The following is a 240,519-nucleotide window of genomic DNA, read 5'->3' as shown; positions in this document are numbered from 1 at the left end:
TATATGTAATCATGGATGCATAATATACATTACGATAAATTGCACTGGTAGTCCAAAATATTTTATAAATATTTTATTATGGTCTAAAAAGTTTTTTTCGCTACATGATGGTACAAAATATTTCAAAGTTGTTTCATGATGGTACAAACCGTCAACTCGAGTTTGACGCCGTCAAACCGACACTGACGTGGCTACTACGTGTCACCTCTTTGTTGACCATGGCCGAAAAATTTTAAATAATTCTAAAAATATAAAATTTTTAAAACTTTTAAAAATAATTCTAAAAATAATTTTAAAACTTTTAAAACTTTTAAAAATAATTTTTATTATTTTAAGTTAATTTTTTTAAATATTAAATTAAAAATTATTTTATAAAAATAAATAAATAAAATTTAATTTTTTTAAAAAATGTTAAAATAAATAAAAAATTTTAAAAATTTAAAATTTAAAATATATATTTATATTTTTTTCTAAATTTTTACTCTTTTTTGTATTTTTTGTATTATTTTTTGGACTTTTTTGGACTTTTTAAAATTTTATTTTCTCTTAAATGACGTGGCACACTATAATTAGTTTCACGTAACAAAAATGACATATAGGACGCTTCACGTCAGCAAAATATTAACGGCGTTAGGGTCAATTGACGGTTTGTACTATCATGAAACAACTTTGAAACATTTTGTACCATTATTTAACGAAAAAAAATTTAAACCATAATAAAATATTTGTAAATATAATGGATCATCAGTGCAATTTATTCAATATATTATGAGAAATGCCTCTGGCCATACAGATACCAAGATAATTGGGAACAGTCGAGTCCTGTCTGTCTTGTCCTGTCCTGTCTTGTTCTCGTGTTGCAAGCAATAAATTCCATCCCCATTTCCGTGTCCATTTCATTGATGATATACAGATGTCATGTCATGTACTGGTAGTAAGGGTAGGCTAGTGTTAACTGGTACTTGTAGCAGTGCATGATCGATGATCAGTTGTGGTTGGGAAGGATTGGGAGGCGGTGGTGCGGTGTCTTGCGTGGTTTGGTTACGACTTTTTTGGTGGGAAGGCCTTTTCTTTTTTCTTTCTGAATGGTAATTACTGGTGGGCAGGCCAAAGAAAACTCTTTTACTTTATAATATATAATAAACAATGTGTGTGTCTGAGGCTCACAATTGGGGGAGGAGAGAGAGAGAGAGAGAGAGAGAGAAATGAAAAAAAAAAAAAATCTAACGTCGAGGCTCATCACGAGTTTGCCAGCAAGTAATAAAAATATCTGCCATGCCATACCATGCCATGCCCGTCCACCCAATATCTTTAAAGTTCCGTCGCGTCACGGCCCTCCCCAATTCCATTCCCTTTCCATTATAAATTGCCAGTTGGTTAGCTCCTTCCATAATCCCTGCATGCGCATTTGCTAATGCTCTAAATAATGCTCCTCCTCCGCCTCATTCCTCCTATAAGTATTAACAAAGATAATAATAAAAAAGAACAACACAGAACAAATTAACATACAACCCTCCCCACCCATCCCACCCACTAAATTGCACGTCAAATTCGAATTCCCATGACCATCCTCATTTCTCATCACTTGGCTCCCAGCCTAGTCCTCCTCCTCCTTTCCTTGCTAATTACCTTCTCTTCTTATTCATCACCATTCCACTCCCCGCTCGCCGCCCGGCCTACTGATATCGAGAGAGACATCACCCTTACGGCCTCCCCCGAAGCTGAAGATATGTCGTCCACTGGCCCCAGCAGCAGCTCCACTGGCAGTCCTTCACCATCAGGTGCTACCGGCTCTGCCCATGGCCCCAACTGGGACTACAGCTGGGGTTGGGGTTCTAGCCCTGGAAGTGGTTGGGGATATGGGTCTGGCTCTGGTCGCTCCCCCACTGGATTTGGTCGGGGATTTGGTTATGGCTTTGGCTACGGGACGGGATCAGGCTCTGGCTCTGGCTTTGGCTATGGTTCTGGAGGCGGTGGGGGGGCTCATGGTGGAGGTGGAGGTTATGGCTTCGGGAGGGGTCCCGGCCGTGGCTCTGGATCAGATGGCAGGTCAGGAACACCTGCTGGCCATGGTTAATTAAATTAATGGAAAGCGCCGGGCATAAATCTATCTAATCTAATACAAATATATATGCAGGTTGGTTTTCCCTCTGTCCATCTTCTAGCTGGCTATATATACATACTCTACGGGCTTTATACACAATTAATGATGATGTATTTCATGCATGTATCATTACTGTAGAGGAATAGATAGGATCCTCTCATCCATCAGCTTGATGATATTTATATGCTGGATATAACATAGATGCAAACATACATACGATATCACACATAAAATATAAAATGGTAGAAATAATGTCATTGTATGTGGTTTCGGATGATATGATTGAACAAAATAATACTTGTAGTTTAATTTTGTATATTGTATGAGCTCTTTTATACGTTCTGAGTTGCAGGGTCAATCAATCGCCTTGATGCTAGTTTTAAAACTAGAAACTATACACCGCAAGCTTATTTTCATATCAGGAAAGTATGATAGTTAACAAATCCAAATTACCGATATAGTTTCATTATGCAAGTCCCACTTAGAGGGCGAGTTTAATTTTAAATCTAAATTTACTTTTACTTCTGAGCGTAATGCAGGTTATACTCTAATATAAATAGAGCTCAAAGAACGTGAAAATTTGTACTAAGTACAATATGAACAAGAAAATAGATTAATTGCGGCCAAATATCGAGCACGATTTTGCTTTGCTAATTAATTGTTAGGCTAAAAAGTAAAATGCATTGAAATGAACTCTCTCTCTCTCTCTCTCTCTCTCAAGTCTCAACGGTACATCCTACCAACACGACCAGGGGAACCGCAATAACAATTCTTCCTCGTCAAGTTGCCATTTGAGGGACGCCCTTGACCGATCTTACAGTTATAGTTCAATAGTTAGCTCTTGCAGCGCATTATGTCTTCGATGGCAAAAAGCATTATGTGAGCCATCTTAATATCGCCGTGATCATGGAGGACTTTCTGCGGGTAGAGATCCGGAGTGCAACTGTGGTTGATGAACCTCGCAATATTCCCACACTCTTTCGCGTCAATCGTGAATTCTTCTACTTCTAGCTTGCTGCAACTCCTGCATTCGATTTGATCATCGGTTGGTTTCCCTATATCAAATAGCTACTCATTCTTGGGGCCACATTGTCCAATCACGTTTTGTGATATTTTCTAATTTTCTAGTAAACTAGACAACAGCAATCTATGTCTTTCTATCGAGACTATATCATAATTAATTAGGTCTACCAAAAAAAAAAGACTACAATATTCAGGGTGAATTATTAGTAGAGACTAACAAAAAGTATTATCCCTATATGTTGAAAATCTCTCTCTCTTCCTTTTTCTTTTTCTTTTTTTGGTGAAGCATATGGTTAAATTACTCATACATGGTATGCTCTTTATTCAATAAATTACCTAATCTGCCTTCAATTGGGGTTAATTTGACTTTTTAAGAATAAGTTACGGCAGTAACGTATGCTCTCACTTGATAACCAAGAGGATCTAGATTCGTTACCAATGCCCATTTATTAGCTATTAAAATTTATATTTTATTGCACTAGATCCACGTGCCTCCGTCGTAAAAAAAAAAAAAGAATAAGCTAGGGCAACAAGAAAATCAATGGGATCAAATGCCATGGATTTAGCTAATATTTCGGGACATATAATTGTTTGGTTTTAGAGTAGGATAGTTACTCAACTCTTATTTATTTTGTGAAATAAGAAAAGATAAAAAAATATTATCGTAAGTGTTGATAAATTTATGGATGTGTGCAAATATATATAAGTATATGGTGAATTTATTATTAAATAATTGATTATAAAAATAATAGGAAAGAAATACGAGTGAGAAATTATTAATAAATAGGAGAAAATGACAAAACATTAATGATCGTAGTATTGAATTTGATGAATGATAGAGTTAACTTGGATGGAGTAGTGATTTTATTTGAAAAACAAACCCAAGCTTAGCCATCGATACTTTACTGCCTACCCAACCTGCCTAATTAATTAATATATGTACCCTGATTAGGAATATCCGGCAAAGGCAATTACATCAGTGTCCTGAGAAGCGCTACTTTGTATTGGACTTCCATTAATAGTTAACTGGACTAGAAGAGAAAATTTACAGAGTAGCACTAGGTTAAATCAGTAAGATTATCCATTATAGGCATTTGAAGTAGGCTCTACGAGCCTGTATGATGAGAAGCCTTCATTCATGTGATGTTAGTTTGCCACGTACAATTTTTTAGCAATTCTTCAATTTCTGAATGTGTGTCTTTTTATTTATCTTCTTTAATTTAATAACCCATCGAAAGTAATTAATAAAAAAATTATAAAACGTGAGAGACGAGCATAAATTTATTAGTATCGTAGTGGTAGAAACATGGTTAGTTGTGTTAATTGTCTAGTGTTCAAAACTTTCCATTCTACTTTTCTTATTTTTATTATGCTTTTTTAAAATTTTTTTAGAAAAAAGACATTTTTAATATGGACTTGACACCGTTAATCTTACTTACGTGGTAATTTATTAGTGTTTGCAAATTAAAATTATTTAAAAAGTAATAGAAAAATAAGAAATTAAAATAAAATAAATTAATTAAACCTTAAAAAATAACGCTAAGGAGCTGGATAGTCACCGAGAGGCCAGAGGGGGACCGGAATAAGGGCTCCCCTTCTGGGCCCTTGCAAAGTGATACATATATCATATGTCCAATATGTTATATGGATATAGAACTTTTAAGATAATACTTGCAATTATGTAACTCATATCTCTACAAAATATATAAATTATCATATTTTTATAATATTTAATATAACTATTCATATGGAAAGTTGTATTGGATTTAGCATTATACCGTAGATTGTTTCTAAATAAAATTTCTATGTAAGGGTTTTCGCCCTCCACTATCACCGAAAAAAAAACTTTCTATGAAAAACTAAATAAAACCATCTATATAAATATATTACAAATAAATTTAAAAGTTTCTACTAAAAAAAGAATTAACATATAATAATAACAAATCTATATTCTCAATCAATGTTACATATACTAATATATGATATTACATATAAGCCATAAACATAATACGTCATAGAAACATAAAGATCTTATTTATTTACGATAAATTAACCAAAAAAAATACAAGCAGTACGGGGCTCAAGTCTAATTAATAAAAATTATGAGATCTTATTCACATATTTCACGGTTCATGGTACTTTCTCCTTCATATAAGAAGACAAGATTATTGAAAAAAAAAAACTCCTCGAAGAGAGAGAAATTGAATAAAATTCTTATATTTTGTTGAATCTATATGATCGTAAAATGAATAAATCACCAACGTGGATTGGTTCAAATTTTCGGCGTTTATTTCCTTTAAACAATGTCTCAAGTTCGAGTATTGTGAATGAAGAAAATTAACGTTGTGAGAGCTTTACCCTTTAATGGGCCATCTCGACTAGACTGAATTAGTCGAGATCCAATTAGATTTTCAGATAACAGGATTCACACTGAAGAAAAAAAATGGAAAAGAATGAACAAATCCACTGATATCGAGAGAAATTGATATGTCTAAAGCAAAATTGACGATCAATTAGAAGTCTAACATTGGTGATCAAAAGGTAACTAGCTAGAGTCGCGTATTTGTAATCAATAGCAGATAAGGTTTTACTCCCCATTATCGGCCATGATTAATGCTATACGCATGTACTGTCCATTTCATTTAACACATCTTCTATATTATATTTATTAATTCCGCTTACTCTCACAAAATTCTTCCTTTCGTGCAATGAGATATTTCCATATAAGCGTATAGAACGAACCCTCAACTCATGGTTGTTCATTCTTCAAGTTTCTCCATTAATCTTTACTTAGGCTTTTTTTTTCTTTTTCTTTTTTAAGATTTCTGTAATGTTTTATAATTTTATTGGATATATTTTTCCAATAAGACTTTTATAATTTTATTTAAAGATATTAATTAATAAAACTACTCTCAATATATTCTATTTATATCTTATCTGTTGCATTATAAGTTTCACGAATTCAACAATCCATCTATTATATATTTAATTCAAACTCTTAGGTATCATGCGATGAGAGACTTCCATTCTTTTAGTGAGAGCATGTCACATAAACATCTTAGGTGAATTCTTGCTTCCTAGTTGATTGTCTATTCTATTCTCCTTATTGAATGCCCTACACAAAACTTTATCAAATTTATTGAAATTCAAATAATCTAATTAAAATTTCCACAACCCATATCTCTCTATATATTTGCGTGTATATATATTAGTTCCGCCTTCTGAAATTAGAAAACATGTCATCATTCAATAATAGTTTTTTTGGTGACAGAAACACAATATTTTTCGGTGACAATGTCTTTAACTAAAAGAAATGCATAAGCATAATAAATAAAATTTAATAAACTATAAATATATAAATTATATCTATACACGTTTCTTTTGAGATTTTTATTCATAGTTTAACTATACAATCATAAAGTGTGGAACTCATGAAGAATTTAAAATACTTTGAAGCAAACTGATAAGAGCATATACAAAAATTATGCCTTTATACATCCTCAGCACATTATGGAATATCTATTAGTATTTTTGTCACTATTAGGATTACATATATAGATATGCAAAGATTCCAATAATCAATATAATATTATATTTGAAATAAATGTGATGCATGTAGGCTTTCATCTCTTAAATAGATATTCATGAATTTGAGTCTACAATACAACTATTTAAAAATCTCGAAATACATTATCTATAACATATAATATTATTACATTATCCAGTAAGTGTGATGGTACTACTATTATATATTTATAATTAATTAATTATGCATAAAATACAATAGAAAAGAAGTAAGGCTTATCATATAATCTATCGTACTAATTTAGACGTATTCTTAATTTTCTCACATATTACTTGCTCCCCTTCATCAGTGGTAAATTCGTTAATATAATTTATCAAGTATCAACTGAAAAACTATTGACTGTATTTCTAAAATATATTCATACAATATTTGCTAATATATATAAAAATATGGCCCGCGAAATGCGCAGACAAGAAGATTAGTAGCAATTAAAAATACAAAATACAAAATATTGCGCAATGCTCGGGCTACATTATACATTATCATAATACAAGGATGTGTGGACACCACTAATCATTAACTACCTGAGAACTACCATTCATTTTCATTTCATTTCACTTCACACAATTGCAACAAAATTTATCAGTGCACAGCACTCACGAAAATTAATTAATGGCCATATACTATTCTGGTGGTGGAAAATGAAAATGATATTCAACTGCATCTCGGATTATTGCCCAATTCAGCAAAACCCACTCAAAGCCCCTCTAATTGGCTACTCAACTGATCTCTTGTTTCTATGGAATCTTGACGTGTAGCCCTTTTGAGCTCGTGAAAAAATAAAAAAGCATCACATATGTTCGGCATTTCGCGATATTACACCCCATCCCTTTCCTTGGGTCTTGAAGATCTCCAGATCAAAAGCTATGCCCTGCTGGCCAACTCTATTATGGCAATCCGAGGAGCACTTACACAAAGGGCCGCATCCAAACTTGCTCTCTGAATGCACCCTCCAGGATTAAACACGATATCCCATCCTCCACCATTGCCGCTGCTAGAACACGAGTTCCTCCCATTCTCACATCCACCACCACCAATGCAATCACAACACCTCGAGCCAAACTTGCTTTGCTCTGCTGCAGGGTAGATCATTTCAACTATATAGTTGAAACTGGGAGGTTCCTCTATATCTACCGAGTTGACTGCACGAATCGGCAGCTTCTCCCTCCCACCCGATATGTCTTGAGCACAGACAATCTCCTTGCGGCCTGGAGGAACAATCATTAATGCACTGATATCTGAAGTGTTGTCATAATTATTGGCTGGGGTGTATCTCGATGACGATGGGCATCCCCCGGACAATATCCTAACCAGTTTGAATTTGTATATGAGCTTTCCGGTGGGTCCACGCTCTTGCCACATGTCAACCACATGTAACAAGCCGTCGTACACATACTTGAGATGCGAAAATCTTGTATGACTACCACACGAGATTTGCCAGACATGCTTCCTCAGCGGCCTCTTACAACGACGGACCACTCGCAGTGTTTCTCTCATCCATGCTATTCCTTAGAGCAAGGTTTCCCTAAGCGTCTGGTCTTTAATTTCCCCACTAATCCTAGAAACTTTGTGTGTCTATGAATGAGAAGCCTTACCCATATTGGGCAGACATATGATATATATATATATATATATATATATACACATACATAATTAAAACATAATCCTCTAATGTGAAGATATCATATTTATATCCCTAATACTCCTCCTCAATCTGTTGAAGATGTAGCCACTGACAAATTGCCTTGATGAAACTAAAAAATAGACAAAGATACAGTCTTGGTAAGTAAGTCCTAGCCATACATGAGGTGACTGACATCGATGTGGACTGTATTTCCTACTCTTTCCTAGAAAGCTGGATTACCAAATTTCACCAGCCAAATAAAAGATTTAGGACTAATATAGAAAAAGAGCTAAAAGTTGAGGACCAAATCTGAACTTTCTCCCTTTATTTTATTAGGGATATAACTTTTCTTCAGCTTTTTTTTTTTTTGGTGTATTCCTCAGCTTTTGTAATAGTAGAGAAGAGAAGAAAATAATAATAATAAGAAATATATGGGAAACCAACATAATTAATTCCTTCCTATAGTAAAGATGTGGTGAAACTCAATGAATCAATAAGTTGAAACTGCAACCTTTGGTGATCGATTCACCAATCACTCCTCCTGTGGGTAGTTGTCATTGATTGATCTATGTTTATATAGACATAGATCCGGCCTTTGTGGAAAGCTATATATCTGAGCTCACAGAAGACAAGACTAGCTAGTCATGTAGTAAGCGATAGGAGCTAAACAGTGGGCCTACAAGTCCTAGAAAGGCTGAGACAAGTCCTAGGAGCAGCTTGCGGCCGGCTACAGCTTGGATGGAGAATGCACTTGAAGCAGGGATGGACGGGTTGTTGTTCTTGGAGGAAGACCCAGGGAGGGCACTGGGAGATCCTGGCTCTGCCATAGGCGCGCCTGCAGCAGTTGAGTTGGCCTGGCTGCTCTCAACGTTCACCTGAAGCTTCATTCCACCGAGGCAGTACAATCTGTTTCCAGAGATGAAGTACCAGGGCCCTGGTCTCGTAAGAGGAACCGTCGTGTTGCCATTTGAGAATGTCTGAAGGGCGTTTGTGGCAGAGCAGTTATCGAAACTGTCCTTGTTCACTTCTTCCACACTGTTTGATGTCGAGTACTGGAACACTATATATATCAAGAACACACATATCCAGACATGAGATCTTAATTATTAGAGCAATATCTATCATCATCAGTACCCGTTGCTGAAATTACTTATTAGGACGAATATATGTATATGATCGATGAAATATATTAACACGCATGATGATTAATTAACTCGTGAGGAAAAACAAATTAAATGCACTCACCAAGAACGTCTCCCACGTTGAAAGTCTTGTCATTTGTCCATGTATCGAGATCGGTGCTGATGTCCCACCCGGAAGTATCCCCGACCATATAAGTTGTTGCGTCGCACTTGCAGGTCAGGGCTAGCAAGCCGATCAAGGCGACAAGAAGAGAGAATGAAGTGACGTTTAGAAGCTTTGTCATTTTATATGCGGGAGGGAGGTTAATTTTCGTACCCGGGTTTTTTGAGAGAGAGAGAGCCTTCTTGGACAATGTAGGATATATATGCTGATCATATATATATACACACACACACACACACACATATACACGTGTATATATAAAGCAGGTATTATATTTTTTGGGGCTATGCAATTAAAATTAGATGACCTAATTTCTTTAAGCCATACCTGAACTTTTGTCCTATTTTGATTTCCTATGCAAATTAATCGATTAATTGATGACTAATTAGAGATTGACTCTGGGGGATCTATATATATATATATATATGTATGTATGAAATTGCTTAAGAAGCTGGGGATCCCCCGCAGTTGGTGAAGATAGGGTAAGGCAGTTAAGCGTCTCCCAACTCCCTCCCTGCCTCCCTCCCTCGTTCCCACCGAGACTGATTCATTGATGTTTCTTGTTTGACTCGGACTGCCACTGCAATCATCTTCTTTGATGATGATGATGATGACTGACCCCGCCACCACCCCCAAGACCAACATACATGTCTATATAATCTACATATGAAGGAGGGAGTAAGCCCATCATGCATGCCCGTGGTCATGGAGGAGATTCGCCGTACGTCTTGGGGCTGGGTTTTGTATCATTAAGCTCCGGCAAGATAACTTCCGGGCTCATAATTCTATCTGATCGTCCTTCTGTGACTGTGGGCTCACGCTCCTGTAGTCACCCAAATCCATATGAACTCATTAGCATTGCACGGTGTTAACACAGCTCTGGCTGCAGCTCTGCATTTCTCCGGTAACTGCCGTTGCTGTTGCTTGTTAAGTACCGATCGATAAAGGGAACCATATACGTGGAAAACTGAAAAATATATATTGGGTTGCCATGCGCATGGACCGGCAAGGCGATTCGAAGATTAGAAGAAATAACTTCAGTTAACTGCTGTACAAGCATGCATGCATACGCCATAGCCCCCAATGAACTCCCGCAATGTACATTGCAAAATCCTCTCATTATTCTGTCCGTCTTCAAAAACATCAGTGTACTCTGTTACTTACCTACAACCTATTGTATCTCAGGGGAAAAAAAAATCGCGAAAATGTAATCCGGGAAAGAGGTTGGAAGAAAGACAGCTTATATCAGTTTACTCGGATAGTTCCAGCCTGTGTGGGAGAAGACAACTGATCTTTTTCAGGGTCTCGAGGCTGCCCCAATTTGAGACCTATATCGTCCTTCTCTGTTAATGATGAAACTCGAGCTACTCTCTGAGAAGCAACGGTGCTTGGATTTGAACGTGGGGATGGAATGCCTGATGGGTGGGCAAGCAGGAGCTGTGAACATGTCCCAAAGTTTCCATGAACTTTAGGTATACGATTAGTACATTCTCCTGGAAAACTTGTCACCGGAAAATATGCCGTAGAGGGATATACTCTAGCTGCCGGGAATCCCTGCAGTGTTCCGGGGATACCCATCTGCAAAAGTTGAAAGGATACAAGAAATGTTGTATATATGAGAAGAAAGATCGCAATGAGTTCCGACTTTAAGCTTTGTCAGTAATAAGCTAATTAAAGCAGCTGATGATCCTCTCCTATATATATGTGATCAATAACCTTTAAATTTGCACTTTCTTCCTTCCGTTAGACAAGTTTAAGTGATCAGCTAAGCTATAACCTTCTTTTCTGGACATAGATGGACTCACCATGAAGGAGATGCCGGAAGGTGCCGCTACAGGGAGGAGTGGTTGGGGATCCAAGCAAAGAGCTGGAAACTTGTCCATAACCTGTGCTTTGGTACTCATTGCCTGCATTATCGTTCAGAGCCATACATAATTAAGGAGGATGGATGAGCAAGTTCTTTAATCTCTGGATATACAAACAGAGTAACCATTTTGATGGATTTATTTACTCACTGGAGTCGAGACCTTTGGATGGAGAGCAGATGGAGAGGGAGAGGGAATGTCCTGTATGTTAAAAACAGATAAGCATCAAAATTTAAGCACAGATATATGTTCATCTATTTATTTTCTTTGTATCTCAAAGATATAATTTTAATTAAGTCTGGGCAGAAGGATTTCATCTCGCCTGTGGCTTTGATGCGATTTCAGGTTTTTCATCAGAAGGCGAAATACATAATAAATCCTGTGGAGCTGGACGCTGCAATCACGATTGAGAAGGATTTATATGATTAGCTGATCCTAGTGTATATATGTATATAGTCCAGGATGATGTTCCGACATGCTCCAAATGCAATGTAGGCCCAACCAAATACGCATGCATGGTATCAATACCCAGAGGACATTTTAATTAATCAGAGAGCAGGGAGGGGAGTACCTACCGGCTCTTCGAAACGCATGTCAAAGAGGCTCGATCTGCGCTTCTTTTTATCTTGGGAGGTCTGCCTTAGGAAGTACTTCTGGGCATGACTGGCGACCTGAGTCGGGGTCTTGGTAGTTACAAATTTCTTGGAGATTGCTCTCCAGTTCCCTTTTCCTAGTTTTTTCAGTCCTGCTAAGAACGTCCTGTGTTCTTCCTCTGTCCACGGTTTCCCTGCAAAAGACACGCACACGCACACACGTTATATACGTAATATGACGTCCTAGTCCTAGTCCTACCTCAAATAATTAATACATATATATATAATTTAAATATATGACCTGCCATGTCGCTAGCTAGGCAGATATCTATATATATGAGATTGAATTGAAGATGATCGATCACTGCGAAGGAAGGCAGGTAGGTGGGCACCTAATAATAATTACCTCGCTTCCTCGCATGAGAGGATTTGGCTCGTTTGGAGGAGTGGATGGGGCCGTCAGAGAGGTAACCGGCTTCATCAACGTCAAAGTGATGAGTAGTAGTAGTGTCAAGGTTGGAGCTGGATATGAGATTGTCCATGCTGAAGCTCTTCTTCATGGGAGCGTGGGACGTTTCGGCTATGGTGACCCCGAACAGCTTGATAGTGCTGCACCCTGCAGATTTGGAATTGCAAGTCCTTGAATTGTGACCATTGCCTCCACATTGTGAACACTTCCATGCTGAATCTTTCACCATATTTGAATACGAAATGTGAGGATGCAATCAGATCGGATAGGATCGGATCTCTCCTCTTCCGAAAATTGACAACTGAGGAGAGCCAGAGAGCATGAATGGTGCAATGATAATAATAAGAAGCAGCAGCAGCAGAGCAAAGAATGAATGGAGAGATAAAGTGGGCTAGCTTTTCTCTTTGTTGGACTATTTGGAATTGATAGGGGATGGTCTTAGATAGGATGGAATGGGGTTTAAGCACACGTTTTCCATTCCCTATATATATATATATATATATATATATGTTACTATTTATTGTTTAAGATGGATCTTTTAACCCGAGTTTTTGGGATCACAAGAAATTTGTATTTGAAATAGTGTTGCGATGTGGCAGCTTCTAGCTAAGCTACCCCCATTTTCTTTCTTCTTCTTTCTTTTTTTTTAACTAGAGATTTGATTTGCTGTTTGGTCATGTTTTTATTTAGAAAAGAGCTTTTTTTTGGCTCCTCGCCCCATTACATTTACAAATCACAGGTAGAGAAATGGAAAAAAATAGAATATAAAAAAAAATGCAAAGTGATTGTGGAATTTCCTATCTTTACTCCGTTCCTAGGGAATAAGCTGCTAAATTAATTAATTGAATCTGACAAGATATTTCTCTCCGAGTCGTCTACTAGTTTTAGCAGTTTTTAGCTGGATTCTGGTTGTTGTTTTCAATGATTTTTTGCAAGCTGGTGGTGTTCTCATAATCAGTTGGAAAGCTCCCTCCCCCTTTCCTAAATATATCTGAACTGATACCCAAATTAAATCGTATTTCTATCTGGCCACCCTTTCATTTTTGACTGACCCCAGTGACTGACCCCCGACCCAAGAGAAAAAAAAAAAGAGCACTATATATGTAGACCGAAAAAAGAAAAAGAAAAAAGAAAGAGAGAGAGAGAGAGATCTATTACCTGAACTATATAGGTATAATGCTAAAATATAGCATAACCCTATTAACTGAACCCCAAAAGTTTCATAGCTTTTTGAATAATATAAGGGCCTGGAAACATATCTTAATTTAGATAAAATAAAAATTCTTCATCTAATCTACCTAAAAAAGAAAAAAATTCTTCATCTAAACATGTATATGTTCCTTACAAGACCGAAATTAATAGAAATAGATAGATAGCTTTTGTAGCAGATTCAACCGGTGGGTCAATAAGCAAAAGCTTCTTATTAATGCAATGACATGGAAAACTATCCGGTTTTGTATTTGTTGGACGTTGAATATCAGAAACTCTACCATATCCAATCAAAAGCTCCTTTTCTTTTTATTTTTATTTTGCTGGAAATTCTTACGAGCAATTTTTAAAAATTGAAGCTTCAGTTGTTTTTATTAAGATTCTTTTTGTATATTGATAAATAATTTGAAAATCATACTAGTAAAAAATACATATATATATTTTCTCAAAGAGCTTATGTAAAGATTAATGAGAAAACCAAAAAGATTACTATTAAAAAAAAGATAAAAGGACTTAACTAATTAATTACAGGACTTCAAGGATAATATTATATATTATATAAAAAATGAAAAGAATAATTTTATTTGTTACAACTTCTCTTCAGGGGAAAATAATTTGATATAAATTAACATTGATACTTTTTGCATGGAAAATTATATAAGATTTAGAAAACAAGGCACTAGTTTAGGGAAATAAAGGTTGAACCCCTAGACCCAATCCAAATTGATAGTAATCTACAATGTATGTTTTTCTATTGTATAATTACATTGGAACGCTAGTCATGTATCTCATGTAAGAGATGTAATTAACTATTACCAGCAGTGAAGACATAATTATATTGGAGTAAAATTAATGTATGGTTGATTGCTTGAGAATTATCATGCGATTAATTTTGAGTGGCTGATGTTGCTAAATGCCGACGTCACAACTCACGATCGTGTTAGATAGCTGAGAATATAATGCCGCTCGGCTCAGCTACCCAAGTCGGAGTTTAACTGATGAATGATGATCGATGTGATTGGAAAGATGGAGCAGCTTTGAGTACTCCGACGTATATATAGCCGGACAACAACAGGACCTTCATAAGTTAGGATTTGCTATTAATTGCGTATATATTTTAATTAGAAGCATGAGCGTGATGCGTAGCTAATTAATTTTAAGCGCGAAACCACATTAATTTGGATATATTGTAAATCTATTGCTGCATGCAATGCAAGCAGACATGTGTCAATCGGTTTTGATTAGGGGTCATCAGACGTTGCTTAATTAATTAATTAATTAATTATATCTCAGCACACACTGCGTCGACGATCAAAGTCTAATTATATATTTTGGAAGAACGATTTTGGACTATATATAATATGTACATATGAAGGGACGTACGCACTTACGTACGTGTCTAGGCAGCAGCAAGGGAAGGCTGCATAAACGGTGGACGTGTAGCTCTGCATCTGCATGAAATATATATATATATATATATATATATCAGAGCTGAAGCCTGAAAGTGAAGAGGCTGCCTGCATGCCCCTAATTAAGCTTTCTTGTCCATAACATATCAACTCCCTCGATTTGTCCCCAACACGTGTTGCTCGCCCATGCATGCATGCATGGATGTGCCGATATAGCTAGTTTCCATCACACACACACACACACACATATATATTGTTTTTCTTCCCCTCATCATATACGTGTATATATATATATATATATATTGTTTTTCTTTTTCTAAATTTTTTTTTAACCTTTTGTTGAGGGGAAAATTTTGTATGCAATGGTGGTATCACGTATAATTATGCCACAAGACATATAAAAATTATTATTATTATTAACAATGAATTATTTTTGTTAATAATAGATTTTTTAATATTTTGTTTACTTACTAAAAATTAAAATGGCAAACTTTTATTGACTTGTGGTACTGTCACACGGTACTACAATTACATATAAGACTTTTTGGTGGTTGAGATTTCACTTTGGTTTACATATAGGAGGAAATGTCGTAATTCCCTCTAACTGGAAATCAGATTTTTCTACACATAATTTATCCAAATTAAGAAGATAATTAATTAATTACTTTTTTAATCTTCAGCCAGTGCGAGGAGACTACTCCTCTCACTGTATTTTATTTGTATTTCATGAGAATTGTTTGTTTTACCAGGAGATGATTTGATCTGATTATTAGGATAAGTATACATTATATAATTAAATTGCAATCTGAAAGTCATTCCAATTAAAACCATATAGGTTGAGCTATAACTAATTAATTGTTTTTCTATTTACTGGGAAAAGATTAGTAGGAGAAAAAGAAAAGAAAACCTAAAAGGAGTCATCCACCCAAAAAAAATAAAATCTAAAAGGCGTCCGGTATAAATGATGAGTTAAAACTATCATAAAGTCACAAAAATAACTTTCATCTAACTTTTATTTTCTAAAGTCCTATATAATAAAACAACTAATATATCAATAATTACATAATTATTAACTTTATAATAATAATTACATCCATATATATATATATATATATATACACACTTGACTACATGATAATTAATAGAGTCATAAAGGTAAATGTTGTAATATCATAGGGATAGAAATGTAAATCTATTCAATAAATATTTATATATATATTGAGTTGAATACAATGTAATAAATAATGGCATAATTGTAAATATATATAAATAAAATAAATTAACAATAAATGCATAAAAATTAAGAGTTTATAAATAATAATAAATAATTCTAATATATACGAAATATATATAATTAGGATAAAATAAGATGAAATTAATAATGAATGAATAAAATTAAGAGTTTATAAATAAAAATACTTAATAGTTTTAATATATATGCTTAAATATGTCTAAACGTGAAATATTTTAATTTTAGTATATTCTCAAAACTTGGCATACTAATTTTGAATTGGAGAAATAATAATTTTGAAAAAGTTACATCTCTATGATCTTTCTCTAATGTAGTAGTAATATATGAATTAATCACAATTTCTTAAGATATTTGGATATATTTATTAAATATTATATACTATGAAAAAAGAATTAATTCTTCATTAAACATGTGAAATTAATTAAAAATAATTAAAGTTTAAATAGGTAAATATAATTGTACTTGTAGTAAAAGTTCCGTCAAACTTAAGGTTAAGAAAACTAGATTTTATATAACAACGACAATAGTTTAGTTTCTCTCTTTCTTTCTTTCTTTCTTTCTTTTTTAATTCATTCAAGTGATATCGGATCTCATAACTCTATAAATTAATGGCATGCAGCGTCTCCCCCACCACCACCACCACCACAACAGTATACTTCCAAAAGCAAATCCTACTCCTCGATCTCTCTCATATTTATTAATTGTGAGAATATTTAACCAAAAGCAAATCCTACTTCTCTGCTTTCAGTACCTCCGATCCCTTATAGCTTCTCCGTCCATTTTACTATCTTCATTCTCAATTAATAAAATACTTTCCCTTTTTCATGTGCTGCCTTTGAAAACCTCATGATGGTCTCTTCAATCTCTTTGATGATCGGTGATCAGTTTAATTTGCAGAGGCAAAGGTATGTACTTATTATTAGCTAGCCAGGGCAGCAAGCAGGATTATTATTGTATAATTAGTCCAATGTATGAATAACAATCCCTACTCCCAGCAGCTGCTCAGGAACCAGCATTGCATGCACATCTCCAAATTTCACTCTTACCCTCCATATGATAAAGACCATATATATTCCATCTATTTTGACCACAATACCCGCCGGCCAATCAATCAAATTTATATAATTATTATTATATCGATCAGTATATATTACTATATATTATTATCCATCGATTCCAAATGTTAAACGCTGCCGGAAACAACTGCTGGGAATTCTCCAATCATCATCATCATTGCCATGCTGACTGTCGAATCGAGGACGAGATATACACCTCTGATGAGTTCCGGATGTATGCATACAAGATCAAGCGTTGCCCGAGAACACGAAGCCACGACTGGACTGAGTGTCCCTACGCCCACAGGGGGGAGAAGGCCCAGAGGCGGGACCCCCGCAGGTTCCGCTACTGCGCGATCGTCTGTGCAGCATTCCGTGACAGCGGGGGAATATCCTGCCCCAAGGGCGAAGCTTGCGAGTATGCGCATGGCGTGTTCGAGTACTGGCTCCACCCCACGAAATATCGGACCCGTGCCTGCAATGCTGGCAAGTACTGCCAGCGGAAAGTCTGCTTCTTCGCTCATTCCCCTGACCAGCTCCGGCCACAGACCAAGGACAACAAGCATCATCGGCCCCAATTCACCTACAGGCGCACTGCACCTTGCCCTCTGGACGACGAGTACAGCTGCAGGGATGGCTCTCCACTGCCGAGTGATCTAGCGGCAACACCCGATGATTCTATGATGACGACGACAAAGAATGGTAAGGGTGATGATGTTGATGAGGAGGATCAGGAATTGGCGATCGGCGAGATTTCAGATAATCTGAAGAAGAACTTGAGGGGGTTGGTTGCAGGGGGGTCAGGACGGGATCACGACAGTAGTACTAATAATAATAAGGTAATTAATCGTGTCTACAGGGTCGACAGCGATGGAGGCTGCTGTGATCATCAAAGGGTTAGAGGGTTAGGGTTGGATGCTTTATCGAGCGATGAAGAGTTGCAGCGCCTCGGTTGGATCTCGGAGCTGCTTGATTGATTTGATTTGAACTGTTATCAGTACTTGACAAGATGGGATTATTGAGAGAGTTTCGATATTTGAGACGTGCTAGCTAGCTAGCTGGTTCTTGGGCGTGTTAAGAGAGGAAGGATAATGTGTACCGATTAGGTGTCCATCCTATATATATATATAGATAGAGCGTACGAACGTGTGTGATTATTTCTCGACCGTTAATACGTAATTGGAGTGCTTCTATATTGATCCTGGATCACCGTAACACCCGTATTCCCGTAACACCCATATCCCAGCCCGTATCCCCATAACACTCATATCCCAGCCGTGCATAGTGTGTGGAGACCGCATCTCACTCACCATCGAACGGCTAGGAGGGTAGGGTCACGGTGACCGAGGGTTCTCTTTAGAATTTCCCTATGGAATTGCTCATAATGAGAGTTTCTCGTCCATTAAATTATTGGTAGTGTCTCTCTTGTGCTGGCTAGCATAGAAGGGAGCGAGCGAAGCACTTCCTCCGAATCTCTCTTCGTTATCATGATGCGAGAGAAAATATTCAAAGTGTATTATTTATCTATTTTAAATGAGTAAAAATCAATTAAAATACTTATAAATGAAAATTCATGACCCATTGTGGAATCAATTTCTCACTTTCAATTATTTTTATTTAATATTACACGTTCAAATAGATAAGTAATATTCACTCAATATTTACTCGTGATGTGAGGCAGCCAGAGCAGAGCCCCCGCCTTAGGCCTTGCGCGCGAGTCTACCTTTTAAGGCTCACCTCCTCCATCTTTGGCCCACGTGTCATAGCGTACTTTCAATATTGCCCAGTTCTTCCGGCCCGATTATCATCCACCCAATCACTTCTGACGACATTCACACTGAAGCCTAATTTCTCAGGCCCTGACCATATCTACTGTTGATATATGGTCTATGATGTGGCCTTGCTTGTTCCGATAATTCGTGTCGATACTTTATTATTATTGCTATTATTTTAATTTGGAGGTTCATAAGTCTAATATAAAAATATAAAATAAAGTGAAATATATAGAAAAATAAGTTTCATTGATGATAATTGATTTCGAGACCTCTTGCTTTTAAGTAGCGTTTTGTACATTAAAATTCCTTCCTCTGTAGATATTGTATTATAACCTAATATAAATTAAATCCACTGGTGAAATTTAGTCTACGATGTTGTCGTACTTGTTTATATGTTCCACACCCATGACACCGGCCGGCCGCGTTCAAGCATCAATCTTCTCACTACACTAGGCTAGGCAATGCATATATGTATGTATGTTATATATGGAGGGTAAGAGAAGTCTATGACCAAATATCAAAACAAAATATAAAGTGAAATAAAAGTGTATATAAATTTTATTGGTGAGAATTGAACTCAAAACCTTTTATTTCTTCATTCACTTTTTTGTCTACCGCATTAAAATCCGTTTATCTCAATACATATATTTTGCGCCCATTTATGTGTCCCCCAAAGTTAACTTCTTGGTGATGTTGCCGTAGTTGTTCCACACAACGATATTGGATGGTAACATCAAATCTTCTCCCTGCATTTGTCAATGCGTATTCCGTCCATTTATGTCCCACAAAATTTACTTCTTCAAGGACATTTTTCTTGGCCATTGTAATGGGACTTCGACCTTTATATCTCGTTTTTTATTCCACCGAAGGAAAAAAAAAACATCTTTCTTTGTTAGATTATTAAAGGACATTTTTCTTCACTGAAAAGCAAAATACCTTTTCCTTTTCAGTTATATTTTTTTTTTCTTTTTTCATTACAAAAATACATTTTTCTTTGGTAGAGTACTTTTTATTCTTTGTGAACTTTCGATCGATCACAGACGTACTTATCCTATACGCGAACCTATATAGGACCATCCGCACACTTAAGCGGGGCAAAATAGAAAAGTCTAGGGGCAAAGGTGGTGAAAAGTTTAATAATCAAAATACGTACATTAGCTAACCTTGTTTTCGGTGCAAAACAATTTTTCGGGATGCTACCCCACCTAGTATGTATCTGAAACTTAATGAACTCCAAACACAACTAATACAAGTTCGAACCGAATCAACCCTTAAGGTAAAGCTCTTCCCCATTGCGAATTCTTCATTCATAAAGTTCACAACCAAAAATTTATTTATTTTTCTTCCAATTTCTCTATTTATATTTTTTTATAAACCCGAAATCAACTTATTTTTCTAGTGCAACCGAAATCATAATTCTTCCAATTTCTCTATTGACGAGACTCCAATCCAAACCAACCAAACAACCTGCATACATGCTCGCCGCATACATGCTCGCCTCTAATCGGGGTTTACCCTAGACATGGACAGCATGTTACTTCTACTCAAATGCAGATCTTAACTATCATACGTTAAAACCCCTGGGCCTGGAATGAAAGGAAAAGAACTAAATGGGATTTCAGTGCACTAAACCCACTACGACTAATAAGTGTCAAACCAAGACAATAGACCAAGTGAAATTTCGTTAATGTCGATATCAATCCAGCAGACTGTCACAGTTGTTTTTTTGTTTTTTTTTGGGGGGGGGGGGGGGGGGGGGGGGGGGGGGGGGGGGGGTTGGGGGGGTGGGGGTGCGCGGGGAAGTACAGATGGAATTTGATCAAGCGGATTAGCACAGATGGAATTTTTCAAAATTAATAATGAATGTCCGGCCCGCCACATCAGGAAATTATTTAAAAGAAAAAGGAAAAAGAAAGAGGCAGATGACCATTATTAACATATAGAAACATAAAGAGATAAAAACTCTCAGGCACTCGATATGGTCCATACATTGAAAACTAGAAATTGAAAAGAGTAGCTCTCTCCATTTGTGGCCAACGGGAGAGACTTATACACCAAACAACGCATAAGAAACACTAGCCAGTACAAAACAAAACACCACCGCATGTAAACACGCACCGATCGATCAAACTGCACGTAAATGAGATGAGAGAACCCAGCCGCTAGCTCGATCACAACCACTCGCAAATTTATTCAAATATTCCCACACATGCCAGCAGTGCACGCTTGCAGTACTCTTCTTAGGAAGTTTGTTGTTGCTGGCCGGTGGTGAGATGCTGCTGACCGAACTGCTCGGCACGGTCCTTCATCTCCCTGGCCTTGCTGGCGAGCTTCATCCTGGCATGGTCGATCTGGTCAGCTCCCGGCGGGTGCTTCCCGGTGACGTACCTGTATATCCAGGAGAGCACCGTCAAAGCAGCCACCCCGAAGCCGCCCGAGGCAAGGAACCCCATGGTCAGTAAGGCCACCGTGATCACTGCGGGGACCAGCACGGGACTGAATATCACCAGAAGAGGGGTAGCGATCGTGAGAGCTATCACGGTGCCAGCCAAAGTCAGGCCGGAGAGAACGAGGAGGGAGCCGCCAGCAGTGACGGCGGTGGCAGCCTTGACAACCTGGTGGGAACGGGGCTGGTGCTGGCCGTGAGCTTGGTGTTCTGCCATTGGAATTTTGAAATCAGTAAGTATGAGATCGCAAAGAACCAACCCTTCTTTTTTTTTTTATATAAATAGATAGCGAGGGAAAGAGGTATAATATGTATATATAGCTAGATATGGACGTGTGCGGTGTAACAATCTTGGGGGTTGGGGGAGTATTGAGTAGGATATACACAGAGAGAGAAGGTTTATAGTATGCAATGGATGTATATAGAGAGGAGAGGAAGGGAGAGGAGTCGGTTTTTGAGGGGGAGGGGGGGGAGAAGATGAGTGAGAGCTAATTAAGCTAAGTAAGGGGGAGAGGGCCGGTGTGCACTGCAGTGTGCACGTGGTCGTGTGCTTCTCATGCAGGGGCTGCATGCGATGACCCCTCTTTCCTTTCTCGCCACGTACTTCTCCTTTGCACAATTCTCCTCTACCCCCATCCATACCCTGCTGTCGTTTTTTTGTCGAGTGGGTGATGTGATTTCTTTCTTTCTTTCTTTCTTTTCCTTTTCTTTTTCTTTTTCTTTTTTTTGGTGAATAACGTGTGATGCGATTTGCTTAATCTGGACACCAAAACACAAAAAAAAAAAAAACATAGCAAAATTGGAAGCTTTGTAGAATTTTCATCACTTACTAGTGTCCAACACCGGCGCGTTATCTCGGGTCCAGAAAACTTTTCATCAAATTTTTTTTTTTGTCTATCATAATAACTTGTGTAATAATAGTCAATATAAATTATTATTAAACCAATGATAGAACTACTTATATATAAATATTATAAACTCTTTGATGATAGTAAATGATTCATATTTTTTATAAAATATTATGCTAATTAATGTTTCAATCAATTTAAAATCTAACATTACTTTTTACTAATCTTAATTTGAATTTTTAATATTTTAATTAGAAAATGATGATCGAGCTATAAAAGGTATTTAGCAGTTCTTTAATTTTGAGTGAACGAATTTTATTTGTAGGAGGGATTCGATAATATAGTAAAAGCATTCATCAAAAAATAAATAATGATAAAGGCTATTAGGAAAAAGATAAGGAAAGAAAACATAAGATTAGGAAAAGGATGGAGAGACCAAAAAAAAAACAAACAAAGAGAGAAAAATTCAGCCAAGAAAGGCTAGGGAGTTTGGGCAAAAGAAGGTTGAGCCTTACCACGCCAGTTAAAGCTTACTTACATAAGCTCATAGACCGGCTCAATTTATATAAAGGAAATGGATAAGGAAAGGGGGGGTGGTAGAAAGGGAATAAAAAGGTGAAGGGGCAGCTGTGGGATTCGACCTAAGGATTTGAGAAAGAAAGGGTGCTCTCTTACCCATTCTTATCTTTATATGACGAAGTTACTTTGCTTAATACGAACTAAGGAAATTGAGAGGAACAAAAAAGGAAAAAGGACGTGCCTCAGTATGGAAAAAGTACATACTCGCCCTGTTCAACAGACGGACCTCCTTTTATTGTTTTATATATAAATATATAAATAAATACACCAAGTGTCGAATCGTGTGGAGTATCGGCTCGTCGAAGAGGCAAAGATATATGGGGTGTGAGGCCCAACTGGGAATTTACGACATAGGGCCCGAATATGCCCACTTTAGTTCGGCCCAACTCTCCCCAACGACCTTGTTGAATTTTAGGTCACCCACCTTCTGTCTTTTCCCCATCCTTTGTCTTAAATATTATTTCTAGCTATTTAATTTGTTCACTAATAACTATACCCCATCATGTAATTGCATTTGTGTCTAAACTTTGAGCGTCGCGTGAAAGCCTTGGCTGGCTGGCTAGCTAGCTAGACTTAAGCCATAACATTTATGCATAACGGGTGATGTTGTTATATCGCATAGACCGACATATACGATATATAAAGACTCGACGAGCTGAACTGACTGAAAGGCGAAAACCAGCGTATAATAACTAGTTCTCTCCAATTGAGTAAGCCCTAAAATCAACGACGCAACACATGGATATGTGTATCTTGTCTGAAAAGAATATTATCAACCCATTCGTCACTCATCAAGCTAGTGATAGGTTGATATTTTTCTCGAGCGTAACAGTCCTCATCAATGTATACATTGGTCAAGGTGGAAAATAAATGGGAACACCGTAGAGATGGGCGGAGATATTACTTAAATTTTCTACTCTCCTCATCAAGATTTTCATGTATAATTTAGGACTGGACTCAACACCTTTTGATCGACCAATAACACTACGAATCATAATAGTGAGATATTGAGTTTTTGGAAATCAACGACATTAAACCTTGACTTGTACACTCATCTCATCTCATCATGAATGTTAGAGTGCTTTTACACCAACAAAAAGGAAATTGAGATCTTATCGAAAAAGGAAACTAAGAATCAGATTGCTATCGACGGCAACGACCGCCTAATTTGATATTTAATAATTTTCTGCTTAATTACCTATAAACAATCATACGGTACATACAAAATGATTCATACATGTACCTAACTCCAATGAATTTAGCCTAATGATTGAGAATGAGTTCATGTATACACATGATCCCGGATTCAAAATCCCTTAAAGTCACCGAAACACCTTTAGCGCGATTATCCGCTAATTATACTTAAGTTTCTCTAATATTTCTGGTGTGAAATATAAGTTCAATGTTCAGGAAGGCCCAACCCCCCTCTCCTTGCCCGAAGTTGACCGTTGCTAACATATATAGCTATAGCCACTCGAAAATGGAAGAAAAAGCCCCGGCCCCGCGAGGCCCTCCCTTTTTTTATTTTTAAATTTTATTTTATGCTGGCCGGTCAACTCTTCTATTATTGTTTTGCTTATAAATATAAATATACTATAGTAAATCCGCACTGCGCGCGGTTTGACTAAACCTCCATTGTAATTTATTAAGTATCTAATAAAGATTAATCCGTTGTTAGAATGAAATGACATGAGCTAAACTCATTCATACTGTTACGAATCTAAGACATGTTTACTATTAATAAGGAATTAAAAGAATAATATCTATGAAGAAAATTTTAGATTCTTTTTTTTTTTTAGGTGAACAGAAAGAAAGTATTTATTAGTTAGAGGGAAAGACGGTCGAGAGAGAAGGATAATGAGTGCTAATCACTCGATTAATTATGATAAATATTTTTAATTGAAACAATCTCATTGGTTTTTGCTCACCATATCATTATGAGGAAGAACCATTTAAAATTTTCTCCATTCTAATGGTTGATAATTTCTCAATTTTATTTCTAATAAGTATAATTGGGGGAAAGAAAGACAAACTATTTTTCTTCTCCTATATAGTAATAATAGATTAGATATCAAAGTCTCAATGCTTACCCATATATATATGAGAAAATTTGAAGTATATATATTCTATACGTATTCTCGCGCTACGCATAGGATTTACATGACTCTGAATTGCTAATAAATAAACTAAATTAATAATCTAAGCTTAAGTAGAAGAAAATATTTCGTTGATCCAGTGTAAATTATCAAACCAATGCTAATATTGTGCAATTAATTAATAAATTTTTCCAAAAAATTAATTGATAAATTAAATTGATTCAAAAAGAGAAATGTGATATGGACGTTCAATCCTATGGTAGTCAATTATGTATATGGTAGATGATTACGTATATTTACAAAAAATATTTTATTAAGAGTATTTTGAAAAAGCGAATGCCATTGCACCCTTCTCCACTATAGTAATGATAGATCTATATATATATATATAAGTTAATTATTGGTTTAAAAGAGCAAATTCTATATTGTTATTATGAGTATAAAAAATTGTACGTTTGCTGTGAGAGTTTCAGTTCAAATTTTTTTTTTATTTTCTTTATTTTTCGATTATAAGGGAGGCATGAGGCTTAGTAAAAAAATAGAAAATAAAGCTGAATAAATGGGTGTATGTCTCACATGTGAGGATTGAACCTAGGATCTCTTGAATCCAAATCGATGCCTTATACCACAACACGAGGACTCTTTCCTTTATTTGTTTTCAAATAAAACCAAAATAGAAAGAATGAAAGTTTTCGGTTGCTAGTTGGTTGGGAGGTACTGAGGAAAGGGAGCCAAAAGTATTTTGGCACAATATCATTTCGTGGTTGGCAGTTTGAAACAAGCCTTCCACAAGGACATTACTGCTTGTTGGAAGGAAGGACAGGTTGCTCAATGTGTTTTGTGTCATGCTGCTGCAGAAATCAAAGACCATATATTTTTTGAGTGTGAGTTTAGTCTGCAAATAGGGAGGGCAGTACTGCAGAACTGTGGATTTACTAAAAGTGTTGGAGGATAGGATGTTGAGTTTTGTTGGGAAGTCAGATATTTCAAAGGGAAGTCCTTGCAAATTGTGATTGGTAGCTGGCATGGAATGCTTATATATACTATGTTGGTGGGCTAGAAAATAAAAATTTGGGTTTGATAACAAATTTAAGTTTGATTTAATTTGATTTAGTTTGATTTAAAGAGACGAAGATAAAAGTAATTGGGAAAAATACTTGAGAAAATTTGAAGAAGAAAATAAAAAAAATAATTATTATATTATCAAATTGAAAAAAAAAGTGTTGAAATTGAGTTTTTATCCATACTAGACTTATTTTTTAAACTATTTCTCACAACAGACTTTTTCAAAAACTATTTCTCAAAATATATTTATATTATTATTTTAATTATTCTTCTAGTCCTACAACTTTTTATTTGTTTCATCTAAATCCCTATAAAAAATCTGTTTTATTATTATAACCCTTCCTCAAATAAAATTTTTTAGTAATTATTTCTCAAATAAATTATTTTTAGTAGATTTCTCTCATCAATTTAAATTTAAATTTTATGTAAGAAATTTCTGAAAATTTCTCTTGAAACTTTTAAGAGTTATGCTAAGCCAAGTATGCGAGTTAGAAAATCTATTTGATTTATAGGAATATTGGAGAAATTCTAATTATAAATTGTTTAAAATATTATTGAGAATTTTACGTCGAGAATCCAATATTTTAGAAATAATTTAAAATTATGGGAATAAAACAATAGGAAATAGTTTTAGCTAGTACATGCATGCCTTAGAACATATTTATTGTAAATTTGGTGTATTTTTTACTATGTGTGACAATTATATGAGGATTATACATCTTAATTACGATAATTTTGTGCATTATTATATGTCTCTTTTTCAGGGGAAGAATTTTAATTCCGGAGCATCTTCGAGATTTACTATAATCATACTTCCTATCAACTGATTTGTGATTGTCAATATATATTCCCGTAAATCCAAAAAAAGAAATATATATTTCTGAATTTTTTTATTCTACATAAAGATATTCTGACTATCTATTTCCTATACTTTTAATTTAATAAAGCTCTTGATGTGGAGAAAAATATCAGGGAATGAATATTCTCCCACCAAAACGAATCTCAATCAATGGGTGCACGATACACCTCGAGCACCGCCTTTTTTCGCCTGCACACTTTGCTCACCTCTTATGTGTTGTGATCACTTCTAGAGATATCCTAAATCAAGGAAATTGAGGTTAACTGGGGACTTGGGATGGTTTCCCGAAGAACCCCCTCCAACGCTCCAGTTAGAGAGTTTCTAGGTCAAGGGTTGAAATTACAATGATGGAATAGTGAACTTACCTCTTTTCCTTTCTCACCAACCAATATTTATGGGCTTTGGTTTTGCCTTAGCCATTACTCATGGGCGCCGGGTTTTTTAGTGGGCTTGAGGCCCACCGAGCTTACCCTAACGGTGAAGGACAGGTCATTGGGCTCCTAGCTTGGTGGAGATGCGCCGAGCCCACTGGGTTCGTCGGGTCTCCCAAGTTTGACAGGCCCACGACCGCAGGCGGTTGTTCGCGTGAGGGTCAAGCTAAGGCAATGAGGAATGGGTTGCCGACGTTTTCATCTCAAGAGAGGCTCGTCGGATCCATCATGCTCGCGGGCCTTAGAGGCTCACCGAGCCTCTATGTTCAGGGATCATCGTGGGGAGGCCTAACTAAGGGCGACAAGAGACCCGTTGGTGTGCTTGTCATGAGAGAGGTTCGCCCGGTCTCTTTAGTGCAACGGGTAGAATGGGCTATAGGGGTTCGTGGGCGTTGTTCATTTGGTTATTGGGCCTAGCCCGGGCTTGATAAGGGTGACCCCATCAGCTCTAATAAAATTCTAACATGTATTTTGTAGTTCATTCATAAACCTTATAGATTAATTTACGTAAATTTTATTTTAAGATATGTTTAAAGAAAATTTGAAAATAATTCATTCATGATAGTAACTAAATTAAATTTTTTTGTAAATGGATTTAAAAGAAATGAATCAATAAGTTACGTAGACTAGAAAGATAATAAAGAAACTGACATAAATATATTTAAGGGAAATAGTTTTTGAGGAAGTCTATTATGAGAATTATTTTTAACAAGAAGTCTAGTATGGGCAAAAACTCGTTGAAATTGAGGAAAAAATATTGAATAGTTGAGAAATTTTATTATTAAAAAATTAATTATAGTAATAGATAATAAAATGTATGAGAGAGAATTTGAATAAAAAGATAAAAAAAATGCAGTGACTGTGTTATTAAATTGTGAGAAAAGTAAAGTAAAGTAAAATTATGTTATACTTGATTTTGTAAACAAATATAGACACGACATACCCTCCGGTGGATTCTGCATTGGATTCCATTAGAGGAGCTTTAAAGTATATACTTATGAGAGCTAAATGAAAGGGACTTAGGCCCACTACTGAGGTGCAAAGGCAGATCCTTCGAAGATGGGATATATGTATATCATAGTTTGAAGTTTTGCTAGTCGTGCTGTGTCATTGCCGTGTCTATCTATTCTATTCCATTGAGCAAATTTTACTTGTAATAGCAGGACTTTTGTCTTCTCTGTCTTTGAGCTATTAAAGGAAAAAGAGCACTGCACTTGCCTAAAAAAAAATTGATATAGCTTATTATCTCTTCACTATTATTATAAATGCGAAAGATAAACTGTCATTAACCCATTATACATAGTCTTCATTAACTTAAATTTTTTGAATTTAGTATAGTGACGCACACTGTTATCTGTTAATCTAGAAGTTGCAAATTCGATATCTAGTAGGACTACTCGTGCCTCGTTATTAGTTATTTATGATTTCTCTTTCATTGTACTGGGTATTTAACCTCTTTTATAACCAAAAAAAATTGAATTTATCAAAATGGGAGTAGCACAATGACGCGTGTTTTCATCTGATAATTAAAAAGTTCTAAATTTAATGCTTAATGAGACTACTCGTATTTATTTATTAGTTATTAAAATTTATATTTCATTGTATTACATTTATGATTCTCTTTTCTAATCGAAAAAAAGCTTTGAATTTTGGATAAATAGTAAATTTGTATCACGCAATAATTATCATTGCCCACTTTTTTCTCTATGGCTCCCTCTTTCCTCTCTCCCCCGCTCCCAACCTCTCTCTCCTCCATCTCACACAAAAAAAAGAGAGTATATAACCAATAAATGTTCGTTCAAAGGATTCGGCGCTTGTTCCCCTCAATCGAGATTTCGGATTCGAATTTTGGGAATGGAGAAAAGTCTTGATCGGGAGAGTTTTACCCCTTAGAGGACATACCCGGCTCGAACTGGATTAGACATAACTTATTGGGCTTCTGGATATCAGGATACACACTAAAAAAAAAGTATATAAAAATTGTAAAATAAATAACTCTATTTATGTAAGTATCAAATAATTATGTTGCCGTTCTTTTGTTATTTTATATATTCAAGCATACCGCGGATTACGATCTTGTATTTATATTTTACATACATATATATATATATATGTATATAAAAGGAAGGAATTGAGAAATTCTACACCAACTATGTATGTATACAAAACAGATGAGCTGACGTTTTTAATGTCCGCAAGACGTGGCTACCTCAAATTATGTTATTCCTTTCCGCTCTTCATTGATGATGGTAAATGTTAGGTCAAAATCCACAGAACCCCCTCCCTTCATTCTCCAGCTGATACGAGTTATTTACTTAATATGAATTTGGTATATACATATACATATATATATATACACACACACACTCCCCTTATCTGATCAGACGATAATTGGATCCTATGCATTTGAAACTAAAGTACAGGCTTTTTTTTTTCACCGGAAAAAAAATTATTAGGCTATTTCCAGGAAGCTACTAGAAGAAATTCGATTTATGGGCATGTAAACTTACGGTTCGTTGCGCGAACAATTACTGTAATTGCTTTCATGTATGTTTCTCCACCCTAATGTTGCCACCAACTCCTATATTAAATTGCTAATATATAATGCAATTTTAATTAAAAAGACATTTTATAAGCATCTTTTTTGTCAGGGACAATATCATCAAAAAGGTTGATTAGGACTAATATGAGTTGGTTCAAACGATTCATTATTTATTTTTCTTAAATAAGGTCTCGAGTTCATGAATCTTATAAACGGAGAAAATCAATCATGAGAGAGCTTCAACCTTAATTAGTGGGCCGACTCATATTGAACTAGATTAGTCGAGATCCGGTTAGATTTTCAAATACCAAAATACATATAAAAAAAAGGTTAATTAGGTGGAATGCATGCATTTTAGAGTTTAAAATAATTCAACCACGTTTCTTTTTTCTTTTTTGTTTGTTATCGAAGTCTTTTTCTTTCTAAAAAAATTCCATCCACTTGTAAAGACCTGTGTGCAGAGTGAGTCCTTGTAGCATATATGTATTGCTGAATGAAAATTATTTATTTTCCATCGGTAAGGAGGAGTTAATATTATTCCTTCCAGACATCATCATCCGGTCCACAAGGGTACGGAGGGCAATGAGTTATAGCTTAGGATGTGAAGATGTTTCTTATATATGCTTATTTCTGTCACAAGATCGATCAAGTCCTGATACCACACTACTATTCATCTTATTGTATATATATGCATCTTACCGAACTTAACACCAAGAAACTGGGACAGACCTAAGATTTCAATTGAGTGAGGGCGAGGTGCTTGGGGCAGCCAATAAGAATATTTAAATCCGATTTAGGATGTGCAAATAGTATTATATAGGTAATCTAATCGAAATTTTTTTTAAAAAATATGTAAATATCTTTATAGCGTCAAAATTGTAGTTTGGACAATTGCCATCCATAGCCCCATTCTAGGTCCAAGTTTGCCAAGATATGTTGAAAATTCTAAACTGATCATATTCAGAAAAGCTGGGGAGCTAGTTAGCAATATTACTGGATACTGATAGTGTAAATTATATATATTACATATGCTATGACTGCAAAAATTGAAAAAGTTACAAACCAATGATTTAATTGGATAATGGAAATTGGAGTCCCGACAGTTTGCATTTAAACGGTAGTTAGATTAATTAATCAGAGAAGAAAGCAGAGAGAGGACTCCATTTTATTAATATAATCAGATGTATGCATACTCATGTATGTACTTATTTTTATTTTGAGCCGGTTGAGGCACTTTGTCGTTAAGCGACCTTATAATTGGGGCGGGGTCACACTCCATTTATGTTCTCTTTAATTTGATTGGACGCCCCGTTTTCTTATTAAAAGAAAAACTCATAATATGCGATGTATAGTATCTGTCCATAGTACTCTCAATAACGTTGAGACATGGTACGTGTAGCAGTCAATTTTGGATTTTGATTTTTTTTTTCAGCGAAGGGGAGACATCTGGTAAAATTAATATTTTGTTTTCTTGAATTTTATCGACAGTAGTATGAATCGTCATTTTCTTTCACTAATTGTGACGATTTGATTATTAAACAGAGACGACCATACGAAATAACCAATCTAATCTTCCACCCAAATAAAAATCAAATCGAAATTAATATGCAAGAAATTCCAACTTCTCGGTCAAACTTTCTATACTATGTCTATATGTTATGCGAAATATGCAATCCCACCAGGGAGATCTTTTTCTTTTTTTTTTTCGGTTGAAAGGGAGATTTATTATATTATTATGTTATTAATAGAAAGGCCCATTGGCAGGCCCACCCCGGATCGTGCCATTCTGGACGCAGCCTTCTCTCGTTCCAATTTCATTAGCCGCCGCCGATGGAGACGGTCGGCTTCCTCTTACTACGAGTACGGGCGAGGCCGCCACAAGCCGGGCCAGTCTGTTTCCTCTTAGCCGTCACCCTGACAGGTTCTGGCTCATTGGAGCCGATGCGGTGGGGAAAGTTGAGCAGTGCTCGGGAGCCACGCATTCTGAAAGCTGCCCGATCATAAGCTAGAGCCGCCTCCTCGGCAGTCTCGTAGGTCCCCAGCCAGACCCGGGCCCCATTCTTTGCACGGTCACGTATCTCTGCCGCAAACTTTCCCCATGGCCTCTTCCTCACACCCCGGTAATGCCTCTCAATCTTGGCAGTGACAGCAACAGCAGCAGTTCCGCCGTAATAATCGACCGGTTGGAAGTACGGGCATTGGTTAATTATGTCCTGGCTGAAAGCGACAAAGTTTTGGTCATCGAAAGTACTGCAGCAGCTGTAGGAAGCTGGGGGCTGTGCCACTGCCGCTTGTGGGTGATCATGAACAACAGGGGGAGGCGGTGATGGACAATCAACAGGGGCGGGGGAGGGGGACCAGCCGGAGAGGAGGGCTTCGTGGAGGGAGTTGAAGATGAGCATGTCCTCGGAGTCGTCAAACTGTAAAGATAGGTCGCCCCAGTAATGGCTGAAGCAATTAAGGAAGAGGGGGGCGGTGGCGGTGGCGCTGGCGCTGGCCGTGGCCGTGGAGCTATTGAACGTCCTCCATGTCGACAATGGGTACTCATCTAAAGTAGTAGTACCATAATCATTATACATCATGTTTCTGTATTTTGCTTCAATAAGTTCCTTATTATGTGTGGAACAGGATAACTTGCAAAGCAGAGAGAGAGAGAGAGAGAGAGAGAGAGAGAGATGGAAGAAGGGATTGAAATTTGTTATAGTCGAACAAGAATTCTCTCTGAGGTATTTATAGGGTTTAGGTATATATGTGTGTCTGTATATATATATCATATGCAGCACCAAGTAGGTAAAAGAGTGTTTTCTTTAAAATTTATGTTACCACTTTCTCCCAAGAAGCTCCAAATTGTTTTTTACTTTTAAAATTTTATTTTATTGAGTTAGGTTTACAAATCTCTATTGTAGTCGGAAAAAAACAAAAACATGAATATCCCAGTCATATCACCGAACAGTAAAAGATATAGTCCAACAGGACAAGCGCTTACCCTAGGAACTCTAACTAGAAATGAAAAGGCAAATTTTAACAACCAATACGCATAAGCATTCCTTAATTTGTTGGAGACGTATTGGCAGATCGCATGCTCCTATTATATATGACGCGCAGCATGGTTAATATATTTCGGGCGATAATAGACTTTTCTATGCTTTTACGTTGTGATCTTGCATGTTAATAAAAGAGTATGTGTTTATATATAGATGATATGATATAATATTTTTTTTTGGGTAATTATGAAATGATATAATTAGATATAGCTTAATGGGTTTGGGACTAAAAAGATAATAGTGTCTTATTGGTTGCTTGTATCCAATCCATACGAATATAAATGATATATTTGGAGTTCACTTTTGAGATTTGATAACATGGAGCAATTGGACAAATTGACTATTTGAAACTAAGAAACAATGAATCATATTGGTAGTGCCTGGCAGATGACTCAAAACAAGTCAGAGAGCTTAATTTGACTGGCTTGTTTCCTTCTTTTAGTTGAAATGTGAAATAGATGACTATTTGAGACTCAGAAACAAATGAATCATAGCTGTACATTTTGCAGCTACCAGCCTACTACTAGGTAACCAAAGAAAGAAAAACTTCGTTTAGCCTACCAACCACTGAAAGAACGAGGAATTACTTTTTGGTCCGTCCTAAATGTTCCCCTAAAACTGAATGAAAGCATCATATGTGTTCAAACTACCTTAATGGCCCCCATTTCAATTTGCCCACTTGTACTCCGAATATACATAGAAACTAGCTCTAATTTAGGATCGATAATTTATGCTCCGTTTGGTTTCGTAATTAGATTTTAAAATTTTAATTTTAACTTTAACTCTACTCACTACACAATAAAAATCAACTCTTCAAAGTTAAAAAGGTGGACCCCATACATAAACCTATATACAACTCTATTATACTCAATTCAATTTTTAATACTAAATTCTCTCAATTATTCATTACTTTTTCACACTTTTTCTCATAATTCAACAATACAATTATTACAACTTAATTAAAATCAAAACTCAACTCAACTCAACTCAACTTTAAAATCAAACACACTATTAGAAAGCTGATAAAAGCGTGGAAATTACAACTCAGAAATATATAATAAGAACTTTTCTCCAACATATGCAAATATATGTGTTTAACATCGTTGTATCATACACATACATATTTATACCGAAAAACTATGGATAGCTTCATAGCTAAGTAGAGTCAGAGAGTCGGAAACTGACTGCATCGATAGTATCAGCAGTAAGCTCATGCTTATACTCCATGGGATATAATATAATATAATTGATCTGCTTAATTGAATTCAGTTCACTATAGCAAGCGGGGTATTGTGTTAATTAACTGATGATTAATTAAGGAGGTCTTAATCAATTAAGACTGAGGTCTTATTAATTAACACCGCAAATTTAGCCTGTGTTTCATGCGCCAAGAGAAGAGATTTTGCAGCCCACATACCTTCATATTTGGTTGCTCTAATTGCTCGTGATCGCGCGCCCTCAAAAACTCATCATCAGTACAATAGTACCCCTTCGATGATTTATTATAATTAGAGCAGCAGCTGGTTCGTGACGATGAATCCGCACCGTCTCCATTATTGGTGATCATCCAGTAGTCCCTGTGAAGATTTGGCCTACTGCAAAATGATTCCACTGCCAGAGCATTTGCATCCGGGAGAAAGCGGTTGATCATGAAGCTTGGCGACAAATTCCCTGCCGCCTCCACCATCTTCAACTTTGAAGCATCTAATTCATGAACTCGGTCTGATTTCTCGAGAATATCTATTGCCTCTGACAGAGAGATCGTGTCTACTGCATCAGAGAAACGATCTCGAACTACATCATCGCTGTTATAATTAGAGCAGCAATTGTGGTCATCCAGCGAGCAGCTGTCTATCATAAACTGATCATCTCCACCATCTGCGCCGTCCTCTTTGATCACTATATTTTCTGTGGGATGTTGTTGATGCCATCGACCAGGTGGTGGCTTGGGACGGGGAGGCTGATCAGCAGATATGATCTCATGGAGTCTAAGCTGATCAGGCCGAGCTTTGGGCTTTCCCGGGGCCTGCTCCCAGGAGAATGGAACCCGCTCGCTCGTATCTGACTTCGGCAATCCCTGTCGGGATATGATGCTAGATGCTTCTTCGAAATTGTGTGAACAGCTGCCAAGGCGCCGTACTGATAATAGAGGTATATTAAGGTTGAGTTTCTTCAGACATTTTTGGCGAGTAATAGTCGCTCGTTCTTCCATTGCATTCTCATTCATTGAAAGTTTTAGAAATCATTATATTCCTTTCCGATGGGAACATATATATACGTCATAAAATTAAGAACGACCGGCCAATATATAAGTAACTATATGCATGGTACACGTAGCTAGATGAACAAATATAATCCTCAGCGCAATGTGTTCCGGTTAGTGAATGAATTGAATGGACGAAGATCGATCGGAAAAGTGAAAGGCGCCATTAATGTAAGGTAGGGGGAAACTTGTGAATGCATGCCGTTGGGGAAAAAGCATGCATGTGATCTTCCTTCCCGTGAAATGCATTAATAAATTTTTTCGGTGAACGAGTTGTATTAATAATTTAATTGATGAAAAAACCTTTCTGGTATCTTTTCCTGTACATGCGAGCGCTTTCTGGAATTAGCAGAAAACGAGCTAGGTACTCAGCACAATCACAACATGTCGAAATCCAAAAAAGGATTTGGCCGTGCGGTGTGATGGACGGTGGACTAATAAGTTTGATAATCGATCAATAAACACTCCTCTGATGATCAGTTCAATGGCAAGCAGCAGACAGTACGTACGTTACAACTGAGATCGATCTATACAATTCTCCCCCTGGCCTGCCCAGTTATTTGACTGCCCGCAATTCTTCCGCATGCGATATGCAGGAAAAAGAATATTTTGATATATGGACCCATTACATATAACTATATAATATGTATACATATAGATACTGTACAAACAAACATGATATATATATATGTGTGTGTGTGCAGTTCTTCAAGGACAAAGACTAATTTAATTCGAAAAAAAAAAAGTATACTACAATGGCACGATCACTTGACTAAGAATCAATAGATTTGATCATATTCGATTCTCGTCAGTGAGACTACATGTGTCATTTTATTTGGATTTTTCATTTCTTTATAGTAACCGAACAAAATTATTTTGCAGCTTTAGTGGACGAGCATATTGATCAGTAATTTACTAGATGGGGATGGGGGGTTGATAACTTGATGAAACATCTCATCAGTGCTCTCTCAAGTCTCAGGGCAGCACCACCAATCCCGATCGTCAGAGAAGGCCGCAAATTCATATCCATATCCATATATCATCCTCTAAGTAAAATTGACTCTTCTCCTAATAAATGAACTATCATCAATGATATAAAATTATTAAAAATAATTTAGTAAAAAGACTAAGAGATGATTTAACCATGTTAAAATCATTTTATGAAAATTTAATATCTTCTCAATTTATTAGAAAAGCCCAACTTCAAAAGATAAATGACAAATAAACACATTATTAACAATAAGTATTTATTTGAATGTTAACCTAATTTCTATTATTAGAATGCTATTATCTAGCTTCAAAAAATAAATGACAAATGAGTACACTAACAATAAGTATTTATTTGAATGTTAATTTAATTTCTATTATAAGAATGTTATTATCTAACTTCAAAAAAATAAATGACAAATCAAAACATTAACAATAAGTACTTATTTGAATGTTAACCTAATTTCTATTATAAGAATGTTATTATTTAACTTCAAAAAATAAATGACAAATAAGTACATTAACAATAAGTATTTATTTAAATGTTAACTTAATTTATATTATAAAAATGTTATTATAATGTATGAACTTATTATAATTACAAAAGTTAAAAATTAAGTACTTGAAATAAGGATGTAATAAACTTTATATTAGGAAAAAATGTATCATCAATTTTGTGTGAGTATTTATAAAAAATTGTCTAATATAAAAGATTAAATGAATATATACGATGCATTCTAGCTGAGACTAATGCCAAACATTTATTAATTAATATTATGCACAACTTAAAAGTTAATCATTGAAAATATCTTCTTTTGTTAAGAACTACAATTCAAAGGATATATATGACAAAAAAAAAAAATTTTAATTGATCCTACAAAGAACTTACAGAGGAAAATATGATCCTATAAAAGAAAAAACTTATGATATAGCAGTATGAATTTAAATTCATCAATAAAATAAAAGATAAAAATTAAATATGTGACGTATATTAATTGAAAAAGGAAAAAGAACTTTTAGTCTAATTACTAAAATTGATATATTAGATAAATCAAATTAATACTTGACTTAAATATGTGATGCATATTAATTGAAATAATCAATTTCAAATTATTAATATAATAATTAATTTACTCTAATTTGTAAAAAAAAATTGTTGAAGATTGTTATTTTAAAAATTAAAATTAATAATCGAAAATACTCCTATTTTTGTTATTGTTTCAAACCGTAAATAATTGTAATAAAAATGATATAGAATTTTATGGAAATGAATCCGTGCACCAGGACTAAAAGAATAGTGCAATCCAATTCTAGAGTGATCCTCAGGCTCTGTGGGCGTCATTATTTAATATTATATGAGAAAATCAGGACCAGCCACGATAGACCAAGATCTCGGTAAACATGCTGGACAAAACTATAACTATATATAGCGTTGTAGGTCTCATTTGAGCCTATTGTCAGAGGCAATAAAATATAATAAGAGGGCATGATATTTCTATTAGCGAGTGAGAGTCGAACTCCCAATAATTTTTTATTATAAAAAAGGTTGAAATTCCAGTACAATAAAAAGACAGATCCTATAATTAATAAAGAATTATAAGTAGTGATATTAAATATCGAAATTACTTTTTTTAGATCAACCGATGATGGCATGCATGTCAATAAATATTTATTAATTTCTAAGCCATGAAAGAATGTCTATGTAGCACATTTCGAAATCACATATAATACACTAATTAAATAAAGGAAAAGGTATGGAATTATTAGCGCCACACTATTCCCCAACCTAAAATTCAATCTTTTCCACTCCACCTCTTCGTCAAATGCCAGTTAGCTAGGGAAAGAGATATTTATGTCGGTATTCGCTATCATCCCTCTGTTTATATTATGTAATAACAAATGAATGTTATTGACTCCGAACACGAAGATCTCATGCAGTGACAAATTATGATTCCAGTAAGAGAATTTTCAATGTATGAGATCAAAATCCATTGCAACTCGTGGGTAAGAATTAATCAGATTTTCGAAAAGTTTAATTATTAAATTGAGAATATTTATAATTTTAAATAAATAAATAAAGCTTCGGTCTCTTTGAAATTAATTCTTTGCGACGTTAGTTTTGCGGCTCTAAAGTCTTCCGCCCTCTTGTCCTTCTCAAGAGACGGAAAAGAATCCTCATTGTATATTTTATATTAAATTCATTAGATATTTATTTTGTATACCGACCGATCGATTTACTATGTTTATTTACAAGACAATCAAACTTAGCTTAACTTAACTAAATTTTTCTTTCAATGCAACAACACAATCATTATTTTTTTATCTTTTTTTTTCTTCTCTCTCATATATTTTATTTATTTATTATTATAATTAATTTTTAATATTAAATTCTCTTAACTATCTAATACTTTTTCCTCAATTTTAATATTTTAAAATCATTATTATTTTTTAAATTCTCTCACATATTTTTTTCAATTACTTTTTTTTTATCATCTTCTCAAATCAAATTAAATTAAAATAAACTTCGTTATTAAACACAATGTCTGTCAGGATAGGGCATAAAGGAAAAGGCTAGCAGTTCCAGCTAGCACATGGGCGGAAGTGTCAACAGGACAACAAATGATAAGAAAGATTGATATTGTGCATGTTTAATTTATATATATATATATATATATTGAATTTGTAAATATTTCCTCGACATAATCTGATTCGGTTATCAAAAACACTAATTCATATATTATTAGAATATATATACTCTTTAGTAATCTTTATATCATATATGAGCAAAAAATGTTGAACTCATTCTATCGAGTTAATTATATTAAAGCATAAAAGAATTAAGTTTTATATATATTTTAAATAAAATTTGTATAATTGAATATATATAATAATAATTGCTGTAACAAATTAACCAACAATTTAAATCTCTTTGAACTGAAAGTAATAGGAATTTACTTAATATTTTATTAAATTTATTTAGTCTCTTATCGGACGCATATTGTGCGTTTACTTATCATATATATTAATATATGTTATTTAGAAATAACATTTATTTTATTAATATTGATTTCCTTTGCAATAATTTTTTTCATGTGCTTTATCAATATTTCTTACTTAATAATATTTCTTTCAAGTAAATTTTTTATCAAATTAATGTATGCTATTTAAGTTAGAAAAAATAATTATGAGTTACAAATATTGAGATAATTTTTGAAATTTTAAGTTATCTGTACACAAATATATAAGTGAATGAAAAATTTTATCATAAAATTATTTAATCTAAAATATCATTATTTCTTTTAATGATTTTTTTTCAAGTTTTTGATGTATTTGTTATGAAAGTATAAAAGTACAAAAGAACATATTCCGAAATGGTATAAAAAGATGTATGTGAAATAATACTGAAAGTCCCATATTCATAGAAATTCCAAATCACAAAATTTTCTCTTAGAAAACCAAAAGCTTGGACATCGGTTGGTTGATCGTGAATGTGATCCTTTTTACGCATACGTTTAACCTTTTTTATTTCTTTACATTCGGTTGCAGTTTTGTGCTTTGTAATTATAAAACAATCATATCAACAAATTTTTAACTATAAAACGACTAGGCTAATCAAATCAGTTCTATTCGTTCTGTTTAAGAAATCAATCACAATTTATACCTCCATCTCAAATCTCCTGATTGCGTCTTATTTCTACGGATATGGAACTGTAAAACAACTAGGCTAATCAAATTAGTATTCCATCGAGTTGTTGTTAATTGGACAAGATATTCTTTTAACTCGATAGATCCATGTTTTAACTTTCTTTTTCCTTTTGCAAGTGGGCAAGCATGCATGCATGAGACTGAAAGGAGAAGTAGAAGTTGAAATATTTTTTGATAATTCTATTTTATCACGTGCCATGAGAAAATATTAATTAAATTACAATGAATAGAATAATGAGTTCTAATCACTTGGTTGATTATAGTGAATATTCTTAATTAAAATATTATTAATTATTTTTCACCATATTATTATAAGATGGACCATTTAAGATTTTCTAGTAGAAGTTGCATGGAAGGCAAGCAAAATCTAATTAATAGATAGATAAACAAATAATTTACTCCCACCAAAAATTATATAAATGGAAAAAGGAGGCGGTGGAACGAGAAAACATCTCCCTCTCTCTTTCCTCTTTCTCCAAAATTAGAGTCAAACGTCAAAGCCACATGGTTTTGGAATTGGACTTTTTAAATTTCCTGCTGGTAGCGACAGAATCATCTCTTTTTTTTTTTTGTCAAATCCCTTGTCCCAAGCCGCTTTGGTTGTTGGGGTCCAACGGCCAGCTTGTAGCCGTTCCATGCTAGCCAGTCACAGCTCCTATATGTTTTATTGAGTCCATTAACAATTTATCCATCGAAATATTGATATTACATTAAATTTAACTTCAATTTTTTTTTTATAATTTTGATATTGACAAATTAAATGTACATCAAACTACTCATTCCTTCTGTTTACCGTCAAAAAGTCGACCGAAATATCTGACATGACATTATTTGATTGTTTTTTCCCATCATATTGTCCATTCCCATTTTTTTCTGGCATTATATGTTTATTTTCTTTCCTTTTTTCTAATTTTTTTCATCTTATTTAAATGCAAAAATCGTTGGTGGAGACATTGAAGCCATTTGCAACCCCTAACTAACCCTCAAATCTCTAGCTCTCAAATCGCAAACCCTAATCGAATAAGCCCTCAAATCCCAAAGCCTAATCGAAGAAGTGTACAAGGTTCGCCCCACTAAGTCGACCTCATCGGCGGATGGACACTGATTGTAATTACCCCATTCTCCTCCCTTTGGCCTCCTCCTCCGACCCCAACTTTGCCATCCCCCAGCCCCTCTTCAACCTCCATCATAGCACTATGCAGGCTATCAGATGCTTCAGATGCATCTGGCAAGGTCGCCTTGAGGGGGCGACCAGAGGAGGTGCCCTCACTACCGATCTGCCTCCTTTTCTCTCTCGAGCATTCTGGAAAGTAAAAAAGAAAATGAAAAATCAAAGGTTCAAAGGCCAGCTTGACACCACCACAATCTCGACTATGAAAGCTCAGCTCTTCCACCTGTTGTTCGATAAGGGGAGAAGGAGGTGAAGATGGACTTCATCAAGGGGAGGATCTTGACGAGGCAGCTGTGGAATCCCCACACGGTGCTATGGTAGAGGCAAACGATGGGCTGGGGGAAGGCGGAGTTGGGGTCGTTGGAGGAGGCCGGTGTCGTCCAGATCCACGGTGGGGTCAACTCGCCGTCCATCGTTCCCCAGAGTGACATCTCCCTAGGTCGGTGTCGACTGCAAATCAACTTCCCTTAAGCCCATTCCCCCATTCCTATTCTCTTTGTCCTCATTTGCCTAAGATTTTTTTATATTTGTTTTTTAATTTATCATATTATATTAAATCATATAATACTTCATTAACGAATTAATTTATGATTTTTTAATGTTTTACATCCAATTTTTAACGAAGAATTGACGGAATGATCGATTTGATACACATTTTGTTGGTTATAGTCAAAATTGATGTAAAAAATTAATTGAGATTAGATGTGATGAAATATCGATCTCTTGAGGGGCAAATTGTTAAGTTAGTCGTTTTATATATTACAAGTTTTTTTCGTCCATTGTGAAAAAGAAATTCATAAGCCTGATAAATGAAAAGAAAAATAATAATATAAAGATAGAGAAAAGCTCACTAGCGAAAATTAAATCATATAACTCTTGATACATGTTTGAGGGTATATTATATTCCCTTCTCCATCTACCGATTCACTACGAGAAAGACTGGCTTGAGTGACGGAAAGTTTGTGATGGACAACATCCGTCACAATCTGTGACAGAACAGCCACCGAAAAAGTACCTCGCAAATAGTGACTGATCTGTGATCCAAGTGACCGACAGAGAAAATATCCGTCCCCGATCCAGGCAATATCATATAAGAAATTAAAAAAATAAAATTCTTTTTTTATGTGAGCTATGGGGCTCGAACTCAAATCCTCGATGAAAAATACATGTAAATCTTCCACTGAAGTAAGAAGCGTTAAGGGTTTCGATTGTTCAAATTTAACGATACGTTTGGATTCAGAGTTAAAGTAACTTGATTTTAATTATGAAAAATGACAAATGAGTTGGGATTATAAATTTGACTCGGGAAATGTGTGTTTTTGTTGTGTAGTGTGTTGAGTTAAAGTTAAAGTTAAAATTTTTTACTTGAAAAATGTGTATTTTTATTGTGTAATGTGTTGAGTTAAAGTTAAAGTTAAAATTAAAGTGATTTTAACTCCTAAAATAAACAGGCCATAAGTATTATGACTCTAATATGTTTTCTCTATTAAACCTAATGCTGTGGCTCATTTTCTCTCCAATGCCATTCACTCATTCTCGCGGGAGCGGGGAGAGGAGTTGCTGGAGTCAGTGCCGCTGAGGAGAAGGAGTGGTTCTCCGATTAGCTAGGAGACGGAGGAGGTGGAGGAGCTCAGGAGGGGGTGGAGCGCCGGGGAAGGAAGACTTGGTGCGAACAGGTTGGCTAGGGTTTCTCCAATTGAATTGGTTAGTCGATCTCTCCCCCTTTCGCTCAAAAAGATTTGGGCTCTCAGTCTTTCTGCTGCTGCTGCTCTCTCACTCTCAATCTCTTCCCTCACGCTCTGTCTCAGTGTGATTAGAGTTGAGAGGCCTTGAACAGATTACGGCGTTGAAGCTTCTCCGATTCAAATTGGCTCCAACGCTTCTCCCTTAACCTGCTTCGAACTGAGCTCCCGCTGCTCCGATTCGACTAGTTAGTTGGTCAATGAGCTCAGATGACTCAATTTTGCTGCCTTTGTGTTTCCTCAGACGACTCAACTTTGAAAGATTTTGTCAGGAGTCATAATCTTTGTGGTGTTCTGTTCAACATATGAAGAAATCTATCTAGGTATTCTTCTAATTTATACTGTTAACACTTGTGGATAGAGCAACTGAGGCTCTTCATTTATGCACTTATCTCCACACTCAGCTTCAAAACATGAACCAGATGGTCGTGTTATTTTGGACGAATTCGAGACATTTCTCTCATTGAAGAGGAGAACTCATTTCCAAAGGAGAAGAAAATGGGATAGAAGGTTATTAGATTTTGTTGTACAATCTTCAGATAAGCCCTTGATCTGGTGCAGTGATCTAAACGTGAGGCGAGGCTGCACATCCCTTTTCTCTTCAGCAAACTCAATACTTTGTTAAATTTTTGCATATGAGAACTCTTAAAGCATGCACCTAGAATTATATGCCACTTTTCTCCATCTGCATGGAAAGCAACAATGTACTATCCTCTGACCATTGACTGTCTTATCTTATTTATCATATGCAGCCATGAGGAAATTGACGTCAGCCACCCTGAATTTTTTGCTGCTGCAAAACTCAATGGGTACGTTCCTCCAAACAAAGAGGTAAAATTAATTGACTGGAAGCTCAAATTTTCTCTCACGGTTTGTGTACATATACATATATATATATATATATATATATTGAGGAAGGGATTGCCCCACCCGTGTTTGTTTCTTAGACATGATGAAGAAAAGTGCCTCATAAGTAATTTATAAAAGATGGATCGGATGAGGACAATAATTTATAAGGCCATGTCTTTCCTTTTTGTAAACTAGTAATTGCTGTAGCTTCTCACATGCAGGATGGTTTACACTGCCTGAAAGGAAACGGTTTGGTACCGTCCTGAAGGAGTATGTTTTTCTTTCAAGATAAATAGATAATTTTTCGTGCTGCTTTTGTGATTAAAAAATATTTGTCTTTATTACATTTCGTTTACTATGTACTATTTAACACTCGCATCTAGCTCCATAAATCGGTCCAATTTCAAATTAATACTTCTAGCTTGAATAAAATTCTGAAATTGTTGTGGCCTACTCCTTATCTTTTTGCTATCTTCTTCTTCTTCTTCTAGTAAGATTTTTTACTTGGGCTGCTTTCGTGTTGATTTATACTTCAGAGGAAAGCCTGTAGACGCACAAGGACAAGGATATGGATCATGGCTTCTCATGGTCAGGAAACCCTATAGGGAAGTAAGTACGGATTGGACCATTTTGCAGTTTATTTTCTATTGAGAGCAGTTACCGTTGTCCTTGTCCTCATTCGCTGATTTGTGATTTAGCAAATTTTTTCATTTTTTGTTCTACCAAATGATGGAAGGGGTTTTTTTGGCAGGTATAGAGGGAAGAGGATGAGAATTGACTATTTTTATTGTTTCAGAGAAGTTGGCCGGCTAGCAGGATCATCTCATGCGAGATGCATGGGAAAGGAATCGAACTCGAAGGTATGCGCCTGTGTCACATTGCTGAAAAATGTTTTGATGTGTTCTTATATGTTAACTTTAAATATGGCAATATTTGGCGGTTCACATTGTTGTGAAATGTGAATTTGAGCTTGTGGTCGACTAGGAAGTCTTTGCCTTGGAAATTTATAGTTAGCTGCTCCGTTTATTATTTGTTGATTACGAAGCACTGGACGAGTACTTCTCAAACTCAAAATAGTTGAAGAATTTAAATTTGTTTTCCTCACACATCTCAATAAGTTTGTTTCCATCATTTTTTTAATTTATGCAGGCTTTTACGGAAGCGACCACTGCCCAGTGTCTCTCGAGCTCTCACGAGCTGGCAGTTAGGTTTCTAGTGGAATTAACAACTTATTGATATGGTGATGTTAATGTCCTCATTGATGCATTTAGGACCTTCACAATGAAATGCTGTTGTAATTAGCCATAGTACTTACCTAAGATCAGATTCAGATAGACACCCGAGTTTGCTTGCAAAGATTCGATATTTTTGCTTCAGAGAATTTTGGAAAACACGCCAAAAAAGGAAAACACGGTTTTATAATGCCATTGAACAAACTGAAGTATTCGATAATGCTGGTCATTACGATGGTGGTCACTTCATCGTTTCCCATCACTTTCACTGGGCTCCTTCCGTCAATCTTTCGTCACAATTTCCTGTCACAAATTTCGTCACAAATCTATCACTTTTTTCACACCAATTCCGTCACTAATTGGTCACAAGATGTTACCTTTGTGACGGTATATTGATTCCCATAGAGATGTATCTATATCGACCTTTTCCACGGATTTGTGACAGAAACTTCCATCATTGAAGGCTTCAGTAACGGAAATTTCTGTCACTGAAACCCATTTTTCTAGTGGTGATTGATTGAGAGTAAACTTTCCATTTTCCTAGCTAATTAATTACAGACTTTAGCAATTTCTAAGTGTATTTATCTATATATATATATATATATATGTTTATATCTTCAATAGTTTTCATTCCAAAAAATCTCTCTAATCAATTATAATATATAAAAATTGAGGAGTGTAAATGACACAAGCAAAATTACAAACCCTCAACTCCACTACATTGACCTTGTAGTTATAGTTCAATGAATTCACATTTTTTTTTTCTGATTATAAGGAAGGTACATGGGCTAGTACAAGAATAAAAATAGCAAAATCAAATAAATGGCACAGAAGTCTCATTGACGAGAATCGAGCCCGAGATCTCATGCCATATTTGACGCATTTTGGTTATGCGTTCATATTATTTACATATAATAATATATAATTGAATTTATTCGAAAATAAAAAGTTTTCTCGATAATTAGAAGCACCTTTATATATGTGAAACTGTTCAAATTTAATGTACCATATGCTTATATATACAAGATAAAAATTTGGATCTTCACGGATGAAGTTAGTTCATTTAACCATCAGACTTATCCTATTGAATTTATATTACAAAATTATTATTTTTCACATTTCTATTGGACTAAATTACATATTTGTTCACACTCGCGATTTGTGTTATTTGTTAGTTTACTTTGTAAAATATATTGTTTTAATTTTTTTTTAATCCATACTTATTATGTGTTATTTATCTAATTTTGATCATACAAAACTTAATAAAAGGCTATCGCACAACCTGCAAATATCAATTACTAATTAGTTATTAGTTAATTTGAATGAACCATGCATTTGATGACATATATATATAGATAGAGATTTCACTCAAAAAAATATGTATATAAATATGTATAGATAGAGACAAAAGAAACCAGGAGGCAAGTGGGACCTAACATCATGGTTATTATATAAGTGGGACCCAACTGTAGATATTGTTATTGTTTAGCACGGGTAGGCTTTTCTTCGACACTCAGGAGAGAGGAGGGTGAATCGACAATGAGACGAGTTTTCTCTCCATGCTTGGACTGAATTACAACCATGAATTTCATATTCCAGTCGGCCGCAATTTGGCTATGGGGATATATGAGCCACTCGAACGTGTAACATGTTTTAATACCATGTAAGATTTTCATTGAGTTTAGAATTGACTTTGCTCATATTCATTCAAAAACTCGAGTTAGTAAGTTCTGATACTTAAAATTCTTATAAACTCAAGGATTTTCCTTTTCAATTTTCCGAAGTGGGATCAACTCGTATCATGAACTACCAACAATACATTTGAACAAATTAAGTTAGGCATGTAGGGTGCTCACTAATCGCTTCCATCGAAGCTAATGACTAAATAATGTATAACATTTTTCAGTGTATATCACATGTATTGGAAAAGCTAATAATTCCCGACTAAATTTATGTTTTGAGTTGGATGGACCATTAAGCAGTAAAACTGTAAATAGATTTTCTCATCTTTAAAGACTTAAATCAATTCATGTTGATAAATAAAGTATGATATTTGACATTAGTAACTTAATTATAATTAACGCAAAAAAGAAAATGGATTTGGAGGAAGTACAGCAGAAGCAGACATCTGTGTTGGAGAGCTCGGCTGCTTGCCCTCCATTCCACAAGGTATACTTTCTTCTAATAATTGATATGTTACAATATAATAATAAGAATAAAAAATAAAAAAAGAGCAAAAGAGCAAAAGGATAAAGTTATAAGTGTTTTTCCAGCAATAAAAAAAAAGAATTCGAGAATTAAGAAAGAAGATGCAGCTGCAAAGTTTTCATGAGTCTCCAGCTTTATGATCGAACAGAAAATTTTTTATTTTATTATATTAAATTTATAACTTGTCAAGTGAATAAAAAGGTAAAAGAAAATTCAATGATTAATTAATTGATTTTGGTTTGGACATTTCGTCAAAGTAAAAGCAAATCATGTCCTATCTCTATTGGCATGAAGGTGAGAGGTGGGAGAGCCAGAGGATGCTTCCTCCCTCCAACATGGAACCTCCCCTGAAACATCCCCGACGTCCAAAAATTCCGCCATTTATAAACTCTTACGGCACACATTCTCATTTTCCACTCCAACACAAGCACAAAGCCAGCCAGCCAGCCAGAGTCCCCAAAAATCCTATCCTAACGATCTCTTGTCTCATCATCATCAATTAGCTAAGCTTAAAGGCTCGATCAACTCCTTTCCCCTCCCCGTTCTGAACTTATTTTTCAAATTGAGGCCGTCGAGAAATTCCTATTCTCGAGTAGTAGCAATAGTTTTAGTACGTACTAAATCCTCATCATAATTATTTATAGTAGTCCGATCTCGTACGTACATATATATATATATATATACATACTTATATGGCTTCACATGTCGATGAGACAACCACAACGACCTTGGACCTCATTAGGGATCACCTCCTCGATGACTCTGTGCCTTCCTTGGATACCCTCATAACTGCTCTTCGATTTCCCCAAGCCCCACTCTGCAGCCCCAACCGGGGGAGCTATGACGAATACGATGATCCCCCATCCAATAATCAACCTCACAATTACGCCCAATTACTACTACTCCAATCCGAGGCCAAGCCGAAGCCCCCACAGCCACTCATCATCCGTCAACATTCGAGACCCCCGAAACCGTCAGCTTTGAGTGCTCGGCGGCCGGCAATCAACGTGGCTATCCCTATGGCGCCCATGGGAGTTATAACTAAGGGAACCACTGTCGACCATCCGTCCACGACGAGCCAGCTGCAGAGCGTTTCCCAGTTGGAGTCCGGTGGCTCGAAGAAGCACTACAGGGGAGTGAGACGGCGACCCTGGGGAAAGTTTGCGGCGGAGATCCGAGACCCGACCCGGAAGGGAACTCGGGTCTGGCTCGGGACCTTCGATACCGCGATCGAAGCTGCCAAGGCCTACGATAGGGCAGCCTTTCGGCTGCGCGGAAGCAAGGCCATACTGAACTTCCCACTGGATGCCGGAAAGTCGCCAGCTGGACCCAGTCCCCCAGCCCCAGTCTCGAAAAGGGAGAGACCGTCGGACTGGGAACTAGAATTGGATCAGAACAACGGTGATGAGGAGGGAGGAGGGGGACCTAATTATAAGAAGAAAGCTGTGAAAAGAGAGCCGCCGTCGTCGTCGGAATCCAGTTCCAGTACCGGGGATGCAGGGGGGGCTAATTGCCCGTTAACGCCATCGTGTTGGATGCCATTTTGGGATTTTGCGGATGTGAACGAGGACAGCATATTCAGCGTGCCACCGTTATCGCCGTTATCTCCTTATCGATCAGTTGGGTGCGCCGCCCCACTTTTGGTGAAGTGACTTATAATTAGATTAAATCAAATTAGATTAAATGGGAATATACATACATACACATATATGTAATAATTGTAAAGATTTTGGGGGCAGGTTTCTAAATTGGGAAAGCTCCGATGTGATCTTACCTTAGATTCGATTCGGTTGAGGAGTACTGCGGTAATATTCTTTACTCCCATCCAAGAGCACCGCACAAGAACAGAACATTGGTTTCTTAATGGATTTGTTTGTTCATTGGTTTTGTTAATCATATTTCTAATACTAGTGTTCAATCTCATGCGCTGCATAAGTTTGTGTACGTATATTTATATTTTATACGGATAATAATTGTCACAATTTAAAATATTAATTTACTTATTAGTATTATTATATTTATTGAAAATAAAAGTTCTCAATAATCAATTTTCAAAAAAAAAATTCAATAGAATTGCATGAATACTTTTGAATAGTTCAATTATAATTTTACAATCAGTTTGTATTACGTCCTATAAATTTATTTAATGTATTTTACAATTTTAGTTTGTGTTATATATAATTATATTATTTTATATATTTAGATTATTTTATTATTATTTTTCAAATTTATGAAATATTCCTTATGAATAAAGATTATTATTATTCTATATAATAACATTTTTTTCAATTTATATAATCTTCCTTCGTGAGTAAGGATTGTTATTGTTCTATGTAATGAGACGTTATATATATTTTTATATATGTATATTAACTCTATTTTGTATATATGTTTTTTTATATATTTCTTATTGTTTTAGAATTTATTAAAAGGTAACACGTCAAGTTTTACTTTTCAATATACTTATACATATATATGTTTAGTTTTATGATAAATTATATGTATGCAATATGCTTCATTAATTTTCGTAAGAATATCAAAATTCTTATATTAATTTCTATAAGTTAGGCTCAATTTTATTAATGTCACGTTAAGTTAATTGTTTATACACATTTATCACTTATATATATTTAAGAAATTACAAAAAAAAATTCTCTTAATTATATTTATTAAGAGATTTAAGTACATTTAATTGCATTTATTAAATATTTTTAATTAATATTCTTTGTTTTTTAATGTTTTTCATATTCTTTTAATTTCTTTTTAATTATTATATAGTGAGTAGGAGATTTAGATATATTTATAATTATTATTTTTGGTTTTTAATCGTCAATTTTCATATTTTTAAAATTTTCTTTTAAACATTTATTATACACACAATCTCATTTATTATGCACTCAAGTAAATTTTAGTTATTTATAGAATATAACCCTTTTTGAGGTTTGATATATAGAATGTTCTTCGATCAGTTCTTACGTTATCTTGAAAATCCTAATCATATATATATATATATATATATATATATTATACTGATTGTTGCTTCACAAAAATTATATAATTAATTTCTTACTACATAAAAATAAGAAGAGAAATTGTAAATTGCAATGCACATTCCAATCAGTTTCTGTATGTATGCTCCAAGATATTGTAGTCAATCTCCTTCAACTAATATATGATATAGCCCTTGCCCACATATATAAGATTAAAATGTAGTTATAAGTTACTGAGCGCTTGTTTCGCTTAAATAAGGTATCGGGATTCGAGTCCTTATAAATGCAGAAAATCAACGCTGGGAGAACTTTACTCCGCCGACCTAGCTCAACTGGATTAGTCGGAGTCAATTGGGCTTTCGAATATCATGATTCATACCTCCGAAAAAGAAAATGTGATTACAATCCGACTAGGAAAACCAAGACTAATTAATTTATATATCTCATCTATTTAGCTAGCTAGGTACATATACTAGACCTAGATTAGGTTCAAATTGCGCAACATATATCACAGGGCATGGTAACCCCGTACTATATATTCATATAATAAATAATTCATAAATATAATTACTGGAGTTAAGAGTCGTTGTCAGCCCCTGACGTCGGCTGATGCGTACATATTCATGCATGCTGACGGATATCCATCTGGGAAGTGAAATGAATGCGCGGATGAGTACTACCAGCTACTACCCTATAAGCTAGCTAATATCCAAATAACAAGTTGGACGCTAATCTCCCAATTATATACGTCACAACCTGCAATCAATTAATAATGGCAAGTAACTCTCCATATTAAACACATACATACATATATACAAATCAATGCTGCCGTCTCCATCCCCGCCCCACTTCTCAACTTGGAGAAGGGTGCAGAATATTAAATATTGTACCAGGTAAGTCAGTCGACTAAAATAGATTAGTTTTTTTTTGGATAATTAGATTAAATTAGATTATCCCCCTATTACGGGTTATCCTCCCGTGATTTCCACCTCTTTATTTCCTTATACATAATATTGTATTATAGGATAGATAGTTATCAGAATATTGACTTGTAACTTTTAGCAATCTTGCCTTATTCTTCTCCCGGGTTATGGCTATATGTACAAAAACGTGATATCAATAAAATTAACAAAACCATTCATAATTTTCTCGGTTTTGTACATGGTATCAGAGCAAGATTTACTCGAAATCGACCAAATTATCGTCGATATTCAGTTCCTGTTCATCAATCACTCAATGGCCTCCAACATTTCATCTTCCTACACCGTGTCCTCTTCAGATGGACCAGGAAATCAACTCACCTCGTGTATTCTCAATGGCGAGAATTACCTCACCTGGTCGAAACTCATGTGTACGGCACTGGTGGCAAAGAACAAAATAGGTTTCATCGATGGAACCATGCAGAAGCCGGCTGAAGGGGATCTCAACTATCAACAATGGATCATCTGCAATTCCATGGTGGTAGCCTAGTTGTCCAATTCTGTCGATAAGGAGCTCCAGCCCAGCATTGCCTGCATTCAAAACGCGAAAAATCTGTGGGATGATCTCAGAGAAAGGTTTTCCCAAGGTAATGAAACAAAGGTTTATGAACTCAAGTCTCAAATTTGTTTTATGAAGCAGGAAGGGCTATTCGTCTCCAAATACTATTCGGTGTTAAAGGGGTTGTGGGATGAGCTCGAGAATTTTCTTGAAATAACTCACTGTACCTGTGCGGCGGCAGCGTCCAATGCTTCGCAAAGGGAGAAAGAAAAATCTTACCAGTTTCTCATGGGAATCAACCCCGAGTTCAGTACGGTACGGTCTAATATCTTGAGTATGGAGCCATCCCCTTCTCTTAACAAGATTTACTCAATGATTATACACGAGGAGAGGCAGAAAATTGTGTCTTGTGTAAGTGAGACAGGAATGGATGCGGCTGCTTTTCTTGTAAGGGACGAGGGAGGCCAATCGGAGATCTGATCAAGTGGTCGTCCATTCTGTGAACACTGCCATTGCGTCGGCCATGTCCAAAGCACCTACTGGAAGCTTCATGGCAAACCAGCGAATTGGACTGGTAAAGGAAAGATGAGGCAGACGGACAACAAGCAGATAAAAAGGGGAGGCAGCGGTAATCCTAAGTCATATGGCCCAATGGGCAGTCAGGCCCAGGTCAATGTTGTCCAGACAAATGGACAGTCGGCCCAGCGACCAGGGAAGCCCAATCAACTGTCTGATCTCTCTCCGGCCCAGTTCGCTCAATTTCAGAAATTTCTGAATATGATGGACAACGAGAATGAAACCATCGAGCCTCTTGTTGGTAAAAACTTTGTTTCTCTTGATCCAAGTGTAAATTGGATTATTGATACAGGAGCATTGCACCACATGACAGGCCAAGCTGATCTTCTATCTAAGTCCAGACGATCCATTCAGAATTTTTGGGTTGTAATTCCTAACGGACAATCGGTTCAAGCCACTCAAATTGGAGAAATACATATTTGGGATAATTTCATTTTAAATGAAGTCTTAGTAATTCCATCCTTCCAATGCAATTTAATCTCAGTTGCTCAGTTATCATCTGATTTAAATTGTCGAGTGATATTTCTCACCGATATGTGCTTGATACAGGACCTAGCCACGAGGAAGACGATTGGAGTGGGTGAACGGTCCGGGGGGGTCTATTATTTGAGACGCGTGTCTTCATCAGCCTTTGCTTCACCGGCTATCGATGAGAACAGTGAATTATGGCACAGGCAGTTGGGACACCCATCAAAAGGTGTTATTTTCAAAGGACTTGCAAATTATCCGAATAAAACTAGAGATAAAGTTTGTGATATTTGTCATAGAGCAAAACAGACTCGTTCTCCGTTTCCTATTAGTATTAATAAAGCAAGCCATTTATTTCAATTGGTTCATTGTGACTTATGGGGACCATATCGAGTCAAATCATTTACTGGTGCTTATTACTTCCTGAAAGTAGTTGATGATTTCAGTCGAGCGGTATGGCTTTACCAGTTACATAATAAAACCAAGGCTAAGCAAAAATTGATCAGTTTCTGTCACTTAGTGAAGAATCAATTTGAGAAATTTGTCAAAATCATTCGCAGTGATAATGGCTTAGAATTTATTTCCAAGGAATTACATGAGTTTTTTCTTCAGAATGGAATAATTCATCAGACATCTTGCTCAGACACACCACAACAAAACGGGCGTGTAGAAAGAAAACATCGCCACATCCTCAACGTGGCTAGATCACTTCTTTTTCAAGCTGGGCTTCCTAATCGCTTCTGGGGCGAATGCGTCTCCACCGCGACATATTTAATCAATCTCACACCAACATCAGTCTTATCGGGTAAATCTCCTTATGAAATGTTGTTCAATAAGACACCCGATTATTCACATCTACGAGTATTTGGTTCATTATGCTATGCACATCATCGGCCTCGAAATAGAGATAAATTTGGAGAACGCTTGCGTAAATGCCTCTTCGTCGGGTACCCATATGGAAAGAGAGGATGGCGTCTTTCTGATATACAATCTCATGAAATATTTGTTTCGAGAGATGTGCAATTCTATGAGGATATTTTTCCATGATCTCAAAATGTTAGGGTTTCACGTGACCTCAACTCAAAGGATACCCCCTATTGTTGCATCAGCCGAACCATGGGGAAGAAGGGGAGTTTGATTCTGGGCTGGGCAATTCACTTGGGTCGAGCACAGTCCACTTTGGTAGAGAGAGAGCATAGCCCTCTTCTGTGCAACGGGCTGACCCCCCTTCAGCAGTTTGCAGCCCAATATGCAGCCCAATTCGTCGCCCGAACAGCGTTGGCCCACGTCAAGACACACAGAATCACAGACCTCTTCAACCTTATAGAAATACCATCCTCGAAACAGGGCATCCTCTTCCCCAAATCACAGAATCAGTTAGTTCTGCAGACCAGAGGCAACTTTCAGCTCCCATTTCATCTGAAACGGAAAAGAATGGGTCACATGCACTTCCTACTGAAGATCTACCGTCCAATACAGCGCCTTCACACACTGAAACGACTTCTCATGTGGATAGAGGGTCTTTCTTGGCTCCGATTTTACCTGGAATGGAGACACAATCCCCACAATAGGTGCGTCATTCAGAACGAATTCGTAATCGACCCGGTTATCTGAAGGATTTCGTGTGCAATACTGCTACTATTCGACCCCCCCCCCCCCCCCACTTCTTCTCATCGACTCCTTCGTCCTCCTCGGGTAAGTTCACCCCTCTTGAGCACTTTCTGTCCTATTCAAAGTTTACTGACCGGCATTTTGCATATACTGCTACGTTAGACTCTAATGTTGAGCCCAGGACTTACAAGGATGCTTTTCAAGATCCTCGATGGCGTGATGCCATGAATGAAGAAATTCGAGCACTGGAGATGAACAAAACATGGACGATCGAGCCAATCCCTTCTGATAAGAAACCCATAAGATGCAAATGGGTCTTCAAAATCAAGAGAAATGCTTATGGGAGTGTCGAGAGGTTCAAAGCTCGTTTAGTAGCTAAGGGATTTACTCAAGTGGAAGGTATCGATTTCACAGAGACATTCGCTCCTGTGGCTAAACTAGTCACAGTCCGGGTACTTTTATCTATGGCTGTTGCTCATAATTGGGAAATGCACCAATTAGATGTTCATAATGCATTTCTACATGGTGATTTATCTGAAGAGGTTTATATGCGCATGCCACCGGGTTTTTCTTCTCGGCGTCCAGGATATGCATGCCGCCTGCGTAAATCTCTGTATGGCTTACGTCAGGCATCTAGGAATTGGTTCTCCAGATTTGCATCAGCACTTCACAATTTTGGACTTGCACAATCTGATTCCAATCACTCATTATTTACTCTGAAGAAAGATGGGAATTTTCTTGTTGTTCTAGTATATGTCGACGATTTGATAATTGTCGACAATAACTCGGAATTCTGCGCTTCACTCAAGCAATATTTAGCCACATGTTTTCGTATTAAGGATTTAGGTCCTTTGCAATATTTTCTTGGAATTGAAGTAACTCGGATGGATAACGGATTATTTCTCAATCAAAGAAAATATGTTCTTGATATACTCACAGAATGTGGCATGCTTGGCTCTCTACCGTCTTCGTTTCCCATGGAACAACAACATAAATTATCTTTGAAATCGGGCTCTCCGTTGTCTGATCCTAGTACATATCGCCGTCTCATTGGTCATCTTATCTACTTGACAATCACTCGTCCTGAGTTATCCTATTTTGTTCACATCCTCTCCCAATTCATGCAGGATCCACGTCAGGACCATTGAATGGCAACAATACGTATACTTCGTTACTTGAAACAATCACCGGGACAAGGTAGTTTTCTCCGACCATAATCCATGGAGCTAATAGCCTATTGTGATTCTAATTGGGCTAGTTGTCCAATGACGCGAAGGTCAATCACAGGTTACTTCATCACACTTGGAGGCAGTCCCATTTCATGGAAGACCAAGAAACAGATAACTGTATCTCGTTCTTCAGCTGAAGCTGAATATAGAGCTATGGCAGCTACAGTTAGTGAAGTTATTTGGCTCCGTGGTCTACTTTCATCATTTGGTGTCACATTATTCGGTCCTACTCAGCTCTACTGTGATAATCAAGCAGCACTCCATATCGCTGCTAATCCAGTTTTTCCTGAAAGGACCAAGCATATTGAAATCGATTGCCATTTCATCCGAGAACACTTACTATCCAACAAGATCATTACAAATCACATATCCACACGTCTTCAGTCTGTTGATCTCTTCACCAAAGCTTTGGGACGTGATCGTTTTCGGTATCTTCTCAGCAAGTTGGGAATTTGGGACCCGCATTCTCCAACTTGAGGGGGCGTATTACGAGATATCCTCCCGTGATTTCCATCTCTTTATTTCCTTATACATAATATTGTATTATAGGATAGATAGTTATCATAATATTGACTTGTAACTTTTACCAATCTTGCCTTATTCTTCTCCCGGGTTATGGCTATATGTACAAAGACGTGATATCAATAAAATTAACAAACCATTCATAATCTTCTCGGTTTTGTACACTCCCAAAAAAAAAGCGCAAGGCTAAAATTATAATTTTAATCTAGATCGCTAAAATTTGTGAAATTCCTCGACCCCAAATTGCGTTTCTTTTGTGTGTGTGTGTGATAGTTTCTAATTAACAACTAGATATTGTTCTTGATCTTTTGCATACATACACTACAGGAAACACCCTTATTAGAGATAAATAATGAGAGGCAATTATAACATTAGTCTCTAAAGTTCTCATTTCGAGACAAATACAATATATGTTTCTTATGTGGATTCTATTTGCCTCTAAAAACACCTAAAATTAGTACTTTACTAAATTACAAATCTTTACCACAATTACTAGCAACAAATAAGTCTTTTGCCTCAAAAGAATAACGTTTAAAAACGTATTAGTAGAGGCATATACCCGCTAAATATTTTTTTAGAAAGAAAAGGACTTAATTACTTCTAAATCTAATCTTTTTACACCTAATATATTCTTTTAGAGGTAAAATATAATTGTCTTTAAATCTAATTCTCTAATTTGCCTCCAACGTACAAAATTTTACCTACAAAGCAAGTAAATAAAATGTTGAAAGTTTGATGGATTATTTCTACCTAAACATAAATAATTTATTCAATATGAATTAAATGATATTCAAATTACTCTCAACATAAGTAGAAAATATATTTTATTTATTTATAAATGTAAATTACATTATACAGATTTTGAATTAAATAAAATAGTGAACTAATATTCTTTTTATATATTTTACTTCATCTATTGTGTATATATATGATAAAATACATAAGTTTTTGGACAATTTAACAATCTTCAACTTACCACCCCAGAAGTTAACGATATATATGCACAATGTTTGATTTTATATTATATGCATATTAATTATTTTATTAATTTTAAATAATTATATAAATAAATATTTTACATATTTATTGAGGCTTGACAAAAATATTAAATATAAATTAAATGTAATTCAACTCAAAGATGCATTGAGGGTGAAATGGTAAAGACACGAGACTAAAAATACTATGTTAGAGATCAAAGGGTTCGAGTTGGGTTCAAGGCACAATATAAAGATAGATAGAGATAATGATCAAATGTAATTATCATCATTTATTTTGGAAAAATTTTATAGAGACAATTACAATTATCCTAAATAATAAATTTAGCAACAAAATTTGTTGTTATATATGCTTATTGGAGGCAAATTTAACTAACACTAACAATACTAATTAGTGACTTTTATTAATTATTGTTCATTTACCTCTATAGATCTAAAATGACACAGGTAAATGAGGCAATTTACTCTTTTATCTCTAATTCTTCTAGACGCAAATACATGACTTTTAAAAGCAAATATCATTGCTTCTAAAAGGAGTTTTTCTTGTAGTGATATATATACTAGAAACTAATTAACCGTGCATATTCGCTCCAATTGTATGATTTTTTTAACACACTTATAAATGGATTAATTTGAAGGAGGAAGAAAAATAATTAAGCGTAAAAAGATTTTTAAAAAAAGTAATAATTGGAGATAGAATTTGAAAAAGATTCAAAAATAATGCTAATATAATGTGGAATGGAGAGGTTAAGAGGATAGAGCAAAGGAAAGGGAAGCTAACACGTTGAATGAAGGAGAATAAAAGAATAATATTAAGCTGACAATAATACTCTTCAATTCATTTTTTATTAATTATAAATTGTATCATATTTAATTTAATCTAAAATAATGGTGGTTACTTTCGACTTTTGAATCAAAATAAGGTGATAATTATAAAATCAGCGTCTGCTTAAATAAGAGATAAGATAAACGATGCTGCTAACGTGATCTCGGGCCATGTGACACCGAGATCTCAATCGTCCATTACGCGTAGGCTCTATGTGGGTCTCGCGTTTGGATGACTGTGATACGGGATCATGTTAAAATTTTTCTATGGTAGGATAACTCATATATATATATATATATATATATATATATATATAAGATTTCATTTTACTTTTGTTTTTCTTGAAAAATATCTAGGAGATTGTCGGTACGAAAATTCATTTTACTTTTGTTTTTCTTGAAAAATATCTAGGAGATTGTCCGTACGATGACTTTTCGTTTCTCTGGGATCCGAGGGAGAGGACCTATGTGGTCAACTAACATAACTGCGCGGCACAGCACCGCACGCGTCCAGTTGCTGATTGCGAGCAAGCTGCTAAGCAAATGGATCGTCAATTCATGTGTCTGTCTTTCATCCACGCATTAAGTCTACGTACAATCTTTTTCTTCGGGTATATGCCAAACTTTATGATTGGGATTGATTGACATTAGTTTGGTTGCAACATATGTGGCGTCTTCAAACCAACCCAAGTTGCCAACAAATTTTTTGGGTGTCATCCCTAATCCTATCCTTGTCCTACGCTGATATACAACTTGCATTGCATTGCAATCCCCCTTCTATCGCTCCTTAGTGCAGATGCAGTGCCTAATTAATTGTTTAATTACTTATCCAAAAAAAAATCAATTGTGTAATTAAATGCATACATACATGTTTCAATTAAAAATTAACCTCTCTCTGTGCGTGCGTGCGTGCGTGCTTATATACATATGTGTCCTCCTACACACACACACACATATATATATATATATATTATCACTAGAAGTTAAGAAGAAAGATTATCAAAATCGTATTTATGCATTAGATAATATAATTAGAACAGCAGATATCTTTTGAAGTTTTTGCTCGAATGTCAGTGATTGACTGACCGACTAGATCGAGAGCAAAATTGATCTTTTGAAATAATTTTAGTTTTGGATCCTTTCCCTCTCAATATAATGTCCCATGCATTCTTTAGTATTAATTCCTACCCCACAAGTCCATCGTTGTCCTTGTCCATCGGACAATACTTAAATCCAAACTGTAATGTACTGTCAAGCGTCGGTTCATTCATAATTTGGATAAGATCATCATAACAAAGGTGCGGAGAAAACTAGAGCTATAGCTAAAGGATATTTCACCTGTCAAAAAAAGAAAAGAGAAAAGAGAAAGCTAAAGGATATTTCTTTTATGGGTGGAATCCCGCATGTATATGTATTAGATGAAATTTGTTGGTGTGTGAGTGAAACCCCACAATATTGTATATTTTTATATAGTAATCGAGATATTTCAAATTTAATATTTATTGTGAAATTATTTTATATCTTTATTAAATATTAAGATTTTTATTTCGTTATATTATTTTAAATCTATGCATCTGCCTCGTAAATTGAAAAAGAAAGGACTTAAAATTTTTCTCCAAAGCCAGAAAGGCAATCCCAACACTGAACTCAAAATTCTCAACTTATTATTTCAATTGGACGGACGACAAGACATCAAACCAAATTCTATCCATCCATCCATCCATCTATCTATCTATCTATCTATCCTTCCTTGAATTAATTCCCCCGCAGCCCCGGCCCGAACCCTTACGTACGTATATAAAGCGAATCCCTTCCTTCGCCCCAAACCACACCTCCTCTCAAAAAGCCCAACAAAACACAAATCAGAGAGAAACAAAAACATTCGCTCCCCCCCTCCCCCTTTTTTTTTTAAAAAAAATTTATTTTCTCTCCCAATTTTAAAAAGAAAAAACGAATTAAATAAATAAAATGGATGATTTCTCAGCATTAGAACTCATAAGACAGCATCTCCTAGCTGATGACACCAGCTTCGACGTCCACTCCCTTGATACCACAGTTACCAGCTTCATCAGCGCCCTCAGTTTCGACGCCGAGCTGTGTTCTGTCAAGATCGAGAGCCCTTTTTCCGAGTCCGAGTCCGAGTCCGAGTCCGAGTCCGAGTCGTCCAGCTCTCCCTCTCCCACTTCGGGCAATGATGATCTTCTTTACATCAAGCCAGAGCACATTGACCGCAACCACCTCCACCTAGTGACACTGAACCACAAGTACTCCCTTCCCCGGGAATCACCACCACCGGAAGTACTGAAGCGGCTTTCGCGGACCAGGTCAGACCCTGATCAACATGACCAGATGATCATCGGCCATTGCCATTACAGAGGTGTCCGGAGAAGGCCGTGGGGCAAGTATGCAGCGGAGATCCGGGACCCTGCCCGGAAGGGGAGTCGAGTCTGGCTCGGGACATTTGACACGGACGTGGACGCTGCCAAGGCTTATGACTGTGCCGCCTTCAAGATGAGGGGCCGGAAGGCGATCCTGAATTTCCCGTCCGAGGCTGGAGACGCGGCGCCTCCGGCGAATGCTGGACGGAAGAGGAGGAGGAAGCTGAAGGCGAGGGAAGATATTCAGGAGGAGACAGCTGGAGCTGAACCGGGGGTGGCCGTAGCAGAGTCGACGGAGAGTCCTCCTGCTGGTGCTGGTGATTCCTGCTGGGATGATCAGGAAGATGTTCGTGTGCAGTCGGTCCATCGAGATAATAATTGAATTTGAGCGGTGATCAGAAAAAAAAAATGTTAAATTAGTGTAATTGATAAAATGTAAAATATTCCCTTATCGATCTATCTATCCATCTACCTTGATTAAAAATCTGTCTTGGAGGAAGGAGCCTATGCTCTTTGTTCTTCTCTTGGGCTGTAATTAATTAATGTAAAATAAATATGCCAAGGAAAAGTTTGCAAGCCAATTTAATTATTTAAGTCCACTGTGTTTCGGGTGGTGCCAGTTACATTTCTCTCTTGTCAGATAGTAAAATGCAAAAAAAAAAAAAAAAGTATTAATTCTTACCTAATCAAAATCCATGTCGTCAGGTCACACATGATGAACTAATAATTAAAACTAACCTCCTATAAGCTAGAGCCAGAGGTGCTGCAAAATTCCACGCAGAACAAACCAAAACCCAAACATCAGATCTGAAGCATCACATGCGCAAAAGAACAGATTTAATTGAAAACTAGCTAGCTCATTATTATTAAGTTGAATGTGCAATTGAATTGAATTGAATTGAATTGAATTAATTCTTGGTCTCATGTCACAAGATTCATGGACTTGGACTTGGGATGGGACTGACCAAATCCTCCTCTTTGCACACTCAACTCAAAGCAAGTTGCTCCCTGCTACTTGCACAAGTTGATGTCTGGACTGGACTGGACTGGAGGGGAGTGTCACATCCCCATCCGTCTCCACGCGTTGTCAACATAATGTATTCCTAAACAGCCGTACAACGAAACGAAAGTTGTCATTCGTTTGAGCCCCAACCACCTTTCCCCCTCTATCCTTATCCCAATCCCAATCCCATGGAATTGGAAGGTCAGGCCCCAGCTCCACTCCACTTGTGTTCTCTTTCCTTCACACCCACGTAGACGTAGCATAGGGGCTAATTAATTGTCGCGTCAAACGAACTTTGTGATATCTCCAATACAGGACCATAACAACAACAACAACAGAACTTGGAACTCTAGTTATAATTTGTTCACTTATAAGTGCGTCTTAAGTACCCCGTTAGGTCGGTGAGTATGCGCTCACGTTCAACCAAGCACAAAAACATACTGGCTCGGAATGATTTCTTCCTTGAGTAGCAGGGTTTTAGGGCAATCTTGCGTTTAAGTACAAGATGGGACCACAATGATCCATCCACATCTGCCTTTGGCTGGTGTACACGTGCATACAGAATCTTCAAATATAAAAAGCAACCAGTGTTCCATTATTGTTTCACTGGTGACAAGAATTTTCACGTACAATTACATACAATGAATAAAATGATTTTATCTCCTCATCAATTTCTTAGCCTAGCCACAGTTGCTCAAGAAGCTCTCTCGCTGAAGAACCACCACCTTCATCTTTCTCTTGGATCTGTTAAAAATCATGGAATTTCTTTAGAGACCGAGAACCACCAAGACTCAAACCCCGGGAATCTGACAATAAGTCCAATAATAATAACTACCCACAATTGAGACACGGCATCCGCAGTTCTCAAAGTGCAATAATACTTCCAACTGATGTTCACGTCCACAGCTCTCTACGTGAGAAAGTGATCGATCATGTGTTGAATGACATCCGCACCTTCTTTGTGTGTAACATGATCTTTGACCTGTGTTAATTAGCAAAGTCGAGGCCCAGCGACGACCAGGGATGTCAGAGCAAATATTATTCAATATAACTAAATTATTGAATTTTTTGCAATGTTGTACTCGAAGGAACAAATTATAAGCAGTAACAAATAGCAAACTCCGAATTCTGTTTTCAATTGCAAGTCACCTCAGCATCTGCAATGATGGAGTTGAATGCAAAGGCATCCCAAATTCTTCCAAACTAAAAGGTATTGCCATGTGTAGGTTCCAATTGTATCTCATGATGGGCATGCAGATGTCTCTGTGAAAGGAGGAAAGAGGAAAAGCTTACCTGAATAATGCTATGAGCAGCAAATTTCTGCCAACTGCGATGAAAGCTAACATCCACTTTCTCCCATGATACACGAGACAAACCCGTTACCAGTTCCTCTGCACAGTCAACCATGTTCCAATCACTATCTTGTGGAAGCAGTTTGGAACATCGGATACTAAATCTATTTGCTTAGTTCAGTTATAAAGCTTAATCGTATTTTTACACGACAGTTGTTCATGCTATACCCCGTATAGCAATCATTACAAGCATCCCTGATTTTTTTTTTTTTTTTTTTTACTATTTTACATGTCCCAGGCAGTGTCTCATTCTCAATCTCAGCATCTCTCATGTTGTATATGTCATTTGACAGACCCATTTCAAGCCATATATGCATGTAAAAAACACAGAGAATTCAGAGACACAATCAGAGTTAGCACTAGTGCTATCAAACCTTCTAACTTGTCAAAGCAATCTTCTCCAACTGATGAAGGTTCACAATTTTCGTCAGCCTTGCAATGTTCTTCATAAACAATATGTGGATACTTGTCATCAAGAGAGTCCCCCCACTGGAAACCGATAAATTCATTAAGTGAAACTCAAAAAAAAGTCCTAAGAACAAGACTATGGACAGTGAACAGGCAAGACCTTAGGTAAATCGGTGTTACGCCTTATTGATGATGTTCTCCACCCAACAATATCTAACAAGGAATATAGTCAAGGAAACCTCAAAAAGATTCTCAAAAAAACAAGAAGATGAAAAAGACAAAAATAAAATAAAAAATTGCAGGACAAGTAACACGAGAACAGGATACGGTCATAGCATGCATTTGAATATACCACCCGGCGCTTGAACGTTTGCAGTGCAGACCTACAGAGTTTACCACTTCAGTCATGATAAACACCATTTTAATTTATTAAATAGCTACACAGTATACAAATCAATATACATACATGAAATGGCAATCATCATAATCTTCCAACATGCGTCTAAGTAGCGGGGGCTTTCCTTCATCATCATCATTGAGAAAAAGATGACGACCCGTTCTTCTAAATATCCAGTGAATTACATAATTCGCTGCTTTTTCAAAGGCTGTCACACCAAAAAGAAATGGTACCTGCAGGATAATAATAGCCAAAACAAAATAAACACTCGAAATAATTGCTGAAAGTAAACCAATTCAGGGACATGAGGAGAAAGCACCTCCAAGAATTTACAGGTCCAGCCACAAACTAATGTTCGTGGAAATTCAAGCACCTACCCTACAAAACTGATAGTGAAACATAAAGTACAGACGAAGACATGTTCTCAGACATGCGATACAGCTCACCCATTATAACTAAATCCTCGAATAATGGCAAGTTTAGTGCATATCAATGAAACGGAAGAAAAAGGTATTTCTGAATGATCAAAACCTAATAAGCTATCAGCTCAATTTAAGAGGATTGGGAGGGTAGGAGATAATACCTGCTTATTACCCCTTGATCCTAGATGCGGTGATGCAACAGTTATGAAGTTCATAGCCTCTAGACCACCTATTGTACCCTTCAAGTCAGCTTCCACTTTACTAGCAGATCCACTTCCACTCTTAGACGGCCTATACAATCTCCCAATCGCATATCTTGCTACTAAACCTCCAACAGAATGTGCAACAAATGAAATCTTATGAAGATTAGGCTTCCTTTTCATCACTTCAAGGACCTGACGACAGAACATTTCATGGAAAAACATTATAATTTCCAGTAGATGCATGTTATCTTCATGGATATGACTAATTGCTTTCATGGTCAAAATTGGGAAAATCCGTCAGTGCAAAATGAACCAACCTCTTCAGCCAACCGTTCACCCATCACATCAACTCCATCCAGCGTAAGCTTTGCCACATTCCGCTCGCTACCTGGTAATAGATCAATTAAGTATGCGCTTGTAAATTAATACGAATGTTAGAAAATGCAGGGGCCAAGACTGCCAATGAGAAGAATTCCTGACTGAACAGATCACAAATAAGAATAGAAGACTTGAGAATTCACAATATAAAAGAACCAATAAATTAAATGCTGATAGTTGATTAATCACCACGAAGCTAACAGGATCACTTATACTATAGTAACTGATATTATAAAATGTTCCAATCTAGCCTAGAGTAATCAAACTGATTTATATTTTTGAATTCTATATAAATACTAATCTGCTACTCCCATCCTGCAGATACAGAGCACCATATCCCACTTCATGATTTCAAGTGCTCCAAGAGGAGCGATGCAAAGTCATATTCAAGGAAAAAAAGAAAAAAAAAATTCATGAAAGATTCTTCCACGTATAGAAAAAAGTAGCTGAGCAAAGGAATAATAAATGGGGGGTTTTAACATTCGAAGATCAATGTCAGGGGAACAGATGTAGCAAGTAAGCTAGCAGTTGAACAAACATATCAGCATGCGAGTATATCTTACAGTGAACAAACACTTTATCAGGGAGCTCCTTAACAAACTGCTCGGCTGCAAACTTCCAATCAGAGGAACTGCAATGAACACATGGCATTTTAGGGACTGGAATCAGTAAAAGCCTAACCGCCCAATGTGCACCTCTTGAATCAACTCTTATGACTTATACAAATAAGAGCAATAAACAAACACACAAAAACAGCAGCACCCAGACACTCTTCCGATGCGACAGTTCACTAGCAACAATTCTGTCGGAGATAGTAAAATATGCAAAGTTGGAACTCTCGTTAGCTCACAGTTATGGACATTTGGACAGAACCTCAAATGAAATACTAATGTTTGTCGTTCCCAGTGAAGGAGGCCCTTCCAGCATAGACAATCAAATGCGTTGCGTAATAGAGGTAGATGCAGAGGCCTACAACTAATGAGTCCAAATTTGTATTAATCTGCAGACTAGGTATGGACGTTCCAAAGTTCTCGAGATATGCCAAAATAAGATCAAGAGAGACAAAAAAAAAGAAAATTTCCACTCAATTCTCATAGCATAGCAGATGAATAGAGGATCATCCAACAATATGGAGAATCCCCATCGCCATTAACAGGCAACGTCCAGCCGAATCGAAATCATCTTTTTTTTTTTTTTTTTTTTCCTTTTAAGGGAAATCGAGGCATCGATGAAACCGAACAAAACGCAACCGGAAAAGCTCGCGCGTCAGAACCTGCACAGACCTTCCTAGAATTCCATTGACCATGATAACGAGGTGATCGGCGGAGGAAGCATCGGAATTACAGCTCCAAACATCTCGGCTGCCATCAATGGATTCCTCAGAGCAGACTCCGTTCTCTATCTTCCCGTTCTCCATCAGCTGCGGTTCGGATTGCGAATAGAGCAGCAAGTATCATGAGGTAGAAACAGAATGCATTTGATCGACTCCACGAGAATGAGAATCGACGCGGGCGGATCGATACCGATGGAAAAGGAAGAGAGTCGGCGCCGTCTGTGCGTTTCCGGAGAAGACTGTAGAGGGGAAATGCGAGGAAATGTGGGCAAACGATGGCGTTTGGGTTCAACGTGAAAACGCAGAGTCAGTTCTTTCTTTTCTGATTATGTGAGGCCAAGAGAGAGAGAGAGAGAGAGAGAGAGAGAGTTCCTGAGAGCGAAGGAAGCTAAGGGAAGCTAGAAAAGATACACGCGGCACCGGCTCTTATTAAAAATAATAATATAAAAAAACAAAAGGTACTTACTTTCAGTATGCTCCTTGAATTTTTCTAATTGCTTAATTTTTCCCCTCTAGTTCCATTTATCTCAAGTTGACCCATGTAACTGATGTTATGTCTCAAAAAGACCCCGCAAAGAGGGTCAATTATTTCACGAAGGATGGCAAGATAAGAAATTGACATCATATTTGCCTATGAAGAACCCTGAACGGAAATTATAGCCATTGTACAACAACGCCTCTTTATTTATGGATTTTGTCACCAGGAATGTCATTCCTGTATTTAATAGTCCTTAAATATTATATAAATTCTCACATCATATTAAGTAATATTTTTGAATTAGGAGAATTTTTTAGATTGGTTATTAAAAGTATATAAAATGTAAAAGAAAAAGAAATTGATTCATCCAACATTAATGCAAAGAAACTAATAAAATTTCAGTCTTGCCCGTCAGTGCACGCTTGAATCCATAGATATATTGCTTCCAAGATATATAAATATGTTGACCTCACTAATTTGCTTTTCTTCTAATTGCAGCGATGAATACCTATATACATAACTTATATACATATATATACATACTATCAATATGACTATATATATATATATATATAGATAAAGTTGTATTCCACCCTATTAAATAATAAATAGGGTTAGAATAATAACTACCAAAATAATGTTTAGATTAATTGTTATAAAAAATTACAAACAAATAGACATAATTTATATTTACAACAAAAATTCAATAAGTATTAAAGAGAATTAAGCCGCAACACCGATTTAGATCATCATCCATGTCTTGATCTCTCTATCTGTATACTATCTGTATATATATTGAGTACAAAATGCAATTTGCCCCGAGCCTTTGAACATAGCTTTCAATCTTTGAAATTTTACATTATACTGCCTGACCTTATTAAAGATAATCACCGTGCACACTCGGTGTAATTTCCAGTAACTTTTTCACCAAAATAAGTCACATGACTCTCACGTGGAACTTTTGAAAGGGCAAAAGAGTCCACATACCAATTGATTAAATTGAAAATAAAAAAAGAAAAGAAGAAAAAAGGCACGGTTGCTTGAAACTGCATTAAGACTAAGCCAGGAGCATCATTTCTTTCACCACAACAGCAATATATGTATGTATTTTTCTTTATGATGATGAATGAATGGAGATAGGTCAGCAGGTCCTACATATCGCTTCTATCTATTAATTGGCTGATCCATTATTATTATTCCAATCGACACCCTCTTCATTATAATAATACTTTACATCCTATCCTATTATACTATATTGGAGGAAGTTCAGAATTCTGATTCAAGCTATGCAGGGACGTAGCCATGATTTTGATCCAGTTGGGGCAAAAATATAACTTGATATAAATAATGCATAAATATTTTGTCAACGGGACAAAATACTTAATTTTACATTAAAAAAATATAAATAAGTATACTTTTGAGAGTAAAATTGAAAAGAACTCAAATTTCAGGGGTGCAAGTGCCCCCGTAGCCCATGTGGCTCCGCCATTGAGGCTAGGGATGTTGATGAATTTTTATAAATGAGTTTTGATCCTTCCCAAGTATTAAAGGATTTTATTCGTTGGGTTGTAGGAAGGGTTTAAGGATTTTTTACTCAAACCCTATAAGGATTGGGAAATGTATGATATTCTACTTCAAAACCCGTCCCAAACCCTCTAATGTATGAAATTATTAAAATACATGTAGTCATTTATTAGATTTAAGAGATACTTATTCTAATTCAATCAGGGTTAAGGGCTCTTCTCTTCACGTTAGTTACTAATTTATTTTATTAGTCGATTATTTGATTATTTCTTATCTCCATTTTTATAGATGTTGGTTGTAGTGGAATAATAATGTCTTCGATGCACCGAAAGAAGATATCAATGATTCAATGGTAATGTAGAGCTTGTGGAGGATTAAGGAGTTTTGGTGTTTGAATTTGTTTAGGTTGTTTGTTTGTAGTGAGTTGTTCTAACATATTAAGAATTGTGTTTGAGATCATTTTCAAGTTCTTTTGTTGGACTAAAGAGTATCAGTTTTATTTTTTTATATTATTAGGGAAACTCGATGTGATGAAACTATTTCTGGTGTAATGTTAATTTAGCTGGTGTTTTTATACTAAAATTCACGTGACTAAATATTTATTTTCTTGTTGATACTACTTCGTGTCTTTTAATAATGGTTAAAGAGTTCAATAATAGATTAAAAGAAAAAAATCCGTTAATTTAGTGAAAACGACTTGAAATTTTTTTCGCTAAATTCTTAAAGGGTTTGGAAAAGATTTGGAGGCCAATCCTTTATAAGGAATTTGGGTTTTGGAATGATCTAGCTGTCTCAAACTCTGCCCATGAACATCTCTAATTCAGGCTGGTACTACATAATAATCCCCGTACATATCAAATCTTTATTCCCATCTAAAAGAAGGTAATTGGCATATTGGATCAAATAATAAGAGTACGTTTTTTTCTCGCTAATAATATATATATATATATATATATATATTTTTTGGGTGAATTAGGTGGCCTGCGGTAATAATAATATAATTTAATTTGTTCTCCAAATTGTTCTTACTTTCATATGTTAAACAGAACCTGCTTTACAGGTGGTCGCCTTAAACGTGCTCAAGTTATCCTTCTAGATTGAACATTATAAAAGAAGCGATCAGTAACATATATATATATATATATATATATATAATATTTAGTCCTTCTTGATGACCATGATTTTGAACAAGAAATAGATGTATATGGAAAATTTGATACAGTGCCACAAGTCATCGCCCGGAATTATGAGATTTTGGATTCGATTCTCATCTCAATCTTTTCTTTTCTTTGGGAATATTACAGCTCTGGGAAGAAGGGGGAGATGATCGATCGGAAGGAGTTTGAATTTGGTTAAAACTTTACATAATGAGGTACAGTCAGAGAAAGGTTGGTTTAGGTTGGCATACATATATATATATATATATATATATGTCGACATATCCTATCCTGTGATGCTATTGTCTCTCGATCGGGTCAAAAGTCAACTTACCAAGCTTCCATGGAAATATTCCTCCCCTCCTGTACTTGTACATTTGTCGTGCCCCGCGATCTTTCAAGCGAGTTCCCTTCCTTCCTGCCTTATTCATCGATCACATATTTAAAGGCACGGTGCGATATATATAAACCTCGCTTGCTAGCTTCATCGATTAATAAGCCGTCAGGGGAGAGAAATCATCTCATCTGGTACTTGAGAAGGTGGCAGGCGATGATGACCTCTTACTTGAGATCCTCCTCCAACTCCCAATCAAGTCCCTCCTCGAGTTCAAGTCCGTCTCCAAGCACTGGCTCTCGGTCATAACCGATCCCCTCTTCTGCCGCCATCTGTCTCGGGGCTCTTCTTGCAGGATTCTTCTTATCATTGCGATACTCCCAAGTATGTCTTCGTCAATCTTAGTGGTGCTCGGAATTCTCTTCCTTTTGGATTGCTTAATTTCGTCCCGGATCCTCCTGGGATGAGGATTATGCAATCCTGCAACGGGCTGCTCCTCTTGTGCTGCACCTCTAGGATATCGCAGGAGCGCAAGTATCACGTTTACAATCCCACGACCAAATAATGCACCACCCTTCCTCCATTAAGAGCCATGCGTGGGGCCTCCAGGACTCTTGGTGTTAGCATGGCTTTTGATCCCATAAGATCCCCTATTTAAAAAGTCATATGCGTTAGGAATTGTGCCAATTTACAAGGTTACTATCAGATTGAGATTTACTCCTCAGACACGGGCCCTTGGAGGCCCTTGGCCGCATCCGTTAGCCATCGATCCAAACACAAACTTTCAGAGTGGAGTTTTCTGGAACGGTGCTGTCCACTGGATCAATGAATGGGGCCCTTCCATGTATTTCCACATGGAAACCGAGCGCCTTCAAGAAATGCCGATCCCGTCTGTGGCTGAAGGATGGGAGTACAGGAGGGATCGGGTGCTTTGGGGAGTCGAGGGTACATTTGCATCTGATCGAGATATGTGAAGCTCCTACCACACAGTTTGACGTTAATGAGATGGAAAACAACTATTTCCCGGTGGTCCATGACGTACAAACTGGACCTCAATACACTTCTCACTGCATTTCCTGAAACAGTGCGAGGCCAACTCGACGAGCCATAGGACTTGGATGACCACCGGTTCTCTGTACTTTGCCTCATCAGGGAACAAAACGATGAAGAATCATTTCTCGTGGTACATGCAAAAGGAAAAGTAATGCGTTTTAATCTCAGGAGTGGGACGTCTGAGGAAGTCTGCGATATTTCCCCTGGTCAACCTGAGTGAGCCGGCATCTACACCGAGTATCTTCGGAGCATGAGATTTGCGTGGTGCAATTCTTATCAGCTCATAGAAAGTCCGTCCTGCGTTTGATCTGAATCAATCAATGGAGTAAATTCAATGCAACGCACTTCGTTTTAAATGAACCGCCTTTCTTCATCAACTCCGCAGATTAGTACCCAAGTTTCTTGCCTCCAAAGAAATTAAATCTATTATTTCTCCTTGGTGATACTGAAAATTGAATCTCCCAGAGATAATTTGTGATAGGGAGAAAGTTAATTACCTTATGGCACAACAAAACTGGAAAGAGATTGCGATATTCCATTTCAATATATCCAAGCTCGTGTGTTATTGAATTCCTACCCCTGCCTGCCTGCCACCTGCTAGGGTGTCCTGTCCACTTTCCACCCACCAAGACACAGAATTCGAATGATATTTGTGGAGTAATGCAGTGCACTGAATCAGTCCTTGGAGTCCATCCATGTGTTTCACTGTCGAGACAGAGCGACATAAAGAAATGGCGATGTCTCCATGGTTCAGCAACAGCAAATTCTGATGCTTTGGGGAGTCTAGAGGGTACTCGCATCTCTTCGGGATATATGGAGCTTCCAAGACATGTTTCGATGTTCATGAGAGGAGATGGACCAGTCTAAATGGTTTCGTTAGATAGATATGGACCGAACCTCGTTGTGACTCCCCATTGCATTTCCTGAAACAATTCATCCCGGGTCTGATTCCATGGGCCCAGCACAACTAGGATTTCTCCATGCTTGGCCTTTCCATGGAAGAAAATGAGGAAATTTTTAAGGGGTAATACAAAAAAAAAATAATAAAAATAAAAATTCAAATTTTAACAATTTTAGGGCGAACCATTTTTTCTTAACTTAAAAAATGCACAAACTTTCTATTTGATAACAATTCTAACACGGCGTCAAATTTTTCATTAATTTGGACGGAATCGATGTTACAAAGGGCACCGACGACCCCAATGGGGAGGTGGTGGTGGAAATCGAGGCCCCCACCCGAAATCAGGAGAACCCTCAAATTGGGGATTCTCTCGATTCTGACAGGTGGAGCCACGACCCCGGTCATCACCGACCGATTGGAGTTGCGGTGCCCTCCCCCCGATTAGGGTGGTCGGCGTTATCTGTGGCCTCAATTTCCATACAAATTAACGAAAAATTTGACATCGTGCTAAAATTGTTGTCAAATCAAAAGTTTGTACATTTTTAGGTTAAAGAAAAAAATTCGTGGTAGAATTATTAAAATGTAAAAGGTTTGTGCATTTTTTGGTTATTAACCTAATTTTTTAATCGAATGGAGAGAATGATGGATGTGAAGAAGCGATGAGCTCTCATCGTAGCTCAAGGAAAGCGAGAAATACTAATTAGAGCTACTAATAATCAATAAAATGATCAAATGAATTGATCAGTATGATATATATATATATATATATATATATATATATATATATATATCTTCTTCAGCGAATAATTGAATCTTGTATCGCTCTCGTAATATGTGCGAAGAGTCAAATATCCCGATCCTGAAAGGCAGGCATGCCTCCAAGAAGAAAAAAGAGCAAAAGTTCGTGTAATAATGTCTCAAAAGATCCATGCATCACTTTTGAAGGCTGGCTGGTCATGGTCATGGTCATGGTCATGGTCTGGTCTGGTCTGGTCTGGTCTGGTCTGGTCTGGTCTGGTCCTCATTCTCTTTTTCATTCTATCTCTTCTTTCTTATTAAGCCCATCTCATTTCTCATGTCTATCTTATCTAGGCAGCAGGCAGGCCCTCTCTTCCATTTCTTTTTGACTGGGTCCAAAAGTCCTGAAATGAAAAAAAAAAAGAAGTGCAATGCAAGTGCTCCCTTCTTTCTCCTAGCTAGAAAGAAAGAACCGATGGAAATGGACCACAAAATTGGCACTTTAATTTTCCATGAGATGAGACCTATCTTTGTACAATTTCCCACTACTTCCAAGGTGTAGTTATTAAAAGAAGACATGATATTCCCTTATATATCCGGCCTTTATTAATCATCGATCAGGTGACATTATATTATATTAGGCCAAAAAGGTGAATGTGTTTAATTATTAGTAGGTGGTAAGTGTGTAACGGCAATAATATAATCCCTCACATCACATCGGCAATTGACACACACCCACCACCTACCCATTGCCAGCCAGCTATTGACACAATTAAGAGCTGGAGAATCATTGTCATAATTGGGAGAATGAAGACATACTCTTCGTTTAATTAAATCCTGTTTTGTGTACCTTTTTTTTTAAAAAAAAAAAACATAAATCTAGTATACATTTCGCCAAAACTATGCTCTTAATTCCAAGCAAGTTCGAGCAGACGGACACATCCAATCACAAATTCACTCTTCTGTAGACGCCTGTAGTTGATGTAGTCGTAGGTATGCTACCAACAATATGCATGCTGAGCAAACAATTATCACACATTACGTAGTCCGACTTCTGTCTTTCTAACGGCTATATATGGATGATGGTTGTGCTGGGAGCTACATGAATCCACTACTAATCGTGCCATAATGCCAATAGCGCTTTTGAATAAATGCTTCGCTTTATCATTCCATTTCAATGCTAGCTTGAAGAAATTAATCCATCCACTTGCTGTTCTTCATATCAATGTTCCCCCCAACACATATCAAAGCTGGGACCGATCGAATCCAGCATCTCATGCATTCATCGATTACTTGCAATTACAACGATTAAGAATACTGAAAGTAGCCTAACAGATCAACCCCACCCATTTCAAAACCCCCAACCAAATTTCCCTCATATGCCTATAAAGAACTTCAGTTTCTCGTACGTCTTCGAGACTAAATATTTTTTTGATAGGAGTCTTCGAGACTAAACATATGCTAGCTCATAACTAAACAATGCAAGTCAATGTCATAAGAGAGTCTGCCCTACAAACCTCTCTCTTTCTCTATCTCTCTCTCTCTCTCTCTCTTTCCTTTTTCTTTTTCTTCGTGCAGCTAAAAAGAAATTAAATATCCTAAGATCTATCTCTTGCCCAAGAAAATGCCATATGAAAAAAAAATTGGCTTCCCCCATCGATGACTTCCTCATCAGCATCATATTCATGGGCCGTGGCCATCAACATATATTCAAATCACTCATGGAAATAATCTGGAAAGTTAATAGTGAGGTGATGACCTTTCCATCGGTATTTATAAGAACTCAGATATATACGCTACCCTCTTCTGTCATGTTCCAATCTCTTCAAGCTTCCTGAGGACTTGCTTTATGTTGGGCCTAAGTGAAGGAGAAGGTGAACAGCAGGCCATCCCCAGTTGAAACAGCTTGAGCACTCGTTCTTCTGTCACTCCAACATCCTCGCTCGAAGATAAAATTCCCGGGTGATACAAATCTGAGAGTCTGTGGCCGAGAACCGCGTTTCTCAGATAATTCGGCAGATGAGAATCCTCATCAGGGGTGGCCTCCACAGTTATCGGTTCCTTCCCTGTGACCAGCTCAAGCAAGATTACCCCTAGACTGTATATGTCGGTGTCTCCGTTGGCATCCTTCATTTTGATGAGCTCGGGAGCTTTGTAGCCCTCGCTCGCTGAAGTCTCGAGCATCTCCTGGCCCGTGCTAGGGTTCAGGAGCAGATGCAGACCAAAATCCGAGATGCATGGCTCATGACTCCTGTCCAAAAAAATGTTCTTCGATTTTAGGTTCGCGTGGATCACAGGCTTCATCAGCCCCGTGTGCAGATGATCCAATCCTCTGGCTATGCCAACCGAGATCTTGTAGATGGTGGCCCACATGTGCGAGTCCCCACTCCTATCTGCCATTGCCATTAGAGACATTTATTCATCCGGAAATAATAGAAATGGAAACATATTTGCGGTTGAAAAGTGACAAATTAACTGAGAAGAATAACTGATCGGAATAGGATGGACGTTCAGTGCGTGAAAGGAGTGGGCAACCCTTAATTCTTAAAATTGGAACACCAAAATGAGCGCAGGATTAGAAAGATTCAGAGCTCTGCTGGAGAGACGACAGTAGAGTCGTCGATAGATATGGTTATGTACGTTTTCCTTCCTAGAAGACAGACTTGCTGAGATAGCAGAGTTGCTGACCCACTTCCACTTCATGCCAAAACAGCTTAAGCAGTAGTATCCAAGGAAAAATCAGTTGATTGGTCTGTGTTTTCCTAGAGCGCACCCACACGCACTTATATATGATCTCAATCCGACAATGATAAAACTGAGACATCAAACTGAATAAGAGGAGATAGTAACCGATCGAAAGAACTCTACATGTACGAGTAGATTGCCTTCGGGACAGGGCATCAAAAAGCAACAACGCCAGAAGCAAAAGTACCTCGAATGAACTCGGCTAGATTCCCTCGCCGGTAAAACGGATAAATGAGAAGCTTTTCACCTCTAGGACCCGAGTAGAATCCAAGGAGCGGGACGAGGTTTGGGTGCCTGATGCTCCCCAAGAATTCGATCACATCAATGAATTCTTCTCCGGTAGCAGCGGTGCACACAGGCCTCAAGAACCTCAGCAGTCTCATGCCGCTGCTCCTGTACAACAGAGCCCTGTACAAAGTACCGTAGTTGGATTTGCCGATGACTTCTCCCGGTGCTTCGAGGATGTCACATATGGTGAGGTCTTCGCCACCTCGGAATATGAAAAGGTCCTCGGCCTGTGTCCCATCCCCATCTTGTTGGCCTAGGCTCTCCAAGTCCCCGTGATCATCCTTCGACCTTGCCCGATGCCGTTGGAACAAATAGAACAGCGCCACAAGGATTACTGTGGAAACAGGTATGGCTAGACCTAGGATTAGCTTGAGCATGTGGACCTGCTGGGAAGTTAATTAATTTAAGACAGTTGACACCTTCGACGCTGCTAAACTGGGGGGAGAGATAGTGATCTGACTCCGAGGCTGAAGAGTATGGTTACCAGTGCCTGTATACTGTTAGTTAGCATACCAGAACAAGGACTGGAAGATAGAATTGAGTTAAACTTTGTGAGGCGGTGTTGGGACTAGGGAGTGGGGTGTGAATGAGCACCGAGTTGAGGGTGAGTGAGTGAGTGAGTGAGAGAGAGAGAGAGAGAGAGAGCCAGAGGCAGCGCAGAGAGAACAAGGAATGACTGACTGATAAACAACTGCAGTGCTGCTGAATTCGGTTAGGACAGATCGATCTCATCTCGATTCTCATATCTCATATCTTAACTTAACCCCCCCATGTGCATATTCTGTGCGGCCATTTTCATGGTTCCCTCCCTCCTCTGCCTGTTTCCTTTCCTATTAATTCCTGCTCAGACTTAAACCACTAGGTGTTTTTAGTGAATTTCAAATTATAGCACCCACGAAGAGCCCAGTTTGCGGATGGGCCATTGGTTGATCTGCCCTGAAATTCCACAATCGAGATCATTAATGGTTTGGTAACTAACACCGCACATGCACACAACATCAGAATGTGGGGATAAAAGCAAAAAAAAGGGGTTAAGACGGAAAATGAAACCATTTCCCGTTCGAAAAGATAGCAATTTACTTTTGCATGGACAACTCAAAGACCGCTTTCTCTTTTTCTTTTTCTTTTTCTTTTTTGCCTTTGGCTTTATAAAAAATACTAATGATCTAGTACAATAAAATAAAATTCTTAATAACTAATAAAATGATACAAATAATCCCACTACATATTAAATATGGAACCTCTAGATTATCAGGTAAGAGCGTGCACCACTCTTCTATACCATCTTTTATTCGAACACCGATTTTAATTTTCAATAATCTTTGTTTGATCATGTTCTTTGAATTGCTATTACTATGGAATCAAAGTGACCCGTGCAATGCAGTCTAATATATATGGAGAATTTTGATTAACCCTAGTACACCATCAGCGAAGAAGTTTATAATTACCTATGTAACTCAAGAGAGATTTGTTTTTTTTCGGTTACAAAAATGGGCCTAGTATAAATAAGTATCACGAGTATCGAATCTGCAATCTCTTAATCATCATGCGATAGCTTGCACTGCTGTGTCACATACTCTTTGATTCACAAAAGAGAATTTGAAGAGTCGAATTATGCCATTATTGTTATATATGAAGTGAAATGGAACCACTAATTTACTTCCCATGATTTGAAGATACAAAGACAAAGAACGACTGAACGAGGACGGACCACACTACAGCACACTGGTCCAGCGATGCCAAGCCTACTTTGCCCAAAATCAAACATCAAGCAAAGCAAGCATACTATTTTTATTAATTAATTTATTCTTATTAAATCAATTAGAATTTTTTCAAAAATCATGACCTACGGATTATCTTGTAATAAATCATTATTATACAGTCAAAACTCCATTATTGATCAAGATTTGGTCATATTATTTAAATCATCAATAAATCTGTTGACATGCAATTTTTTTTATAGATGAAAAAATTTTGAAAATAAGAAAATACATTAAAAAAGAAAAATAATGTTTGTAACTACTCTATTCGAGATCATTGATGATCATTAAGGTCTTTAATTACTTATGATGGAGTATTTGCCATTGGTGAGGCTCTACTTGTAACGTTGACATCTTAAATTAGGACCTCTAAAATCTCAATTTTAGGCCAATGTTATAAACCGTGAAAATAGTCGTCCGTAACTTCATGGGACTATTGATGACATTTACTGCAAAACCCGAGTATTCAGTATTGGCATGATCTCTCAGCATCAAATGTAGTGATTCTGAATATCGATCTCATGGAGTGAATGTTTGATCATCGGATACCCCTGCTTTATATTTATGATGAATGGACCCCATTGCTTTAGACCATTGAGAGCTCTAATATATGTTGACGAATTGTTATCTTCTCTTTTTTAATTCAAAATATTTTTTATTTTTTAAAATATTACACATTGATAAGTTTATCAAAAATTCAAACAATATAACCAAATTGAATAAACTCCGTAGCGTTGAAGATCAAAATAATTCAAAAGAACAAAGATAGGATGAAAGTGAAAAGAAAATAAAGGTCAATCATCAAAAGAAATTTATCTTATTAAGTCAACAAGGTCAATGGGGTGGATTATCTATTTTTGTTAAAAATAGGGTGAAATGTCATTGCGTAAAATCTCATGGAAGAAGAGTGTATTTTATCTTTAATTAAATTTTCCACCATCAGCGCAGCATAGCATAGTAAATTAACACTGATAGCATATACATAGCCTATAGGTACACAAAATTTTATGAATTTTATAGTCAACATGGCAGACTATATTAATACGCGAATGTGCAGTAAGTACAGTCAAATTTATATATATTTATAATCTAATTTAATTTAATCGGTATGATTAATAATAATAATTTAAGAATGATGATAATGGATACTTTAAAAAAGAACGACATTTAGATTTAGCATAGATAGACAGATAGATAGATAGATATCATTGAATATTGAGGAGAGCATATATTTGAGATGTGAAATGCACATGGCACCTTAAACTAAACCGGACGGACATACATACCTCTGATTGCCTCTGAAATTTCATTCTACTTTATTACAATTTACAAGCAATCATATATATATATATTAAAGCATGATATGTGCTACGTGCGAAACTCTTTTTTTTTACGTGTACTTTAATATTCAGAAACCCATTAACCTCGATTAATTCAGTTCGAGTCGGATCAACCTATTAAATGATGAAACTCTCCCAAAATGAATTTTCTCTATTCGTAAGACTCAAATTTGAGACTTTATATTAAAAAAATAAGTGTCAAACTATTTGAATCAAACGACGTTACTTTACGTGCAAAATTCTTAGCGGATTGAATCGTCTTTGATTGATAATTTACTCCTAATGGGCCCATATTTCTGCTTGCTCGTCAGATCCAAGATACATAAGAACAAGATCCATCCATGTGAATGTGAATGTGATTTCCAACTTATACATAAAATATTCAAGTCCAAGAATTTTTTGTGGGTAAAGCAAATATTGGACATGCAACATTGAATTGACTGAAAGTGGAAATATTAACACTTAATGAGCAGATTTTCACTTACAAATATTTTAATTAGTTCATACTCATATAAAATGAATAAGTAATATCTATTGAATATTTTTTTTTGAATAAAGCCCACCCAATGCCACTTTAGATGTTACTCTAATAAATAGCACTCACTTTGGGTGATTATAGGGACCCACACACTATTTAATATATATATATATATATATATGAATAATTATGTATTTACATAATATAAATAATAAATAGTTATTTATATTTAATATTAAAATAATTAAAATAACTACATTGATGAAAATTAATGCGTTATTGTACTTCATATTTAAATAATTTAAATAATTACATTAATAAAAAATAATAATTAATTATATTTAATATTTAAATAATATTACAATTAGACAATAAATGGAAAATAAATTAGTTATACTTGGCCATAATTTTTTCGATAATCTTCGCATGGACCTCATTGCAGAGGTGTCCGTAGTAAGCATCTCCTTCTCACATCGTCGAGTTTGCAACTCGAGCTTCTATTGCTTGAGGTCCCTCAATTCATTAAAGAGAGATTTTCTACTTGATTGTTCGGACTTTAGCGCTTCCACCTCATTGTTGAAAGAAATTCCAATTGCTGCCTTTAGTTTTACCTTATTTTTCCTCTTCGCTGCTTGTCTGCCTTTAGGACGCAGTGGAGACTTTACAAGCCGTTGGTGTTTCGAGGTTTGATAAGGTCGAGTACGGCCCCGAAGCACTTGTCTTGACTCACTTTGAACCTTTGCTATAGCCGCCAGGATTGTTCCATTTTGTATGGACTTTGAAGATATTCTAGTGCCTCTCAAAAATGAAATCAATCGTATGCTTGTTCTTATAGAGTGCAAGGACCATGTCCATTACGTTGTCGTCAATCCACCCGTTTGACGATGACTATCCGCTTGTCAGTGGAGTCCCATGAAACTTTGAATGGCCATGTTCATCTTGCCCTACCGTTTCTTCATCGCGTTTATTTGTCTGACCCATAGGCCTAAGCTATGTTCCTTGCAATAGTTGAAGATTCGAGCCTATAACGCAATGTTCGTTCGGTCGGTGCCGATAACAGAATCTTGTAACTTATTCAACCATGCGCTAATCATTATGTCATCCTCTTCCCAAGAACAATGTCGACCGGAGTGGCCACCTTCTTCAACATCTGGCACGTAGCATCTAGACCGGCTTGACTATAAAATTAGATGGAAAATAAGAGAATCGATAATTTGGATTTGGGAAGTTTGAAGATGACTAATTCTGGGAATTTGGATCTTGTGGGACATTGGAATTTTGCATGTAATGGTAGAAAAAATTGATTGGAGTCCTTTATTTCCAGAAGAGAGGAAGGAGTAAGGTGAATTTTGGGGGGGCAAAATTCTGTGAGAAAGTAATTGGGGTATGTGTTATATTTATAGGATTTGATTAACTAAAAAATTAATTTAAATAATAAAATAAAATCGAAACCAACTGCTATTAGCAAGGGCTCTTTGACCCAAATTAAAAGAGAGAGAGAGAGAGAGGTTTAGGGCAAGCAGCATGGGCTCGAGAGCAGGCCACGTCGCCTTGCTCACATTGACTGGGCACTCGTGATAGGCACTCCCTTAGCCGAGTGCCCGCTCCAGAGGGTGTCCATGTCGCTTCCTCGCCACGTGGCAAGCAATACTGGGTTAGGCACCCTGCTGGACTTGGTCAATGTTCTTCCTTTCCTTAAAAAATAAAAAGAAAAAAAACAAAGGTAAATATTTCAGTATTTTATAGTATTTTTATGCGGCGTTTGATCCGCTGAAATGAAATTAAAGAAGATTAGAATTGGCAGATAAAAAAATTGGAGGGAATTAGAATTGAAATTCTCATTCAAAATTTTTGTTTGATTGAGTCTCGGAATTAACAAGAATGGAATTAATATAATTTTAAGAGACTGAAATGTCCTCCCTTTTAAAAATAAAAAAATATATTAAATTTAAGAAATTGCCAACAGCACTGCAGCTCGATCTAAGCCCGGTGATCCCATGGCTCCGAGGCTACGTGGCTCGCCAGCACCAAAGGTGGGTTTGCCCTGCCCTCGCGAACCCATTCCGAGGCCCGAGCCCCCGATTTGCCAATTTGGCGAACCCAGGCTGGGCTGAGAGAGAGAAAATCGACGGGCGGAGCAAATTCAGGCTGGCGAAAGGAGCAGCCACCGCCCCTCCACATCCACCTCCACTCCCGACGGTCTAACTGACCACCTTAGGCACTGGCCATGCCCCTCCATATCTCACAACGATGGCGAATTTCAACCGATGAAAGAGCGCTGATGGCAAAGCTCGAGGGACGCATGTGATCTTGCGACCACGGCACGAGCTCAACATACAAGATGGCGGGGCTTGCTGAACTCGCCTGAGCTCCTGAACAGGAGTTTCCTGTCGGAATGTCAAAGTTGGAGGTCGAGGGGCGGCGCCAGTGGTGGCTGGTGGCAACGGCAGCAATAGGTACTTGTGAGGGAGGGGCATACAATCTAAAATTAGATGAATAGGAAGGGGCAATAATGGGATTTCAGGTTTTCACCTAATTCCTTGTGGGTCAGAATCACGAAACTGTCCGAGACAAATTGACAACCAAACTTGGGCTTCTTTCTTCATTCTGGGAGAATTGGGCCAGATTTGCTTTGTCATCCCGCCCCACCAAACAGCACGTTAGAGTTTTGTGACATACATATGGACATGCTCAATAATGTGCTCTTTCAATTCCATAGTTCTCTTTTATAATAACATAAACTTTCTGAAAAATATGCTTATTATTAATTTAATTAAAAAAGAAGAAGAAAAAAGAAGAAAAAAGAAGGAGAAGGTGCTATATATATATATATATATATATGAAAAGCAAGGTACAAGGTGAGCGCGGCCAAAAAAGTTTAGAACGCTGCGCTTCTAAATGAAATTTTTTCGATTTTTTGAGTTTTTTAAAATTTTAAATTATTTTTTATTAAGAAATTTACAACCAAATCTTAATAATATTCCATTTAAAAAAATCTAAAATATCATAAAAACTTTTGGATACTACAGTGATATCTAATTGAATTTTCTAAATGAACTTTCTAAGTTTTTACATTTTTAAATTTTCGAAATTATTTTTAATAATTTTTTTGGAAAGATATCTTATTATTAAATTTGATTTATTGATTTATTGAATTTTTATATTATTTAATAATCTTGAAGTTTTTAATATGAAAGTTAATATTTCATCACAGATAGCCTTAGAACTTTTCTTTTCTAATAAAAAATTTCTTGATTTTTTGAGTTTTTGAAAAATTTAAATTATACTCAATTATAAAATTAATAACAAAATATTTTGAAATAGTATTTCATTTAATAAAATTGAAAATACCATAAAATTTATTGGATAATACACCGTGGAATGCAATATGAATTTTCTATATAGAACTTTCTTGATTTTTAAAATTTTTAATTTTCGAAATTAATTTTGATAAAAATATATATTTTTAAAGATATCTAGTTGATTATTTTTAATTTTGTAATCTATATATTATTTAATAATCTTAAAATTTTTAAAATAAAAAATAATATTTCATCACGTAACGGACTCTAACTAAGAGAACCCAGCAAAAGGCGGGCCTACTCATCCAAGACATGCAGGCTGGGCTGGCCCACTCGTCCATCTCCCATTTCGTCGTCGGAGGGGGCCTCACCCTCCCCCTCATTCTCACCTTACCTCACAGGCGGCCACCTTCCCCGCTGGCCTTGGCCGTGGCCGTGGCCGTAGCCTAAGGTTGCATTGGATCAGGCTGTTCGACTAGCGCCGGTCATACCGAGACATGTTCAGCTGTGTTGGTTCGGGTGGGTTCCGGCTCGAGGTTAGGAAGTCGGAGCAATGCGCAGAGAGTCCTTTCCTTTCCTTCCATTTCGTCCCACACCAGCTACGATGAAGATCATGAATCCGATGATTGTCGTTTGCATTGCATTCAGCTATTTCTTCTTGCTGGAGCAACAATTTCTATGGACTTAGAGTTATCCATGCGTGTTTCGCTGCAATGGCCAGCCCCGCTGGAGAATTTATGCTCTACCAGGGCGGAAGCAGTAGCAGTCGTTGAGCTCAGGACCGCTGCTCTGCTCCGCCGACGTGCTTGGGTCTGTCTCAGACGGTTTCGGAAGTTTCTCTTCGAAGCTTGGAGCTAAAAGAAGAAATTTTGTCATCGGCTACTTAAGCTCTTTAACTTCCTTCCTTTATATATGTTTGTTTATTACTAATATTGTTGAAGTATTGCAATTATTGTTGGAATCTTCTAGTGCTTACGTTTTCTTGGAAATGAATCACTTTGCTTATGAGGTATAAGGTGAGGATGTCCATCGGTGATCTCTCATTGAGTTGTTTAGCATCTCTCGCATGGATATCTCTGTTTATAGTTGGTGCCACTCAAAACGTTCGATGTGTCAAGTTAGAACTGATTGTGGCGTGCAGTATGAACGGTTTGAACCTGCACTGCCTAGGACCGCAGTGCAAAAGTATGTCTGGACGACATAAATTGGGCTTTCCGGCTGAGTCCCGCTCTGGTCTTGTCGCAATGATAAAAGTGATTCTTTACAGCAGTTTGATTCTAAATCAGAGCATGCACCATGAAAGCAGGAGAGCGAAAAATAACTAAATAACAGCGGTACATTTGAGATAGTACCTTCCTCATACATTGGAATGGCATCATTTGGCCTGGAATTTATTGATGCCTCCATGGAATGGTTTGAATTTAGTCGCATCTGATGTCAAATGCAGTGCCTGAGATGAAGTGCTTTTGCTGTGATGCAGATGAAACCCTGTATTCTAGTTTGCTGTACCTTTCTTTTTTTCTGCAATTTCACTAGATCCCTGGCTTTTAAGACTTGTAATTAGCATTGCATATTTTGCCAACTAGCAACTTTATTCAGCTGCCTCTGTCGAAACCCTCTTGTTATTTCTCCTCTTCCCCCCTAGAGTTCACTCAAGCAAAATGCTAGGTGGTTTGATCATCTTTTTGCTAGCGGTTAACGCCATGCAGTGCTTGCTATACATTAGATTTCTTATGATTGTTAAAATATTCTAATTTTGAGATTTCTTCAGTTCCATGGTTCTTCAATTAAGGATTTATGATACTTTGTCTCAAATGGTGCATCTCTTGATACAATACTACTTCTCTATGTAATTCGACTCTATGAACAGGACTAGTGACTGGATATTGCTATTGCAGGATATGCAATGTGGGATAATAATCATATTTATGCCATGTTATTGCTATAATACCGGATAATAATTTTTGGATTGTAGGCACACCTTTTATTTTCACTTTGTTCTACTTGTCATTGATAATTGCGTTGTCCACCTTTGTCCATGTTAGTGGAGGATGGATGCTGCAGTAGAACACTGGATGAAACTGAGATCTATTCCTATCATCAGGTAATATGAAATTATGCGCCACACTGTATGAGTCGGTTCAAGAATGAAGAACTGGGACAGTCTGTCGATCCTATTCTCTATTAAAATTAGGCTTGGTGATAATAAAGAAAAATCAAGAAGGGCAATCATACCAATGAGTTAGGGTAGGTTGAAATGCTGTTAGTTTATGCAACAGTGGTGGCTGCGTAACTAGTAGAAAAGGGACCTAGCTTACTTTTATATTCAGTGTTTTCGTAGTGGGACCATTCTATGAGGTAAAGTATGCCTTGATATTTACTGCAGGCAAGTCCTTGTCTGTATGCTGGTAGCATGTAATCTACCTTGCTGCAGATGCACTTTTAGGCTGTGTTTGATAAATTAAGTGCTTAAAAATTAAGCACTGAAGTAGTTGAAGAAGGAAAACTATGGGAAGAAGGAAGGAATGATAAGACTGAGAAAATGTTTTGTGAGGGGAAGACAGCACTAATAAGTGAAAAATGACTTATTTCATTAAGTCAAATCAAATTTTTTTGCTTACTCATTAAGTAGTTTTTGACTCAATGAATAAGTAGATGAGACTATTATCTTTCGTCTTTCTCTTTTTTTTTGGTTGGATTCTTTCATCGTTCTCTTTCTCTCCTATTCATTTTCCCATATAACTAACTTTTAAGCACTTATTTAATTAATTTGTAATCAAACACAACCTTAGAGTAACTAAAATTTCCAAATTCTCCTTGGTGAGTTGGGTATGGTTTTACGATCTCAAAGGAACTTACAATACAGAAATTAAAATTTGCTCCAGTTCTCTTGTTTACATCAAAATAGGCTTATACATCTGATTAAATAATGGTGCCGGCAACTAAAATTGCCTGAAGTCACTTCAGCATGGTGGATTAAGTTTTTGGGACCAGAAATAAATAACGAAGAAGCTAAAGAATGTGCTTTTGGCTTTTAAAACTGCCTCTTCAAACCTACAGACCATTCAGTTTGCATAACGAGGAAGGGAATGATGCTTATGCAGAGGCTGTTCATTCTTTGATTACCATTTTCCAGAATTCTGGTATTTGCAGTCGTTAACTCAAATACCAGTATATCATTTTTATTGATTTTTGTCGCTCCTATCTGTATTATTCCTCTATTGTTTTCATGCGTCCTGGAAAGGCTGGTGTGATATTAGTGGGGAATGAAAGCTGAATGCGTGCCCGTTTTATACAGGTCTGTGAACCACTGGGCCTCTTTGCTATGCTGGAATGGAAAGGCGACCAATTTCCGTGGCACTAATATTTTTATTTTAATCTTGAATATTTTATTTTTATGTTGTTTTGCAGTATTAGTATTATTATGTAATTTCTTTCCATCCCCTTCTTGCATCGTATCAAATAGACAGTAAAGACACTAACCAATCTTGGATTTCCTTGACCCAAAATTGCCCTCAAGGAGTAAGGATTCCGTCGATGTCATCGATGGCAACACTATAAATGCTCCTTTTTTTTTCTTTTTTTTAAAATTTGGTATTAGTCACTAAAGGAAAAGAAACCTAGTGTCATTTTGGTGCTTTCTTGGTTGGTATTTATTTGAAATTTGATGCTTGCATCCATACCTAGAGCTTTATGCGCCGCCTCCCTTTCCCGCACTCCCCTCATTGTGCCAGAGACAAACTTTGTTGTCCTGTTCATTCGAGTATATCTTCATCAAAATTTCCTTCAATCAATTTCTATTTACTGTACTGTGGATTGTCTCACTGCGTGTATGATCATAACCCTTGTTGATGAGTTACAGTTGAAAAAATCATGACTGAGGCACTCCTATTTTTGTGAAATCCAAATTGTTGCTTATTTTCTTTTAATCTTCTAGTTTTATTGTACCCCTCAAGGCATATTGGAGATAAGAACATTGCAGAAAATTGCAAGTGTTTTTGCATTGTTGAATTGAAATAGTAGATGACAGGTGATCTATCTTTGCAGAAGCAGAACTTCCCAACATTGTTGTTGTTATCTATCAAAAAACTGTGGATTTTTTCTCAAAATCATCAAAACAGATAAAGATAGCCTGCTTGCGGGGTGATTAGTTGGCATAAATCCCCCATTGCATGAGTAAGTGAAGAATTCTTCTTTTTTATAATGGGTCTGGTTTCTATAATTCTGTCTGAGATTGTAGATTTGATATCTGAAAGCATTCATTGATTGGATTTATTAGTTTGATGAGATATTTGTATTGTACCGTGCAGTTCCTACGTTGTTAAGGAAAGGTGATTTGTCTGAGATTGATGCATTTATCGCATTTATCCATCATCAATTCTCCCCTGATCTGTTTTCCCCATTTGATTCAATCTATATAATTTATGGTTGATTTTCTTCCTCTCTTTTGACATCTATGATTCTGCTGGCACTAGAAAAGTTAATGAGATTGCTGATCTTTAGAAATCATTTGTTTTCTCCAGTTCCTATGCCTGCAACTTTCTCTTTATAAATAACTGGTTTGGTGAGGATGAAATCATTACGTCCAACTTGAATAAATTGCATGGACTCTCATTTGGTGGACAAGCTTGAAAGAGAGGCAGTTCAATGATCACTTGTATTATATTTTAAAGTGCTCCTATATTCATTTCTCTTCATAGGACATCTTTTATTATGGTTCGCTATCACCATGTGATGTTGATTGATAATCTTTTTGGAATGTTTTCACTTCTTTCAAGGCTGCAATTAAGTTTTCATCTTGATGAGAATGATAAATAATTATCCACCCCTAGATACACAAACATGTTTGTTCTGTTCTTATAAGAAAACTATCATCCTATTGATAATGAATCTCAGGGATAAATTTTTCTCTCTAATTAACCGTAAATTCTGGTAAGGATGTTTGTGATGTTACTGATGGAGCAAAAGAGAAACTGAAGAGGAGATACGTTGCTTTAAAAAATAAAAATAAAAAATAACAAAAGGCATGTGGAAATCAGCATCTCCCGCGTGACTTGCTTAGTGTGTCTATCCCTGAGAAAGGTCGGAATTAAAAATGTCAGTAATGGCAATGTACCATTTGTATAGTTAATGCTTGAAAATGTGCATTCACACTGGGAAGGGTGTTAGAAGGTGTCCTGACCTTTCGATAGGTATATTCTGCTGTTTAGAATTTCGAGCAGGACAGAGTAGAAGGTTAAGAATGCTGGAATGTTAATAGTTATGTGTACCTCCTTACAAGAAATTTCCTCTGCATCCTTTTGTCATTTATGGGCTCCTATTCTACTGAAGAAACAGCAGAATCCAAACATTGAAATGGTGAAAACAGCTTGTGGTTGCCTAATAGCAGAAAAAGTGGGGAAAGATGGATCTTATCAATTTTTGCCTTGTAATAAGCTGCAGTTTCTGACTCTTGTAATGGAGTTAGTCTTACAGAGAAGTTAGTCTACTATCACATATCATGATTCCAACTGGCATAAACTAGAATGCATGCTTCATCAAGTACTGTACTGATATAGTGTTGGAAAAAATTCTATTGCTTATAATACTGCTAATTTCTAGGGATTCAGTTTATATGAGAACCACATCTTTTATGTTGTGTGCATTTACTGATAGTGATAGTAACTACATCATAAAAGCTAATATTCTTACTCAGCTATTTATGTGAATTCAGAAATGGCTTCCAGTCGAAGAAGTTTCAAGCGTATGAAAATATCAGCATGTCCAGAAACAGCTGATTTATCTCCGAAAGATCAGCTTAGCAGGTTACCTGATGGTATTCTGCTTGATATCCTAGACAGACTTCCTTTGAGGGAGGCTATAGCTACTTCATTTATTGCGAGAAGGTGGCGGTATTTGTGGAGGTTTATGGGTAAAGTGGATTTTACTTACCACTGGTTGGAAGAAACTGGAAAAGAAATCATTCCCTCTGTGAACAGTTTCATCTGGAGATACAAGGGAAAGAAAATCGAGCATTTCGGTATATCTTTTAGGTATAGCAGAAGCAAGAAACACCAGGTCAGGTCTTGGGTCTATTTTGCACTTAGAAACAAGGTCGAGGAGCTTGATCTCAACTTTAATGATCTAGAGGACCAGAGGAAAACTCGTAAATGGAAATATCACCTTTTCCAGTTGCCCAAGGGTCTCTTCTGCAGCTCCTCATTGAGTAAACTGTCGCTCTCCTTCCTAAGACTTGAATTGCCTCCTAGAATCCAACTCAAGAACCTGAAAGAACTTTACTTCGACCGAGTAATACTACAAGATGATGCTGTCAGTAAAATTACTGCACTCTGTCCAGTGCTAGAACTTCTGTCCTTGTTTAACTGTAACATGGACTGTAGCCTGGTTGTCAAGGTTCCTCCAAGACCAGCTCGACTGAAGCTAATAATTCTGGATGAGTTCCTGATGGTTGACTACAAAAAAGATCTTGTGATCGATGCTCCTGGGTTGTCAGCAATAGAGTTATGTTCCGGATTGACAAGGAAAAGATTCTTCATAGACAATCTGCCTGATGGAGTTGAAGCTCGACTCAACTTTGATGACATGCTATATGGTGGACGAGTGATACTCGTCAATCGTCCTGGCCTGCGTGGCCGCCAACAATACAGCAAAAGTTTACTTTTCTTTCTCTATAAATTTCGTGCTACCTGCCATTTGCATCTGTGCAGTTGGTGCATCCAGGTAGGAATTATTGACTTAAGATATTTGACAATGTTAGTGGTCCTTCAAAAGTTTTTATGTGGCATTAGATCCTAAGGTCGAGTCTCCAGTTGTCTACATTTGAGGCCTCGATGACTCTAGTATCTAGGGACCGGGGAAAATTATTATGTTGTTGAACTGTGTTATACATTGTTTGTGTTTTGTCCCTGAATCTTAACCTGATATTAATGCACAGGTTCTCATTTTGAGTTGAGTGACCCTTATCTTGCCTATTCGTTCCATTTTTCTTTGTTCCATGATAATCTGGATCCTGACTTGCACATGAGGGAGAGTGCAAACCGTGTTTGATTTACATTGTTAGTGCAAATTCCATGTAGTCAGGTAAGGGGGGAGGTTAGGTAATAAATACTCGACCACACACTAGTCTAATGATGTAAGTCTGCAACTAGTCAAGCAACCCATGGAGTTTTTGTATCGGGAACCTCTACATGGTATTCGTGCTTGACTGAAGTAGAAGATGGTACTTATTAGTTACCAAGGTTATTTCAATTTGGCTTTTGTCCAAGAGACACAGCTTAGTATCTCTTCTCGTTGATCCTGTAGAATTACTACTTACTATATGTATACTGATGTATTCCGCTGGGTACAGCTCTTGGCAGTGCAGAAGCTCATGGGTCTGGAGGAACGGCTCTCATTCGATTCAACTACCCTCACACTCGATACAGGATTGTTAATGTGGGAACTCCCGGGAATTGCTTACCTCCTGGATTCCTGTCCAGTTCTTGAAAAGCTCAAGATTAATATGGTTGGCCAAGCTCTGCTAAAAGTAAGTTTGGTTCATCATGCTGCATCTAATTCCATTTTAAGCTGAATGATTCTGATTGCATTGACCCTAACATCATGTTCTATTTTTCTTTTTCCAGTACAATGACAGTTTTAAGAGGTGCCACAATTTCGTTGAAGAGGGATATTGGGTTGGCCAAGGCATGGAAAATCTTGCAGGGCTGCGGAATCTGCGGGTCGTCGAGTTCAACAACACTCATGGAGCCTATCAAACTTGGGATGATGGCAGTTTCAACCTGCGAGGATTCTTCACCAGTTATGTGAATGGGGTGCACTTGCTGAGGTTCTTAGAGAGGAAAGCTCCAAAGCTGGAGAAGGTAATCTTCAGGACCAACAAGAAACAAGTGCAAGTCGAGAAGGATGCTTTGAGTGTTCCGCAAGTATAGATAGGTTGCTGTTAAGAGGCTCGAGCATCTCTCCTGGGATTTTCATAGTGTTGGAGTATTAAACCAGCAAGCATGTCCTTAGTTCATATAAGTTTTTATAGGAAGGGTGTTCAAAAACCGAGTCGATCGGATAGTTTATCGGTCTATATTCCTGCAGGGTTTGCAGGGACTCTATTCTGCTTGACATGAATTTGCAGAGACTTGTTTTGGTATAATTGCATCATCTTTATTTCTTGTGTTCGAATGATGGAATTGTTCTTGGAACTACATACAAGCATGCATGAGTGAAGAAGATACACAGCGAAAGCACTTATTTTCCGTCTCCACACAAAAAGCTCAAGCCATTCTCGTCAAGTGTTAGTCGATGTAGTTGACCGGCCAGCCCTCCTTTAATCAGATTGTGTACTTATACTAGAAATGAATAGTACCCCGGACAGACCTCCTTTCTTTTTCTTTTTTATTTTCCTGAGGCTGAAGACTCTTGAGGTCAAGCTTCATGCGTGCATGATCTGTATTTGGTTTTCTTACTTAGCATCAGCATATATCATATCATATCATACGGTGGGTCGAGTTGCTCTCGCTGCAGAAAGGGAAAAAGAAAAAATCATTTCATCAATGATAAAGAAGGAAACCGGACCTTTTGGGGGGAAAAAAATGTTTTGTACTTCAGAATGATTGGGAAAAGGAAAATCCGAATCCTTTCTTTTTATCTGTTCAACCAGAAAATTTTAGTGAATTGCACTTTCTCGAAAAATCAATTCATCCTCATTATTCCTTACAGCACCTCTAGTTAAGAAAAAAGGAAAAGGGTCGAAAAAACGAGGTCACAAGCCGTTTCATTTCATTAGAGGTTAAATAAATAATATCACAATGTCCGAATGCAATAGAAATTGCATCAACAAAATGATCGAGAGTGGTCAGCGTTGTGGTTAATCTAGATAAGCAAGATGTATATCCATCAATCCTTCACAATTTATCAGAACCATTTCATCGGGATCAAATATGATGATCTCATCTCTCTTGCATTCAGAAAACAAAATTACTTACGATTAGAAGTAGTATACGTAATTGATAGCCTCGATCAAGATATAAAAATATGCTCTCAGCAGGTCTAATTTGACAATATGTTCTTCATAACTGCAAGGTGTGCCGCTAAACTAGAGGACCAGAGGCAAACAAGCTGACAAGGCGTCGAAACACTTGTGCTGAGAGCTGGTGTGCAGGAAAGGGCTCACCATCCAAGTTCCAAATGCTGCTATTCCCCGAAGATTTAAATGTAAAAGCCCGAGTCTGTCAGAATAAATGAATATATCAACTTAATCAACACAGTAACAGCTAATAACTTGAGTTACTGACTGCATGCCGACCCTTTTATAAGGATCGAAAGCCCTTACTTATCATAAAAGTTAACCAACATTTGTTTCTGCTTAGGATCTTGAGCCAGTAATCTATGTAAGTCCACATTTAGAACAGAACTTCGTACAGAATGAAGGGTTAATCGAGTTGACACACCTTATGGTGCTCCACGAACTCAAAGTTCAGGGGATTCCCATCTTTTTTTGCCAGCTGCAAGAGGTGCCTGCACAGGTGTAGTTAAACATTAGAAGATCACAATAGAAAGACTTCTAAGATATATCCTGAATGAGATGACAAAGGGACGACAGACTAGTGATAAAAGCATAAGCTTTTGGTAGCAGGAGAGGGAGAGGGAGAGTGAGGGAGAAGGAGGGGGGGGGGGGGGGGGGGGGGGGGGGGGGGGGGAGAGAGAGAGATTATTGGCATTACAACAAATAGAGGGCTCTTGGGCAGTCCTTGATCAATATGAGATGCAAAAAGCCATCTCCAAGGTGTGCATCAGCCACTAAACCATCAGGCGCTCTTTCATTTCGGTTTGCCATTATAGCAGCCCCTACACTCAGGTACCGCCCTTTTGACCTCAGCCAATTGGCTTCCCTTCCCCTCACATTTGGATCTCCTGCTGTCTTCGCATTGCAGATTTTGCAATCAACACGGCAAATTACTCTTCGACATTTCTTTTGACCCTCTGAAGGTATTGTTCCTTCTTGTGCTTTGATTTCAAGGCAAGCTATTTCAGCTTCATATGATCTGGATGACACAGAAGAGATACCATCATCAAATATATCAGAATAAGAGTCCTGAAGAAGGTTATCGATATCGTCTAAAGCTATGGCTCAAGAAACACTCAAGAAACAGAAAATAGGTTTTAACAGTTTTATTGAATTAGAAAGATACCTGTGCCTCATGAACACTTTTGTTCCAGAATAATCATAACGCTTGGGGCCCATCCAACGGTATTTCTCACTCTCTGTGATGACATCACCATAAAATCCATATCTGCAACAGCCGAAATGAATTTTAGAAGTCTAGAACACTTCCTTCCAAGTACAAAGATATGAATCCGAGGAAGGATTCATCTGTAACTGAATAATACCTTCTAAACAACTTTGTTAAGTTTGTTTCAGCAGATGACTAATTTATAAGACCAAGATTATGAAAACATAAACAAAGATGAGTTTCCTTGACAAAACAATGGCATCAGTAATTACAGGAAACTACCCAGCAAAAGAAGCTGCATAGCGTGCACAAGGTTCAACCTTTGATGTAGAAGTTATTCTCCATCTTACAATTTGACCTATATCAAGGCCCACCCGTTTCCCCAGTACAATATGTAGCGCCGAAGTAATGGGATCTCGAGCTCCTGTGGTACTGAGAAAAGGAGACATGAACATCAATCATAGGGAGACAGACAAAAAACTTGAATGAGCAGTTAGAATGAGAAAATTTCACCGATGAAAGAATCAAGACATATAGAGTGATATCGAAGCCCCATAGCACCAATCAACAGCATCAACATTGACGAGTAGTAAGACAAACAAACTTCAAGAAAAGAAATCCAACAAGAAGATGAAAAGGTCCGAATAAAACAACCGGTGTAAGGCAACCAAAAGTTTGATTCGAAGAGCAACCGCCATAGAATTCATATTCATACAAAAGCAATGAAAGTGATATTTAAGTTGGGCGCCATATGACATCAAGTAATTCACCAGACAATTATAATTATATCTACCCAGCCAACTCAAAACTCACTTGATAACCACTCAAAATTCAGTTGATAACCTAGGTTTAGAAGGGGAGGATAAAGATCATAAGATAGGTGCAATAATAGTTAACAAGTACCAAATCACAATTGCATCAGTTGAACCAGCAGGAATGATTCCAAGTCTAAATCGTTCATTTGGCACCAGGAACTTCAAATCTCCATCTGAAGAGTTGTGAAAAGACCAGCTTTCAGCAACAACTAGCAAGAAGTATTTATTTTACTCTCAACAAGCTTCTACAGAAAGTATAACAATTTTCAAGTGGCAAATAGTCAGAAGTGATTAAATGCAACTTCTATCTGAGACTAGAATTACCTGTGTAGGAAGAATCACCTTCAGCTCCTAACATTTTAACAAAAAACAACTTATCAAATTGCCAATTCACAAGAAGAAAGTAGCTAGAGCTTTACTATGAAACACGAATAAAGGTACATACTGAGAGTTGAGATACCGAGGGCATTATTAGGAATTAAAGGAGAGTCATCTTCATCATGAGAAGATGTATCAGCAACAGGTTCATCAACCGAAAAATCATTATATCCTCCAACAGACTGAACAAAATCTGCAGGTGCAGGTGGATAAGCAGCTTTAAGCCTTGTAGAAAGAAATCCATTCAGAATTTCGTTAAAGAAACCATCGCCACCCTGGAAGAAATCCAATAAGCAAACAGAACCAACATGAGCATGCTAGACAGGAACAGCAGAATGACAGGATGAACATTGCAACGGACATTGTGGTAGTTCCTCAAGATTCGAGAAGCTTTGCAACAGCACGTGCTTCATTGTAGAAGTCAAGTATAAGAATGAGTGGGTGGAAAGTCTCATCACTTACAACAGCCAAAACACCATCATACTGTCTCAGCTCTTCGTCGGTTGTGGTTCTCATCACGTCAAAAGCATGTCCTGCCCTTTCAGTCACAATAACCTGTCTGACACAGAGCAAGGATCTAAATTTACTCCAGAAGAAGAAATCAATTGGTTCCGCTATCATCAATCACATTATGCAGGTATGAAGATGATGGTTACTACTCTACCAAATTTGGAGCATAAGGTTGCAAATTCAGCTTATGCAAGAGCCTCAGGTTTTTAGTTTTGCTTGTTATTTTGTAAATCCTTCTTGAGGGATCTGTTTTGGTTCTCGTTTGCAGAGCAGCTTTTGGGTAAATGATCCTTAGAGTTGATTTAAGTTTGTTCTGGTTTTTTTGCTCTCGTACAGAGGATGAGTGGATCGGAATTTACATTTATCTATAAACAGCATAGTCAAGTTACAGGAAAGGTGCTTCTCGCCTCATGCAAACTGACAACTTGCTTAAACATGTAATCAAATTTGTTCCAGTACAAGGGGAAACCTCTTGAAGCCAAAATTCCCACAGGAAAACATTAGTTAAGACAAAGCTTCTAGTATGGCCAACACTAACAACTATTCACCGGGGATGTGTTACCTTAGTCTGCACATTAGCTCTTGAAAATATGGGAGCCACTGTTTCCCAAGTTTGACAGCCATTTCCCTTCCCACTCATTGGATGAACAAAAATCTGATTACGACAAGCGATTTGAAAAACATGAGCATTATATCTCTGTCAGGGGGATCAACTAATTTAGACAACCTTAATAAGCTGGGGGGCCTTATTACCAGGAGATTCTTGGGTCTATCCTCCATTTCCCTGCTCAAAGAAGCATTGATACGATCAACCCACATTTGACATGTCTGGGGATCTTTGTGACCAAAGTTATACATTGCTGCAGTCCACAGAGAAGGCTGAGACTTTGATCGTTGAACAGCATGCACAATAAAACGGTGCATCTGCATCATCACAAAGATATTGCATCCGATGAGTATAGGAAAAACTACCATTATATATATATATATGTAGAGAGAAAAGAGGACCAACCTGCCATTCAGGACCCAAGAGACATCTAGCTGGACTTGAAGGATTTGACCTATGAACTACACCTTGGTCAATTAACTCCACGGCATAGATATCGCTAAACTTGACATCGGCTGCATCAGGTGGACCAAGTTTAATGCGGAAACAAATATTACGGTCCTGTTTCCAGATAAACATAAAATTATGATGGAAGATGAAAGTCAAATTCAATTTGAAGCTGCAATCCCACTTCGTTAATCAGCACTCGAGAGATTAAATCAAGCTTTTTGCACGCTATGGAAAATATTGTGGCCTTTCAGCATCTTCATCATTTGGAAAAGCAGATCATATGAGTATTGTATTGCATTAGAAAGCAACCTGAGCTGAGCCGACTCATTTCCCGTTCTTGATCTATACCATATCAAATTAAAACCAAACTTTGTGTTCTTTTCTTCTTCTTTTTTTTTTTTTTTGGGAAAAAGAAAAGTATGAATTAAACAACAGCAGATTGCATTGCAAAAGGAAGGAAGAACAGGCGCAAAAGAACTTACAGTGTCCGAGGATTGGACCAGTTTCCAAGACAACCCGTCAGAGTTTAGACAAAGAATCACTTCCCCGACGTGATCCAAGAAGAGACTGGAGCGTAAGACCGGTTCTTGCCCGCCAACAGCATCACGAATACTATCGTCCCCGTTTCTTTCCATCTACCCGAGAGATGTCCCGCGGCCGCCCAATTATCAATCAACCAATGCCACTTCGGGAAGCTTAGATTATATTACAGAGAAATCGTGTGCGAAACCCAAAACAAAACAAAACAAAACAAAACAAAAAACCGGTCCTCTGACTGACTGACCTGACGGACAGGTTATCATCGTCGTGGAAATCAAATCAAGGATGGTGTGCAGTGTAGGGAAGGGAAACTTTCTGTTCTGAGACTGTTTTGGTCCCTAAGTTATCGAGTTTACATTATCTGGATCCCTCAATTATTTTTTCCATTACAATGATCCATGCATTATCGATTTTACATCAAGTAGGCCCCTGATCATATTAGTTAGGTTCCTGTGTTCATCAATAGGTCCATGCGTTCATCAGTTAGGTCCCTGAGTTATCGAATTACATCAATATAGTCCTTTTTACATCAATATGGTATTTTGTAACATCATATCAGTCCCTATAAATATCAGTCGGGTTCTCGTGATTTTCCCTGCCTCCAACTTCCTTGGAGTGACGGTTGCTTCGAGGCCACCTCTATTCAGGCCACCATCATTCATGGCATCCCCAATCAGGCCACCCCTAATCAAACCCCCCTCATGTTTCCCCTTCAGAGACCATGTAAGCTACAAGTACTCCAACTGCTTCAAGATTTGTTGCATTCCTTGGCCCAAGGACTCCGCCTCCACAATGAAGATCAAGAACATTTGGGGAGCAATATAGTGTTTTTAATGGCTAGTAGATTTGCCTTGTCTTTTGGTTAGTTTTTTGGTTGACAGGAAGATTTAGGGAGCAATATTATCTTTGGGAGAATTTTTTGTTGGAAGTATAGGAAGAACATTGCCTAGTCTTTTGGATAATTTTTTGTTGCTCTTTTGGTTGTATACATGTTACTTTACTAAAACTCTAATTCATATTCTTGTATGAAGCTACTTCGGCTTAGTAATCTGTAAACTCTTATGTGAATTCTTGTGAAATTTCTAATTGCTAAGGGTTATTCTTATTTTATGTACAAATTATTACAATCATTGCTATAACTAGTAAAAAACACATTAAAAGGACCTAAGTGATATACAAATGATTCAACTCATACAGAGAGAAATGGCGGGAAAATAACAAGAAAAGGATGGAGGAAAAAATTACAAAAAAAAGAAGAAGCTAAAATACACATAAAATGAACGTGGAGATCTAATTGATGTACCATTTAATACCGCCAGTCTCCCTATTTAACGGCATGATCTAAGTGATGTAACATAAGGACTTAAATGATATAGTAAAATGATCGATCTGATGTGTCATGAACTGCGAGATCTTAACTGATGTAGCAGAGGACCTTCAGGATGTATGAAAGGATTTACCTGATGTCCCAATGGATCTAACTAATGTATCAAAGGGTACATTTGATGTAAAATCGATAACTTAGGGATCATTGTCATGGAAAAATAACTCAAGGACCCAGGTGATGTAAACTCAATAATTCAGGGACCAAATCGTTGGTATACTCTATTATTATCGTTCCTCGTTCGTTGTTCTGTTCTGTTAAGTGTCCCCGGAAAAAGGAAGGGGAGGAGGGCGGCCGGCCTGCCGGCCAAGGCAAGATAGGAAAATTTCGCTAGTAGAAAGAATTTTCGCTATATAATTTATATATATGTACATACATATTATTCCACTGGCAGATCCAATTAGGCGAATAGAAAATGAGCCGATGGACTTAAATGGAGCCCAACTCATTATCTCAAGTATCTATATCTATATATAATAATAAAAGGAGAAGTAACGTGTAGGTTAGTGCCACGTAGGATAAAAGTATATCCATATTGAGGGACTTTGCAAATCCCGCCAATAGAATCACGACAAATGGCACAATATTATGGAGCCACTCGACTCATCGAGGTCCAAAAGTCTATAGGTTACGATTCACGAAAGTCTAAACATCTGAATTATTGGAAGTTAAAAAAGTTTATTAATCCAAAACCATTTATATAATGGACGAATATCTCTTTTTTGCAATTAGACGATGATAAGATTTGCCCTATGAATTTTCTTAATTGCAATCACTGTCATTGCTTATAGACCATCGTTATATGAAAACAGATTTAATCGATTTTTTGATGACGACTTTAAGATGATGAGGTTACGATTTGTTATTTTCAGTTTGTTACTTGCTTTACCTAATTTTTATATCTTATCACCTTATTCTCATCGGGGAATATATACTACCAATTTAATCTTAAAAGGTTTTGGCCATCAAAATGATTTTTTTTTTAAGTGTTCAATCCGTCAGATAAAATTAGTCCTCCTTTGAAAAATGACCATTTCGCACGGTTGCAAATGTATGAGGAGAGGAGCTGACAAGAATTAAAGAAAACTGTCGATTTGGAAATTGTGAGATTCAATCGATTCTTTTGACTGGCTCACCGTTTGAAGCAAACGATTTCCAAATTCCACTTTACAGTTTAGACTGTTTAGCGTCGCCAACCTTTTACCACGAATGCGATCATGGAATATACGTACGCGTATACACTCCGATAGAAAATTTTACATCTGAGCGTTTAAGCATTTGAATTAAACCGGTTCAACTTCGAATGACACTGCCTGCAACAGCTCCTTTCGCAGGTAAATTTCTTTCTTCTTTTTTTTTCCCCCTACTAGCTAGGAATCATTCACCAGAGAATGGCAGCAGATGGAATGGAGGCCGAGCCAAAGAAGCCAAACCCAACTTCTAAAAGGAAGATGACAAAATCCAATCAGATTAAACTTCTCTATTTTCATTACAGAATGTACAATAAGTAACCACATCCCAAAATCATCTTCGACTCAAAAAGAACTTTTGTCTGCCCGATGAAAGAGTTTAGCGCCCAAACTATACAGGAAAAGCACATCTTTCTCCGGGTCACCTCCAAACCGTCTCGTTTGCATCGGTGAAGATCGCGTTATGATGCTCTATGAGGCACTGAATGACCTCAATAGCGCCATAATCTATTGGGGCACCATCGTCCAAGGGAATTGGGTCGACAGTTCCATCTTCTTCTGCAACCACAGAAGTAATTGCGTATAATGATGAATCTATTTTCCATTCACATATCAAAAAACATTTACTTTCGTCTTCCTCTCTTGCAGGCATCAGTGGGGAAAAGAAGTGTAGAGAAAGTAAACCTTCGAGCATATCCCAAGCAGTGTAACTAGGCATCTCGTTTTGGTTCTGTTGAGTCTTCTGCCAATCACTCCAATACTGCTTATAGAACTCCAGCTTTTGCCCTTCCTGCCACATAATCACCGGGGCCATCTCCATTGCAAGGGTTCGGACATCCATCTGCAGACAGTGAAGAAGCATAGAACAAGTTGAGATAACCAAGAATCAAGCACAGAGAGAGACAGCTTCTGAGACAGCGTTAGATTGTTCCTTGCCTTGTTAACAAGAGACTTCTGGCTGACACGGAGCAACAGGGCCGTTATATATTCAAGGGTCATGTAATTCACGTTAGGAAGCTTCTTTAGGATGTTCCTCATCGCATTTATGCTCGAACGAGCACCTCTGATCTCCTCGTAAAGCCTGAAAGTTGTCAGAGGCTCAGGAAGACTCGCAAGGTAACACTTTGCTAGGGTTGCTACGTCCAGTGGATTTGTGCCTTCAGGCAATGACGTGTTCAAATCTGCAAATCAAAAAAAGTCTAACCAGGACATGTTCCCAAGAAAAATCAAATATGAGAAAAGGTTTGAGAGAAGGAAAGTTCAAAGTTACCCATGTTGTATAATGAGACCAACTGCTGAATAACCTTCTTGTCTCCTTCAGCCTTGAACAAGTTTGGCGAGTTTAACCCTAGTACTCAAAATAAAAATAATGTCATACAAATCCACTACAGTAACATATATAAAATTATTAGATCACACTAATCCATGTTCCTTGCATAAACAGCTCACCTGATAAGACAAGGTAATCAGCACACTTCACCAAGATATGGGGGACAAGCACACTCGACTGTTGCCGTTGAATTGTAATTTCAATAGGGACCCCAAATACTAATGACAAAGAAGAAAAACAAGCTGTGAGCAAGTAGAAAAATCTAGCAACAAGACTAAATCCTCAAGATTCAATAAGCACTAAGGGTGCGTTTGAATTCAGAGTTAAAGTAACTTTAATTTTGATTTTGATTTTGATTGTGGAAAAGGACAAATGAGATGTGATTATAAATTTGACTTGGGAAACGTGTGTTTTTGTTGTGTAGTGTGTTGAGTTAAAGTTAAAGTTAAAATTGAGTGTCTTTCAATCCAAACAGGGCCTAACTTCTCTTGGTCAATTAATTCAGCACAAGTGAACCACCAAAAAACATTCAGTTAAACACGGTATGCAGCCAACTTTTACCATCAGTGCTTGCAACTCCCTGCAAACAGCAGAAGCTTGTATAAGAAACCAGCAAAGAAACGCCAAACAGGGAAAAAAAAAAAGGGGGAGGGGAAGGGATTCGGGAAGCAAAACAAAGAATCATATACCTTCTGCCACCTTTCAATGTCTGTCATTATGGTTTTACTTCTCTGTGCAGTTATTTTTGCTACCTAAAAATTTTTACAACTTAAATGTATCAGATCTGGAGGCAAAACTGTAAAGCACAGGAGCCCTTCTTTCCGACGACAACATGTAGATGAAATTCAACCCGCGACATTAACAATTGGTTAGAACTAAGTTACCTCTTCCACCTTTGTCTTGCCAACAGAGACTTTATCCTTAGTCTCGGAGATACCCTTCCTTAGAAATGACCCAGTTGATGCAGCAGCTTCAATAAGTCGCTCCTGCACTGCATGTCTGGTCGACGGCTGCTGTAAGAGGGCCCATCGACTCTTAACAATGGAGCCGACTCGTTCCGCCACTTCTGCGACATTGCCTTTAGCATTATGCCCTGCTTCTTTCAGCTTCACCCCTGCAGCACAAACTTGAGCATGTGAGTAAATGAGGTACAGTTCTTCTGGGGAGAGTAACCAGTTACTGTTACCTGAAGAAGAAAATAAGCCAGTAGCTCTATCTTGCCACTGAGGTGAGAAAGGCGAAGGCATTGAATTGATAGGCCAAGGAGGACCCAACCAGAAACTCAAGATGCAAAACCCACAAAAGTCGTATGTGACTAAAGAGGCAGCTTCCAGAGTTGAAGATAGCAGCTTTACTTTGGTAGGGAAAGTGACTAAAAGCTGAGGTTCACTGCCAGTTCAACCTACAAACGAGACATTCCTGGAAAATAACACCATAAAAAAGTCTCAAGAACGTGATCGGAATTGGAAATAGCTGCGTGGTTTTGTCTTGTTGCACCGGCAACTGATGGTGTTTGCATACTGTCTGAGCAAATAGAAAACAAAGTAATTGTTTTACTTATTTTTTGTCCTTCCGTACTTAGAGATTGTCTTATGTTTTTGTTGTTATTATGGATAAACAGACGAACCCATACATGTAAACAAGGGCTTGGCAACAAATCGGTATTTGCTTCCTCATTGAAGCGATGCCATTAATAAAAACGAAAGATTATGCAACCCGTCCTGTTACTGAACTAACTAAAACCTCTACCTTCTTCACCTATCAAAATACCCATCAATCGAATCCCAGAAGCCGTCAGAATTTCAAAAGCTGATTCAGACGATCCTCTATTTAATAAGATAGGATAGCGATATCATTCAATCAACGCCCGGATCATCAAAACACGTAAAGCCCGAATCCTTAATCGCAATAGATATCGGACGGAAAAGAAGAAGAAGAAAAAGATATTAAAGATATGAAAGAAAGCCCCGGAATTTCGACAGAGGAACGCACCTATTAATTCAGACGGAGCTCAGAGCCTTCCTGGAGGCGATTTGGCTTCTGGGGGAGACGATGACTGTTCAAAGTTCTCTTCTCTGGCTGGCCAGTATTCATTCAAAGAGGGAAAGTGAAAGTGGAGGGCGTCGTCGAACAGTACCCAGACTATATATATATATATATATATGTAGAGAGAGATAGAGAGAGAGGGATAAAAAGGACATTTCAGTTATTAGGTTATGATTATTTGACCAGTGAAAAAGAAAAAGGAAAAACAATTATAGATTTCTTATTAGACCCAGGGAAGGAGAAGTAAAATTTTTTAGTGAATACGCAATTTCATGCGTGATTTTTGCAAGTTACTTCAATTTCATTCATAATTTATCTTTTACATAAATTTCGTTCCCGACTTTACACTTTTACACTAATTTCGTCCTTGCTAAATCAAATTGATTCTCGATTTTGTACGGTTACATCAATTTAATCTCTGATTTTCGCAACACAAGTCCCTGATTTTTGGCATTACATCATATCGATCCCTCATTATATAGGGCAGATGGCGTTACTATTCTGTTAAATTTGTTCAGGGACTGAGCTGATGTAATGCTTGGACAAATTGATGTTACCCCAAGTCATCATCTTCTTCCTATGTCTTCTCTCTCTTTCTTTCATTCTCTTTCGTCCCACAGTCCCACTTCAAACGACTTTCCTCTCCTTCATCTTCCTCTTCCTCTTCCTCATCAAATTCCCTTCGATGAATCACTCGGATTCTTTAAAAAGCTAGTCTCCTCGGAGCTTCAAAAACAAGATGAAACCTCTCTAGAACTTGAGATTCATGGTTCAGTTCTCCCGAGATCCAAAAACCCGATAACTTCCATTTATTTCAAAAAATACGTTAAATACTTATATTTATAGAAAAATCCCAGAAAATTACTGAAAGTAAGAAATTGAAATACGAGTTCTTAGATGTAAAAATCAATAAAAATGGAGATTGGAGCTTGTCACGTGAGCCTCCCGAAATTGTTGGGCGTCACAAGCACGAACAACACTGGACAGCCTATCGGGACAACTTCGGTAGAGTGTTTCAATTTCCACAAAACTCATATTTCTATGTTCTAGGTATTTGTGGAAACCTCAAACAACAGGCTACAATTTAGAATCAAACGGAAGTAAAAAATATGGAGAAAACAGGTCGAACAACTAGCTCGAATCCTTTAGATCATCATGTCCGCAGCCGACTTTAGAATGTGATATTTTTCAAACAACTCAACCAAATTCGGACAGTAATCCTACTGATCTAAGTAATGAAATTATATAGCAATTTCGATCAAATAACATACCTACGAGCCTTCAAGCTTTCTCTCTCTAGAACCTAAAGAGCTACACTTCAACTTCCGGAGTTTAGGGTCACCCCGTCGCCCACCGCCTCAAAATCAGTCAGATTGAAGGCAATCGCCCTCAACTTAGGGAATGGTCGGGTCGCAACATGTGAGATTTGTGCCGAAGAAGAAGAATGAGAAGGAGAAGAGGAAGAAAATGAGTAAACAAAAACAAATGGGTTAAAAAAAGTCAGGAATTAATTTGATGTAGCACGATGACCAAATTGATGTAACATTTTCCACCATTTAACACTGTTAGCATTAATACTTAATGGTAGGGACCAAATTGATGTGGCAGTTGACTAAATTGATGTCGCATTGGAATCAGATCAATGCAACCACCCCACAGAAGGACCAAATTGATATAACTATAGCATTAACTGATGTAACTGTGGAAAGTCATGAACTAAATTGATGTTACCGTGCAGAGTCGAGGACCAATTTGATGTAACAGGGACGAAATTGATGTAAAAGTGCAAAGTCGATGACGAAATTGATGCAAAAAATAAGTCATGGACGAAATTGATGCAACTTGCGGACGAAAATTGCCTATTTACTCAAAAAATTTTGGCCATAATAAAAGAAAAGGAAAAAAGGGATAGATGTTTATTTGTTGGGAGCTTATCTGGTCCCGGACGGGGACTAGTCCAGCGTTCTTAAATGCATATAGTCGATCGCAAAATTTAATATAGTATATTACACTTTAGTTTAGTCGATTATGTTTATTTTGCAATCTACTATGTGTATTTTGGACTTTCCTGGATTGGAGAAGGTATTATATGCAGCGGAGACATCATGTAAGATGGATATTCCTGTTTAGCATAAAGATGGATATTCCTTGCTCATTATCAGACAATCACTTATTCACAAACCTCATGTGGGGCTAATAGTTTTCATTTCACATCTCATGGAAAACCCTTTTCGCTCCGCTTAGCCCTATCCCCCTCTAGAGGTATTTTAGTGATAGGTTCTATAGGAACTGGACGATCCTATTTGGTCAAATACCTAGCGACAAACTCCTATCTTCCTTTCATTACAGTATTTCTGAACAAGTTCTTGGATAATAAGCCTAAAGGTTTTCTTATTGATGATAGTGACGATATTGAGTATACCATAAGACAAAAAAAATATTATTTTTACCAACAATAAATGATATATATTTTTACATACTAAAAATTAAAATAATAAATTCTTATTGACTTATAGATACTACCGTTATATATAAGATTTTCCCATTGGACTGGTCCCTCTCCTGTACAGGATAAATTTCCTTGTTTGTTTGGTTTCTGGATCTTTCCTTTCAAGCCAACTGACAAACCGTTGGAGGAATTTCAACTCACAGTCCCTGCGGCTGGTGTTAATTACACAAAAGACTCATTACAATCGGAGCATGAGCAATTTCACCCTTAGCTGTGATTACATACATACATATATACATACATACATATATATATATATATATATATATATATATATACGATGAAACAACTTACCGGATTCATCACATTACATTGCGTGTGATCTATGTGCCACGAGACGTACGCATACAAGTGAAATTTATGATTAGTCTAATGATACTGCGAAAAAATTACTATATATCTACAAACTTTCGAATGTTTTATATCTTAAAATAAAATATAATATGATATTTGAGTACTTTTTGCTTCACCTTCTCCATCTCCTCCGACAATCCCCCTCCAAAGCCAATGGTTCCTTCCTCCACACCTTCTCCATCTGCTCGTCTCCGGCAAGAGGAGACATACAGCGATTGTCATAATGCCCGCCCACCCGCCGAAAAACCGAAAAAATAACCCGTACTTTAGATGGCACAACATTGATAAAAATGTCTGAGCAACAAGGAAGATGAAGAGAAAGTCCACTGCGACCTTGATGCTTTGCCCTGCCGATCTGATCTCGAGTGGGTAAATCTCGCTAGGGACAAGCCACCTGGGCGGGCCGCATGACCACCCGAACTCCGAAACATAAACACACACCATGACAAGCACTAGATAAGCACATGGCTTGCTCAATCCACCATGGTCTCCTAGCTTGAACGCCATTACTGCCCCAACAAGTACTTGTGATATTAACATTTGAAGGCCACCAATGACGAAAACCGTTCTTCTCCCAAGCTGCTTGTCCACCATTAACATCGAGATGAATGTAGAGATTGCACCGACCATGCCCGTCACAACTGCAGACAGAAGAGAGGCGCTCTGACCGAGCACGATCGTCCTGAATAGCACCGGTGCATAGAGCGAGATCACTTTAGTTCCTGTCACTTGTTGGAAGAATGGTTTCGCAATCAACATATATAACAAGCTGAGGCCTGTATTTCCTAAGGATAATTTTCCTGAATGGGCGCTCTATTTTCTTTGAGACCGTGCTTGCTCTGATGAGATCTTCGAATTCCAGCTGGACGTAATTTGTCCCTCGGATTTTCCTTAACATCGACTCAGCCTTTTGAGTGTCAGTGTTTCACTGGAGTAGGCTGTTGGATGTTCCGCGGTGTTTCGGAAGCGCAATCTCTGATATATATAGAGGGATTGACTGCGTAAAATTAAGCCGGGACTTGGTAAGTTAATTAAGTAGGAATGTGAATTTTTGCTCCTCTATGCACAACAAAGTCCCGTGAGCTCGTTAAGATATCAATTCCAGAAAAATTGATAATGGAGGAAAAAAATGTATTAGAATGCACAGCGGTCCTAACTATTCAATGGGGACGATTCCGCAATACGCAGCAATCTTGCCGTCGAATATTGAATTGGAGATTTAGGAATGTAAATTTAGTGGAATCTGGGGTTTCGATATATATATAATTACTGGAGCGAAAGAAGTACCTGATTAACAAATACAACTCCTACCCCCGAGCATAACACGGCCAAATAAATATATGCATAAACACATTGGATGCTGTCCCACCGAGGGGCCGAGCCAGCAAGAAATGGAACCCCGCCTAAGATGACAGAAGGCTAAAGAATGAAAAGAAGGAAGTTATCAGGCACGCCATTATGTACAAGGAGGACATGAACAAGCTAGATCAGCAGTTGACTATCGAATTTGCACTAGTTGCTGATCTTGGTGTCCTGTTTCATCTTGGCGGACACATCCGGGAAGAATTTCTTCAGGAACGGGGTCGCCTTGGAATATATAGACTTATTTTGTGAGTTTTGAAGGTTACCACGCTCGAGATTTAAGATTATTAAGAGGTTAGCTGGCGACTGTGGTCGGAAAGAATCAGTAGAGATATGTACGTGAAATCCCGATGTCATACCCAAAGATGATACCACCGATGATGCAAGAGAGGATGACGAAAGAGGTCACTCTGCTGTTGTATCACCTCCACGGGCTACTGAGAATCCTACAGCCGTGGCTTAAATCTCTCTTAAAAGTTGAAGTTTTTCTTTAATGTCTGGGATGATATATAGACCACACGGATGAATGATCTTACCCCGGGGGGTGGGTTGGGGGAGGGGGGTGCGCGGAGGGGGGATATCTTGTTTATGCTCGATCCATGGCATGGCAAACGAAATGGAGAGGAGAAGTGAAAAAGCAAATCAGTGATCGTGTGTTGGTACGTGGATCTTAATTTTATTGTATTGTGGCTGTACTTTGTGGGGGATGGAGAAATAAAAGCATATATATATATATATTCTCGTGAAGGTTGAGGATTCATTCATAATATGTAAAACTTTCACATGACATGAGTACCAAATAAAATGCCCAAATAAACAAAGATTACAAGATCAGAATAATCGAATCCTCCTTAGCATACTACATAAGGAAATTAAATGTGAAACACCTAGCAATATATAATAGATACAATGTAGCAGCAATCTGAAGTCCCGATCGAGACCTTCTACCGTCACATAAACCCCGAATAAACCAAGAATGGTCCTCAAGCCATAAATATATATAAAACTCAGCCATCTGATATCGATGTTCCGAAGAGACATCGATATCAGAGCAAAGTAGTGAGGCTCTTGAGCCGTGCGCTGTGGACCAAACACTGAATCGGGCCGTCAAATTAGACCAATAATCCAAGCCAGGGAAGGCTATAGGCATTGACCAATCCAACAAAGCTAGGGAGGACGCCAACGAGCCAACCAATCCAGAAGACATCCGCGACAAGAGAAACAAAAAAGGGAGTGACCAAGCTGTTTCGATTGATGCCGCCCTTGAAACCCACATTCAGATCCGATCTAACTCGGTCAAAACCAGTTTGGATCTAATCCAACCAGATTCGATACGAAGCGAGTCGGATCTAATCAAACCCGACCCGAAACAGGATCCGAACTGATCTGATCAAATATGGTAGAATCAGGCTAGATTCTAGCAGATCTGACCAAGATCCGTCTAGAAATGGTCAGATCGAGGTCGTTCCGAGTGGGTAGCAGCGTTGGTGTGTTGGGGCAGCCGCAAGGCAGAAGCGGAAGCAGCAGATCAGAGGTAGAGTTGCAATAGTCCGATCTCCTCCGAGCGGTAATCGTAGGTAGCAAATTAATGGTTCCATAATTTTCCACATAGCCGTGGGGCCACATGGTAAGTTTACCGGATAAAGAATATGTAGTTATGCGGTAAAAAATAAATAAATTTTTTTTTTTTAGTAAGGAATGGAGCATGAAGTGACATTACACTATGAGTTGAGATTTTTCGACATTTTATAAGGAGTTAAAAGTTTTTGAATATAGCTTTATGAATGACAACTCTTATGCTTTAATATATTATATATTGATGTTGCGGTTCGCATTAAAGTTGACTCGATGGGCCTTTCACTTCATGCATCGATATTGATAAGCCACCAGATGGACCTGTATGTCGCCCAAATTATATACCAAGAATACAGAGGGCCATCGTAGCTTTAGAGTTTTTTTATCATCCCTCGCCGTAATAATATCCTGCGAGAGCGATAACTTCACGATTCTTTAGTCTCGTGACCCGAAACATGTTTATAATATTTTCCATGTAATATATATGCATATTTCTCTGATTAGAAGAAAGAACTATGATGTCATGTGATATATTATTGAGTTCAGAAATTAGATGGAGCATAACTAATTTAAAATTCTAAAAATGATGGATTATGAGAGGATTTTATTAAAGACGCTATGATTTTTCTTATCTTAGAAAAAAAAAAAGCAATATACATATATATATATATATGGTTATTTTGCTTGCCTATAGGATTCCCGACTTGGGACAACGCGCGATGTCTCCGATGTTTTCAATTTCCCCTCCTCCCCCTCCTCTTTCTTCATCTACAAATCTCATCCAAAACCAATGCTGTCCCCAAACCTTTCCCATCTGCTCAATAGGAACACTCTTCGTCTCCGGCAACAAAAGATGCACAAACAGTGTCATAACTCCAACCCACCCAGCAAAGAACAAGAAAATTCCGTACTTCAGATGACACAGCATCGATAGAAATGTCTGAGCAACGAGAAACGTGAAGAGAAATCCCACTGCAATCGTGATGCTTTGCCCCGCCGACCGGATCTCGAGTGGATAAATCTCGCTCGGGACCAGCCACCCCAGTGGGCCCATGACCATGCAAACCCAGACACATAGACGCACACCAAGGCAAGCACTAAATATGCATATGATTTGCTCAGCCCACCCTGGTCCCCGAGCTTAAATGCCATTACCGCCCCAACCAGAACTTGTGAGATCAACATTTGAAAGCCCCCAACGATGAAAAGCGCTCTTCTCCCAATCTTGTCCACAACCAACATGGATATGAATGTGGAGATTGTACCAACTGTGCCGGTCACGACTGCAGAGAGGAGCGAGGCACTCTCCCCGAGCCCAATTGTCCTGAACAAAACTGGTGCATAGAACGAAATCACATTGATCCCTGTAACCTGTTGGAAGAATGGTATCGCTATCGACATAACTAGCTGAGGCCTGTACTTTCTCTGGACAATTTTCCGAAATGGGTGTTTGATATTTCTCGAAACCAAGCTTGCTGTTATGAGATCTTCAAATTCCAATTGGACATCGTGGGCCCCCCTGATTTTCCTCAACATAGACTCGGCCTTGTCGGGGTTGGTATTCCGTTGGATGAGGCTGTTTGGTGTCTCTGGGAGGAAGAGTGAACCCAAGGTTAGGATTGAGGCAGGTACTGCTGCCAATGCTAGGGAAATCCTCCAGCCCCATCCTGCTACGATCTTTTGGGATCCGTAGTTTATAAGGTTAGCCGATAAGACCCCGATTCCTACACATAGTTGGAAGCCAATGTTGAATGCTCCTCGGTGCTTAGGAAGTGCCATTTCTGAGATATACAGAGGCACTGACTGCACAAATAAGCTTATTATTAGTCCATCAGATGGCAGGAACAGGAACTGTCTAGAACAGATCTCTATGCTTATTTTCCGGAAGGAACATGAACTAGAAATTTGATAAAGCAAACGCAGCTTTTGTTAAAGACAGCAGGAAATACATGACAGGAGTACCCACCTGGTTTGCAAATCCAACACCAATCCCGAGCAAAACTCGACCGAATATCAGCATATAAACATTAGAGGCTGCACCACCGAGGGCTGAGCCAACGAGAAATGCAGCTCCCCCTAAGAGGATCGAAGGCCTCCGTCCAAATGCTCGAGTGACAAAAGAGGCGAAGAACGACGCTACCAAGCCGGCTATGTAGAGGGAGGAAGTGAACGAAGTCAAGAGCTGGCTGTCGAATTTGCAGTAGTTGCTGATCTTGGTGTGCTGTTCCATTTTAGCGTACACGTCCGGGAAGAATTTCCTGAGGAATGCATCCATTGAGGTCACCCCACCTCGCAAACGTATAGGCACCAGTAAGTTGGTTTGACAAGTTCGATACTGAATGGCGCGTACATGATTCTACCTTAGCAAGGAGTCAGAAATTAGAATAAAGAAATTCTCTAATGCTCCTGCTCGATGATGATTAAAATCAAGTTGATCAATTTTTTTATTTTCTTCCTCATGTGTTGTGGGTACAACATTAAATCGGAACTTTTTATGACAACACGTTTCTTGTTACATACATATATTGGTGAAGCGACTTTCCTTGTTCAATGAGTTCTAGTAGTTACTTGTTGAAGAAGAACCAACATGCATGGATATATACCTGAAATCCCGATATCATAGCCGAAAATGATGCCACCGGTGGCAGCAATCATGCATGAGAAGATGACAAGGAGGGTCAATCTTCCGTTGTATTTGGCGTTGTTACCGTCACCATCACTTGCAACTGAATATCGTACAGCCATGGCTTCTTACTTGAAAGCTCATAAGATCCCCCCGGGGTGGGGGTGGGTGACTGGAGCGAGGAAAGGGGAGGAACTTACTATGAGGAAATCTACTCTAGATAGAGCAGCGATATATTTGTGGTGCTATATGTGCTTTCCTAATAAGTAATAAAAAAAAGGGCAGGGGGGCTAAAAAACAAAGCAGGCTTTCTTGACTAAAATATACTTATCAACAAGAAGACGTGATCAGTGTTGCGTCTTCATCGATTTTTGGAAACCAATTCTCCAGCTTGCATTGTGGGATTTTGACTTGGATCTGGAAATTGTATTTCTTTGACTTCTTAGGAGCTTCGCTATCACCAGAACTATAGACTTTGTTGGCGAAAAAGAAAATTAGTCTGCCTTTCATAAGGGAGAGTATGACACAATGATACACGTTTTCACCTATTAACTAAAGGAATTGATTTTTTATTTTCGTTAGCGGCATTTATTCTGTTGAAATTTTATATGATTTTTCATTTTTCTTCACTAGGTTCACACCTCCCTTATATGGAAAAGTCGATAAGCGTATTCCGGATTAGATAAAGTGAGATCGGTGTTTCATGAAAAAAAAAAAAAAAAAAAAAAGACCAAAGGAAAAAGGCGCGCGATCGGTGTGGCTGGCGCTGGCAGGGCAATGGGCATATTCGTGCGTGGATCTAGCTAAGTTTTGACATGTTCTTGCGGGAAGTCTAGTGAAGATGAAGCTTGGGCCTAATCAAACCGAATCTGCGAGCTGCGAGGGTGGGCAGGCCCAATAGGGTTAGATTGAAGCAAAGATGGGCCTTCCCTTCTCGAGGAATCCCATAGATTCGGGGCAGGCCCACATTTTAAAATCCGTCCTCCCTCCACTCTCGATTTCTAGTCTCGATAAGAACCATAATACTAATGGCAATTATAATTGAGATATCTCTACTATTATAACAAAGTTCTTTTGTTTTTCCAAATAGTCATTGACAAACTATATTTATGTAACTATAACCACAATATTTACGGCAATAAATTTATCAAATAAATACCATCCAAATCACACAGTTTTCACTTCCATTTACTATCCTACTCTCTCAATTCTATACACTGTGCTTTCGTAGCGCGACTACACCTCTAGTACTAATAATAGAAGTGATTCTGCAACTGACACACGAAAAAAAAATAGTAAAGTAATACATTAATATATATGTCGTAAAAATTGTATCTTTAAATCTTATTCGTCCATCATCAACCGTATTTGAAAGTTTTAATTAAGTCCTTTATTTTCAACTTTTGACCCTTATATTATGAAAAAAAAATTAATTGAAACATTACACATGTCACACGCCTTGCTTCTAAAAATAGAAATTGATTGAAACAAAAAAATAACAAGGAGATAGAGATCCATGGATAAGAAAGGGAGAGGGGAGTTAGGGGCCTACCTCCGACTGCCATCATCCCAATCGATGTCTCCCACACAATGCTTAAAGTCGTTGATGACCTCAACTATGGCGCCATGTGGTTGTAGGTGGCCCCCCAGCACCTAGATTCAGTCTCTCTCTCTCTCTGTCGTAGAAAAATAAGAAGAAGAGAGAAACGGGTTGGATCTAGGCGTCGAGGATCCACCTCTATCCACTAGCACCATAGTTGAGGTCACAGGTCACCTCTGGTGCCCCTAGTGATACCGGATGTAAAAACGGTGGGCAGAGGTGGGCACTTGATGCCTAGAATCATATACTCTCTTAGTGGCCAAAACTAGGTGACGAGGGCCTATCTCCAGCCACTATTGCCATAATCGAGGTCACGTCGACTTTGGGACCAACAATGGACTGTGGCGGCGGAGGCTGTAGGTGGCCCCTCGCCGCCCCTTCCCCTTTCCTCATAGTTGCTTCTTTATCATTTCGTATAATTTTTTATTTCCAGGAATTAAAAAAATTAATTATTATCTCATAAGTATTAATTTACATAATGCATCACATTAGTAGAAATGAAAGGGTCATCGATGAATTTTATTGGACTTAATTTTATTGTGTACTTGAGAAAATTAGTTGATAAGATTAAACTTCAATGATCTAATGGTTTTGAATTGAACATATATAATAAGACATTTTATTGCGCATAATTATCAGATTCTTGAAAATCTAAATTGGAAGTAAATTCGGTAGACTTTCGAGTACACTTTTTAGATTTGATAAACTCTACCAGTTGATCGAGTTTACTTTTTGAGGAAAAGAAAAAGAAAAAAAGCTCGAGCTCACTAAATGATAAAATACAAAGTAAAATAGACATATTATCTCTACTATTACAAAAAAATGAGTAATTGACCTCTTTTTCGTCTCTAATTTTATTATTTAGTTACCATTAAATCGAGGTATAAATTTCATCAAGTAATAACCAACTACTCATCTTTTTGTCTCTTCCTCTTAGGGTTGTAAGTAAGACCGAATACGATAATCGATCAGGCCCGACAGAACCCGAAACCCGAAAACCCATTATCAAATTCAGGTGGGTTAATATTGGTTCTCGAGTCAACAATCAACCTGACTTGAGAAACCCGTCAGGGAACCGACTTAACCCGAAAATGCATTAATATTTTTTTTTTCGGGTCAGTCAAGACTCAGTCAAAGAAAACCCTAATTCCTAAATCTTCAGTTCACAGACCCTTTCATTCACTATTCTCTTCTCTTCAATTCTTCATTCATAGACCCCTTCAACTCTTCTCTTCGTTCACTTGCCATGAGCTACAGACACCTTCTGTTCAAGCTTCAAAGCTTTGACTCGAGTCACTTGATGACTCTATCACCGTCCACTCCAGGAGTGAGGCATCCAACGGAACCGGTTCTGCCTGCTTCCTTATGGCTGTAAGATTCCACCGGGAAGCGATTGAGCTCATTTCCAATAAAAAAACTTGAACTTGTAAATTATGGTACTCAATCACTTATAAATCCATTGATTTTTGTTTAATTTTTTCGTGTGGGATAATATATCTCAACACCCGCCGTCGCGCGGCAACGCGTGACTTTGATGCTTCACCTACACGAGCCACTGGACTTAAACACCCGCCCTCAAGAACTGACTACGGGCCTGGACTGCACTTCCATGCTCGGGACTTAACCACGATGTGGACTTCCTCTTGCATCTCGGCGCAATTTGGCTATCTTGAAACTAAACTTGGCATGATGTAAACACATATGAGCGAGCAAAAACATAACCTGCTTTGATACCATGTAAAATTTCATTGGGCCTATAAGCTATTAGGTCTATCTCCAATGCAAAAGCTCAAGCTCATAGGTCTCAGTACACAATCACTTAGAAACTTGTTGATTTCTGTTTAATTTTTTCGTGTGAGACAATATTTCTCAATACTTTTCCCTTTTCTCTTCCTCCCGCGGCTCCTCCAGCACCCGGCACCCCACCTTTGCTTCGTTCACCACCGTTGCTCCGCTTGTCTCATTCTCATCTCGGGAAACTCCTCCGGGCTTTAAGCTTTACAGTCGCTCCTCTTTCTACTAAGAAGACCAGGGGCAGAGGATGTTTTAAACATTGTGATTTGTGGTTGTGGACGGAGATGCAAATTCTTTTTTTTTTTTAATTATGAAATTCGGTTCAATCAGGTACCCGAAACAAATTATCCGAATCACTATCGGACGGGTCTTTAGGTGGCAAATACTCGTTATGGGTGCATAATTTCCTGATCCTACCCAACCGGAAAACCCAACCCAACCTGAACCATTTACACCCCCACTTCCTCATTGCTCTCTTTCTATCTCTTACCCATATAGCAATGATACAAGTTCTACATTTCATATTCAGCAAAAAAAAAAAAAAGTTCTCCATTTCACGGCTTAAATATTAGCTTTTCCATTTTATAAATTCTTTTGGATTTTCTTTTTATAATTTTGAGGGAGAGTTACGGATTATTAATTAAAGTTCGGAGGAATCATTATGTAAATTTCATTCCGGAGATCTTTTTCCAAAATCTATCAGAAAATGAATTTTTTTACGAATTAATTTTGAATTTTAACTTTTAAATGTTGGTACATGCGAGTAATCCTCTAGAATTTTATATTTCAAAAATCAAAACGGAATCACATAGTGCCCTTCTCTCCGGTTCATTTCTTCATAAGTCTTTACCCTCCTGACCTCCAGTGTTATTTATTTTGGTTTTGTACTTTAGTGGACTTAAAATATAGTTGATTTGGAGTTTGAAGGTTTAACTTTCTCGTGAATATACATATAATTATGCTGCATGGTTCGTAAGCCCCACAATTTTGAATCAAATTAGGAAATTAATCCCACATCGAAAATATGAATCAATATCTATTGATTTATATAAGACTTGAAAATCAACATTTATCAGCTTAAACCTTTTAGTGAAATAGGCCTAAGCCCGTATGAGCCCACAGAAATTCAATATGGTATCAGAGCCCAGGTTACGGCGTAGGCGCGTCCATGCATGTTTGCACACCCACCCTACGCCGGACCCAATATGTCCAAGTGCGGTCCGATGTCAATTGTTGAGGGCAGGTATTTAAGTGCAAGCAAAAATGAAAAAGATGACCAATATCCATTGGTTTATAATGAGATTTGCGAACTAACACTTATCAGCTTCCGCTTTTAAAAATGAAAAAGATGACCAATATCCATTGGTTTATAATGAGATTTGGGAACTAACACTTATCGGCTTCCGCTTTTAAGTGAAAATTGGCCTAAACCCATATAAGCCCATGAAAATTCAATAATTAATGGGACTCTTATGGAATTTACTTATATTCTCTCGAATTTGATAATCTTGTTGCTGCGTGTCGTTGTAAAATTTTCCCTAATAATAGTATATCCTATATTTGTCATATAATTTTGGATGGGATTGGACGGAAAATCAAAGCCGAAGCTAAAAAATTACAGTAAAAAATCGATTCTCCACGGTCTCTATTATACGCGCACTTTTTTAGGGGGGGGGGGGGGGGGGGGGGGGGGGGGGGGGTGGGGGGGGGGTTGGGGGGGGGGGGGGGGGGGTATTCAAGGAAGTCCATTACTGAGAGAAGTGATGATCTCGTCTTGCTTGCTGGGAGAGAGGAAGCTTCCGGACCACCTTTTCCAGCCAGATAGCGAGCGATCGAGGTGGAGGGTGGACACATGTATAGGACTCTATGCCCACAAAGGTCATGGACATTTCAGAAAATTATTATATATGTATTAACTGATTTGGTAGTTAACATATCATTCTCAACGGGATTATATATAAGGGTTTATGACAATAAAAAATGCACATACTTCTACCACTAGAATGTGCAAGAAAAACTTCTAAATTTTGTGCAATTACTTGCACATGCAAGCGTATCATGTGATGTGATCTCTCTCTATATATCTCTCTCTCTATATAAATATAATATATATATATATATATATTGCAATCGCGCTCGTCTTAGTCGCAGTTGATTTGAATTTATGTCCCTATCTAGCTAAATGCAAGCACGCAATTCACAAACCCTAGCTACCTAGCATCGCCATATTCTTCAATTTCACGTATAAAGAGGAAGGCCTAGTCAATGATCCTCCCGTAATTTATTGAAAACGAAAAGCATGCATGAAGAAGACAACTGAAATAGCGATCAATGCCGTCCACTTTGTCAAGATATATATTAAATCAAAACTATATGTATATAAAAACTAAAAAGAAAATCGAGGGTATTTAGAAACTATAAAGTATACACTGTAACGTCCAATAACCACCATCAAGGGAAGGATCCAAGGAAATTAGTTTTTGTTTTATGTACAAATTAGACAAATGAAACTTCTAATGGCAACACACACAAACCAGGTGCTGGGGCCCAGCAGCTGCCGACAATATATACGTGCATCATGTCCCTTTATTTATTTGTTATCGCTAGCTTAAAATTCATAAATGCATATGAGATACATATACTGGACTTACATCTTCAGAAGGTACATGCATGTGCTGATATTCTCAACTCCTATGATACAGATCAATCACACAGAGTCGTCTAGTACTAGGCGGATAAGTATATATAAAACACAAGACCATATGACCCGTCCAACAGCAATATTAATAATGCACGCAATCTTTAATTTGTTTTGAGTGGTACACACACACACGTTGGAATGGTAACTCTGGGCTAACAAAAATGAACAAACAAGAGAGATAGCTTTTAGGCACGAGATCGCTTTCCTTAAAATTTTATTGGCTCTCAATAGTGTGCAATCGGGATCTCCGCGAACAAATTAAACTGGCCTCCAAGATAAAAAGAAGTCAATGACCGACTCTGTATTGCACTGAAAAAGTCGATCCTTTGAGCACCTACAGATATTTGCAGGATTATAGAATCTCGTTCTAAATTTCCCGTAGCAGATTGAGAATGATAGCGGTTCGAGAGAGATGTGGAGAGAGAGGGAGACAATAGAAATTCTGACCGAAATGTTTCACATATATATATCTATTTATAAAGACACTTGTGTGTCTTTTCGAACGGAAATATTTATTCGACTATTCTTATTGAAGTCTTTTACGTTAAAGGTTACAAGCAGTTAACGTTTTGTGTCTTTTCCCACACTCATTTTGTTGTAGTAATTTTCTCTCTGAACATGATACAAAACTTTTCAATATTTACAAATTTGCTCCACTTTTTCAATACTATTATAATTGTGGGCTAACTTCAAACGAATACGTTTGAAAATATGGGATTTATTAATGAAAGGAGACCGGTGGCCCCAACATCCTTGAAAATATTAGAAACAAATTAAAAAAATAAATCATGCCCATAGTGGTATAAAAAATCCGGATTTTGTTTTTATCATACAATTCTACAATATATGCAATAAAAGTGTGAAAAATGACCCGAAAACAGGAGCTTGATAGCAACAACTACGTTCCTTCGGTCTATATATAAGTCCAATTAGCCCATAACCCTAAGCGCAAGGGTAAGGAACATAGCTAGCAGCAATAGATATATATATATATATATAAGTGATTTATAGCTAGATATATATAGTTGTACGGCTGAGAACGTTTGATCAGCCAAAGACCATTTGATCGATATACTATGGCTCTGTTTCAGTTTTCTGGTAATTATAATTTCAACAGCTTGTCCTCCATCATATCATATTCATACTGCTTGACGATGGCTTTGTTACTACTTTGCTTCGAAATGGAGCCCTGTATGGGCTTCAAGTCAAAGCACCTCAAATTGACAACCTACGGAACGCACTGGTCCTCTGCTGGAGCCACCTGGTACGGCAGTCCCAACGGTGCCGGAAGCGACGGTAATATCACTTCATACACACACACACACATAGAGAGAGAGAGAGAGAGCGTGAAATAGATGGGAGGGGTTTCTTCATGGTCGTATAGATGATGAGCAAGGAAATAGTGAGCTACTCGGACCCAGCGCAACTTGTTGATATATAACTATTCCTGATCATGGGGGCATCTCTGTATTCAAGTTTGGCCTAATCTAGCCAGGATCAAGCTTGAGACTGATTACAAACTAATTTGGTCGTTGAGTATTCACTCCCCATCACCTGATATACCATAAGTCATTTCGTAATAAAGCTCAATGTGATCACCTTGACATTCTATATATATCTGTTATATCAAATGATGGTATGTGCTCTCAAATTTGAAGTTTCGAAGTCGAGTTAAATCGAGCCAACAATGCGATTCATCTATTGATATATGTTAATCTTCATGTTGGCGCCTAGCTGTGGCTTGAATCCGAATTGATTTGCTAGGGTTGTTGTTGATGCAGGAGGTTCTTGTGGGTACGGGAACGCAGTGTCCCGGCCACCGTTCTCTTCTATGGTCACAGGAATTGGGCCCTCTCTCTACAAATCTGGCAAGGAATGTGGAGCCTGTTATCAGGTAAATATCCTATAATCTATACGATATACGGCATGAATGCACTCTATCCCATCTCCTTTTATTTCATTGTTTCCTTTCTAAGTAGAGATTTTTTTTTTTCTGGGTGTAAACCCTAGTATCCGAAAGCCTAATTAGGTCTAAATAAATTCAGCCAAATCGGGTCGACCCACTAAGGGATAAACTCTCTAAGTATGGATTTTTTGCATTTACAAGGACTCGAATCCGAGACCTTGCTTAAGCGGAACAAGAGCCGAATCGCTTAAATCAAGCCGCGTTGGTGTTTATTTATTTTTTTCATTTATAATGAAAAGGACTACTAACCATCCATATGACAAAGAAGAAAAAGACTCATCCAAGAGTCTAATAAATGAACTAAATAATTTGGCTTCTAAGACGCAAAAATAAGTTTTCACGCTAACTCGTAGGATTATATTGATAACGAGAAAATCGACAATGGAAAATCAGTCCAGGATACTATATACATATATATTATATGTGGATCCGAGGTCCAATTCCACTAGATATTAACTACTGCATGCAACCAAAACAAAACAAGGAAAGAGAGAATTAGAAATGGGCGGACACTCCCAACGTACAGACGAAGAATAAGAGAGACAAGATAAGAAAGCAACGTACGTCGACTAGTTTAATTTGTACCGTCTAATTAACTTACATATTATTAGGAAGTTAAAATTATACATTGGTAGTTGTAATGCCACGACCGACCGACAGTTCCATGCACCAAAATTAGTCAAAGCTCTTGTCTTGTTCATGCACCGTCTGAGTCCCCACGACCAAGTTTAGTTTGCGCAATATTCGTTCAATTATTTTGTACCAGGAGCTGATGGAATATATATGTGCGCGCGCGACTGAAATCACAGCTAGATTATATATATTATCTAAGTCCCTTGTTAGAATATACATTTATAACCGAAAGCAATCATATACAATATATGTTTCCTGATGATCGCTAGATCAAATGTTCCAAAAGTGCACACCCATCATGCTCCGGCAAGCCCGTGAGGGTGGTCATCACTGATTTCTGCCCAGGCGGCCCCTGCGTAACCGACTCTGCCCACTTCGATCTCAGTGGAACTGCTTTTGGTGCCATGGCTGTAGCCGGAGAAGAGGAGAAACTCCGTGACGCGGGAGTTCTAAAAATCCAATTCGCACGGTAAAATTTATCAATATATATATATATGATTAACATAAAAGTGTGGGCAAAATGCGATTTTCCGTGAGTCCAGAAATAATCTCATGTAATCAATCTGCAGATCATCACCTAGATACTCTCCCTTGCAGGGTTGCATGCGATTACTCGGGAAAGACGATAATGTTCCACGTCGATCAAGGTTCCAACTCAAACTACTTTGCGGTGGTGATCGAATATGAGGAAGGAGATGGTGACCTCCTTGGCGTGGCTCTCAAGGAAGCCAATACCAACAGCTCAGCAGGGCTGGAGGAGTGGCGGGCGATGCAGCAGTCGTGGGGAGCAGTGTGGAAACTCGATGCTGGCTCGCAGCTGCAACCTCCTTTCTCTATTCGGCTGACATCCCAGTACTCGCAGCAAACCCTAGTAGCTCGGAATGTAATTCCCAAGAACTGGAAGCCAGGGGCAACTTACCGGTCGCTAGTGAACTATCTGTGAATCCAAGTCTAGCTAGCAGAATGCTGAGTGGTGGGAGCTAAGGTCGAAGATATATTGCAAGTTTATGGTCAAATTAGAACTATTTAAGTACGTATGTATTGGCTTGTGAGTTGCGGTGTCCCTGTAAGGAAGCCAACCCAAGCAAGTACAAGCTGGCAAGATCACGTATCCAACAGTTCTACACATACAATAACTTCATTTCATTTGCATTATTCCCCCATATACACGTACTAGAATGCACAACTCGCGCATATATATAATAGATTAGAAACCTACCCATATTATATTCGGATATCATTAAATTATTAAGATTCTTTTGAATATGGACTACATTATTATAAACATTGCAATAAGATGTAATAAGATTATAATTGTAAGTAAACTTATAGGAATATTGTTATACTGAAAATTATTGTATTGAAATGAATAAATTGGAGAAATGGGGTGTAGTGCAGTGACTAACACCCTCACCTGATAACCTAGAGGTTCCAAGTTCGATTCTCACCAGTGGGATTATACGTGCCCCTTTATTTATATTTCATTTCTATTTCCTTATATTAGATCATGAGCCTCCTATTGTAATCGAAAAAAATGAATAAATTGGAAAAAAAATTGCTACCATTCATGGAGAAAATAAAGTAAGTGTGGTTAAAGTGAGGAGGAGAAGAGAGAGAGAGAGAGAGAGAGAGAGAGAGAGAGAGAGAGAGAGAGAGAGAGAGAGAGAGAGAGAGAGAGAGAGAGAGAGAGAGAGAGAGAGAGAGAGAGGTGGGAAATGGGTGGTTAATATCTAGAATTTATTAGTTTACGGAAATCTGAAATTTATTATCTTGTTTTCAATTTAATGATCAATAATTAACAAAATTAAAGGGATAAGGATAAATAGTCAATTTGGATTGGTTCAAGTAATTTAATACAGTTCTCCTAAAATAAGATCTTGGCTTCAAGTCTTGTTAATAAATTCATACTGTGAGAGTTATATCCCTTAGTGAGTCGACTGAATTAAACTAGATTAGCTGGAGTCAATTGAATTTTTAAATATCAGGATGAAAAAAAAGAGAGTAAAAGGGTAAATATGGAAGAGGAAAGTGAGATCAAGAGAGGAGTTTTGGGTTTAACTTTCCATTGACCATGTCCTAACAATAGTTAAGAGTCTAAGACAATAAATTTTAAATGTAGATCATGTCTAATGTAATAAATCTTAATCTAATATTAGAGGTTTAAGTTTAAACAAGAGTCACACTCCCATGCATATATACTTGTCTCAAGTGAATGTTGAAATTTGAGAAGGGGATACAGTGTAATAGCACACATCATTAACTAGTAATTTAGGCTTTGTTTAGGAATGGAGTAATTTTATTTACTCTACTCCACTTATCCTCAATTCAACAATATAATTATAACTTTTTTTTCCATTTTTCTTCAATTTTTTTTTATATTAATTACCATTCAATTCAATTTTTAATATTAAATTCTCTCAACTATTCATTACTTTTTCACAATTCAACAATTCAATCATTACTTTCTCCCAACTATTCGTTTTTTTCTACATTTTCCCATAATTTAACAACACAATTATTATAACCCAAATAAATATAATTATTTATAGTTGGTCATTCCCAAACAAAGCCTTAGTATTTTAAATTCAATTTTTATGATAGAATTTTTTGTATTCCTTTATTAGATTTTCAAATTCTGTGTGTTAGATTCACGTATCTCCGTTATAACTTGTAATAGAAAATTGAATGTAGAAATTTGAACCACAAAGAAGAGGAGGCTCAATCGAAAGACTTGGTTGGATCGGGCCCAATAGCATCAGATTGGTTCAGATCATCATGAATGAAATGAATGAATAAAACAGACTACCATTGTGGGCTTCGGCCTCCCCTACTTTGCAATTAATTATTAATTATTAATTATTAATTATTATAATAATAATTAATTAAAACAGACAACCCAACAGAACGTTGATGCGATGGGATGGGCCATTGAGTGGAGTTGAGTGACGGCAATACATAACAGCGTCCGTCCGCTCTGTGTCGACTGTCGATCATTTTCTCCGTTATATAACGGAGTCGAAGTTCGTTTTTATTGTTTTTTTCTTTTTTCTTTTCCCTCTTAAATAAGGAGGGAGAATACATTGATTCGTACCTTCTCTCTCTCTCTCTCCACCTACGAGCGGTGTATTGTTTCTGGGCAAACTATTTAGGGTTCCTCCGATCTATATTTAATTTGATCGATCACTATCCCTCTTTGATTCGTCCAATATTCGGAGATGGTGCTGTCGCAGAAGCTCCACGAAGCTTTCAAGGGCACAGTCGAGCGGATAACCAGCCCCCGCACCGTCTCTGCTTTCAAAGAGAAGGGCGTCCTTAGCGTTAACGAGTTCATCATCGCCGGTGACAATCTCGTTTCCAAGTGCCCTACCTGGTCATGGTACAATCTCCGTCCCCCATCCCATGCTAGGATTCCCAATATTTTGGATTGGCTCTCTGCGATATGTTGGTAGCAGTAGCATGAGATTGTTGAGGTCATCGTTGAATGAATTTGATGATATAGAGGGAGTTGACTGATGCTTTAATTGAGCACCGTTTTTTGATGTATCTGACCAAGATTTATAGAATTGTTGTGATTAAGAATGTTAGCCGAGCTCCTGTATTGTACTAGAAGATCATACGCACATTGTGGTCAGCCTTGTAATCGTCTTGACAAGGTGTCCTGCTTAGAATGAGCTAGGATTGGGAACCTGCTCAGCTCTAACTTACGGAAAAAGTTAGTGGCTTGCTGTGTCCATGAGCGTATCTATTCTTAATTATGTCCTTAGCACTTACCAGCCTCTCGGAATTCTATTTACTACTACATTAGTATTTCGGGTATCAGGGGATGGACAGCTAAGGTGGAATTGAGGAATTTCTTCATTTCAGTGAGGTCCATTGCGGTTGATGATGATGAAATAGAGAACCTGCTTGTCCTCTGCTTTGCGATGCTCGTCTCTATATTCTCATGTAATTTTGGTTGTCAAAGTCCACTTTTTCGGATTTCTTTCCATCTTATCGAGTCATGTTTCTTCTAATTCATAACGGTTATGGAAACTTCTTATAGGGAATCTGGTGAACCAAGCAAGAGGAAGCCATACCTCCCAGCAGAAAAACAGTTCTTGATAACCAGAAATGGTAAAGAGGTTTTGCATTAATCATTGTTATTATTGGTATCCTCTGATTTGGTTGCACGGCTGTTGGTGACTTTATAGTAAATTTTTAGTCATCACATTTAGCCAACCTGATATATTTTAATTGAACTCTGGGAATGTGCCGATTGTGTAAGATAGCACATGTAATGTTTCTTGGCTTTGCCAACTGTAGTTTTCTTATCATTGAGTCAACCATTCTTAGTTATCACCTTAATATTCTTCGGAGGATGATACTAGTGTAAAGGTCGTAGGACTCATTAAGCTCTTATTTTAGTTCCTTGTTTGCGGCGAGCTGCCTCTGTCGAAGAAGAATATGAGGCTGCTGGGGGTGAAGTTCTCCTTGATAATGAAGATGATGATGGATGGTTAGCTACTCATGGGAAGCCAAGAGGTAAGTAGTTTATTTGAGTTACTTATTAAGTGATATTTCCTCGTTCTCCCTTTTCCCCTTTCCTCTTATATGTTTTTCAGAAACTAAGCAAGATGAGGATGAGAACTTGCCTTCCATGGAGAATCTTGAAATCAGCAAACAGAGTGGCATTCAGTCCATTCCTTCATACTTTGGCGGAGATGAAGAGGAAGATATTCCAGACATGGCTGAGTTCAATGATCCGGACAACCTGATTGAGACAGATCCTGTTAGTTCTCTTTTTGTCATGATTTTCATCTTGTTTCTATTGATCCTTGACATGTGTTCCCTCATCTTTTGTTGCATGTTTTATGTTATTCATGCTGCTTTATTCTGGTCACTGTTGCTTGGAACTTTGTCTATATGATGCATATTGTTGCTTCACTTCTTGCAGGCAACTCTTCAATCTACCTATCTGGTGGCACATGAACCTGATGATGATATAATATTGCGGACCCGTACATATGATGTCAGCATTACGTAAGATATATTTCATCCTCTTATTTATCAAGTTCTATGCTGTCTGACCAATTGCTCATTATGAACCTGATTTGTCCAATTTCTTGGACTTGAACTCCCTTTTTTTTTTTTAATGATATTATAGGTATGACAAATATTATCAAACTCCTCGAGTATGGCTTACCGGATATGATGAGGTACGTGAGGCAGCTTAATCATTTTCTTATCACGTCTCATTGACTTAATTTAGTTGGATCATTTTGAGCTTGCTATTTGTTTTGAGCCCCTTTTTTCATTTTTTTTTTCATCCTGTAATAGTCAAGAATGCTTTTGAAACCTGAACTTGTGCTTGAAGATGTTAGCCAAGACCATGCAAGGAAAACAGTGAGTGCTTTCTTCGTGAAAAGCATTTTCGATTCGAATATGAAGGAAATCTTTGATTTATATAATAATTGGTATCTTAAAACATTTGAGTCATGGTAGGTCACAATTGAAGACCATCCGCACTTGCCTGGAAAGCATGCTTCTGTTCATCCCTGCAGACATGGAGCTGTAATGAAGAAAATTATAGATGTTCTTATGTCACGTGGAGTTGAACCCGAAGTTGACAAGTAACAAATCTCCTCTCTTGGGAGCTGCCTTCAATTACATATTTCCTTCCTGGTTATTTAAAGCTTTTCACTCTTGTTTGATGAGACATGCATTTCTTACCATGCAGGTACCTGTTCTTATTCCTGAAATTCATGGCATCTGTCATTCCAACAATTGAATATGATTACACGATGGACTTTGATCTTGGTAGTTCAAGCAACTCATAAATGGCAGGTAAATCCTCTGGTCATTTACTCATTTGCTTCAGAAAGCGTGCTCTCCAACTTAGGAAGGCATACATACACATCGAGGAAACACCACTTTCTCTAGAATGTCTTTGTCAATTAGTGATCCAAACCTCTAGCTGATATCGACGTTCTTTGGACAGGGTTTCAAGCAGACGGGCGTCTCCATGGGGAATGGGATCAGCTTCTTTGTGCATGTTAGATTGGAATTTTTTTTCTTTCCTTTGCATGTTCATGATGGGGAAGCGTCCTTCTTATTATGGTAATTAAATCCATGAATGAAGATGGTCGCTTGGTGTCTTCCATGTACAGTTTACTTGTATTTATTAGGAAATAAAGGTTTCTTGATGGACTATTGAGTTATCTGATGTACCTAAGCAGTATATATATACTGATGAACACTCATTATTCTTATGTAAAATTGCATGTCGAGATTTCTCTCTCTCTCTCTCTTTTTTTTTTTTTGTGTCAGGCCAATAGTATATTTTTTTCACAAACATTTGACAAAAATATAACCAAAAAAAAAAAAGAAAGGGGAAAGAAAAAAGATCAAGCACTGGACCTTTTCAAACTATCAGAAGCTAACTGAAGAAAAATAGAGAATAGGCAAAGACCCGCTTAATAATGGAGAATGAAATTGCATCACTAACAACGGGCTGGATGGGGACGTACTCAGGTCCTTGAATTGGAATGTGGAGGGGATTGGGGAATGTTGAATCACGGGGCCTGGCCGAAATTCAACATTAGGCTTCCTAATGTTGATCTAACGGCTTCGGGGTCCATGATTCAATGGTTCTGTCGTGAGAGGGGTTCAAGATTCTTGCTTGGAATTTTAAGGGAACAGATGAATGAAGTTTTTTAGGTGAGTAGGGAGTGAGAAGGAGGGTCAGTCATCTCTCTCTCGCGGTCTCTCTCACTCTCACCCACAAAAGTTGGGATTGTAAGGTGTAAACCAGAGTCGAGATGAGAGAGGATCGATCGGAGGTTCGGTTAAATCTTCACGTGGCGGTCTCTTGTTTTGTCCTGTTCACTCTCATCGGTTGATTTAAAACAAAAGCTTATCGCACTCTTCTTGTCTCGTTCGTTGCTGTCTTCAGGTGCAGCTTCTTCTTCCCTTTTTTTTTTTTTTTTTCTGGCTTAGGAAATATTGGACGGATTGGCATATATATATATATATAATAATAATCATATTAATCAGGAAGGAAGGAAGGAAGGAAGGAAGGAAGAGACTTCGACGTGGGAAATGACAAGGGGCTGCCGTCACCCCTCAGTTTTTTTACTTTGGCTGCCCTTTTCATCTCTTCTGCCACCGGAGCCGGAGATTCCAACGTCAGCGCTTCAGCTACAGCTCCCCTACCTACCCTCTCATTTCATATAATACATGCATGATATGATATATAATCTCCATCCATCTTAGTTAAGATTTGATCGATGTTGCTAATGCTAGCTAACGCGTCATTGATCATTCCATTTAATCATGGTTCTTATAAACTAATTAATAATGCATGCAGAATGACTGCGTTTACACCTTCTACGTTAAGACCGGTTCAGGGTTCAAAGCCGGGACTGACTCGAAGATAACACTGACCCTTGTCGACGGTTTGGGCCTTTCCACTTGGGTCCCCGACCTTGAGCAGTGGGGCCTCATGGGCCCTTCCCATGACTACTACGAGCGTGGCAACATCGATGCCTTCAGCGGCCGTGGCCCCTGCATCGGATCCCCCATCTGCCGCCTCAACCTTACCTCTGATGGCTCTGGCCGCCGCCATGGCTGGTACTGTGACTACGTCGAGGTCACCTCCACGGGGCCCCGAAGGCCTTGCTCCCAAACCATTTTCTACGTTGATAGGTGGCTCGCCACTGATGCTCCACCCTTCAACCTGACCGTGGTGCTTGATGGCTGTGGAAGGGTGGAAGCAGGTCGACAGGGCAGAAATGGAGCTTTCATCGTGCAAGAGGCTAAACGGTCTTCGGCGGCTTGAGACACAGACGCACACTAGAATGCAAGTGCAACTGCGTCTGCTGGAGAAAGTGAAGATTTTCTTTTCTTCCCCTTCTATATCTAGATATAGATAGATATGAATTAATAATGTGTATGGCATATTACCTTAATTAATTAGCTGCAGGAACATATATATATATATATTATTTGTTTAGGGATGAATTAATCATAACCCTTTCAAAAGAATTCTTTTGGTAGGATATTTCCATTTTCTTGCATAAAATTATATATCTCGAGTACGTATAGTATTGCGATGGATGATATATAGTGAACTTGCTATCTCAATCTACATGTATTACCTCCAACTCCGAACTCGATTGATAAATTATCTCGATTATATGCACATGGGAGGTTCTAACAGAGACTCGTGATCATGGTAGTCTTAAAACTGACTGTTATATAATGGATTTGAGCAAATTATTGTACGTGCACCCCGGCCCATGCGTACTCTTTCCAAATTGATAATTACGAAACTAGGCAGATCAAGGGGAGTCCAACCATTTGTGTTGTATCCTCGAAGCTCGTCTGCTTGACAAGATCAAAGGCACATCCACAAGAATTCTCCATAAGCCAAGGCTGGTTCATTAATTAATCATTTATATTGCTCATTTGGTTCCATGATCGAGAACCATCAAGGGGTACTGAGCATATCGTTAAGTTCAATTATTTTTCTTCTAAAAGCACATCATATTTTTGGACTGCTCAATTTAATTATTTTTCGGTAGAGCCATCTGTCAAATAGTCAATATAAATATATCAAAGCCGACAAACAATGTGTTGTTGAGTCACCTAAGTTATATCATAAAATCCTCAACTTCATGTATTGAATTTTAGTTCAATAAATTTTAGATATTTATTTATATTATTTGCATGTGATAATATTAGTCAATGAATTTTTTAAAAATTTAAAGGAATTTTTTATAATTAGAAAGAATTCTTTTTTTTTTTATAAGTTTAACGTGCTAAACGCTTTATATACATATAAAAATTCATTTTATGTATCATACCAGTGCTCATTATAGTTTTCTCTACATCCTAAACTCTATAGGATATCTAAGCTACCACTCTTTGAATGCACGTTATACATATTACACAATTATTGTCTTTATATATATGTCCACATTTGCATAAAAGTAGCGTAAGTATTTATTTACCCTCATAATTTTCACTTTCAATTTGTACTGTTTATTATGTTTACTCGACACAATAATTAGTTTTGACGTACATATTAATTTCAATGTTGAATGTGTTGGGATCTGTTTCGGTTATATAAAGATTGTTAAAAAATCATTGTGTAAACGTGCATGTATCTCCTAGTTTAGCATAAATTACCAATGGGGGTTAGTTAAGTGAATCAACACTTATTTTTCTTAAATAATGTCTCGAGTTTGAGTTTCGTGAACGGAGAAATTCACGTTGAAAGAACTTTACCCCTTAGTGGGTCGATTCAGCTCGAACTGATTCAGTCGAGGCTCTTTGGACTTTCGGTTATCACGGTGCACGCCAGGAAAGAAAATAAAATAAAATTAAGAAGGTTATATAGCTTTATTCTGATGAGCTGGCATCACATGCTGCTGTAACCCAGTGGCAAGAGCAGATCTAAACGAGGGTGAGGTCGCAGTTTCGAATCCTGAATAATCCAATTTTTTTCCCCCTTTCATTTTTTAACTCCCTCGTCGTCGTCTTCTCCCTGAAATTCTTCGTCCGTCAGGCCATGGATGAACAGAAGCCGTCGCCGAGGAAGGTAATTCCGGCCTACGATGATGATGATGATGTTCATCTTCTTCGAAACCCTAGATTAGATTATGTTTGGTTTATCAGATTCTAGATCTGAAATTCTCTCACTCTTCAATCTCCTTGCAGGTGAAGTTCGCCCCTAAAGCTCCACCGCGCAAGAAGCCTCACTCCGTAGCACCAAAAACGTACCTTCTACGAGCTGAATTTTAGTTTTTCCCTGTTCATTTCATCATCGCTTAAGACTGTTCACTGTCAATTGTGGTAGTTGATCCTTTTTGCTGTTGAAAATGAAAATGCAGAGAAGTAGAGGAGGACGACGGAGAAGCTGCGGAGGCCGAGCTGCTGCTTCGCCGCTTCAACGTAAAATCTCCTCCTCCTTCAAAGAAACAAGTCTGATTTTCATTCAATGAGTGGGTGTATATCATCATCATCATTATTATCGTCGGTCATGATTACGGTTCCCCTTCCTTTCTTTGTAAGTTTGTATACTAAAGAATGAAACTTTGCTTGTTCGTGAGGACAATATCTACCTTTATGGCGCTTGGTAGAGTTTGATTTAAGCTGCTTCTCTTTCTGCTTCAGATTCAATCCGCTTCGTTCCATGTCGGAGTCGGTTCCTTCCCTTGAAAAACGCATGTCGTTTTTTTTTTTTTTTTTTGCTAAGTGGTGAACGTATGTCGTATTATTTCCAATTCCGCTGGCTTTTCTTTGTTTTCATCTTAGTATATGATACAAATGCAAAATTGCACTTACACTTTCCCAACTCCCTCAAATTTTGTTAATTTCTCAATTTCATCAAGAACTTCAACATCTCTTTCAAATCCATCCCATCCCTTCAAACGATGACTGATCCATCTTCTTATACGGATTCCTATTTTACTATTGCTGAGGGCATGTGCTCTCCTGCTAGCTCTTGTTCAACTCTTGCGTTGTGCTCCGTCTAGTTCTTTGCATCTTTTCCTTTTCCTTTCTTTGTGGAGGCTCATGACTCTGGAAAGCCACTTCGGGGGCAGGGAGGGGGTCAGGGGTTGGTGGTGGTGGTGGTGGTAGTCTGCGAGGTTTTCTTTCTATTCTATAAACTGTTGAGATGCTTTATTGCGGTTTTAATGATTTAGCCCTTGAGCTCTGCCTTCTGTGCTTGGGGACAAATAGTACATGTATTGATTGGTTTTCTTGCATGTCTCTGCATTTATAGGAGAACCTTGGGAGACAAGGAACCAAAGTCCAAAAGAAATGTAAGTTGTACTACTTTTGCCCCGTCACTGTTTCAGAAATTTATCAACCAAGTTATCTGTAACCTCCATTACAAGAGCTTGTTGCATTAGTTTGATATAGAATGTAAAACAGAGCTTTTTGCATTGGCCTTTATGATCTAACGTTAAAGAATCTAAGTTAGTCGAGATTGACATTGTTCTCTTTGAAATGACTTGAGGCTCAGTTAGATGATCAAAACTCCTCGTGGAATTCTGGGTCATACTTTTAGTTCTCCACATGAATTTAAGAAAACTGATGATCTACCATCAATCCTTCAGCATCAGTGCAAGTTGCATTTGACCAAGGAGTAGTATCATCTACTCCTATACGGACTTATGGCGGTCCCAAGGATGAAAGGAGTGGTCCAAGTAGCAGTACTAAGCTCAGAAGTTCTGATTCAGAAAAAGGAGCATTTGGCTCACAGCCTCTAGCTGCCAAAGAAGATGCACTTGTTGTGAGCACAGACTCCACCGATGGAATCCCTCCAAAGATGAAGGAATACAAAGAACCTTGGGTATAGAGCAAGCTCTCTCTCTCTCTCTGTAGCCAACTTTCTCTACCAAGACTGGTCATGATTGTTTGTGATTTGCCATGACAGGATTACGAGCATACATACTATCCAACTTCCCTTCCTTTACGGCCCCCATGTTCAGGAGACCCAGGTATGATTGTTACCACTCAGATTCGTCTGAAAGGACAGGCCAGTTCAACATAGTTGAGAATGAAAATCCCAGGATCATGAGCCTGTAGTTGTGAGTGCAGAGTATTATTGATGCTTCTGAAGGGGGCATCTTTTTCATTTGTAGCATGCCTGAGTTGGGGATCCCTTGCTTGTTTTGCATCCAGAAATTCTCGATGAGGCAGAGTTTGGGGAGGCTGCGAGGAATGTGGAGTATGATGAGAATGCCATTAATCCTGCATCGGAGCTAGGCCTATTGGTCAGCAATCCAATTTGTTGATGATATAACTCTAAAGGGCATTTTAACAAGACGTTTTCGTATTACTGACTATTTTGTTGATGACAGGATGAAAGTGAGAAGGAAAATATGTTTTTCTTTCAGCTTCCTCCCAAGCTGCCGATGGTCAAGAGATCAGCTAGTGTGAAGGGGAAAGCAAGGAGCGACTCGTCATCATCATCATCATCAAAAGCAAACAGTTGTACTGGAGATTGCAATTTGGAAAGCCTCTCAGAAGGATATATGGGCAAGCTGCTGGTTTACAAGAGTGGGAAGATCAAGTTGAAGCTTGGGGAGATTCTCTATGATGTGAGTTGCCCCGCAAGTACAAGCTCTGGTTTACATTTAGCTTTTCCTTTTTTTCAATATCTGGAGTCTCCTCGCAGCAGAAAAATATCGACGATTCTTCCCTCAAGATGTCCACTGATTATGGGTTTGGGTTTGGACTGAACATGCAGGTTTCACCGGGATCGGATTGCATATTTCCTCAAAATGTTGCAGCAGTCAATGCTTTGGATAGACACTTCTGTGTTCTCGGAGATATTGAGAAGAGGGCCGTTGTAACTCCTGATCTCGATTCTCTCCTAGATACAATCATCGACTTGGAGTGAAGATCGGGCGAACCACATAGTGTTTCTGAGAGGACGCCCAAGCATACTCGGGCTCCCCCCGAGCTTGATGATTTGATCTTTTAGACTGTAAATTTTGAGGGATTAGGAGGAAGATTTCTCCCCCCCCTCCCCATATTGTATCGCCTTTCAGAGAAATCAAATGTTAACCTAGGGGGCACTTTGTTAGAAATGATATGTGAATATGAACACAAATATATGACAGCGGCGGAATTTGTTTGATCTAATTGTTGTTTGTTCATATTGGCAAAATCCAGTTCATACCAGCCATTTTCTTGCTTTAAAAAGTTATTTGGATTACCTTAATTACCTATACATGTTTTTCTGTCTAATCACGTTAGCCAATAATATATATATATATATATATATATATATTGAAGAAACAATTATGTCAGAGTTAATTGAAGAAACAATTATGTCAGAGTTAATTAAGCTTAAGAGGTTAAAAAAATTAAAAGCAAAAGGAAAATAAGTAGAAGGGGGTGAGTACGGTGAAAAACTTTAGAGTTGGAAGGGTATTTTGGTCCTTTGACTTACTTCCACGTTACCCTGATAAAACCCTAGTCACCCTCTGATCCGAAGCTCGCATAGCTCGCGCGGCTCTTTGCCTGAGCAGCTCGCAAAAAAGCAGCAGAGTCCGACAGTAGGAACGGCAACGGCGGCGGCGCACCAATGGGTAATGCCCACTCATACAAACTCTTCCATAATCCTCTATCTTTCGACTCAATCTGTCCTCTTTTCATCGATGCTGCTTTGAAATCTGTATCTGAATCGATTGTTTGAAACTTATCTCCTATTTGTTTTGCGTCACATTATCATCGGATCCTTTTCTTCCCGACTTGATGCAGCTCTGACCTTCATTATTTGCGTCAGAACCGTAAGAGATTTCCATTTGAACCCAAGAAAAAAAAAGGGATTGTGTATAGTTGGATTGGATGTTGTAAATGTTAGTTTTTTCATTGTTAAATTAAAATGACAGGGGCCTACAAGTACGTGTCGGAGCTATGGCGGAAGAAGCAATCTGATGTGATGAGGTTCTTGCAGAGGGTGAGGTGCTGGGAATACCGCCAGCATCCTTCCATCGTCCGTGTCACCCGACCCACTCGCCCCGATAAGGCCCGCCGATTGGGCTACAAGGCCAAGCAGGTAATCTATCCATCGTTTTTCTCTAACCTTTATTCGGTTGTTTCGGTCTTAGTACCTGGTACTTGGGGCTGGGGTTGCTGTACTATTCACGGGGCTGTACAATGCGTAATTCTTGGAACATGGTAGACTTGCTGACTAAATATGGCCTGGGTAGAGAGAGCCATCCTTTATTGTTTTGTGCAAATTGCTAGCCCGGCAAGACTGGTGATGAGGTTCATTATGTTATCATGACCGTGAACTGTTGCTTGTGTTTTTGAGCTCATCAAGTAATTCGCTTGAGCTCTCAGAACACTCAGCTTCAGGAACAGCTATGACTGACTATACTTCTGCAGTGCATGGTCATCCTAAGATTCAAAACTGTCTCAAACAAACAGCTGATGCCATTTTAGTAGGTGTCCACTGTCCCCACCCTCCATTACGGATAGATAATTCAATCTGCTTAGGTAATCTTTTCTTTTTGTATTCCAGTTTTAGTGAGTTATGGTTTACTGTCTGCAGGGCTATGTCATTTATCGTGTGCGGGTGAGGCGTGGTGGGAGAAAGAGGCCAGTTCCCAAGGGTATTGTGTATGGTAAGCCCACAAACCAGGGTGTTACGCAGCTTAAGTTCCAGCGGAGCAAGCGCTCAGTTGCAGAGGAACGTGCTGGTCGGAAACTGGGAGGCCTCAAGGTTCTCAACTCCTACTGGATTAATGAGGTTAGTTCATACTCAATGCCATGCTCTTGAGGACTTCTTCAATATCCATGTTCCATTGCTGCCGGGTAATCACTTTGTCCAGGCATGATATTTTTCCTCGCTGTTGATGAATCAACTCCTAGCTTTGTTCAATTTAGAAAATATTTGTGGAGAAGTTTGCTCTTTTTAAAATTTAGAAAATATCTAGAAAAATATTTCTGGTTTTCTTAAATCAGAAAGGAGTGTGATAAACTAGATGGGTGGAAGAGTTGTATTTCTCACCAAACTTGATTCATTAGGCATATCGGATTGACTTTGTGGCGACATTTATCCCAATGCAATTCCTGTAGTTTATAAGTGGATTATCCTCAATGGCTGTTGATATCCGAGTTGGATTCCATCATCCGAGGTGAATCAAGATGGATGCTAAGTCTTTCTATATATATATATATATATATATTGATGCAGGACTCAACCTACAAGTATTATGAGGTTATTCTAGTGGATGCTGCTCACAAGGCCATCCGCAATGACCCAAGGATCAACTGGATCTGCAATCCCGTCCACAAGCACAGGGAGCTTCGTGGGCTCACTTCTGCTGGGAAGAAGTACAGAGGGTTGCGTGGGAAAGGGCACCTTCACCACAAGGCCAGGCCTTCTAGGAGGGCTACTTGGAAGAGGAACAATACCCTCTCTCTCCGTCGTTACCGTTAATTTTGCTGTGGTTGTGTTTGCTCCCATGGCTGCTACCTTAGTTTTAGAGTTTTGTAGCTTCCTAGCGATGAATGACGTGACCATGCGTGGTTATGATGTTCCCTTGAGACTATATGATTCGATCTTTCATGACATTCAAACTATTTTTGATTGCTTGTCAAGTGTTTATGGTGAACTTGCACCGTATCAATGATTTTGTTTGAAGCATATTTGAAATGCTTGCTGCTTGATTGATATGTCTGATGATGATATACACTCACAAAGGGAAACTTGATGGGCTTCGTGGTTCGGATTGGATGGATAGAATTAGCAATTCTCACAGAGGCCTAGTTTGACTGAAAATCATACTGCAACAAGAATAGTTTTGTATGTTGCTAGTATCTATTTATTTATTTATTTATATTGGAATTGTATAATAACTAAGATAGGGATAGGGAAGCCACTTGTGCAGACCGATCTCAGTCGAAACATTGCATGCACGCGACCCAGGCCGTAAACTGCAACCTGTAGGATTGCAGAATGAATTGGATATATTCCTGTCTGTTAAGCCTGAATTGGGAAATTTTTAGGTTCCAGAACTGGAAATCTAGATTCCATGTCAACGTTCACCATTCTTCGGTTGATATATTGGCTAGGAAGGACGGAGATGAATGCCAAATTGCTTCCTGGCCTGGCAGTGGCCTGTCCAAGCCAAGTTCTTAACGTCGACGAGTAGAAGGAAACCCATGGCCATCCCTGCCCTGCACTGGAAAACCGCGAGATAGATAAGCAGCAGTTCTTTTTCCTCCGGCTCTGATGGGGTGCATCAGTCGGAGGTTGCGATAAATTACAGCAAAATGCTTCTTTTTCCGATTCGCATGCCTACTCCCTCACATTAATTAATTGCCCTTGATTTTGTAAATAATTACAAAATTAGTATCTATTCGTGGCTTCCCCCCCTCCCCCTCCCCCTCCCCCTCCCTTTGGGAGAGTCGACTTCGGCACAAACAGCATTACTCTAAATTACAACACTGCCACTCCACTATCGGTGCTTCGGCAGGTGAATCTCGGAGGTTGACGCAGCAGTCGGAATTCTGCCACAGCCAGTCGCAAGCAAATATCCCAAATCCGAAAGCGAACCGAACAGCCGGACTGGAGTCGATGCTGGTAAGTCTCTGCTTGTGCGTGGCCACCCACCAACGATACAACCTGAGCCGAGCCAGAGCCAGCATCAGCTCTATCCACTTCTCTTTTCACTTACCGAACTCGACTACTCGATCGCATACAGTAATTCGTCGGCGGTGTCGGCGAATTCGACTTTCTGTCCAACCAAGAGGCGGCAAGAGACGGCGATGTCTCTCTCCCCCTCCCCCACCCTCACTCCACATTCAAGCACTACCCGTCTTTTGATATTTGTGGCATCAGCATTAGCTGCCCAGCTTCTGCCATGCAACATGCCGTAAAGTTTTCACCTTTTTTGTCACCTGCGTGTTGTTCAGTACCTGGGACTGGAGGGGTTCCGAAGAGCGTGAAAATGCACGCGAGCTTACATTCGATTCGATGGTGCTTCTCCATTCTCCCTTCTCCTCTGTTATTGTTATATAAGATAAGATATGGCTCTAATCTTCGGACCACTGCAACCGGTTCTCCGATCTTGTGCTTGCCTAGTTTTCACGTCGAGCTGCTTTAGCTTCAATTGGGCCTCTGCGTGCAGATGCTGACATTAGATTTCAGATTGATTCCTGTCTAGTTTACTTTCCTTTCACCCTCCCCTAATACTGTTTTATCAAGCTGATAATTACACTTCCTCAAGTTGAAGAATTTGATATATTACGATTGTTTTGTTTGACGTGTTCAAGAAGGAGAGATATTCACCACATAACCAAGCGCTATATGTATTTGGTCTAGTCGACTATCTAAGGTAAGGTGAGTCTTTTGGCGGCATGCTTTTATACTCTGTGGCTACGACCATGGAGAGGGCATAGGCTGAGGAAAAAGTTTCCTCGGACGTGATTGTTTTCAAGTAAAGATATGTTGTTCCCTACCTGTTAACTGCATGGGCATACCTAAGTTGTACATCCTGTCATGTACCAGGGAGCCTATTGGTGAGACCGGGTGCTTCTTTCCATTGAGGAGAGTTCGTATATGACTTGGACAATCAGAACTTGGTATGGGATTATTTGGACGACAAAATCAAATCAGATTATAGAGCAAGATTTGATAAGTAATAGTCAACAAATTGGAATTCATTTATCAACCGATTTTTTTTCTTCCATTTGAACTAATTTCAATAATTATTTTAGTTGCTTCTTGCCTCATTAGCAAGTTCATCTCTTTGTTGGCATGTGCTTGTGCATATCAGCCTTTGTTATGTAAGCGATTTCAACTGACAGGATCTTTGTTGTGATCTAGCTACTTTGGATCTAATCATGTGCTAACAAATCCTTTTGTACTCCCTGCTTCAACAGATATCAATCGTGAGAGACCTTTCATCAACAGAATGATCCACTTCTGGGATCATTTGGACTGTTTCAGACTGTTAAGATCAGCCTCCTATGAGGTGATCCGATTCCTTTTGCTCACTTATTATTTTGATAACTTCCAAATATCTGCATTAATACACTTCTAGAGTAGACTGTTTCTGATGTAGCTGGATCTACTTTGAAGAATGGCAAGATATTAAATGACATTGTAACCATCAACTGGGTTTTTGGAGTTCTAGGTTCCGATGCTAATTGGATTGTCTGATTGAACCATTAGAATGCTTTTTGTGGTGCTTGAAAATACAGTTCAAGCTACTTTGGTATTATCAGTTTTTCATAGTTCTAGCAAATCTGCTACTTTTGATAATTTTGTGCGTGTATACTCTATGTTTGCTCCTTATTTATGAATAATATATTATGTTCTTTCATTCATCTATAAGACTAGATGAAAAACACCTTAAAAGATTGGAACAAAATTGGAAACAGCTTATTACTGGGAAAGATGCTATCTGAAGTCAATAACTTTCAGAAAGGGGCTTGAGCTACACTGAGAATGTAAATGTAAAATCCTAGCTAACTGTTAACTGTAACTCCTCCGTGGGTAAGGTAGAACAGATTTTTTCATATAATGAGAAGAATTTGTGTCGTTTCCATTAAACATTAGGTGAGGAATGGGCTGATGCGCAAAAAAGGAGAGGTAAAAATGGAGGATGAAGTTATCAAAGGAGATCAAAGGATATTTTGAAGGACACCCACGGGATTGCTGGGTTGTGTCCAACTTACCACAAAACACCAACAATATCAACGCTGGCTAATCATAAGCTTTGAAAGTTTGAGGTAAAAATGTAGAAAAAAGTGGGTTGAAACTTATGATGTGAATGTGAAATCCGAATCAAAAGTGAGTTCCAATCTTCTAAAACGGAATGATGATGTTTGGAGATTTTTGTTTTTGAGGTTGGATTCCTCAATAGATCTCATGCAAGAGTGCTCTGCTTCGTCATAAAGTTCTTCCTTTACTTTGTTATATTTGGTTGTTTGAACTGGTTTAACACTAAATTTTTCTTCCTTGGAGAATTGTAGTATTTGGGTGATTTGCTGAGTTCTCCTTGTCCCGAAACCATAAAGATATCTGGGGTTTGGACCCGTCCTGATTCGGGTGCACCGACAAAGGGAGATATCGCGGGGAGGATCAATTAGTTTTGGTAAATCACCGGAGAATAGAGCTCAGAATATTCTCCATAGACCTTTACTGAATGACCCTTATGGGTATATCATTATCTATCATGTCTAAACATTTAAAAGTAAAAATTTAAAAGTATTTAAGATGCAAGGGTGTGTGACCTTCCACTCTTTTTCTTTCCAAAGCAAACAGGGCTATTCCCGAAAAACACAAATTTCTGAGTTTCTCTTACCTTTTCTATCCCTTTGTTCTCGGAAGGTCTGAATCATATTGTTTTGCATTATCTTCTATACTGATACCCTTGAAAGAAGTGAAGATATTTTCCTCTACATCTTCATGTTAATGCATCTTTTATTCATTCCATTGCTTATCAAATTGGGAGATTTATAATTCTGATCTTTACTGAGACGACTGAGGATCGTTGGAGGAGCCCTTCCAGTCACAATGACCTGTTAACTGAATGCTATAAGAAATTTAAATGGTCTTTTTCATTTTTTATTTTTTTCCCTTTGAGAAAAAGAACGTCAAATCGTGGATCATGCTATATAATGATGACATGGGGCCTTATCTTAAATCCCTGGGTCTCATATTTTCTTGAGCCAAAAGTTCTTCCAAGCCTAATTACCTAGGGATATTATGATCGTCCATAGATCACATGCATTGGTGTCACTATTCTTTTTTTTTTTTTAACATTCGTCCAAACAGTTAAACCAGCAGTGACCATGGTAAAAACCAGAATCATGGGCTATTCGGCAACGCGACTTTAGGAGGTTGTTTTGGCTGTTTGGGAGCTGCCAATATTGTGAACAGATGTCCTCCTCTGCTTTAGTTATTCAACCCTTGGTTAATCTACTTATTATGATCTTTGAAACATATCTTTATAGATTCGTCAAACATTTGCAAGGTCTTGGAGATAATTTTAATTCTTTAAGCGTTCTGTCTCATAAAATCCTTTCACAGATGGAAGACTAACACATCAACGGTGACAGTTCACTGGGATATAGAGTTATATGTACTCCTACGGTTTTTTTTTTCTCGTACCTTAACGCATTAAAAAGGCCTAAAAACATTTGTAATGAATAGTGAACCATAGTATTAGTACGCGGCTTGACTTAGGAGGAGGGTCTCACATGCTAATATCCGCTCACCTTCAAAAACCCTAATGATTCTGTTCTCCACTTGGGAGGAGTGTGCGTAATTGTCAGAATGGTGGAAAAAAAAAGGCAAGAGGGACTGTGAAGTCAATCAAAATATTGTGGTTTGTGCTTTCCTCGAGGTGAAGGTGGCCCATTCAACAGCATGAAGGAATTCCTTTGGGTCCATCTGAGGTCAGGCTCAAACCCATCCTACCCATCATCATCCCATCTCTTTCTTTTATTTCTTTCAAGAATTACTTGGGGGTTTTTTTTTCCCCCCCTTTCCTTTTTTTTTTTTTTGCCATGTTCGTGATACATTTGGAATGTTCAATTCTTTCATCATTCTCTTGTGGGCTCCCACCTCCCGTGTCCTTTTTTCAGGCTTCTACTGCTGCAATTAGAATTTAGAATCTATCAGCTTTAATGTCATTAAGTTTTAGTGTGTTCATTTAGTGTCAATTCTTCTCCCCTGCTGCAGAAAATCGCTTGGGGACTGTGGTTAAGAAGAGAAATGACGGTGTTAGTTTTGACAGAAATTTTTCTTGTGCCAAATTCATGTAGAAGCCGCGGTTGAATCTTGTTTGCTTTGCTGGGAAGGGGAAGGGAAGTAATCTTAAGGGTATTTTAATTAAATAATCAATGACTTTGATATAGATTTGCATCCTGAAATGTCAAGAGTTCAGTTTCAGTTTCTCCTCTCCTTTAGTGGGCGAGACAGATGAGATGATGGGGGATTCAGTCGACAAAACAGGCCTTCTTTCTGGAAAAATAGCAGTTTCAGTTGTTTCCTTCAGAGCTGAAGCTGATGGAGCATTTTGAGGAGGAACTTAATATTAAGTCGTTTAGTTGAATCATCCTTGGGATGGGATGAGAACTTTGACTCGCATTTCAAGGAGGTAATACAAATCCCCATTTAATATTCCCCGTAAAATTCTTTACACATTGATCAAATGTCGTGCTGAGTTAACCATCAAAATTTTACGTTTCTTTTAATTTTACAATCATATTTTTAAAATTTTAACTCGAACTTTAATTTTAGTCACTATACAATAAAAGTCAACAACACAATTATTACTTTTTTTACAAATATTTTTAATCATTCAATTCAATTTTTAATACTAAATTCTATTAACTATTCATTACTTTTTCTACAATTCAATAATACAGTCATTACTTTTTCTTAACTATTTATTACTTTTTCACACTTTTTTTCTCATAATTCAACGACACAATCATTACAACTCAATTAAAATCAAAACTCGACTCTAATTAACTCTAAAATCAAATACACCATTAGCTTCACTGGTAATTAATTCCCTCCTATTATTATGGGTTTGGGTATATATTCCCGGGAATATATGATTTCTCCCTTTTACATATGTTGTATGTAGAAGTATCTAGGGTGACCAGCCTTTTCATATATAATTTCCGAGTTTTTTTTCCTTTTAATATTAGCACATGTATTTACTTGATTGATGCTTGTTTCCAGGGATACATATATACACGCGCGCGCGCATTGCCATAGGCATGAATGCCATTCCAGGATCTTTCCATTTTATCATGAAGACTTGAGCTTGTGGATTCCGTATGTTTCAGAGGTTCTACACTATCACATTCATTCCACGGTTTCCTTTATTTTAACCATCTTTTGCCAATCAACTAATTAGCTAGCTTGCTAGATATGTACGTATAAGTATTCGGCGGAGTGAACTGCGGATTTTGATGGCTAGACTATAGAGAGGGAGAGAGACAAAAACCGAAAGAAAGAAAGAAAGAAAGAAAGAAAGAGAAAAGGAGAGCGAAATAATGAAGAGGACAAGGGGAGGGGGGTTGTGAAGTAAAAGCAAAGCACGCCCGACCCCAATAGCCATCATTTAAAGGGTTTATATTCAAGGAAAAAGCGGTAGGGCAAATGGCAAGGTGTGGTGTTGGGTTTTAAAGGTCCACAAATAAAATACCTATTTGCCACGCGGATTTCCACCCCCCCCCCCCCCCCCCCCCCCCCCCCCCCTTTTTTTTGTATTTTCTTTTTTCTCTTTTATTGTTATTACATAAGAGAGAGAATTGCGTGACTCGGTTTAAGTGATTTTGTACTTATTTTAAAGGTTTTGGGTTCAAGTATTGTGAAGGTAGAAAATTCATGCTGAAAGAGTTTCATTTCTTAATGAGCTGACTCGACTTGAACTGAATTAGTCCGGATCCATTGAATTTATCGATACCAAGTATACTCTGAACAAAGAGAGAGGGAGAATGTTGGCGAGGCTAATTGCCAAATCAAAGTTGGTAGTGAGTGAAGGGTATGAAGGAGACATTCCTTTATCCTTCTCTCCCACACCCTTCTTTAATTAAGGAATGGCTTAACAAATAAGTCCACAAATCCACGACTAGGATAATTTTGTATTATTCAATTCCATGTCCTTATGGATGGGCGATAACGCATTAGTATTCTAAGCACTATGCGGGGGTTCAAGTCTCCTTGGGAGCAAATAATGAGGGAGAGGTCTCCTCATTTATTATTGAACTCGCTTGCGGTAGTAGTACATGTGGATGGGTGATGTTCCTCTGATATTTCATTGGATTGCAGTGACGAGTCAAGATCCTCAGATTCTGGTACAGTTATAATTCAAATCGGACATTCCGCGGTTGGTCCGTCGATCCATTTCGCTCGTAATTAAAAAAAAAAAAAATCTATGTCCTCCTTGAGAACAACCAACTCGTGTTGTGCAAACAAAAGTTTTTTTATTCGTAATAAAAATTTGTGTTGTGCAAATAATGCTGAGTACACATGTTCTCTTTCAACGAACTTGGTACCCCATTTTATAGCGAGCAGGTCACCGTCTCAGAACAGTGTTACTAAATAATTTCGCAATAGTTGGTCTCTCTGATCAGCAGTAGTCTCTCCTCTGCGCTGCCGGCAGCAAGAGGAGCAGCTGCTGCAGCTTTCTGTCGCTGTCTCTTCTTATTCCTCCCTCTCCTCACATAAGAATAAGCTTTTTATGGAATGAGAGTAAATAATCTCTTTTACTCATCCAATCCCAATTCTGCAAACAAATCATCGCATATGACAAATTTCATGACTACATAAACCTCCACTGTCATTCTATATATATTTAAATTCAAGTTCAGCGACTTGAATACTCGGCAAAAGTATTGTATCAATATGTGAAAAAAGAGAAGTCGGACCCTTATTCATGGAGACATAATATATATAAATCTGAAAATGTGAACAGTTTCTATCAGAGGAATGTGACCCGACATTCATTCATGGACATGCATACATACGTACGGTTGTTTCTTCATTGGAAGACTGCAAGAAAAGATTAGAGACAGACAACTACAGCTTCAATTTTTGGGGCTTCCCTCTCCCTCTCCCTCACTGCTTTAATTTGTATTTTCACTTTCTCTTTCACTTCTAATTCTTTCTAGGAATATGTCTTGTCTACGTTTTCATTAATTTTTAGTCGTTCGTTTGCATCTTTCACTGATCATTGCTCCTCATCGAATTTCCAGAGAGTCTCCCTGTTTTGTGTCGAGAAGCCAAGCTAGTCATTAGGATCATCTTGTATATCAATCCTCGAGTCTGAACCGAGCGTGTCATCTCCAACGCCTTCACCATCCTCTTTTTTATTTTATTTTTGAAACGGTAATGAGGATTCCTCATTCATCCACAAACAAAAACGGATACGAGGAGAAAATGCCCAAAAGATGGTTAAACGAGCATGAAGATCGGTTGATCCATGAGTACTGATGCAAAGGAAAAAAAATCATCCTCATCTCTAGCCAAAAGATTAAAAAAAAGAAAGAAAGAAAGAAAGAAAGAAAGAAAGAAAGAAAGTGAAATTAGGAATATTAGGAGATATACTTGTCATCAATATAATAATACCTAAATCTGCTCCTGATATATATATATATATATATATATATATGTATTAAATGTATCTTATATAATGTGTATATTATATATTTTTATTTTAATAATAAATGAAGAAAAAGATGATATATGGAAGCATTTGGGAGAGAGAGACAGAGTCTTGATATTAAGTGGAGATCTTGGATGATTGCTTTTTGGAGCTTTATTCTTATCTCATTATACACTTTTACCGACATTAATCATACAAAGTATATCCTCATGATGGACCGAACGACCGCCCTCCAAGTCAAATTGAGGCTCCAGTTGTTATACCGTACTCCACCCAGATTTTTCTTCTTTATATACACTACATACTTTTCTACTTTATCACTGATAATACTATCTATCTACTTATACATCGATCAATCCATTTGCAGAATCAGCATACCCTATCTTCGGTGTTTTGCTATGAAAGCTAATTATAAATTTCACTCAACTGTCAATTCAATGGTAAGGGATGGTTCCCTTCTATGAGTATTCCATGAATTTAGCACCAAGGGGATCTAAAATATATATATAGACAGAAGAGCTAGTATCTGTTTATTTTGAGAATATGGAAAGAAAAAAAATGCGGAGCAGAGGGAGAAGAAGCAGTGGAAGGGTTAGGAGCTTAGGTGTTTAAAACAGAGGATTAACTGGAGGAGCTTTCAGTTTTCAGCTGGAACTAGGAGTACAAATGAGACGAGACTATTTGCGAACGGGTTCGGCTCAATGAAAGCTCCTATTCGGCTCACTCTTACTAAGTTCGAGCTCGCCAGTTAAACAAGTCGAGCCGAACATAATAGTATTTGGCTCGCTAAACTCGCGAACCTAAACGAGCTTTTATTATTATTATTATTATTATTATTATTATTATTATTAGGAAAATAACAAAAGGAAACCCTAAGAGCAAAATCAATATTGATAGTCACACGAATCTTTCAATACACTATCCGCTAAGTCTACTATCAAGTTGTAATCGGTATTTTTAGATTATAATTTGTATAATATTTATTCTTTTAAAATTTAGTTTATAATCCTTTTCTTTTCTGAGCCTAAACGAGCTAAATTCAAGCCAAGACCCAACTCGAGCTCGAGTCCAAGCCGAGCTTGACCCTGACTTTTTTACTGAACTTGGCCCATTGACTAAGCCTTATACGAGTCGCACCCAAGCATTTGATTTGTCTGACGAGCAGTGTTTAAGCTCGAATTTTCAGGATCGATCAATCTCAAGTCCAAATTTGAGCCTAGAAAAAATTTGACAAGCACAAACTTGAATCTTGTTTATTCGGGCTCGGTTTGGCTAGTTTACAGTCGTAGCTGGAGCTCGGAATAATAATATGGTGGTGGGAAAATGAATTTGACTTTTCTTGGATCCTGTGATGATGGGATATTATAATAACTTAAGGCTACTTGCACTGCATGTTCATCAATTTGCTGGTTTAAAGGGAAAAAGTAAAACACAGGAATGATTATAAAGCTAACTAATAGGAGAGGCAAAAAGAAAAAGTTTGGAAAAAAAAACCAAAGAAGAAAAAAAAATAGAAATCCCAAAGGAAAAAAAAAGTATTGGATTAGATTAGATGGGTATCAAAAAGCAAAATACTACAATGACGGTAGATGAGATGAGAGAGAAGGAACAAAAGAGAGAGACACAAAACAAAACCAGCAGCAAAAGAGAGAGAAGTATACATAACCCTGCAAGTGAGTGAAAGAGAACTGTTTTAACTTCTTAGCAGCTTCCCTTCCCTTCCCTTCCCTTCTCTCCCCTTGCCATTATATCTTTCTTCCCTTTCTTTGGCTCCTTACATGGTTTTTGCTTCATTGTTCATTTTTGATTCCGCAGAGGAATTCTCTTCTCTCTCTGTTTCTTTTTTTTTTTTTTGGTTGGTTGGTGTTGGTGTCTCACTGAACACCCACAATCATCATCATCATGAAAAGCATTTTTCCTCAGTCTCACTCTCATCATCATCATTGTCAAAACCTTCCTTCCCTTACATTTATTACCTTTGATCTTCACTTGTCAATTACCAGAAGAAATCTCACTCCACACTGACCATGGAACCACCTTCCCTTGCTCCCTTCTTCTTCTTCTTCCTCTTCACGTTCTCCTCTTCCACTTTCCTAGTTTCAGTGCATTCTGCTTCTCTTCCTCTTGAGCTCATCTCTCTGCTCTCCCTCAAATCCTCTCTCAGGGACCCTCTCTCAAGCTTCCGTGACTGGGACCCCACCCCCGTCTTCTCCAAGCCTGATTTCCAGGAACCCGTTTGGTGCACATGGTCGGGAATCGAATGCGACCCTAAGACCTCCCGCATCACGTCCCTCGACCTCTCCCTTCGCAACCTCTCCGGCTCCATCCCGAGAGAGGTCCGGTACCTCTCGAGCTTGCTTCACTTTAACTTGAGCAGGAATGCCTTCGAAGGGCCCCTTCAGCCTGCACTCTTCGAGCTGACCCAGCTCAGGACTCTCGATATAAGCCACAACTCGTTCAACTCGACTTTCCCTCCAGGGATTTCGAAGCTCAAGTTTCTACGAGTTCTCGACGCTTACAGTAACAGCTTCACCGGTCCCCTGCCCCGGGAATTCGCCCGCCTCCGGTTCCTAGAGCACCTCAACCTTGGAGGCAGCTACTTCCAGGATAATATCCCACCTGAGTATGGTTCTTTTCCAAGGATTAAGTCTCTGTGCCTGCAGGGGAATCTCTTGGAAGGCCCTATACCTCCGCAGTTGGGCTTCTTGGCCAAGCTGGAGCATCTCGAGATCGGGTACAATGAGTATGAGGGCAATGTCCCGGCCGAACTTTCATTGCTATCCAACCTTAACTACATGGATATTGCGAGTGCAAATCTCTCAGGCCCGCTTCCCCGGGAACTCGGCAACTTAACCATGTTGGGCACATTGCTGCTCTTCAAGAACCGGTTCGCAGGCGAGATTCCATCCAGTTTTGCACAATTAAAGGCGTTAAAAAGTCTCGACCTTTCAAACAATGAACTCTCGAGCTCAATCCCGGAGGTGGGATCTTTCAAGGAACTGAAAATTCTGAGCCTGATGAACAATAATCTCACAGGAGAAATCCCGGAATCGCTAGGAGAGCTCCCAAACCTTGACACCCTCAACCTTTGGAACAACTCCCTCACTGGGTTTCTCCCTCAGAAGCTTGGCTCCAACTCAAAATTGCTAAAGCTGGACGTGTCCTCAAACCTGCTCTCAGGACCAGTCCCACCAAACCTCTGCCTAGGAAATAACCTGGGGAAGCTGTTGCTCTTCTCAAACAGGTTCGAGAACGAGCTGCCCCAGTCCCTGGCCGCCTGCAATTCCCTTAGCCGGCTCAGGATCCAGAATAACAGGCTCAATGGGACGATCCCGCAGGGATTCGGGATGTTGCCAAACTTATCATATGTCGATTTGAGCAACAACGATTTCGGCGGTCCTATCCCTGCAGATCTTGGGAATGCCATGGCCTTGCAGTACCTGAACATATCAGGGAACTCATTTGGGAGCAGTCTGCCTTTGAAGATATGGAGCAGCCCCAATCTACAGATCTTCTCCGCCAGCTCAGCCGAGATCAATGGTCCGATCCCGGACTTCATTGGGTGCAGAAACGTGTACAGAATCGAGCTCGCTGGGAACTTGATCAATGGGACCATTCCGTGGGACATTGGACACTGTGAGAAGCTCCTGACCCTCAACTTGAGCCGCAATTCGCTCACAGGAATCATCCCATGGGAGATTTCGGCACTCCCCTCGATCACCGATGTGGACCTCTCCCACAACCTGCTCACTGGTACAATCCCGTCAAATTTCGACAATTGCACGACCCTTGAGAGCTTCAATGTCTCCTTCAACCTGCTCACGGGACCCATTCCCTCTTCCAGTACTCTTTTCCGGAGCCTCCATCCATCATCATTCTCTGGTAATGAGGGCCTCTGTGGAGGCATCCTAGCAAAGCCATGTGCAGCCGATATCCTGGGGACTGGCCAGGTGGAGGCAGCCCGCCACCCGCAGCCAAGGCGGACCGCCACTGCTGGGGCAATAGTTTGGATCACTGCCGCTGCCTTCGGAGTGGGGCTCTTCATACTCATTGCAGGCTCGAGGTGCTTCCATGCTAACTATGGGCGGAGATTCAGTGAGCCCCGCGAGGTTGGCCCATGGAAGTTAACAGCCTTCCAGCGGCTTAACTTCACAGCAGAGGATGTTTTGGATTGCTTGTCGATGAGCAACAAGATCATTGGTATGGGTGCCACGGGAACAGTGTACAGGGCAGAGATGCCAGGCGGCGAGATCATAGCAGTGAAGAAGCTGTGGGGGAAGCAGAAGGACAACATCAGGACGAGGAGAGGGGGTGTCCTAGCAGAGGTTGATGTGCTAGGAAATGTGAGGCACAGGAATATTGTGAGACTCCTTGGCTGTGTCAACAACAAGGAGTGCACAATGTTGCTTTACGAGTACATGCCGAACGGGAACTTGGATGATCTGTTGCACAATAAGAGCAAGGGGGAGAAGCTGTTGGCCGATTGGGTCACGAGGTACAAGATAGCGCTTGGGGTGGCCCAGGGGATCTGCTATCTCCACCATGACTGCAACCCCGTCATTGTCCACAGAGACCTGAAGCCCAGCAATATACTCTTGGATGCAGAGATGGAGGCCCGTGTCGCCGACTTTGGGGTCGCCAAGCTAATTCAGAGCGACGAGTCAATGTCTGTGATAGCAGGGTCGTATGGTTATATTGCGCCTGGTGAGTATTGTTTGGCTCATTCCATATGGTTGTCTAGTTCCTTATAGTTGCCAATTTCCGTTTTGTGGTGGTCGGTCCTTTGTGGAATGAAATTAATGATTAGCATGTACATTTAGGAGTTGCTTAGATTGAAGCAAGGTGATTTGGACCATCTATGCCTAGGCAGTTGGTTCTCGACGATTTTTTTTTAATCCAGTCTTCATTTTGTGCAGAATACGCATACACCCTGCAGGTTGATGAGAAGAGCGACATATACAGCTACGGGGTCGTGCTGATGGAGCTACTGAGCGGGAAAAGATCGGTAGACCCAGAGTTTGGGGACGGGAACAGCATAGTGGACTGGGTGAGGTCCAAGATCAAGACCAAGGACGGGGCAATTAATATCCTGGACAAGAATGCAGGAGCATCCTGCAGCTCGGTCAGGGAGGAGATGATGCAGCTGCTAAGGATCGCTTTGCTCTGCACAAGCAGGAACCCAGCGGACCGACCTTCAATGAGGGATGTGGTGCTAATGCTACAAGAAGCGAGACCCAAGAGGAAGTTACTGGCGGCAAGTTTGTCAATTAATGGGAGTGATAATGGCGGGGATAGAAAGCAGGCGCAAGCACAGGCAGTGGACTGTTAATATTTGGGTTTATCATTATTAATATTTTTTGTCGTCTTTTTTCCTCTTTTTTTTGTTTGATGTTGAAATGGGTTGGGGATTGGTATAGGAGAAGTGATTTCTTTCTTTCTTCTCTCTCTCTCTTTTTATTTTCTATTTTTTTCCCTTTTAGGAATTTTCATAGATTTTCTTCTTCTGAGCTTGCACTAATTCTGCTGTTATATTTGAGGTACAAACAATTGCTGCAAAGTTTATTGGCTTGGGTGTGGTGGTAGAGTAGTACCTAGTCATGTTTAATTGAGTGATTTTAACTCGAAATCAGGTATTCATATTCATAATCTCAAGTAAAATTAGTCTGAACTAAACTAACCAATTTTCATATACTGAAAATGGAAAAATGTACACACTTTTGAAAAAAAAAATGTACTTACCGATACTATGAGAACAGAATAAGAAAGGGATCATAAAAAACAATCATGCAAAAGATTGGAAGAAAATGATATTTTGGTGATCGCCATGGGTGGATGCATCGACAGAAAAAGAAGTCTTGCATGCATGTGTCATGCGCGTATAGATTCTATTTAGTATTCCCTTGCTCGTGTGGCCTTGGGATCGTATCCAAGTCAGCCTTGCGCCTTTAGAGAGGGAGAGTAGAGAGAGAAACTCTAGATTTGTATAACTCATGTATGTATTGCAAATGAAGGAGACTCCCCCTTATATAGAGTACAAGGTAACTACCGACATTAATTACGGAACTCTCTAGAAAGTCTAGAAGAACGTACAAAAGTTTAAAGAAGTATGTGCAAGGTTCTAGAATGTCTAGAATATTCTACAAGTGTGGAGAACCTTTTAGAAAGACACGTTTCCCGATGTTCTTGAGATCTCATAAAGCCGGGGGTAAGGGTCATCAGATGAACCTCAATCCATCGTCTGTCAAGAACGTGCTCTGGTGTCCATGCCGCACGGTCCGTTTGTGACATTCTCCCTCACCTAATCTCGCGACACTCTCATCGCGTCCTCAACGTGGAATGTCTTGATATCGTTGTTGAACTGCCAAAGATCCTTCGCGAGTTCCCAACTTGCCTCAGTCCCGGGTAGTCCCTCCCAATGGGTCAAATATTCACGCCTTGGCTTGCAATACCGCTTCCTAACGACCCTTAAGTAGCCTTAGCCCCAAGAAGAGCCATCTGCAACTCGCCCCGACTTGGGTCGTCCAGATCCGCACGATAAGGCATCAACATACTCACATGGAACATTGAATGAAGCTTCAACTTCTTTGAAAGTTCCAGCTTATACGCCACGTTCCCGACTCGTTCAATCACTGGGAAAGGACCCTCATAACGTCGAACGAGTCCCGAGTGCATGCCCTTATGCCTTAGGATCTGGTGGAGCTTAACGAGCACAAGGTCCCCAACTTGGTACTTCGTGTGCCGACGCTTCATGTCTGCCTACTTCTTCATCCACTTAACAGCCATGTCTAAACATGATTGTGTCAAGTCCGCCTCATCTTGCTAGCTCTTGACGAACTTGTAAGCCATTGGGCTACTCCTTCGATAGCCGTAGCCACCGTGCTAGGTGTTAGTGGCTGCTACCCTATCACGATCTGGAATGGGCTCCAACCGGTAAACTTGCTCTGCTGCAAGTTGTATGAGAACTGGGTTACATCCAGTAACTTCGCCCAATCTTTTTGTGTGGCGCTCACATAGTGTCAAAAATACAATTCCAACAACCCATGCACCCATTTTGTTTGTTCGTTGGTTTGCGGATACAAGCCGGTGGTGAAGTTAAAGTCAGATCCAAGCAGCTTGAAGAGCTCAAACCAGAACCTTCATGTGAATCGAGGATCACGATCCCTTACGATCGTTCGTGGCACTCCCCAATACTTCACCACGTACTTCATGAAGAGCTTAGCTGCCTCCTCCACCATGCAATCATCCGTAGTTGGGAGGAATGAAGCGTACTTGGAGAATCGATCCACTGCGACCATGAGAGCCTGACACCCCTTGAACTTGGACAGACCGCTTTCCCACGGACACTCTGAGATAGGTAGGGGTTGTAGCAATCCTGCCGAGGACTTCTGTTCCTGCTTGTCCTACTGGCACACGAGACAAATCCGCATGTACGCTTCTACATCCTTACACAAGTGCGGCTAGAAGTACTGCTCCTCCACAAGTGCCAGTATACTGTGAACTCCCGGGTGTTCTGCCTGCTTAGAGCTGTGGTACTCGTGTAGCACCTCGTGCCTTAACTTGCCTTGCAGCGGCACGTACAAAGGGTGTTCCTTAAAGTATAGCAGATCGCCCTCGCACCAGAATCGTCGAGTCTTCCCCTCTTGAGCATAGTCGAGAAGGACCTTGGCTTTGGCGTCATGCCTCAGCCCCTCCTTGATTCGATCCAACAATGTGTACTCGAGGCGACTTACGATGTTAGCAAGCTCTGCCTTCCGACTTAGAGGATCAGCCACGAAATTCAACAGCCCTGGCTTGTATTTCGGCACATAGCTGTACTCTACCAAGTAATCCTACCATCAAGCTTGCTTGAGCGTCAACTTCTTTTGGGACTAGAAATAGCTCGTGACCACATTGTCTGTTTGGACCACAAACTTGAAGCCAAGAAGATAGTGTTGCCATGTCTGGATGCAGTGCACTATCACGATCATTTCCTTCTCCTAGACAGTGTATCGTCACTTCGCATTAGTGAGCTTCTTTGACTCATACGCCACCAGGTGCCCCTCTTGCATGAGCACGCCGTCGATGGCATAGTCCGAGGCATCGGTCTCTACCTCAAACAGCTTCTCAAAATTGGGTAACACGAGCACGGGCTCCTCCATAACAGCCTGCTTCAAGCGGTCGAACACTGCCCGACGTCGATCTGTCCACTCCCACACACGTCCCTTCTTCAGCATGTCCGTGAGTGGCACAGTAATGCTCCAATAGCCGTTGATGAACCGCTAATAATAGTTCGTTAGCCCAAGAAACGAACGCAAGTCCGTAACCTTGGTTGGCGGTTCCCACTCCGCTATGGCCGCAACTTTGGTTGGATCCATTTGGACCTGTTGTCCCTCAGCGATGTGACGAGGATGGGGACCTCCCACTGAGCGATCGTGCACTTATCACTCTTCGCATATAGGGAGTTCTATCATAGTACTACGAACACTTGCCTCAAGTGCTCAACATGCTCCTCGAGCGACCGGTTATAAAGAACAATATCGTCAAGGTATACAACCACAAAGTGATCAAGGAATGGGAAGAGTACCTTGCTCATTTAGGTGCAGAATGTTGTCGGTGCATTTGTCAAGCCGAAAGGCATGACAAGGAACTCATGTGATCCGTAATGCGTCACACGAGCAGTCTTCGGCTCATCCCCTTCCACGATCCAACCTTAGTAGTACCCCGACCGCAAGTCTAGCTTAGTGAACCATTGTGCTCTGCCAAGCCTATCGAAGAGGTCCTCAATGAATAGGAGCAGATATCGATTCTTCAACGTCAAGTTGTTAAATGCACGGTAGTCGATGCACCTCTGCAACAACCCATCATGCTTCTTCTAGAACATGACAGTGGCACCATATGGGGACTTTGAGGGCCGAATGAAACCCGCATCTAACAACTCCTTCAGTTGCTCAACTCCTATAATTATGGAGGTGCCATGCGATATGGCTCCATGGTAAGTGGTCGAATGTCAGGCACGAGCTCAATCCGATGATCCACCTCCCTTTTAGGTGATAGCTTCTTGGGAAGTTCCTGTGGCATCACATCCTTGAACTCGGTGAGGACTCGAGCCACCTCCACATGGATATTCTTTCCATTGCCCATAGCATCCTTCTCTTCAAGGCTGCAAGATAAGTCACCTCGCCCTTCGGGATCCCTTGTGAAAGTTGTATGGCCGAAAACGTCTTTTGCTCGTTTTCCATTGAGCGCTTCACCGGCACGATGAATTGGCACCTAGCATCAAGGATGCAGAATCAATCCGTGAACGGCGCGATAAGGGTGTCGATGCAATCAAGGAAATCCATCCCGATGACGAAGTCGTAGTCATCAAGCAGGATCACCTCCACCGTTTCCTTGCTATACTACTGATCGATCCAAATCTTTACGTCCCAAGCTATACCACAGGTTGGGACCTCTTTTGAGTTCACCGCCTTGAGTTGGCCCTTGGTTTGCTCCAACAAATCCCCGGCTTCTTCGTGCCCTCCTCGGATATGAAGAGGTTGGACGCGCTCGTATGAACGAGTGCGCTGATCTGCTTTCCTGTGATCATGATGTCCGCGAACATCAAGCCCTTGGGCTTATCCTTCTTCATCTTAATAGAGCTAAGGATCCACAACAAACCAAACCCTTGTTCCCTCCTCCTGCTCCTGCACCTCATCCTGGACTAAGGCCACTAGTTTGCCCCTCTTGGAACACTCATGAGCTAAGTAGGGTGGAACACTCATGAGCTAAGTAGGGACCATCGCAGAGGAAACACTTGAGCGGCCCTTTCTCCTTGTCCTTCTTCCAGGATTTGTTCAACTCCATCTCATCCTTGGGAGCCAACTTCTGGGTCTTCCCACCATCTAATTTGTGGGGCTTGTCTCCCCCAACATTGGCCTTGCCCTTCTTTTTCGAGTCTGAGTTCTCCGACCGGAACTCGATGAGGGACTTAGCTGTGAACATGGCCTTGTTCAAGTCCTACACTTAGCGATGTTGAAGCTCCTGTTTAGCTTACGATTTGAGTCCGTCCATGAACTGGAAGAACGCCTCTTTGTCATTCATGGATGGGATTTGCAGCATCAGGTCCAAGAACTTTCACACGTACTCTCAAAGATCACCCTTGTACTCCAAATGACAAAGTTTGGCCTGCGCCTCGTCCTCGACATACCTCGGTAGAACTGCTATTGGAATTCATCATTGAATTCCTCCCAAGTGTTGACCAGTACACCACTCCGACCCCGCCACCAAAGCAACATCGTGTCTACCAGGTACATAGAGATGGTACCCACATAAACTTCATCATCTTCAACCCTCACGGCCCTGAAGTACGTCTCCATGCTCCACAAGAAGTTATCCACGTCTTTGGCCACCCTTGAGCCCTTGAACACGCTGGGCTTGGGGATGTCCAAATGAAAATCGAGTATGACGACGCTTGCCCCCACAACACGTGTCCTCTTAACTCGCTCGAGCTCAACCTTGAGCTCATCCTGCTCTATACGCATGGCTGTCAGAAGCGTCTCCAAAGCATCGTCACACCGATTGAGCTCATCCACAACAGCATTGAGTGCACCCTGCATATCTCCTCGAAGCTCCTCCACATCGAAGGTTAATCCCTTGACACTTTCAAACGCGTCCGCGGCTTTTCCCTGGACCTCCGCAATGATATTCTCCACTTTTGTCATTTGTTCCTCAAATGATAGCATGATATCCATTGAGCTCTCACGGTGTCTCCTTGAAACCTTGGCCATACTCTCGTACACGATCTCTGACGGCTGGTTGTGGGATGTTGCCATCACGCTTAGAACTTACGCTTTGATACCACTTGTCACGGGTGTACAAATTCTATCTAGCGTTCCCTTGCTCGTGCGGCCTTGGATCATGTCTTAAGTCAGCCTTGCGCCTTTAAAGAGAGAAAGTAGAGAGAGAAACTCTGGATTTGTATAACTTCTCGTATGTATTGCAAATGAAGGGGACTCCCCCTTATATAGAGTACAAGGTCATTACCGACATTAATTACGGAATTCTCTAGAAGATCTAAAAAAATGTACAAGAGTCTAGAGCATCTAGAAGTAATGTACAAAGTTATAGAATATCTAGAATATTCTACAAGTGTACGGAACCTTCTAGAAAGACATGCATCCCGAGGTTCTCAAGATCTCGTAAAGCTGGGGGTAAGGGTCATCGGATGAACCTCAATCCATCGTTTGTCAAGAGCGTGCTCTGGTGTCCATGCAACATGGTCCATCCGTGACACATGCATATAAGTAAGTTAAGTTAATTAGCACAAACACTATTCCAACTTCCCTATACTTTTTTTTTTTTGGTAACAAGAGGATAATATCTTTAACTGAAGCAGCATCAAAGGTCATTACAGTCTGAGGTATGATGACCCCTCTAATATCACTGGAGAAAGCTACACTTAAAAAAGAAGGAACTGTCGGATAGTAGATCATCAATGGGGTTGTTTGTTCCCCTCCAGCACCCCCACCACCACCAACCAACCTCCGGGGCAGGTTGCCGCACAAGCATTCGACTCTTTTTTCCCCGCACCAAACTGCAGGGACTCAATGGGGAGCTGCAGGCCCCAAAGATGGATGGGTATCATCGCAGCAAATTAAAGCAATTGACGAATCAACTCAACAACTGGTAGTGTTGTTCTTTCACCCTCTTGGGCCTTTTTGTGCCATATATATAAAATAAAATGGGCTCTTCTCAAAAGAAAAAAAAAAAAAGGCTCGTCCCAGGAAGGCTACGAACATGAAACTTGGGTCCCTCCCTCACTACAATAAAATCTCCTGATCTAGTTGGTGAAGACTTCGGAGATGTAATTTCCCTCTGGCTAGGTAGCTGCTTGGATAAGGTTAACTCTCAGGCTTTGCTCCTCTGCCTACATTTCATATTATTTAAAAATAAAAAGTTAGTAGTAAATTATATATATATATATAAAGAAGTTGCTTACGACCAGATCAAAGGTAGTCTGACTTATAACAATTTTGAAATAAATAAGACACATACCAGTAAATCTAAAGTACCAGGAAAAATGATCTCCAGCTCTTGTGCACACTCGCGCCTTTGTCTTAGGATGTCGGAAGCTTGTATCAATTGAAGATGCAAGTTTTCTGCCTGCATAATTAATGAACATGGCAAAGATATTGTTAATTAGTTAAAACAATTAAAATTAGTTAAACAATGAAATTTTTAAATAGCCCCAAGATTATATATTATCAAGGGACCTTATCGGAAAATTTGGCGCACATTCTGTCGATGTTGTCCATAACTTCCATGGCCAATCTTACAGCTTCATCGAGAGCCACCAAATCTGCCTGCAATCATCACAAGAATACATTTATATATATCTATATATATGGGTGCTTATAAGGATTTTTAGCTTCCTTTTGGTTTTTGAGTTGGATAAGTGATACAACTCAATTTAATGTTGTGCAATGAGTGCAAGTGTTGATAAATATATTAGTTGAGAGTATAAATATATATGTATATATAGATTTAAAAGTATATGAAAATTTATTATTAAAAAATTGATGTTAAAAGTGGTTTAGAAAAAAGTATGAATAAAAAAATATTATTAAATGAAAGTGTAAAAATAACTATGAAAAATTATGAGTGAGAAAATATTATTAAATGAAAAAATAAATTGATAATTGTTATATTATTGAATTTAGAGAAGAATAGAATTGAGCTGAGTAAAATTAGATTATTATTCAAAAACTAAACAAAACCTTAGATTTTTTATTTCGTACAAAATTAATATAAGCCCTTAGATTGTCCTTTATTTAATATAAACATCCATTGTCAATAATATTTTTAAAAGTATTTTCATTCTTTACTTTCCTATTTTCCTATTACAAACCTTCACCAATGTTATAAATTGGTCCTCACGCGTGGACCAATGAGGAAGTGTCACATTATGAAACATAAACATTAAAAAATTATGTTTAACATTTAATTATAATTTTTGAAATTAAAAAAAAAGACCCTATTGAAATTCGATAATAGAGAACCGGGAGGGGAAGGGGGCATCGATGGCCTCACCGTCTACCACCACCACCCAGTCGGGGTTGGCGACGACTAGAGAGGTCGTCCGCTACCCCTAGCCCTCCCAAATCCATCTCAATGGTTGATTATTGGGGGTGTTATGATCACCTGGTTAATTGATATGACCCTTTATCGCTTTGGCAGATGCAAACCCAGAAAATACCACACATATTTGTGTTTCACTGCAGTATGATCACATATTGACTATACACATGAAATTAAACTAGAAAAAGAAGCACTCATGTCCGGAAAAAAAGGGAAAATAAAGGATTAATAACAAAAAAAAAATCTAAACTTTTCACCTTTTAACGATTTTAGTACGAACTTTTTTCTATAACCAATAAATTACAAACTACCGATTTGATAGCAATATTAGTTTATTGTCAATTTCTCTGTCGAGGTCTCCATCCCCCTATTGGGGTTGTCGGAGACAGTAGAGATCATAGACGAAGTTGGGGGTTTTTCGATTCCGATCGGTGGGAGCCTCAATCCCCCCAAGGGGCCACCTCCCCTTCTCCTCCTTGTGGGCTTTTTTTGTTATTTTTTTATTTTCAGAATTTTTTTAAAAATTATAGGACCCACTCGGCAAATCATAGTGTGCCATGTGGCACTATCATGTAAACGTCAGTAATTCCGATTAAAATTAATGGAGAAATTGACAATGTGCTAATATTTATTTTCAAATCAGTAATTGTGATTTAATTGACTAAAAAATAAAGTTGGTGCTAACAAAGAAATTGACGGTGAGACTTTTTTTTTTATTAACTCGAAAAGAAATATGATCTATGGCCATCTGGCCCATCTCTCCTCTTCCTCTTCCCTGTTAGATTCTTCCTTTCTTTTCTTTTCTTTTTTATTTTTTAATTTCGAAAATTAATATTAAAATCGATGGGATCGAATGCTTAAGAAAAGAATTGTAGGAGAAAATCACATTTTATATAATAAATAATAAAGGAATTAGATCGTGATTTTTCATTGATATTTTTGAAATTTTTTTAAAAAATCAAAATTGACGGTCCATATTAAATTAAAAGAAATCTAAGGATCCGGATTAATTTTGTATTATGGAAAAACTCAAAATCTGCTTCGTAAAATTACCTATAGATATATGTATAGACAATTGCATAAGTACTCAGGGTTAAGGGGAAAAAAAAGAAGACATAATCATTCTATTTAATTAAAAAATAATATTGAATATCAGTCACCTCATCACACCTCACCTGGGCACCTTGTAGTAGAGGAACATTGTTAGAAAAGGCAGAGAGCTTTCTAATCATCCTGCTCACACCTTCATTGTATTTCCTCTCCAATTCCCCCCATTCGTTGAGATGGTATATCTGAGGACTTAAAATGTCATAGAGCTTGATGCCATCCATTAGCCTTTGCATCTCCATTCTCTTCTCCGCCACCGAGCATCTCAACTTCGAGATCCTCACCCACACTCGGAACAACTTCTCCTGATCATTGATGAATTAGAAACCCAATCAAATATCTATATATATATATAAAGTAGAAAAACAAATTATTACAATACTCGGTACATATATTTATATAATAATTATTATTATTTGCTGAGTATATAGTAGTAAGTAATAATGTACCTCTGCTGTCCTTGTCGTGCCTGTCATCCTGGTTTCAGCCTTCGCGTTGGCGAACCGCCACTGCAATAGCCGGTTCTGCAGCATCCGTAACTTGTGAAACTCCTCCTCCTGCGCCGGCGAAACCTTCTTCTGTGTCCTGAAATACTTCAGAACCCTACTGATGCTGCCGCCGCCATCTGATTTAGCCCGGAAACTGCTTGAAGTTGAAGTCGTCTGAGCCTCCATTGAAGTCCGCCCTGGGGGAGTCGACATCCATGCGGAGGGAGATGGTGGCGCCGACCTGACCTTCCTCGATGCTACACTAGGACCGCGCAGATTACCATGCTGCGGTATTTTGGTAGCAGCAGCTGTATCTCTATTACAGTCTTGTGGTTTCCTCTGCAAGCGTGGAACTGATGAAATGAATGACGACATCGCATAATTTTCTCGGTCTCCTTTCGAGGTAGTATTTCTTGATTTAGTGGTTGATTTTGAACGGATGGAATATCTTTGGCTAGAGCATCGACTTGTTTCAGGAGAAAACATCATTGACATGCCGGTTGGAGCTCCACTTCTGCTCCGGAGAAGACGAGACGGAGGTGAGGCTGCAGCCATCCGCAGTACACACACATGCACACTACACGCAGAATGCTGCTAGCTCTAATTTCCAGCTTGAATGGATGTATGTGTTGGACGACGAGACGACTATATGGTTTGCACAACTAGCTTAATATGAACAAATTAATATAGTAATCAGTACGTCCGACCCGGGAAACTTGATGAGAGGAGTTGAGTGCACGTTGGGTGGGACTGTTTGGCATGCAGGAAAGATTATTATATTAGGATAGGCTCTCACGATGAAAGCCCCTTTCCTTTAGAAGGAAGGACTACCTTAATTAATTAATCAACTAACGGACTGATGACTAATTTAATTATTGATTAATTAATTAATTAATTTTGTGCCATCGTGCCAAAGTTCTATAGATGCGAATTTTCCCATAAGATGGGGCAGCGACAGGGAAGGTCCTCACGTCGAAAACAAGGAGCGAGAGTAATTATGCTAAAAAGTAAAAAAGCTGAAAGTATATTTATAAATATATAAATAGTATATAAAAATTTATATGCTCCACTGCTAAATCCTTGTAATCCAATAATAAATTGTATTTGATGATAAAAGGGACACAAACGTATATATTATTAAGTACAAAAGTATTTCTTCCTGGCCGGTGAAACATGCATGTATTGGATCCATGACTATGATAATGCCAGAAAAATAATTAATTTTAAGTAGATTGAAGCTGGTATACTTCTTTTCTTACACTGCTAAAATAGCCGCTATTACCCAGCGAAACATCCCTCGGTAAAGGTGATTACCGAGATATTTCCGAGGGAAAATTCCCTCGATAAATAAATAAATAAATAAAAAGAGTCAAATTGGGTGCATTGCAGAGGCAAGCACAGGGAGCAGGAAACCGTGCACCCACCGTAAATCCCATTTGATCTTTGCTTCCCGAGCGAGATTCGGAACTAGGGTCTTTGGCCTCCGCGCGCGCCTTACCAGTCCAGCTACTTGACATTTGATATTAACCTACAATTATCATTTATTAATTAATGAACTGAAAATCATTTATTTTCTTCCATTTTATTTATATTTCTTAGTATTAATTATATTTAAGCTCTTTCTAAATTAAATGAAAATCACATATTATGTAGTGATACAATAATATTGTGAAAATTAAGTACCTCCACGTGCATTATGCATGATGTTGGATTTAACTTCTCTTTTTAAACTTTTCATGTACGATATTAAAATAATAAGTAACTATAAAATGCATCTATTTATGGCCTGTACTTTGGACCGATATGAACATAATTTTAATTTAATTTCAGTATGAAAATTATTATTTACTAATTAGAAGATGAAATTAGCATGCACATTACCTAGGCCTAATTATATTTATTTACTTATATCTATATATATTTTCAAAAACTCAAAATTTTAAATATTAAAATTAAATTAATTTCATATTTTATATCTCTATAATATTCTCTTCAAGAAATATAATTTATGTTTTACATATATTTTTACAATTATTATTGTAAAACAAACATTAATTTTCTCGTTTAAATTTTTATTAAAAAATATTTCGATATTTTTTTTATTGTACTGAAGGATTTACCGTGGAAAGTATTCCCTCGGTAATTTATTTATAAGTATTTTTATTTTCTAAATTTTTTTTATATTTACCTAGGGAAAATCCCTCGGTGAATTTATTTTAAGAAATATATATTTTTATTTTTATCAAGGAAAGATCGCTCGGAACTCCCTCGATAAATTTATGTTACCAAGGGAAACTTTCCTAGGTAATCCCTCGAAAATTTACCAAGGGACATTTTTCCTCGGCTGAATCCCTCGATAATGCTAGGTATTTTAACAGTGTTATTCACCTCTAGTAATTATTTTCAAAAAAAAAAAGAAAAAGAAAATCTCTAGTAATTATCCTTGTGTGTGTGTGTATATATATATATATATAAGGATTAAGTATAACAATTAGATCTCAGAAGCATGTTTTATTTTATGCCAATTTTTTTTTTGCTGGATTGTTTTATTTTATGCCACATATATGTATATGTATATCTATATATTAATTACAGGTCTTGAATGAACCTTTTTGAAGTAAAACAAAATGCTATTCTCAGATGCAAACAAAGAGCAAACCTTTTTTTTCTTCTTGTTTTTTATTTTTTTTCCTTTTGGTGAGAAGACCGGACCTAGTTAATGTGGGAGAGACTGCACATACACACATATATACAATATGTATATATTATAATCCATCAAAAAAAATCCATAAAAAGATAATATACATTGTATGATTCTTCTGTGTCTCTCTGTGCAGACTTTTTCGGTATTTCTTTCTTTTTTCGATCCATAAGCGTAGTTCTTCATTAGATCAAAATACTCAATAGCAAGGTAAAAAGAGAGATAGGCACACAGACCCAAGGTAAAAAGAGGCACGCAGGCCAGAAATAAAACTAGGCACACATGCCCGAATAAGAAACGGCCCAGTGTAATGAGCAACACAGATCAATTGAGAGCTTAAAGCCAAACTCGGAAGCACTAATACAACTCAGATGTCAATCCCCCAAGCTGTTAACAGACTCCTTTGATCTGCATTATTCCGCTTCTTAAGAGACTATAGAACTCCAAGCAATATGAATTTAACATCCCTCAAGAGTAGGTAGTCTGTTCCTTATGGCAAGCCAAGTGATAAAGCCATGCCTCAAAATCAAAGGAGCTAACCATAGAAATCTACTCTTCTCTTCACCTTTCAAACGAATATAATTCCAGGTGCTTGTCACAGTGTAGAGACCTCTAGCATGAGCATAGCAAAAGATTATGTCCGCTCTTTCACATAATTGAATATTGCTAGCCTGCTCTTTAATGACTCCCATCTTTCGAGTACATTTGTTCCTCCATCTCCATCCTCTCTCCTTTATAACATCAGAAACTTTGATTTGAATAGGAAGACCTGCACTCATCATTCCACCACTTTGCACATAAACATTCAGAGGACTTAGAGGATGCCAGTTATCGAAACAAAACCAAGTGTTCCTACCATTGCCTATATTGATCTTAGCAATTGGATAGGCTTTTTGACAAAGTTTTAACTGTTTTCTACGGGCATAGGAGCTATTGCTAGGCACCTTCAAGAACCAGAAATTTCCATCTTTTATAATGTACGCTTTAATCCAAGCAATCCATAAAGACCGAACTCCACTAATCTAAAGCCAAATAAACCTCATGATAGAGGCTTTATTCCATTCTACAAGTTGTTTTATGCCCAAGCCTCCTTCTTTCTTTGGTAAACAAACAGTATTCCAATCAACCTTAGCACCATTAGCAGCCATATCTTTCCCCTTCCAAAGAAATGCCCTGCACTTTCCTTCCACAATCTTTATGACCTTTTTTGGGAGAATAAAGGCCCGACACCAAAAATTAATCATGGAAGGCAAAACAGACTGAATTAACTGCAAACGCCCTACATAAGAAAGTTTTTTTGCAGCCCAATTTGTAATTCTATGAGTTATTTTCTCAATCAAAGGTTTGTATTCTTTATCAGTGAGCCTTTCAGGAACCAATGGAACACCTAAGTATCTTACTAGCAAGCTCCCAACTTTAAATCCACTAAGTTCAATCATATCTCTCATAGTGGCTTGATCAATACCTGCACAAAACATTTCAGTCTTGCTTGGATTCAACTTCAAGCCAGATAGATGATAAAACTCCTTAAAAACCTGAAGGACAGCTTGTACTGAGCTGAACTCCCCTTTTAAAAAGATCATGAGCTCATCTGCAAACCCCAAATGTGTGAGTTTTATCTTAGAGCAATAAGGATGATAGGCCAGCTTCTTACTCTCAGCAGCTTCATTAAGAAGTTGAGTCAAAACATCTATTCCAATTACGAAAAGATGGGGGAGAAAGAGGATCTCCATGCGTCACTCCTTTCTGACCCCTAAAATATCCTTCCAAACAGCCATTCACACAGATCGAAAAACAAGCTCCTGTAATGCAAGCTTCAATCCAAGTGACAAATCTTTGTGGCACTCCTATCACCTTTAGAACCGTAAGAATAAAGAACCAATTGACAGAATCAAAGGCTTTCATAATGTCAGCCTTAATAGCACACCTAGGCTTACCATCCTTCCTCTTATACTCTTTGACTAATTCATGAGCCAACTGAATATTATCACCTATATCTCTCCCTTTAACAAATGCACACTGAACAGGAGAAACACCTTGAACCTGTCTGCAATGATCTTGGTGATGCACTTGTAAATGACATTACAACAAGATATTGGCCTGGGATCAGTCATTCTCGTGGGATTAGGCACCTTAGGAATAAGAGACACTTGTACTATTTATACCTCTCATAATCTTGGAACTGTTGAAAAAACTCAATATAGATTGAGTACAATCTTCACCAACTATATCCCAGGCATTCTTATAAAAATGAAAAATGAAGCCATCTGGTCCGGGTGCTTTATTACCATCCATATCCCAAAGAGCTCCCCTAACCTCCACAGCACTCGCAGGACTGATCAAGAAACTCTGTTGTTCAACAGGGATTCTGCATTTTAGAAGCTGTGTAATTCTCTGAAGACTCCCATTAGTAACCATAGGATCAGACCTCCCCAAAAGTTTAGTATAGAACTGGAAAACCTCACTTGCAATCTCTACAGGATCAGTGAGTTCCCTTCCCTCCTCTGAAACAAGAACTCTAGTTGTATTCCTAGCCATCCTTGTCTTTGCCATCCTGTGAAAAAAGGCAGTATTATGATCTCCCAAAGTTAGCAACTTAACTTTAGATTTCTGTTTGTAGAAAGACTCCTCCGCAGCCCTAAGATGAATATAATCAGCACACTTATCATGTTCCTCAAGAACCAAGGCTGAATCAGCAACATTCCTCATGATTTTCCGTTGGACTTCTTCAAGATCTCCTCTAGCCTTCTCAACTCTACTACTTATATCAGAGAAATGCATATTATTGAAATTCCTGAGAAGATTCTTCAAGGTCTTCAACTTACTGACCAGTTTAAACATGGGAGTACCACTGAATTCGTTTGACCAAGCTGCTTCCACCTTACTCCTATACTCACCATGCTCAGTCCAACAATTAAAAAATTTGAAAGGCCTCTTCCTTTGCGGAACAGCTTGTCTCACCTCAAGTAGGCTTGGACAATGATCTGAAATCATGGGATTCAAAAACTCCACAGTTGAGCCAGGCAGAGCATCAGACCAGCCACTATTAATCAGTACTCTGTCCAATTTCCGAGCTAAATGATCCTCAGTCCTCTTATTCGACCAAGTGAAAACGTTGCCTATCCACATATGGTCAAAAAATTCAGTAATATGCAGCATATCAGTAAAATCAGAGACTCCCAGTAATTCTGATCCTTTACTAGATTCTGAAGCATCCTTTTATCACATTAAAATCTCCAGCTACAAACCAGGGCTTCTGACCAACTAAATTCTTAAAATGCTTCAAAGAATCCCATAAAGGTACCCTCTCATTTGGAAGATTTCCAGCATACACAAACGAGGCAAAAATCTCAACATTATAATCAACATCCTTGATTAGGCAATGGATATACTGACTATTTACTTCCAAAATGGACATACTGATTTTTTTGTCATGCAAAATCTAGATCCTACCAAGTGCAGAACAAGAGTAATTATGATGAAGAAACCAATCCCCAAACATCTTGTCAACAATATCCTGCACTTTAGTTTCTTGCACTCTAATCTCAAGAACACACACAATATTTACCTTGTGTTTTAGCACCAGCTTGTTTAATTCCTGATGCTTGAGAGGTCTGTTATAGCCTCTCGTGTTCCACGTCAATACTCCAATCATGTAGGAGTCACTGAGAGAGCCTCAGCAATCTTAGCATTCACTGCCACCTTGCCACCATTTTTTTCCTTTCTGCTGCTTTAAGTTCTGCAATAGGACATTAGCCCTCTGAGCTGCTACTCTTGCCGTCCTTAGTGAACCAACCATAGCTGATGGATTACTGTTTAAATTCTTCTCTGATACGTCATCCAAAAGGGAGAACATATTTAAAGTCTCCACTCTTGGTTTAGTTCCTGCCTGGGCCTTCGAATTACTGGGAGTGGCCCCTTTAGTAGTAACAAATTGTCCTGTAGAAACCTCAGATACCTTCTTATCAGTATTTCAGTGACAAGAAATAGGAAGTGCTTGGGCTAAAGAACAGCTGGATTAGATAGATAGATAGATAGATAGATAGATAGATAACTGAGAAGTACACAGCTTCTCTCTTCTGTTGGGACTGTGTTCGTCCATTTCCATAAAAAAATTTAGGTTAAATTGCACCGGTGGTCCAAAAGGTTTCATGAATGCTTCAAGTTGGTGAAAAATGTTTTTTTGTAACTTATTGGTACAAAAAGTTTTAAAATCGTTTCAATATAGTACATTCCGTCAATTTCCCCTAAAGACGTTAACATTTTGCTGATGTAGCGCGTCCTATATGTCACTTTTGACACGTGGAACCAATCACAATGCGTCACGTCATTTAAGAGAAAATAAATTTTGAAAAAATCCAATAAAAATACAAAAAATAGTAAAAATTTAGAAAAAAAAATAAAAAATTATTTTAAAAATTTTTAAAAATAAAAAGTTTTAAATTATTTTTAAAATTTAAAATTTTTTAAAATGTTTTTAAAAATAAGTAAAAATTTAAAATTTAAAATAATAAAAATTATTTTAAATTTTAATTTTGAATTTAAAATTAAAAGTTTAAATTATTTTTAAAAGTTTTTAAAAAATTTTAAAATAATTTTTTTATTTTTTCTAAATTTTACTTTTTTTTTTGTATTTTTATTAGACTTTTTCAAATTTTATTTTCTCTTAAATGACGTGGCGCATTGTGATTGGTTCCATGTGTCAAAAGTGACACATATGACTCGTCAGGTCAGCAAAATATTAACGGCGTCAGGGGAATTTGACGGAATGTACTATATTGAAACGGTTTTGAAATTTTTTGTACTAACAAGTTATCAAAAAAACATTTCGGACTAACTTGAAATATTCATGAAACCTTTTGGACCACCGGTGCAATTTACTCAAAAATTTAACATATTAGCTAAGGCTAGCTAGCCTCGATATATATGGCAATACCAAAGGAGGATGTCAAATCCTTATAAATTAATTCAAACTAACCAATATAGGTTGGCTCAAGCAGTTCAATGCTAAGCAAGGTCTTGGATTCGAGTCCTTGTGAACATAGAAAATCCATGTTATGAGAGATTTACCCCTTAGTGGACCGATCCGTCTGGACTGGATTAGTCAAGCCCAATTGGGCTTTTAGATATCACAATTCGCACAAAAAAATAATAATAATTCAAACTATAGGTACAAGCCTACATGTCACACGGATCCGAAAAGTCAATCAATTTATGTAATTCAATTCCTTTATTATTTTTGAGAGAACTTTTATAACATGTCTGGCAATAAAGAATTAAAATTTTTATTTTTTATTTATAATAATTGGCAGTACAAACATATTAGATATTATAGTTATTAAGAATAAATCTTGTGATATTTGCATTATAAACAACAAAATTCAATTGAATGGAATAAATTGAATTCTTCTCTCTTATAACCAAAAATAAATTGATTTTATGTATTTTAGAGGATTCCAAATACACCGTTAGTAGGAAAATATTTTATGTTTTGAAAAATATTTTTTAATTATTGAAACATTTTCAAATTTTCCAAAAAAAATCTTAATTGTATTCCCTAGATAGAAATAATGTAGACGAATATAAAAAGTTCGTAAAACTGAGCACAAACGAAATCCGACAAAATTTGTTTAACTTAAATTAATAGACGAACTTGTTTTGAATTTATTAGGGCCTACAGTGGAAAGGTCATACAAATATGAGTCGAGAGTTTCATTATATGGGTTATGTTGCACAAACGATCACATTCCGTTTCTTTGATTATATATATATATATATATGTGTGTGTGTGTATCATAATAATTGATAATTGATGAGCTGATGGTGAATATGACAGCTAAGTCATTAATTCTCACGGCAGTTATTAATTAATTAAGTGATTAAGGGATCTGCATTTGTCGCATCATAACTTTCAGATACGTAGTCCTAAGTAATTAGGTCTCTCAAATACTTTAGCGGATCGTGAAAAATCGACCTTCATTTTTAGCATGAAGTTGCAGTAATTCCCAGCACCTTCTCCTTCAAAATTGACATTTTCGAACTAAACCAAGAGTCCACCAACGCTTGCCATGCATGATTCTCGGGCATGTGTTAACACTATTCTTGACCAGACACATGGAATTTAATATTGTGGGACCCACAACTGCAACGTCGTAAGCCTCATACAGTTTATCTGATATTATGTCAGATTGCGATCGGATGATACTCGAATTATAATATACCTTTTGTACCAGCATATATAAATAATATATAAGATGACTACCTACTGAGCATCAACTAACTCAAACTTTCTCAACGCAAAGTTTTCGATTTGGCTTTCTGAAATAATCTTGATGTTCTTTGGCCTCTTTTGTTGAGTAGGTAGGCCCACAAGAAGTTCATGCTTCCTTGAGGGACAGGGAGTAAGGTGGTATTCAATAAATTAAGTACTTAATTAATCAGGGAAGAAGCGTATAGGAAGAATGGAAGAATGAATAAGGATAAGAAAAATTTTGTGAGAGAGAAATAACATCAATAAGTGAATAATAATTTATTTCACTAAGTTAAAATTTTATACTTGTTTTTACTTAATGATTGAGTAATTTAGATCTTTATCTCACATATTTTTTTCTTTTTTACATTCATTTTCTCTTATAACTAACTTTTAAACACTTATTTAATTGAGTTGAAATAAATCCACCCTAAGTCTTATTATTCAGGTAATTCTCTTTTGGCTGCAGACTAAGATTGATCAGAGAAGGCAGGGCAAGCATCAAGGAGATGATCATCGACCATATATCAAAGCAATGCAATTGCACTTATGTATAATATCTATCAATACTACTACCATCATGATCATCACCATGATGACATGAACTAAAACAGCAAAAAAAAAAAAGAGTAAAAACCCACTAACTGTTGATACCTAGAAACTAGGGAGCTAGAAAGACTTGATCCAAATCAACTTCATCACCATCAAGATATATTTACAAATTAATTTGCAAGATAAACTCATAACTGATCAATGATCAATCGGTCAAATTTATTCTTCATCAATCACTACTGTAGCCGGAAAGTTCTCCGCTTGATCGGACGAAGCATCTCTTCTTTGTCATCCTTAAGCGCCGAGGAGAACTCGAACTCGAACTCTCTCAGCAATTCTTCATCTTCCAGCTTCTCGTGCTGCACCGGTAGATTTAGATTGATCCGGCTCTTGTTGGTGGCTACTGATGATACCAAATTGCTGTTAGCAGCAGCATAGGCAGTGTGCAAATTATGGACTTTCTTGTGGCCGCCCAGTGCTTGCCCCGAGTCAAACACTCTGTAGCAATACGGGCACTCGAAGATCCTGCGATTAGTGCCTATGGCCGCGTAGTTGTTGTTAGTGTGACTGGCTCTGTGCCCGCCCAGCGCCTGATACGATCTGAAGCATTTGTTGCATGTATCACATCTGTACTCGCCCTCAGTACCACGGGCCTCAGTTGCGCAGAAGGACTCGTCGTGCTCATATTCAGAAGAACAGTCTTCATATGTTTCTTCTTCTTCTTCTTGTTCGTCTCCATCGTCTTCTTCTGCTGCTTTGGCGTTCTTGGCTTTCCACCGGTCACATGAGAGCATCATGAGGCACAGAGCGACATCCTCCGCAGACAGCTCCGGCGTATCCAGCTTGACTGGCTCTACAGCACTGGTAGTACTGCAGAGGCTTCTTCGTCGACCGCGGTGAGTGGAGGGGGAGGGTCTGCGGCTGCCATTCGCAGATCGGCCGCTGGAATCTCTGGCGTGATCATTCCCCTGAGAATGAAGAAGGGGTATTGTTGTGTCATGATGATGATGATGAGATTTGAGTGGTTGAGTAGTTGAGCTGGCGGCGAAGGAATTGAGTTTGTCGTTGGGGTTGGGGCCGGGAAGGGGGAGTTTGGCAAAGTGAGATCTCATGTGGCCACCCATGGCCTTGCCACTGGAGAAGCATCTACTGCAGATCTTGCACACTCTGTTCTTCTCCATCTCTCTCTCTCTATATATATTTATATATATTTATTCAACGATGGAACTGATCGAGAAGATCGATGAAGATGGATGGAAATGATCAAGATCAGATCAACTTCACAAGTAACTGATGAGTATATATATTATTATTATTATTATCATATAAAAAGAAAAGCTTGAGTACGTTGAGATGGAACAGATGAGAATAGAGAGAGTAGAGAGGTAGGGAAGGGGGGCAGATGCGGATGCCAGCCAGCCAGCGAGATAGATAGAGAGAGAGAGAGAGAGAGAGAGAGAGAGAGAGAGAGTAGAGATCATCAGATAATAAAGGAGAAGGTGACAAAGCAATGCTTCAACGAAAATGCAGAAAAATATGGGGGGGGAGGGGAAGGGAAGGGAAAGAGGAAGTTTTGCAAGCAAAGATTAATGCAGAAACGAAGGGATTGTGACAATGAATAGCTGCTCTCTCTCTCTCTCTCTCTATATATATATATACATATATATCCTTTTTATTTTTCCTTAATTAGGGGAAATAATATATACATATACATATATCTAAACAAACAGAATGCTTGGATAGGTACGTCCAATATTTACCAAAACTGAATCGAAGATCTTCATTCACTCCCCAATATTGTCAGTGCATCTTTCATGATACGCGGTTGTATACTTGATTGTTAATATTATGATGTGTATATATATATATATATACATACATATCTAGTCCAATAGTAAATTAAAGGAAAGAAAATTTTCAATTATGCTAATTTGAGCCCTACACATAACAAACTTCATGTTTTACTTCTTCTTTTTCGATTACAAAAGGCGTTTCATGTCCATAAACCTAATATAATGAAATATAAAAAGAAATATAAATAAAAGATAAAACTAATTCCACTAATAAAAATCAAAGTTAAAACCTCTTAGTTTCTCGACCAAGTTGTATACCACTTTACCATATCTCTTTTCACTATACACTTCAACTTTCTTATTAGTATCATGCATACAGAAACACCCATAGAAATAAGAAGAAATTTAATGAAATATATTGCTAAAAGTCAAGAACAAAATGTCATTATCTTGGTACAAATTACAAAATATATTAGGTTTCTCATAGAAAATTTCTTTTGTAACATAAATCGATAGAAGAGATTTATTATTATTATTATTATTATTATTATTATTATTATTATTATTAAAGCTGGTATTGATGGAAAATTAATTGAAATCTTGAACAACTAGAAATGGCATATATGCATGGTTTTAGAAATGGTCAAATTGCGGAGATAAGTGTAATCGTCCAGTGTTTGCCCCCTAAAGGGTAGATGAGAAGGATCAAATGAGAGCATTAAATGGGGGAGAGAGAACAAATCATAGTCATTTTTGCTGAATAGAGAATAGTCATAATCATTCATAGTGGAAACTCAAGAGGACAATCTCCTCAGCCCATAATTGACTCAATGATATGATAATAATATTAAATGAAAAAAGCTACAACGAAGAGGAGACTTTTCATTGTCACGGATGGATGGATCGATGATGCCGTCGCCAGGACGATTGATTGATGACAGCTAAAAGTTAAGACCATCAGCAAGCGGGAGCCATCCTGGGGGCCAACGCCGACATGGCATTGTTTTGGCTCCGGCCCTGCCCTGTAGCCCCATTGGAGGGGGGATCGGCCCCAGGACCCGTCCCTCTGTGCAGGGACTCCCTCGGGCCGGTCCCAAGCCATGCGTCCAACCGCTGTCGACTTTCTCCCCTTGCCTAGCCGTTGGTGTGGCAAAATTTTTTTTTGAAGAAATTAATTACATTTTTAGTTAACACGTTTCCCTATATATATTAACACTTTTGACAATTATGTGCAAAATCCCAACTTCCCACAATATCCATTCCCAAAATCTTATGCTGCGTTTGCATTTAAAATAACATTTTAAAATCAGATTTTGATTTTGAAAAAGAGTGATATAAATTTTTATGTATGAGGCCCACCATTTGATTTTATATGAGTTATTTTGTTTTATTGTGGAAAAAAAAGTTGTATAAATGGGATCCACGCACACCCTTTGATTTTGTATGAATTATTTTATTTTATTGTGGGTAGAATTAAGTTAAAGTTAAATTTTAAAATCACACTAGGAAACCAAACGAGCCATTAAACTTCAAATTCTCAAAATCCCATTCCTAGTAATTTTCCAATTCCAAACTTGCACAATCCAAATTATTAATTCCCTCATGTCCCATTTGGTTGGGCGGAATTGGAAAGCAGATCCAGTCCAATTCCAAGAGAATGGCAGAGCTCGCATTTGGTTACACTTTTGGATCAGAATGGCAAATCCAACTCCCCTAAATTCCATACCGACCCAGTTTCCCACTCTCCCCATTAAGCTCAGTTTTGTGATTCTGATCTGATGAGAATAGGCCCAAAATGTGAAAGATCAAATATGCCCCAATATTGTTCATTAATTTTTCAAAATCTGCTACTCAATCCTCTCACCCGATCATCGCTGCCACTGCTCCACCAGCGCCACCTCCACCCACACGAGGTCCGATCTGGCCTCCCAATTGTCAAATCTCATCGGAACCCATGAGTTTCGACTGGTGGGAGGTCAGCTGAAACCTTAATCTTGTGACCCTAACCAGGGCGAGGCTTAGCAAGGGCATTGCAAGCTCACCCTGTGCTCACAATGGCAATGGGACCACAGGACAAGGTCCCTGAGCCCACGAGAAAGGCTCTTCGAGACCTCTGAAGCTCATTGTAAACCCACCCGTGATGCTCCACCTTTTGCCTCCGTTGAGGCCTTCGCCCGTGGCTCGAACCCTTGGTCTAGGTTCGCGAGGGCTCGGTGAACCCACTGATGGTGCTCATGAGCCTTGTGGCTCCCAAACCCATGGGATCCGAGGTCTGGGTTATGCAAGCTTGCAGAACAGTTCACCGTTCATCTTCTTAGTAATGGATTAAAAAAACTTTTTATTTAATGTTTTATTTTATAAATAGAGGGCAATTTAATCTTTTCATAATTTATTTGATTACACTCTGTGCTAATTCCGAGACTCAACTAAACAAGTTTTTGAATCAGAATTTTAATTCTCTTCATTCAGATTCCCTCATCTTTTCAATTCTAATCTCTCTCAATTTCATTCCAGAAAACCAAACGCTGCGTTATTTTCCATCAAATATCTCATTTCCCACCAATATGATGGGCGCATTACCTTCCTAAGTTATGGGTCGGTCGGCTTTCGAATCGCCAAGTATTGGAAAGTCATCTAATTAATAGCCAACATAGTATAGATGTTATCGACCTCAACAATAGCGCAGATGAAGTAGTAGAAAATCACAAGAATAATCAATTTTGGCAATGGCAAGAGGATGAGTTGCTCATCAGTGTATTGCTCAATGTGTCAAAAGATCCTGTTCTCAGCATCGACCAAAAGAACATCGCGTTCTAGGAGCAAATCCACCACTATTACAATGAAAGCAAACTGGGGTTGATCAACAGAGAGGCAAACACAATCAAGAAACGGCGATACTTCATCGACGTGGACAAAAGTTTCGACGGCTTCTACGCTTAGGCAACTCGTCATCGAAAAGTGGTATAAATGATGATAATGTACTAAAGGTTGCTTATGCCCTATATCGAGATAAGAGCAAAGGAAAGCATTCAAGGTTTGAGATGTACTGGAATTTTCTCAAGAGGGAAGAGAAATGAAAACTCCAGAATGTTCAAGTGGAGGTTCGAAGTGAAGCAAGACAAGTGCTACCGAGGCGTATAGGATGTCGTGAAATCCAGATTAAGGGCTCGGGATGATGCTATGGACTCTCTAGTGCGTCCAAGAAGCACCAAAGCAGTCAAGAGAAAGCACAAGGGAAAATTGAAAGCGACCGTCGGAATTAATTTCATCAAGGAGGTAGAATCACTGAAATATAAAGCAACGAGGAGAATAACTCTCACTGAGGGATAGAAGACCATCAAGGAAAAGGATATCGAGCTAAAGTGACAAGAATTGGAGATGCAAATGATTACTACATACATCTTGTAAATGCCTGAGATACAACATGATGGCATGAGAAGATGGCTTGAAAAATTATGTCAAAATACAATTAATTTTTAGTTTCGAGCCATATTGTAACGATTGTATTAATATTAATATTAATATTTTTTATTTTTTATTAAAGTAATTACTTAATTTAATTTTAATATTTAACTTTATTTAATTAAAGTTATTTGTATTATTAAAATTAATTATCTATATTATGTAATATATATTTATTCATTTATTTAATTTAAACAAAGTGGGACCACACGATTTTTCAGATGAACCCAATACTTTTCATTTTTTGAAATCCGCTCCCCCCCCCCCCCCCCTCATCTCTCTCCGATTTCTCGTGTCCTTCTTCCTAGTCCCTCCTCCCGTCAAGGCTGAAACAGCCCCCTCCGACCTCATCTGCTAGTGGCGACGACGACTACTTCGGCTCCGTCATCCTCTTTCTCCTTCGCCCTCAATTGCCAGCTTCCTTTCCCTCTTCCCATTGAATCCCGTACGCGAGCAACGGGCTCCCTCCGACCTCGAGCTTCGTCCTCCAATCCCGTCTTCGCAAAACCTTGTTCCCTCCGACCTCGCCGCAGAGTTAAGAGGAGGAAGCTCGAGCTCGTCGCAGTGGTGCCTCTCTCTCCTCCCTTATCTGTCTCTGCCCCCATTTCCCTCTTTCTCTCTGTCTGTACTTTCTCACTCTAAAATTAGGGTTTCTTTTATTGCCGAGAAGAGGGCTTAGGGGGACAGCGGCCGCGAGGGAGTCAGAGGGCGGCCGTGAGGGAGTCAGAGAGGACGACCGTGAGGCAGAGAGAGACGGCAGAGGTCACGCATCATGCGTCATGGCAGCCCTTCATCTCGCGGCTGGTCGATTTGAATCAACGGCCTCCCTCTCGCGTCCTCCCTCTCGACGGCGGAGAGGTGACAGCCGTCCTCCCCTCCCCACTTCTCTACCTACATGTCGTTGGAAGCCAGGGGTCATCGGAAGAAACGAGAATCAAAGATTACAAAGTGGGAGGAGATGCGTCGGGGCGAATCTCCGAAGATGAAAAAGATTCGGAATTGTGTGGGAGCGTATTGCAACGTGTCTTTCGTTTATTGGAAAAGTTCATTGCTGACCTGGTGCTCTAAGTCAGTACGATAATGTCTTAAAAGTCAGTCCCTGTCATATTGTGATTTTCAATCTAGAGAGGTGTGAAGGACCCAATAAATCTCTTGGCTCTTGGGCTTTCATCCGCTGCTCCTGGGCCCACTCATTCTCACACTGGAAAATGTCCCCATGGCCCACACGAGAACAACAATATTTCGACAGCAATTATTTATCTATTTATTTTCAATTATAAAGGAAGCTGGACGCCTATCATAATAAAAGAAAAATTATAAATAATTAATAAAAGAGTATCGATAATCTTATTAGGTATCAAATTTGTGACCTTTAAGCGAGGACTTACGTTATTGTGCTATCTTCTCTTCTTATTTTATTTCCTCAAAAAAGATATGCACGACTTGTTGTGTCTATTGATGGCTAGAATGCAATTACAAATTGCATTCTGATCTTCCGGGATGGATTGAGGAGGCTGAGGGGGGCAATCACCCCCCTAAACTTATGATATTGTATGAAAAATTACATATTATGGCTCAATTTTTTTTTAATGAAAATCTATATATTCACCCATTAAATCGAAAGTGTTAACTTTCTATCCGCCTCTAAAGAGTTCGCCGCCAAGTCAAAATCCTAGTTCCATCCCTCAAACATATATTAAAGTCACAAAAGACCGGTAAAAAGAAGACCCAATGATCAAATTAAAATAATACCATTCGACATGCAAATCATTAAGCTGAGCCATATATTAACCTAAGACACCCATGACCTACAAGTCTGACGCCTACAACATAAACATCGACGACGCACTTACTCAACGATAAATGATTAAATAACTAAATAAAGGACGCACATACAAACAACTAGTAGCTAGTTAGATGTACTAATTAGTTTCAATCAAGCACTAATTAGGCCCTCACACCCTCTGAGAATCCTCTGATGACAGCAGGAGGAGGAAGATCTTGTGCCTGAGAAGCGATCATAGCATTGTCATAGAGGAGGCCCGCTGCCATGGCTCCCACCAGTGGGCCTATCCAATAGACCGCTTGGTTCCTGAAACTGCCTGCCACGAGGGCTGACCCAAACGCGCACGCTGGGTTCATGGACCCACCCGTTAAGGGGCCCGTGGCTAGGACTCCCGCCCCAGCCACAAACCCGACCATGATGGGCCCAGTGGCTCCAAGTGGACTGTTCCTTGGGTCCCCGGTTGCATAGACTGTGTAGACCAAGGCAAATGTGAGGACACCCTCTAAGATTGACGATCCAAATCCAGTCATTTCTTGTGAAATCGCAAAGCTCGGAACGGCCTGAAAGTGTTCATTCATACATAACGGGGTAAACGATCAAAAATTTTTAAAAGGACATCTTCTGAGATCAACTGATCTGTTCTTTTTTTCTACTAAATTATTAATTCATCAGCTTTACTTAAATTGGTACGTACCTGTCCCGCAGTTGTGCCTTTCAAGAGGATACAAGCCATGATGGAAGCCAACATCTGCGAAATCCAGTAAAAGATGGCTGTCGGGACACTGATACGACCTCCGATTGCCATGGCGAATGTGACGGCGGGGTTCACGTGTCCACCAGAAATGTTCCCAGCAATGTAAATGGCAGATGATAGAGCAAAGGCATTAGCAACTGCCACCACCACCAGAGCAGCCGGTTCCTCCATTGCGTCCGGCAACATCTTCCCTGTGACGAGAAGCAAAGACAAGATACAAAAGTGGAATGAAACATTGATTGAAAAAGAGAGAGAGAGAGAGAGAGCTGTGCACCGAAGACACGATCGCTTCGATCCAAATATATACATCAGTCGGTTTGTACTTACGGGAAGACATGGCGGAGCCAACGGCAGCAATGACGAAGAAGAAAGTGGAGATGAACTCTGCGAGGTATGACCGGAGGGCGCTTTTTGTGACTGATTCTCCAAAACGGGCGGCCAGAGCAGACGGAGCCATTTTGCAAAGTGAACGTGAAGGAGGAATATTACAAGAGCGAAGAAAAGGCGAAAATGTTTGTGTGCGTGTGTGTTTGTATATAAAGAAAGAACAGAAAACTACCGGTCGTCACTCGAATCTCGTATAAGAGGCACGTCGATCGATGCCATAACACCCTTAACCGCGCGAGGCTACGTGGCGGCCTGGCATTGCCCACCTTCGGGCATCGTGCAGTTTTGCTAATGAGAAAATTCCATATAATTATAATATAATGGACGGGCTTTGGGCCCTTTAAAGCCTTGATCCACTTCGAAAAATTAGGCCCGCTCGCTCACCATAACTGTGGGTTCGGTTCTCGAGCCCGGCCGGATGGCCCGAAGACTTCATTGCCAAAAAAAAAAAATTATGAGTCGGGTACTAAACCAGGCTGGTCTTTGGAAAACCAGCGAATCTTCATTTGATATTCTAACAAGTTGATATCTTTGAAGAGTCAGATGAGAAATTACAAATTTACATTTGGCAAATTAAAACAAATTAAGACTACTGCCAGTGCCACCGACGACCTACAAAACACGTTAATCCACTGAAGCACTTCATCATGGGACATGGTTTCTTCTTTTTCTTCCTTCAGGAGTTTAATCCAATCAGATCGGATCGGATCCAACGGGGTTCTTCTCCAACATAAACTCTTCCAAGTCTCGTGCTATAAAAAACTTTAGTCATGTTGTGAGGACTACATCGGCAGTCAGGATTTGTTGCTTCCTTGTGCAGAGACTGTCCCGATATCATTTCATTTTACATCTATTTCAATTGACTGACTGTGATTTGCCACCAGTATAAAATAATAAATAATATAATTTCTCAAACAGAATGAGTCCTTGGTTCAATCTAAAATTAGCTTATGAAAACTACTTCGATTTATACAAATCCGATGCAGCTGCCATAATATTATATTCAAGATAGAGTTGTTAGACAATATCAAAGAAAGATATAATAAGATTAGAAAACATGATATTCTAGAGGAATGGGGCGCATGCATGCGGTTGCGTCCGTCATCGTCTTGGAACAAGATGGTCGGGTTTAATTATTGTTAGTGGGATTAATTGATAGCTTTTTCATTTTATTATATAAAATTCATGTTTTTATTTATAACCAAAGAAAATATAAATTTGTCCTAAAATACCTCTTTTCTTTGAAATTAATGATGTAACTTATATACCCCCCAAAAAAAAAAACTTAGGAACTAACTTACAGCTTGGCTGGTGTATTCTTCACGGATATCTTTATACATCCACATATCGACATACGTATATATCCGATAGGGAAATACATACATGTATGTGCGTATATATATTTCCCGGTTAAAAAGCCCATAAACCATACAATGAAATAGAAGATACATCTATATTTTAAAATGATAAAAAAATACAGAGAAATTCACAATTCTTCCATGATGAGATTATATTATTCATTTCAGGCAAATACTATGGATGGATATTGAACTCGACCATAGAAACGAAAAAAGTTGTCCCTAAGATGTTAGAAGAGTCACACTATCGTAATATAGAGATGGAGGATGTCTACCAGGGACAAGACGAAGCCATTACCGGTATCAGACTCAACTATTCGCAAGGGACGCATGGATTTCCTTCATGTTGAACGAATGGGATGGCTGCCCGTATTTCTCATGATGAAACAACTACTGTGGCCAAGTCTGCTCTATAAATTGTTCCAATGTGAAATCATAAACATAGAATGTATCCCACTCATACTATCAATCACCAAAACCAAAAAGAAACAGAGAAATGAAGTTTTACAAGCATCTGTATTTGAATTTCCGAAGAGAAATCACTCCGTCACTTTCTGTAGTTTGCAACCCCCACCACGGCTTCGGTGCTGAGTACTTCCTTCCTACAAAGCCTGCATCTCTAACTTGGTGTGCTCCCCGCTGCTGTTATCAGTGGAAGCAGGAGCTGGGGCAGGAGGCTGTGGATCTCGTTCTGAGTTCATCTCTTGAACAGGGGGAGGGTTCACTATAGTCATCGGCAGGACCACATTGTCCGAGAGACGACTCTTCATCTCCCTGTGCTCTTGGCACAAGGCGCACCAGTGCATGCAACAATGAACCAAGCATGGATCGCATGGTGAATTCTGCACTCATCCAAAAAGAGAGACAATTATTTTCTTAGTGTTGTAAGCTCAAAAATGATCAGATGGAAGAAAGTCGCTCATTGAAAAACTAGGAGCGGAACTTCACAGTCGAGAATGACTGTTACTAGACAATATCATGCAAGAGCTCGTTGAGTGTCACTACTGAGGTTAGTGTGGCCAACTGGATTACGCTACAAGAAATCACTACACTTGGCATCTACAGATCAACACAAAAATCAGCATTCTCTCACAATTGCTTCGCGAAGAGCCCAAAGGTTCCCGGGGTCAACCAATTGGTTTGGCTCCACAAGGTATTCCTCGTCCAGAAAATGAGAAATGACAGTGAGAAAATAACTCTAGAAAGACAAAAGGGAGAAATAAAAAAAAATCGTTGGCCCCAGTCGAACATTTTACAACGGCATAAATAGGATCCGATCCATAGAGTTCTTTTGATGTGACACGTCATTATTATACCTTTAGATGATATTTCTTCTGAAGGGACTGTCGTACAAGACCCGTGTAAATTCCGCACATCCACCAAGCAAATAATAGACCTTCGCATATGAGGAATGAGGTGTGAGGGTCAATTCCATGAAAGAATGCTGTAGCTGCCGCCAATGCAATACCGCCTTCCACACAAGCAGCATGACAAATGCACGGTGTTGTCCAAGGAGTATCTTCTCTCAAGCTCTCAACATTCCGACCGAATAGAACACACGGGCAAAACAGTCCCGTCCAACCTACAAGGGCAAAATCACGCAAGAAAAAAGTCCAACCTTAGGGCCCATTACCAATTCATATCTGAAAGATCATGACAGATTATTCCAACATGAACTTCTTCTGATAACATGCACGGTGCATGACAATCATTTGTCAGAGTCCAGACCCTCAATAACAACAATTTAAGAGGGCAAAGTAGATCATTGAGCCAGCTTACAGCTCTCTCTATCTTCAGAACAGCCAAATATTCCAGTCGTCCAATTCTCATCAGCAGGTGGTTCGAAACTCTCTGGGAGAGGCTGTCCACACTCATGGCACTTCCGAACATCCAACTGCGAGGGAATCAAGCCATCAACAATTTTTATTTATTCAGACAAACATAACTCTGAAGAAGCCTTGCCTAAAGATTGCAGACTGCATATTTTTTTTTGTTTTTTGCGGGGACAGCAGCATACACCGGATGATGTCCATGGCTCACACTCACATAAGGCTAAGACTGACCATAAAAGCCCATTGCACTATCAAATTCGTTATTTGTCAATTTTCTATCTTCAGAAGTAAAGTTTTGTTTGTACCGCATTAGCAAAGAAACAGCAAAATTCACGATCTGGTGGAGATCAAGCCTTTTTATACCAATATATATATATATATATATATATATATGAATTGAATCTTCTCCTCAATCAAACTTCCAACAGCATCAAGCGAATGCGACTAAAAGAAAGGGGGCGGGGGGGCAGAAAATATTACAAATATTTACACAGACGGAGCAAAGTTAGAGGGCGAGAGAAGAACCTGAGGAACCTCGATGGGCTGGTTGAGCTCACCAGGCTTTATGTCATCCACAGGCGCCTGGTCCTTGGTCAGCTTCACGTAGCGAGATTGCCTCGATCCCTCCGCCATTAGAGAGCAAACCCCTGCAACCTACGCTAGGCCGCCGAGGAACTGCAACCCATAGATTTAGAAGAAGGAAGGAGGAGGAAAAAAAAATAATTCACAGTCTTCTCCAAAAGGAATTATGGGGAAAAATATCAACAATTCCGCAAAATCATCACAGAAAAAATGTCGGATCAGGACTGGGGATGCGCGAATTGATTACAAGAGGAAAAATTTAATCTTGGAAGTGAGGACGGGGTTCAAAAGATAAGATAGGAATGGCTGAGCTCGGGAAACCTTTTGTCCTGCTGCTGCTGCCGCCGCCGCCGCCGCCCTGCCTTCTTCGTGAGAAATCGGAAAGCAAGCTTAGAACCCCCTCGATCGGCTGAAAATCTAAGCAAGCAAAAGGATTTTTACCCGCAATTTACGAGGTCGGGTTGGGTGGTCAACCCAGTCGATGACTTTTGACCGTCATCTCATCTCCAACTCCTAGACCGAACCGGTGCAACGATCCAGGAGCAGGAGGGAAAGGGAGAGGACTGTTACTGATACTGATATTACTACACCCGGTGCATACGCCTCATTCATTGTGTCCGCACATTACATAGAGTCCAAGCCCATGGACCCCCGAGGCGAGATTTTGGGCTTCATACCTGACCATGGGCCTTTCATTTGAAATTTTGAGTTTTGACCAAATGTATCGAATTAAATTACGCATATAATATCAATATGGCATAAGTACTGCCCTTAACCCCTCTAAATTGTGCAATTCAGATGGTGTACTGTACTACATATGATTTTCTGAACTAATATAGGGGAACGTATATATACACACACACACACGTATATTTACTATCAATTTTGATCCGTCTCAATCAACCGACGTATGTACTGGACACATTTTTAATCAATCAATCAATTCAAGAATAATAGCGGCAATAAAAAATATAAACTTTCATTCACCGAAAGAAAAAGAAAAAAAATTATTTCCACGTGTTCGAGAAGAAATGATGACATTATATTATCATGAAAGGAAGGGGGAAGAAAGGAGAGAGATAGAGAGAGAGAAAAAAAGATTGAGAATTATCACATGAACATGAACTGCACATTCAGTCGTTGTTAGTCCATGCTCCATGTATGATATATGTTTATGCCATACGCTGAAAAAGTAATTCATTGATCTCCACGTACGTATACTGATTTGCTTGAATGTCAGTTCACCTCAAGATGGCCAATTCCTGTACCAACCCGCCCATGCAGAGACCAAACCGCTGATCCCGAGCGTCACCGCGTGGTTGCAAAACGGGTTCGGTTCGATATCCGCCAGCCCGATGATCAAGTCCGCCAGATTTGCTGCCACTGCCATCAGCCTCATGATCCTATCCCCTCTGATCTTCCTAATTCTCTCCAATGCCTTCTCCTTCTGGTCAGCTTCTTTCGATTTGGCGAGCCTCCTCTCTTCCTCTAGTTCCTTCTTGAGCATGATGAAGTCCGTTAACATGAAGAATATGTACCCGAACGACTCCCCAAATGCCGATATGAAGCTCATCCTCCGTGCCAGGCTCGGGTCAAGGGTTCCAATCCGAGCGAGCCAGAGGAAGTGGTCGAAGAAGAAGTAGACCATCTCCCCAGCATTGGCGAGCACCGCAATGAACCGGAGGGTCGGGCTTGCACCGGGAGCCCTGCGAAGGGCGTTGAAACCCGTGAGGAAGCGACCGGTCCTGAAGGCCTTGCGACTGAGGCCCGATGCGACCTCCCAATGCTTGAACCGCTTGGCTAGGTCCGGGTGGTCTGCTTCAACATGCCAGTGGACGAGCTTGGAGACATACTGGAAGGTCTTCACGAGCTTGTCGATCCCATCTCTCTTCGCCAGGAAGATAACCAGCTTGTCCACAGAGTCATTCATGGCCAGACGCGCGATAATCTGTAGAATCTACCGTAGCAGTTCGTATCGATAAGCTATTGCTAACTAGCTGAACAGAACACTCATCAGTCACTCACTCACTCACTCGTCTTTCGATAATAGAATGTGGCCATATAAAATAATTAAATAAATAATAAGATATATATACATAAAAGGACAGCCACGAGATACTGGGGGTTTTCTGGATAACATAAATTAATTCCAAGGCGCAGTGTGCATATATGCTTATGGTTGGCCGAAATTGTTCTTCGCATTTCAGCCAGTAAAAAGCATATTGTATGAGAAAAGCTTTGCCTTTTGCGTACAAATTCACGGCGCTTAATTTAATTTGTTCGATTAAAAAAGATAAATAAAGAAGACGATATACGCGATTGAATTATATATATGCAAGGGAAACCGAGGCGTATTTAAGTATGAGTAGTCTAGGCCTGTCAGCCTGCCCACTCAAGAGAAACCGACTTCGGCAAAATATTTCCTATTTTTCTTCCCTTTGGAAGTGTCGACCCATAGGCACAGGGCGAGGCAACTAAGGGTGTATTTGTTTTATAAGCAATGTTCAATTCAACTGAACTCAACTTAACTCCACTTATCTTCAATTCAACACCACAATCATTACTTTTTTTATTTTTTAAATATTTTTAACCATTCAATTCAATTTTTAATATTAAATTCTCTTAACTATTCATTACTTTTTCACAATTCAATAACACAATCATTACTTAATCATTATTTTCTCTCAGTTATTTATTATTTTTTCACACTTTTTCTCATAATTCAACAATACAATAATTACAAACCAATTAAAACCAAAACTCAACTCAACTCAACTCTCAATCCAAACGCACTCTAAAGCTTTCGCCTGCTTTGAACCTGTTTCTCCTCCAAACGATTGACAGGGCAGTGCTACAAAAAAATAAATAAATAAAATAAAATCTCTTATTCTTACAGTTAATTTCTTCTTAAGACGAGAAGATGCACCATATATGTATTTGAATTGTCCATGCATACTTTAAAATTGGAAATTTGATCTGGGCCCACACCGAACATTGCCGGTTTTTCTAGTTTGGGCCCGTCCATTTCGTCGTCAGGCCACGGAATTTCGGCCCATTAGGCCCAAAATGAAATCGATCTCCTCCCGGGGCCCGTGCCGACCGCAGACAGACGGCTCCAGTAAGTACAGTTGATCGCCCCTCCACCTCCACCGTCGTCAAAGGGATTTCTTGCTTCCCCCTCCCACTCCGAACCCTAGAAAGTAGAGGAGCTCTTCCCCTCACCCACCATCGCAGCTTCCTGCTATTCCATTTGAGGGAAAAACCTATTGTTCCCAGCTGAATTATCCATCTGTTCCGAGCTCTTACACTACGCGATAGCGAAATCTTATCCATAAGCCATGGACGCGCAGCGAGCTTTGTTGGACGAGCTCATGGGCTCAGGTACTTAGGGGCCGACCCCCAGAAACTCTCTATTTTTTTGATGATTTCTTTTCTTGCTTCATGGAGATTTGGTAGTGTATGTTGTTCGGTTAATTTTGGCGTAATTGGGAATTTCTGCGGAGAGTCAAGTGTCTTTGTTTGGTGGCTTTCAGCTCGTAACTTGACGGAGGAAGAGAAGAGGGGATACAAGGAAATCAGATGGGACGATAAGGAGGTCTGTGCATTCTATATGGTCCGGTTTTGCCCTCACGATCTCTTCATCAATACTCGAAGCGACCTCGGTAAGTTTGATGCTGCTCTTTGGTCTCTGCAACATTTCTATCCTTCTGGAATTGTTACTGAGATTCAACGGAACTAGTAATTTGAGTATCTGTTCGAGACAAGCAAAGCGTCACAACAACATCCAAAGGGCCCTCAAAAAAGCATAGCAACTATCTAAAGCAGAAGAGCGCCGACTTCATTGTGTGCTTCTAAATGAATGGAACTACAAAAAGTTGTCTTGGGTTCGAAAATTTACTTGATAACAATTTCAGTGAAATCTGGAATCCTTGTGTCAGTATTTTCGGTAACGATTGCAGTGCCCTCTTGGTCAAGTATGATTCTGCAAAAACAATTATGAAGTATTCAAAATTAGGTCAATCATGACTGAGTCTCAGCTTCATAATTGTTGGTTTTCTCTTTTCCAGGTCCGTGCCCAAGAATCCATGATTTGAAGCTGAAAGAAAGGTGTGGCATATTAATATATTTGTGTTCCCCTTTGACGCTGGAAATTTCCATCTCATTCCATCCGAATTAAATTACAGTACATTTTCATAATGTGGAATCTGTCATCGAAGTTGTTCAGCGGTGTCTGTAATCCTCATTGAATTCGGATCTAATTGACAGAATCTTATCTACTATGAAAGAGTGTGCTGTTTTGAAGGATTGTCATGAAATGTTCTAAAATCTCTCGGTCTTTGTGTTCTTAGTTTTGAGAACTCTCCAAAGCATGACGCCTATGTGCCAAAATTTGAAGCTGAACTCGCGCAGTTCTGTGAGAAACTGGTTAGTATTGTAGGTGATACTTCAAAAATTCACTTTTGTAAGATGTGCATAAATTTTCTTTGGATAAATAGATATGCATAAATTTTGTAATTCTTTCTAAATCATTTGTAGGTGATGGACTTGGATAGAAGAGTTAGGCGCGGGCGGGAGCGTCTTGCGCAAGATGCTGAACCTGTGCCACCTCCTCCTCTTTCTGCTGAAAAATCTGAACAACTATCAGTGCTCGAGGAGAAAATCAAAAACCTGCTGGAGCAGGTGGAAGCCCTTGGTGAATCTGGAAAAGTAGATGAAGCTGAAGCACTCATGAGAAAGGTTCTTCCAGCTATACCTGATACATGCAGGACACCTGCTCGTTGCTTAAACTTCTATGTGTGTGTGTATGCGCGCGTGTGTGTGTGCGCGCGTGTGTGTGCGCGCGTGTACTTCCTGAACAAGATTAAATGTGAATTACTTGTCCATCATCCTGATGCGGAATGCCCTCGAGATCCCCTTGAAGAAAAGCAGAAAACAGCTGTGATAGTTCAGCATTCAGTAACAACTATTATTTCTGCATTTGCATTTGCGATGAGATCAAATAGAGTGCTTTGCAGTTCAAATGTCAGTGGACCACTAATTTGCTATCATAAGTATGGAGAATTATCTTGTCAATCCTGAAGTTCATTTAGAATTCTTTTTCAGGTGGAGATGCTTAATACTGAAAAGACTGCTTTGACACAACCTACCCAAAATGAGAAGGTTCTGATGCTTACACAGGAGAAGAAGATGGCTCTTTGTGAGATATGTGGCTCGTTTCTGGTGGCTAATGATGCAGCAGAGCGGGTTCAGTCTCATATCACAGGGAAGCAGCATGTAGGTTATGGCATGGTTAGGGATTTCATAGCAGAGTACAAGGTAGTTTTTCTTTTAAAGAGCTATTTTTGAGATGGATGCTTATCTTTAATTCAGTTGATGAACAGTATAGATATTTCTCTTTCAGGAAGCTAAGGAGAAGAGAAGGGAGGAGGAAAGACAAGCAAGGGAAAAAGAAGCTGAGGAGCGGAGGAAGCAGAGAGACAAGGAACATGATAATCAGAGAAGAAGTGAATCAAGAGACAAGGATAGATCCCATGATAAGGAGACAGACAGGGACAGGGAGCGAGACCGCTACCGGGAACATGATCGCTACCGTGAAAGGTCACGAGATCTCAATGGTAGAAGTGGTCGGGATGGAGGGAGGGGGATGGATTGGAGATCTAGGAATGGAAGAGATGGAGGCAGGGACAGGTACCGGGACAGGAGCAGGTCTCGATCCCCTGGTAGACATGGATACTGAAGGTCATCACAAAGTCCAGTTCACTAATATTATGGATCTTGTAGACAGATGAAGATCTGGACTTGTTGAGGTAGATTTTCATCTCATGAGATATTATGTGCGTGATTTTGAAGAATCTTGTTATGTTGATTCCATGGGGTGAAACTCCTTTTTCTTGTATCACAGATTTCTTGAAAATATGTGATCTTCAAGGGTTGAGGTAGGTATTACCTTGGCGCTAGTCTGTTAATTTTACTATGCGGGTTTGGATTTTGTTTTTGGACCAGATTCATTGTCTCTGAAAGGCCCCTTTCAGAGTCTTAGCCTTTGCCTGAGCATGAATCTCAGCTGCTCTGATGTCCCAAGCATATTAGAGGTCAGGGTTCAAATAGACATGAGTGCAACTGCTACCAGTTATTTTCTCTATTTGAGGTAAATGATTAGTCCTTCCACAACTAAAAAAGAATTTGGGTTGATTATTATTGCATGTGACGGTGTATTTTGCTCTCCGATGACGGTGATGTCTTTGAGTCCGGTTAAGTTAATATTCTTGGAAGAAACATGCCTGGGCTTCAAGGAGATGCATTTGGAGTTGGGTTTTATGATGATCATTCTTAAGGCAAAAGACAGAGCACTGCCCTTATTCACGTTCAGTGTCTGGGGATCTGGTTATTGGGCTGGTTTAGCATGGATGAGAAAGGTAACAAATGTTCCAAGTTAGTCCTAGCTTAGATCAAGTAGTGTGTGCTTTCGTGCTTTTCGTTTTTCTACTCTTTGGTTTTGATTATGCTAAGTTTTTTGTAGAGTGATATATTTTGCTGGCTTTTTGCTGTCGGCTTAGAAACAGAACTTTATTTAGCTGATGTGCCATTCCATGATCAAGAAAAGTGGTAGCATTTCCACTAATGTCAAGGTATAAACTCGTGTCTCTATTACGCAGTGTTTTCAACTATGCAGGAAGAGAATGGTATCGTGGTGTATTATAGACTCGTAGATGGTGGAAGGGGAGTGAGGAGTAGTTCTTGCTGGGCGTTGGCAGACTTAATTTACTCTTCGGTTCCTAGCTGTCTGTAATGAATGAAACTGTAGGAGGGTGATTAAATCTAGAAAAGTCTCCATTTATGGTGGTGGCTTTTACAATCTGTTCTGCCCATTGGCTTGAGACTTGTTCGGTTGTTCCTGAACTTTCTAATGATTGTACTTGTGGTGTGAATGGTCCAACAAGCAGGCAATTCTGGACATTATACACTTTACCGGCTTTGAAGGGTATTCCGAACTCAATGCGCTTTTCAATTTTAATGGTGGTCGTACCTTTTCCTCCATCCCAGTCAAGTTGAACCACACGTGAACGTTAATTGCTTAAATGAACCCCGGCACTTGAACTAACTGGAAAAGGATTGAGATGTTGGGGTGACACAGGTAAGCAAAACCCTGATTCATGGGAGCCTTCTTCGTTGCAGCATCAGATGTACATGTTTCCTTGTTTATTAATTAATGCACATTTAACATATTGCTAGTTTAGCACAAGAAGAAGAAAGCAACAATACTACTTATTGGTTGAGGGGGGGGTTGTGAGGCAAATATACCGGGGTCGTGATTTCACAAGCGGTGTCTCATAAACTTTGCCTGGTGTGAATGGCCACGTATATATACAATTAGCTGTTTTACCCAAAAAAGAAGCCATCTTAACCAGCTTAGCTTCATAACACCGATCGGATAAGTCAATTGTTTCTAACAAACCGATCAAAAAACATCGAGATCTCAGCATCACATCTGCAAGCCTCACAACTCTCATCTTCAAAGTACTCGTACTCTTTTGACCACCCAATACGCTTCCAATGTTGCTCGGCGCACAACTTAGGCAGGTCTGTCATTGTATCGGACCAATTATAGTTGAACCAGATATGATTAGTGGCCAAATCAAGCTTCTCACGGCACTCTCTTGCTTTTTGGATGGCACAAAGTCGGGTGAGGAGCTGGAATCCTTGCTTCACGAGTTCTTCCTTGCCGGTCATCATGGAGATCATGCTGTGTAAATACGAAGCCCCAAGATGACCCGCCTCCATGGCGTCCCTCAAGTGCTGCAATCCCTTCTCCCTCCTCTTCCTGCTAAAAAGTTCTACCTGCTTACCAGAAATAAAATTAATATAATGTCAACTATGTATATATGAGCGGCGAATCAATAATATATACATGTAGACCGAAAATTATTTATTTGTATTGCTACACGCACATTTATATACTACCCAAACGTACAATGGACAATACATATAATTGCTAATGTGGACGTACCACTCCCTGTCGATAAAGGGCTTCAGGATTGCCATTGTCGATGCACCGGTCGAAGAAGAGAGAGGCTTCAAGTTCATGTTTCCAGGGAATTATGGGGAGGTTCTCCAACGATACATGTTTGTATACATGTCCTTCTTCCGCTAACTCCTTGAACACTTTACAGCTGCGGAATACACATAACATACATCAGTACGAAGATTATGAGCAAATAATCGTCAGATCCTTCAGGGAAAAAAGAAGAAGTAAGCATCAGATTCATATATATACTACAACGTATATGCAAGGTTCAATTCATGTCCATTAATATTCGTACATATAAAATTTTTCCCATTAAGTTTCATGAAAATTCTAGCAAATAGTACTGCTTAATTAACAAATTACACCTTGCAAAAGATAAATAAGTTCTCTATCTATTATTATCTCTGTATAGTTTACGTCATTCTCACCAACAAGCATAATGTCAGGCCATTAAAAAAAAAGAGCATAATATATATTGCCATGGCGTTTGGTTTTAGAATAATATTAACATGTACACATATTCATTAAGGTCCCGGTAATCATATTTAACAAACCATGTATATATAGAACTACCGTTAATTATATAAAGAGGGGAAGAACAATCCTGATAGTATATATAGACGTACCTCAACTTGAGGTTGAACAGATTAGTGTGGGAGGTGCCGGCGGCAAGAGCCAGTATGTCGATGATCAAATCACCAGGAAGATCCTTCACCAACATGCAATTTTTATTCGCCTTTCCTCTGAGAAGAAATACCTTTGACGTCGACTTCATGTGCATGATTAAACGCCTTGCAGAGTGCGAAATTCTAGAGGCCATTCTCTTTGCCAAAGAGGCAATGAGACTTGAACCAACACACACTCCAGCAAGAAGATTACGCACTGATGATCTCCCGTATCCGAGTCTGCATCGCCGTGAGCTGCTTGCTCCTCTCATCGTTAACGGCACATCATGCTTGTCGTTGCCTGAGCTTGACAAGCGCCGTCTGGTGTTGTTCCTAATCGTTCTCCATCACATGTCCAAAACGAAGTACTGTACAAAGAGAAGGCACGAGGAGACTGAGAGAACAAGATGTGAACAATTTGTGTACAGTGGATGGTGGCTAGAAAATATATATCTATATATATATACACACACACACATATAGAGATAATGATGGAACGCTCAGAATATTGTATACCTGGAGATAAAACTAAAAGATATATTAGGAGTCTTTTGTATTATTTCTATCATATCTGAAGTGTGTTTTTACATATATGTGTGTGTATATATATATAGTATATATTTGGGTTTGTTGTATAATATTTTCCAAACTGCTGATTCAAAATTCTTTCCCCCCAAATAATCAGGAAAGAAAAGATGGGATAATTTCCTATTTTGTTTTCCTTGAACGAACTAATTAGGATATTACTCGTATCACACCTAATAAATAGAGAGCTCTTAAATAATTTAGGAAATATCCCTTTTCCATGATTTATTTGGATACTGGAAGGAAGTTGATTTCCTTGGGGCTAGCTAAACTATATATATATATATATATATATATATATATATCGTTGATTTATAGGCAGCTTTTTTTTCCCCCACCGAATCTTTTTTAATCTGTAACTGTATCTCTTATCTATATAGTAATAAAGGGGACTCTCGTCGAGGAAATTTCTCCGGGGCTCGAAAAGGGGAAAGCAAAAATTTCTATTTTTGATCTCAGCCAAACGACACAAGAAAATAAGTGAAATCTCAATCGTGAATTTTTTCCATTCACAATATTCGTTTCTTAAATCTTGTTTTGCTCAAGGAAAACAAACGTTGAACTGCTTGAGCTAATCCATACTGGTATTACAGTATTTAATCTAATTATAAGCCCATGTAACCATTGTAATTAATTCGTGCCAGAAGCCCTCGAATCGAAGAGCAAAGTGCCAGGCCATGAAAAACAAAGGCCCTTTCGATCGGAAGCCAATGATAACGCTACATATCGAAGCTCAAAAACTATGCATCGGAAAGCTTCATTACTGGTTTTGACTCGTGGATTTAAGTTAGTAACAGTTGAAATTCGATATAATTATGAGACAAAAATGACAATCATATACATATATATATATGTATGTATACATATATATATATGAGACAAACAGCCTTTGTTTGTGAGTACATCACATCATTGGTGTATATCACGTCACTAGATTTACCAATAACGGAGAGTCTACCATCACGTCATGTCAGGTTGACACCAATTTGGCCTCTAGCTGGGTCACCTTTCAATACGTTAAAAATTTAAAAACAAAAAATAAAAAAACAAACAGAGACACAGCGGTCACCGCCCCTCTATTCCAGGCCGGCGGTTACCGCCCCTCTATTCAAGGCCTCCGGCGACCTCCGACGGAGGGGTGGTGGCCGCCAGCGACGCCCTAAACCCCCCGAAGGAACATTGGAAAGTGCAACTCGTCCCGGGGGACCGTCACGAGGAAGACCCACTTGAGCTTCGAGGATGCCCGCGAGAAAGAAGTTGAAATTTAAGATAAATTACTGGTACGGACAAATTTTGATCTTGGCAGCTGGGTCTTCCTTCTTCTCGATAATGAGAAGAAACTCAATAGGTAATCAATGGAGGCAATCCGGAAAGGAGGCCAGGAAGCTCAGAGATCAGGTCGCCAAGCAACAGCAGGTAAATGCCATCTCTTTCTCCCTGCTTCGTCTCATTTCTTGTCATATTTGCCAAAAACGATTCCGCGATTCATTCGCTTGGATCCTGGATTCATCAATTTCTGCTAATCTTTGAACTCGACCCCTTTTTGGTCGGACGATGTATTTTGCTGTTCCTGGTTTAGCTGATGCAGTTTGGTTAATTGGGAAACCGTGAACTTCTTGTCGTTTGAATTGGTTGAACATATTAGGGTCTTCGCTTCTCTGAACTTGAAGATCAATCCTCTCGAAATATTGAGGAGATTCTTCTATTTGAGACCCGTTTGAATGAACCGAAATGTGAGAGCTTTATCTGCGTTTTTGAGCTCTGGGTGGCGGACTATACAGATCAAATTTACAGTCTAGATTGAGAATCCGATGAGTCTAACTTCGGGTTCCATAAAGTTTCTCCTTAATGGGGCTATTCGATTGAAACGTGAACTGCATGAATTTGTGGCCAACATTTTCAGTAAGAGGGCACAATAGATGATCAGAAGAACATAGAGTTGCTTCCTTTTGGTCTGTGTATGAATTCCTTAGCATTCTGTGTATTTTGGGGGTTAATGCTTTGAAATTGAAAGTATTGGGCTCTTCTTATTTTTATTCTTTTCTTTCTAAGGTTAGATCAAAGAACTTGGTCACGTTTCTCTGTTTTCGGTTGAACATCCAGTTCAAGGGTATGTCTATTTCCCTCTTGATTCGGAGTTGGTAGTGTTGATCTCACAACTGCAGACTGTTGATTTGTGTGAAAAGGTATGAGGAGGACCCGGTACGTGGAGGGAGTAGTGGGCAAGAACGATCAGGGACACGGGTTGTTTTCTTTTGGTTTCATGGTTTGTTGGGTTAAACCTGTAGGTTTACCCAAGGAAGAAGGTCCAATGTGTAGCAATGCTATGAAATTTGATGGTTACTGCTTGTCTGCTTGAAAATTTATTGTTGAAGTGATCACTCCAGTAAACTGCATCAGTTTTCGTATATGTATCTACATATTAGAGCATCCACGATGGATACTCAAAGGCGTCCCACGTCCCGCTCGTGAGCCCTACAATGGGCTCTGCTGTTTGAAGATGCTGACGCTTTTCGTTAGTTCTTATTTGCCCTTAAACCAGGAACTTCTGAGGCCTTCCTGCATGCAGTAGCTGACAAGAACCAACTCATTTGCTCAAATGCTTCGTTGTTTGCATTCTCGTGGGTAAATGTTTTGCTAAATGTCCTCCTAATACACTCAGCTGGTGCAGTTGGCTTGATAATAGCCGATTTCTTGAGTATCCTTTATAGCTTTTATGGAAGGCTTTATTTAAATCAGACAGTTCTCTTTGTTTTCTTTGACTGGATAAAGGCATGTTCTTGAGGATCGCGTGCTCTGGAGCATTTATCAGGCAATATTTCCAGGTACATGTTTATATCTATATACTTGCCTGTTTGGGTGCTCAGAGGCAGAGCTTAAACCTGATATCCCTCAAATTTGGTTTCGTACAGGAACAGGATCCTTTTCATTTCGTAGGTGGTCCCCTTCGAGGCTTATATCCGAGAGATTGTTCTTGGACAAGGAGAACTTCTTTCCGACTTTTCTATTCATCTCTCTGTTGGGTTGATGTTCTTGTGCATATCAGCCTTTGTTATGCAAAGTGTTTATAGAATTATCTTTTGTGGTCTAGCAAGTTGGCAACAGTCATGTACTAACAAATCCCTTTTATCCCCTGCTACAGCAGATATCGTCGTGAGAGGGCTTTCATCAACAGAATCATCCGTTTCCGGGATCATGTGGACTGATGATTCAGAATGTGAAGATCGACCTCTTAAAATGTGAGGAGATTCTTTTGGTGCCTCCACGAATATCATTGGAAGATAAGCTGTTTGGGATGCACTAGGACTAAGGTGTGAAGATAGCAATTCACTCCGTCTATTTCATCGGGATAAGAGTGCTATGCAGAAACTGATTCACTATGAAAAGTTCTCCAAAGTTGAGGTAATGAGGTCATTAGATGAAATTTTGCTACTGACTGGGTGATTAGCAGCTTTAGTACAAAAGCAATTCTTCCCTACATATTATACAAGTAAACCACTTCAGAAACAACAGTGAAAATCCAAGCCAATATTGCACCGAAACTATGAAATAAGTATCCTAAAAACTTCCATCCAATATAATGACAAAACATATGCATCTTCAAGATCATGCAGCGGGATGCTATGTCGTAATACACGGTCTTCGTATCTGCATGATATCCTAGCCGAGAACAGACACAATCAAAGGAAATGACTCAAGGATCTGCCGGTGCCAAAAGTATCACGAAAAGATTAAAATCGACAGAACCAAAATATCACAAAGTCTGAATGCTTTTAGTTTTTAAAGGAAAAAAAAAAGAAAAGGAAAAGAACAGAGAATAACACGTAGAAGGCGGGTGACACATTTTCTAATAAACGATCCAAAAACTAATCGAAATTACGCTCCGGTGGAAGGTGATCATAGACGACGCTCCATAGGTCAATGCAGCTTGCGGAATCCGTGCTGGTTGGCATCGGGGATAAGTTGGTTGCGATGGAAACAGATGGACAGAGTCGGGGAATGGGCTACTGCTCCTGTATCCTTCAATCTCAGATGGGACCAGTTAGGATTGTGGAATTAATTGAATGCAACAGTTTAGATGGTAGGAAGTAAGCATGTAAATTTTAACGACTTGACATGTTGGTTTGCCGACAAAATGCTACTTAAAAATATTAGACCCCGTTTGGATTCAAAGATAATTGATTTTAACTTTAATTTTAACTTTAACTCAACACACTACACAATAAAAATACACATTTCTCAATTTAAAAATTTTAACTTTAACTTTAACTCAACACAATACACAATAAAAACACACGTTTCCCAAGTCAAATTTATAATCACATCTCATTTGTTCTTTTTCACAATCAAAATCAAAATCAAAATCAAAATAACTTTAACTCTGAATTCAAACGGTCCCTTAATTTCACCTGATCCTTAAAAATATGAGAAACTTCAGGGGAGAGAGCAAAACTATTTATTAAGGAATATTACTTGCAATATTGTGAATAATATTCCCTAATACTATTGATCTTTTCAATTATTCTGCTGTACTGTTCGATGAAGCTCCCTGATGTTTGTCGAGCCCCCAAGCGTCTTGGGAAGTCCTGTCAAGTAGCTGAAATTGCTGCTCACATTGTCTCGAGGTTCGTCATATATCCAATTGCAAGTGGAAGGCCCCCGGAGTTTATTGAAGTGGGCGTGGCATTCAGGTGCTGCAGAGACCTCATTTCGCAGACTGAGGTCGGAAGTGAGCGGACCGTTTGATTTTACAAATTAATTTTAATTACACTCCACTTATTTTTATTCAACATCATAATTATTACTTTTTTTCTTTAATTTTTTTAATCATTTAATTTAAATTTTAATACTAAATTCTCTTAACTATTCATTATTTTTTTTACGATTCAACAATAAAATCATTAATTTTTCTCAACTATTCATTACTTTTTTTATAATTCAACAACACAATTATTACTTTATCTCAACTAACTATTCATTACTTTTTCACACTTTTTCTTATAATTTAACAACACAGTCATTACAAACAAATTAAAATCAAAACTCAACACTACTACTCGACTCTAAAATCAAACACAATAATAATATTAAATATATCATTCTAACTCCTTACTGGATTTTCCTGAGAAAGAGAGAGAGCCTGCGCCAAGGGATTTTTTTTTTCCTTTTTCCTAACTGGATTGGACCCAACGACACCAAAACAATTTTCCGCGGCTGAAAGAGATTTCAAGTGTGCGCCTCATGTTAGTTCCCCCTTGCCCGAGCACGGAAGAAGAGCCCGGCTCGAGGTCAATTGTTGAGGGCGGGTGTTTAAGGGCACGCGACAACGTGTAGGCAGAAATAGACCACACGTTGCACGTGAGGGCGGGTGTTGAGGAGTAAAATGAAATAAATCCCACATCGGAAAAGAAAAGAATATACATGGGTTTATATGAAATTTGTGTATCACCACTTATTATCTTGAGCTTTTAATTGAAAATGGACCCGAGCTCGTCTAAACCCAATGAAAATTTAATAATTTCCATCGGCCTTGCCTGTCCGACGCGGACAAGCACTCAGCTCTGAGCAGACCTTTTTTAGTTTTTCTTTCGGCGTCAATCCTAATATCCAAAAATTCAATTAAATTTTTACTAATTCAATCAAATTGGATCGACTCACTAAGCGATAAAGTTCTCCCATCATATGTTTTTTGCATTCACAATGATTCTAATCCGAAATTCAATTTAAGCGGAATAAACACCCGAACCGATTTAGACCTTTATTAGTTAACAAGTGGCATGCATGCGGTGGGCCCCTCCCATTGGGAAGAAGATTGCCTTTTGCACGTTTGGAATGATTCCTCGGCCATATTCGAATATGCCGCGCAGCGAAGATACCTGCCAATTCTCTGCCATTCAACGGATGATTCTGGCCTTGTGAAAATTACGATTATGGCCCTGTACCCCCGTCCTGTTGGAAGCCGTGGTCTTGCGTGAACTGACCGAACTGCCGCATAGCCCAGCAGGAACGGTGAAATTTTAGCGTGGGGATCACCAACCAAGTATCTTCTTCTTCTTCTTTCGTCTGTGGTTGGTTCGCAAATAATTTGTTTTTTTCATTGTCGTTTCATTTTTCTAATTAATAATTCAAATACATACAATACCGCAAATAGACAACCCTCTTTAAATTTTTAATTAATCTCATCACCGATCAGAAATTGGAAGGTCAAGTCGACGTGACTTGTCTCTAGAAGATATATAATCATGATATATGTTTTCAAGAGAAATGAAGAAATTTCATTCCTTGAGTAAATCAAGAGAGGATGAAATTGGATTTTGACAAGAGAAAATGTGTGGACGGCACTGAGATCTTTGCCTTTGGAAGATTTTTTTATATACAGACACACATCAAATATTAGTTTATATATGATAGTTTAATTATGACGTATTTTGTTGTTGGCATGCATGCATACGACCATGAAAACACACCATTTTTTTCTTTTATAATACTATGAAGATGAACATGCTTTATCCGAGTACAATTCCCCTTAAAAGAAACTTCTTTTCATTATATATATGTATATATATAAAAGAATGGTGTTTAAATTTTGCCCAATAAATTCCTCAAGATCTACGAGAACACGCTATGAGTCCACAGAATAGTTCAGTACGATCACAATTATAGATCTCCTTTTCTCCATATGTTCTATTATATTTCATCACGGCGTCCTAATGTAGGAGTAGAGGTGACAGCGCAGGATAGAGACACATCACAGCTTTTCCACCACTTTTGGTTTCATCAACGGACAATATGGCTTTTATAGGTAATCTTCTCATCATCATTAGAATATATTCAAAGATTGTTCAAAAACTGCAGCATCTGGATACACAATTTCTATCAGAATGTGAGCATCATAATCTACAATACATTATATAAAGTTGTAACCGATACATTAAATAGGGGTAAAAAAATGTAAAAATAATATCGGTATAAAGTGGTAAAATCGTTACTAATTCATATGTTAGTATACTATATATATATATAATTATAAAGGAAATATTCAAAAATATATGAATCTATATATATAAAGTGGTAATCAATACATTAAATAGGGGTAAAAAATGTCAAAATAATATAGGGATAAATTCGTATAGTCCTCACTAATTCATATGTTAATATACTATATATATTATAAATAAAATATTCAAAAATGTATAAAAAATTTCAATAAATCATTATCACATCGTTAACAAATAAATATATTCATCATCTTGAAAAAATAAATAATCATTTATACTTGTATAAACTTAAAATTAATTTAAAAAATTTAAGCATTATAGCTAATATTATAAAAGTTTAATTAAATAAAACTCAAGTCCAAGTGACTGGGTCATTTTATCTAAAGGTGTTCAAATTTATAAAACTTCATAAATGAAATGTCAGATATAATAAAAAAAGCGGACAAGCAAATAATTAAGTAATGAAGTTTAAACTTTTAAATTTGTACACGTTTTTGTCATTAACGGAATTCATTGATTTGCTGAGTAAAAAAAGTAAATAATGAAGTTTAAAAGTTTTGATAGACTCTAATGTTCGTATTTTTTCATAAAATAAAACTAACGATCTTATCCAAAAGTATCCAAACTTTAGATTAATTTGATAATTGCAATGATGTATATATTATATGAATTCTTTACTTAAGGACCTCATATATTAAATATATATTTTTCTATTACAAGTTTGAATTTATTGCATAACTTTTTATATGTTAATATAAATTATAAGTTCAAACTAATTATTGTTTTCATATTTAAATTTTTTATAATAATTTTTCTTTATAAAATTCGTGCAACGTACGGGTCCAATAAACTAGTATTATATAATAATAAATCAAAGTTATAATTATAATTTGTTGTTCTTGGAGTAAGAATAAAATATTATGAACACTAAAGAATACATCAAAATTCAAAATTAAGGTGTTCATGCTGCTCTTGTTTCCTTAGTTTGATTTTCTACTTTTTTCTCTTGTTCCAAAAGGAAGGAAAACTCGATCACAAGGAAGATTTTTCCGGTTTCTTTTTCTTCCTTTTTTTTTTTAACATTTCAAAAAAAGTAGGACAATAATAGGACATTTCGAACTCCGCGATATTATTGAAACCTTATGTATTTTATTGCTCATGAGTATTCTATTATAATGGATGTCCATGACAAAAACATGTATATAATTGATTCATCGGATGTGTGCGCAAGGTCCATGCCGAATTATATCCCAAGATCAGTCTTAAAATAATTCTGCTATTTCGCTACTAGACTAAAATGAAAACATCTATTTAAGGGAAAATAAACCATAAATGCACAAATTTTCAAATCTACCGATTTATTTTTGAATTTTGACATGAAAATTCTTGAAGTTTTATTTCCATACCACATCTAAGAAATCATTAATTGCTTCGTTAAATATGTCCATATGAACTTTCTCGTGGACGAAAAAATAAATAAAAGGAAGACCTGAGGAAAGGAGAATAAGAAAGGAGGACGGAGAAGAGGAAGTCAGCGGCGGCTGTAGATGCCTTATTTGGTCACATGTCCATGCTCCGATTTTATCGTTTCGAATATGTGACATGTTCCCTTTATTTATAGAGGGATGATTTTTCAATCATCCGTTTTAGTATGGTCATTTTCGTAATTGGCAGTCGAGTGGGTGATCCAATGATTTGCAATCTAGTGTTTATGTTCGCGGATGGTCTCGTCCGCTATACAATGTAAAATTACGTTTGTAAAATTACGGCACGCGGTAGAACGCATGTTGGTCAAGTTGCATTGCAGAGCAGAGAGCTCCAAAGTCCAATGCAGCTCCGTCCAATGAGTGGGAGATGAGAAAAATAATTGGTGAAACAAGAACAGGGGCAATATTGCCATTCCATTCCAACATCAAAAGAAATTTATTTAATAAATCCGTCTTTGTCTCTCTCCCTCCTCTTCCCTTTTGCTTGTGCTTAAATTAAGTCCCCTCTGTTTTTCTGTTGTTTGCGTTGCGTAGGCAACTGAACCCCGAGAAAGCAAAACCGAGAGGCAGAGAGCTGGAAGCAGAGAAGTTCTGTTCAGTGAGCTCAGCCCATTATCTGTGAGATAAGGTACGCTCTCCACCTGAGCTAAATGAATCCGTCCCCCGCCGCCGCCGCCCCCCCCCCCCCCCCCCCCCCCCCCCCCCGGCTTGTTTTTTTTTTTTTTGGTTTGATTGGCCAAATGCCATTTCCCCCCTTTCTTTCATGTCACTTCAGTTTTTTGTTCAAAGTAGATAGAAGAGACAGAGCAGAAAGGAGAATGTGTTTCATCTGGGTTTCATTACTTATGCAAAGCTGAATTTGATGTTGTCTTCAGTCTTCACTTCTCTCGATGACTTGAAAGTTCCTTTTTCTGAATTGTGATCACGAAACAACTCGTAGATTTACGTTTGTGACTTTTAGAACCAAAAGGAGGAGTTTGCTGTGAGATATGGAATTTTGGCAGCAGGATTATTTCCCCGTCTTCCTTGTATAGGTAACCCTATTCGTTCGTCGGTTAGTCGGTTTTCCGATAAAATTTGACGGATGGCTTTATTTCTATATACTGAAAAAAAAAATGGGGGGTTAGCCCCCTTCCCAGTCGATTTATCGTATCCGTCATCTATGTAAATGAAATCGCTAGGGTTAATTCGAACTCGGGTCTTTTTTAAGGCCTTTTCTTTGCCTCGAGCAATAGTATTTTTCTTGGTTCTCAACAGAGTTTCCTTAATCCCTTTCCAGGTTCACTGACTAGCCTGTATCGAATTTATCAAGGGGAACTGTGTTATATTTTTCATGGGTTCTGTTTCCGAAGAACCACTGCAGCATCAACTCAACAAGCCACCAGGAATCCGATTCGTGGAGTACATAAGGGCAGCCCCTCTCTCCTTCCGAACCTACCAATCTGTTGTATTGATCCTAACATTCTTGGCTTACTCGAGCTACCATGCCGCTCGTAAGATTACGAGCGTGGTCAAAAGTACACTCGATCCAGACTCAGAAGTGGGCCAACGGTTCTCCGTGTGGACCAGGCCATCTCGAACCGCCCCATTTTCTCGGGTACTCGCGAGTGGTTGGGCCCCATTTGACGGATCAGACGGGGCCTCATTGCTTGGTGACCTCGACGTGGCTTTTCTCTTGGTGTACTCCATTGGAATGTACTGCTCGGGGCAATTGGGAGACAGATTGAATCTGAGGATATTTCTAACGGTTGGAATGGCTGGGACTGGTTTATTTACTTCCCTCTTCGGGGTCGCTTATTGGGCGAACATCCATGTATATGTTTACTTCCTCGCAGTTCAGATGCTCGCGGGTCTGTTCCAATCAACGGGATGGCCTTCGGTCGTGGCAGTTGTTGGAAACTGGTTCGGTAAAAGTAAGAGAGGGCTCATTATGGGGATATGGAATGCTCACACTTCTGTAGGGAACATCACGGGATCTCTCATTGGTTCTGCTATGTTGAGTTACGGATGGGGCTGGTCCTTCGTGGTCCCTGGTCTGCTTATTGCATTTCTCGGTTTAGTGGTTCTGCTGCTTCTTCCAGTTAGTCCTGAATCTGTTGGAGCTGATAGGGATGAAGATGACTTGAGTTCTCTGAAGAAGAGCACGGATGAAGTGACGGAAACCCTACTAGCTTCGGGTTCTGAGGTTAAGCAGCAAGCCGTGGGGTTCATAGAAGCGTGGAAGATTCCAGGAGTCGCGCCCTTTGCACTCTGCCTCTTTTTCTCGAAATTGGTGGCTTACACATTCCTCTATTGGCTCCCATTCTACATTAGCCAGACAGGTATGACTTCCCAATTCCACAGTTCTCCATTTTTGCCTCGTTTTATTTAGAAGACCAACTTGTGAGAAGTGAATAACATTGCTTGCACACCAAAGGCAATGTTATAATTCAACAAGCATTAAAGAATAGAACGTGACCCAACGACGGAAGCAGAAAATTGAGAAATTACTCTAAGCTTCTCAACATCAGATCCAACGCATTGTCCTTATTATTATTATTTTTTTTTTATATCTATGCTGGTATTGATATATATTTTTTATTGGTGTCATTTCAGCTATAGATGGACAGTATCTGTCGAGTGAGGCTGCTGGAAACCTGTCCACGTTATTTGATGTCGGAGGAGTCATAGGAGGGATCCTAGCAGGCCACATATCCGATAAGCTAGATGCTCGGGCAATCACAGCTGCTACTTTCATGTACTGTGCGATCCCTGCCCTATTCTTCTACCGTTCTTACGGCTACATCTCCCTGCCCATAAACATCGTGTTGATGTTCATCACGGGCATGTTTGTGAATGGGCCCTACGCCCTGATCACGACAGCTGTCTCGGCCGACCTGGGGACACACAGCTCACTGAAGGGGAGCTCTCGAGCACTCGCGACGGTCACGGCTATCATAGATGGCACGGGATCAGTGGGGGCTGCAATCGGGCCCTTCCTGACGGGCTATATATCGGAGGATAGCTGGAGCGCAGTTTTCACCATGCTGATGGCAGCGGCTCTGGTGGCGGGCCTGCTGCTGACCAGGCTGGTTGTGGCTGAGGTGGCCGCTAAGATCGAGGAGTCTAGGGCCCGTGGAGCATCAAGATTGATAGTTGAGGTTTGATGGAGGTGCCCCTGAAGATTGGAGGCCCGACTATATATATATATATACCCGAAGGTCTCCCTCCCTGCTTTGCGTACCCAAAGTGGGACTGAAGGATTACAATATGCAAACAAATTAATATGAATGTTATATTCGAGGCCAGTGATTAGGCGGATATGGGAGGGCATTGGATTCTTTCCCATTGTATTTTTTGTTTTGTATAATATTTGTCTGTTCCAATTTAATTTGATGTCTATAATATATATACATATATATATGGAGCACAAGATTGAAGAGATTTGGCTGGGGCTTGTTCCTCTTTTCTGCTTTAAGCTAGCAAGACAAAGAAATCAAATCAAAGGAAGCTCCCCAAACTATGACTGTAAGGAGGATTTGTATTTACCCCCGCAGGTCAGGACGCTACAAAGTCAAAAAGGACGATCGCCAAGCTAAAGACTTTACAGACACCGACAATCATATTAACAACACGGGCTTCCGGTGTAGATTTAAGGTTCCCTTTCACTTAACAGTATTATAATTATTGGGCTCAAATAGCCCAAACTAAAATGGACTGGGCTAACCTATTCGGACTCATTATTTATTAAATCAGTTAACTTTCATATCAAACTATTTTTAATCCTCTATTAAATTTAAATTTTACTAAATAGAAAAAATGTTGGAATTATGAATTGGGTAGGGGCCGCGCGAACGCAGGCCCCCTCTGCCACAAATTATGACGTAGGCTCGACCACTTGGGCCGACCTTAGGCTGGCACCCCTTCCAAGTGCAATGAAGGTCACCAGCCTAGCCCATGGGCCTTCCTGATCGCCCATTGAGCCCGTCCAGGTAAGTATGTTGCCCCATCAGATGAGCCCGCCCTTTATCCTGTCCTCCTGCTCTCGTCCTTTCTCAGCTGCTCGGTGTGGGATGGGAAGACGGATCAAAATAAATGTCCGCCAGTGGCGACCGTTCTTGTCTCATTCGTACTAGCGTACTGCCCTTATATATTTATTTATTTTGGTGAAAGCCACTAAACTTATGATTAAACAAGAATAGCAGTTCCTCCCGACCATTAAAACAGGCAGGTTATGTCCCGACACCTGACCATATCTGACATCGATCAGCTGGGTTATTAGTATTCCATATCATCAGGACTCGGTAGCATGGCCTTAGCTTGCTGCATACAGACATGTAGCAAGTCAAGACCGAGCTAGAGTTGCCATAGTGTCAAGGTAAAGCGGTTTATCATTCGGGTGGATTCTTTAGCAGACATGAATACGGTCTCGGTGAGGTCTGTTCGCCTGGTGTTGACGCGAAGCAGTTCATGGTTCAGGTAAACTCTTTAGCGGGCATGGAGGTGTTCTTAATGAGCTATTGAGCTTTGTTTGCACAGTTGGAGGTAGATCTCACCTCTTGCACTTGATAGTGTAGTATGCTGTTTTTCCTAGCTGGGAATTGTGCGCCAAGAACTGTATCATTTGGACTGGTGATATTCAAGACCGAGAAGTTGGACATGAATCGCCACCAGCTTTTCGCACGAATCGCTCATGCTCGCCATTCTCTTGTAATTCATGCTTAAAGTGCCAGCCAATATTGATTGATCCCATTGCGAGCCAGATAGGAAAAATAAAACTAGATGGGGACATTTTTCGGTGGGATCGTTGAAGGCATTAACGTGGTTTGGTGGCAAATTCTCGATCACCTGCTGTATTAGTGGAGGGCTATCGATCAAGTACATATGGTTACTGAATCCAATAAAGATCATGGTGACACTGCAAGAATTGTTGCTTTTAGTCCTATGATCCTTCATCACATTTATGTTCCCGATTGATGACTCTTTCTTTGTGTAAAACTAAGAACTGTCGGAAATGTGAATTTCGTTGCACATCTCCTGCCCTTGTGACCCTACCTTGACCACCTGCAACTTTGCATATACTTTCTATCTTCGCAATACATAAGAGGATGCCCTCTCAATTTCAGTAGATACATTGGCCCCGTTTGATTTGTAAGTTTAATTTTAGAATCATGATTTTGATTTTAACTCAACACACTACGCAACAAAAAATACACGTTTCCCAAGTCAAATTTATAATCTCATCTCATTTGTCCTTTTCCACAATCAAAATCAAAATAAAAATCAAACTTACTTTTAACTCTAAAATCAAACGCACCAATTATGTCTAACATATCCCACTATTGACTGTGTCTACTCAGTTGTTTGCACCACTTTAGTCGTCCCTCAGTGGCTTACTTGCTCGATCAGTACATACAGGATAAGAAACCAGCCGGAATTTGACTATTGGAACAAATGAAGAAAGCTCCCCTTTCTTTCCAGATCCACCAAGCCATCATCCTAATTGCAACCTTCTTCGCCTATGCAAGCTTCCATGCCGCTCATAAAACCATGAGTGTGGTGAAGAGCGCGCTTGATTCCCAATCTTCAGGAACGATCCTTAGCTTCACGTCATCCCCAACTTCAACTCCATTTCGTGTTCACAACTGCAACTGTTGTGTAAGACATATTTAAAAAGGACAATGATCATGGTCAGGGATGATGATGGTTCATATTAGCTAATAACCGGTAAGTAAGTTGGAAACTCGAGTAAATGAGCAAATAGGAATTGCTTGACAAAATCTGCACTGAGTTCCTTGATGATATCTTCTTCTTTTTTTTCTTTTTTGTTTTGGATAAGTTTGATGTTATCTTTCTTATTTTGCTATTGCAATGTGTATGATCTCCATAATGCTAGTATCGACCATATTAGTAGTATCTGCAACATCTCACAACCTTTATTCATTGGACCGACCGTAAAAGAAACTTTCCAAGCAATAAGTGCAGCACTCTTGCCCTTATGAGCTTTTCATGTATGTTACGGAAGTTCACTGACATCCAAAGCTTGAAATGATGGAGTTTCAAATGAATGATTCTGCAGGCTACAATTGATCTCTCTCAATTCACTTGTTCATGTGAATCAAAACATCATCTTGGAAACTGACTAAGACCATCGAGTTTCTAATCTCATACCACATATTTAATTGCTGAGCAAAGATGTGTTGACAGTATACCACGAGAATCAATTATAGTTTTTCTTACACAACCGGCCTTCATCCACCATATCACATTCACTTCGACAACATTTCCCTGCTGAGTAACATATATGTAGCAATCCTTATATGAGAGTTCAAAAGCAAATCGACATGGTGCACGAGATATCATGGCGGAAATATCATTCGCGTGTGTAACATAGCTTGTTAGAATTATTAATACTCAAGGTACCTGATCGTACAGTTACAAAAAACGACGACACATCGAAGTAATGAAAAGAGGGTCAGGTCATTTTCCAAGTAACATGATTAAATTGGATCGGTCTTGTTCTTTGGTGGACATCCATCATCTTTAGCTTTACTTATGGACCCATTAGATGTGCGTATATATCAAGTGGATGGAAATTAGTTAGAAATTCACGAGTCTTCCAGAAAGATGAATTAATCCATGATTCCTGCTATATCTTCTTCATCGCACCATCCAGGTGTGAAAACGCAGTTAATTAAGGGTGGTCCTTCCCATTGCTCTTCTTGGGTTTGGAGGCTTTCCTGCATTGAGTTCCGATTGTGCTTATAGAGGTTTGGATTCATTTCCACTTAAAATTTCAAGCTGATAAGTGTTGATATTCAAATCTCATATAAATCAATAGATATTAATTCATCTTTTTCATGTGGGATTAATATCATCAACACTCACACTGACGTGTAACGTGTGGTCTTTTTCTGCCAACACGTTATCGCGTGCCTTTAAATACTCGCCCTCAACGATTGATCTCGAGCTAGACTCATCTTCCATGCTCGGGCGAGGGGACTAACACTAGGTGCTCCTTTTTTTTTTTTTTTTGGTTTGTCTCGGACATATTGGGCTTGATATGGTGTAGGTGCGTATTCGCTCGTTGACACATACGCGTAACCTGAGTTCTGATACCATATTGAGTTTCCATTGGGATCATACATGCTAGAAGAATTTTGTGATATGAGCAGAAAGGAGGGTGTAGAGATTTCAAGCGTGGTGGTCATAAGCCGAACCACGGGAGGTATTATTATTCTAAAGCACTCAAAGCTTACATTAAGCAACCCGCCCATTTATAGGCTCACCAAGTAACTAAACTAGGAAGAAGATATTCTCTGATATCTTGATAAATCAAAATCAAATCAGAGATGATATCATAATGGATAATTGCTCAATTAATCAAATACGATTTTGTTCTCTAAATCAACTATTTCCTAAATACCAAATCCAAATCTCTGACACGCCTCCTCAAGACAGAACGTGGAGTGCACAAAATGTGCGTCTTGCAGATGCATTCTTTTTCACCGTCTCTTTGTGAGGTTGATTGAACAACGAAACTTGTACACAACAAAATTTACGGCTAAAAAGGAGTTTCTTCGACTCCAAGAAAAGCTTTCTGTTCTTTCTACTTTGACAGAGGCAATTTACGCGATCAATGCACGTATGTGAAAGATGCCGACTTTGAATGCGATGGCAGCGGACTCCTCACGATCGACCTGATAATAATAATTTTCTAATAATCATCATTATTATTCATGCAAAGCGTGATTTGTATATTATATATATATATATATATATATATATTTATGAAGTACGAGATCTGAAAGCAAATGCAAATCGCAGAGTCTGGGACACACACAGAGAGAGAGAGAGAGAGAGAGAGAGAGAGAGAGAGAGAGAGGGTCGAGTGTTGGAGAGGAACCGAATTCGAAATCGGCCTCCGGGGCCTTCTTAATTAAGGTGAGTAATCTATAACTTGGTTATTGTACAATTTATATATGTATATGAGCCTATTACGAGACCAGAAATATATATATATATATATATATAATCACATTATATGAATTGTTATGGCATGTAAATGTCCCAAATGATGCGTGTAGTTTTTCACGATTAAATATTATTTGAAATATAAGACAGCTAAATTCGTTTCATGGAATTGAGATGGAAGTTGGTGAATTCCATGCCGCCCCCACCTTACCTAGGTTGTAGTACTTTACTGGACTCTAAACTGACTCTTATTTGTATTATATTCAAAATGTCGTTTACACTCTTTATCTATATTTGCATTACTGAAATTATTGTATATATTGTATCTGGGTGTTCTATGTTCATGGATATTTTGTCGGATTTTAGTTTGATGTTTTGTCTTCTATACTTAAGTATGGAAATTCGGTTCCTCTGGGGCACGGTTCATTAATCATGTTTGGTGAGTCGACGATGAGTAGTTTTGTAAGGGGTACTTATCGATCAAGTACAGGTGAAGAGGTTTGGTAAATCTAATAAACAACATTGACAGTGGACGACAGTGAAAGGGCTAATATTTCTCCTCCCCCACCACTCCTTAATACACTTTTGTCTTTGATGACACTTCGATTACGACCCGAGAATAGGCGGACATGTGATTTCGGCATTCTCGAAACACGTTGACCCTCACTCGTCCACCTGCACTAATTTTGCATATTCTCAACTTTCGTAAAACTATGCGAAAGGATGACACTGGCAGTCCAGTTGATATATTGCACAGTTACTTGGGGTCGTTTGGATTCAGAGTTAAAATTACTTTGATTTTGATTTTGATTTTGATTGTGGAAAAGGACAAATGAGATGTAATTATAAATTTGACTTGGGAAACGTGTGTTTTTGTTGTGTAGTGTGTTGAGTTAAAGTTAAAATTAGGAACTTTGAATCCAAACGGGGCATTAATCCTCCGTTGTTTTGTTTCTCTCAGTTGTACGCGGTGCAATAGTGCACCATCGGAGTCCGCCGATGGCTTTCTTCTCCGACCAGTATAGACTAGATAGGAAGAAGCCAAGCGGGAGTAGACTGTTGGAATACATGAAGAAAGCTCCCGTTTCTTTCAAGGCCCACCAAGCCATCGTCCTAAATGCGACCTTCTTTGCCTATGCAAGCTTCCATGCCGCTCGTAAAACCACAAGCGTGGTGAAGAGCGCCCTCAATCCCGAGTCTTCTTTCAGAAACGACCCTCAGCTTCATTCCCTCCCCACCTCTGACCACATTTCAGGATCAGAAGCGGGTGATGGCGGGAAGCGGCTGGGCCCCATTCAATGGCTCTGACGGATGTTCACTGCTTGGCGAACTTGATCTGGCTTTCCTTACGGCCTATGCCTTTGGAATGTACTTCTCGGGTCATTTTGCTGACCGGATGAGCTTAAGGATAATTTTAGCTGCGGGAATGATAGGAAGTGGTCTATTTGCCTCGCTCTTTGGTGTTGCTTACTGGGCAAACATCCACAACTTCTACTATTTCTTGGCTGTTCAAATGCTTGCTGGCTTGTTTCAATCAACAGGCTGGCCTTCCGCCGTTGCAGTTGTCGGGAACTGGTTCGGGAAGAGAAAGAGGAAAACAAGAATATATTTAAACGGTTGATTTCCAATGATGGAATCGTAACACAAAGAAATTTCATCATAGCATACAGAGTATAATGTACAAGCCCTATATGTCCATCCGCAAGCTCTCTTGCAAAGATTTACCAAATGCCCGGAAAACAAAATTAGCACGTATTTCTAATAATCGACTCAAAACGATACAGTTGAAAGAGATAATAGATTGGACGCTCATGTAATCAGACCCGCCAAGAATGAGTGATGGTATCTTTCTCCATTACTATTGTAAAGCTGTCACCATAATGCCACAATCAACTGCATCAGCAATATCTGCAACATCGGAAGAAGATTGACATTTATTGGATTGTTAATCCCCATACCATATGGTATAAACAAGTTGCAGTAACATCCAAAGCACCGTGACTTGGAGTTTCGACTTAAAGACTTGTTTGTGCGCTGGCATAACATTGGCCTCTTTTGGCTCTGCACATCGTAGCTGTAAGAGGAAACGATATGTATTTTAGATGTTCTCTCCAGAACTTAGAAAGTAGATCCACAATGCCAGATATGACAATGATAGACCCAAAACCATCATCAAATGCAGCTGAGGAAGGACTACACTAAATTTCTGATCTGGATGCAAAAATCAAGAGTTCACTGTTATTATATCTACGATTCAAAGCAGAGGAAACTTTTTTGAAGAGACAACACTATGGTCTCCTTCCTTCCAAATCCCTCCATCCACAGAGGTAAATGGGGAACAAAGAAAGAGCTTAAATTAAACCCATTCATCCTAGGTGGAGCCTTTGTCCACTAGCATGTCGAAATTCATTAGCAAAACAAGTTCTCAGCAACCATCAGTCTTATAAAGAAATCCTAACGAACGAACCTCTCTCTCTCTCTCTCTCTCTCTCTCTCTTTCAAAAAAGCACGAGGGAAGGGGCGACTCACTCGCTCAGTCGTCGTCTACTTCACCGGGCTTCTTGGGCTTGCGGTACGTCTCTTCGACCTCCTTTGCCCTAAAAATGGCGGAGTAGGCGAGCTTCTTGATGTTGGGGACCTGATAGTTTTGGGCGATGTAGATCCCGCACACCGTCCCAGCTAAGAACGAGAAACTGCTCCGTATTATCCCCATCCACGCCACGACCTTAATAAATCCCCCCCGCCTTCAGATTCGACTCGGGCTGATCCTCCTCCCTTTTCTCCCTTCTTCCAGTTCCTCCTCCGCTTCCTATCCTTTCATCAGTCCTCCTCCCTTCGTAGACTCCTTTCTAGCGGCGGAAGAAGTTTCGTGGTTTCGCCACAGAAGAGGAGGGCGCCGGCCGAATCTTTCGCGGCTCTTGAAATGCCGAGAGAACGGTTCAGTTCAGGCCGTAGGCGTAACTAACGGACCTTCGTTCCTCGTGGGCCAACCAAACCCCACGGACCAATCCATCCATGTTCTCGACAATTCCCGTTTGGGCCAATGCTCCCGTTTTTTTTCCCTTTTGTGTGAATCTCTTATAATAAGTAAAACTCTTGTTTAAGGTCCATTGAAGGAGAGTACAGCACGTGTCCCTTTCTCTCTTTTTTCCACGTTTACCCGTTCTTTACTTATCTTTAATATTTTTCCTATAAAATTTTATTTCTTCATGTTTTATCCTTTTGTTCCATTTCTTTTCACATTCTTCAAAAAAATTTCAAAATTAACATATATATATATATATATACATATACTTGACTACGTCCTATTAAATAGGGGCAGAACAGTAAAACTAAAAAAACTAAAATCTAATCCCATTTTCTAATTAATTTTATTGAATTAATTATACATATATTTACTACATCCTATTAAATAGGGACAGACATAAGAACTGAAGATAGAAACAATTTATGAGAAAAAGGATACGAAATTTTTTTAGATTAGATAATATGATCTTTATTCACCCAAAAAAAAGATAATATGTTCTTTTGATCTTATTATTTACATTATTTTTTTTGTTATGTTATGATATTTATTTGATCTCAGGGATTGGGGCTGCTTATTCTATTTTGGCCGATGATGGCTTTCTATTTAAAGCTCAATTCCTTTTGCCTTTCTTCTTTATAGAAGTTAATCTGCAATGATTTCGAAGGTACGCTATATTTATCTCAAAGACTGATCTGTCTATTCTGTATTAGCCAAGGACGGTTTATTTATCCTATTAAAAAAAGGATGGTTTTATTCAAAAGTAGAATATACTCTCTCTTTTTTTCCCTTATATTGAAACTCAATTCCTTTTGTCTTTGTGACATTCATTTTGAACTTAATTATCTAATTGTTTCTATGATTTTTTTCTTTGGTTATATTATTTAGTTGATCTCAAGGACTGATCTGCTTACTTGTATTACCCGATGACAGTTTTACTCAAAAGTAGGAGGGACAAAGAGCTTGCACGCCAATTGAGTTTACGACTTAATGGGGCAAATGCAGGGGCATTCCCGGTCGAATTTAGAATCAGAACCCTTTGGTAAGTAGTCCTTGGAGGTTGGAGTTTCTCATTCCACATGATGAATTCTTATACCTTCGATGTGCGTGAATAAGTATTTAATGTCACTTAACCCCAATGGGTTTGGTTTAATAGTTAAGGAGGAGCTCATATATTTATCCGATCATCGGTTCAAAATCTTTTGGAACCACCAGAGTGCCTTTGACGTGATTACCTGCTCCGTGCACCGTCAAGAGTTTATGGAGTTTCGAAAATTAGTTAAACGAAACTCAGGCACCATGGGTCAGTTAAAAAAAAAAAAAGGCATTCAGCGCCACTTTGCTTTGTAGGAGCACAAAGCTGAACTCAAATTCGGTCAACCATTGGCAAGGGCCACTACAACAAACACCTTATTAGAGACAAATAATGAGGGATAATTATAACATTAATCTCTAAAATTCTCATTTTGAGATAAATATATGTCTCTTATGTGGATTTTATTTACCTCTAAAAGCACCTAAAATTAATACTTTACTAAGTTACAAATTTATGTTACAATTATTAGCATCAAACCTCTTTTGCATCAAAACATAACTTTTAGAAACATATTAATTGTGGCATATCGAAAATTTGTCACTAAATATTTTTTTAGAAAGCAAAAGAGACTTAATTGCTTCTAAATCCAATCTTATTGCCCATAATATATTCTTTTAGAGGTAAAATACAATTGCCTCTAAATCAAATTCTCATTTGCCTCCAACTTACGAAATTTTACCGCAAAATAAGTAGATAAAATGCTGAAAGTCTAATGGATTATTTTTACCTAAACATAAATAATTAATTTAACATGAATTAAAAGATATTCAAATTACTCTCAACATAAGTAAAAAATATATTTTATTTATTTATAGATGTAAATTACATTATGCATATTTTGAATTCAATCAAATAGTAAATTAGTACTCTTTTGTGTATTTTACTTCATCTATTGTGTTTATATACAATTTATTACATAATTTTTGGATAATTTAACAATCTTCAACTTACCACCCGAGAAGTTAACGATATATAATATTTGATTTAATATTAAAAGAATATTAATTATTGTCTTAATTTTAAATAATTATATAGATAAAAATTTTACATATTTATTGAGACTTGACAAAAATATTAAATATAGATTAAATATAATTGAATTCAAAGATGCATTGATGGTGAAATGGTACAGACGCGAGACTAAAAATACTATGCTAGAGGTCAAGGGTTCGAGCCGATTTCAAGGCACAATATAAAGAAACGAAAGAGATAATAGTAAAATGTATTACCATAATTTATTTTGAAAAAAAAATTATAGAGATAATTACAATTGTCCTAAATAATAAATTTAGTAGTAAAATTTGATGTTATATCCCATTATTGGAGGCAAAATTAATTAACACTAACAGTACTAATTATGGACTTTTATTAATTGTTGCTAATTTGCCTCCATTGATCTAAAACGACATAGGTAAATGAGACAATTTACTCTTTTGCCTTTAATACTTTTAGAGGCAATAAATTGTTTTTGGAAGCAAATATCATTGCTTTTAAAAGGAGTTTTTCTTGTAGTGGACAGGGCCTTGATGGCACTGGTCCTTCCTTTGCTGCCGGCTTAGCTGGTCTTGGAAGAGTCCAACTGATGACTGCCCAGTCTGCCTTTGATGATAACAGCTGCCTGCTGGGATCTCTGGCCAGTGGATCCATCTCATGGTGCTTCGTCTAGCACGTCTCTTTCTCCACCGGTTTCTGGTGGAAGGTATCGTCAGTGGAGTTGGTGGTTTACGCTCGAGGACTGCTTCACATCTTGCGATTGATAACATAGCACACATACTTGCAATGGCTGTAACAGTACGAGAGGTTTTGGCTCATGTTCCATATGACGTAATTTTTCAGGTATATATTGAATTAAGTGAATAAAAGTCGTTGTAAAACTCTCTATATTCTCTTATACGGGGTTTTGAAAAATATATATATATTTGGAGAAAAGTGTCGATGCATTTCATTTCCTCAAAAGATATATATAAAGAGGTTCAACACTCATCCAAGCCCAGACAAATGGGGCACAATACAGCCCTTTCAAAACCATTGGCACGCAGGTCCATCTTAGTAGCTGTGGAAAATCTCTTTGCACGTATTGTTTGTTTAATTTGTTTGAATCGGTAGGGGATCAATTTTTGAGTTGATGATGTTGAATTTGATTTTATTAGGGACCACTATCATCTACAACTAATATTCCCAAGGGTAATTGGTTTTAAGAGGAGATTTGACCATCCCATTGAAATTAACCAATTGTTGGACTCCAGTGCTCTTTTTGTTTTTTTTTTTCCCCTTTCCCCTGGGTAATTTCGCTGCAGTGCATATTGCGTATCTATCACCCTTCTCTTCACAGCAATAATTTAATTCAGTTTTCTAATTTAAACCACGAATGATGCAGTATTTGCAGCGGACTAATTCCGGTCGCCGTTACTGTGAATAATCTTCTCCAAATATAAGTCCATACTGTATCAATTTCTGAGTGCTTCGAGTGCTACTGTTTTCTCCATTCATGCACGGAGGCAAGAATTCAAGCGGGCAGATTTTCATCACATTGTGCTTTCTAGGTAGCACGTCATCTCTTCAGAAAATGTTTCATAAATAAAGCTCATGTTTGTCTCTGTCTGTGTGTGTGTGTAATCAGCGCATGCCCATGTAGCTGCTCTATAAAAGAAGGTATTCCCTGTACAATTTATCTCTGTAGTTTCGTGACTTCGTCTCCTTTCAGTCCTGATCCTACTGACTGTAGGACTCTGAATTTCTTTGAGGATAGGAGAGGATACATTTGAATATTGGCGGAATATTTACATATATATATATATATATATATATATTTATGTTGGAGGGTCAAAAAGCGGCAAACACGGCGGTAGAGGCGGAGGGTGAGACCAAAAGTAAATGGGCGAGCGAGACGAGAGCCCATTATATTACATTAGGTTTTAATATGTAGTCTTATGTTTGTCTTTCTTCGGGTTTTGGTTCGGAGGGGCTTCAACTTCTATGCCTGAAAAATGAGACATGCTTTTTTACGTCCTGTGTTTGTGGTCCTTTTTGGATTTGGAAGACATTCTTGTGCTTTGCAATGTTTCCCGATTGTCGATCCACATTGCCCCCTTTTTTTCAAATTCCATACATACATACATACATATATATATATATATATATATATAACCACCGAAAAATATTTAAAATATTTATTTATTTCCTTGTCTGCTTTTGAAATAAGAGTTGTTGGGGGTTTGACTTTTGAAACTCTTGCACTTAATTTAATTAAACTAGTTGTGAACTCATGCGTTACGCGAAAAAAATAATAATTTTTAATTAATTTTATTAAATAGTTATACATGTTACTCATACATATGGCTTATAAAAACCAGATGAATTTGTTAAATGACAATATTTCATTCATATTGGATATAGGTAAATTACTATGACAAACATATATGGATAAAGTAGAATAATCTCTAACATTATCAACAATAAATCAAAGAAAAAAGGAGGGAAAATATTAAACATACACCTTTATATAATAAATATTATGTTATAGAAAATTAATTATTTTGGGTAAAATATAAAAAATAATTAATACTCTAAAATGATTGATATCCTTGTAAAATTCTTAATGAAAATTTAAGTTTTGGACTCAAAACCCCTAATGAAATATATAAATTTTTTTGAATATATATAAAAACTAATCAATACCCAAAAATGATTGATATCCTAATAAAATCCCTAATCAAAATTTAAGCTTTGGATTCAAAACCCCAAACGAAGTATTAAAAAAAAAATTTGAATCCTCTTTTGTATTATCAATTCTTATGTAAAGAAGTCATTTTATTGTGATAGAATCTAACCACATATGCTTTGCCTCTTGAATTTTGAGCAGGCATCAAGGAGCTCCAAACAGAGTGAAAAAGAAATAAGAGAGACGGCTTGCTTTGAGAATATAAGAATTGTTATTTTTCATAGAATTTGAGCAACACTAAAGACATACATATAGTCAATTGAAAAGAAAGAATTTAAATTTAATAAAAGGAAACATAATTTTTAAAAATTTATAACAATATATATATATGTAATGCCATAAACATATATTCATATATGTTGTAACTTTTATTATATATAAATGGACCACTTAAAGTACATGATGTATATACATACATATTTATATGGTTATACAATATATAATGTATATAAAATTAATATATTCATGCATGCGGAGAATAAAATCAATAAATGTATATATATAAAATGTATACATAATTAGTATATAAAATCAATATATAATGAGTATAAAATCAGTATATTAGGCGGTGTATATAAAATTTATATATTCTACGGCATATTCTCGCTTTGTATATAATGTATATATTTTGTTGCGCAATGTATATATAACATATATAGTCTATTGCATATTTTGTTCTCAGGGTAAATTGCACTGGTGGTCCAAAATATTTTACAAATATTTCATGATGGTCCAAAAAGTTTTTTTCGCTACATGATGGTACAAAATGTTTCAAAGTTGTTTCATGATGGTACAAACCGTCAACTTGAGCTTGACGCCGTCAAGCCGACGCTGACGTGGCTTCTACGTGTCACCTTCTTGCTGACGTGGCCGAAAAATTTTAAAAATTTTAAATTTTAAAATTTTAAAACTTTTAAAAATAATTTTAAATTTTAAAAATAATTTTAAATAATTTTAAACTTTTAGTTTAAAATTTAAATTTTAAATTTTAAATAATTTTAATATTAAATTTTAAAGAATTTTTATAAATTCTTTTAAATTTTAAAAATTTTAAAAATTTTAAAAATTTCAAAATTTTAAAATAATTTTTTTTTTTTTTCTAAATTTTTACTCTTTTTTGTTTTTTTAATTATTTTTAATATTTTATAAAAAAATTTAAAAAGTTTAAAATTTTAATTTTTTTAAAAAAATTAAATTTTAAATTTTTTATAATAATTTAAAATTTTTCAAATTTTTAAATTTTTTTTTTCAAAATTTTTACTCTTTTTGTATTTTTTTAATTATTTTTTGTATTTTTTTGGACTTTTTAAAATTTTATTTTGTCTTAAATGACGTAGCGCACTATAATTGGTTCCACGTAAAAAAAGTGACACATAGGACGCACTACGTCAGCAAAATGTTAACGACGTCAGGGCCAATTGACGGTTTGTACCATCATGAAACAACTTTGAAACATTTTGTACCATCATGTAGTGAAAAAAACTTTTTGGACCATCATGAAATATTTGTAAAACATTTTGGACTACCAGTGCAATTTACCCTTTGTTCCCATGTATATATTATGTTGGAATATATGCTTATAATCTGTATATTCTACTTGCGAAATCGGGATTTAAGCTCTAAATGATCATACTAATTAAAGGAAACTAGGCTCAATTAAGGGATTTGGGTTGGTAATTTGGCAGCACTTCAATATATGAAGTTGGCCAAAAGTCCATAATCTGAAAATGACAATCTATTTATAGGTATAAAGGAGTTGGGGGTCGTTTTGCAAAAGCTGACCGTTCAAGGACCAAAACGCAATTTAATTTTTATAATTTGAGAGCTTCGGACGAATCTAGCTATTCGAACTTGTCCGTTGGGACAGCTGGCCGGTGAGCCGGGTTACTAATCGCATGGCGCAGTTTGTAACCGCGCCTTCGTACAAGGATGCAGGAAACTAACGGCGCCCTGGTTTTAAAATTCCATCTATGTGGGAACTGACTTAAACCAGTTGAATTGAACTGGTTTGATAGGGTAAAATTACATATATGCCCTCAAACTTTTAAAAATATTGTATTTTTACCATTTTCGAGATTTTAAATCACATTTTATCGGAGAAATATTATCAAAAAATATTCTCGGCCTTAGAAAAATTTCTAAATTGTAACTACCCTGACATGAATACTTTCACTACGTGAGAACATTGTTTTTCTCCATCTCGGACCTTGGTCCAGTTAGATAAAATATATAGGGTTTTAATTAGGCAAAATTTATCATTCCTTTTTACATGAAAAATACAAGTGATTGAGTTTAAAACAAGGTCTCCAGAAAGTGAGCATCACGTTTCAAAACTCGTTTTACATGTATGTCCCCGGAGAAAACAATATTGCCAATTAATTCGTACAATTTTTAAAAATAGGCATGGATAGTCAAAATTAAGTACTCGATACTTGATGACTTATATGTTTATTCTCGATAGTTCATTTTCATACGAGCTATGCTCAGGTGCTTGATTAGTTCTTTGATTTGACGTGCTCCATGTACAATGATCATAACCCATGTCGGAACGATGTGCTTACATTCAAGCTCTCCAAGTTCAAAGACATAGGAGAATTGAGACCAAGTTGAGATGCTTGGAAACAATGGGATGGTGACAACATCCCTGAGCAAGGATTGATGGAGTTACGACCGTGTCGTTGAGGAATACTCCTACCGCTATAGACTTTGAACCTGAATCGTTAAGGGATATGCCATGCCGCTACAAGTTCAGTTATCTAAATTAATCTACTGCTAAGATAAAGGGAAGATGCTCCCGAGCTAAGCTCAACTGCAATATGTCGATAGTTGTGTGTTGTTTCAGGAAAGTTTTTGTATGCTCCCCACTCTAAGTAAATAACTGTCTGGGTCATGTCTTCCATGCATATTTTTCACGTGATCTTATCCTTGAGGTATTACATTATGTCTTTATCCATGTGGAATTCTCGCTAAGTCATCCTTATTTAACTCAGAATGGTTCGGCCGAATATATCGTTCGGTCACTTCTCAAACTGTGGTTGGTTCGATCGAACATACCATTTGATCGATCTTCAAAACATATCGCATCGTAGCTCCCTATCAAATGACATGGGGTATTCCAATCATGAACTTATTGGATATTGCAAAGAAATCCCCGATCTTTATATATTTACGCTAATGATTCCGAATATGGTGGCCCATTAGATTAACGTCACGTGGCATGGACTGAAAAATTAATTTTGTACTGGCAACAATATATATATATATATATATATATCATCATCATCATTTCCAACAAAATTGGAATGACATACCCGAAACAAACACTACCCATATTAATTAATTTAATAAGCAGAAGGATGAGACAATCCGAAGAAGCTGTTGGAACATCCTTTTCACCTATGGCCTCTTTAATTTGGAGTCGTGTGACGTGCCTCTCCGAAGATGAGGAAGTGGGTCGGTCCACCTCTCTTGGTTCATGAGCGTAGATATACATATCACTGATCGATCACTTGAGTTGTCGATCGGAATTATTAAACTTCTGGTGTGATGGTGACAGTTAAAGGGGGACAAGGGGGAGACCACACACAACATTCAAAGTCTCTCACACCGCTTACCTTCCCCTCCTCTCCTCTCATCTCTGCATATATATATATTGCATGTGGTGTTCCTCTCTATCTCATCTGATCTTATCTGATACAACCGCGTCTCACTTGTCTTCTCTCTCTCTCTCTCTCTCTCTCTCTACCCCCTCGCCTTTCACTAATCATTCTACCATGCGTCATAAAATAAGCTACATACGCACGTTAAAGTCTTTCGGCTATATATAAGCTTAATAATGCTCGCTCAGAGAGTATGCTGCTCTCTCTCCCCAACCCTTAGTCCACATCAGTGCACTTTATTTTCATCTTCTGGGGTAACTAGATCAAGAGAGAGAGAGAGAAGCTTATTCATTACTAATAGTCCATCGTGTCAATCCATAATCACCATGTCCTTGCTAGTTTCTCTCTGGATCCTCCTTCCTAGCCTTATTACCGTTCATATTTCACCAACCAATGCCCTCCGCCTTCTGCTCGAAGAAGCTGATACTGCCCAGATGAAGAAGTTTGATCGAAATGAAAAGGTATTTAATTTAATTTACATGCGTATTTGCTTGTTCCTGAATGTGTACGCTTGAAGCGTTTCCTTTTGTTCTCTCTTTTTAACTTCCTCTTGATACTAGTCATTCAGTCTCTCCTGATATATCTCAAGTCATCATCATTATTATTTCCATGCTGATATATCATATACAATATTCCCTTCCATGCAGCCAGAACAGAAGAGTAAACTAAACCTTGGGCATCTGAGCTATGTAGAGGGAACACGAAGATTATTAACGAACCATCAGTATGCATATAGAACTCCCTACAGTACCGCAACAGCCCGTGAAGATCTGCTCAAGAAGAGGATTGATGAGCCTCACCGCAGTGATGATTATAATAAGAAAATATATTCAGGATTCACCGCCTCATCAACCAGGCCTCTCATGTCATTCTCTAGCGAGAGCCGGATCAACAAGTCTAGTCCCGCGTCTTTCTCGGACTATTCCCAACCAAGAATGCGATCTCCTTCTCATAATTGATGATCCTCTCTCTTTTCTCGTTTTTTATCCATTAGTATACTCAATTAATTAGTTTTTCTAATTATTATAATGTTTCCCATGCTTCGAGGCTACAATTTTTGTCCGAGTGATAATTATATACCGTGTAGACATCTAGCTAGACTTTAATTACGGATATTAAGAGATTAACAGCACGCTTTTCCAGTTGAGGCTAAGTTATATCCATCACTGTGTAATGGTTTCTTTTCCTTCTTATCATAGCATGGAGATATATACATATATATACACACACACACACACACAATTGTATGATTTCCCAGCTACTTCGATGTCAACATTAGTACCTTCTATTATTTGAGAGGTTCTTCTATCGAAAGATGAGAGTAATTTTTCCGAAAAAAGAAAAGAAAAAAATGCAGCTGTAGCCATCAAGGCATGTGCATTTTATTTTATATATCCATAAAATTGACGCTTATGTTCATGATATATATCGAGTATCGACCCTCAATAATTATTACATTTGCTTCTTATCCGATGCTCTCTTAACTAGGCGAAAACCATAATTCTGCCTTCTTCTTTTTTTAAAATTTTTTTTCTCCCTTCATGATTTCATCTTCTTCTTTTTTTAAAAAAATAGGTTCCATCTTCTTTGTACACAAATGTCGAAATGGATCAAAGTTTCAGCGGAAAGAGGGAAAAGGGCCAAAAAGGGAAAAGGAAAAAAAAAAGGAAACGGATTCTTTCGGGTTTGAGCCACGTGTCTGAGGAGTGGGCCTCAGGCCTACAATCGATGATTGTGGGCCTCAAAACTTCAAGGCCCAATCAGAGCTTCGTGCCCCGAAAAGGCCTCCTGCCCCCACTCAAAAATTAACTCCCCACTATCCCATGCAAAACTGTCCGTCTCTGTTACATATATGTCGGCACGTCATGCAATGCATGACCCCAGAAATGTTAAAGAACGATCGAGCCACGTAGCATTTGGTTAGTTTTCCGCCCGAAAAGTCCCTCTCCACCCCCACAATTATGTCGTCGAAGAAGAGGTTGCGAAGGAGGATTGAAGAACTCGAGAGGCTGAACTCACCCGCCTCCTCTCCCTCCCAGCTCCGCACGGCCACGAGAACGCCGGTCATCTGAGCCCATGCCACCGCCTCGACTTCCTCAGGAACCTGTTATCCGCTGAGTTCGCTTCCGACCCTAACCGCCTCTTGGAGATTGAGTGCACCTTCCGTGACTGGGAGAACGTCGATCATTCTGCCATAGCCTTCAGCTTCGAGGATGTGGATGGGCATGGCCCCCCGTAGTGCAACTGCTCGTGCACCCATTCGTGCCTCAACAAGGACGGAGTAGACTGTCTCGCGCTGGAGGAAGAGGCACAGACCCTGGAAAGAAAAGGGAGAAGAAGAAGCTGGGGCTGGAGCCGAGGGATTTGTTCAAGCTGACAGGGAGGTTGAGGTGATAGAGGAGAGTGACGATGATGATGAGGAGGAGGAGATCATGAAGTCGACGGGGATCAGAGCGATGAAGTTTGAGGGATGGGGGAAGATGTTGAGGCGGTGTGTGCTGGGTAACCGCAGCTGTTCGGTGATAAGAGCGACAGCCTTAGCGATATTGGGGCTTTTCTTAACGCTGTATCATCATCTCATGGGAAGCGGGGGACGCTTTCTTCACCTCTCTCCTCCCACTTAGCTAGCTAGCTAGACATCTTTCCGAGCTAGGTCTCCAACATATTATTTTATTCCCTCACCTTTGCATATATAGTTTGATTTGATTAGATAATTCGTTTTCCAGTGAACAAGTACGTGCAATGAGATCTCTCTCGATCTTGTTCTGCTCAAAATTAACTATTGTCATTTGACTTGGTTTTCCTGCGCATTAGATTTAGAGTTCAGTATAGGCATACATTAGTGGACATCATGCCTATATTATATTGTTGGGTGGATGGTATTGTGCCATGAATGAATATCATATTGTCCTAGCAAATAGGATAGCCCTTCCTTCCACTTCAGGATGGGCTTTCTGTCAGTTCTTATGTAGTGATAGATCGATCTAATGGTCACAAAACCATCATGTTAGAGCCAGCCTATGCGGCATGGGTTTGTGCTCATTGCTTTTCTAATATCTAATAATAATAAAGTAAATACAAGCACAAGCCCATAAAAGCCCATCCTAGCCCATTACTATTATTACATGTATAAAAAAAGAAGGAAAAAAATACAAAAACTCCAAATTGTAATTTTAGCTTGAGACAAAGTGGACCTTATGATTTTTCGAGGGACAAATAACACCATGTGATTCATTTCGTAATACATAATGGACCTCATCATTAATTTTTTCATCACTTCTAGTTATCAAACTTTTTTTTGTCATTATTACCCTCAAACTTTAAATTTTTTGTAATTTGGTCCTAAAATTTGAGGAAAATAAAGGGGGAAAGGGCTTGGGCTGCAGGTCGACGACCCTGACCCCACCACCAAGTTTGCCAACACCCACAGAGGACGCCGAAAACCTCCATGGTCGCCGGCATCCTCTGTGGGTGCATGTGACTTCGATGGTGGGGTTAGCGACCCCGGCCCCTTCTCTTTTTTTTTTTTCTTTTCGAATTTTAAGACTAAATTGAAAAAAAAAACTTGAAAGTTTGAGGGTAATAATAATGAAAAGAAAATTCTGAGGACCAAAAGTGATGAAAAAATTAACGGTGAGTTCCATTATGTCTCATGAAGTGAACCATATAGTGTTATTTGTCTCTCGGAAAATCACAAGGTTTAATTTGTCTCAAGTTCAAACCATAATGAGGGTTTTTATACTTCTTCCAAAAAAAACATATCTTTTGCTCTAATGATAAAGAGCCCTACCCAATGGTTGTGACAGAGCCAAAAAATATTGGTTGAGTTTTGATAAGAAAAAATTAATTAAAATATTTATAAGTGAAAATTTATGAATTTATCATGAAATTATTTTTTTTCTTTTCAAGTATTCCAATAGATGTTAGACTGTCTCCAGAGGGAGTCTCGCTTGCTTCAGAGACGTTGAAATGGTGTCATGAGAGACACCGCATGGAGAGATTGCCCGTTGGGAGGCTTGATCCCCTTCTCTTAAACGAGAGACACTAATATCTCGATTAAGAGACGAATAGGCGGCTGCCGTGTAGTTGACCCTGGGCCCCACTCGATTGTTTTTGCTACTTTTGTTCTTTCTTTTTTTAAATTCAAATTAGATTAAAAAAAACACGCTCATTGCGTGGACGATTACTAAGAAATTTAATGATAGAAATTCCAAAATATAAAAAATTATTCATATTATTAATTAATGTAAATTTTGATCTTAATATATATATAAATGATTGAACGATTTTCAATTACTAGAGCAAAAACCATACTAAAATTGAAATACATATTTTATTAAAATAATCAATATCCAAAAAATTAGTTTAAAAAAATTGTTAAAATATTCATTTTGCAAATCAAAATTCAACCAAAGAATGAGAATAAATAAGAAAAGTCTTACCGTTACTTAAGCAACATTTATAATGAAATTGTAAAAGAGATCCCGACAAAACATTCAATGTTCAAATAGTAGTTAATGTCGAATAAAATTCATTCAACAAATCAAAGTTCAATCGAGAAAAAGAAAAATTTGGAGAATATTATTAATGCAATTAAAATATTGAAGCAATTAGTTTGAATTTTGCATTGTAAATTTCATTATACGAATTAAAACTCAACCAAGAAAAGAGAAATTTGGAGAAGAAAGGAAAATAGAGGTTTAGAATTATATATAAAATATTGTTCTCTTCTAACTGACATTCGGCTAAGCGGAGGACTATATTATATATAAATATATGAAATTGTCCGAAAACGGTAATCATATATTAATATATTTCGGCTTATTTGTTTATAAAATCAAACTTTACTTAACTTAACTTAACTTAACTTTTCCCCCAACTCAACAATAGAATTATTACATTTTTATCATTTTTAAAAAAATATCTCATACTTTTTATTATATATTATTACAATTAATTTTTTAATATTAAATTCTTTTAACTATTCAACACTTTTTAATACTTTTTCCTCAATTCAACCCTACAATCATTACTTTTTTTTATCTTTTTTTTCAAATTATCTCTCATACCTTTCCCAATTACTTTTGTCTTTATCTCCTCAAATCAAATTAAATTAAATTAAACCAAACTTAATTTCATTACCAAATGCAACGTTAATTTATATATTTAATTGAAGCCGCAACAATATCTTTTGTATTCTATATATGTTTATTGTATATTTTATTCCCTTGCACGTATTTCGTTATGTCTTATGTCATATTTTATTCGTTTGTATATATTACGTTGTGTCTTACATATAAAATTGATGTATTTACTACATAATTAATTAATAAAATATCTTTAATAAGAATATAATAATTTTCTTAGTATAAATGATAATGTGGCGGCGTGAGAATTCAATTATGAGCTATGTTCTATTTTTTTATAGTGTAGCGGCGTTAGACTTTGACTTGGAATTTTGTTTTCATATATATATATATATATATAGATATAGATGTATAAAAAAGATAAGTAAATGAAAAGTAAAAAAAATCAAGTATATTACACGGGAACATATCTTGATAAATTACTTTATAAAACCATATTAACTCAATTAAGTTTTCTCAATAAAAAATTATAAAATATTTAAAAAAGTAGTTGAGGTTACGTCTTGAGAAGAAAAAGAAAGAGATAAGAGAGGACATCCGACCCACAACTAAAATATCGATTTGAAAGAAACAAAGGCATGCAATAAAGTTAAATTAAAGTATATTTAGTTCATACAAAACTTGAATTGAGAGTTTAATTGGTTGGTGCCCTTGCTTCTCCCTTTGTGTGCCTCCCTTAATTCAACTTGTGCGATACACACACACACAAATAGCACAATATGCATGATAATATTATAAGCAGACAATATTGTATAAACGACAATTTGATTGTAGTTAATTTTATAAGAATGTATTTGTTCATAATGCAAATGATAACTCTAAAAATATTATAAGTCATCGTTAATATTGGTTTCCTACTTTATATTTTGTTACAATCTATATGAATGGCATTCGATGCAACATATGAACTTTAATTCTGCAAATAATATATATATATATATATTTAATTACATAATTAAGGATAATTTAATACATAAGCGATGACATGACATAACGAAATAATTTTATTTTTTATTTTTTATAATGTGATGAAGTGAAACTTCTGTTTGTATTATATATATATATATATATATATATTATGAAACCTACTTGAGATACTAAAAAATAGAGACGATAGACAGAGTGACGAGTCTCCCTTTAAGTGAAAGTGAGGAGCTCAGTTTAGACACTCAATTAAGAAACTTGGCAAGGAGCTAGTCATACAGCGAGGTGACTCTTTGACGGCATATTTGCTCCTGAGGAAGCTTGCACTAGTCTTAACTTCGCCTTTTTTTTTTTTTTAATCTTAATATTCAAAACCTAATGAAATCCTGATTTAATCAGCAAATTGAACATTAAATTTTGTTTTTTTTAATAGTAAATGCGTTTTACGAGATTCGAGGTTGTATTCTCTATTTTAACCTTGCCTTTATCCCCGCAAGATCTGAGGTGATGTGAATGGAGAAGTAGATTGGGTGCGAGACGGGCCCCACACGATCAGACATCCCACGTGGTCCCCATCCCATCCTGCTGTAATCGCACTCTGCTTGATCCCTCAGATTCCGTCTGTCCCCGTAATTTACTCCCCAATCCATGCCCATTTCCGTCCACCCAACCCACCGAGATGACGCGGCGAACCCCGACTGTGGACGACAACCACGTTCACAACGGCCGATATTTCCACCTGGAATTCCAATAATGCCCTTCCCCGCCACCTTTCGGCTCTTTTGACCTCGTTCTCTGCCAAAAATTTATCTTTTTACTCGGCTCCTTCCCCACACCCCCGCCCCCTTCTCATCAGTCAGTCATCACGATTGTACTTTTCACCCTCAAAATTCCCTTTCAGCACCACCTCCAAATCCATCCCTTTCGTGACTCAGTCCAGAACGGAACTCGCCTACTGTCCCAGCTAGCTGTAGCAATGAGTCTGCTCCGGAGAATCGAGCTCATGGAGCCCTACTGCCTCTCACCTCTGTTTCTCGCCCCCGATACCCTACCCTACGAGCGATTCTATCGCGAGCGGTTCATCTCCTCGCTCGATCTCTTGGGTCTCGAGCCGACCCCCTTCGAGCTCTTCGACGCCGTCACCGATCTGATCCAACTCGAGAGAGCCCCGTCCCTCAGCTCCTACAGGAGGATCCGCTACAGGGTCGGGGCCGAGTCCTCCTACTTGCTGAACCTGTGCGACCGCGTCTCCGAGCTGGAATCCAAGTTTGACCGTCTGGTCAGCGCCCGGAGGATTGCCGCTGGTGACCGGAAGCACATTTGGACGGCAGAGATCAAGGGGAAGGACGCTGACAGGAAGTACAAATTGACGGCGGAGATCAAGGGGGCAAAGGAGGAGAAGGAGAAGGAGAAGGAAAAGCATCACCGCCACCACCACCGCCATCACCACCACCACCACCACCACCACAAGGAAGGGAAGAGCTACAAATGGATTGCCGAGATAAAGGACAAGGGGGAGGAAGGGCCAATCACGCGGACTTACACATGGAAGGCATCGAACAGGGATATGGATGAGAGCAGCGAATCGGGATCAGAGAAGGAGGAGAAGAAGCACAAGAAAGAGAAGAAGCACGAGGAGGAGAAGAAGGACGAGAAGTGCACCACGCGATTGGTGGAGATTGAGGAGCCCAGTGACCTTGGAGTTTTCACTTTGAGACAGGTATCTATGTATCATCAGTGGACTGGTGTCCCTTTTTTAAGCTGGCATTGTTATTGTTTGCAGAAGCTTTTTCGTTGTTTGTGTTAGCAAAGTGTCCCTCGGTCGGTCCACTGGAAGCTTCGAGTTTCCAGATCTACTTGGGACGTGAGGAGAAAGTAGCTGAAGATCTGCTCGAATTGACTTGAGATTGTTGTGATCCGTTGACTTTTTGATTACTTCACAGTTCCTTTTCTTGTTGAGCTAGCTATATTAGATACGTAAGCTTGACTCACCTGTTTCACAAGATGATTGGCTAGTTGGTTAGTGGTAAAGTAAGAATCTTTTGTCATTATAATTCTCGCAAGCTAAGCATAGTGGATTGGTGGACTAAGTCTTGTCTAGCTAGACTTACAGGTCCATTCGGTCTTATTTTAGTTGCTTGGGTCACGAATGGAATGACAATCAATTCGTAAGACTGTGTGATTGAATTCTCTTAACATGTTGCTGATCCATAATTTAATATAATATTTTTTTCCCTTGATGGTGGACTGGTTAGGCTTTCGCAAAGAGGGCTGGGGCTCTCCGAGCTGCGAAGGGCAAGAAGAAGGAACTGTCACCTCAGGATGCTGCATTGTTGATCCAGATGAGCTTCAAAGCTTATTTAGTTCGCCGATCCCGTGCTCTGCGTGCCCTCAGGGAGCTTGCAGTGGCTAAAGCCAAGCTGAAGGAGATCAGGGCATTGTTCAATAACTTCTCCTATCGCCGCCGTGTAGGTCGTGATGCAGAGGAGCGTCAGAGATTCTCTGAGAGGATTATTGTCCTGCTCCTTACGGTTGATGCCATTGAGGTTTTGCCTCTCTCCTTACTGTCAGGACTTCAGTTTGTTAGAATTATGTCTGCATAATCCAGTTACTTTTCACCTGATTAAGACTTGGCAATGGCTCTGTTTTGTTCGTCAAGAGGCATCTCCTTCGGAATGAAGCTCATGCATGATGTGTTTGGTAGTGATCATGACATACTTCATGTTAACCCCACATATAGACAGTCTCCTCAATTTGATATGTGCATGAAACCATATTACTCGTGTTTCCACTATATGCCTTATTGATGCTAGAGTAACCGAACCTTCGTTCTCTTTGTTTGCCGATATTCATTCTATCTTGCCTCAACCTGCATGAAATAATATAGTCATGCTGTCTTCATTAATGTGTTTTTAGTGGTTCTCGCTTAAATTAAAGAGGGTACACACAGGTGAGATGGAGCCATCACTCGCCCGCATTTTATCATTATTGCAGTTGAACGAGTGTAAAGGGCATTTCTTAAGATTGAAAAGGTTTAGGATGCATGATTGTTTGGGTTCAAAATGTGTGTTGTTTGATATTAGTCTTTGAGGCAACAATTTAGATAACTGGATAGATCGATCAATGGAATAGGTGGGGGTCTTTTTTAGCAAGAGAGCTCCATGATTGTCATTTTCTGCTGAACCTTGCCTAGCAAAATTCCAAGGCATAAAGTTTTTAAATGGGGATTGGTTCAAAAAAAATTTAGGGTGCTGATCTGATGGTGAGGGCTTCGAAGAAGTCGATGGTGGATGAGCTGGAAGCAATGCTGGATGCGGTGGATCCTCAGCCTCCAGGAAGATCTCTCTCCATGAAGAGGAGGACATTCGATGTGCCTGATGGTGTGATTCAGAAGGAGATAGCCGAAGGTGTGACACAAATCGTCAGGATGCTCGAAGAGGAAGACGACCAATCATCATCTGGATCCTGAGGCACGAAGAAACTAAGCAATGCAGAGAGGATAAGGGTGGGAAGGGTGTATCTGTTAACTTGCCCATTTAGTCTTTATATAATGAATGTCTGTATAATGTGTTGTGTTCTCCCATGCGTTCTAGTGTTTAGTCTCGCTTGCAGAATAAGTTAGTTCGTTGAGACATGCTAGAGAAATGAGGACCGAGAGACTTTGTGTTGTCATGACGGAAGTGTGCATCGGGAAGAGTGCGTGTACTCTCTTATGGCTATTTTATGCTTATTATCCAGTCTCTCTTGGAGTGCAGTTGGAAATATAAGGGTGCCTTTGGATTCAGAGATAAAGTAATTTTAATTTTGATTGTGGAAAATGACAAATGAGATGTGATTATAAATTTGACTTAGAAAACGTGTGTTTTTGTTGTGTAGTGTGTTGAGTTAAAGTTAAAGTTAAAATTTTTTATTTGGGAAATGTGTGTTTTTGCTGTGTAGTAACTTGAGTTAAAGTTAGTTAAAGTTAAAATTAAGTGTTTGGAAATCCAAACAGGGCCTAAATACCTTGTTATCTTGGTTAGGTTCAATCAATCACAAGTATTTTAGGTTCTGCTTTTGAAACTTGGTTTGTTTTGCCAATGGCTCAGAATTAGGAACTTGAAGTCGGAGAACACCATCTTCTATTTTTCATGTTCCTTCTTTCCTATACCGAGAGTGCCGAGAGGGGAATCGGCTTAATTCTAGCCTTTTAAAATGCCTAAAATTTCCGGCCAGATAGGTCCATGGACTCCCGTTTATAACAAACTAAGGGTATGTTTAGTTGACCGGAAATGTCAATCCTTTCCGGATCTATTCCTTGAGGAATAATATTTTCCGTGTTTGTTTGTATCCAGAAAGAGAATGACAATTCCGGATGGGGCCTCTTATTCTCCATAGAGATGGAATAGTTATGCCCCACTCTCCCCCTGCATGGCTATTTCCATTAGGAATAGATCACAATTACCATCCTGCCCTTCAGCCACTCCACTGCCATTGCCACCGCCACTCTACCCTTCCATCACCACCGTGACTGCTGCCTCCCTAGCAGGAGTTCAGATCTCCATCGCCACCGAACTCCTCCATTCGAATTGACCCAGGAGGTCGGATCTAGGGCGGCTCCCAACCTCTTGAGCCACGCAGGAGGTCGACCTTGACCCCGCGACCCCCTTGTTGGGTTTGTGAGCCCAGCGCGAACCCAGCCGTGGGGTTTACGGGGTCAAGGTTGGGTCACCGAGTCAAGTTGGGGTTGGGCTCGTGAGGAGCTTACGGTTCATCTTCTTCACGTTGAAGAAGATGAACGGTGAATTTTTTTAAAAAAATTCTATTTAATATAATATCTTAATATCTTAAAGGTGGTATTTATATGTCTTTTTATCTTGTTTTCAATGTATTCCTAGTTTTCGCCATTTTTCTATTTCGTCCAACCAAACAAAATAAAATTTTATGAAAATTTCTATTATATTCTCTATCCATTCTAATCCATGTTCATTCTATTATGTATCAATTTCAGTCCGGGGAATCAAACGTAGCATAAGAGAATCAAGAAAGATACGTGCTAGGTGGTCCACGACGGGTTTGGGAATTGAGCTTTAAGCTAGAGGTCCTCTTATCTACTTGGGCAGATCCACTGAACTGAACTGAACCCAGTTAGTTATAATTGAAGTCGGCCCAGTGGGCCACTCCCAGGCCTATCTTGAACGTATTTGTTTAACAAAGTTCGTGCCAATGCATACATACATACATATATATATTATACATAGTCGCAACTGAAAAGATATCCGAAGTATGAGTCGTTTGACATGTTGACTGACAGTGACAGGTCTCGCTCGCGTTGAAACCGATACATGTTCTGCTTCTCCGGTGCAACATTTTCGCTCAACTCTTCTTTTTTTCCTTTTTTTTTTCAATAAATATTATACAATAATAAGTTACATGTGTGGGGATGGGGATGGGGAAGGCTGCAGTAATAATTATTGGGGGAGAAAATAATAATAATAATAATAATAACTGTGGTATGTAACTACCAAAGCATTCTTGTCGACGACTGTATATTAAATTTCTAAATGGGTGGGTCCACAGTCACATGTACCGCAATTAATTAAATGGACATGATTATGATATTTTGCCGTGCGTGGCAGGTATCATGTTATTTTCACGAAATTCCCTCGTATATATTTTCCTAATTTACTACTATACTATTTTCCCCCGTGTCAGTTGTCTGACACTGTCAATGATCGATTCGAGCATTCCATTCCATCGTGAGCATGAGTTAGAGATCTCTTCAGTGTACTTTAATTTCCTGCGCAAAAGCTACATGAGTTCCAGCATTTTAGCTAAAATATATACATGTAACTATTCATCATGGAGACTCTCGAAACTCTTTGCTCGGGTAAAACCGAGGCCTTCTTCTTAGACATTAATTAATTTAGGTCCAACCGAGCATGATATCCTAGTAGTTATATGTGCACCTTCATCAAGGTTCAATGAATCTAGCCCTCACTTGGATTTCAACAAATTAATTGACAAAGTTCATATTTGATTAATGCGCTAAGTTCACCAGAGACTTCACTTGGGATTCACAGGATATGATAAAATCATGCGGCTTTAACTTCCTGGTCGGGCTGTTAATATGGAACATCTACTATGAAGTTCAATGATAAGCTTGTCGAATTTGAATTTCACTCCCATCCCATTTGTTTGAGTATAAAGATTCTCTACTTTCTTCGCTGACGCTGTTCCATATGTTTGGCTGATACAGTTTTTTCAGTTTTTCTCCAACCACAAACAGGTACCATTTCTGGTCGATTTTAATTTGTCAGCCACGGCCCGTGTTTCAATCAAGATGATATGACGTCCTCTTAAATTTCCCTTGCCATCTCTTTTATAGCTTTTATTTAATTTATGCTGTAGACTGCTTTTCATTGCATTATAGGTGGAAGGTCAAATGTCCATGTCAAGTAGCCGCTTAAAATCAATATTATAAAAATAATAATAATAATAATAATAATTGCACGTCTTCTGTAGTCCTTCACATTTTTATTCGAGCAGAGAGAAGGAGGGTCGACTGCAGAAGTAGAATTCCGACCAATGGGGTTTGATTAAATCTTCCAAGTCTGAGAGTCATATGTGAGTTACCCTGATCAAATACGGTCGGTTTGTCAACAGTCACAGCCTCCAATCATGGTGAAAATGTCAAAGGAGCAGTCTTGAAATATTCGTGAATAGTAATTTGTAAAGTCATTCTCCCAGGAACGTTCATAATAAGTATCTGATTTCTAGAATTTGCTTCTGTTTGCGTATGGAAGATCACGTGAAAACAGACCATAGGGGTTTTAATCTTCACATTTCGCTTTCTATATATTTTTATTTTTCTCTAATGACTGGTTTTCGTCTTTAGATTTTATTATGCTACAGAGCCATATGTCTGACAGTCCGATAGTTTTCATGCCTTCTCAGTAGGCCCAGTAACTTGTGGTTGATTATGGTATCGTTTCCTCTTTTCGGTTGTGGGCGCAGCTATGCCTTTTGTTAAATGCATATGTAGCTGTTGATTGACAAGATGATCGATTCTGGACATTAATTCAGTGGGCCATTTAAGCAGTTTCCCCGTCATCTCTCTCTCTCTCTCTTTTCACCTTTCAGATTTCATTTGTTATAAGTTCATACTGTCGCCTAATCCCACTTTATTCATATATATATGCATGCTTCCGATGTCGGTGTCTACGTGCCAATGCATATGCGGTGTTAACTACATATTTTTAATGCAACAGCACGCGGTAAGTGTATGTCCTAACTCTTTTTATTTTGTATAATTTAAGTAATTTAGATGTCTAAGAGACAACCTTCTAAGGAAAAAGATAGATGATGTATATAATATATATGTATTGTTTATGCCAACAATCGACTTGTGCAGCTTGTTTGAGTAATATTACACCCTCCCATTTGAGGTTTTTCTCCCCTAATTTGATGCATCATATTATTGACGGCATATCAGTGTCAAGGATGAGCTCTCGATCCAGAAATTAGTGCATGAGACTTTCTGAAGCAACATGATTCTCTGCTCTTTACAAGCTATATTCTACTCTTTAAAATAATTAAGGCTAATTATTCAGAGACTCATGAAAAGCTTTTGATTTCGGTATTGAAAGCTTCTCATATATATATATATAATGAATCAAAAGTGGCTACTATTAAGTAGTATTAACGGCTTGTTTTTCTTTTTGGTTGCAGATAAACATTTGGGGTCTCACAAAATTTGCAGAACCTTGAGAATGTCTGGGGTACACGAAAATTTTCAATTTGATTAGCGTGCTTTTGTCAGTTAGATCTTTGTTAGAAGAACATTAATGTCTTCTTTTCTCACGATAAGAGATGGGGTGATTGTTTTAATTCTCAGAAGGTGGTTTTTCATTGACAAAACACTGGGTTGAAGTGATTTATATTGCCAGGGTCTGACTAAACCATCCTAGACTATCGCCAAGTTCTCATAGACGACTCAGCTGAGAATCTGGTAGAAATGGACCCGATATCCAATCATTCCTCGCCTGTTTTCACTGAAACTGCTCCATTCAACAAGTCAAGATCGCTTTGCTTGCATTCCAAAGTGCTTCCGCGGTCTGCAACAGCTGCTTATTCTCCCAGCTTGTATCTGACAATTCCAAGGAAAAAGACTATCTTACTTGATGATGTCCGTTCATCGGGTTGGCTGGATGCAATGAAATCATCGTCTCCTCCAGCAAGGATGAATAAGGACATCAACAGTGACCTTAAGAATCAAGATGATCTGGATGATGCTTATCAAACTTGGATGGTATGATATTTCTCTCGCGAATTTGCAAAAAAAATTCCTCAATTATTAATTAACTGTATTGTTGATTTTCGCTGTGCAAAACCTTTTCTCTCTGCAGCTCAAGTATCCATCAGCATTAATATCATTTGAACAAATTATGACTTGCGCAAAGGGCAAGAGGATAGCATTGTTTCTAGACTATGATGGGACTCTCTCCCCGATTGTAGACAATCCAGACCTTGCCTTCATGTCTGACACTGTGAGAATTCTTGAAGATGATGATAGCTTAACCTCACAGAAATTGATATCGTTTTCTCTGTGAAAAAATTAATCTATATATCCTTCGACTTTGTCAGATGCGTGCTGCTGTGAGAAAGGTGGCCAAATGCTTCCCTACAGCGATAATTAGCGGTCGAAGCCGAGATAAGGTGATCCCAAGAGTTTTTTAGCCAACTCCTTAGACTTGTTCAAACAAAGTTTCTCATATTTCAAAAGATTTATAATATGGGGACGTACGTTAGCAACTGCTTAGCCTTTTCTTTTCTTTTTTTTTTTTTGGGAGGGGGGTTGGGAATCTTGGGATGCAAATTTTATAATGTTATACCTCGAACGAGATTTCGATGTAAATTGAGAATTTTTTACTATTATTTTTTTACTTCCCTGACCCCAATCAACTAGGTTTTCGAATTCGTGAAATTGAATGAACTCTACTATGCGGGTAGCCACGGGATGGACATCATGGGACCTCGCAGATGTAATTTTTCTAGTAACCGTACGGGCTGCGTACAGTCAACTCACAAGCAGGTAATGATGAGACATATTCCTTTTCTTGTCGGGTCCCTCTTTCGTTTTTCTTTTTTCCCCACCAAATGCCCGCGGCACTCTGTAGAGGTTGATCCTGATTTTGATGGATTTAAATATCCATTTCTCCACAGGGCAAGGGAGTTTATTTATTCCAACCTACTAGTGAATTCTTACCCATGATTGATGAGGTATGTGCATTGATCCTTTAATGGTACACGAGCTTATATTATGGACCATAATTTGAACATGCCTCCTGAACTATGCACAGGTTTATAGATCTCTTGTCGAGCTTACTAAAGACATTGAGGGAGCGAAATTGGAGCACAATAAGTTCTGTGCTTCGGTGCATTACCGCAATGTTGATGAGAAGGTCAGGAATCTTGTCTTTTTAATTGGGGTGGAACGGGAATGATGATGATTATATTGGCCATAAAATTGTGTTAATAATGTCCACTTATGTGGGGACTTTCTTGATGGGAACAGAACTGGAATGCGGTGGCACAGTGTGTACAGGTTACGCTAAAAAACTACCCACGTCTACGTCTGACTCATGGGCGGAAGGTAATCTTCAATCCCAGACATAGAGTAGTGTAGCAGTAGATTAATTGTAATTGGGGCCGCTGCCACAGATTCTTTCGATATGATCATTTAATTTGCTCCTAAACTACACATCATTGATCCGCAAATTCCAATTTACTGCAGGTATTAGAGATCCGGCCTAAGATTAATTGGGACAAGGGGAAAGCCGTCATGTTTCTGCTTGAAACATTAGGGAAATAATTCTGGGCTTTAGTTCTCTACTCTATATATACATGTATATATATGTCCAGCTATTGCTAATTATATTGTACGGGCTGAGGATGTTTTGTTTTCTTTTGTTATAAAATGGTTGGTGCATGACAGTTGACGGGAATTATAATGTTTGCTGCAGGATTAAACAATTGTAAAGATGTGATTCCAATATACATTGGAGATGACAGGACAGACGAAGATGCATTTAAGGTAACAGTCCTGACATAGATAGATTATTAGTATTGTTTATGATGCATGCATGTAATCGGATATATGTTCTTCTAGTTTGATCGATCTTTTTATTTATTTATTTTGTTCCAGTAAAGCTGTATTGTTAGTGACGCAACGGACTTTGATTGAATGACGTTGGGTTTAGGTTCTGAAGGAGGGAAATAGAGGTTATGGCATATTGGTATCTTCCACTCCCAAGGAAAGTGGCGCCTCTTGCTCTCTCAGGGATCCTTTGGAGGTCAGTACAAACAGCTTCCGTAATTCCCTCAGATATATACACACACAAAATGATATAAAAAAAAATTGCGATTTTCTACGTCCTTTTATTTATTTATTTTTTTTCTGTGTATTAGGTTATGGAGTTTCTCAAGTCCCTGGTGATATGGAAAAAGTCAGGTTCATTATAGAAATTAATTGATAATCTTTCCTGATAATTTTGACTGTTACATACATAGGACGAAGAAAAGGCATCCCTCTCTCTGGCATGCCTTTCTAATTAAAGGGTAATTAGAAAGATCGATCGACATGAAACTCAAAGAAAAAAAAACGAAAAAGAAAATAGAGAGAGAGTAATTTATTTCTAAAATTATGTTATAAATAAATAATTAATTAATTAACCAAATTAGAAAGATAGCGGAACCAACGTGGGTTGGTTCAAGTTTTTCTGAATGCAGAAAATCCACGCTGTGAAAGTTTTAATCTTTAATGGACTGATTCGGTTCGATTGGATTAGTCGGGATTCAATTGGACTTCCGAATATCAGGGTCTTAAAAAAGAAAAAAAGAAAAAGAAAAAAGAGAGAGCGGAGGCTTGCAAAGGAGATCGAAAGGGAGCACGCAGAGAGTTGAATGGGGGATTTGCGTGCATTCTGCATGCATGGCATGCATTGGTAGGTAGTGCATTCTGCATGCATGGCATGCATTGGTAGGTACTTGCAATTGGGAGGGAATCTGCATATGCAGCACAGCGCTGTTGGTCCTGACTAAATTTCTGCTCATCAGAAATCCTAGCTTATAATTAATTAGCTTCTTTGGGTCGGGACTTGCGTACATTCCCTCCTCATTATTGTTAATTACCCAAAACTTCAACGGTGCTGGTTAGGTTGATTTCTTTTTGTTAATGAATTTATTTGTTCTCTCTTCTCCGCTTATTAATTAAGCATGTTCTCTTCCCTTTTTGGTTCCCATGTGTAATCTAATTAATCGTGATGGCTGTTAATGAAGTCTTTAACAAAATTCATTTTCAATCGATGTTTGGAAATGCTGGGCCTAATGGAGCCGAGTTTCCTAATCTTTGGGCTACTCATTAGTGGGCAAACTTTCGGTTGGGTCCTACGTGGGGTTAGGTTGAGGCCCGCAGGTATTTTCATCTTCCCATCTTACACCCGTGTATGCTATTGCCATGCATGCATGGGCTTTAACCATGATCCATTTTGCAAGGTTCGGCTAGACTATAAATTAATGGAGCCATATGCCCCCACGCGATGCATAAAATAAAAGGAAAAGAAAAAAGAAAAAGAAGGCCTACGAGAATCTCATTGGATTGGAGCCCCGACAGATTAGAGAGATTTTGGACCTCAAAAGGAGTCGGAGACCCCGACTCCGACTCTGACTTGGAGGCAACTCCGGCTTGGAGGACAAAACATAGGACGAGCAATGAATGAAAATGAGAAATCATGGACTGTGCAATGCATGCCTTTTTCATCTTCCATCTACTAGTAGTTGTTCTCTCCCTTTCCTGAGCGCGCGCGCAGTCGCGCACACACAGTTACACGACAACTACACAAACAACTACAACTTCCAACCTAACACTGAATCCAATTCAAAAGGTAAAAGAGACGGATTCCATTCCACGTCTAGAAAAATAATAATAATAAAAATAAATTCCCAAACACTGACACCAGATGTATGTGTGTAAGTGTAACCTTTATTGAGATTGGTGCCCCGAGCCGACCGTATAAATGAATTTCTATAAATCCAATCATGGCCACTACATAGTACCTATATATATATATATATATATACACACATACATACAATGACTGACAAGTTAAAAGAGCTTGAAATTTCGTGCTCACCACAGAAGCTTTGACCCTGTTGTTGGACTGATGATCCGTTGCAGGTATAACTAGGTGCACCGATCAAGGTCGGACCAGTAATTTCCATCTTCTACTCTGTCGTGGGTTGGTAATTCTCCAATAATAGGAGGACGTATCTCTCTCTCTCTCTCTCTCTCTCTCTATGTGTGTGTGTGTGTGTATATATATATATATTATATGTAGATATAGATCGCTAGCTCATGTTAAGTGTAATTATTTTCTTGATGTTGGCTTAATTTTCAGTACGTTAAGTCAATGTAAATTTTGTAAGACGTAAATTTAATTAGCCTTAATAAGTCACAAAATTGAACGATAATTCAAATAGCTATTCGGACAAATAGAATACTATCAAATTAACTTAATTTCATTAGTATAGGAACTTGGAAATTCAAACCGAAACAAAGGCGAAACCGAAAGATACGAGAGAGAGCCGAGTCCTGTGTTAGACACAAACCCCTTGAAACAGAATTGTCCCCTCCTGGGTGCTTGAGGTTACGTGGACAATCGTTTCACAGGATAAAACGGCAACAAGCGAAGCAGCAGCACAAACAGCAACGCTTCAGCGAACTCGAAGAGAAGCGTGAACACTTTTGAGGTCGAATTTTCTTCTTGTTTTTCAATCGGCTATAGGAAGCAATGGAAGGCAGGAGACTTTTTCTCTTGTTTTTTTTTCCTTTTTGCCGTGTGCCCCTTTTATAGACTATGGGTTCCATCCGTTATATGACTCTTCCTATTCTCCATTTATGGGGAATAATTCACATATATTCAATATACATGTTAATGACATTTGATTATTCATGAATGCAATCCATTCATTTCTTGTAACCGCCAAGAAAATCAAGAGTCATTAGCTCGTGAGCAATTTCCTCATTCACCCATTAGCCATAATTTCCAACAATCCCCCACATGAATGGAAATTGTTTTGTTTCGACTCGTAAATAGTGTTCACCAGTTGAACCTGTATAGGATAGGTAGGTGTCACCACCCTTGAACCTTCCCTTGTGAAAATGCATGTACTTTACTAGCAGTCCAATAGACACGATGTCCTTGAATTGTTCTGCTGTTTTGTGTAAAGATATTACACACCTCACACAAGATTCAACTGACTTCCTTCGGTTCTCATAGTTGTGTCCTTTTTTTTTTGCCATGGAACACCGTTCTGGTTCTGCGAGAGTTTCTGAAGAATTAAGTCCATAAAAATTCTCCTCTAAAGCGGCCTCACTTTTCTCTCACATAGGTGATTTCACATATCATTAAAGCAATTTAGATTGCTAGCCTTATCCGTTTATCACTGTTTCATCAAGGAATGGTCCAGGGATTTTCTCCCCTACAGTGATTTGATTCGGTTCTATAACTTGGTTGTCCCATTGAACCTAGATCTTGGGATCTCCAGTCAGCTAGGTTGGGTGTCCGCTATAAAACCTTTCCTCTAATGGACTTTAGACCCATTCCCTTTGACAACTTCTCAAACTGCTCTTTACTTAACCCTTTGGTTAGCGGATCCGATATATTATCCTTTGACCGCACGTAGTCAATAGATATAATTCCAGTTGAGATCAGTTGTCTAATGGTGTTGTGTCTACGACGTATATGTCTAGACTTACCATTATACATATTACTTTGTGCCCTTCCAATTGCTGTTTGACTGTCACAGTGGATACAAATTGGTGGCACAGGTTTTTCCCATTGAGGAATGCCCTCTAGAAAATGGCGTAGCCATTCACCTTGTTCTCCACATTTATCCAGAGCAATAAACTCAGATTCCATTGTGGACCCAGCGATAATAGTTTGTTTCGAGGACTTCCATGAAACTGCTGCACCTGCTAGTGTAAACACATATCCACTAGTGGATTTTGAATCCGTTATATCAGATATCCAATTCGCATCACTGTATCCCTCTAGGACAGTTGGATATCTAGTATAGTGCAGCCCGTAATCTCGAGTGTATCTAAGGTATTTGAGTACCCTGACAATTGCCTTCCAATGGTCTCCACTCGGATTACTCGTATATCTACTGAGTCTACTAACCGAGTATGCAATATCAGGCCTAGTACAACTCATCAGATATATCAGACTTCCAATGACCCGCGAGTATTCTAACTGAGAAATACTCTCTTTTCTATTCTTTGATAGATGAAGATTATTGTCTATTGGAGTCTTTGAAATTCCAGAATCATTTTTGGTAAATTTTTCCAGAATTTTATCTATGTAGTGTGACTAACTCAAAATTAGTCCATCTGATGTTCTCATGATTTTAATTCCTAAAATCACATCAGCGAGTCCCATATCTTTCATATCAAATCTTGATTTCAACATATTCTTCGTAGATTTGATCATTCTGTCATCACTATCAACAATGAGTATGTCATCCACGTAGAGACATAAAATGACGTAACCATTTTCTGTTTCTTTAATGTATACACATTTATCACACTCATTGATCTTAAAACCTTTGGAAATCATTGCATTATCGAATTTTTCATGCCACTGTTTTGGCGCTTGTTTTAACCCATACAATGATTTGACCAATTTACAGACTTTCCTTTCTTTTCCTGGAGCCACGAACCCCTCGGGTTGTTCCATATAGATTTCTTCATCTAAATCTCCATTTAGGAAAGCTGTTTTCACATCCATTTGATGAACTTCCAAATTACGCAATGCCGCAACTGCAAGTATCATCCTAATGGAATTTATTCTTGTCACAGGAGAATAAGTATCAAAATAGTCCAAGCCTTCCTTTTGCTTGTATCCCTTAATTACAAGCCTGGCCTTGTACTTATCAATGGATCCATCTACTTTCATTTTCCTTTTAAAGATCCATTTGGATCCTAAGGGTTTACAACTAGTGGGGAGATCCACTAATTCCCAAGTGTGATTTCGCAGAATCGAATCAATTTCACTTTTGATTGCCTCCTTCCAGAGAGGTCCCTCAGAGGAATTCACTGTTTCAGCATAGCTTTGTGGTTCATTTTCTAACAAATATGTCAGAAAATCATTCCCGAATGATTTTTCAATTCTAGCTCTTTTGCTGCGTCTGGGTTCAATCTCTTCATCCGAACCCTGCCTTTCATGATCTACGTCATGAAGTCCATCATTCATAGTGCACGAGGTTCGTTTCGATGAACTCGATGCCTCATTCAATTTACATGGAAATACATCTTCAAAGAACGATGCATTCCTTGATTCCATTATCGTGTTCTTGTGTATATCGGGAATCTTAGATTCATGCACAAGAAATCGATAAGCATTACTGTTATGTGCATAGCCAATAAAGATGCAGTCCACCGTCTTAGGACCGATCTTTACTTTATTTGGTGCCGGAACGACTACTTTTGCCAAACACCCTCACACTCGCAAGTGATCGTAGGATGATCTCCTACCTCTGAATAATTCATAAGGTGTATTTTCCCTTTTCTTTCGAGGCACCTTATTTAATAGGTAATTGCTTGACAATATTGCTTCACCCCACATATTTTGAGGTAATCCTGAACTTAATATCATCGCATTCATCATGTCTTTCAATGTGCGATTTTTGCGTTCAGCAACACCATTCGATTGAGGTGAATATGGTGCAGTCACTTCGTGTATAATTCCGTATTGTGCACAGAATTCCCCGAAAGGCGTTACGTATTCGCCTCCTCTGTCACTCCTCAATCTCTTGATTTTCTTGTTGAGTTGATTCTCAACTTCATTTTTATAGAGAACAAATTTCTCTATGGCCTCATCTTTGCTTTTCAACAAATATACATAACAGTATTTTGTACTATCATCGATAAAGCTAATAAAATAATTATTACCTCCTCTTGTTGTTGCGAACTTTAAATCGCATACATCACTATGAATTAGATCAAGTGGCTCGGTGTTCCTTTCAATCGTTTGAAAGGGTGACTTTGTCAATTTTGCCTCAACACAAATTTCACATTTGTGCTGTGAATCAATTTGGAATGTAGGTATGTGATTCAAGTTAATTAATCTACGCAAAGTATTATAATTAACATGACCTAGTCTTCCATGCCACAAATCAGGAGACTCAATCAAATACGCAGAAGAACCAGAATTCTTATTGATTATGGTCATTACATTGAGCTTAAAAAGCCCGTCACACACATATCTCTTTCCTACGTACATTCCAGACTTGGACAAAATAACTTTGTCCGACTCAAAAACCATCCTGAACCCATGTTTGTTCAGCAATGACCCGGAGACTAAATTCTTCCGAATCTCAGGTACGTACAATACATTGTTCAGAGTCAACTCCTTTCCTGAAGTCATCTTTAAGACTACCTTTCCTTGACCTTCAACAGCAGAATGGGCAGAGTTTCCCATATAGATCCTTTCCCCAGTGACCGGTTCGAGCATAGAGAACAGGTCTCTATTTGAGCACACATGTCTGGTGGCACCGGTATCAAGCCACCATTCCTTTGGGTTGGACCCAATGAGGTTCACCTCTGAAACCACAGCAGATAGGTTGATGTCTGCCACATCTCGAGCCATTTCATTGACCACGTTTGCTTCATGATCCTTTTTCCTTTTTGGGAGCCTGCAGTCAGCAGATCTGTGACCTTTCTTGTCACAGTTGAAGCATTTCCCCTGAAACTTGGGCTTGAAGACTCCTCCATTCGTACCCAGCTTCTTCTTGCCTTTTTTGTTCTTAGAGCTTTGCCCTTGCTCCATGACATTTACCTTAGCAGCAGGGAGGATGAGATCCTTTCTGGAGTTTTTATTGTCTTCTTCAATTCGAAGCTTGACAACAAGATCTTCCATTGTCATCTCCTTTCGCTTATGCTTCAGATAATTCTTGAAATCCTTCCAACCAGAAGGCAGTTTCTCAATGACAACAGCCACTTGGAAGGATTCACTTAGAGCCATTCCCTCAGCCTGAATCTCATGTAAGAGCACTTGCAATTCCTGCACTTGACTCATTACGGTCCTTGAATCCACCATTTTAAAATCGAGGAATCGTCCGACGAGAAATTTCTTCGCACCGGCATCCTCTGATTTATATTTACGGTCCAAGGATTCCCATAGTTCCTTTGCCGTCTTAAACCCCTGATAGACACTATACAGGGAATCATGAAGACTATTCATGATATAATTCCGGCAGAGATAGTCGGAGTGCTTCCAAGCGTCAACCGCACTGAGAGCCTGCACATCTGACTCCCCCACAGATAGGGTTGGAGCATTTTCAGTCAAAAATCTTGCAAGGTTCAGAGTTGTGAGGTAGAATAGCATCTTTTGCTGCCACCTCTTGAAGTTCAACCCATTGAACTTCTCGGGCTTCTCGACATGGTTCACAGGGACCATCGAGGGAGCAGCCACGTTTTGGCTAACCAAATGGTTAGGCAAGATAGGAGCAGGGCCGGAGCCAGTAGTCTGGCTTCCGTTGGTCGTATCTCCATCGTTCCCCGACGCCATTCGAATCGTTCAAATAACAATTCTGTTTCAAGATTGTAAGACGTAAATTTAATTAGCCTTAATAAGTCACAAAATTGAACGATAATTCAAATAGCTATTCGGACAAATAGAATACTATCAAATTAACTTAATTTCATTAGTATAGGAACTTGGAAATTCAAACCGAAACAAAGGCGAAACCGAAAGATACGAGAGAGAGCCGAGTCCTGTGTTAGACACAAACCCCTTGAAACAGAATTGTCCCCTCCTGGGTGCTTGAGGTTACGTGGACAATCGTTTCCCAGGATAAAACGGCAACAAGCGAAGCAGCAGCACAAACAGCAACGCTTCAGCGAACTCGAAGAGAAGCGTGAACACTTTTGAGGTCGAATTTTCTTCTTGTTTTTCAATCGGCTATAGGAAGCAATGGAAGGCAGGAGACTTTTTCTCTTGTTTTTTTTTCCTTTTTGCCGTGTGCCCCTTTTATAGACTATGGGTTCCATCCGTTATATGACTCTTCCTATTCTCCATTTATGGGGAATAATTCACATATATTCAATATACATGTTAATGACATTTGATTATTCATGAATGCAATCCATTCATTTCTTGTAACCGCCAAGAAAATCAAGAGTCATTAGCTCGTGAGCAATTTCCTCATTCACCCATTAGCCATAATTTCCAACAAATTTTACGTGGTGCACTCTATATTACCTCGTCTGGTTAATATATACACAAGATAAAGAAGGGGATAAAACAACTTCAGATAAAATTATTTCTCTGAGTCCATCTTTCTTATCAATGACTATATATGTAATGAATGACATGAGACTCACTGGTGCAATTGCTTCGATCGTGGATAAATTTTTTTGTGACCTTATCTCACTATGCAACGTGAGCAAAACCCAATTAGAATGCAGCAAATTCATAAATAAGTTTTGATCACGTGAATAATTACCATAATCATTGCTAATTTCAAAAAATCCCATTAATTTTTTTTTCTCATCGCAACATTTTGAATTAGAATCATTTAAAAATTTTCATTGTAGTATTAGCTAGCAAGGCAGGCAAGCATTTCCATCATCTCAACGTTGGTTTGCATTTGCTTGACTTTTGGTTTTTAATTACTTAGTCATTCTTCAATAGATTTTGAAGGAATTGAATGCACATTGATTGCTGCATTTCATGAACATGAGTTGTTGCTCACTGGCCCCACTTCTATATATATAGACTTTATATTAGTACAATAATAACATTCCA

General features: G+C 38.4%; 33 protein-coding genes, 2 long non-coding RNA genes, 1 other non-coding gene and 4 pseudogenes across 71 annotated transcripts; 21 read left to right on the top strand and 19 right to left on the bottom strand.

Annotated features, from left to right (window-relative positions):
• Positions 1 to 1,219: 1,219 nt before the first annotated feature.
• Positions 1,220 to 2,420, top strand: LOC116194444 (putative glycine-rich cell wall structural protein 1). The gene is made up of 2 exons (XM_031523253.1): positions 1,220 to 2,049; positions 2,138 to 2,420. The coding sequence occupies exons 1-2, from the start codon at positions 1,562 to 1,564 to the stop codon at positions 2,163 to 2,165; spliced, it is 516 nt and encodes a 171-aa protein (XP_031379113.1). The 5' UTR covers positions 1,220 to 1,561; the 3' UTR covers positions 2,166 to 2,420.
• Positions 2,421 to 2,423: 3 nt separating this feature from the next.
• On the bottom strand, positions 2,424 to 8,428 carry LOC116194070 (histone-lysine N-methyltransferase, H3 lysine-9 specific SUVH5-like). Its single transcript, XM_031522783.1, has 2 exons — positions 7,597 to 8,428; positions 2,424 to 3,128 (listed from the first exon to the last, which is right to left on the bottom strand). Exons 1-2 carry the CDS (start codon positions 8,208 to 8,210, stop codon positions 2,939 to 2,941), a joined length of 804 nt encoding a protein of 267 aa, XP_031378643.1. The 5' UTR covers positions 8,211 to 8,428; the 3' UTR covers positions 2,424 to 2,938.
• Positions 8,429 to 8,767: 339 nt separating this feature from the next.
• Positions 8,768 to 9,831, bottom strand: LOC116194443 (mavicyanin). The gene is made up of 2 exons (XM_031523252.1): positions 9,583 to 9,831; positions 8,768 to 9,397 (listed from the first exon to the last, which is right to left on the bottom strand). The coding sequence occupies exons 1-2, from the start codon at positions 9,761 to 9,763 to the stop codon at positions 8,976 to 8,978; spliced, it is 603 nt and encodes a 200-aa protein (XP_031379112.1). The 5' UTR covers positions 9,764 to 9,831; the 3' UTR covers positions 8,768 to 8,975.
• Positions 9,832 to 10,741: 910 nt separating this feature from the next.
• LOC116197221 (probable transcription factor At5g61620) lies at positions 10,742 to 13,027 on the bottom strand. The gene is made up of 5 exons (XM_031527295.1): positions 12,507 to 13,027; positions 12,083 to 12,294; positions 11,658 to 11,901; positions 11,448 to 11,549; positions 10,742 to 11,220 (listed from the first exon to the last, which is right to left on the bottom strand). Exons 1-3 carry the CDS (start codon positions 12,796 to 12,798, stop codon positions 11,821 to 11,823), a joined length of 585 nt encoding a protein of 194 aa, XP_031383155.1. The 5' UTR covers positions 12,799 to 13,027; the 3' UTR covers positions 10,742 to 11,220; positions 11,448 to 11,549; positions 11,658 to 11,820.
• A 4,040-nt stretch (positions 13,028 to 17,067) lies between these two features.
• LOC116195107 (zinc finger CCCH domain-containing protein 20) lies at positions 17,068 to 18,696 on the top strand. Its single transcript, XM_031524080.1, has one exon. The coding sequence runs from the start codon at positions 17,620 to 17,622 to the stop codon at positions 18,469 to 18,471; it is 852 nt and encodes a 283-aa protein (XP_031379940.1). The 5' UTR covers positions 17,068 to 17,619; the 3' UTR covers positions 18,472 to 18,696.
• A 2,478-nt stretch (positions 18,697 to 21,174) lies between these two features.
• Positions 21,175 to 22,189, bottom strand: LOC116194494 (oleosin 1-like). The gene has a single exon (XM_031523303.1). It carries the CDS (start codon positions 21,930 to 21,932, stop codon positions 21,510 to 21,512), a length of 423 nt encoding a protein of 140 aa, XP_031379163.1. The 5' UTR covers positions 21,933 to 22,189; the 3' UTR covers positions 21,175 to 21,509.
• A 9,396-nt stretch (positions 22,190 to 31,585) lies between these two features.
• LOC116193866 (ethylene-responsive transcription factor 2-like) lies at positions 31,586 to 32,948 on the bottom strand. Its single transcript, XM_031522611.1, has one exon. The coding sequence runs from the start codon at positions 32,907 to 32,909 to the stop codon at positions 31,953 to 31,955; it is 957 nt and encodes a 318-aa protein (XP_031378471.1). The 5' UTR covers positions 32,910 to 32,948; the 3' UTR covers positions 31,586 to 31,952.
• Positions 32,949 to 42,436: 9,488 nt separating this feature from the next.
• On the top strand, positions 42,437 to 45,230 carry LOC116194067 (annotated as a pseudogene).
• Positions 45,231 to 47,635: 2,405 nt separating this feature from the next.
• On the top strand, positions 47,636 to 49,257 carry LOC116197289 (ethylene-responsive transcription factor ERF104-like). Its single transcript, XM_031527383.1, has one exon. The coding sequence runs from the start codon at positions 48,029 to 48,031 to the stop codon at positions 48,986 to 48,988; it is 960 nt and encodes a 319-aa protein (XP_031383243.1). The 5' UTR covers positions 47,636 to 48,028; the 3' UTR covers positions 48,989 to 49,257.
• Positions 49,258 to 59,846: 10,589 nt separating this feature from the next.
• Positions 59,847 to 61,006, top strand: LOC116196051 (ethylene-responsive transcription factor ERF106-like). The gene has a single exon (XM_031525570.1). The coding sequence runs from the start codon at positions 60,000 to 60,002 to the stop codon at positions 60,789 to 60,791; it is 792 nt and encodes a 263-aa protein (XP_031381430.1). The 5' UTR covers positions 59,847 to 59,999; the 3' UTR covers positions 60,792 to 61,006.
• Positions 61,007 to 61,749: 743 nt separating this feature from the next.
• LOC116196050 (putative lipase ROG1) lies at positions 61,750 to 66,302 on the bottom strand. Of its 2 annotated transcripts, XM_031525568.1 has the most exons (12): positions 66,096 to 66,302; positions 65,856 to 65,992; positions 65,136 to 65,203; positions 64,512 to 64,582; positions 64,153 to 64,386; positions 63,639 to 63,802; positions 63,500 to 63,555; positions 63,333 to 63,385; positions 63,139 to 63,253; positions 62,706 to 62,803; positions 62,252 to 62,394; positions 61,750 to 62,156 (listed from the first exon to the last, which is right to left on the bottom strand). In XM_031525568.1, exons 2-11 carry the CDS (start codon positions 65,987 to 65,989, stop codon positions 62,323 to 62,325), a joined length of 1,065 nt encoding a protein of 354 aa, XP_031381428.1. In that variant the 5' UTR covers positions 65,990 to 65,992; positions 66,096 to 66,302; the 3' UTR covers positions 61,750 to 62,156; positions 62,252 to 62,322. The 2 variants fall into 2 exon arrangements, with proteins under 2 accessions (XP_031381428.1, XP_031381429.1); XM_031525569.1 differs by having other exon boundaries at positions 62,248 to 62,394; positions 65,856 to 66,302.
• Positions 66,303 to 69,437: 3,135 nt separating this feature from the next.
• Positions 69,438 to 71,522, top strand: LOC116194066 (annotated as a pseudogene).
• Positions 71,523 to 73,332: 1,810 nt separating this feature from the next.
• Positions 73,333 to 75,943, bottom strand: LOC116197783 (putative kinase-like protein TMKL1). The gene is made up of 2 exons (XM_031528029.1): positions 75,023 to 75,943; positions 73,333 to 74,483 (listed from the first exon to the last, which is right to left on the bottom strand). Exons 1-2 carry the CDS (start codon positions 75,498 to 75,500, stop codon positions 73,900 to 73,902), a joined length of 1,062 nt encoding a protein of 353 aa, XP_031383889.1. The 5' UTR covers positions 75,501 to 75,943; the 3' UTR covers positions 73,333 to 73,899.
• A 6,325-nt stretch (positions 75,944 to 82,268) lies between these two features.
• Positions 82,269 to 90,175, top strand: LOC116195081 (putative F-box protein At1g49610). Of its 3 annotated transcripts, none has more exons than XM_031524056.1 (5): positions 82,269 to 84,107; positions 86,051 to 86,179; positions 87,717 to 88,723; positions 89,352 to 89,528; positions 89,626 to 90,175. In XM_031524056.1, the coding sequence occupies exons 2-5, from the start codon at positions 86,176 to 86,178 to the stop codon at positions 89,929 to 89,931; spliced, it is 1,494 nt and encodes a 497-aa protein (XP_031379916.1). In that variant the 5' UTR covers positions 82,269 to 84,107; positions 86,051 to 86,175; the 3' UTR covers positions 89,932 to 90,175. The 3 variants fall into 3 exon arrangements, with proteins under 3 accessions (XP_031379916.1, XP_031379914.1, XP_031379913.1); XM_031524054.1 differs by having other exon boundaries at positions 85,302 to 86,179; XM_031524053.1 differs by having other exon boundaries at positions 82,269 to 86,179.
• A 708-nt stretch (positions 90,176 to 90,883) lies between these two features.
• LOC116195079 (ceramide kinase) lies at positions 90,884 to 95,782 on the bottom strand. 3 transcript variants are annotated; one of them, XM_031524052.1, is made up of 13 exons: positions 95,469 to 95,782; positions 94,942 to 95,051; positions 94,683 to 94,853; positions 94,492 to 94,584; positions 93,882 to 93,974; positions 93,487 to 93,694; positions 93,366 to 93,392; positions 93,130 to 93,214; positions 92,509 to 92,658; positions 92,185 to 92,286; positions 91,717 to 92,037; positions 91,444 to 91,510; positions 90,884 to 91,221 (listed from the first exon to the last, which is right to left on the bottom strand). In XM_031524052.1, exons 3-13 carry the CDS (start codon positions 94,851 to 94,853, stop codon positions 91,084 to 91,086), a joined length of 1,455 nt encoding a protein of 484 aa, XP_031379912.1. In that variant the 5' UTR covers positions 94,942 to 95,051; positions 95,469 to 95,782; the 3' UTR covers positions 90,884 to 91,083. The 3 variants fall into 3 exon arrangements, with proteins under 3 accessions (XP_031379912.1, XP_031379911.1, XP_031379910.1); XM_031524051.1 differs by having other exon boundaries at positions 93,502 to 93,694; positions 94,942 to 95,097; positions 95,469 to 95,777; XM_031524050.1 differs by having other exon boundaries at positions 94,942 to 95,097; positions 95,469 to 95,776.
• Positions 95,783 to 98,333: 2,551 nt separating this feature from the next.
• Positions 98,334 to 101,579, bottom strand: LOC116197830 (uncharacterized Rho GTPase-activating protein At5g61530). Of its 2 annotated transcripts, XM_031528081.1 has the most exons (10): positions 101,423 to 101,579; positions 100,617 to 100,849; positions 100,315 to 100,544; positions 100,120 to 100,182; positions 99,992 to 100,010; positions 99,550 to 99,648; positions 99,371 to 99,448; positions 99,037 to 99,281; positions 98,785 to 98,941; positions 98,334 to 98,658 (listed from the first exon to the last, which is right to left on the bottom strand). In XM_031528081.1, the coding sequence occupies exons 2-10, from the start codon at positions 100,675 to 100,677 to the stop codon at positions 98,522 to 98,524; spliced, it is 1,089 nt and encodes a 362-aa protein (XP_031383941.1). In that variant the 5' UTR covers positions 100,678 to 100,849; positions 101,423 to 101,579; the 3' UTR covers positions 98,334 to 98,521. The 2 variants fall into 2 exon arrangements, with proteins under 2 accessions (XP_031383941.1, XP_031383942.1); XM_031528082.1 differs by lacking the exon at positions 100,120 to 100,182.
• Positions 101,580 to 103,110: 1,531 nt separating this feature from the next.
• On the bottom strand, positions 103,111 to 106,122 carry LOC116194065 (annotated as a pseudogene).
• A 1,710-nt stretch (positions 106,123 to 107,832) lies between these two features.
• LOC116193518 lies at positions 107,833 to 110,147 on the bottom strand (annotated as a pseudogene).
• Positions 110,148 to 116,945: 6,798 nt separating this feature from the next.
• LOC116194453 (expansin-B15-like) lies at positions 116,946 to 119,748 on the top strand. 2 transcript variants are annotated; one of them, XM_031523260.1, is made up of 4 exons: positions 116,946 to 117,092; positions 117,776 to 117,888; positions 118,863 to 119,062; positions 119,191 to 119,748. In XM_031523260.1, the coding sequence occupies exons 1-4, from the start codon at positions 117,071 to 117,073 to the stop codon at positions 119,534 to 119,536; spliced, it is 681 nt and encodes a 226-aa protein (XP_031379120.1). In that variant the 5' UTR covers positions 116,946 to 117,070; the 3' UTR covers positions 119,537 to 119,748. The 2 variants fall into 2 exon arrangements, with proteins under 2 accessions (XP_031379120.1, XP_031379119.1); XM_031523259.1 differs by having other exon boundaries at positions 116,946 to 117,290.
• A 1,923-nt stretch (positions 119,749 to 121,671) lies between these two features.
• On the top strand, positions 121,672 to 124,869 carry LOC116195526 (autophagy-related protein 3). The gene is made up of 10 exons (XM_031524774.1): positions 121,672 to 121,969; positions 122,636 to 122,706; positions 122,998 to 123,114; positions 123,195 to 123,361; positions 123,527 to 123,612; positions 123,737 to 123,788; positions 123,910 to 123,975; positions 124,075 to 124,202; positions 124,310 to 124,416; positions 124,571 to 124,869. Exons 1-9 carry the CDS (start codon positions 121,809 to 121,811, stop codon positions 124,407 to 124,409), a joined length of 948 nt encoding a protein of 315 aa, XP_031380634.1. The 5' UTR covers positions 121,672 to 121,808; the 3' UTR covers positions 124,410 to 124,416; positions 124,571 to 124,869.
• A 737-nt stretch (positions 124,870 to 125,606) lies between these two features.
• Positions 125,607 to 126,615, top strand: LOC116195528 (PLAT domain-containing protein 3-like). Its single transcript, XM_031524776.1, has one exon. It carries the CDS (start codon positions 125,933 to 125,935, stop codon positions 126,407 to 126,409), a length of 477 nt encoding a protein of 158 aa, XP_031380636.1. The 5' UTR covers positions 125,607 to 125,932; the 3' UTR covers positions 126,410 to 126,615.
• Positions 126,616 to 128,021: 1,406 nt separating this feature from the next.
• LOC116195525 lies at positions 128,022 to 131,246 on the top strand. 3 transcript variants are annotated; one of them, XM_031524772.1, is made up of 9 exons: positions 128,022 to 128,173; positions 128,293 to 128,351; positions 128,466 to 128,526; positions 129,362 to 129,401; positions 129,699 to 129,934; positions 130,019 to 130,082; positions 130,267 to 130,358; positions 130,482 to 130,685; positions 130,835 to 131,246. In XM_031524772.1, exons 1-9 carry the CDS (start codon positions 128,144 to 128,146, stop codon positions 130,985 to 130,987), a joined length of 939 nt encoding a protein of 312 aa, XP_031380632.1. In that variant the 5' UTR covers positions 128,022 to 128,143; the 3' UTR covers positions 130,988 to 131,246. The 3 variants fall into 3 exon arrangements, with proteins under 3 accessions (XP_031380632.1, XP_031380631.1, XP_031380633.1); XM_031524771.1 differs by having other exon boundaries at positions 130,446 to 130,685; XM_031524773.1 differs by lacking the exons at positions 128,022 to 128,173; positions 128,293 to 128,351; positions 128,466 to 128,526 and adding an exon at positions 128,571 to 128,641 and having other exon boundaries at positions 130,446 to 130,685.
• A 278-nt stretch (positions 131,247 to 131,524) lies between these two features.
• On the top strand, positions 131,525 to 133,770 carry LOC116195527 (60S ribosomal protein L15). Its single transcript, XM_031524775.1, has 4 exons — positions 131,525 to 131,681; positions 131,985 to 132,151; positions 132,650 to 132,847; positions 133,295 to 133,770. The coding sequence occupies exons 1-4, from the start codon at positions 131,678 to 131,680 to the stop codon at positions 133,538 to 133,540; spliced, it is 615 nt and encodes a 204-aa protein (XP_031380635.1). The 5' UTR covers positions 131,525 to 131,677; the 3' UTR covers positions 133,541 to 133,770.
• Positions 133,771 to 134,484: 714 nt separating this feature from the next.
• On the top strand, positions 134,485 to 140,483 carry LOC116196146. 14 transcript variants are annotated; one of them, XR_004154776.1, is made up of 4 exons: positions 134,485 to 135,082; positions 135,379 to 135,440; positions 135,614 to 139,214; positions 139,808 to 140,483. It is a non-coding gene; the product is annotated as an uncharacterized LOC116196146 (long non-coding RNA). The 14 variants fall into 14 exon arrangements; XR_004154780.1 differs by having other exon boundaries at positions 134,485 to 135,440; positions 135,614 to 135,687; positions 135,988 to 139,214; XR_004154771.1 differs by having other exon boundaries at positions 134,485 to 134,686; positions 134,808 to 139,214.
• A 3,444-nt stretch (positions 140,484 to 143,927) lies between these two features.
• Positions 143,928 to 147,816, top strand: LOC116197052 (leucine-rich repeat receptor-like protein kinase TDR). Its single transcript, XM_031527054.1, has 2 exons — positions 143,928 to 146,942; positions 147,155 to 147,816. The coding sequence occupies exons 1-2, from the start codon at positions 144,266 to 144,268 to the stop codon at positions 147,565 to 147,567; spliced, it is 3,090 nt and encodes a 1,029-aa protein (XP_031382914.1). The 5' UTR covers positions 143,928 to 144,265; the 3' UTR covers positions 147,568 to 147,816.
• Positions 147,817 to 153,687: 5,871 nt separating this feature from the next.
• On the bottom strand, positions 153,688 to 157,483 carry LOC116194063 (QWRF motif-containing protein 7). The gene is made up of 5 exons (XM_031522781.1): positions 156,890 to 157,483; positions 156,509 to 156,745; positions 154,469 to 154,558; positions 154,251 to 154,358; positions 153,688 to 153,810 (listed from the first exon to the last, which is right to left on the bottom strand). The coding sequence occupies exons 1-5, from the start codon at positions 157,481 to 157,483 to the stop codon at positions 153,688 to 153,690; spliced, it is 1,152 nt and encodes a 383-aa protein (XP_031378641.1).
• Positions 157,484 to 166,577: 9,094 nt separating this feature from the next.
• On the bottom strand, positions 166,578 to 168,057 carry LOC116195178 (zinc finger protein ZAT9-like). The gene has a single exon (XM_031524166.1). The coding sequence runs from the start codon at positions 167,610 to 167,612 to the stop codon at positions 166,668 to 166,670; it is 945 nt and encodes a 314-aa protein (XP_031380026.1). The 5' UTR covers positions 167,613 to 168,057; the 3' UTR covers positions 166,578 to 166,667.
• Positions 168,058 to 173,402: 5,345 nt separating this feature from the next.
• On the bottom strand, positions 173,403 to 174,852 carry LOC116197396 (probable aquaporin TIP5-1). Its single transcript, XM_031527540.1, has 3 exons — positions 174,554 to 174,852; positions 174,167 to 174,417; positions 173,403 to 174,032 (listed from the first exon to the last, which is right to left on the bottom strand). Exons 1-3 carry the CDS (start codon positions 174,681 to 174,683, stop codon positions 173,634 to 173,636), a joined length of 780 nt encoding a protein of 259 aa, XP_031383400.1. The 5' UTR covers positions 174,684 to 174,852; the 3' UTR covers positions 173,403 to 173,633.
• A 1,491-nt stretch (positions 174,853 to 176,343) lies between these two features.
• Positions 176,344 to 178,924, bottom strand: LOC116197264 (cell number regulator 6-like). Its single transcript, XM_031527347.1, has 5 exons — positions 178,707 to 178,924; positions 178,329 to 178,478; positions 177,751 to 177,865; positions 177,288 to 177,553; positions 176,344 to 176,813 (listed from the first exon to the last, which is right to left on the bottom strand). Exons 2-5 carry the CDS (start codon positions 178,434 to 178,436, stop codon positions 176,574 to 176,576), a joined length of 729 nt encoding a protein of 242 aa, XP_031383207.1. The 5' UTR covers positions 178,437 to 178,478; positions 178,707 to 178,924; the 3' UTR covers positions 176,344 to 176,573.
• A 454-nt stretch (positions 178,925 to 179,378) lies between these two features.
• LOC116197265 (peroxisomal membrane protein 11B) lies at positions 179,379 to 180,442 on the bottom strand. Its single transcript, XM_031527348.1, has one exon. It carries the CDS (start codon positions 180,313 to 180,315, stop codon positions 179,632 to 179,634), a length of 684 nt encoding a protein of 227 aa, XP_031383208.1. The 5' UTR covers positions 180,316 to 180,442; the 3' UTR covers positions 179,379 to 179,631.
• A 1,058-nt stretch (positions 180,443 to 181,500) lies between these two features.
• Positions 181,501 to 185,382, top strand: LOC116196428 (luc7-like protein 3). 3 transcript variants are annotated; one of them, XR_004154822.1, is made up of 10 exons: positions 181,502 to 181,766; positions 181,919 to 182,047; positions 182,453 to 182,492; positions 182,735 to 182,810; positions 182,922 to 183,122; positions 183,489 to 183,701; positions 183,787 to 184,192; positions 184,288 to 184,477; positions 184,643 to 184,801; positions 184,906 to 185,382. XR_004154822.1 is itself a non-coding variant. In XM_031526138.1 (7 exons), the coding sequence occupies exons 1-7, from the start codon at positions 181,724 to 181,726 to the stop codon at positions 184,120 to 184,122; spliced, it is 1,038 nt and encodes a 345-aa protein (XP_031381998.1). In that variant the 5' UTR covers positions 181,501 to 181,723; the 3' UTR covers positions 184,123 to 185,349. The 3 variants fall into 3 exon arrangements, 1 of the variants encoding a protein (XP_031381998.1); XR_004154821.1 differs by having other exon boundaries at positions 184,288 to 185,377; XM_031526138.1 differs by having other exon boundaries at positions 181,501 to 181,766; positions 183,787 to 185,349.
• A 440-nt stretch (positions 185,383 to 185,822) lies between these two features.
• On the bottom strand, positions 185,823 to 187,348 carry LOC116194062 (putative F-box protein At1g67623). The gene is made up of 3 exons (XM_031522780.1): positions 187,038 to 187,348; positions 186,394 to 186,556; positions 185,823 to 186,224 (listed from the first exon to the last, which is right to left on the bottom strand). Exons 1-3 carry the CDS (start codon positions 187,346 to 187,348, stop codon positions 185,823 to 185,825), a joined length of 876 nt encoding a protein of 291 aa, XP_031378640.1.
• Positions 187,349 to 188,666: 1,318 nt separating this feature from the next.
• LOC116193699 lies at positions 188,667 to 191,190 on the top strand. 8 transcript variants are annotated; one of them, XM_031522442.1, is made up of 5 exons: positions 188,669 to 189,077; positions 190,182 to 190,359; positions 190,434 to 190,486; positions 190,574 to 190,598; positions 190,804 to 191,190. In XM_031522442.1, the coding sequence occupies exons 1-5, from the start codon at positions 188,901 to 188,903 to the stop codon at positions 190,902 to 190,904; spliced, it is 534 nt and encodes a 177-aa protein (XP_031378302.1). In that variant the 5' UTR covers positions 188,669 to 188,900; the 3' UTR covers positions 190,905 to 191,190. The 8 variants fall into 8 exon arrangements, 7 of the variants coding, with proteins under 7 accessions (XP_031378308.1, XP_031378302.1, XP_031378304.1 ...); XM_031522447.1 differs by having other exon boundaries at positions 188,670 to 189,077; positions 190,574 to 190,594; positions 190,807 to 191,190; XM_031522446.1 differs by having other exon boundaries at positions 188,670 to 189,077; positions 190,574 to 190,594.
• Positions 191,191 to 196,611: 5,421 nt separating this feature from the next.
• On the top strand, positions 196,612 to 199,567 carry LOC116196934 (putative glycerol-3-phosphate transporter 1). 2 transcript variants are annotated; one of them, XM_031526893.1, is made up of 3 exons: positions 196,612 to 196,774; positions 197,426 to 198,467; positions 198,742 to 199,567. In XM_031526893.1, the coding sequence occupies exons 2-3, from the start codon at positions 197,480 to 197,482 to the stop codon at positions 199,290 to 199,292; spliced, it is 1,539 nt and encodes a 512-aa protein (XP_031382753.1). In that variant the 5' UTR covers positions 196,612 to 196,774; positions 197,426 to 197,479; the 3' UTR covers positions 199,293 to 199,567. The 2 variants fall into 2 exon arrangements, with proteins under 2 accessions (XP_031382753.1, XP_031382754.1); XM_031526894.1 differs by lacking the exon at positions 196,612 to 196,774 and adding an exon at positions 196,931 to 197,180.
• A 397-nt stretch (positions 199,568 to 199,964) lies between these two features.
• On the bottom strand, positions 199,965 to 200,125 carry LOC116198270. Its single transcript, XR_004155213.1, has one exon. It is a non-coding gene; the product is annotated as a U1 spliceosomal RNA (small nuclear RNA).
• A 3,812-nt stretch (positions 200,126 to 203,937) lies between these two features.
• LOC116194135 lies at positions 203,938 to 205,713 on the top strand. The gene is made up of 2 exons (XR_004154353.1): positions 203,938 to 204,069; positions 205,061 to 205,713. It is a non-coding gene; the product is annotated as an uncharacterized LOC116194135 (long non-coding RNA).
• A 19-nt stretch (positions 205,714 to 205,732) lies between these two features.
• On the bottom strand, positions 205,733 to 207,112 carry LOC116194134. 2 transcript variants are annotated; one of them, XR_004154352.1, is made up of 3 exons: positions 206,629 to 207,112; positions 206,096 to 206,173; positions 205,733 to 206,007 (listed from the first exon to the last, which is right to left on the bottom strand). XR_004154352.1 is itself a non-coding variant. In XM_031522868.1 (2 exons), the coding sequence occupies exon 1, from the start codon at positions 206,810 to 206,812 to the stop codon at positions 206,633 to 206,635; it is 180 nt and encodes a 59-aa protein (XP_031378728.1). In that variant the 5' UTR covers positions 206,813 to 207,109; the 3' UTR covers positions 205,733 to 206,007; positions 206,629 to 206,632. The 2 variants fall into 2 exon arrangements, 1 of the variants encoding a protein (XP_031378728.1); XM_031522868.1 differs by lacking the exon at positions 206,096 to 206,173 and having other exon boundaries at positions 206,629 to 207,109.
• Positions 207,113 to 215,619: 8,507 nt separating this feature from the next.
• On the top strand, positions 215,620 to 216,819 carry LOC116196960. Its single transcript, XM_031526935.1, has 2 exons — positions 215,620 to 216,061; positions 216,248 to 216,819. The coding sequence occupies exons 1-2, from the start codon at positions 215,777 to 215,779 to the stop codon at positions 216,557 to 216,559; spliced, it is 597 nt and encodes a 198-aa protein (XP_031382795.1). The 5' UTR covers positions 215,620 to 215,776; the 3' UTR covers positions 216,560 to 216,819.
• A 5,689-nt stretch (positions 216,820 to 222,508) lies between these two features.
• On the top strand, positions 222,509 to 225,463 carry LOC116196248 (BAG family molecular chaperone regulator 7). Its single transcript, XM_031525880.1, has 3 exons — positions 222,509 to 223,391; positions 223,927 to 224,217; positions 224,919 to 225,463. Exons 1-3 carry the CDS (start codon positions 222,648 to 222,650, stop codon positions 225,138 to 225,140), a joined length of 1,257 nt encoding a protein of 418 aa, XP_031381740.1. The 5' UTR covers positions 222,509 to 222,647; the 3' UTR covers positions 225,141 to 225,463.
• Positions 225,464 to 228,276: 2,813 nt separating this feature from the next.
• Positions 228,277 to 232,200, top strand: LOC116194837 (trehalose-phosphate phosphatase A-like). Of its 3 annotated transcripts, XM_031523735.1 has the most exons (13): positions 228,277 to 228,927; positions 229,382 to 229,431; positions 229,600 to 229,961; positions 230,059 to 230,199; positions 230,297 to 230,368; positions 230,619 to 230,744; positions 230,876 to 230,932; positions 231,013 to 231,114; positions 231,228 to 231,305; positions 231,447 to 231,558; positions 231,676 to 231,746; positions 231,913 to 232,005; positions 232,121 to 232,200. In XM_031523735.1, exons 3-10 carry the CDS (start codon positions 229,668 to 229,670, stop codon positions 231,522 to 231,524), a joined length of 948 nt encoding a protein of 315 aa, XP_031379595.1. In that variant the 5' UTR covers positions 228,277 to 228,927; positions 229,382 to 229,431; positions 229,600 to 229,667; the 3' UTR covers positions 231,525 to 231,558; positions 231,676 to 231,746; positions 231,913 to 232,005; positions 232,121 to 232,200. The 3 variants fall into 3 exon arrangements, with proteins under 3 accessions (XP_031379595.1, XP_031379594.1, XP_031379593.1); XM_031523734.1 differs by having other exon boundaries at positions 228,278 to 228,927; positions 229,548 to 229,961; positions 231,447 to 231,746; XM_031523733.1 differs by having other exon boundaries at positions 228,279 to 228,927; positions 231,447 to 231,746.
• Positions 232,201 to 240,519: the final 8,319 nt, after the last annotated feature.

Source organism: Punica granatum, chromosome 2 (genome assembly GCF_007655135.1).
Source record: "Punica granatum isolate Tunisia-2019 chromosome 2, ASM765513v2, whole genome shotgun sequence".
Taxonomy (NCBI): Eukaryota; Viridiplantae; Streptophyta; class Magnoliopsida; order Myrtales; family Lythraceae; genus Punica; species Punica granatum.
Note: the sequence above shows the minus strand (reverse complement) of the source record. Positions and strands in the feature narration are given on the sequence as shown.

Bases quoted from the DNA above. Each gene is read 5' to 3' on its own strand.
- LOC116195525 (XM_031524771.1), top strand. From the start codon at position 128,144: ATGGATGAACAGAAGCCGTCGCCGAGGAAG. The intron at 130,083-130,266 runs GTATGATTGTTA...TTTTGCATCCAG, and splicing joins CCCATGTTCAGGAGACCCAG to AAATTCTCGATGAGGCAGAG. The intron at 130,686-130,834 runs GTGAGTTGCCCC...CTGAACATGCAG, and splicing joins TTGGGGAGATTCTCTATGAT to GTTTCACCGGGATCGGATTG.
- LOC116194494 (XM_031523303.1), bottom strand. From the start codon at position 21,932: ATGGCAGAACACCAAGCTCACGGCCAGCACCAGCCCCGTTCCCACCAG.
- LOC116195081 (XM_031524056.1), top strand. The intron at 88,724-89,351 runs GTAGGAATTATT...CGCTGGGTACAG, and splicing joins TGTGCAGTTGGTGCATCCAG to CTCTTGGCAGTGCAGAAGCT. The intron at 89,529-89,625 runs GTAAGTTTGGTT...TTCTTTTTCCAG, and splicing joins TTGGCCAAGCTCTGCTAAAA to TACAATGACAGTTTTAAGAG.
- LOC116196248 (XM_031525880.1), top strand. From the start codon at position 222,648: ATGAGTCTGCTCCGGAGAATCGAGCTCATGGAGCCCTACTGCCTCTCA. The intron at 223,392-223,926 runs GTATCTATGTAT...TGGACTGGTTAG, and splicing joins GAGTTTTCACTTTGAGACAG to GCTTTCGCAAAGAGGGCTGG. The intron at 224,218-224,918 runs GTTTTGCCTCTC...AAAAAAATTTAG, and splicing joins TTACGGTTGATGCCATTGAG to GGTGCTGATCTGATGGTGAG.
- LOC116194837 (XM_031523735.1), top strand. From the start codon at position 229,668: ATGGACCCGATATCCAATCATTCCTCGCCTGTTTTCACTGAAACTGCT. The intron at 230,745-230,875 runs GTAATGATGAGA...ATTTCTCCACAG, and splicing joins TACAGTCAACTCACAAGCAG to GGCAAGGGAGTTTATTTATT. The intron at 231,115-231,227 runs GTCAGGAATCTT...TGATGGGAACAG, and splicing joins ACCGCAATGTTGATGAGAAG to AACTGGAATGCGGTGGCACA.
- LOC116194444 (XM_031523253.1), top strand. From the start codon at position 1,562: ATGACCATCCTCATTTCTCATCACTTGGCTCCCAGCCTAGTCCTCCTC. The intron at 2,050-2,137 runs GTCAGGAACACC...ATATATATGCAG, and splicing joins GGCTCTGGATCAGATGGCAG to GTTGGTTTTCCCTCTGTCCA.
- LOC116197052 (XM_031527054.1), top strand. From the start codon at position 144,266: ATGGAACCACCTTCCCTTGCTCCCTTCTTCTTCTTCTTCCTCTTCACG. The intron at 146,943-147,154 runs GTGAGTATTGTT...CATTTTGTGCAG, and splicing joins GTATGGTTATATTGCGCCTG to AATACGCATACACCCTGCAG.
- LOC116194134 (XM_031522868.1), bottom strand. From the start codon at position 206,812: ATGGGGATAATACGGAGCAGTTTCTCGTTCTTAGCTGGGACGGTGTGC.
- LOC116195079 (XM_031524050.1), bottom strand. From the start codon at position 95,621: ATGGAAAGAAACGGGGACGATAGTATTCGTGATGCTGTTGGCGGGCAA. The intron at 93,975-94,491 runs GTAACACATCCC...TGTGTCAGACAG, and splicing joins GAGCTAATGTGCAGACTAAG to GTTATTGTGACTGAAAGGGC. The intron at 93,695-93,881 runs GTAAGTGATGAG...GATTTCTTCCAG, and splicing joins ATGATGGTGTTTTGGCTGTT to GGTGGCGATGGTTTCTTTAA.
- LOC116193866 (XM_031522611.1), bottom strand. From the start codon at position 32,909: ATGATATATATATACAGACACACATATATACCTAAACCCTATAAATAC.
- LOC116197265 (XM_031527348.1), bottom strand. From the start codon at position 180,315: ATGAATGACTCTGTGGACAAGCTGGTTATCTTCCTGGCGAAGAGAGAT.
- LOC116197830 (XM_031528081.1), bottom strand. From the start codon at position 100,677: ATGCCTTCGCCTTTCTCACCTCAGTGGCAAGATAGAGCTACTGGCTTA. The intron at 100,183-100,314 runs GTAACTTAGTTC...AAAAATTTTTAG, and splicing joins GCAAGACAAAGGTGGAAGAG to GTAGCAAAAATAACTGCACA. The intron at 99,449-99,549 runs GTGAGCTGTTTA...TTTGAGTACTAG, and splicing joins TGATTACCTTGTCTTATCAG to GGTTAAACTCGCCAAACTTG.
- LOC116197221 (XM_031527295.1), bottom strand. From the start codon at position 12,798: ATGGTGAAAGATTCAGCATGGAAGTGTTCACAATGTGGAGGCAATGGT. The intron at 12,295-12,506 runs GTAATTATTATT...TGTCTTTTGCAG, and splicing joins CTCTCATGCGAGGAAGCGAG to GGAAACCGTGGACAGAGGAA. The intron at 11,902-12,082 runs GTAGGTACTCCC...TCGTGATTGCAG, and splicing joins ACATGCGTTTCGAAGAGCCG to CGTCCAGCTCCACAGGATTT.
- LOC116195526 (XM_031524774.1), top strand. From the start codon at position 121,809: ATGGTGCTGTCGCAGAAGCTCCACGAAGCTTTCAAGGGCACAGTCGAG. The intron at 123,362-123,526 runs GTTAGTTCTCTT...CACTTCTTGCAG, and splicing joins ACCTGATTGAGACAGATCCT to GCAACTCTTCAATCTACCTA. The intron at 123,789-123,909 runs GTACGTGAGGCA...ATCCTGTAATAG, and splicing joins GGCTTACCGGATATGATGAG to TCAAGAATGCTTTTGAAACC.
- LOC116196050 (XM_031525569.1), bottom strand. From the start codon at position 65,989: ATGGAGAACGGGAAGATAGAGAACGGAGTCTGCTCTGAGGAATCCATT. The intron at 65,204-65,855 runs GTCTGTGCAGGT...TGTTCATTGCAG, and splicing joins GTCAATGGAATTCTAGGAAG to TTCCTCTGATTGGAAGTTTG. The intron at 63,386-63,499 runs GTATCCTGTTCT...ATTCCTTGTTAG, and splicing joins TTCAAATGCATGCTATGACC to ATATTGTTGGGTGGAGAACA.
- LOC116194070 (XM_031522783.1), bottom strand. From the start codon at position 8,210: ATGAGAGAAACACTGCGAGTGGTCCGTCGTTGTAAGAGGCCGCTGAGG. The intron at 3,129-7,596 runs GTTGGCCAGCAG...AATCGAATGCAG, and splicing joins CCTCGGATTGCCATAATAGA to GAGTTGCAGCAAGCTAGAAG.
- LOC116196960 (XM_031526935.1), top strand. From the start codon at position 215,777: ATGCTCGCTCAGAGAGTATGCTGCTCTCTCTCCCCAACCCTTAGTCCA. The intron at 216,062-216,247 runs GTATTTAATTTA...CCTTCCATGCAG, and splicing joins AGTTTGATCGAAATGAAAAG to CCAGAACAGAAGAGTAAACT.
- LOC116197289 (XM_031527383.1), top strand. From the start codon at position 48,029: ATGGCTTCACATGTCGATGAGACAACCACAACGACCTTGGACCTCATT.
- LOC116196428 (XM_031526138.1), top strand. From the start codon at position 181,724: ATGGACGCGCAGCGAGCTTTGTTGGACGAGCTCATGGGCTCAG. The intron at 181,767-181,918 runs GTACTTAGGGGC...GGTGGCTTTCAG, and splicing joins GGACGAGCTCATGGGCTCAG to CTCGTAACTTGACGGAGGAA. The intron at 182,493-182,734 runs GTGTGGCATATT...TTGTGTTCTTAG, and splicing joins GATTTGAAGCTGAAAGAAAG to TTTTGAGAACTCTCCAAAGC.
- LOC116193699 (XM_031522441.1), top strand. From the start codon at position 188,901: ATGCCCGCGAGAAAGAAGTTGAAATTTAAGATAAATTACTGGTACGGA. The intron at 190,360-190,433 runs GTATCCTTTATA...GACTGGATAAAG, and splicing joins GATAATAGCCGATTTCTTGA to GCATGTTCTTGAGGATCGCG. The intron at 190,487-190,573 runs GTACATGTTTAT...GGTTTCGTACAG, and splicing joins TTATCAGGCAATATTTCCAG to GAACAGGATCCTTTTCATTT.
- LOC116194443 (XM_031523252.1), bottom strand. From the start codon at position 9,763: ATGACAAAGCTTCTAAACGTCACTTCATTCTCTCTTCTTGTCGCCTTG. The intron at 9,398-9,582 runs GTGAGTGCATTT...TGATATATATAG, and splicing joins CAACGTGGGAGACGTTCTTG to TGTTCCAGTACTCGACATCA.
- LOC116195107 (XM_031524080.1), top strand. From the start codon at position 17,620: ATGTTAAACGCTGCCGGAAACAACTGCTGGGAATTCTCCAATCATCAT.
- LOC116194453 (XM_031523259.1), top strand. From the start codon at position 117,071: ATGGCTCTGTTTCAGTTTTCTGGTAATTATAATTTCAACAGCTTGTCC. The intron at 117,291-117,775 runs GTAATATCACTT...TTGTTGATGCAG, and splicing joins CAACGGTGCCGGAAGCGACG to GAGGTTCTTGTGGGTACGGG. The intron at 117,889-118,862 runs GTAAATATCCTA...GATGATCGCTAG, and splicing joins AATGTGGAGCCTGTTATCAG to ATCAAATGTTCCAAAAGTGC.
- LOC116194063 (XM_031522781.1), bottom strand. From the start codon at position 157,483: ATGGCTGCAGCCTCACCTCCGTCTCGTCTTCTCCGGAGCAGAAGTGGA. The intron at 156,746-156,889 runs GTACATTATTAC...ATCAATGATCAG, and splicing joins GCACGACAAGGACAGCAGAG to GAGAAGTTGTTCCGAGTGTG. The intron at 153,811-154,250 runs GTATGTGTCTTA...TGGGGCCTGCAG, and splicing joins CTGGTACTTTAGATTTACTG to CTCCCCATTGAGTCCCTGCA.
- LOC116195178 (XM_031524166.1), bottom strand. From the start codon at position 167,612: ATGGAGAAGAACAGAGTGTGCAAGATCTGCAGTAGATGCTTCTCCAGT.
- LOC116194062 (XM_031522780.1), bottom strand. From the start codon at position 187,348: ATGAGAGGAGCAAGCAGCTCACGGCGATGCAGACTCGGATACGGGAGA. The intron at 186,557-187,037 runs GTACGTCTATAT...TGTATTCCGCAG, and splicing joins CTGTTCAACCTCAAGTTGAG to CTGTAAAGTGTTCAAGGAGT. The intron at 186,225-186,393 runs GTACGTCCACAT...TCTGGTAAGCAG, and splicing joins CCCTTTATCGACAGGGAGTG to GTAGAACTTTTTAGCAGGAA.
- LOC116197264 (XM_031527347.1), bottom strand. From the start codon at position 178,436: ATGGCGGAGGGATCGAGGCAATCTCGCTACGTGAAGCTGACCAAGGAC. The intron at 177,554-177,750 runs GTAAGCTGGCTC...TTGCCCTTGTAG, and splicing joins TTCTGAAGATAGAGAGAGCT to GTTGGACGGGACTGTTTTGC. The intron at 176,814-177,287 runs GTATAATAATGA...GGATGAGTGCAG, and splicing joins AGAAGAAATATCATCTAAAG to AATTCACCATGCGATCCATG.
- LOC116197396 (XM_031527540.1), bottom strand. From the start codon at position 174,683: ATGGCTCCGTCTGCTCTGGCCGCCCGTTTTGGAGAATCAGTCACAAAA. The intron at 174,418-174,553 runs GTAAGTACAAAC...TTCTCGTCACAG, and splicing joins TGGCTCCGCCATGTCTTCCC to GGAAGATGTTGCCGGACGCA. The intron at 174,033-174,166 runs GTACGTACCAAT...GAACACTTTCAG, and splicing joins AAGGCACAACTGCGGGACAG to GCCGTTCCGAGCTTTGCGAT.
- LOC116196051 (XM_031525570.1), top strand. From the start codon at position 60,000: ATGGATGATTTCTCAGCATTAGAACTCATAAGACAGCATCTCCTAGCT.
- LOC116195528 (XM_031524776.1), top strand. From the start codon at position 125,933: ATGCAGAATGACTGCGTTTACACCTTCTACGTTAAGACCGGTTCAGGG.
- LOC116196934 (XM_031526893.1), top strand. From the start codon at position 197,480: ATGGGTTCTGTTTCCGAAGAACCACTGCAGCATCAACTCAACAAGCCA. The intron at 198,468-198,741 runs GTATGACTTCCC...GTGTCATTTCAG, and splicing joins ATTCTACATTAGCCAGACAG to CTATAGATGGACAGTATCTG.
- LOC116195527 (XM_031524775.1), top strand. The intron at 132,152-132,649 runs GTAATCTATCCA...TACTGTCTGCAG, and splicing joins TGGGCTACAAGGCCAAGCAG to GGCTATGTCATTTATCGTGT. The intron at 132,848-133,294 runs GTTAGTTCATAC...ATATTGATGCAG, and splicing joins ACTCCTACTGGATTAATGAG to GACTCAACCTACAAGTATTA.
- LOC116197783 (XM_031528029.1), bottom strand. From the start codon at position 75,500: ATGCTCAAGCTAATCCTAGGTCTAGCCATACCTGTTTCCACAGTAATC. The intron at 74,484-75,022 runs GTACTTTTGCTT...TGGCAATGGCAG, and splicing joins TCTAGCCGAGTTCATTCGAG to ATAGGAGTGGGGACTCGCAC.